Source organism: Myotis yumanensis, unplaced genomic scaffold (assembly GCF_028538775.1).
Source record: "Myotis yumanensis isolate MYYU_CA2020_CCGP unplaced genomic scaffold, mMyoYum1.0.hap1 SCAF_1, whole genome shotgun sequence".
NCBI lineage: Eukaryota > Metazoa > Chordata > Mammalia > Chiroptera > Vespertilionidae > Myotis > Myotis yumanensis.
In genome coordinates, this window is record NW_027223752.1 from 9,315,895 (window position 1) to 9,598,285 (window position 282,391).

At 52.3% G+C, this 282,391-nt stretch overlaps 5 protein-coding genes across 6 annotated transcripts in view; 3 read left to right on the forward strand and 2 right to left on the reverse strand.

Annotated features, from left to right (window-relative positions):
• The first annotated feature begins 2,367 nt into the window (after positions 1-2,367).
• LOC139009319 (inositol-tetrakisphosphate 1-kinase) lies at positions 2,368-137,460 on the forward strand. Its single transcript, XM_070413568.1, has 10 exons — positions 2,368-2,555; positions 34,320-34,344; positions 81,963-82,088; positions 102,145-102,262; positions 120,840-120,938; positions 121,274-121,314; positions 124,248-124,413; positions 129,313-129,380; positions 132,851-133,013; positions 135,516-137,460. The coding sequence occupies exons 1-10, from the start codon at positions 2,461-2,463 to the stop codon at positions 135,869-135,871; spliced, it is 1,257 nt and encodes a 418-aa protein (XP_070269669.1). The 5' UTR covers positions 2,368-2,460; the 3' UTR covers positions 135,872-137,460.
• A 2,907-nt stretch (positions 137,461-140,367) lies between these two features.
• On the reverse strand, positions 140,368-151,047 carry LOC139009326 (chromogranin-A-like). Its single transcript, XM_070413578.1, has 8 exons — positions 150,809-151,047; positions 149,992-150,038; positions 147,390-147,483; positions 146,517-146,585; positions 145,440-145,538; positions 143,570-144,001; positions 142,233-142,681; positions 140,368-140,848 (listed from the first exon to the last, which is right to left on the reverse strand). Exons 1-8 carry the CDS (start codon positions 150,852-150,854, stop codon positions 140,765-140,767), a joined length of 1,320 nt encoding a protein of 439 aa, XP_070269679.1. The 5' UTR covers positions 150,855-151,047; the 3' UTR covers positions 140,368-140,764.
• A 44,677-nt stretch (positions 151,048-195,724) lies between these two features.
• On the reverse strand, positions 195,725-228,117 carry LOC139009334 (golgin subfamily A member 5). Its single transcript, XM_070413590.1, has 13 exons — positions 228,016-228,117; positions 224,828-225,401; positions 221,485-221,712; positions 219,138-219,357; positions 218,355-218,478; positions 216,477-216,680; positions 211,760-211,930; positions 208,364-208,492; positions 205,192-205,290; positions 203,426-203,651; positions 201,332-201,437; positions 197,888-197,951; positions 195,725-196,188 (listed from the first exon to the last, which is right to left on the reverse strand). Exons 2-13 carry the CDS (start codon positions 225,369-225,371, stop codon positions 196,108-196,110), a joined length of 2,196 nt encoding a protein of 731 aa, XP_070269691.1. The 5' UTR covers positions 225,372-225,401; positions 228,016-228,117; the 3' UTR covers positions 195,725-196,107.
• A 25,469-nt stretch (positions 228,118-253,586) lies between these two features.
• The window catches only part of LOC139009350 (legumain), a 34,116-nt gene continuing 5,311 nt past the window's right edge, over positions 253,587-282,391 (forward strand). The window contains exons 1-8 of one of the 2 annotated variants that reach the window (XM_070413615.1): positions 253,587-253,698; positions 265,616-265,781; positions 276,523-276,620; positions 277,589-277,670; positions 279,194-279,279; positions 280,403-280,478; positions 280,921-280,983; positions 281,744-281,810. In XM_070413615.1, coding sequence (XP_070269716.1) covers positions 265,629-265,781; positions 276,523-276,620; positions 277,589-277,670; positions 279,194-279,279; positions 280,403-280,478; positions 280,921-280,983; positions 281,744-281,810 — 625 coding nt within the window. In that variant the 5' untranslated portion in view covers positions 253,587-253,698; positions 265,616-265,628. Of the gene's footprint in view, positions 253,699-253,766; positions 253,864-265,615; positions 265,782-276,522; positions 276,621-277,588; positions 277,671-279,193; positions 279,280-280,402; positions 280,479-280,920; positions 280,984-281,743; positions 281,811-282,391 lie in introns of those variants that run through there. The other variant, XM_070413623.1, reaches the window with a different exon arrangement.
• Positions 254,344-257,608, forward strand: LOC139009341 (G-patch domain and KOW motifs-containing protein-like). The gene has a single exon (XM_070413603.1). The coding sequence runs from the start codon at positions 255,343-255,345 to the stop codon at positions 256,768-256,770; it is 1,428 nt and encodes a 475-aa protein (XP_070269704.1). The 5' UTR covers positions 254,344-255,342; the 3' UTR covers positions 256,771-257,608.

The following is a 282,391-nucleotide window of genomic DNA, read 5'->3' on the forward strand; positions in this document are numbered from 1 at the left end:
AGAGAGGTTAAGGCACTTGTTCAAAGTCACACAGCTAGAATTCAAGTCCATCAGCTGAATCTGAGGATTGAATTCTCAATCATGACATTGTCTCACCTGCCACAGCCTCCTTCTCTCCCAGGAGGAGGACTAGGGTTAGGAGGGCTGTCCAGGTGGCCCACTTCTGCCCCTTGGCGAAGTCCTTCCTCCCCAGGGTCCTCCCTCCACCACAGTTCCTCTCCCAGCTCCGGCATCCTCTCCCAGGTGGCCCTCGGCCATGGACCTGTCCACTGAATCCCCTTAATGGTTCACCTGCCTCCCAGGGGGAATGTGGACGCCTCTTCTTTAGGTTCCGGTTCTGGAGTTTCCCACTTTTGCATCTTTTGTTTGTTTGTTTGTTAATCCTCAACGGAGGATTGAGGTTTAAAATTGTTATTTCATTTTCCCATTGATTTCTTCTTTTTTCTTTTAGAGAATGGAAGGGAGGGGGAGAGACACACAGAGAGAAACATCAATGTGAGAGACACACATCAATTGGTTGCCTCCTGCATACATCCTGACCGGCCGGCCGAACCTGCAACTAAGGCACGTGCCCGAGACCGGAATCGAACCTGCCACACTGCTGCACAGGCTGACGCTCTAACCACTGAGAAGAACTGTCCAGGGCCACCTTTGCATCTATTGTGTCTGAGAGGCCAGGGACCCCCTGGGGGGGGAGCTTACCTGACATTCACTTATTCAGTCACTTTTACTGAGCACTTCCACCTGCCAGGGGCGCTATTACAATGAGACATCTCTACTCTGCTTTCCCTGTCCCCCCCACACCCCAGTAACACCATACAGTTTAGACCTCATAGCTAAAGCTCGGTTGCAGCTTTCTTTTCTTTTAAAATTTGTTTTATAATTATTATCCTTTTTTCCCCTCTATTTTGTGTTTCCTGTTGCAGTTTGAAGTGTTCTCATGAGGCAGGGCTTATTGGGAGGTAGGAGGGAGGGCCTGATGCTCAGAGAGGCTGAGTGGCCTGCAAGGTCACACAGCACGTGCGCAGTCCAGCTGAGAGATGGAGGCAGAGGACAGGTCTGCTTACTCCTCCAGGCCCCGAGTGGAAAGCCTCACCTAGTTTTAACTTGGAAAACCAGGGGAAAGGTTGTGATTACGAGAAGGCAGGTCACTAGGGCTTGGGCAGGGTAGGCTGGGGTTGTGAATCAAGGGCGCTGAGGCTGCCGCTGACTTGCACCCCCAAAGGGTCTACTGGGTGTTCTGCCCTTTATCCTCGATGCTTCTAGTCCCTTCCCTTCCCTCAGTTGACAGTTGACGGGGACACCCAGAGGGTGAGTCAACATCCTAAGCCTCAGAAGGCCCGTGGGTGTTCCTGTGCCCGCGGCAGGGTCACCATCCTGGGCCTGGATCTGTCTGTCCTCGAGGGAAGGGATGATCTCACTGAACGCCTGCATCTCCCACAGCCCGCTGCGGTTCCGAGGCATGAGCCTGGGGGAGGGGCTGCATGCTGCCGGGGGCACAGAAATGCTTTTGATGCATGAAATTCGGTGCCTCGATCGCTCCCCGAGGACAGGCAGAAAATGCCCACATCGCCGCTTTAAAAAGGAAAACCACTTGGCCAGGGCCGCCCCAAATCCAGGCCCGCGCTCTCCGTCTCCAAGCTCCACAGCCAGAGCCGGGGCACAAACAAGCACATTCCCAGGCGGGGAAGGCGCGGCGCCTTTAAGAGGTGGCGGGCGGCACTGCCCCCTGGCGGCCGGCGCGGCCGCGCTTCCTCCGCCCGCGGGTCCAGCGGGCCGGCCGGCCGGGTCAGCGCGGCGGCGGCGGCGGGGCCGGGCGCGGCCGGTGCCCGCGAAGACGAGGACCAGGACGAGCGGGGAGTGGCGGCGGCGGGTGAGGACCGAGGGCGGGGCGAGGCCGCGGGAGGCTGCGGGCGGCCGCGTGCGCCCTGCCGGGTCCCAGCGTGCGGGGAGGGGCACGCGCCCGGCTCGGAACGGCCGTCTGCGCCGCCCGAGCTCGGAGGGGGGGGGGGGCGCTGGAGAGGCGGGAGGGAGGCGGGCCTCGGGGCGGCCGGGAGCCCGAGCGCGGGCCGGTCCTCCGTGGCCGTCGCCCGAGGGCGGGTCGCTCGGCCCTAGGTGGCCGGAGGGCGGCGGGCGGGGCCTCCCCTGGCTCCTCCGGGCCGGCCCCGCTGCGGCGCTCGCGAACTTGCGCGCCGGCGAGCCCCGCGGGAGGCGGCGGGGGCGGGCCCGGCGCGGCGGCAGCCAGTGGCCGGCCGCGCTGAGCGCCGCTCCCCCGCCCGGGCGCCGCCCCGCCCCGGCCCGCCCCGGCCCGCCCCTCCCGGCAGGACTGCGCGCCCGGAGCCGCGTTCCGCGTCCCCGCCGCCGGGAGGAGGTGCCCGCACGCTCGCGGCGCGCGCTGGCCGCCAGACTCGGCCTGTGGGCCATTTCCTCCGGACCCGAGCTCCCCGCCCGCGGAGGAAGATGCAGACCTTTCTGAAGGGGAAGAGAGTTGGCTACTGGCTGAGCGAGAAGAAGATCAAGAAGCTCAATTTCCAGGCCTTCGCCGAGCTGTGCAGGTAAGGAGGGAGCGGGGCTCCGGCGCCCGGGGGTTCCCGGCTCTGTCCCGGCGGCTCCGTGGGAGGTGAGAGCCACACGCAGGGAGCCGTGCACGGGGGACACGGAGCCCGAGGAGCCGGGCGGCTGTGGCGGCCGCCGGTGGTGTTCGAGGGAAGCGGTGGCCAAGGGTGAGCGGGGCGGCACCGACCCGGGCTCTCAGGTGCACTGCGACCCGGGCGGGGACGCCTCCGGCCGCCCGGGGCTCGGTGGGAGCGCTGCTAACGGTGGTGGAGGGACCCGGGACATCGGGGGATCCGAGCTCCGCCCGTGCCTGGAGGTTACTTTGGACGGGAGTGTTTTTCTCCTGCCGTTCCGTTCCCTTCTCTTCGTGGAGAAGGGCACCCGGTGTTCGCATGTTTGCGGGCCACCTACTGTGTGCCCCGAGAGTGCGGCTCGTGAAGCTGACATTGCGCGCCACCGGGATAAGCCTATGTGAAGCGGGCGGCGGTGCTCGGCACGTATGCGATGATCTGCTGTCTCATTTAATAGAGCCTCGCACCAGCCTGGAGGATGGGCCGGGTGGTGATTCCGGGCCACGTGTCTGAGAAGGGGGATCCATCCGCAGAGAGGTGGGGTACCTTGGTACCAGGCCGGGGGTCCCAGAACTAGGGAGTGGCTGGTGCTGAGGTGCTGGGTAAATGCATGTGGCACAGGATGGCCCTCCTCTACTTGTCCGCCCCCCCCCCCCCAAGCCCTCAATGCTGGTGCTCAGTGGTGGAGACTCAGTGTTTTAATAAGTAAGATGGCATTCTCCATTCCTTACAGAAACATCCAGTGTTGGGGGCAGGTGTGTCTCACCTTGCCGCATGTTGGTAGCTTTGCCTTTGAGAAGCTGAGAGTGGAATCCCGTTCTCCGAGAAAGCCTAAGACATAAGATAATTCGGCTCCACAAGCTGTTTGCAAACTCTAGGTGGAAACCTTTTGTTATGCAGCGTCTCCAGTTGATAGATGTGATTCTTAAACATGGGCCCTACTTGCATTTTCATCCCTGCTGGGTGCCCAGGCATCATGAAGAATGGAACAAGTATGATTTCTTATCTCCTGATACGAGGAGCGAGTGGCCAGTCAGAGCTAGCGGGGCTCCCAGCGCCTCTGTGCCTCATGCCTGTCCCAAGGGCCTGGTGCTCCTTTGCCCCAGGCCAGCGCCCTGCAGGCGCTCTTCTCCCAGCAGCCAGAGGGGCGCCCTCTACATAGCACAAGCAGCTCCTGGGTCTGCATCCTGGGTCTGGGCATGGAGTTGGCTTCCCTCTTTCAGGCCCGCTTCCCCAGGAGCGAGCAGGCTTTCCAGGGTCAGTAGGACATGCTGAATACAGAAGGAAATCAGGAGGAACTGGAAGTCCGGGTTTTGAGAATGGGTCTGAGGACTTCTGGAACGTTAGAAAAGGGCACTTGAACGTTGTACCTGTGGGACAGCAAAATGTGCTCTAGGCACTGAAGAGATGTGGGGCAGCCCTGTTGATGTGTTCCTGAAGTGTGCTGTGTGAGGTGCCGGAGCTCCCCCTGCAGTCATCTAAAACTTGGGAAATCCCAGTTAAGACCTTGCACCCTTTTGCCTGCGGTCTGGCCGTATTAGTGTCCTCCCCTGTCTGCAGCTAAGCCAGGAGGCTTGTCATCTGGTTGGTATATTTTGCTCAGTAATTAGGAGGCTCTCATAAAAACAGTTCTAGCCGAGACCCGCGGCTAGGTCCTCCTTCTGGACTTGCAGATTGGCTTTTCCTTCCTGTGGACCCCCTGCCTTTAAACAGGGAGTTCAGGGCAAGCTATGATGTCAACCCTTCTGGGGGAAATCCATTGTGGAGTGTTAATTTCTCTGGAAGGGGTGTTGCCCTTAAAGTTGAGTTGCCTTTTGGCCACAATGATGTCTTTGGGGAGAAGAAAGAAAGTGTCTAGGCCAGTGGTCGGCCAACTGAGGCTCCCGAGCCGCATGTGGCTCGCGAGCCCCAGTTTGCTGAGCCGCAGTTGGCCGACCACTGGTCTAGGCCATTCTAGAATCTCAGGCTGCTTTGTGTTTTCATTAGCTGCCCTTTAGATATTTCGTCATTGAAGCTTAAGAAGGAAAAGAAAACATTAAAAATAGTCCCCCCCCTTCTCGCCTTTATTATTTTCAGAGCAGCGCCCCCTGGCGGCCACATTTCTAAACTGGGTGCAAAATGCTCTCACCCTGGAGAGGGTGGCGGAGTTCTTGGCTGCTGTTGTGTTTGGTGGGGGTGTTGGTGAGAGTTTAGTGGTCCCACCGGAGATGTGGATGGACATTCATGATCTGGGGGTCCGGCGCTCCTGTTTTGATGGATGATGAGTTGTCTCTGACTTTCCCAATGAAAAAGTCCAGAGATCTTTGCAAATGACTGGGGGCTCTGCTCTGAATGTTTGGGGCAGTGTCAGCGCCGGAGAGGCTGACCCGAACAGACCGGGATGGGTTGTTTAGTTGAATGTCAGGCCTTGTAAAAATCTGTGAGCAGAAAGGGATGTTGGAGAGCGTCTCATCCAGCCCTTTGTTTTACAGATGGGGAAACGGGCATGAGGGAGCGGCCGGTTCCGTACCTTTCTTCTTTCCTTTAACTTCTAGAGTGGATCCAATCTGGTGACCTTGAGGCCCACACAGAAAGCCAGCCCTTTCTCTTTGGGCACCTCCGGCAGTAAGGAGGAGTTACTGTCCTTGTTATGTTCACAGGCGTCCAGAGACTGCCATTTTGTCCTAGGGACCCTTCCTTGCAAGGCTGAGTCGTGCCCTTGGCAGGTGTAATGCCTCTTCTCCGAGCGGGCGTCGCACATGGATGGCATCAGTAGGCGTCTGGAGCCTGGTCCTGCTGGGACACCTTGGGGAAACATGAGGGCCCACCCTCGCTGCCCCTTGTTAGGCGGGCCCTCTGACAAGTCAGCAGATGGGCCTTTGACTCAGCTTGTTTTTAGTGAAGCTGTGTGTTCCTGTGCCTCGGCTGGTTCTTCCCCTCTCCCTGGGGACCTGGTTTGTTCTCCTCTACCCTCTCCCCCCTAACTCAGGAGCAGCTTGCTGCTTCCTCACACCCACTTTGTGGCTTTCTCAGCATGCCCAGAGGGACTGCAGAGGGACAGCAAAGAAGTAGAGCTGTTGGTTGGAATTGCTGGGCGCTTTTCGTTTTAGATCTCCACAGTGCCCCATTTGGAAATGCTGGCTCCTGTGTTTTCTGTCCCTCCTCCGGCGCCTTCTCGCCTTCCCACTCTTCTGTGTCCCGTGGCGGAAGCTGTGTTGCAGGGGGTGGTGAAAAGGCACGTGACTTTATGGAGCATTGCGGTGTAAAATGTGGGTGAACCTTGGCCCGCCGTGCTGTAATATTCGCCGACTTTAATGTGGTCCTTCCAGCTTCCTTATCTCACTTCATCCGAAGCCCAGCAGCCCAGGGATGGAGGGGGGAGGAAACTGAGGCTCGGGAGTGTCAGGGACTTTGTACAGCCAGTTGGGCTTCCCTGAGCCCAGCCGTGAGGCCTCTGCACCTGAGAACGTGGCTTCCTGGTGTGTCTCTTCTCTGCCCAATTAGCGTGGGCCTCCTGGCGGCTCCAAAAGCAGACGTCTGTGAGGTCCTCGTCCTGGAGGAACTTGGAGGCAGCTGGGCTGACTAGCTCGCAGGAAATAAGTTTCTGGTGCACCCCAGACCATGTTATTGATGCTGGCTTTCCCACGGGGACCCTTCACACAGTTCCCCAGAAGGAATGTGGCCGGCACTCTATTGTGGCTCGAGTTCACCGAGGCAGTGGGGGCAGTGGGATGGAGCCCCTGCCCTCCCGGAGCCCTGAGTGTGGTGTTAACAGTAACCCGGCCTGGGAGGCACCCCAGGGAGCTTGGGGTGCCAGTGTCCCTTCCCCTCAGGGCCTGCATTCCTTCACAAGGGGTTGTCCCTAGGTCCCTTTCTGCGGGGATGCTTACCGTTCTTTGCTGGAATGCTTCCTGGAGATTCTTTGGGGGGAGGAAGGCGGATCTTTTCCAGGATTAAATGATGCAGGTCTGTTTGTCTTACTGTCTGGCCTTGGCATCATTGAGGGGGTGTGGGGTGGGAGGAGGACTTAGGTTTCCTTTGCAGCAATGCATGGGGACTGTCATAACGCAGCCTTGCAGATAAACACGTTCCACAGCTCCAGGAGGGAACTGGGTAGACACTGTTGTCTGTTGATGAGCCTGCCTGGGCCCCAGGCCTGGCTCCACCTGCAGCCCTGGGCATGTGACTTAACCCCTTGGTGCCTCAGTTTCTTCTGTAAAGTGAGGATGATAACAGTACTTAGTCTGGGGATGTCGTGTGCATTAAAGGGGTCAGTGCGGACATGTGGGATGCCCGCCTCTGTAAATGGTGCTTGCTGCTATCCGTTTTCTGTTGTTGGTGACCTGGGGGAGTGGGTGAATGGGTTTCTGCCCATGGATGCCTCTATTCCAGGGTCGTTGGCATTTGTAGACTTAGTGTTCTGGTTTGGGCAGCGTGTGAGCGACCCTGAAGTCCATATGGATGCTAACTGACCATCCTGCTGGGTGTGGGCGGTATGGGTGTGCAGGCCCAGCAGGCACGGTTAAGGAGGGGCTACCCCCGTGTCTTCTTTCAGACAAAACCCCTCTGTATCTTCCAGCTCCCCAGAGGTAGGGGTGCTGTCCTCACCTGTTTAATAGATGGGGAACTAGAGAAAATTAGATGTTAATGCAAGATGCTACTTTCATTTTGAGGATTCAAGACGAGTTTGTGTTGGGGTTCCTGAAAATGCCAAGAGTCTCCATGAGCAGTCACGTTATTATCAGCTAACAGTTACTGTTTTCTTTATCACTTTGAATATTAATACATGCACATGTTAAAAGAAAATCAAAGGACTCAAAGTACAATGAGAAGTCAGTTTCCTTCTTGTTCTCGATTCCGATCACTCAGGGACCTGGCTCTTTGCAGTCCCTGTCCATAGGTGTTCTGTCCACACAAAGGGACACACCTGTATGCAGGTCTCTGCATACACACCGTTCTGTTTGTGTCACAGAACGCCATGCCTTAGGGAACCTGCACGTGGCTGCTTCATTTGGAGACAGTTCTGTGTTATTTGTCTTATTCTTTAATGGCTGTGGGGTCCAGCCCTTAAAACGATGGACCATATTTCTTTTCTTTTTTTTTTTAAGTGTTTTTTTTTTTTTTAAATTGATTTCAGAGAGGAAGGGAGAGGGAGAGAGAGAGATAGAAACATCAATGATGAGAATCATTGATCGTCTGCCTCCTGCACGCCCCTCACTGGGGATTGAACCAGCAACCTGGGCATGTGTCCTTGACTGGAATCAAACCTGGGACCCTTCAGTCTGCAGGCTGACGCTCTATCCACTGAGCCAACCCGGCTAGGGCTGGACCATGCTTCTTGTCCTGTGGTTGATTCTGCATGTGTAGACAGTGTGAGGCCAGTGAGTGCCTGTCCCATTGCCTCCTGGTGCTCACCGCCAGGTGAGTAAGTGCTGACACCCACATCCTGCCCAGCGCAGTGGACAGTGTATCCTCACCTGAGGACATTGATTTTTAGAGAGTGGAAAGGAGGGATGGAGGGGAGAGGGAGGGAGGATGGGAGGAAAGGGGGAGAGAGAGCGAGAGCGTGCTCTTGATTGGGAATCAAACCCATGTCCTTTAGTGTAGGGGCCAACTCTCTAACCACTGAGACAGGACTGGACAGCATTGTTTTAATTTTATTTTTACTTTTAGAGAGATAGAAAGGGAGAGGGCAAGAGAGATAGAACATTGATGAGAGAGAAACATCAGTTGGCTGCCTTCTTCATGCTCCCCACTGGGGATTGAGCCTGCAGCTTGGGCATGTGCCCTGACTGGGAATCGAACCAGCAACCTTTTCGTGCCTGGGACAACGCCCAACCCACCGAGCCACACCAGCCAGGGTGAGGAAGGATACTTTTGATTTGCATTTCTCTCATGATGGTGAGATTGAGTTCACATTGTGGGGCTGAATGCATTAGGCAGGCACTGGGCATAGCTGGGCTCACCTGCACGCAGGCTGGGGGCCATTCCTAACCATTTGGACATCCTTCCCCTACTGGTTATTTCTCCCACATGATGTAGCAGGTTTGGGGCATTCAGTCAGTGCTCAGTGAAGTGCCTCCTGAGAGTAACGCCTGAACAGTCCGGTGTAAATAGGACTTTTGTTCCTACTCGTATTTTGAATTCAGCTGGTACACTAGCTTTTTTTTTAAGGACTGTTCTAGTACCTCCTTCGAAAAAGTAAGATTCATTTTAGAAAGCAAATCATTCTGGAGCTGTGTACCTACTCCTTCCTGGCACAGGCGTCATCTTAAACACCTCTCCCCTTGGTGCATGCGTCCCCCTCCCCAGTCTTTCCCCTTCCGCTGGTCTTTGGAAAGCCTGCCTTGGTGTATGTGGCCTTGCTGAGGGAGAGAGTGATGGTTGGATTCCTGATAGGGAAACCCAGGCTCAACAGGGTGGGGTAGCTTGTTCAAGGTCACTCAGTGGGTGTGGCAGCTCCATGACCAGTACCCCCTTCCCCCCCGCCTGCTGAGCCTCCTTTCAAATAGACGCCCCCCCCCCCCCCCGCCAGCTCCCCGGGACTGTGAACAGGGTGCCTGTTGGAGCGGCCAGGCCATTCCCACCTGGTGCTTTGTCTTGCCTGCGCCACGCCACCCTCAGAAAGCAGCTGCCCTGTGGTCTGTGCCTCCCTCACTGGGCCTCATGGGTGGATTCTGTAGGCCAGTCATGGTGCCAGGCTGAGGATTATGACACCTCCTGGGGGTGCCCCCACCCCTACTTTTAGGGCTCAGGGTTAGATATGTCATTGGCTGTGGAGATTTGAGAAACACTCCCATGAGGGACCCCTAGACTCCTGTCTCCCCTCCCCTACAGGTCCCTGGGTGCTGGGTGCCCACCCTTGGTGGCCAGAAACTGTCCCACCCTGTTAACTGCTCTTGGTGTTCCTGGAGCCCAACCAGGTAGATTCTTGTAGGGCGCCCCACTGCCCCTGGAGGGAGAATCCGGACACACAGGGCAAAATCCCTCCCAAGGATGGCTGGTTCTGTCTCTCTATTGGACTTGCTCATGGTGTGTCTCTGTCTGTCTCTTTGAAAAGTTGATTCCATGAAGGGAGAGACTTTAGCAGTTTTATTCGCTGCTGAAACCCCAGTGTGTTTACCAGTGCACATAGTAGGAGCTCCAGGGGCTTCCTGTTAGTGAACGAAGGAACTGACTGGTGAGGTTTGGAAGCCTTTTCCATGTCCTGGTGGCTTAGCCAAAAGCCACTTGTGACTCTGGAGTGCTCTGTGCCAGGAAGGAAACCCCAGGGGTGAGGGAGATGGATGGGGGTGAGGGGAGATGGATGGGGGTCAGGGGAGATGGATAGGGGTGAGGTGGTGTGTCCCAGGCCAGGAAGTAGCTCAGTGGCTTCATTCCTTTAGTCTTTTTTTTTTTTTTAAAATATATTTTATTGATTTTTTACAGAGAGGAAGGGAGAGAGATAGAGAGTTAGAAACATCGATGAGAGAGAAACATCTATCAGCTGCCTCCTGCACATCCCCCACTGGGGATGTGCCCGCAACCCAGGTACATGCCCTTGGCCGGAATCGAACCTGGGACCTTTCAGTCCGCAGGCCAATGCTCTACCCACTGAGCCAAACCGGTTTCGGCCCTTTAGTCTTTTATTCACTCAGCAAACCCTGACCGGCCACCCTGACAGCTCTGTGCTGGTGCTGGTTTCTGCCTTGTGCACCTAGATGCATGGTAAGGAGATGAAGGTAAACCCGTACAGATACATTTGAAATGCTGCAAGGAAGCCTGCAGACAGGAGAGCGCTGAGGCAGGGGTGGCTGCAGCCTCTCTGCGGGGGTGACATTAACGAGAGGGTCTGAGAGTCCATCCTCTAGAGCAGTGGTTCTCAACCTTCTGGCCCAACCATAAAATTTTCGTTGTTACTTCATAACTGTAATGTTGCTACTGTTATGAATGACCAGTGAATATCTTATATGCAGGCTGGTCTTAGGTGACCCCTGTGAAAGGGTTGTTTGACCGCCAAAGGGGTCGCGACCCACAGGTTGAGAACCGCTGCTCTAGAGGCTCCCGAGAACAGGGCGGGTGGTGTCAGCTGCTTAGAGGCCACATGGCCTGGCCTGCCTCTCATACAGCCCTGGGTTCTGTGGGACCTAGGGCAGCCTTCCCGGAAGGCGAGCTGGTCTCCATGTTAGACACGTGGGCAGCGGGGCAGCACGGTGTCCTTGTAGCCTTGTTCCCTGACACTGTGAGGGGCCAGGTGGGTGGCCCTGGGATGGTCCTCCACCGGAGGCTGCAGCTGTACCTGTACCATGGGTCCCAGGACAGGAGGCCAAATGCTCCACTCTGGTCTGGTCCAGTCCAGCCTTTTCGGTCAAGAATGAGCAGTTCTGGGCCTTGAGGGCCTGGGGCGGGGGGATGGGTGGGGATCCTCTGGCCCTTGGAGACCCTGGGCCATGAATTTCCCCAGGGCTCAGGTTAGGCCTCAGGTGCCCAAGGGCCCTGGATGGAAGCCACACCGGATGCTGTTCTCTAATAGCCATTCACCTTTTTCTTGGCCAGTTTTTGACCAACTTGTTCCACGAAGGAAGCGCCTGGGCACCAGTGAAAACCACACATCCCTGTGTTTTCTCTTCCCCCGTAAAACTCCAGGGCAAGATCTGGGGGTCTCTCTCTTTTTTTTTTTTTTTTTTAAGTGTTTTTATTGATTTCAGAGAGAGGAAGGGAGAGGGAGATAGAAACATCAATGATAAGAGAGAATCATTGATTGGCTGCCTCCTGCATGCCCCCTACTGGAGATCGAGCCCACAACCCAAGCATGTGCCCTGACTGGGTTCCATGACCTCCTGTTTCATAGGTCGACACTCAACCACTGAGCCGCACCAGTTGAGCTGGGCTGAGAGTCTCTTTTTAATACATGCCCTCAGGAGTCCTCTGGGAAACCGAAACTGTCATGACTAGGCCTCACCCAAACCTGGCAGGCATGCTTCACACCAGGTTAAACAGGTTAACGTGGACTCGTTACTCCGGAGCTCTGGGGGACAGGGACTCGCCAGAAGGGCATTTGGGATGTAACCGGTCCCAGGCTGGTTGGTCCCAGTCTTGTCTGTGGGAGCCCTTGTGTGGGATGAGATTCCTCCAGTTTCCTAGAGCACTCGCCAGCTGCTGCCTCCTGAGCCCCTCACAGGAGCGAGGCAGGGCAGCAGTCCTCTGCCTGTGCTCACTACCTTTTGGGCAATCCTCTTTCCCCTTTAAAAAATGTGTTGCCTCTGGCTGCTGGTTTGCACTGGGATGCATTTAAAGGTGGATCCAGAGTGTGGACAGGAGCTGGGTTTGCACAGGAGACATTCCTGGGGACTGGCCTGGTGCGGCGCTGATTGACAGGCCGCAGCTGGGAGCAGGTGATCTCTGCAGCTTGCTCTGCAATCCCAGCGGCTCCCCTCAGCACCTGCGTGCTTGGCTCTTGGAGCCTGAGCCCTGAAGCAGGGCTTGGCACGTCCAGGCGGCCCTCGATGCTTCAGAAGGGCTGTGCTGAGATGCCCCTCTGCTCACTCCTAGATCAGTGGTTCACCAGACTTCAGGGCACAGTGCAGGCTAGGCCCTATAGCAGATGGGAACCTACCCTCCAAGCTGGATGAGAACACTGAGCCTCAGGGAGGGGTGAGATGACTTGCTGGTCACACAGTGTGATAGCAGAGCTGGGACTCACCCTCGGGGCTGGTAGATGCCTGAAACCATGCTGTTTCCACCCAGCCAGGCTGCCTCCTGAACTTAACATCTGGGCACTATTGTCTTGATACCCAGAAGAAAATCAGGCATTTTTTCTGAGCCTCCTCTGCATGCAGTTTTGGGCCCAGAGGGGTGGTGGGTGGTGGCATGGCAGTGAACTTGGAGCCCAGGGCTTCCCTAGCTTTCTGTGGATGACTGGGAAGCCATTCCGTCTCCCCAGCCTCTGCTCCTCCATCTGTAACGTGAGTGAAGTACACTCACCTCTGGGGCAAGTGAGTATGGCAGGTGCTTAGTAAATGGTAGGATTTCCCTTTTCCTCCAGGGGGCCATCTCCCAGGGCCTACCCACCAAGCTGGGGCCTGGGACTTTGACATGTTTTTGATGGGAGCCCCAGTCCACACAGACGGGTGGCCTCCCTGCCTCCTCCTGTCCTTTCCTGGTGTGGGGGTCCTCCAGCAGGGGTGACCAGGACATGCCCGGCATCCCAGCTCACTGCCTCTGGGAGGACCGGGAGGAGGTAGGTGGGCACAGGGAGGATGCCCCTGTGGGAGTTTCACTTTCATTTCTGCCTCACCCTGTTTCCATCCTGCAGTGGAGGGCTGGGGTGTGGAGGTGAGGAAACATCCGGTCCCCACCCTGGGGCACCGGTACTAGTGCAGGTTCCTGGGCTGCCCCCTCTCCCCGCCTTCCCCCCCATGCCCCCGCAATGTCTGGAGCCATCTCCTGTAAAAAGCCCCCTCGTGTTCCTTTGTGCAGTCTCACGACATGTATTACTTAGTGTCTGCTGCATGCCATTCACGCTTGGGTTGTGGGGACCCAGTGAGCACTGCAGGGTCCCCTCTAGCCCCAGAAACAGCCTGAGGCCACAAAGGCTCCACCCTGCAGTGCACAAGGGTGCAGGTAGTGTGGATGCTTTTCTGTCCCAGGGGACCCGGGGGGCGTTTGGAGAGGAGAGCAGGGGGGCACGTTGGCACGCGTGTGGGCGTTTGTGAGTCTCTGGATGCTGGTTCTGGAAGGGCAGCTCCTGCCCTCGAGGACCCTGGGCTCGTGGGCATCTCCGTGAAGAATGTCATTGCTGTGGGACTGTTGGTTTCTCTCTGGGTGGAATTTCTTTTTTACATCCCAGTCTGTGTTACAGGTGGGAAATCAAAGGCCCAGAAAAAAGATGCAGAGTTAGTCCCATGTTGTAGGGCGAATAGTGGGACAGCTTGGATTTGATACTAAAGCTTCTTTGCTTTAAGATTTTATTCCTTCTTAAAAAAAAATCTTTATTGTTGAAAGTGTCACTTATGTCCCTTTTTCCCCCATTGACCCCTTCTACCACACGCCCTGCCCCATCTTTTTTTTTTTTTTTAATAAAATTTATTGATTTTAGACAGAGGAAGGGGGGAGAGAGAAAGAGAAACATCAGTTGGTTGTTTCACCTATTTATGCATTCATTGGTTGATTCTTTTTAAAAAAATATGTTTTTATTGATTTCAGAGAGGGAGAGAAACATCAGTGATGAGAGAGAATCATGGATTGGCTGCCTCCTGCATGTCCCCTACTGGAGATAGAGCCCGCAACCCGGGCATGTGCCCTTGACCGGAATCGAACCTGGGACCCTTCGGTCCGCAGGCTGACGCTCTATCCACTGAGCCAAACTGGTCAGGGCCGTTGGTTGATTCTTGTATGTGCCCTGAACCTGCAACGATGCTCTAGCCAACTGAGCTACCCCGCCAGGACACGATTTTATTCTTAAAGTCCTAACATTCATTATGGGATTCTGGGAAAGAAAGGAATTCTGGCTATTCCGTCAGATGTTTCCACCTCCCTGTGGGCATGTCTGGGCAGGAGCTTCAGGATCCTGTTGGGAAGGAGTTCTGTTTCCTGCGGAATTGGCCCCCAAGCCCCCCGGCCCTCACCTTGACCCGGCGTAGCCACGCCAGGGCCTGTGCTTAAGGAGTCTTGGGCACTCAGTTCTTTGCTGCTATGGGATGGGAGGAAGGTCCAGGCCTGAGCCTCTGGGCCTCACGGAGGCTTCCCTGCCGGTGAGGTATGAGCTTTGTTCCCTTGGGGGGCTGATGTGGCCGCCCTGGTGTGGAGGGGGCGGGGATCCTCCTCCAAAAATACACTCCAGCCTTGGCTTGAGATGGCAAAGTCGTCCCTGGGAGGCATTATTTTAGTGGTACAAGCGCAGCTCAGCCCTGGAAATACCTGTTCCTCGAGTTCACCTGCCGGCCCGACACGGTGCTGGGAGGCTCAGTCCATACGCGGAAACTGAGGCTCAGAGTGTATGTGACCTTCCCCGGGTTTCAAGGCTGGTTCCTCTGGGGGCGGGATTTGAACAGCAGTCTGTTCCAGCCGAGCCCTTGACCATGGCAGTGTTTCCCGTTGTAAATGAAGGCTGAGGACAAGAGGATGGCTTTCCTTTTGTCTGACTTCTGCGTCTTCGGTGTTTCTTAGTTGTTAACTTTTCTCCTTTCCCTTTTCAATTTCATTTGGATGCCTTTCTTGCCCAGAGTCGGGAAATGTAGGTGCTGACTCAGTCGATACCCACCCAGACGGGGAGGCCGGCCATGACTCTGCCCAGCACCCTGCCACCGTTCAGCGGCGTCGCCACCCGTCCTGTGGGCGCTGAGTTTGGGCTGCCCCATTGTGAAGTGTGCTGTTCCAGACGGCCTGTCCGATTCCCAGGGTCCTCCAATCTCACCTCATCGAGTTGGTGCGGACGAGGCTGCATGGCCCACTCTTCTGTCCCTTCCTGGGGGTCAGCTTGGGAACCTTAGAGCTTGATCTGTTGACGCTAGAGGCCTAGAAGGTCTTGCAAGCTTCTTGGAAAGACCCTAAAAAGCCTGGGGGCTGACCCTCAGCCTCAGAAGGGGGTGCTGGCTGCATTCTGGCTATGACTTTGGTGACTAACCTCTCTGAGCCTTTTAGTTTCTGTACCTGAAATGGGAATTTTCAGACCAGCCTGCAGCAGGATGGTGTTGCAGATTGGGTGAGCTGTGGCAACTTGAGTCCTTAGCACAGCGCTGGCCCTTGCTAAGTGCTCAGGAAACGGTAACTCAGAAATTCATGTCTGGAATCGGCCATGGAGCTGTTTACCAGGAGCTTGTGTTTGAGTATCCCTCACATCTGGGAAGAAGATGGGCAAGCGAGGAACATAGTCCCAGAAGCCTCCTGGGTAGGGCAGTGCTGGTTCTGTGGGATGTCCTGTGGACAGCGTGTGGCTTGGTCAGTGGCGGGATTTGAACCCCGACTCCGCCTCTGACTGGATGGGTGACTGGGAGTGTTTTGGCTCCTTTCTCTGGGCCTCGATTTCCTCCTTGATGAGAGTTGGGCCCATAGAAAGGGCTCAGCATGCAAACAGCCTCCTTTCTTGTGAGGGCCAGAGGGACTCTGATGGGAGAAGGGGGGCTGTCCCTCGCTCCCCCAACCTGTAGTCACACAGCCATGTCTACAGGTGATGGCAGAGTAAATCTCTGCCGGTGAGGTGCAGAGGTCCACGATCTGAGAGCCGGAAGGGTCTTAGCTGACAAGGATGCGCAGCTCAGAGCAGCTGGCCTTGCTGGGTTGTGCACCCAGCGGTGCTGCCTGACGGGCTGGGCCTCAGCTCCCACGCCCACAAGTGCTCCGCCTTTGGCCTCCAGGGAACCTCAGATCAAATACGAGGCCAGGGTCTGTTCTGTTCTATTCTGGGCCATGGTTGGCAGACCCTGCCCCTGGCTGGGCAGGATGAGTGATTTTGGTCCATGGGCTCAGGTGGTCTGTCCTGTATTTCCTCCAGCCTTTCTGGGAATGCTGAAGGGGCAAACTCCTCGCATTTGGGATGCTCCCCTGGGAAGGGTGGGGTAGTGTGTGGGCAGCCATTTGGAACATGGGCCCTTAGTTATGTGGGTGCCTCTGCACCAGTAATGTGCTTGGACTCCCCTGAGACCTGTGGATGGGACCATGTACCTCCAAATCTGTCCCCATTGCTGGAGGGGAGGCCACCATGGGGCAGCCATGACCTCTGGTTCTCTCTCAGCTGACAGATGTGGAGAGTTGTCAGGCTGAACTTGATGATGTGAGTAGAAAAGCAATGTAAGGCTGATTCCTACAAGTCACAGGCTGTATAGGTTTCGACAGAAACTCAGGGCCTGCTGGGCTCCGTGGTAAAGGGGCTCCTGAAAGTGGAGGTTCAGGCTCCAGGTACAGGAGATTCAGGGGCTCAGTCCATGTCCTCAGGACCTGGGCTCCCTGCCTTCCTGGCCTCTGAGTTGGTTTCATTCCAGGCCCACGTGGTGCAAGGTGAGCTCTCACAACTGACCTTTATTCAGAGCCAGACCCATGCTGAGAGTTCCTGGGTGTTATCTCATTTGATGTATGTTACAGTCTGTCGGGTGGGCATTTAGTGCCCCTGTTTTCTAACTGAAGGAAGCACAGAGGGGTCAAATAACTTGCCCCCAAGAGTCACACATTTAGTGGTTGGCCGAGCTGGGAGTCAGACCTCGGCAAGTTGGCTCCATCTCAGGTGCAGGCCCCCCAGGGCCCAGGATTCATTTTGATTGTCCCTGATTGATCAGCCCGAACCACGCCTGGCCCTGAACCAGTGGCTAGGGCTGGGAGTGCCCGTTCCCTACCACAGGGTCTGGTTGTGGGAAAGGAGATCCCCGCACAGGAAGTTGGGACTGTTCCCTGAAGATAGTGGGGTGGCTGTTGGGCAGCCAGGGGGAGGTGGGTGCCTTCTGCCAGCCTGAGGGTTTGCCCACAGTCTCCAGGGCCAGGGCACTGTTCCCCAGAGGGGAGTGAAGTGCCTCCAACAAGTTGGAGCCCAAGGCTGGGTCCCTTGTGCCGATAAACCTGAGCCTGGTTCATTCCCACGGCCAGCTGGCTGCAGGCAGATATGAGGGCCCTGGTCTGTGCGAGTCCTGGAGAAAGGGCTCCTGTAATCCTGCCTCAGGGATGGGAATGGGATGGGGGGCTTTGGGGGAAGGCTGCCTGGAATCCCGGGGAGAGCCTGATGGCTCTCCGCCCCATGCTGTGTGGAACCTCGATGTTCGACACAGTGTTTTGGGTGAAAGTCTGTGTCACCATCGCTTCTCGCTGTTTCTGTCCTGTGTGGGGAGCCTTAGGAAGGTGTCTTCCTCTGGGAGCCTGTAGGATATGGCAGCTGTGGACTCTGATTGGGTTATTGAGCTGGCAGGGAGCCTTTGTGCAGGATGCTCAGCACACCTGTCCTGGCCCTCCCATCAGCAGGCCTGGGGCGCTGCCAGACTACACGTTTGGGGCGGGGAGGAAGTGAACGGTGAGGGCGGGTGGCCACACACCAGGCCCTGCGCACCCGAGGGTGGCGTCTGGAAGAGGACTCAGGGTGCTGGGGCCAGTGAGGAGCTCCTTTCTGGACCCAGCGGGGAGTAGAGGAGCCTTGAGAAGCAGGGGCTGCTCTGCCCTGCCCAGACCCTGGCCCCGCTGCCATGTGCCTCTGCCTGGTGTTCCAGCATTCCCATAGGCCAGTGGCTCTTTTTAATGGTGTGGCCTTTGGACGCAGATAGAGGTAGTGCTGGTGGGAAAGCAGTGGAAGAGAGGGCTCCCCTGGGCCTCCTTTTTGCTGTGACCGCCATGGACAGCCAGCAGGGCTGGCCTGGCCTGTGTCAGCCCCGAAGTACTGTGGCTTCCTGGGGCCTTTTGAGGCTGTCCTAGGTGGGGAAGGGGCTAGGGAGCTCAGGCCTCACTCTGCTGTCCAGCTGTGTGGGCTTCCTCAGAGTCCCCAGCTCTGAAGCCCTGGGGAGCAATTTGTGACCCACTGCTTTTGGTCCAGCACAGTGGTTTTCAACCTTCTGGCCCTTTATTTTATTTTATTTTTATTTATTTTTTCCTTCTGGCCCTTTAAATACAGTTCCTCATGTTGTGACCCAACCATAAAATTATTTTCGTTGCTACTTCATAACTGTAATGTTGCTACTGTTATGAATCGTCATGTAAATATCTGATATGCAGGATGGTTTTAGGTGACCCCTGTGAAAGGGTCGTTCGACCGCCAAAGGGGTCTCGACCCACAGGTTGAGAACCGCTGGTCTAGCGGGTGGGACTGCCATTAGGACCTGAGCTGTCAGGTGGTTTAGGTGTGTTATGTGAGGTTACGAGGAGGGGTCATTCAGTTTATCAACTGGTAAAAACAGCAGGTGAAAACAAAAACCAAGCTGTCAAAGGCCGGCGTCTTGTGTGCATGCAGCTCCATGGTCTCTCGAGCAGGCTCACATCTGACTTGTGAAAACCACTACAAAACTTGTGCTAAAAAGTAATCATGTGCAGACTGGAGATGGCTCCTGCTGGCCTCATCACAGGTGCCTGGGGCAGTGTGTTAACTCCTGTTGACCTCAGGCCCCTCTCAGTCTGGGCCTTGGCTCTGTTTTCTATAAAATGGGGGACCCTGGGAGGTGGAGGCCCCGGGGCTAGAAGGCACCCATTGTGGGAAGAGGGAAGTGATGGAGGTCAGCCACCCAGCTAGAGCCTGTGGCATTTCAAAACCTAGAGAGCTGCAGAGGGTGGTGTGCCAAGGCTGAGAGGGCCGGGCTGCTCGCTGAGGTCAGGGTGCACACAGGTCTGTCGGCCCTGCCAGGAGTGGCATAGTGAGAAGCTCAGAGTGGCACCTTTTCCACCATCCCCTGAGCCCAACAAAGATCCAGAGTGACACGAGTATGGAGTTTAGACTAGGGCAGAGCTAGGTTCACATCCCTGCTCCTCACCCTCTAGCTCAGGGGTGGGGAATGTCTGGCTGGGCCGTATAAGGCCTGAGAAACCATTTGGTCTGGCCCTGCAAAGGCAACCGCAGGCGGGACTCGAAATTCAATAAATCTAGGAACTTTTTCATAGCAACATTTATATTAAGTGAATTATATTAAGTGAATGATGTTATAAATATCTAAATGGCCCTTGGCAGAAAAAAGGTTCCCCACGCTTGCTCTAGCTGAATGGCTCACATTATTCTCTGAGCTTCAGGTTCCACGTGTCTGTGCAACGGGCCCAGTGCTGTCCTGAGGGCTCAAGGAGAGGAGTGTAGTGATTGATATTGACTGATGTTCACAATGTGCTGGCATCATTCAGTCCTCCAGAATGTCGAGAGTCGAACACCATTGTCACACCCATGTTACAGACGGGAAACTGAGGCACAGAGTACAGACCTGGCCATGGGAGGCATGCAATCGGTGAAGCTGTCCTTGTTGTTATGAACCGGCTGTTCTTTGGGACTTGAGTTCGAACATCAAATACCCTTGGGGCAGAATCCTGAGCTAGCTGTGGAGGGGAGCCAGGCTGGCTCTGAGCTGGGTTTCCTGGGCCGGGCAGGTGCTTTCCCTGGGCAATGGGAAGCCTTTGTTCTCTCCCCAACCCCCGGAGGGACCCGAGGGATAAAACATTTGTGTGGCAGTCGCTGTAATCACACTGCAAGGGACACTTGAAATTATCGGCGTTTGAGAAGCTAATTTTAAAGAGCGTTTCCCCCTTCATAATTATATGCAATCAGCCAGCCTGTGTTGGGGGGGGGGGGCGGTCTCTTTTTCCCTCAGCCGAGTGGCCATCTGCTCTTCTCTTCCTGGTCTCTATTCAGCATGCAGCAGGCCACCTCCCTGGTGGAGGGGCCACCAGCCCTTGGCTGCCTAGAGGTCCAGATGAAACCCTCTGTGTGACTGGCATAGGGACAAGGGAGAAAAGTGGAGGGTGATGCTAGACTGGCTGGGTGGTGGTGCTTTCAAGATTGAAGTGCAGCCCTGGTGGGTGCGGCTCAGTTGGTTGAGTGTTATGCCATGCACTGTGTTTCGATTCTCGGTCAGGGCACTTGCCCGGGTTGCACGGCTCTGTCCCCAGTAGGGGATGTATAGGAGGCAGCTGACTAATGTTTCTCTCTCTCCCTCTCCCCTCCTCTCTCTCTAAAAATAATTAAAAGAATCAATAAAGCCGTATTTCAAAAAATAAGAAATTGAGGCGCAGGTTGGTGGAGAAGGTGGTAGAATATGATGTTTTGGTTTGAACGTTGTAGTAGCCAGGATTCTTGTGGCTGCAAGTAAGAGAAGAGCCAAATCAGATGAGCTTAAGCAGAGAGAACTTCTTGGCCCAGGTTACTAAATAGCACAAGAACGGGCGCCCAGGGCCTGGAGACACGCCTCCTGCCCTTCTCACTCCCCACTGGGGCTCTACCACCATGGTCTTTTCTCAGTTCTTCAGGTGCTCTTTCCTACCCCAGGACCTTTGCATGTGCTGTTGCTGCTGTCTACCAGACTCTTTCTCCCTACTAACTTTAGATCTCAGCACACAGTCCCCCTTCTGTGTCTCAGCCTCTTGAGTGTTCCTTTCAGAACATGTCCCACATGCTTATTTCAGTTGTTGGCTTGTTCACCCTCCTGTCTATGCTATAAGCTCCTTGAGGACAGGTACCCTTTCCATCGTCTTCACTGTTTGTCTCGGCAGTGAAACTGTGCTGGGCACGAAGTAAGTGCTCAAGAAGTATGCGTGAGATCAGTGAAATCAATAGGATGCCACCTTGGATAGAAAGGTGGTTCATGAGAAAACGAGTCACTGGGAGAAATTTAGTTTAAGAAAACCTGGCAAAACAAACAAAAAAAAGCGCCCACTACCGGCCCCTGTCTTGTGGCAACTAGGATCATTCCTGGAGAGCTGTGGATCAGATGAATATCCCGCATCAGGGAAGTGTGCATGGACTTTTAGACCCCCCCAGCCCCCCCTACCCCCCCACAAGGGTGGGAGAGAGCTGGCATGGCCCTGTCCTTCGGTAAGGAGGAATCGTGTTTAAGAGGAGGCATTGTTTGCTGGTCCTTGGGCTCCTCAGTGGCCATCTTCTCGGGCTGCCCTCCAGCAGGTCATACAAGGAAGAGCCTGCCAGTGTTGTGGACAGTGGGCAAGGGGTGCGGTGTTCCAGACGAGGTGCCAACAGGGTGGGCAGGTGTTTGGAAGTGTGGCAGAACCAGCCTGTCAGGGGAGGGCATGAAGCCAGGTGTGCGAGGAGCAGATGGGGGGAAGATTGCTGGACAGGGAAAGGAGGTGGGTAGACGGGTGTCGCAGAGGCCTGGGTGACATGATGGACGAGGGAAGCCTCAGAAAGGCTTTGGGGGGCAGTGAGGTTATGAGTCATGTTTTAGATGTGGAGGGTCACAGGCTGAGGGGGAGTGTGTAGGGACAGCAGGAGGGTGGCCTGGTGGCCTTCAGGACAGAGGTCTGTGTCTCCTGGCCAGGGAGCTGCCCTTGGCCATACGCAAGCATTGTCTTCTGGCTGGAACCAGGGCTTCCTCCTTTTGGTGTGTCACTCCTCCTGGCTCCTGGCTTTGGTTGGTGGCAGCTGTGACACCCTGCGTGGGACTCTCTGAGGGATTTCTTGAGCTGTTTGGGGCCTGTTGCCATGGCTCCCAGCTGCAGAGCCTGGTAGGGCATGAGGCTAGGCAGGAAGGAGGTGGGGGCAGGCTCTGGGGCCCTCGGAGGCCTGGGGCTCATTCTTTCCTCCTTGGGAGGCCCAGCCGGCCCACACATTGTAGCTCCTCTGCTGTCCTGGGACTGGGGTCCTGTGGCCGGCCCATTGCTGTCCTTGGTAGGTCCAGAAAGCTTCAGAGATGGGGAGTGATCCTGAGACCTGAGCCCTAACACCTGCCCCACGTACTAGTCTGCCCTCCGTGATGTGGGCATCCACCTCAGCGTGTATCCCTCCAACCACAGGTGGTGACTAGATCCTCCGGCCGCATGCACCTTCCTTCCTGTGGGAGCTGGCATCCTCTTCCTATGGCCGAGCTGAGACCTGCTTCCTGTCCCCTGCTTTATAGAAAGGTGCCCTCTGCTCGGAGAGTGTGCATTCGAGGCGACATTGTCCTCCAAGGAGCTGTCAACCCGTGGGGAGGAGAAACAGGCCTGCCAGCTCCTCCCGCTTCTGGGCCTTACGTAACCCAGGGCACGGCCAGTGCCCACGCCACGTCCGAGGCAGTCACAGCTCCTCAGGAAGTGCCTTCTGCAGGCCTCCCAGGGGTATGGGGGTCAAGGGTATGGGGAGGGAGTTTAGTCCCCCCTGGGGCAGTGGGTGGTCAGGGAGGGGCAGCAGCTCTGTCCAGAGCAGTTTCTCCCCAGAAAGCCTCACCCCCCGCAGACCTGGCTGGACCCCCACCCTCACAGGTGGGGTGGTCACTTAGGGTCATGTGATGAGGGAGGTCTTTGCTGACAGACAGACCTGACTTTAGATTGTGGTTCTGCTCTGCTTACTTGCTGTGAGTCTTTGGATGTGTTTCTTTCATATATATATATATATATATATATATATATATGTATTCCAGCTTTATGGAAGTATAACTGGCAAATAAAATTGTAAGCTATTTAAAGTGTACAGCGTGATGACTTCATATACGTATAAATCATGGAAGGGCTTCCACCATTGAGATAATTAAAACACCCATCACCTCACATTTTTACCTTTTTAATTTTTTTTGTGTGTGAAACACTTCTCTCAGCAAATTTCAACTAAATAACACAGTGTTATCAACTAGGTCACTATGTACATCACTAGATCCTATGGCCTTATTCATCTTACAACCTCTCCCCATTTTCCCCACCCCCAGCCCCTGGCAACCACCATTCTACTTTGTTTCTATGAGTTCAACTCTTTTTTTTTTTTTTTTTAATATATTTTATTGATTTTTACAGAGAGGAAGGGAAAGGGATAGAGAGTTAGAAACATCGATGAGAGAGAAACATCGATCAGCTGCCTCCTGCACACTTCCCACTGGGGATGTGCCCACAACCAAGGTACATGCCCTTGACCAGAATCAAACCTGGGACCCTTCAATCCATAGGCGGATGCTCTATCCACTGAGCCAAACCGGCCAGGGCCAACTCTTTTTTTTTTTCTTCTTTCTTTTTTTAAGATTCCACATATAAGTGTTACCATGCAGTATATGTGTTTCTGTGTCTGGCTTATTTCACTTAGCATAATGTTTAGGCAAGTTTCACAATTTCTTTGAATTTCCTCACTTGGAAAAAATAGGATAGCCACCCTCTCTAATGCAGCTGTGGAAATGAATGCTACATTGACCATCGGAGTGCCAGCTCGTAGGCCCTCCAGCCCACCTCCTCTGTTCCCTGTCTTCCTTGCTTGGGAGAGCAGGCTGCGTGGGGAGCGTGGGCCCAGGACTTACTGGTGTTGCCTCCCATTTGTTTGAGTTGTGCCTCGGCCTCTGAAATCCTCCCTGAAAGTTGAGGGTCTCAGGGGCACCAGATGAAGTCGCTGCCTGTCTCTGGAGTCCTTAAGATCAATGCATCAGGAAAGGGGGCTGGGGCTAGGGCCTGGCACCTGGGCCTGTTAATGGGGGCCGAGTGGGCTCTGTTGATGCTAGTGTGCCTGGGTGCGGGGCTCTGGCTCCAGACGCCTCTGCGTTTGGGGAGTGTCTGTAGCTGCTTGGAGCCACTTGGCAGGGTCTGAGGGACATGGCTTTCAGTGGAGCCAGGGGAACTTGGAGTGTGTGTGTGTGTGTGTGTGTGTGTGTGTGTGTGTGTGTGTGGGCGGGGGAGGGGGGAGGGGGGAAGTGGGAAGGCGTAGCTGGTCTGGGCCTCTCTCGTGGGTCTCCAGGTGGACTTAAGGGTCAGGAATCATCACCCCTCCACACCACTTAACAGCCAAGCCTTCCAGGCCTGGGGCTTCAGGTCTCCACCACCCAGGCCCCTTCCTCCCTGGCCCTGGGTGCCTCTTCTCATCAGGGAGCCCTGTGTCTGTGTTGGTTATGCCCAGGATACCTTTGGAACCCTGCAGGCACTGTGGGGGCTGAGCACCAGCCTTTTCCTTGTTGACAGTTAAGGCCCCCAACAAACCTCTGGACAAATTCTCCTCTGCCCACAGGCCACACATGGACACATGGAACATCTGGATTCATGGGGTGGCAGAGTGGTAAGAGCCTTGGTTTTTAGGTAGACAGGAAGATGCCACTCCCCCCTTCCAATGTGTCCCCAGAACCTGAATATGGTACCTTCCATGGGGAAAGGGGCTTTGCAGTTGTAATTAAGGTTAGGGATCTTGAGATGGGGGATTATCCTGGGTTATCTGAGAGGGCCAAAAGGGTCCTTAGAAGGGTCCTTAGAAGAAGTAGACAGGAGGTCCAAGTTGCAGAAGATGTGATCATAGAAACAGAGGACAAAGTGATGTGGCCACAAGCCAAGGAATGCAGGCAGCCTCTAGAACTGGAAAAGGTGAAGGCAGGATTTCCCTACATCCCCCAGACGGAATCAACCCTGCTGTTGCATTTCAGAGTCCTCACTTCCAGAACTGTAAGAGAATATCTTGTGTCGTTTTCCACCAGTACGTTTGTGTTGATTTGTTAAGTAGCAATAGGACATGAATACAGTGTTCATATACTGAAAGGGGAGTGACTGGGTCAAGGTCAGAACCATGCTCCCTACCCTGAATCACAGACCAATGGATACAGTTGTTGCTTGACTACTTGGGCCGCCTCCCCTCCCTCTCCTGTACATAGTTGAGGGGTTGGTGAAATATTTGAATAAGGTGTTTCAGAGTTGAAGTTTCTTGAGATTGTCGGTGAGGGTAACTTCACCTTTGGTTTTATGTGACAGCAACCCTGGTGCTGTGCAGAGGGGCCCAGGAAACCCCAAATGCCCAGAGGCCCTGGCTTTGCCCCAGCTGCACATGGTACTCTGCTGATGACCTGTGTTGGTAGTCTCCTTCCCCGTCACCCCCAGGGCGCAGCTCAAAGAGCGTCTTCTGTCACCTTCCTGTCCCCCTGCCATCCCCAGATGTTGGCTGTATTCAGGGGCCTGTGGTTCACACACCAGTTCGCTGACTTGCTTTCCTTGGCCACCTGCTTCTCTATGCAGGGCTTATGGCTTATGGCTTAGAGGTCTGGCTGCTCCCAGGCCTGGACAGAAAAGCCCAGCAAACATCTGATGACAATCAGAAGGGAACTCAGGGCTTGTGCAGTTGGAGACCCAGCACAGGATAGAGACGCCCCCTCCCCAACAATGGCAGGGCTCAAGGAACCCTGAACCTTCCACCCTCTGGGAGTGTTCGCAGGAACGGTGGGTGGGGATGTTCAGTCTACTAGGGAGCACAGCCTTCAGAAGTGTCAGCCGCCCAAAACACAGGCTGGGACACACGCCTGAGCACTTATTTTTTTATTTTTAAAAATATATTTTTATTGATTCCGAGAGGAAGGGAGAGGGAGAGAGATAGAAACATCAATGATGAGAGAGAATCATTGATCGACTGCCTCCTGCACATCCCCCACTAGGGATTGAGCCTGCAACCGGGGCATGTGCCCTGACCAGAATCGAACTGTGATCTCCTAGTTCATAGGTAATGCTCAACCACTGAGCCACGCCAGCCGGGCCTGAGCAGTTATTTTAAGGGCTTGTGGTACCTGGAGGATAGGTGCAAAAGAAATGATTCAGGCCTTGGGCAGGCCTCTCCCTCCCCCATGGGTGCCAAGGAGGGAAGTGTCAGCACAGGAATGCCTGTCATCTTTCTTCCTCTGTAGCTTACCTTGCTTTTAGGCTGATGATAAATAACTTAGCATTCTTGGGAATGAGCAACTGCTGTGAAGATTCTGAGCCTCTGAGTCATTAACCCCGAGGCAGGAGGCTAACAGCTGGGGGTGGTGGTGGTGGTGGTGGTGGTGGTGGTGGTAGTGGTGGTGGTAGTGGTGGTAGTGGTAGTCTGCAACAGGCTCTTCCAGCAGCCTCTGTGCCGCTCCTGCTCCTATAATCTTCCCCTGCAACTTAGGGCCCAGCCCTGTTTAGGAGAAAGAAAAATTACAGCACTTGCAAGGGGGTAGTAAAAATCTCAAAAAGACATCAAAGTAGAGAATTTTTATATTAAAAAATAGGGGTGTGTCAAGCACCATTAAGGGAATTTCAACATTAGTTTTCAGATGAAAAATTTGGGGTGATTTCCAGTCTGAAAGGGTGACACTGTATGTAGCAGAACACATCCTCGGGTAACCTCCAGCCCACTCCTGCCTCAGTTTCCCCATCCTGAACGTTGAGGCGTGTTTAAAGGTGCCTCAGCAGCAAAGGCCTCTCTGCCCTGGAGGTTCCGCTTTCCCGGGAAGGTGAGTCACTGCCTCTGCCTTCCGCCCACATCCTGGGTTCCTGAAGAGAAAGAAGCGCTTCCCGCTTCCTGACCGACTGAGCGCTTGATTGACTCTGCAGGAATACAGACACACGCCTCGGTGCACTTGGGTGCCCTGTGGCCCGCCCTCCCCTGCCTCCTCCAGGTGGGGCACCAAGTGTAAAGGAAGGTTTTTAGTCCCCAATCAGGGGAAAGGTGCCACCCCACACTGCTCAAAAACAAAACAAAACAAAAAAAAGAAACATATGGCAGCTTCCAGTTTATCTGGGTCTTTCCTGGAGCTGTCCAAACAATTCAAATGTTTGTGCTGGCTTTACAGTTCTGTTCATATGCTGCCTTTATATTGGGGCATTTCAGTTTCTGGAACTATTAATAGGAAAATCCAAAGTATGAAACTATCAGTAAGCGAACCAGGCTGCCCAGGAAGCAGGGAGGGCCCCGGACTGGAGCCCTGGCACTGGGAGGCTGGGACTCGCGAACACCAGCCGGGTTCGGGGTCTGCCGCGGGCACAGTGTGCCTAATAAAGAGCACAGTCTCTGGCCTCAGGGGCTACCCATCCGAAGCCGAGCACAGAGCAGTCTTAAGTGTCAGAGGGTTGAATGCCTAAAGAGCCAGCATGGCCTCTCTGTGAGTATGACGTTTGAGCTGTTTTTGATGGGCTAGCAGGAGTTTGCCAGGGAGGAAAGGCATTCTAGCAGAGGGAGCAGCTTCTAGCAGAGGGAGCAGCTGGTGCAAATGCACTGAGTTGTGTCTGGCCTGGGTGTTTTAGAGAACAAGGTCTGTCCTGGGAGGCTTTGATGAGAGGAGGGACTGGCACTATTTCCCCCCACCCTCACCCCTGCCCCCGATACTTTGTATTCCAAATGCCACATGCCAGGTACTATAAGAATTTGGGATGCAGACAGGGGACACAAGCCCTGTTTCCTCAAGGAGTGTTTACCAGTCAGGATAGGCTAGGTTAGGCTACAATAACAAGTAACGCTGGGAGGTTTGCAACAAAGGTTTGTAGCCTATTCAGTGTTTACTCTGGAGCTGTGGGACTCTCCAGGGCTGGTGTCCTCCCTGTGGTGGCTCAGTGCTGGTCTTCTGTATCCCACATCCTTAACCTTGGCAACGTGGACAGTTCAGGCCGGATAGTTCTTTGTTTTAAGGGGCTGTTCTGTGTATTGTAGGGCCTTTCCTTTCTGGATGTCAGAACTTTGCCTCGTTATGACAAAGATGTGTCTTCAGGTTACTAAATGTTCCCTGGGGGCAGAATGGCCCTGGTTGAGAACCATTGCTAGCCGAATAGTTTCTCTCTGGTTCCTGGCCTGGCTGCATTGCTACCCAGCCTGGTTTCTTTCCAGGAATGGGTTTGGACTGGCTTTGGGAGTTGTCGGTGTCCTCGTGCTCCCACAGTCGCTGAGGTCCAGGAGGACTGGCCAGGGAGCCGAGTACTGGCAGTTGAATGCTTCTACTTGGATGTGATATTGGCCAAAGCAAGGCACATAGCTCTGCCTAACCTGGGGGTGGGGCTGTACAGCGGAATTCCTAGAGGAGGAGAGCTGCCCGTGCTGGTGGCCACCACTAATGTCCCCCACGGAGCTTTTAGCGAGGCCACCTCTGCATCTGTGCTCGGTGCTGGGGTGCAGAGGCCCGGGGGGCTGCGAGGAGGGGAGTCAAGGAGGGTGGGCTAGGTGTTGGCGCTGGGGTGGCTTCTGAGGCAGCGTGAACAGCATGTCCTCTGCATGCACGGGCGAGAGGAGGCCCAGCCACCTGTTCAGGGAACCCTGAGTCCTTGGCAGGGCAGGGAGAGCAGGAGGAGGTTGCCTGCAGGCCTGTGGGTATAAAGGGACTTTGTATTGGGGCTTCTGGTGATTACCAAAGTGTGCTCTGAACAGCTTGGATGAGCGTGTGCAGGCTTAGCACGGGCATAATTACACGCTTCGTCTCTAAGTGGGTGTTAGCGCTGTGCAGGTGCAGCTGCTCTCTCCTTGCCCGTTGGTGGGGGAGCCTGCGTTTCTGGGTCGATTCCCTCTCCAGTGACATTGTTCCTTGGAGGCCTGGCCTCCCTCCACAGCGGCTGATCCTGCGGGCCCTCTCTTCAGGGGCGGCTTGCACATGACTGTGACCTTGCACATTGCGGGAAGGCGGTTCTTGATGAGGGGCCCCACTTTTTCCTGTCCCTGCTCTGCCCTCTCTGAGCTCCTGGAATTCTTCCAGCTGTCACTGGACCGTCTCTCTTCGTTGGTCAGAGGGGACCTCTGTGTCTCGGCCTGCAGCTCTCTCCCCTGCTGATGCACCATCTCAAGCTTCACTTGCTTGTAGCCCTCAGGTCTCATACCTACCCAGGAAGGTCCTGTTGGACCAGAAGGTCGTACCCATTTAATAGATGTGAAAGCTGAGACCCAGAGTGGCTAGCAACATGTCCTGAGCCTACTGGTTTTCACGGGGCCTTGCAGGTCTGCTGCTCGATGGGGGTCGTAGTCCCAAGGTGTCTAGTGATAACCTTCCTGATGTGTCACATCCATGGCCTGTGCCTAGGGCCTGACATGGCCTTGTGGCGTGGGCTAGTGGATGCTTCTTCTTGACGGCCCTGCCTCCTGGGCTTCTGGGAAGCTCTTTTCTCCTTCTCCTGCCTTAGGTCCTCTTTATCAGCTCCTTTGCCATCCCCTCTCCCTCCAGGCAGGTCATCTAGGGTAACTTCGTCAATTCCAGGACCAGGTAGCCACTGTCGCTTACTGAGGACCTGCTGTAGTAAGCAGGGCAGTGGCCAGTGACAGAACTCAGTGTAAACTGATCTCAGCAAAACCCCGCAGCTGGGAGCCCCGAGAAGACAGGCTCGGGCAGAGAATGCTGGCCTTTACTCCTGGCGTGACCCCGAGAGTCTGAGCACTCAGAGGCAGCAGCGGCTGTGCCCTTTGCTGCTGGCAGTCCCAGGAGCCATCCTGGGAAGGATCAGGGATGGCCTGGCTCAGGTTGCATGCCCATCCTACAACTGTGTGAGGTGCAGGCCACATACCCACCCCTGGAGGGGGGTGTGGCTGCGCCTCAGTTGTTTGCCCTTCGGAACCACGCCGGACTGAGGAGGGCAGTTCTGAAAGGCAGGAAGGCCCGGCAGAGCAGCCCCTTGGCTGGGTTCCAGGAGTCTCCTCATTTGAGACGAAACTGAGGCACAAGGTACAGTTGGGTCTGGTTCCATGCTCTCCTTGGGGCGTACCCCACCTCATCCATTTCCATAGACAGTTCCTGAATTGTCTGGTCAGCTGAGTCCTGGGATTCTAACCACCTCCTGGCACCACCGTGGTTGCAGAGATGGACACGTGCCCAGGTTCCTGGGAGATGCCCTTTCCTGTCCTCTCCTGGGGCTGGCGTGCAGCCTTCACTGCCGGGAGTGTGAGCATCACAGCGCTTTCTGGTTCTTTTGTGCCCTTCATTCCTGTCCCAAGATCTGGCAGGGCTGCCCTGGAATGAAACCTGCTCCCCTCCCCCGTTCTTGGGCAGATTCGGTCCTGCTACCAGCAGCACCGTTCCCACACCTGGCCGCTCCCCAGCAACACCGGGTGCTTGGCAAACTCCGGCCTGTTTCCCAGGTTCCGAGTCTTTAAATGGGCTTAGAACCCAGATTCGAATATTCCCTCGAGTGGCAGTCCGTGCCCCGGAGTGGGTGTGGTCGCAGCTGCTCGTTAGAGTTTGGAAGCTCTCCTGGTGAATCCTGAGCTCTCTTGCTTCAGCCAGTCAGTGACTCATGTCTTTCTCAGGCATCTGCTTCCTGCCAGGCGCTGGGAATGCAGGCAGCTAGTGTTACCTGTCATTTAAAAGATAATTAAAGAAAAGTGATTTCTCTAGTTTTCGAGATTATATTAGAAGCACAGGGCACAGAATTCAAGAGATGCAGGGGCATGCACAGTGAAAAGGAAGTCCCCTCCCCCCGGCCACACTTGCCCTGGACAAGAGGCCGCCCTGCGACCATTTTCTTGTAGTGCTTTCAGATTCGTTCTGTGTATTGGTTGTGCTCAACCCAGATAATGTCTGCTGAGCACAGGGCTTTACACCTTCATGTTCACTAGCAGTGTCTTAGAGAGCCTGAATGCCCAATGTGTGCCTGGAGCACGTCCTCATTCTTTTTAGAGGGAAGGGAGGGGGAGAGACAGCGAGAAACATCAATGTGAGAGAGACACACAGGTCTCATACCTGCCCAGGAAGGTCCTGTTGGACCAAAAGGTCGTACCCATTTAACAGATGTGAAAGCTGAGACCCAGAGTGGCAACGTGTCCTGAGCCTACTGGTTTTCACGGGGCCTTGCAGGTCTGCTGCTTGATGGGGGTCGTAGTCCCAAGGTGTCTAGTGATAACCTTCCTGATGTGTCACATCCATGGCCTGTGCCTCCCTCATGCACCCCGACCAAGCTACATGCCCTTGACCGGGAATTAAACCCGGGATCCTTCGGTCTGGGGGCCAAAGCTCTTGCCACTGAGCCGAACCGGTTAGGGCCTCATTCTTTTTAACTGCCGCCTAGTGTTCCCTGATGTGCGTGCCCCTTCTTTGGGGGTGGGGGAGAGGTCACTGCCCGTCGTTTGCTATCACAGACAGTGTGGCAGTTGACAGCCACAGCCTGCAGCACTTGGCATATTTGCATGTCTGTGGGGTGGGATCCTGGAGTTGGGGTTTCCATGAGGAGCAGCTAAGCACTTGACAACCAGCTCTGGTTTCTCTTCCCTTCTGCCCGCTCCTGCCTCCCTCTCTCCCTTCCCTGCCCCTTCCCCTTTGGTGTTAGGATTCAACTTCTGGACTTTCTGGTCATGGCTGGTTTCAGGAGCCTGCTGTTTGGGAATGGAAGTTGTGGGCACCTCTGTCCTGCAGGAGTTCCTGACGAGGAAGGGAGCCAGCAGGTTTTCATTGTGTTTGTGTTTTCCTGAGCTGGCTGCTGTGTGTGTGTGTGTGTGTTTGTCTGTCTTTCACCTGGTGTCTCCCCCCCGCCCCCCCTGCCCCAGTCCCCGGTTACACCGTGGTCCTGGAGTATGCAGACCAGGCTTGCCCAGCTCAGGCCTCTCTCTGCCTGCTCATCCGAGTAATGGGCCATCCCTGCCCCTCCCTCGGTGCTGGGGAGGGCATCTGTGCGGCGGGCACTGGGGGTGCCTTAGCTCCCTGTTAGGTTAGGTGGCTCAGGAGGTGGCGCAAGAAATAGAGTCCAGTGAATCAGAAAAGAAAGGAAAGTTTATTCTGCGTCCCCGGGAGACCCACGTACCCTCAAAGACAGGGCACGTGGATTCACGCCAACAGGGAGGGGGGGTGCTGTTTTTATACTGCGGTTGGGTGAGGGGCGGGGACATGAGCTGAGGTATTCAGTTGAGGAAGCTTCAGCTGCAGGGGGGTCAGCAAGGTATTCAGGAATGAGTCAGCATCTGTGTGGGGGTATGTGAATTCAGGGAGAAGAAGCCGGTATCTGTGTCTGGCACGTTGATCTGTGAGAAATTCCAGGGGGAGTCCATTGTCTCATCACATGTCTGCATGTATCCGATCCTGGGCTCTCTCCGACCTAACACTCCCACACCATCTGGGGGGCGGGGGGGAATGGTGCACGTGGTAGGGCCTGGACTGACGGGAGCTCAGCCCCCTCCTTTCTGCCTGAGTCGCAGGTTCTCCTGTTCTTGGAGCCCTGGCTACCGAGGAACTGTGCTCTCACTCCTGGGAGATCAACCGCTCTTCAGGGTTTCAGCCTGTCTGTGCTCCGGCGTTCTTTGTTTCTTTGATGTTTCCAGTTCCATCTGTTTTCAAAGTTAGAGACCTGTTTGTTTGCAGGCCTGGGGGAGGGAGAGCTGTCTGGGAAGATGTCACATGCGGACCGTGGCAATGACTAGGCTTCATAAGGGGAATGACAGGCACACGGGGATAATCTGGATGCCACAAGGATTAACTCAGAGGGAAAGACTCGGGCCCTGGCAGGCACCCAGGGGCAGCCCTGCACCTGGTGTGGGTCACGTCCACGTGCCCTCTGGCTCCTCAGCGTCCCTGTCTTTCCCACCGTGCGGTCCCGCTCTGGTCATTTGGCGCTTTCCTGGGGACTTACTTCTCCCTCAGCTGTTGAAGATTTCTGTACAGAAGCAGGGGGAGGGAAGGGTCGGGGGTCAGGTGGTACACTGAGCCCAACCTGGCCAGTTCCAGCCGAGTGCCGAGTGATGGTGGCAGTTTACTGTCACTGATGCTCATGTGGGGCCAGGACAACGTGGGGACGAGGCCGGGCTCCGAAATAGTGTGGGCTGTGAGCCGGTGGCTGGGTGTGGCCCCGGTCCTGGCGATGCTGGCTGTCCCCCGGCCGCGGGCTCTGGTGGCCCAGGGCTGTGCTGTTGTGTCCAGTGTGTCCCTTCATGGAGTCATGGCAGCTGATGGGTATTGGCCACCATTCCTTCCAGAACTGCAAAGAAGCTGTGTGACAGTGTGGACCCCGGGATCAACCCCATGGTTTTCAAATTGGGTTTGGGCTGGGGGTTCTGTGGAGGTGTTGGGTCGAGGGGCAGGCGGCCTGGCACACTCTGCTCCATCTTGTTGTCTCAGGTAGTGGCTTCCTTGTGAGGTTCTGCTCCTGGCCGGGCTCTCAGAAGGCTCTGGGGCCCACTTGTTACATGGGCGAGTCAAGTAATGTAAGATTGGTAGGTGTCCCCTCAGCTGTGCCATGTGAGGGGACAGGGCCTGTTCCCCAGGGAGGTTGGGCCGGCTCCTCCCTCAGACCGGGGGCCCCTCAGGGCCTGAGCTATGGCTGTTGCATTTGTTGTGCCTTTTCTGCAGCCTGTGAGTCCCTCAGGAACTGAGCTATGGTTTACATACTTAGGTTTACGGAGCATCTATATGCTGGGCGGGCACCATGGCTGGGCATGGGGCACACAGTCACTGAATCTGCTCTGAGGAAGGGATGTGGGCCAGTAAACGCGATTCCTGACCTCTCCTGATCCCAGCCCTGAGCATCTATGGGAGGCCTGGCCTTTTTTCCAGGAAAATGCACATGGGCATGCCATCTACAGTCCATACGGACCCCTGTGCTTCTCCATCTCCCCCCCCCCCCCCCCCCCCCGCAGTGACCGAGGGCCCGGTAGTGGTACCCCAAGTCCTCAGGAGCGTTCTGGCTCTGAGGGGATGGGGTGAAGGGGGGTCAGGGCTGGCTTCCTGGGGGCATTTCTGTGTGAGCCCAATCCTAAAGGCTGAGGTGGAAGGTAAGGACCAAGGCTTGGAGATGCGACCAGCGTTGTAGTCCTGCTTGCAGTAAGAATGTGGGGCGGGGAAGGTCAAGGTGAGTGAATCGTCAGGGAGCCTTTGTTGCTTTGGGGAGACCCCCACCCCAGGCTCTGTATGGGGCAGGTGGGTCAGGGCACTGGGATTGTGGGAGAGAGAGACAGAGATGAGGCCCAGCCCTGGGGGATATTGGTGAGGCTGAGATGGTTGAACCAGGGTCAGAGGGTGGGCAGGGTGTCAGTGGGGGCCAGAGATGGCTGGGAGTGGACAAGCAGCCAGAAGGACTGAAGCTTTTGGGGCTCCTGCATGAGGGAGAGTGGATGGGCTGGAGTGGGACAGGCTGGGCCAGACCTGGGGTGAATAGGGGAGTGAATATGGGGATGGGAGGGGCCTCGGGCAGTGCAGGCTGGAGCTGCCCTGACAAAGGCCTGGCAGGGGTTGAAGGGGAGATGGCTGGCTGTGAGGACTGGGGTTCTGTAGGACTCTGGCCAAGTCCTTCTGAGGAACAACCCCCTTTCTGCCAGAAGGTGGCTTTGAGGACCTGCGGGAAGTTCATAGACCTTCCCCTTGAAGGTGAGGCCGTTCTGAGGAGCATGGCCTGAGAGGCGCAGCCGCCGGCTCTCCTCCCCTCCTGCCTTCAGCTGGCTGTTAGGGAACATTCTGGAAGGACACTTCCTGCCTGCCCAGTAACCTTTGTTTTCTTTGTTTTCCTCCACAGGAAGCGAGGGATAGAAGTGGTGCAGGTGAGTACAGGCCCTGCCTCCCCCACCTTTCAGCGCTCACCTTCCTCCCTCCTGGGGTCTGGGCGCCTGCTTCTCGCCTCTCTTCTCTCTCGTGCATCAGGCCTTGAACTTCTCCCCACCAACCTCCGTGATTCCCTCCTGGGCAGGGCTTGGGGTTGGGGCTGCTGGCCTGTCAGGTTTATGGAGTTGCTGTGGCTTTGTCCGTGGACGGAGCTGGCTGGGGGAAGTGAGGGGATTCTTGGGGGTAAGGGTGGGCAGGGTGAGGGCGCATAGCCACCCAACCAGATGTCCGTGGTCCTGATGCCCCCACGGTTTGTCTGTGCCTGTCCTCAGGCTCTGCTGAGGGAGCACAAGGCCCCTGCTCTTGCCTGGGTGGTTTGGTCCTGGGGGTGAGCCCTCGCCTATGTCATACCTTCCTGTGAGTGGTGTCAGCTGGTGTACACACCCCAAGTCAGGGTGTGTACCTTCCCACATGGCACCCCTTTTCTGCTGTCAGACCACACCTGACCTTCCCAGTGGGCCCCTGGCTCCTGGGTGGACTGAATCAGTGGGGGGCTGACCCCCATGTTGCCTCACCCTAGGGTGGACTTGGATTAGGTGCACACTGGCTGGAGACAGAAGGAAGGATGGACAGAGAGAAGCTCTCCCAGGGCCTGGAGCTAACTCTGTGGCCTGCCCTGAGGGTGGTTGGTGAAGTGGGGGCGAACTGTCCAGCAGCCTTGGCGAGTCCTTCCTTCTGGCCTCCCTTTTCTGCAGCCTGTGGGTTGAACTTGTCACCCGGAGGCTGAGGTTTGTTTGGGGGGAGGAGGAGATTAATTCCTGGAAGCCTCATCATGGCTCTAGCATTTTCCTCCAGGCTCTAGTCTCTGCGGAGGTGCTTGTGCTGCTCTTGCTGCTCTTGCTTGTCTGCTCTGAGCTTTTCTGTGGCCCTTCCTTTCTCTGTTCATCAAAAGGGGGAAGTCAGAGTTCAGGAATGGCCGAGAAGTTTGCCTTCAGGGCATTTCTGAGTGATTGACTGCGGGTGCCTGGAGGGTTCTATAGACATCTAAATGGCTGAAGGGAGGGATTGATTGACAGTGCCTGTGGGGCGGGTGGTCCTGTGGTGGGAGAGGGCCTGCATTGTAAGTTTGCGACTCTGGGCCAGGTGGCTCAGCTCCTTCCTGCTCCAGCATGCTTCCGCTCGCTCGTTTGTGTCTCAGTCCTTCCGATGGTTACCTGGTAGCACGTGGTTCCCTTGCAGTGCTGGAGCTCAGTGCTTCCCTGAGGCTAGCTCCAGCCTCTCTCCTCAGGGCCCACTCAGGAATTTCTGTTGGGAGCCGTTTTTGGAGGAAGTGACTTTATGTGCTCACCAACAAATACGCTGCTTAAAAGGGGAAGAAATGTGCACGTCCTCCAACACCTGATTCCTGTTCACACAGATGCCAGATGGGACACAGTGGGGTGCCACCCCCACCACGCGAGGGGGAGGCCTTGGAACCTCAGGTCGTGAGGGACCTGGGGGTCAGTGTGTTCAATTTACGTGGCTTCCCCTGGAGGATTTAGGCTAAAACCTTAATCCACTTAGCCTGTGGCTGGAACTGGAGACTGGAGCCATTATTTTAGAATTAAGTACCAGGCAGAAAGTTATGCAATCTTTCTGGATGTATCTGCTGTTCACTTTGGTGGTGCCGTGGAGAGGAAGTGGTGGCTGGGGACCAGAATGAAGCCAAACTGGATGCTCTCCACACTGGCCTCTAAAAATAAAACCCACCTCAACGCTTCTCTGTTCACCTCCTCCTGGCATCCCCGGGTGTTTGGAGAACTTGAAATTTCAAGACACAGAGAAACTCATTGCAAAAATGGGAAGGGAATCCATTTAGCTGGTTTTTAAAAACCAGCCAGGCTTTTGGGTGCCAGGTCCCCAGGCTGTGGCTGCTGGAGATGACTGGCCAGTCACTTAGGGGTCAGTGATGGAAGGGCTGCGAGTGTTTCCTGTGTCAGGTGCCCTGATGGGTATTCTCCTGTTTTGTGCAGCCACCTAGTGATGTGGGTGGAGTTTTCCTGTCTGTCTGGAGATGAGGAAACAGACTCAGATGTTGTGATGTCTCTTGAGGGACTCAGCTGTTCAATGGTTAGAACTGGGAGTTGAATGCGGGTTTGTCCATCTCCAAAGCCCGCATGGTTATAGGCTGTCTGTCCATTTACTAAAGCCTCTCAGCCTCGTATCACCTGGGGATTGGCTACCGTTTAGTAAAGAATGTTGGGCGGGAAGGAGGATCAAGACGCTGGTTAGATCTGCAGTGCTTGCCCCGTCGTGGGAGTTACTTCTCTCCTGCTGTAAACGGCAGCAGTGACAGTGAGTGTCTCATTTACTTGGTTCTTTGGGTGCTGGGCATTGGTGGCATTTACTCTGAACAAGCGTGTGTGTAACCTCTCCAGGGCGGCGGTGGGAGCACATTTAACAAGTCCATTTTGCAGCTCCCCACTTCCTCGTGCTCATTCCCACAGCTGAACTGCTGGGGAAGGAGCTTGTAAACTGTCCTTCCCGACCACCCCTTTACATCGGCCCGCCTCCCATCTCCACGGAGGCAGAGCACCGAGTGGTGGGGAGCAAGACACTTGGGTTCACGGTTCTGGCTGTGTGACCTCAGTCTGCCTGTCTGTTAGATGGAATAACGATGGTACCTGTCCCCTGGGAACGTTGTTAGGCCACGTGCAGTTAACTTGGGTAAAGCAGGAGGCACGGAACCTGGCCCGCGGGAAGCTGGTTATCTGCAGGAGAACCGCACACCCTTGTTATCAGAGGTCAATCTGGTGTGTGACGGGGCGGGGGCGGGGGGCGCATCACGAGGCTGGTCATTGTGATCCTGGGGCAAGTGAGGGACTTCCTTTCTCTGCAGTGAAACTGAAAGAGGACTTGATTGAGTTGTCAGCTGATAGAACATTAACAATGATTTCTGAGAATAAATTACTGTAATTCTTAGCATATAATTCTGAAGGAATTCAGAGAATATGCTGTGGTAAATCTCTTTCCATTTCATCTTATTTATTTGAATGAGTGGTCTCAGCACTTATAGCTATACAAATTGCAAAATGGAGATAGAATTGATAATAAACTCAGTCTTATTCTAGCAATAGGTATTATCCATTCTGTGGATACAGGAAGCAGTTAAATTTCCATTCATCTCTTCTGAGATGTATTTCTAACAAGGTTTTAATTTTTTGTGCTTATTGTTAATACAAATTTGTAATATATTTCTGTTGCATTAATTATGTACTAGTAGTAATTGTGATAATAAGTCTGTCCAGAAGAAAATTTTTTACACTTAGAGCTTTATGGTCACATGAAATTTAAAAATTAAAACATTTATACACTTTTTTTTGCCTCGTAGTATAATAATCAATAAAAGACCTTCAGACATAAAACAAACTGAGTGGAAACATCTAAGGGATGCGGATTGGGAAGTTGGAGGAGGCAAAGGGAACATTGCCAACTTCCCAGGTGTTTAAGAATCTGATTCTGTAATTTTAAGATGGATGGTGGGTGGTTGCTCTCAAATCGCTATGATATTTAGATTCCATTGGATCCATTTAAAAGAGAAACAGTAACAGTTTTATTTTGAAATGTTAATATTTACAATATGTTAGAAATTACATCCTCTACAAGTATTTAAACTTATGATGAGAAATTTTAGATGTCAACTTGAAAATGTGCAAATAGAAACATAGTTTTAAACATTTATTTTGGGGGTTTGGTTTGAAGGCCACTGCTTTCCAACATTATCCCGTTTACTTCTCAGAAATCAGGCCCTGAGGCAGGTGCCGTCAGGCAGAGGCCCGGCCAGGCTGGACCACTCGGACTCCGGGGCCTCTGTGTCTATTGAGAACCAGAAAGGCCTCTGTAGTGGGCTTGTCTGCTGGCCGCTCCCCTTCCTAACCTGGGTCTGTTAGGCCAAGGATGCTTGCTAATAAGGAAAACTTGCCATTCTCTGCTCATGTAGCGTGATAAGCCCCAGGTGAGGCCGAGGCTGGGAGGGCCAGGAGCAGGGGAAGCCCTGCTCTGTGCTAGTGCTGGGCTCAGGCGAGCGCCGGAGAGAGTGGGGCAAGGGCTGTGGGACAAGATGCCCTGACTACCTGTGGTGACGGTGGTGGTTTCAGGCACTTGTCTTGAAGAAGATGCTCACAGGTACCTGTCATGACAATGATGGTTTCAGGCACCTGTCTTGAAGGGGATGGTCTGCAGGTACTCTGCCTCGGTTTCCTCCTCTGTACTGCTGTAGTGAGGATGCTGGCTGCACAGGCCCTCCTGACTCCACCATTTCAGGTGGTAACAGTTGGCCTCACTCAGCCTTTGGGGTGAGAGGCCCTCCCAGCTGGCAGGTGTGGATTGGGCAGCCTGGCCTCTCCTTGCAGCAACATTCAGCAGTCTTTCCCGGGTGCCAGCTGTGTACCGGGCTGCAGCTACAGGATTCACATGGGTCAAGGTGAGATTCCTTCAGCTCTGCAGTCTGCAGTCGATAGCCAGAGGCCAGGATGGGTGGGTAGGCCCAGAGGAGGGTCCTGACTCAGCGCGGTAAGCCAGGAAGGCTTCCTGGAGGAGAGCAGGGAGAGCCTGGCTACTGGTGATGAGCCTCATCCACCTGATAGACCGGGAGGCAGGTCCAAACCCACAGCCCGGGCCAGGGCTGATTCCACTCTCCAGGCTCTTCTGCTCCTGGCCCAGAAACAGCTAGTTGCTAAGATGCCCGGTGCCCAGCATGGCCCAGCCGTCACTGCCCCTCCACCCAGTGAGCCTTTGTTGGAAGGAGGAGACATTCTTTGGCCATTTGGGTCACCTGTGGCCTAGGGGGGCAGTGAGGTGGGGCTCTGCTGAGGGCCGGGAGGAGGCCTGTATCAGCCACACAGGGCGGGCCCCAGGAGCATTTTCCACTCTGACCTGGCCTGTGGGGAAGGCTTGCCAGGGAAGCCCTTGAGGTTTCCTCATCTCTGGTCTCCACCACCCCTTTTAGAACAGCCCAGCATTTGGTGGCAGGAGACCCTGAAAGAACAAGGTACTCGCTGCCCTGTCCACCCCCATCTCCTGCCCCAGCGTGCTCTTGGGCTGTCTTTCCCCAGGTGTTTCCTAAGCATTCGGGAGAAGGAGATGACTCTTAGCCTGTGAGGGGTTGGTGTTTTATTTTAAAATGCAAATGAGCAAGCCATAAGTGTGAGAAGTTCTGTTGCTGATTATAGATTCGCTGTCCTTCTTCCAAATTCCTTGAGAATTCAGACTGAAACGCAGCTTGGAGCAGTGGCTGTTTCTCCGTGGTGAGGAGCAGGTTCCCCACTGGCCCCAGCGCGCAGGCGGGCATGGCTGTGCTCGGGGTCTCTCAGGAGTGGCTGCTTGCTTGAGAAGTTGGAGTTCTTTGTCTCTGCGTTTACCCCCTTTCTGCACAAACTACTCAGGGAAGGGAGTTGGGTGGTGGATGTTCAAGCAGGAAAGGAAACGCCAGCAAAGAGAGACACTGGGAGTGGCCGTGGGCCCAGGGCTGATGACTGGGTGCTGGGCACCTGGAGTTGGAGATTCGGTGGTGGCTGCCCCAGCTCATGGGCATGCCCAGAAGGCTGGGAGGGCTTGTCTGTGCTGTGGGCCTTCAAGGACTTGGGGGCCAGCACTTAAAGGGGGGAGTGGTCAGAGGGTGGAGAAAGCCTCATAGGAAAATTGATGCCTCTTAGTAGGGAGTAAACTGGGTGCAGGTGTGGGTGGGGAGGTGTTGGAATGTCTTTCAGCAGTGGTTCTCAACCTTGGCTGCACATTAGAATCACCTGGGAATCTTTTTAAAATCCTGATTTCTGGGCCTCATTCCGGAGGATTTTAAATCAGGATTTTAAAGAGATTCCCAGGTGATTCTAATGTGCAGCCAAGGTTGAGAACCACTGTCTTTCAGGCAGGGAGTGCCACGTGAACAAGGACCCAGAGGTTGGGCAAGGGCTCTGTTGACCCCGAGTGGTTTGGAGGCTCTGGTTTGGGGCCTTGGCCATGAGGGAGTTGGCCAGTACCAGGCCAGAGGGGGTGGCAGGGCTGGACCACACGAATGTCCGGTGAGCTGTTCATGGGGCCCGGAGTCAGGGGGCATTGAGGGGCTTCTGTGGGATAGAGTGCCGGCTCCAGTTAGGGGCCATGGGGTGGGCACAGAGGAGGTGACTGGACAGGGCTGAACTGGAGGCTGGGACACAGCTGAGTGGGGGTGATGGGGTTTTGCAAGAATTAAGGAAGTAGAGAAGGGCCGAGGAGACAGATGGCAGGATGTGGTGCCTACGTGGATGTGGGGGGTGAGGGAGGCTGGAGTTGGGGAGCAGGAGGAGGAGTGGAGGGGAGAGAAAGCTGGTTCTGGTAGGTGTGTTGAATGCAGGCAGGTAACTTTGGTAGCTGCCTTCATCCTACCTAGAAGGAGGGATTTAGAGCCAAATTCTCTGCTAAGCTTTAAAAAATCAATTTGTTATTTAGGTGACATTTTCACATGGTTCAAAAGTTGTTTTTATAAGATATGCAGTTAAAGGTCTCAAATGATTAATTCCCAGCTGGGTTCCCTCTGCCACCCATACTCTCTCCAGGGTGCCCTCACTGGATTTTATATTTCCAGGGATAGAAGTCCAGGTGGAGCTGGCACCTGTAAACATTTCTTCCTTCCGCCTGCTCCCTCCAAATGCTTGGGAGCCAGGTGTAAGGGGCTTTGGGAATATTAGTTGCTTTGGTGTTTATTGTGGGCCTGACATCCTTGCCACTGAATGAGCCCATGGTAGCCATTCGGCCACTTCATGGGCAGGGGCTCCCCGAAGGCCACCCTGACCCCTGCCAGCAGACCCAGCACCTCCAGAGAGGGTGACTACAGGATGGGGAAGTGGGCTCTGTACAGAACTTTCCCACATGGTCATTTGGAGCCATTATTTTTTATTTTTAAATATATATATATATATAGTGGGAAACTGATGTAGGGTTAAGCCTCAGACTGACCTGCTGGCAAAGTCACAAACAAGTCCTAGCTTAAAGGGCACAGTCCTCTTAGCATAATTAGGCTTGACCTTATAACACTCCCTAGATCTTATCTGGGAAGCTAATGGGCTGAGGAAGTGCAAGAACAGTGTAAACAAGTGAAACTCACAAGAACTGTGTAACTATGGTAACCACTACCTTGTTTACCTCTAAGTATAAAAAGCTTGGTGAGGCCTGAGCACTGTGGAAGTCCTTCCACTTGAGTTGGACTTGCTTGCCTGGTCCCCCAATATTCCCAAATTATCTCCTGTCTTTTCTTTTTCATTTGTGTGTGGCTCCTCTTCCAGACCCAAACCCTGAACCACACAGGACGTGGAGGGAAACACGACAGTATATATATATATATATATTTAATCCTCAGCCAAGGATATTTTTCCATTGATTTTTATTTATTTTTTATTTATAATGTTTTTTCTTTATTGATTAAGTTATTACATATGTGTCCTTATTGTCCCATTGGCCCCCCCCAACTCATGCCTCCATTGATTTTTAGAGAGAGTAGAAGGGGAGGGAGAGACAGAAACATCGATGTGAGAGAGACACATCGATTGGTTGCTTCTTGCACACACCCTGACCAGGGCTGGGGAACCTACAACTGAGGTACATGCCCTTGACCGGAATCAAACCCGGGACCTTCATCAGCAGGCCGGCAGACACTCAATCCACTGAGCCAAACCAGCTAGGGCTGATTTTTTTAAACATTGCTGTGAGAGAGAAACATAGATTGGTTGCCTCCCAAATATATCCGGAATCTGCAGCCTGGGTATTTGCCCTGACTGGAAATTGAACCAGTGACTTTACAGTGCACAGAACAACACTCAACCAGCTGAGCCACACCAGCGAGGGCTGGGACCATTATTGAAATATAGGTGGTTCTTGGCTGTCTACTGAGCTTCCCTGTGGAGCCCCGAGGTCTGGGCTTGCTGGAGTTTCAGGTAGTCTGGTTTCTGACTGTGTGTGATCTCACTTTCCACACCTTTAAAGTGATGACACCACAGGACCTAAGGCACCTAATGGGAGCTTAAGGAATGAGTTTATTTTTCCTCATCCTTTGTTATAAACAGTGGGGCTTATGGGGCGCGGGGAAGCTGTGGATGAGTCTGTGCTGCTTAGAAAAGTTATTGTCAGTGTAAGGAGTGAGGTTTTCCCCCACATCCCCATGCTACTACTTGGTTTCTATTGTGATTTTTAGCTTAATTCTTTTTTTGAAGATAGATTTTATTTTATTGTTTAAAATTTGAAATGCATATTTTTTAAATGAAACATTGAAAATTGTTTTCATTCTCAGTCATTTACTTAGGATATATATTTAACAAGTAGAGGTAGAGAAATTTATGTGTAAGCATGGCCATCATAGTATTTATATATATATATAATAATAATACAGGGGGCTGAGGAGTTTTATAAATTAGTGTCTGCTCATTCAGATGCTTACAGTAGCCATCAAAGGAGATCTTTGGCCCTGACCGGTTTGGCTCAGTGGATAGAGCATTGGCCTGTGGACTGAGGGTCCCAGGTTCGATTCCTGTCAAGGGCATGTACCTTGGTTTCGGGCACATCCCCAGCAAGGGGTGCGCAGGAGGCAGCTGAATCGATGTTTCTCTCTCATCAATGTTTCTAACTATCCCTCTCCCTTCCTCTCTGTAAAAAAATCAATAAAATATATTAAAAAATAAAAAGAGATCTTTGGAGGACAAACATGGGAACATGCTCATGAGATGATGTTAAGTGCTGTCGACGTCTGCTGGATGGTCTCAGTTCTGTCAGTTTTATGTTTATTCTGAGCTCTGTAGGCTGGCTGTCACCCACAGACGCTGTTTCTGGTGTCGGTGCAGCTCTGCATGCGTAGAGGGCTGCAGTTCTCATTTCTGGGTGTTCTTTCCCACCTGTGACTCGCTGAGGCAACTTGAGCAAGTCCTTAAACTTAAAACAAAAAAGCGCTCCTGCCAGGGCAGCTGGGTGCCCGAGCTCCCGGGCATGTTCTGATTCCACACAGTTCCACACGAGTCTGACCCCAGCCACCTGATGTCAGCGGCCTCATTGGAGTGTAGCCAGTAAGCCAAGAGATGGAAGGAGGAACGTGGGTAAATAGGATGGGATGGAAAGGGCCAGAGCGAATTGAAGGAGCCAGAAGCGAAGATTCTGCTTTGAAATGAGCTGCCTCTTTTGAGGTTGTGCTGGGTGAAGTCCAGGGTGGTCTGCCCATGTCGGCATTGCCATTGTCCTCACCGGGTGCTGGTTAGAGTGCCAGCCCAGAGCCGCTGGATCCGGACCCCCAATTAAGCCCGTGCACAGTAGAGCAGCAGGAGGTTCCGGTGCAAACAGTGGGTGCTCATTGTTGGGGGCTACTTCCTGGAGCCCGCTCAGGTCCAGTGGCTGAGACTCTGAGTGCGTTGGTGAATTGATGGGAAGGACCTGGGCCATATTCCGGGCCCAGCTGGGCACACAGCTGGCACTGTGGAAAGCAGTATTGGGACAGGCGTTGCCTTCAGCTCAATGTCGCAGACCATGAAGCCTCCTTGAATCTTTGGGTTGGCTAAGAAGTTGGCATCTCCCTCTCCAGCCCCTTTCCCATTCTCATGTTTCATGTGCTGTTAGAGCCGCTCAAATGCCACCTTGCCTGGCACCTTCCCTGCTCCCCCAGCCGGCCCCCAAGCTCAGGCTGCCTGTTGGCGTGTCCTGGGCCAGGACTACCTGTGTCTGAGGAGTGCAGGACCTGGCCCTGCTGCGTGCTCTCTGCTGGGTGAGCGAACTGAGCCCAGAGCTGTTTCACGCAGGACAGCGCAGGCCCTGAGGCTCTGTGTTTGTAAAAAAACAGCTCTGGGCTATCCTTTCCTCAGCTAGTATGTACTCGTTGTTGAAATCTTGGGAAATAAAGACAGGCCTGAAAATGAAAACTCAGAGGTAATCATTAAAACAATTATTTTGATATATTTTTTTCATATTTTTATCAAAAACAGGCTATTTGTTACATTTTGTGTGAATCCAAGTTGGGCTATTTCTGTGTCCCTAGTTTTGCGACCTGCATTTAGGGGGTGGGTGGTCATTTGCTCATGCGATTTAATCACCATTGATGTGACTATCCCAGCAGCAGGTCACTTCCCACCATCCCTGTGTCTCAGCGTCTCTGCTCTGGCACCTCAAGCTTTGGGAAGTCCTGGTTTGCTGTCAGGAACAGGGCGCACTGGGTGTCTCTGGACCTCAGTGTGTGTGCACATCTCAGGCTCTCTCTTTGGATTGACTTCTAGAAGTGACGACACTGGGTCTCAGGCATCACATCTCTCGGTGTGGCGGTGCCCATGGCCTTAGGCCCTCTCTCATTCCCGCCTGCGGTGCGTACACGGGGGTGTCCCAGGCCAGTGACTCGGAGGTTGCTTATTGCAGCGTCCCCAGGCCTGGCCCTGTGCTAGATGCAGGGGGCTAGGGGGCCCAGGGCTCCCAAGCGGTATTGGCAGCCGCTGACACCTCTGTGAGGATGCTGGTATGGCCGTCACTCCGCCAACTGGCTTGCGATTATAAATGGCTAATGTTGATTGAGCATTTGCTTTGTGCCCAACAAGATCATAGGATTTACATGTATTAATTCATTTATTCCTTACAGCTACCCTGAGGGGTGTAATGTTGTTGTCCTCGTTATAAACGAGGACATGGAAACAAAGAAAGGTTAAGTGGTTTGCCAAGGTTGCGGGTACCGAGTGGAGGAGCTGAGATCTAAACCGAGGCAGCTTGGTTCCAGGAGGCTTATTTATTGTTATTAGTTTTACTTTCTATTACGGAAACAGTCACACGACACACCAAATTAGAGAACGTGGTTTGCTGAGTCCCTTCGTGCCCGTCCCTGAGCGTGATGCCCGTCAGCACATGGTCAGTGTGGTTTCCTGGAGACCCTGTTCCCCGGGCGGTTTCCAGGCAGGTCTCCGTGCTGTCTGTTCCTCTGTAAAGGTTGCAGATGTGCCTCTGCAAAGTAAGGGCTAGTCCTCGTTCTTAACTTCTGGACGGGCCTTTGGGGTGGGTTGGGTCTATCAGGTGATGGGACCGCCTCCTGGGTCTGCCCCTGCACTGTGGGAGGTGGGTGAAGGACAGCACTGGGGGCGGGGGAAGGTGGAAGGGGGGGGGGGTGGGCAGGTCTTTGAGGCCCTTGCTAGCATCCTGTCTGCCAAGACGTGCATGAATTGATTGGGTCCTGGGGAATTGTTCATATTGGGACACCTTCGGAGTGGCCGGCATAAGGGTGTTGGAAGGTGATCAAAGGAATGCAGACTCAGCCTCACTGAGTTTGGAGACTTCTCTAAGCACTTCCGTGTGGTCACTAATTTAATCGTCACCACAATGCAGGGAGGTACTGTTATTAGCACTATTACTAGCTCTATTTAATAGACTTTGATTATCCCCACTTTACAGATGAGGAAACTGAGTCAGAGAGAACTCAGCTTCGTCCCTCTGCTAGCAGCAGGAGGCGGAGCTGGTGTGAGCATGCTGGCCCCGAGGTCCATGTCTTGACCTCCACACCCACTGCTGATTTTATGTCTTTTCTGAAACCAGTGCTTCCTGGCAGTTCCTGTGCATGGGGTGTCTGGATGTGTCTCCTGCACTGGGCCCCACTGCTGCCAGAGTGCCCTTTCTCAAACAAGCCCCATCTGGTCCCAGCTTGGCTACAGCCGAGGCTGCAGGGTAAGTCCCATTCCTTGGAGGGATCCATGAGGCCCTTGACAGTTCGTTCTTGCTCTGGAGAACGCCCCCTCACCCCCACCCTGAGCCACACCCTCAGGTGCATTGCACCACACAGCCTCTCCTGCAGCCATCACACCCCTCTTTCTGTCCCATCTGGACACGCATCGACCTGTCTGACCAAGCTCATGGCCACTCAAAGCCTGGACACCTGTCCCAGAGAGCCCCTCCCTTTACTGGGCCTCCAGCCTCATAGGCACCGAAGCTGCCAGTTCATGGTTATTTTTATGCTGTGGGGGCTTCCTTCCCTCCCCCAAGCTCCTTAGGGCCATGGTCATGGCTCACGTCTTGTTCTTCTGGGGGCTGTGCCCACCTCCTGTACATGCTGGCTTATAGATGTATCTTATCAAGAAATCTAGCTGTAACCGGTTTTGCTCAGTGGATAGAGCGTCGGCCTGTGGACTGAAGGGTCCCAGGTTCGATTCTGGTCAAGGGCATGTACCTTGGTTGCGGGCACATCCCCAATAGGGAGTGTGCAGGAGGCAGCTGATCGATGTTTCTCTCTCATTGATGTTTCTAACTCTCTATCCCTCTCCCTTCCTCTCTGTAAAAAAATCAATAAAATATATTTTAAAAAAAGAAATCTTTGGAAACCAGTGGAAAATAAGGAAATATTACAGAAATACATGAATTAGAAAAGTTCTCAACATCTCATTCTTCAGCAGTAACTGCTAACCTCTTTTTTTTTCTTTCTTGTGCCTATATAGCCCCCACCCAGTTCTCTGACACTTATTTAAAAACCTTTTACTACTTTCGAAATGGAGATGGGAACATTTAATGTGACAGTTCTGACTGGTGGCGCCTTTGAACGTAGAAAACAGAATAGAAACATTTGAATATCGTGGAAGGTTCTTAACCTGCTCTTTTATTTATATATATATAAATATATATATATATATATATATATGTGTGTGTGTGTATATATATATATATATATATATATATATATATATATGGTGTTTATTTTTTTTAACAGAGAAGAAGGGAGAGGGATAGAAAGTTAGAAACATCGATTCAGCTACCAAGGTAACCAAGGTACATGCCCTTGACCGGAATCGAACCTGGGACTCTTCAGTCCGCAGGCCGACGCTCTATCCACTGAGCCAAACCGGTTAGGGCTTAAACTGCTCTTGATGGTGTGAAGGCTGGGGCTGGGCGGGGGTCTCGGCATTTTTTTTTTCAGCAGGTTGATTTATCGTGTAGCACTGTTTTAAAAGGTCAGAAAGTGTACATGAACTGGAGCTTTCCTTATTCTTATGGAAGTGCTAATTTATTAGGTAATAGGCCATTTTAACTATTCTCAGAAGAGATAAATTAGTTGCTTTCATTGACTTTATAGTCTAGGCATGTTCCTGGCTTTTGGTGTTCTGTATGCTTTCTCTTTTACTGTCTTTCCTCATGGGAAAGGCTAGCAAAATAGAGGTATATCAAGACGGAGTAACAGAGGAGGATGTAGCGTTACCTGATGGGCCGGCTGCTGGGAGGACGCCAGGGCACTGCTGAGCTTCCTGGTAGCCAGTGCATATGGGGAAATGAGATTGGCTCCCACAGAGAAGAACTCTAAGTCCTTAGGCGGGGGAGTGAAGACGTGGAGAGGATTGAACCTTCATTCTGAAAATGTGGAAGAACCTTGTCAGTGTCACAAGTAGGAAATCTCTGCCTTGACCCGGATGTAAAGGGAGAACAATAGAAGCAGAAGTATGGCGGCCATGGGTCCCTCATGCAGGGACATTGCACCTTGCAGGGGCCTCTCCTGGACCCCACCCGCCACCCCCTTCTGCCTGGCCAGCTCCCACTCTCCAGCACCCTGTGCACCCATCTGCAGCTGGACTGTGGAGCCACCAGGATCTGCGATCTGCTGCCAGTAGCTGAGGAAATAGCCACGGCCTGAGTAAAACGGTACATTGATTTCTGTTGGTGTCAAAGGAGCTGGATGCAGGCGGCCTAGGGAGCTCTATAAAGTCATATAGAACCCGCTCCTCTGGGCTTGCACCACCCGCCCTCCACACTGGCTTCTAGGCCCAAGGCCACCTCCTTGCTGAAGATGGCTGCCGAGTCTGCCACCACGCTGACATTCGAGTAGGAGGAAGGCGCAGTGCACCCCACGTCTGCTCTCGTTAGGTGGCCTCCTTAGAAGTCCCACGTGACACTGCTGTCTACATTGGGACCAAGCATCCTAACATCTCGGGGCCAGCAAGCTGGACACACTGTCACCTCATGTGAACTTGGGGTTCTGTTACTGAAGAAGAGGATGAGGCAGGTGTTGGGCTGCAGCCAGCCATGTCCAACACACTTGGGCTCTGGACTTAGAATTGGACAGGTTACACGAGTCCAAATGGGGTGTGTGTAGTGAATGACTGTGTGGTTAGGTGAGCCAGAATGAAAGGTTCTCTCTTGTTTGATTGGTTGTCAAGAAGCCAGAACTGTCTGCAGCACAAATTCATCCGTCTGTTTGCTTAGAGCATGACTGACAGGGCTGCTTGTCCTGCTGTGGTGCAGTGAGGTCCCAGCTTGGGTGTCCTTGGGTGTCTGCTGAGCTTGGCACCCTGAGGCCCTCTCCTGGGTGCAGGGATGACTGGCCGCAGTGCCTGCTGGGATTGGAGCAGTGTGCCCTGGCTGGGTGCCTTTGAGGCCACAGGCTGAGTTTCTTCCTCCCTCTCTCTGTCTCTTTTGGGACCAGCCAGGATCAGGTGAAGGCCTCATCTCTGAGGAGTGCTGACCCTCGACCCTGGCCACAGAAGGCTCCTGGCTCCCCTCCCACCCTGCGAGCTAGCTCACCATTGGCTGAGATTTCATGGTTCCAGAAGCTTGCGGAACCCTCGGCTCCATCTTTCTCCCCATTCAGCCACCCTCACCTTGAGAACCCCCCTGGGAACCACGTGGCCCCATCTTCCTCCCGAATCCTGTGCAAGTGGCAGCAGGGGCAGCCCTTTCGGGGACCCACGGGCTCCCCTTCCATGCTGGCTTGTTTTCCGGCACGACCGTCAGTCTGAGCATTTCTTTTGAACTTTCTGTAATGGCCTCAGAGCATACCCTATAAGGAGATCCCGGCTCGCAGTGTGTCCGGGAACTTGGCGGTGGGGCAGGGCTGTCATCACTTCCACAGAAGCCACTTGGGAGGCGCTCAGCGGTCCGATGGGAATGGGGGGGTTTGGTCAGGTGTCCTGGGGGAACATTTAAGCTCCTGGGTTCTCAAGATTACTGTGTGGGCAGCCACCACCTAGTAAGATTGTGTCAGGCTCTTAAATGCCACGTGACTGTTCCGAAGGCTTTGGTGTCTTGGGGCTGGGCTGTGAACCAGCCCAGGTAACTCCTGTTTGTGCCTAGCCTGCTCCCTCACTTGTCTGGTGAGAGCACTGAGGCTCAGACAAGCAGGTGTCTTTGCCCTGTGCCACCCAGGGAGCGAAGCTGCAGAGCTGGGGTTGGATTCCTGGGTGTGCAGTGGCAAAGCCAGTGCCTTCTCTGCTCAGGAGGCTGCCTCCCTGGACTGGGTCTGGTGAGCTGGCCCCTTTGTAGCTCTGCAACCCTGGGCAAGTGGCAAAACCTCTCTGGGGCTCATCTACCAGAAAGGGATGGGATTGATGAGTGAGATGAGAGAAGGCCTCCCTGGGGGCAGGTTGGGGGGGGGGGGGTAAGGCCCTCTCAACAGCTCACTGGTTTTCTTGCTCCTGAGATCACTTGTCTAATTTGGCAGAAATTTGGCCTCTGAGCCTCTCCCATCCTTGATGGGTGGGGCCACTGGGTCCCTGGGCAGGAGGGGTGGGTTTCCTGGCCTGGAGCAGTCCTGGGCTCACACGCTTCTTCCTGCCTGGGCAATATTCTTGCTGCAGGCCCTGCCAAGTGGATCTGTTATTTGCAGTGTTTTGACAGGATCATCAGAAGCCTGGAGGGGAAAGGATGCCTTTGGGAGTGAGCTAATGGCCTAGGCTGGGGGCAGGGGAGCCTGACACAGAAAACAGGGGCATACCTGGTGGGGGGAGGGGCACAGCTATCGAACTTTATACCGGGAGGCCTGGCCCTCCCTTCAGCCCACGGCTCGATAAGGTTGTGTGCTGACTGAACATTCCCAGGTGACTGTTTCAGGCTCTCACTTCATTAGAAACGTGGGTGACCCAGGCCAGCTCTGGCCTCTGCCTCCTGGCTTTGCTATCTGAGGGCTCCGTGCCCTCATTTGTCCGATGGGGACAATGACCCCTGACGGGGGAGAAGAGGAAAATCCCTGGGGTGTGATACGGCCAGCCAGGCCTCGGCCTTGACCTCGAGCCCGTCTGTTCCCAGCACCCCCCAGGAACCCTCCAGCTGGGCCTTTATGGACCCGTTTGTGCGCTGCCACAAATAGGAGGGAGCTGCCAAGGGGCCAGGCTGCGGCGAAAGCTTACCTTGCGCCTGGGAGATCTCTGACCCTCCTGAGGGGTTTGGAAATGTCGCTGCAGAAGGTCCAGGAGAGGCTCCGAGGGAGCTGGTGGGAGCCTCGTGTGTGTACCCGCAGCCCGGGGTACTCAGCAGCACCCTGCACCAGGTCCTTGGAGTCTTCTCTGTGTGAAGAAATAGAACACGTATTTATAGATTTTAAACAAAATTATTCCTCTTTTGTAATCTGCTCCCCACAAACACACTTAGCCTATCGGTAGCATTTCCCCTCTTGTTGAACGTTCTACTGAGCCTCGCTTTCTTAATGGCTGCGTAGTATTCCCTCTGCAGCTGAAGTTGGCAGGTTCTCTTGGAGGATGCTGGCAACGGTCTGTTTGTCACTGTTGTAAATAGTGTTGTGGTGAATGTCTGGCTCCGCTGTCATTGGGGCCAGCCAGCGGTGATCTCTTTGAGCTGTGTAAATAATAAAGCATACATGTTGTTTTTGCAGTTTGTAAAAGTAATATGTGCTTCTTGGGGAACACCCCCCAAGCATTATAGGGAATTGTGGGAAGGGACCACTGCTTTGAAGTTTGACCTGCACTTTGAATGCCTCCAGGCACGTAAGTGGCATCTGTTTCTCCTCCTTGTGTCCCTTCTTCCCTTCCCTCCTTTCTTTCTGATTCAGGCCCCAGACCCCCTCTCTCTGCTCCTTGCGGCTGGGCACTGGGGCCTGGCTGCAGCCCGGCCCGTGGGCGTTTTGCTCGCCTGTGTTCCTGACACAGGGTCTGGGACCAGGAGCCTGGACTGGTTGGCCCCAGGTGCTCCCCGAGTCCCACTTCCTCCTAGCACTGCCAGACTGCAGGCTGCTTTCTGGGCTGGGCTGGGCTGGGCTGTCTGCACAGGGTCCTTCAGGGGGCCCCTCTGTGGTGCTTTGCTCCTCTTTGAGTCTGTGAACCAGGGGGATGTTCAGACGGCGTGAGAAACCTGGGGGGCTGGGGAACTGCCACCTCCTGCTCCGTCTCCTCAGAGGCGGCAAGCATCACGTAGTCCCCGAACAACCAGCCTGACCCATGTGACATTGTTGGTGGCCCGCTTACCAGCGAGCTATCGGCCCTGTGGGCTACAGCCTCCGCACCTGGAAAAAGGTTGTCATGGCACCTACCCTCTAAGGTCAGGAAGACCAGGGAGATAGAGACTTTAATGTGGGGACTGCTCTCAGAGGTGTGGGCAGCGTGAAGGGCCCAGATGGGGCTGGAGTGGCACCGAGAGCCTCGCTGTGGGAGCTGTTAGCTGCTCCTCGGGCCAGTGGGGCAGGGGCCTGTGGGGCCAGGCGTGTTGTTGAAGCTGGGGGAGGGGAACACACACACCAGCCCCTCTCTCCTGTTGCCCTCTGATCTCATCCTGGTGGCCCCTGTAGGCCGAATGGAGCTGGAAGCCTGGGATCCTGAGTGCTTCAGTCCTCAGAGGTCGGCCTGCTGACACAGCAGGGAGCGACCAGCACCCCTCTCCGCTCTGCTTTGTGACCTCAGGGCAGAGCAGCATTGTGTCTTGTGCCCCCCGAGGTGCCATTCTTGAGCAGTCAGGAGCGGGACCCAGGGTTCGCTGTCTGTACCCAGACTCCAGCATGGCACCCAGCCCTGACTTTCCTGCCCAGTCCTTCCAGATGCCCCTGCAGCCGTCATCCCACGGGTGCATTTTCTGGTTGTGATCGATTCTTGGAGGGAGCTGATATACTCGCAGGACTGGGCCCAACGGGCTGGTCCCTTCATTCTTTCCATTACCGGACTTGCACCCAGGCCCCCGGCAGCAGGCCCTCTCCTGTCCTCTGGGACACTGAGAGGACTAAGCCTCCAACCACCTTGGTACCTGTGTCTTAGAGAGACAGACAGCCCAAGGGCCGCATCAGAAGAGCAGAGGTGAGAGGGGGCTGTCCACTTGGAAGCAGGGGAGGCTACTGCCAACACCATGTGCCCAGCTGGTGAATCTCTGCCACCTGTTTGTAGTCACTCACGAGACCATGTATTGCTCAAGTGGAAACTTGGGTCATAGAGCCTGCAAGCTGGAGAGAATGGCCGGCGGGCACCTGTCGGTGTCCCGAGTTGTGGGACACTTGTGGGAGGAGAGGGCATAAGTCAAGGCTGCTGGCGCCGGAGGCCCCAGGTCTGGGCAGCAGGGCCCCCTTCCCCCGCATCTGGGCCCGGCTCCAGTTCCTTCTCTGAAACAGGCTGGTGGCCTGATGGAATCTCTGGGGTTCCGTCTCACGCTCCCCTCCTGCGAATCTCTGACTCTCCAGAAAGCAGAGGTGGAACGCCTCCCGGTGTCCTCTCCACCGTTGTCTCCTTACTTCTTCGCCTTTTGTCTTGGAAACAGCCTGGTGAAGTCGCCACGCTCGCACTGATGAGCCGGGGATCTGAGCCCTCCTGTCCCCTTGGGTGGTGAGTGAGTGTGTGTGTGCATGAGAATTGGTCGATCTGTTTGAAGGAAGCCCCTTTTGATGCTTTTTAAGTAGGACAGATTTCTAGAGAAGCCAGGCAGCGCCCCACCTCATACTTCACTTGGGTGTAATTTGTGTGTGTATAGCAAATGCACAGGTGGCTGCTTGTGTGTGCACAGTGGTGCCCAGTGTTTTTGGAATCGGATCAACCTGGGTTTGCATCCTGTCTCTGACCTTGACCAGCTGTGTGACCTTGGGCAAGTCCCTGTGCTTCAGTCTAACAACAAGGCTCATTGTCATAACAGTGTTCACCATACTTGCCTCACAGTCTCCCAGGCAGCATTTAGGGGACCAGGTGGGAGAACACAGGTTCAGGTGCCTTGTAAACTGTGACGCGCCCTGTGAGGTGAGCAGACGTGCGGGTCTGCTCTCCCCAGCAGCACCCAGCTTCGAGGCTCGGGAAGCATTCCTGGCAGCCCATTTTGTAGCCTTCCAGCATCATGCTGAAAAAATGCTCGCATGCGGTTTATTTAACTTTAAGTGGGGCAAATTCTGAAATGGGTTTGTTTATTGTCCAAGTTGAAATTTTAATTTCTCATAAATTCCCCACAAATTGCTATAGTACATTTGTATTTATTGAATCTGTCAGGGTTGTTTATGGCACTGGGACCCGGGCTCCAGTGTTTGTGGGCTGTTGCCACAGTGATGCAGGGGTCTAAGGCTCTGGAAGAGAGGCCCTACTCCGAGGTGCTATGGAAGGTTCTGGAACAGGCTGGTGGTGTGAAGGAGAGCTGAGTCTGGCCTTGGCGAACTGTTGAAGACTGGATTCCATTCTAGCTTTACTACATCTGGTCGGTCCCCCTTTCCTCCATTCTACTCTTTTTAAATTTTTTGTTAATCCTCACCTGAGGATATTTTTTCCATTGATTTTTAGAGAGTGGAAGAGAGTGAGAGGGAGAAAGAAACATTGATTGGTTGCCTCCTGGATGTGTCCTGACCAACACCAGGGATTGAACCTGGAACCCAGATATGTGCCCTTGACTGGGAATCGAACCCATGACCCTTCAGTGCAGGGGCTGGCGCTCTAACCACTGAGCACTCTGCTCTTTAATGCTCCCACAATCCCTTGCTGCTCCTAGTGTAGTCTGGGAACAAGCAACGACTGCACCTGGGGGCACCTGTGGGAAATGCACACACTCCCCCAGACCTGCTGGGTCAGAGTCTGCAGTTCAAAACGAAGGCGGGTGCCTTCTCGCCTGTGCCTGCCACACGCCCTCAGATGACGTGGAATACCCATGAGCTCCGGCACCCTCAGGACAGAGCCCAGAGGCCTTGGTGTGGTGATTCTTTGTCCCCTCCACCACCCTGTCCTGGGATCTTTATCACTCAGTCTCCCTTATTCCCCTCTGCCTTGCCAGCAGTGGGCATCACCCCACAACCCTATCTAATATAGCCTGTCCGTCCCCCGCCCCCGTCTTGCACATGCCAGACTCAGCTTGCACTGCCCACCCAAGCCTTCTCTCTCTGGGGAAATATAGTCATCTCAGAAGAGGCAGCTCCCGAGACACCTCCTCCTCGAAGCCCTCTTTGCTTTCCCTGACTGGGTCAGGTCCACTTCATCAGAGTTCCCTTGTGGCCCAAAGGCCTCACCTACCTCAGCCCCGCGGGGCTGCTTGCCCCACTGCACTAGCTCTCTCCACTGACTCTGAGCTCACTGGGTCTCTGACTGTCCCGCCTTCTCTTGGGGCCTTGGCCTGCCACCAGCACTCCGAATGCCACTCCAGCCAGCCAGTCTTCACAGGGCCAAGACTAGAGGCTGGACTTTCCCAGGAGCCTGGACTCTCCATCCCGCGGAAGGGACATTGTTTGGTAGGCATGGCAGGAATTGCCAGGAACTCAGTCTCCAGTTGAGGCCTGATTGGCAGCTGGGCTAGGGACTGGACGAGGGCGTGGCCTCCGGCTTTGGGAAGGCACCTGCGGAGGAAGGGACAGGAGGGGACAGCCGAGAGGTGTCCTGAGCTCCTGTGTGCAGGTGAGAATGCAGACGCTCACTTGGCCTGCAGGTGTTCATTGAGTATCTGCTGTGGGAATTCTACCCTCAGAGCGTCCACATCTATAAGGGCGAGAGATAGCAAACAGGTGAATATATGAAGTGAAGTAGGTGGTGGAGGGGACAGGGAGGAAAATACAGCAGGTGATTGATGGGGCTGGGGTTTTGGAACATCTCATGGTTAAGACTGAGCATGCTGCCCTTTAACCCCAGTTCTCCCCCCAAGAGAAAGGAGTGCTCATGTCCACGAAAGACAGGCATGATGTCAAAGCAGCAGTATTCACAGTAGCTTCAAAGCGGAAACAGCCCAGATGTCCATCAGCGCTAGACGGACACATACGTTGTGTTGCAGTCACATGATGGGATCCTGTACAACACTGAGAACGAACAGACCCAGAAGAGCACTCAATGTCCCTCCCGTGAACATGAAGTTCCTGAACAGGCAGGACTGCTCGGGACCGAAGGCAGGCGCTGGGGACCTCTGGGGAGGTGCTGGGTGGGGATGTGACGCGCCTGCTGGGGTCCTGCAGCCTTCTCTTCTCAGTCTTGCTCTTGGGTGTCAGTTTGTGATGTTCATCAAGTTGCTCACTTAGGATGCGTGCTTTTTCTCTTGTTATATGTTACACTCCAATAAAAGGCTTATAAAATAAAAGGGAAAGAAAGCCGAGGGAGGCGGAGGGTGTGCTGTGTCCCGTAACATGTACCCTCGGTTCTCTCTAGAACATTGGTGCTCAAGCAGCAGTGCCCATGCGGACAGGAAGTCCCCGCTGGGGTGAGGCTCCCCTTGTCATGGGTGGTCCAGGCTCCACCAGGGAGTCCTCCTTGCTCCTCACGGGATCCTGGTGGGAGAAGCAGGCTGCTCTCGATGCCGGCATCTGTAATAAGAGACCTTCAGTGGAAGCTAAGTCTGCCGTGTTTGGCCTTCTAGAAAGGCATTAATAAAATCAGTGTAAATACAGCTAATGTTTGGGAGCGGTTTAAAAGCACTTGAAAAGATCCCTCAGATAAACCCCAAGACAGTGCTATGAGCTGTCGGGATGATAAATTATTCTGCCTTTTAGATGTGGAAACTTTAGGGGCACAGAGCTCTTAATTGGCAGGGCTGGGATTTGAACCCAGGGTGCGTTCTGCTCTCTCAACCCTCCACCCCCATGGCAACCCCCAGGCAGAGATTATGGCTCCTCCCAGGCAAGCTCTGGCCCGTGCTCTAGGAGTGGAATGTGCTGCATTTTCTCATAACAGACTTGCTCTTGAAATGGGTGGTAGTTCCTGACATCCTATTCAGTTTTCAGATTGAAAGACATCCCCATCTGTGCTTCCCCGGTCCCCATGCTGAGGCACAGGGTGCTTTCCAAGCTCATTGGCTGGGCTCTGGCCAGAGGGGCTCCATGAGGAACCCAGGCAGTACTGGGGGGGTGTCTTTTTCGTTTTCTTGTTGACGGGTTGCTGACCCCCACACACAGCAGACTCCCCTCAACTATAGCAACAATGTGTATCTGTTTTTTGTTTTGGGGATCTTGTTAGATTCCATTTCAAGCAAGACATCAGAGGTCAGAGAATGTTTGAAAAACACTGGTGTGGGGGCAGAGCCTGGGCTGCTCCCCTGGGCCTGGGTCATTGAGGTACGGTGTGTGCAGAGTCCTGGTGAGCTCTGGGGAGCAGGGCGGCCCTGGGGAGCGAGTCCCGCTGTCCTTGGCTTGGCTGATTCATTGCCTGTTCATCAGGCATTGGTTGTGTGCTGGGCTGCCGCGAGCAGAACAGATTCAGGTCTTGGTGGGGAGACATTATCTGGCTTCGGTTAACTTTGAATCTCTTTCAGCACTTTCTGGGCACTGTTGTTAAAGAGCCTAAGAGCATGTTAATCTGCACAGGTGCCTCTGCAGGTCTCATTTCTGCTGACTGGTCAGCATCACTCACTTCCTCCCAAGTCCTGGAGGGCGTGCCACCTACTGGACACTGCCCGTCATGGCAGGCTCTGCAGCAGGTCCCCGTGGCTCCCTGGGTCTCTAACTGTCCCCATCTGACCCCATCTTTCAAGGATTACGCTTGCTGAACCTCTTGCCTCCAGGACATTATTTAGCACCTTTCTGAGTGGGTGAATGAACGGGGGAATGTGACTCATGTGAAGAGGGGCCCAGGAGCCTGGTAGGACCTCAAAGTGTAGGTGATGTGCTTTCAAAGGCCAGTTCCAGGGACCCCCACTTGCAACCCCTGACCTCTGCTGTCAGCCTTTGTTTCTTTCTCTTGCGCGTGATTGGGCTGAGGTTGCTCCTTGGGGCTCTCGGAAAACCACGTGGAATGCATGGAGCTCAAAAGCAAAGGGCAGCCCTGCCCAGGACAGGGGCGCCCCGAGTGGGAGGGGAAGTACCTGCCTCCTCCCGTCTCTGCACGAGGTAGTTGAGATAAGAGGGGCCGCATCCTGCATATTCGAGACTCTTGGAAGACAAGACTTTACAAATGGAAACTCAGTTCTGGTTTTACAGACTGTCAGCCCCGATGTGAGAATGAGCGTGACTACTAGGCTTTCTTTTGCCGGCCGGGCAACCCATTCCTCCTTGTGTGAACTCGTGCAGGCCCTCTGAGCATCGCTCCTGTTTAAGGCAGTGAGTGAGAAGGTCTCTCCTGCCCCTGCCCTTGGTTTGCCCAGCAAGGCGGTTCCTCACTCGGTCTTTTGCAGCTGGTGGAACAGAGCAGGGGGTGCACTTCCCAGCAGGAGGGTTGTCTGCCCCCTCCCACCCCAAGCAGGCCTCCCGTGTTTGGGAAACACCATGTTCTGTGCCTTGACTCACCAGCCTCCTTTTCAAACTGCTCTGCCCGTGATTTCTTGCATCAGAATGAAGATACTGCCCCATCTTCAGCAAACCAACCGGCTCGGCTGCCTCTGTTCCTCCAAACCCACATCTCATCTGTTTCCGGGTCCTATTGACTCTCCCTGTGGAAGAGGCCCTGACAGTTCCTACCTGCATCTTTTTGTCATCAGTCCCCTGTCCTCCCTCACTTAGTATTGCCCGTCCTCTGGCTGGCATCCCTGCCCTCCTTGTGGAGTGGTCTTTCACCAGCATTACCTGAGTCACTCCCCTGCTTGAACCTTCCCTGCTTTCCGTGTCTTTAGGGGAATGTCTGGTTTACCACGCTCATCCCAGTTTTGTCCTGCCACCCTGGCCACCAGCAACTCCCAGCTGCCCCATCTCCGTGCCTCTGCACACACCCTTTGTGACCCACCCTGGCACTCCTGCTTTCAGCCTCAGACACTGGTCGGGTGTGACTTCCTGGGGGAAGCATTCTCACCCCCCCTTCGCCCCTCCTCTCGAGGAGACCCTCCCTCCTCGGTGCTGTGCCGGGCTCCTGGCTCCCGCGATTCTCCGCCGTCTCAGTGACTGTTCTCCCTCACCGTTACCTCTGAGGTCCTGAGGGCCGTCCTCTCAGTACCTAGCAAAGGACCTGGCGCACGAGAGGCCCTTGACAAATGATTCGTCCGTATTTGTTGACTTTACTCTAAAGGTCAGCTTATAAGCCTCAGAAGTGTGTTTTATTCGGACTTTTAAGGGGCACATGGGCTCCATATCTGGGAAGGTTGCCTTCTCAGTGTACCTTCACTCCATCTTCCGGGCAGACCCCCTGTGGCTCTGGGTGGCATTGGTGACTGGCCCAGGCCCGTCATGAAAACATGGTTCCCTTTGCCAGAGACTCGCCCCCAAGGCTCCCTGTGGCCACGGCACCCATGTTGAGCAGTTCTGATCAATAGCATGTCAGGAAGCAGGTTTCCTCTGTTACTCAGGGTAGCTGTTTGCCTCGTCCTCTTTCCTGCCTTCCAGATACGCTCGGGGACGTGGTACCTGGACCTGTGGCAGCTGTATTTTGACCATGAGGTGATGGGCATAGAAGAATAAAAACTTGGCAAAAGCCTGGGTTCTTGCTGACTCCACGCTGTTGAAACACCGTAGGGACCCACCTCTCCACCCTTTCTGTCTCTGTGATTTAAGCATTTTCAGTCAGCATTTCTTACAATCAAACACATCTTTGCTGCTGTTCTGAGCCTGGCTGAACTGTTTTTATTAAAGATCAAGTTCACCTTTGGGACCTGGACTGGCCATCATTGAATCAAAACTCTGGTGGCTGAAGGCATGTGCCCGAGAGGCTTGTGCCAGTGCGTTGAGTGTTGTGGTTGGTATTGAAAGGTGACCTGCCCAAGGGGACGGCTGTTGGGGATCATGTTCATGTGGACGTATGTTTTGTTAAAATTACAAATTGTACCTTGTGTATGATAAAACCTAGGGGCTGCTCAGGTCGTAAGCAACAGGTTTTCAACATGAGAAAAAGGACGCAGGAAACATGAAGAAGTAGAACTTGTGAGCAGGTCAGTCTGAAAAAGTCCAGAGGTAGGTGTGATAGTGTCAGGCCGCCAAGCTCTCAGCTTTTTGTCTTCAGAGACTTTCCTCACTTTTTAGGCTCCTTGCCTAGGTGGTGTTGGGGCCGGCTTTGCCAAGTCACGGAGGAATGGTGGCCCACACCACCAGCCCAACGGCCCAGCAACCTCACAGGAAGCAAGTGAGACTCTGTTTGCCCCGAGGCCTGCCCAGCAGCAGTCCCAGGCTGGTGTCTGGTGGTTCTCATTGGTCTGGCCTGGCTTACAGCCCTATTACGTTAGTTTTCTAGGCCACCACAACAAAGTAAAACAACAGAAACTTATTCCCGGTTCTGGTGGCTAGAAGCTGGAAATCAAGGCAGGGCCATGCTCCCTCTGATCCTTCTGGCTCCGGGTGGCCCCACGTGTCCCTGGACTGCGGCAGCATCCCTCCATTCTCGGCCTGCATGTTCACATGGCCACACTCTTCCTCTGTGTCTGTCTTTGTATGGCGTTTCCTCTCTTATAAGAGCACCAGCCATCCTCTAATGACCTTACATCTCAGCTTGATTACAAATCAGGCCACATTCGCAGGTAGGGGGTTAGGACTTTAGCCTGTCTTACTGGGGGTCACAATTCAACCCGTAACACCTATTCCTACACCAGTCACTTAGGTCTGGATGATGTGATGTTCTGATTGGCCAGGCCTGAGTTACATGCCAGAAAGTGAGTAGGGAGTCACCCCTCTGGAATTAATTATGTGTCTTAAAAGTGCAGGCCTCGGGTTCTAACCGGTTTGGCTCAGTGGATAGAGCATCGGCCTGCGGACTCAAGTGTCCCGGGTTCAATTCCAGTCAAGGGCATGTACCTTGGTTGCGGGCACATCCCTAGTGGGAAGTGTGCAGGAGGCAGCTGATTGATGTTTCTCTCTCATCGATGTTTCTAACTCTATCCCTCTCTGTAAAAAATCAATAAAATATATATATATTTTTAAAAAGTGCAGCCTTGGATGCAAAGCTGGCAAAAACTGGTAATAATGGTTACCAGCAGCCTCACTCACTGCGAGGCCCCGACTTTTTGGTTTATGATTCTTCCCAGCTCAGCGCCCCCTTCCCCACTCATTCTTCGGTGCTGGGGAAGGGCAGTTGGTTCAGTGGGAGGTGGATGGAGAGAGAAAGGCAGCCACAGCACAGAGGCCTTTGTGATTGACCTGCTCGTGGCTCACCCTGGGCCAAGGCTGACAATGGACTTGACGCCAGGAGGTACATACCGCCCTTACCCATTTAAGCTTCAGGCGGTTCCACTGACAAGAGCTACTGATGTGGGGACGCAGCCTGGGCAGGTTATTTAGTAACCGAGCTTGGAGGATAATGAGCGATCTGTTTACGGCTTGCTCCTTGGAGAGTCTCAGCTGCTGTGGGAGGAGTAATAATTGTCATGGTGGCAGGAAGCTCGTTGGCCTTTTCAATCCTTAGAGAAATGGAAAAATACCAATTCTCTGATTCTGCCCCTTGCTTTCCAGGTGACCACTCATTTGGAGATTGTTTTGTTTGCACTGTTCCCCTCCCCACCCCACGCCAGTCCATTGTGCTGTCCCTCCCACCCTGGCCCTTCCCCGTGGGTCCTGAAGCCCAGAGCCTGGGCGCCTCTGAGCACGAATCGACCCAGTGGCTCACCATTTCCTGTGTGCTGGCCTTATCTCTGTCGCGGCCGGACATGGTTCAGGGTTTTCTTCTATCTGGAGCACATGGGGGACACGTGGGACAGGAGGTTTCAGCCACAGACCCAGGACAGATCACGGGGCCCTGGGTTAGCGCTAGTTCTCTGAGCCTCGGTTTCCTCTGCTACAAAATAGAAAGTGGGACGAGCCCGGACCTGCATGATGGTGTGGCTTCCATGTACATGACTTCCTGTAAGCAAGTGTGTGTGTGTCTGAGACCCTGAGCACAGCCCACAACATGTCTTAAGTTGAGCTTACATGGGCCTGGGAGGTGAGATCAAGATGCTCTGAGAGTTGAGATGGAGGAGTGTGGCTGTGCTTCAAACCACACACAGCATTTGCAGAAGAAAAGAGCTTGGTGGGGAGTGGGAGGGAGGGTAGGGCTCTGTGTGTGCCCAGGGAGGGCCTGGGGCCAGTTTCCAGGACCAGGAGTGAACCAGCTCCACCAGAGTAGCAGCTGCACTGCGAGGCATGGCCAGTGAGTGTGGACAGCAAGCTGGAGACAGTGTGTCTTTGCTTAGGAGCAATGGGGAGCCGCTGAAGGTTTTCTCTGGGTGAGGAGAGCACCCGCCTTTAGGAAAGGTACTCTGGCAGTTCTGGTTCAGGGTGGACTGGGTTTCACCCAGGCTAGAGACTGGACTTGGAAATTAGCTCTGAAGCAGTAAAAAGTCTGAGTTAGAGAGTTTCAAGTAGTAAAAAGACAGTTTGATTTTCATTACTGGTTCTTGTTTATCACTTCTTTGATTTGCATGTAAACCAAGGTTTCTGATTGGCTTCTTTTTAAAAAAAGAGATATATTTTTTATTGATTTCAAAGATGAAGAGAGAAACATCAATGATGAGAGAGAATCTTTGATCAGATGCCTCCTGCATGCCCCACACTGGGCATGGAACTCTCAACTTGGGCATGTGCCCTGCCTGGGATTCAAACTGTGACCTCTTGGTTCATAGGTGATGCTCAATCACTGAGCCACGCTGGCTGGTCTCTAACTGGCTTCTAAGAGCTGTAATATCTCTTAAGGAGGCAAGTAGGCACACCGTATCCTTCCCTCTGAACTTCCTCCACTGAAGAGCCGTGGTGCTGGGGGAGGCAAGTGCACTGTAGGCCGAGGTCTGCAGCAGTGCTCTTGGGGTCATCAGAGGAGCTGAATCAAAAGGCTGCACTGACCTGCAGCCTGCAGTGTCCCGGCCGGCCAGGTGATGCACGGGCAGCGCAGGCTGGAGTTGCGTGGGAGGCTGCCGGTTTTCCCAGGAAGGTCGCTGGCCTCTCTGCTTATTTCTGAGAAGTGAGGCTTGAGGGTTTGATTTGATCTGGAAAAGCTGTACTTGTAGAACTTGAGATGCAGGTTTTCATTTCAGGCTGAAAGGGCTGAAGTCAGGGTTCTGGTCTTTAGGTACATCTTACAGGGTTGGGGGTCTTCAATGCCCCTTCTCCCTCCCCGCGCGCTCCCCCCATCCCCCGCTCCAGAGCCAGACTAGTCCTGGCCCTGGAGCATGCTGTGGTCCCTGGTTGGTCAGTGTCTTTGGACTTTCTTGCTGCTTCGTCCTAACCAACCTGGGTGCTTGAGGAGGCCCCTCCAACTGGGCCTGTACGTGGAGACCACACCCCTCTCCAGCTCACAGTGCTCTGACCACTCCTCCAGGGTCTGAGGCTCCCCAGAGTTGGGGGTGGTCAGCATTGGTCAGTTATCGCCTGTGAATGAACCCCAGGCTCTCAGTCCTTTATCTGGAGGGCCCTGCGGGTGGGTCATCCAGGTCTGAGTGTCCGTCTGCCGTCGCCTCATACCCAGCACTCAGCAGGGCCTCGGCTCGGCGGGTGCGGAAAGGGGCCAATCAGCACCGGCCTAGGTGTGGGCTGAGCTTTGTCCTGGACTTAGTAATTACCAGTGAGACTTCCGTCATGTTCCCCACTTCCTTGTGGCTGGGCCTCAGCTGCCTGCTCTGTGCAGAAGGGCGTGGGCCAGATGTTGTGTTTGGACAGTATCTGGCCTGCAGTGCCTTGCTTGGCCCACACAGGACTTTCACACTCTTTCCTTTGAGTTAGCTGCCATATTTAAACCAGTTGCCCACAGTTCCCGCCATTCCTGCTGCCACACACCAGCCTCCTCCATGCTTACATTTCCTCTGTGGGCATTTATTCTGCATTTCTCTATTTATCCCCCCACCCCCCAGCCCCCACCGGAATTCCTCTGCAGCCACTGCAGTCTCTGGTCTCCTGGGTGACAGGCAGGCAGAAGAGAAGAGAGGCCAGAGGCTGGTCATACACAGGCTGGATTCCAGAATGACAAGAGGAGTTAAGAGTTCTGGGGAAGGCCCTGTGGTTTGGCTCAGTGGATAGAGCGTTGGCCTGCAGACTGAGGAGTCCTAGGTTCGATTCTGGTCAAGGGCATGTACCCAGTGGGGGGTGTGCGGGAGGCAGCTGATCGATGTTTCTCTCTCATCGATGTTTCTAACTCTCTATTCCCTCTCCCTTCCTCTCTGTAAAAAAATCAATAGTATATATATATATAAAAGTTCTGGGGAAGGGGAAAGGGGGGGGATGGTGCCCGAAAAGCAGACTTTGAGGCTGTGAATGTCCCAAGGACAAAGTCGAAACCAGAGCTGCAGAAAGGTGTGGGTGGGCTGTCAGGTGGCCGGGGGCGCGTGGTGTGGGCAGGGCGGGGCAGCTCCCTGTGGGGCCCTGGGCAGGACGCCAGGCCTGCTGCTGACAGGTCAAGAAGAGATTGTGGTTTGAGCATGACCTCTAGAACCCCGATGTGCTCCAGTAACAAGGACCTGGTTACAACACCTCCAGCCTTGGTAATCGAGTCTGGCTTTAATCAGGCCTTAGATAAGAATTTGCTTCCTCCCAGCCAGGCCCAGGCTGGCCGAGGCCCGGTGCACATTCCTGACAGGCGAACTTTGTTCCTGCAGGCGGGTAGGCTGGGTGGGGTGAGGCTGCCCTGCTAGTGTGGACCCAGCATGGCATTTCCCCACATGACGGGGTCGCATGGAATTTCCTGTTGGTAATGGCCCCGAAGGAAATAATGGTTAGTGGGTTGACCCATGCCTGTGCTATTGCAATGACCCCAGAGAGCAGGCGGGCTTTTGCAATTTCTATCCCCATTTATCCTTTGCTTTCCTCCTTTTACTCCTGCCTTCAGACATCCGCCTAGCTGGCCTTTTCACCTGCCTCCCCCAGGGAACCCTTACTCTCTTCTCCACACACAGAGGTGCATTTGAGTCCTGGCCTCCCTCAGCTGTGTGACTGCCAGCAGATCGTTTTCCCTCTCTGATCCCCGGCTTTACATCTGTGGCTGTGAGCCCACCTGTGGCCAGCCTGGGGCCGTATTTTGTGGCAATGCTAAGAAATTTCTAGGACTTTGTCCTCAAGGTGTGAGCCTTGGTGGGCAGCCTGGTTTTCTTATCCTGGCAGTAGCTGGGCAAAAAAGGATTTGGACTTCAAGTCAATATCGGCATAGGTTTTGAAACTTCAATCTTTTCTTTGTCTGTGGCTTCTCTCCCTTTCTCTGGCCATTAGCATGTCCCTCTGTTCCTGAGCCCCAACCCAGCATCCTGAAGCCAGAGCCTGGGTCACCCACAAGCCCCAGTTCCCCCAGAAATGCAAACAGAGCACAGGCCGAGTTTCAGAACTTTTCTTCAAGTTAGAAGAGGGCCCAGCTCAGCCCTGGTCCTGGTCCCAGCCTGTCTGTGGTCAGAGGGTTTGATCAACACCCTCAAAACAGGTGAGACCACAGCCTCAAGCCAGTGCTTTCCTGAGTTGGCTACATGTCGGGGTTTCAGAGAGGAATTGAGCAAGAACGCGGTCACAGGTTTTTGGAAATAGTTATTGAACATCTTATTTTCTGGCAGCACCAGGAAATTAGGTTTTCCACTAAATGCGTTTTTAGGTAGTTGTTTGGAACTTTCCTCTTTGTTTTCAGAAAAATAACTTTTCATGTTTAAACAGATCCTACTCTTCTTTCCCTTTTATTTTTTATTGAATTTATTGAGTTGACATTGGTTAATAATATTACATAGGTTTCAAATGTACAGTTCTACAATATATTATTACCTGTATACTGTATTGTGTTTTTACCAACCAAAGGCGAGTCTCCTTCTGTCACCATTTATCCCCCCTCTTCTTTCCTTTCTGTTTTTTTATTTTTATTTTCTAATATGTTTTTTATTTCAGAGAGAGGAAGGCAGAGGGAGAGAAAGAAAGAAACATCAATGTGAGAGAGAAACATTGATTTTCTGCTTCCTCTACTCCCCCTACTGGGGATGAGCCTGCAACCCAGGCATGTGCCCTGACCAGGAATTGAACCAGCGGCATCCTGGTGCATGGAATGGCGCTCAACCAGCTGAACCACACCAGTGGGCTTCTTTCCCCTTTAAAAAAAAATATATATATATAGGATGCAATTTAATGCCTTTTTTATGTTATTGTACAATTAGAAACAATCAAATGTTAAATGGTAGGGAGTTGGTTAAATGAATATGCTTTATTGATCTTTCAGTGACAGTGGCTTAGAAGAATCTACAGTGCTATAGGAAAACGTTCATTATAGCATATTTAATGAAAAAGTAGAATCCACACCTGTTTAGTATGATTCCAATTTTGGGGAAAATATATCAACATTGGAGGTTATGTCCAGCAACATATTATTGGCTCTCTGTGATCCTGGAAGAGTTTAAGCATCTCTCACAATGAATGAGCAGGTGTTAGTCTGATCAGGGTTTTTTAAAGCCTCATTACTTTATAACCACATCTGGTGTCTTTCCCGCCTGCCTGGTTGTCACTGTCTCCACTGTGGGACACTAGGCCTGAGCTCCTGGTGAGCAGAGGCAACCCGTGTCCCACTCGGCGTTCACAGGGCGTCAGGTGGAATCTTGCTGTGTCTTCACTGCACCGTCTGGAAGCCGGGTTTTTGTCCCAGCCTTGCAGTCTTCAGTCGGATGTTCTTGAGTCCAGGCCCGGCTCCCCTTGGTGAAGGGGAGCCCGCAGCTGGCTGTGCAGTTCAGGCTGCTCAGACCTGGGGGCAGACCTGGAGGTCGATGGAAGCCTGGCTGGCTTTCACCTGTGGTAGCCACTTCATTCCAACAGTGAGACCGGTCCTTCACGTTTCTGGACCTATCTAACAATCCTTAGTAAAGTTTGAAATTTTGTTAGAAGTTGGTGTGAATTTGACCCATGGCCATGTCTGACCCATGGCCAGGCAGAACCCCCTCCCCTCCCTTGGCAAAGCAGGCAGCTGGGATCTGACCTCCTCTGTGAGGACGTGAGGACGTGAGTACGTGCTCTCCTTCCTGGTGACCGTGGGAGGGGCCCAGAAGGGGCTTTGTCCTGGGGTCAGGGGAATGTCAGGGAGGCTTGCTCAGGTCAGGGGGTTCCTGTGTGGCTCCCCAGGGATTGGGGTTGCCCCCACTGGCCATGCCCCTGAATAGGAGTTCACCCAGGGAGCAGGGAACAGCCCTCAGGCCAGCCTTGTCTCAGAACAGCCCTGACAAGTGGGTCAGTGTCCGAGAAGAAAGGAGCACTGTCGAGTGGGTGTGGGTGGGGGTGGGGGGACAGCAGGGTCCTCGCTGCAGGGAGACTTTTCTGTGGTCCACCCAGCTCTCCAGCGGCCACAGGGCACTGTATCTGGGGGCTGCACCCCCTCCAGGTGGGTCCTTATTCTTCCTTCATGGACACCTTTCCTGTGGCAGCTGCCAGTCTCTTCCGACCCCTCCTCCCTCTGTTTCTGCAAGATTTTTCTTAGCATTTCCCACGTCCCACCCCCCTGCCTGGGTATTGAGATGAGTGGGAGAGGAGGCAGCACGTGGTTTTGGTCGTAATCCCGGAGCTGAGAGAATAGGGTCAGTGTTCCCGGGCGCTGGGTCTGTGCCTCGGAAAGTAATTATCGCGACTAGATTGGGAGACCCCCCCCCCCCCCCCGGCCTGGGGGCTGAAACCAGTGAGTCCTACTCTTCCCCTCCCCGAGGGTGGGGGTTCAGAGAGCTGCTGAGACTTGTGGGAGCAGTGGGGAGGTGCTACTAGCAAGCAGAACGAGACCCTGGAGGACCCCATGGTCCATGGGTCTCCACTGATGCTCAGAGGGAGCCACACTCATTCATTGTTGGAGATGTCAGGACGTGAAATCAACTGTGTATATCGAGGGGCTTAAGTCACAGTTCTGCTTGTTCTCTCAGTGTCTTTGGTTTTATCTTAAACCTCAACAAGACATTTGCAGTGTTTCTTATGCTGACACAGAGGCTGACCGTCATGGCCTTGACCGCATGTCCTTTGACCATTTCAGCCCCCTATACCCCTGCGGGCCTCAGGAGAGCGCCCAGTAGGACAGGGACAGCATTCATCTGGCTATCCTCTCTCCCTGGCCCTCCAGGTTGCCAGGCTCCTTGGGGAGGGGGCAGGGTTCGCTGACCACACAATGGACACTTTTTGCCAAGTTCATGTGTCTTGGGGAAGAGTGCCCTTGATGAACACCCTCCCGCCTGTTCCCATCCTCGCTGAGGATGCGCCTTAGGAATAAGAGAATCGCGTATTGCTCATCGGAGTGCTCAAGTCAGGCTGGGGAGGGGGCCACCTGGCAACACACATACCCCTCCTGCCAAGTCTCGTCTGGACTGTCCAGGCCCACGGTCCAAAGCCTGGGCCTCAGACCTTTATGGAACCCTGGTCAAGCCACACGCAGAGTCCTGGCTTTCAGGCCCCAGGCTGACCCGGGTGGGCTGAATCCTGGCTCTGCTCTCCCCTGGTGCTGAAATGTGGGGAGGTGCTGCCAGGGCACCAGTCCATGGTCAGCAGTGTGATTGCCGTCCTGGATGGCACAGCAGTGCCCTGTAGGCCACTGCTTCCCACTGGTCAGTGGGGGACCAACCATGCGGGTTTTTGCTTCCCTGAATCACCCCCCTTCCAGTAGTCCTGCTCTTCAAACCTTGTTTCCAAGGTAACCCTGCCTCTTAGGCCATCTGCTGACCTCCCACCTCCCCCTGGACTCAAGAGGCAGAATCTCCGTAGTGTGTGGTCTGCGAGGTTCATTGGGGACGTCCTGGTAAATGTTTGCAGACAGCACACTACCGTCTTCACAGCCCAGCTCACCAGCCACTGCGTCGAGTCGACTTCCTGACCCAGACCTTCTGGGCCATTCTGTTCTCCTTGCCTCATTCCACGTGACTGTCTGCCTGCAGAGGGCCTCCCCTTCGCCCTGGGGGAGGGGGGCTTAGGTACACATGAGGCTTGGTTTCTATGCCTTGAATGAATGACTGTGAAGTAGGGTGACCAGGATCCCAGAGATCATCAGCAGCAGAGTCGAGGTGTTCGTTTGAAAGGGGATGGTGAGCAGGAGGACAGGGCACTCTTGTCCTGGGAGACAGCAAGGCCCCGTGGAGAGAGGGAGGACCCAGGAGAGGTGGGCTCGCCAGGGGCTGGCCTGTAGGCGGTGGGTGCCTGGAGTGCGAGCCATCAATGCTGCTTGGAGGGGGGTGGGGAGGAGAAGGCTGCCACGGTGCTGTCAGGCTGGAGAGGTGAGGGGAACTGTGGGAGGGCGGGACATCGAGGTGGAGGGAACCCCTCAGGCCTGGGCCCAAGGGGAAGGTGTGCAGGCGTGGGCCCTATGGGCCCAAACCATGCCACTTCCTCTCTGCCCTCACTGAGTTCACCTTTGAGTTCTTACCTCAGTTTCTGACTGGACCCAGCCACAGCCATTTGCCGAGTCCCCACCTCACACAGGTTCAAGGTCTCGGGTACCCAGGTGACGAGGACACTCCCTGCCTTCTGACGGGGAAGCACAGCAGACAGATCGTCCCAACCCAAGCCGGTCAGAGCTGTGGCAGAGCTCACCCCCATTTCAGTTCCTGTGGGAGGTTCTAGAAACACCAGTGAGTAGAGGCGGAACTGGGCAGAGGACTGGAGTCACCTTCGGAGGAGACCTGTAGGGTCCCCAGAGGGAAGGAGTTTTCTGGGTCAGAAGCAAGGAGGGCCTCTCCATTCTAATAAACCCAGTGCTTGCCTTTGGTTGGGGTGGGCTTTCCAGTCTTCCCCTCCTGCAGAGAGGGAGGGTGGTTGCCATAGGAACCACTGGTTATTGCAAGCGCCTATGTGAGGGGAAACTACCTCCTAAATCAGCCAGCCTTTGGGGACTGTGCTGGGGCAGGATGCTGAGGGGGCCCCTGGGGGAAGGTGTTGGCTTTGGTTAGGGAGAACGTGAGCCTGCCTTCGGGCTCTCTTCTCCCCATTCCCGGCTTTGGAGCACCCCCACCTACACCCTTGATGGGATTCTGTCCTGTGTGTGTAGCCCACTCATCCTTGGCCCCTGCCACTCTTGCTGTATATCTGCTGCTTCCCTCACCTCCGCCATTACTGCCCTGGTTCTAGAACTTTCTGTTTACCCCCTCCGGTGCCCTGGTCCCGTCCTGTTACACACACTGAGCCATTCTCCCATCACAAACCCACCCTGGCTCCCGAGGCCCCTGGGACCGCTATGCCCCTCTCTGAGCGTTTCCTCCGCCACTCTCCTGTCCTGGCAGGCTCCCACCTCTGGTCTGACTCAGCCTCTTTACATGTGGACCCCTGCCCTGCCCCCAGTGGTCACTGCTTCCTGATTATGGGTTGGTTTCTCTCTGTGTCCAGCCCTGGTTCTTATGCCTGGGCCCAGCACTGATCCTGGCCCCAAGGAGGTGCTGGGGATATTTGATGGGGCAGAGTAAGGTTGGCCACTGCCATGGGACATTATCAAGGTTCCTGCTGAGATGACAGAAGGTAACTATCTAGGCAAGGTCGCCCTGCCAGCTGACACAATGGCTGCTGCTTAAAGATTTTGTAAAATTGACTTTCAGAGAGAGGGAAAGGGAGAGAGGGAGGGAGAGAGAGAGAGAAACGTTGATGCCGAAACAACATCTATCGGCTGCCTCCTGCACGACCCCCATTGGGATCGAGCCCGCAACCTGGGAATCGAACTGGTAACCCCTCGGTGCTCAGGACAACGCTCCAACCAACTGAGCCACACAGTCAGGACATGACTGCTTCTTTGCATTCCTCTGAGGTGCGAGTGCTAAGGACAGTGAGTTTAAACTTGATGTCACCCACTTCGGGAAACCTTCCTTGACCTGGTCCTCTTCACCGACAGGATTGCAGTGATACACGAATTAAGCTTAGTCACAGGCCCCAGAAGAATCAGAGACAGCACATTTGAATCTGCTGATGTAATTTGTAGATCCTGGGAAAAACCCACGCCTGGTTTCACTCCGCCGCCTGCTTTCGGATGCAGCGCCTCTCACGCGCCAGGCGGTGCTTTCACGGATCTGCTTTCGCTCTGAGTCTCTTGGGCGTCTCTGTGTCGAGGCTTCTCAGCAGCTTCTGAGCAGCTGCTGTCCTAGTGTCAGGAAACCGACCAGGTTTAGCAGAAGGCCCAGGGCCCTCCTGACCCCCCCAGGAGAGGGGCTGATTCACAGGGTACATGAGCTATCTTGCCATTGTCACCCGCTGACCTGGCTTAAACGCTGAGCTTAAAGGCAGCTGCTTGGAGGCATGGGGTGCATTACAGTCCACAGAATATGGTCTCCCCGTCACAAGTCTCAGCAGCTGGCCAAGGGCACCATGTGCTACTCCAGGATGCCGCTCACCCAACGATATCCAGGGCATCAGGCTCCCCTTCCTGGTGGCGTGCACGTGATAGCTGGGACTTCCTCCTAACGGCAGGCAAAAGTGGGTCACACGCCTGTTCTCGGGCCATCTGTGCTGATTCTGTCAAGTCTCCGAATGTCTGTGACCTGGCATTATTCTCTAGGTTTCTCCCAGTCGAGGTGGGAAGGGTTTCAGCGTCCACGTCTAACACTGTTGTCATTCTCCAGTGTGGACGCGAGTGCCTTGGAGCACCCGAGAAGCCCTGCCCTGAACACGCCTATTTCACCTGACTCAGTCCAGTGCCTTCCAAGGGATTTTGAGTCCTTCTTTTTCCCGGAATGTGTTTGATGTTGTAAAGAATTCCTTCATTAACTCTGTATCAAATGCCCGTTTGGAAACTGCCCGGAGGAATGCTGTCTTTGGACTGGAAAGAAGTGAATATAGAAAGAGTATTCTTTGGGGCTTAACCATTAATCTCTGCAGGCTTAGGAGACATTTGACTCACAAGTTTCCTTTCCTTATTGTTAAAGAGGCGGCACAGAGAGCGTGTATTTTTGGCATGGAGAATTCTCAGCACTTGTGCCCTGGCCTGCCAGTTGCCTGTCTGGGAGCAGCATGGATAAAGGACACATTGAGATGTGTTTTCCGTTGTCAGCAGAAGAAAACATCCTAGGCCAGGAGCTGGGGTGGAGCAGGGGAGAAGGAAGCCGGTTTGAGACGTGATATGGGCATCCCCGCGGCGGGTGGGCTCTGTTCTCATACCAGGAGCTCTCGGCGCCAGACCCGGGGGCCTCAGAGGGGTCTGTAGTCCTCGTTGAAAATTAGATCGACCCCCAGGTTACAGATAAGAAAAATGATGGCCTCGAATCACAGGGCGCCAGTGCCAGGCCCCTGACCCAGGGTCCCCTACTCTTCAAAGCACTGTCCATTGACGTTCTTACCTGAGCCCCCTGTTCTGTGGGCCATAAAAATGACAACTGCTGGGTGCTAAGTGCTCCAGCAGGGACGAGGCAGGGTGCTGATGCCACACATGTGTTAGCTTCCAGAGTGGTCTCTTCAAAGGGAAGGGCAGTGTCACTCCCGCCGAGCCCTCCAAGGCTGGGAACCTCCCAACTTCAGATGTGGCCCTTGGAGGCTCTGCACAACCTGCCCATCCCCGTGTCCCCCTCGCGCAAATGCAGCCTCTGCTCGGGGCCCCTCACTGGCATTTCTCGGTCCTGGGACAGTTGGTCGGGGTCCTCCAGGTCTCTGCTCAGACGCTGCTTCCTTAGGGAGGCGTTGCGTTAGTTCCCTGGTCTGCGTGACATTCCCACAGACCAGAACTTGTGCAGAAGGCTTTGGCTGGGAGCCTCTCCGGTGGGTCCTGTGGAGTCCTCCCACTCTGAGCCCAGCATAGATGTATCAGGCCTGGGATCCTGGGGGGTCCGGTCTAGGCCTGAGGGTGGGTGAGGGCAGTTTGTGAAGACAGTGAGGTGGTGGCTGTGGGGGAAGGAGCAGCAAGAGTTTGGTGAGAAATCCCTTGGGCCTGCCCCTTACTGGCAGTGACTTTGGCCGAGTTACCTAATCTGCCTTCGTTTTCTTAATGGAGAATGAGAGTAACATTTACTTGGGAGGTCGTTGTGTAAATGCTCAATAAATACTGGGCGAGTGGGCGGGCGGATGTATGTCTGTGTCTCCAGCTTTGGGGAATGAATTCAGTGCATGTTTGCTGGTTCCTGGCACAGCTGGGCACCGTGCCAGGCCTCACATGGGTCACTGGGAGGAACAGGGCAGGATCGCCGACCTTGGTGAGGGTGCCCGGCCAAGGAGAACTCTTCTTCTGCAACTTCCCCGGGGAGTGAGCATCGTGCCGGCGACCCGGGTGTGCAGAAAAGTCCCGTCTGAACCCGAGCAGCCGTTACTAGTAGCATCGGAGGTGAGGGTCCAGCAAGAACTGTGACAGGAAGGGAGAGCGGGTGCCCTGCTCCTTGAACAACTGCGGGAGGGCCTGCTGCGGGCCTGGCGGGGCTGAGGCTTTACCAACATCTCGTCAGATGCTGGAGGCAGGTGTCTGTGGCTCCATTTTACAGATGAGGAAACAGAGGCTCAGGGATTGGAGGCCATTGACTGAAGGCCCAGGCTCTGTCCACAACTCTGTCTTCCTCCATCTGTTCCCAGTGCTGGAGGCCTGGCCTTGGGCAGAGAGTTTCCTGGCTGGTGTGTTCCTCAGCACAGGCTAAGCTAAGCCACTGTAACCAACAGCCTCATACCTCACAGTCTTATCACAGTGAAGCTTTATTTTTGTTCCTGATGGAGTCTGGAGGCCTCTCCAGCTTACTGTCTATACCACCACCTCCCACACCTCCCTATTCGTTTGTTTTTATGCCTCACCGGAATGTATGCTTCCACTGATTTTAGGGGGGTGGGGGGGGGAGAAACATCTTATCAGTTGCCTCCCCACATACCCCTACGTGGGATTCAGCCCACAACCTGAGTATGTGCCCTGACTGGAATGGAACCCGAGACCTTTTGGTGCATGGGTTGATGCCCCAACCAACTGAGCCACACGGGCCATGGCCCCCCTATTTTGCTTCCTAGAAGGACATTACGAGGATTAGGTGAAGTAAGGTATGTAATGTGCCCAGCACGGCACCTGGGGACTTCCTCCACATCTTGGCTGTCCTGGTGGAGGTGACTGTTAGGATCACACTGGCACGGAGCCAAACGGGGCAGGCGAGGCTCACAGTGACGCTAGAGAAATCAGGCTCCATAGGAAGAAAACCCAAACTGCTGACGTCTGTGCAGCATGCGTGGCTCCGTTCACGTGGGACCCGGTGCCTGTCCCCTGGCTGCGTGCTGGTGATGACTGTAGGAAGGATGTGTCATCGCCCTCACTCTGCAGGTGAGGAAACAGGCTTAGAGAGGTGAGGGAAGTGCCTTCCCGGGGGCTGGGGACTGCTCTGCCCTTTGCACCGTTCTGCCCCGGAGGGGGTGCTGTTCCTGGGGTGGCTGGGGAAGAGGGGCATTGGCCCAGGGAGAGGGGACGCTGAGGGCAGGACTCGGAAGCCTCCTCGGGCCTGGGGACAGGACGTTAATGCGCACAGGACAGCCAGCCTGCGTTCTGTGGCCTTGACTCTCCTCCACGTGGGTCTAGATCTGCCGGTCGTTTCCATGTTCCTTTTCTTTTCATTTTTTCCGAGCCTGTGGTTTGTCTTTTCCCCTGAGGACAGGACCAGACCGGTGCCTGGCACATAGCAGGAGGGTTTGTTCCCAGCACTGGGGGTCCGGGCTGCAGGCACCGCTGTGAACAGTAACTGGTTGGAAGTAGCCCACGTGGCCGAGGCACACAGCGTCCAGGGACTCATCTGGCAGAGTTAGGGGTGGGCTTTCCTGGGGTGCTGGGGAGCAGCCACGTTGATGGTGTGGCTCCCTGTTCAAGGTTTCTGCCTTCTGATCTTAAGGGATTGGACACGTAATCTTCCCCTTACAGGATAAATCCCTGTTGTCATATTTCACCCAGGTACTAAAGTATAACTTAAAAAAAATCCTAACGAAAGCCCAGCCTTACCTGGTTAGTTACCTGATGAGGCCCATCTGCTGTCATGTGCTTTCTCCCCCATCTCCCTTCGCTTCCATTGTTTAAACACATGGACGAAGGAAAACCTTCAGGGACACTATTAGGGACGCTGGGCTACGTTGTGCTGTTAACAAACAACCCCCAGTCATAGTAGATGAGAACTGTGTGCCGTTAGGTCTCCTGCCACAGGCCGAGGGCCTCCCTGTGTGGCCTCCGGGAATGTCCCCAGGCCCTTGCCAGAGGGCTCTGGAGGCCCTGCACTTGTAGGTAGATGCTCTGCCCCGGAAGTGACCTGTTTCACTGTTCCTCACAGCTCATTGGCCAGAAGTGGTCATGTGATGACACCCAGTGACAAGGGAATCAGGAGGAGCAGTCCTGCCCTGTGTCCTGAAAGGCGCTACTTGCCCATAGTGACTCCTGTGCCCAGAATCCTCCCCGTCTCAGGTCTGTGTTTTCTTTCCAGCGTCACCCACCGCAAACGTGGTCCCACGTGGCTGTGGTACACACACCACACTTGTCTCTGCTGGACGTCTTCCTTGTCATCCCAGAAGCCCTTTAATGTCCTCTGGTGTGGGTGTGCCCATCATTACTCAGCCAGTCCCCTGTTCCGGGGCATGCATTCTGTGTCTCTTCTCTTGTGGATTGTCATCAGTGAATCTTTCTGGGCCAGGAGTGGTGTTTGCCTGCTCATTTTTTTTTCTCAGGCCAGGGCTTGCTGGGTCAAAGGGCGTGGCCCTATCCTTTTAAAAATATATATTTTTTTTATTGATTTTAGAGAGGAAGGAGGAGGGAGGGAGAGAGAAATATCAATGATGAGAATCATTGACCAGCTGCCTCTTGCCCCTTATTGGGGATCGAGCCTGCAACCGGATCCAGAATCGAACTGTGACCTCCGGGTTCATAGATTGATGCTCAACCATTGATCCACACCAGCTGGGGTCTCCTTTTAATCTACTCTTGAACCTGGCTCCCCAGCATTGGATGCAGCCCAGGATTTTCTTACTCCTGAGAATTTGAATCCTGTTCTTCAGGAGCCGGGCCTGCTGAGCGGGTGTAACTTTTCTGGCTCTAGAAATAAAGTCAGCTTGCAAATTGCCAGAACTCTGGAGCTGCAAGGTACCTCATCATGAGGCCATTTAGTCGACTGGGCCCTCATCTTCTAGGGAAGGAAGGTTATCCACTCTTCTGCCTTCACCAGATTGCTGTTTACTCTCCTTACCCCAGTAATTAGACACCAACCACTGAGAAATTGGGGAATTGGGTGAGGGAGCAAAGGCCACAGCCTTCCCTCCCCATCCTGAGGCAGAGGCTGCTGGGCGCCAGCCTCCTGTGACCCTTCAGCTCCTGACCTCTCTGAGGCCCACCTTGAAGTCCTTTGGGCACGTGAGCGGCTCCCGCCAGGGAACAGCCTCCGGCCCCCTCTCCCCGAGCTGGCGTTCGCAGCCAGCCGCTCTGAAACACACGACTGGTGCCACATCCTCCCAGGCCACGCTCCCTTTTGAAGTCTGTCCATGAGGCACCAGACCCGACTTTTCAAGAGGCCAGCTTCTGCTTGATGGGGCCTTTAAACATTGGAGGTGGCAGTCCTGTCCCATCCTCAGATCCTGAGAGAGTGCGAAGGAATCAATCAGACCTACGCCCTCGCCTTTCATCTGGGCATTTTGTCTGGACCTTGGTTGAGGCAACACTTTTGATCTGGTGACTGCCACTGAAGTCACAGCTGAACACACACCCCTCTGCGGGTGTGAATTGAGGGAGAAGGGATGGAAAGAGAGCCCCCGGCGCCCGCGACCCCTTTTGGCTTAGAGGTTAGTTATCTGGCGGTGGCTGGAGAGAGACCTGGCCCCTGTGCAGCTGTGACTCCTTCTGACCGGGGCGAGGTCCGTAACCTCTGTGACTCCGTGTCCTCTGCATCCCAGGTGCTTACTAGAGTCCTATGTGGCCCAGACTCAGAGTTTTAAAATGTTAACCATCATTAACACTGACGATACATTTTATTGTAGCAACAAGTACTTTTGAGGAGTCTAATGTTAGTGACCTAGCTTTGCAAAATTCAAATTCTGGTCTGTACTCGAGCTCTTGACAGAAAGTCAGGGAAGTGTCCACTGGTCAGTATTAAGGCGGATGGTAAGAATAGGGACGCAGAATAGCTGACGTTTATCGAGTGCGCTATTAAGTAGGAAAGACACACGCCTGTGTTTCTCCCTCACTCTCTTTTAGACATTCAGTCCCGCTGACACCAGGAGATGGGAGTTCTCAGACCAAGCAGTTCTGCAGCACCAGCCGGGTGTCCTACAGGGCAACTCGGTTCTGACCCTGCCCACCTGCAGTTAGCAGCTGACCCCACAGGTTAAAAGGCCCACAAGACTGCCTCCCCTCTCCTGTCCCCTTCAGGTGCCAATCTCATGTCCAGGTTGTTACCTGTGCTCCTGACCAGTTGGCTAAAAATTGGAGGTTTCCACCACCCCATCCTTGGTATGATTAACTTGCTAGAGTGGCTCACAGAACTCAAGAAATCAGGTTACGTACTGTTTTCCGGCTTACTGTAAAAGGATATGAGAGAGAGGATAGTTGAACATACAGGTTGGAGAGGTGCATCGGGCAAGGTATATGGGAAGGAACACCGCTCCCACGGTCTCCTGGAGCGAGCCACCTGCCAGCCCCTCCATGGGTTCAGCAGCCCAGGAGTCCCGGACCCACACCCTTGGGATTTTTATGGAAGCTCCATCACCTCGGCATGGCCCGTCAATCAGCTTACGTTCAGCCCCTCCCCCTTTCCTGGGGAACGGGGGATGGGACCGAAGCTTCTAGTCATGGCTTGGTCTTTCTGGTGCCAGCCCTCACCCAGGACCCACCAGGCTCTGCTCCACTAGAACAGAAGACTCTCCTGTCATCCAGGGCATTCCCCCCTAGACTCCTTGGCCAGGTCTTGCTGAGCATGGGCGTGGGCGTGAGCATTGAGACCTCGGCAGGTTATTAACCGCTGGGCCTCTCTCCTGGTCCCCATCTCAGGCTGCTGGGAGCATTTAATGCGTTAATGCGTGTGAAGTGTTTAGAACAGAGCCCAGTGCAGAGCAGGTGTGCGAGAGCTGCACACTGATGTCAGGATCAACATCAAGGTTCCCAGAGAGGGGAGACCGCACAGGCCAGGCCTTCACCTGCCTGACTCCCACGCTGGCTCCGCTGGGGCCTTCTCAGCGGGCAAGTCCGACGCAGCCTGTTTGGGCTGCTCAGACCTGCAAGTGGCTTCCAGCTCACATAGCACATTTCCTTTCGCATCCACTGAGGAGCAGCCTGCATGTGGGGTCGGAGCCAGGTTCCTGAGTCCCCAGCCTCCCTGGTGAGCCCCAGAGACACTTTTCTGTTTCTTTCATGTGTAGCTGGTTATTGATCATGTCTGGGAAGCACGTGGGGAAGTTTGGGGGAGAAGGGAGAGCTGGGAATACAGCTGAGAATCCCCTGTCTTTGATTTCTTCCTAACCCCCCAATCCCCCCACGTTCTCCCTTTGGGGACTATATTAGATAGGGTAGGCTAACGGCTAGTGCATATACCACCCCCAATTTGGGCTTAACATACTGGATCTTTATTAGTTTATACCACAGCAGAGTCCTGGTCATGGGAGGCACCTGGCCCTCTAGGCCTCAGCAGCTTCTATGGGATCCTCTGCTTCCTGCCTGCAGAGGAGGCATGAGGGGGGGTCGTGGGCCCCCCTCCCAAGGTGCCCGTCAGAGGTCGGTGCTGTAGGACATGCTCTTTTTTGCAGAGGTGGTAGCCTGGGGCACCGAGGCATTTGGAATTGACAAATGAAGGCGTGTTTAGTGCAGACAAGTTCTGTATCCTGTAGCTGCCTTCTCCCTGGATCTCACCTTCCTTCCCCACCCTCTCCCTCCTCCTCCAGGAGTCTGCTTCTAACTCCCAGAGCAGGAAAGGGTCACCCTGCTCCATGGAATGTCCCTTCTAGTTGGTCTCCAATGTTCAGTTTTTCTTTAAAGCGTGGTTTGCATTAGCACACATTCAACCATCGATCATCCTGCTTGGGGAGGGGTGAGTTGTTTGAAGAAGACTTTTGAGCTGGGACTTGGAAAGCAAGTAAGAGCTCACTGTGTGGACAAGCGGCTCTGGGGGCAGGGGGACATTCCAGGCAGAGGGGCGTGTCTCCCGTGGGATATGGAGCTGCATGTGGCTGTCTCCTTTGCCTGAGTCTGCCTCCCGAGTGAACCAGGGTTCTCTGCCTGACAGGAGAGGGCAGGGGCCTGGCACGCAGCAGGTGCCCAGGAAATGCTTGTGGAAGAAGTGAGCTAGCAGGCAGAAGCGTCCTGAGCACTCAGAGGTGGGGGTGGGGGGGTACCCTAACTGCCTGCATGGACTGAACACCACCCTGTGCCACATCCATAAACACATGTTCCAATCCATCTAAACAGCCCTGAGCGTTATAGAGGGAACAGAGTCGCATCCTTATTTTATGAATGGGGAAACAGAGGCACCGATCAGATAAGCGACCTGCTGCAGCCTGGGAGCAGCTGAGCCTCCATCGGTTTCCGCATCTGCGGTGCCCGTCCTCCTCCCGACCAGGTGGCGGGAAGGTGGGGAGCCAGAGCCTCGCTGCCTCCGCTGCGGCTGGCATGACTGGGTTGCCTGTTTGAAGTTGGAGGTGCCTTTCCAGCCACTGGGGTTGGCAGGCCTTTGTTTCATCCCCTCCCAGCCCTCCCCCACTGCTAGCCCGCCTTGCTGCCTCGCTGCCGCTGAGGGAACAGTGGGCCCTTGTTTCCCCGGGTTTGAGTGCGGCACAGGCAGCATCCAGCATTGGCCTCCCAGGATGGCGTGACTTGGAAGCGCGGTGCCCACAGACCTCCTCCGGCCTCAGTGGCGGCCCTTTCACTGAGAAGCCTTGTTACTCACAGAGGGAGACCGATCGAACCCCTTCTGTGGAAAAGAACAGCAAGTCCCCTGGAAAGTTTTCTCTGGGGACAGAGCGAGGTCAGAAAGACAAAAGGACACAATGGAAATGAGTTCACTTCTGCCTGAGCCCTGACGCCCACCCCGTCTGGAAACAGAGGTGCGTCCCCTTCTGAGGGTCCCCTCCTCTGTGGCATCCCCCTTCCTCTGAGGGTCCCCTCGTCTGCACATCCTGTCCTCTGAGGGCCCCTCCTGAGGGAGCAGCCTGTCTCCTCCTCCCCAGCCAGTACCTCTCTGGCCACCTGAGTAAAGCCATGCTGGACAGCCTGTTACAGCAAAGACACTGCAGGGAGGGATGGCCGAGCAGGGACAGACGGCCTGATGTGTGTCCCAGGTCGCTTTATCGTGAAAGGGTTATACTGGCACAAGAATGCTCCTAAAATACACAAAGGAAGGTGGCCGGCGTCCAGAACTCGACTGTTTACCTTCAGCGGAGCAGCCGGGAACGCGGAGAGCTTATTTTCCAAACAGCCCCTGGTTGTCAGGTCTACAGCCCTGGCTGATGCCCGCAAGGATGAGACAGGGCATCTCCTCTGCCACCTGGGACCCCGGCTCCTCGGGCTGATTTCCGTCCCTCGTGCTGCACAGGAGACCCGGGAGGTTCTCAAGGGGATGGAGTTTCTGACTGGCCCCGGGGCACACGGCCCAGCATCCCTCCTGGGACCTGGTTCTCTTCCGGGTGTAGCTGCCTTGGTTGAAAATACTGGCCTCTTATTTGTGGTGCCGGTCTCGGCAGAGCCACGGATACAGCAGAAGTGGGTCCCTGGCCGTGGCACCTTCTGAGAATTGGCTGTTCTTTTCCCACGTTGCCCTCCCACTGACTTCTCTGTCTCCTTTCACTTTCTGCTTTCTTTCTGGGAAAGACTGTCATACAGACTCTGTGAACAGAACCAGCAAGGCCCTAGCCGTTTCCTGTTTTGGTTCAAGGAGAAACTGAGGCCCAGGGGATGCTGAGCTGGGCTTTGCACAGGCCCAGGATGCCTGGCAGCTCGGCTGGGGCCTGAGCCCACGGGTGTTGCTGTTTGGCTTTTGTCCAGGCCTCAGCTGGGCCGCTTCCCAACTGCGTGGCCTTCGTGGTCACTTTTCCTCCTGAGCTCTGGTGTCCTGGTGTGTGCAGGCGGGAACATCATCGCCAGCCTTGGGCTTGCTGTGAGGACCAGGAGGGAGCCCAGAAGAGGGGGTCGGCTCTTCTCTGGTCCGCTTTCTGTTTTGTTTTGTACACAGGCCAGTCACCATGGGAAGGGGAGTCTTCATTATTTTCTTTTTTTAATAGGGGAAATCCCTTAACATCTTTCCTGGCAGACAGTAAAAAAGAGGAGTTAAGGATATGAGCAGGAATGAGCTGGCACAGTGTGAAGGTTTAACTGAAACAGTTTAAATCTGGGCAGGGTCACAGGAGGCACCTGGGAGGGGGAGCTGTCACCACCCCAGGCCTGAGGGGACAAAGGGAGGGAGGGTGGCACGGGAGCCCTAGAAATAGCAGTGGTCTTTGGGAGGGGCTGCCCTGCCCACGGGGACTGTGGCTGCTGCCAGAAATATGGTGGGGGCGTGAAGACAGTTAACAAACACCCAGACATATCTCTCTCTCTCTCTCTCTCTCTCTCTCTCTCTCTCTCTCTCTCTCTCTCTCTTTCTTTCCCATCTCCCATTGGTACTTCCAATTGCCCGGACTTGGTGGACAAGGCAGCCAGATCATTGTGGCTCCAGAGGACAGCTTCCTAGGGCGTAGGGGCTGGGGTGGGGGCACTGAATGACAAGTGAAGGCTCAGATCTGTTTTTGTCCCAGTTCCCCGCTTTCTCGCTGAGATCCCAGGCAGGTTTCAGAAGTCCGTGTTCTCTACCCGTCTGTGAAATCGCTTCTCATCATGTGGTTGGAAAATGAAATGACTGCACGCTGAGTTTGTAGCACGGTGCCTCCTAGAGCCATCATTGGTAGCTGTCCTTGTGATTTCTTTACTAACGACTTTGAGACAGTCAGCCTTGAATCCCGGAGGGAGTCCCACTTGGGGGAGTGGGGCTGAGGGCAGGGGTGGGGTTGGTGCCTCATCTGGCTTCTACCGAGGCCAGCCGGGGGGTCAGCCAGGTGCCGTGCTGGCGCCTGCTGCCTCCAAAGGCCTGGCCTTGCAGGTGGTGGTGTCCACGTGCAGGGCGGCAGACATCTGGCGGGGCAGGCTGCCCTGGCTGTTGGCAGGTGCTCCTGCCTTGGGGTCAGGTGGTGCCGACTGTCTGTCAGCCAGCGGCTCTGGCTCCCTGGGGGCCCTTGTGCTCTTGAAATAGTAAACACGTGCCAGGGGAGCAGGGGGGCAGGGCGGGCAGTACCCAGGGATCACAGGCAGCCCTGCGCTCCTTCACTCGGTCATGATCAGCCCGACTCCAGTGTGACGTGTGAGCAGCTGGTCTCTCGGCAGCAGCTCTCAGATTTATGGAGATGACTGCTTTGCGAAGAGTTTGTGTTGTTTTGTGGAGTGTCCTCTTGGTTCTCAGTACACGTCTGGCTGTGTGACTTCACCTCGCTGAGGTCTTCCTGAAAAAATCCGACTGTCGGGCAGGGGGGCGTGTGCAATAAATTCTCTCTCTATAAAGCGATCGCACAGTGATGGTTCGCTCGACCTTTAGTTCTTGGTCACCTTGACTCCCTGTGTGTCTTCTGCACCCTGGGTAGCGTGGGGCTTGGCGACAGAAGTGCAAACACAGGGCCTGCCCCGGTGGAGCGCTAGGATCCCCTTTGTCCTGTCTGTTTCCCTCGAGTGCCAGCCCTCCCACCCCTTGCTCCGTGCTGCAGGGACGTGCGGAGGGTGGGGACAGAGTAGGGCAGTGGGCTCAGGTGCTGAAGTTCTTCTCTGTGTCTCCCCCCTCGCAGCTGAATCTTAGCCGGCCGATCGAGGAGCAGGGCCCCCTGGACGTCATCATCCACAAGCTGACCGATGTCATCCTGGAAGCTGACCAGAACGACAGCCAGTCCCTGGAGCTGGTGCACAGGTTCCAGGTGAGCAGGGACGTGAGGAGGGGAGCCTGTGAATGGCTCGTGCATTTCTAAAGCTGCCTGGCTGTGTGTGTGTTCCCAGAGTGGTTCTGCCCTTGCCAAGACATGGCTTGTGGTCAGGCACGTCCTTGCCAGGACCTCCGTTTGGTTGGGTGTGAAATGGGATTGAACCAGGGTATGGTTGGCACCCGCTTAGCCCTCTGCCTGTGTAGGCATGATTTACCGATCAGAGTCCTGCTGAGTCCAGGTGCGGCTGCACAGCCACAGCCACAGCCAGCGGTTCTGAGTTGGCACAGGAGGTGGAACCTCTTGCCATGCTCGAGGTCTTAGGATTGGAACTGCCGTGGTGGAGACCCCCTCGGTGCTCATTACCTAGACACCATGTGCTTGTCTCAGCACAGACCACACCCTCCTGGCCATTCCCGCCTCCCTGCCCATTTCTCCAGCAGCCTGGGTCCTGACCCCATGGTGACCTGCCCATCACCTCGGGAGGTGCTGCCTTTGCCCCCACTGACTTGTCCTATATTTTCTCTGCTGTGGACAAGAACATGATTCATTCCTCTGGAAAGCAGCTCGGGGGTCATGAAAGACAAGGTCGTATTATCAGTGAAAAGGCAGCTGAAGCAGGGCCTCCCCAGTGGGAGGGGACGCTGGCGCTCGCACTTTTCAGTGTGATAATTGGAGGCTGACCTCCTGTCTGTCTTTATCAGGACAAAGGGGACTCTCACTGCCACACAGTAGCCCTCTGCTGACAGCGTTTTCTTCCTCCCCTGTGTTCGGAGTCTGTGACCTCAGCCTCCTTCCCTCCCATGGCTCTCAGCCCTCCCAGCTGACTGCCACAGATTGCTGCTTCCTGTGTGCAAGCCAGATGCAGTGTGGCCTGTTTGTGGCCCAGCTGGTGGCCCGTTGCCTGGAGGTGGGGGGTGCCGTCCCCATGTGGTACCCTCCGGGGCCTTTGCCTTGCCAGTGGCCTGAAATGTTTCCCGAGGGCTGGAGGCCACAGGGAAGGGCATGTTTGGGTTCCCCTGTGGCCTGGCTGAGCCTGGTTTATTTTTTATTTTATTTTATTTTATTTTATTTTATTTTATTTTATAGGTACTAAATATTTATTGACTTAACAAACATAGTAAGACTAGAGGCCCATTGCACGAAGAGATTCATGCAATAGGCCTTCCTTCCTCTGGCTACCGCCACCGGTTTTCCTCCGGCACCTGGGACCCAGGCCTTCTGAGCCTGGTTTCTTACTATAAAACTAGAGGCCCAGTGCATGAAATGTATACACGGGTAGGGTCCCTAGGCTGGGCCAGCGATCAGGGCCGACCGGGGCCTTTTGGTTGCCAGCCAGGGCCTCCCTTCCCTGGCTACTGGCTGCCGGCCGGGGCCTTTCTTTGTTCTGCACCACACCCTGGTGTTCAGTACAGGTCATAGCGAGCGATCGGTCTCCCGGTCGAACTCCTGCAGGGACTATTTGCATATTAGGCTTTTATATCTATAGATGGTGTTAGTACCAGGAAACCTCCCGCAGTGTGGGAGGAGTAGGTGACACGGTGCACATAAAGTGCTTCATACAGTGCTAGGGCGTAGTGAGTGCAGGTGATGCTTTGATCACATAACCTCCCTGAGCCTTACTTTCCTCTTCTGTAAAATGGGAATACTTCTCCGGGTGGGCAGGTTGCTGCTATGAGTAATGTTCATTACCTTAGAGAGCCTAATGTTTGCTGAGCGCTTCTACTGTGGCTGTGTTCCTGCTTCCTCCAAGACAAAGGACTTTACAACCCCCAGCCTGCCACGCCCTGGGAGCTAGAGAACAACTACCCCTGGGGCCTCACATCCCTGTTTCCCCCAGACACAGCCCACAGCCCGGGGCAGGTGACCACTGATGGTAAAGGAGAGCAGGGTCCGCTGTGTTCTGGTCTTAATGGAAAAGAAGGTTACAGAGAGAGCGTGTTAGGGGGATGTGGGGATGTGCAGTTTAAGGGCTTCAGCCACCGGGTCCATTTCTCAGGGAGGTCTTCCCGGGTCCCTGGAGTCTGTCCCACCCAGGGCACACACACCCAGCCAGCCTCAGATGACTGAGGTGACCGCAGGGTAACCTCCCAGCCTCGGGATTTCTGGGATAAATTTTCATTGCAGTCTGTTCTGCATGGAGCCGGATATCTGATAAGGACAGGGCGTTGCCTCCTTTGTGAAGAGAACAATCCTTTGGGGAAAAGGGTGGCAGGCTGCACTTTCCAGAGGCCCCAGGAAGAGGGGAGCCAGGCGGAGGCTGGCATAGAGGAGGACCCAGAGGCGCCGGGAGAGGGCCAGGGACGAAGCGGGCTCAGCGGCTCACCGGCCTTCCTGCCACCAGGCATGGTGCTGACAGTGGTGACCTGTCGTCCCACTCTGCAGGCCATACAAGAGTGAAATCCAGTGCCAGACCACGTAGACTGACACTTGACCTTGATCACATGTTTTCAGATTCCTGTTTGAATACTTCTGAGACATTAGCAAAGAGGCCTGGGTTTAGGAGGTGGAAAGCAGAGCCCAGGGCTTGGGTTTTGCAAAGCTGGTCTTTCCACATTTTGCTGTAAGAAAACAGATGGTTTGCTTCCGGCGGGCTCATCTCAAAGGGCCCTTTTCAGAGGCGCCGGTCAGGTCCCTGGGGAGGTGGTTGGGGTGTGGGGAGATGTCCTGGCAGCCCGGAAGCATTCTGCCTATGGGATGCCCCCCTCCAGCCTGCAGGGTCTGGCGTGGAGAGGACCTCTCTGAGCTGAGAGGCTGTGCTATTTTCCTGGCGGCCCTTGTCAGGCCTGGAGAGTGTGGGCCTGGGGCTTATTGCAGATCACTAAAGCCAGTTGCCATAGAAACCACCCCGTAAGCTTAAAAAAAAAGTTGGCCTCGAGGGCTTGGCTTGGAGAACCGTGGGGATGATTCAGTTGTTTTTCTGTGCCAAGTTCATGTGGAGCCAGCAGCCTGGTGCCGCCAGCGCTCTGCCTGAGACGCAGTTCTCAGTGAACAGCCTGGGCAAAGGTCTTTTGGGGATTCAGCCATGTGGCCAGTGGGGCTGGAGCAGTGGAGGGTCCTTGCCCCAGGCCTTAGGGGAGCAAAGAGAACTTTCTTCTCACTGGCATCCAGGGCCACCTGTGAGGTGTGGCGGGGGTGTCCTCCTCCTGCTGCAGCTCACAATTGTCCAGAAGGGTTTCGGTGATCGTCTTCCAAGGGGCACGTGGAGTGGTCTCGGTGGATCTTTGTGACAGTTTTCCTGTATGAGCTTAAAAGGGAAGGTTTGAGTCAACCATCATCTCTTCTTCCCATCTTGATTAGCTGGAAGGATAAGAGGTGTCCCCCGAAAGGCCCCTGGACCATGTCTGAACACCAGGACAACTTCCTCTGCAGTGGCTCACTGTTTGCTGAGCTCCCAGCCGGAGGGAGGCCGGGAGGACACCAAGATGTGCCCTCACAGCCCCAGAGCGAGGCGTTAGGAGACAGGCAGACCTGGCACTGCTCGACCTGGATTAAAACTGTCCCTCCCCTCTCACTGAGGTGATGATAAAGCCTGACATCTCTAATATGGCCTGTGGGGGCTGCCCAGTCTGGCCCCCACCTTCCTCCCCAGTCTCATCTTGTCCCACCTGTCCCTTCCGTGCCGTGCTGGCCCTGCCACCGCAGCCGCTCACGCTCCGTGCTCTTGCCCACCTCAGTGCCTTTGCACAGCCGTTCCCTTGCTTGGGATTCGTTCCCGCCCCGGCTCTTAGCTCAGGTGCCCCTTCCTCAGGGATGTCCCCTGATGATCCGACTAAGGACCTGTCCCCTATCCTAGACCCTTGTCCTCATAACTCCATGCTTTCCTTCCCTCCTTTGGAAGGTTGTAATTCTTTTCTTTTTTTAAAAAAATATTTTTATGGATTCCAGAGAGGAAGGGAGAGAGAGAGAGAGAGAGAGAAAAACATCAGTAATGAGAGAGAATCATTGATTGGCTGCCTCCTGCACACCCTACACGGGGGATGGAGCCAGCAACCCGGGGCATGTGCCCTGACTAGTAAGCGAACCTCCCGTGACCACTGAGCCACATCAGCCAGGCAGAAGGTTGTAATTCTTTATCAGTTGCTTCTGTCAGTCTCTCCATTTGGGGTTAGTCCACAGGGGCAGGGTTGCATCTGCTTCATGTGCACCTGGCATCCCTGTTGCCGCACACAGGCCTCCATGTGTGTGGAGTGAAAGAATATCGTGGCACTGGCCTTGTGCAGGGTGCCCTGGCGGGTCAGCGGAGGGAGCCAGCGGTCCAGTGAGCAGCTGGGGGCAGGCCCCAGAGCAGGCCCCAGGGGGAGGAGGCCAGGAGGGTTCCTGGGGCCATAGCTCTGCCCTCTGGGTGCGCATGGGTGCTTCCAGGGTGGGCCTGTAGGTGGGAGAGAGGGCCTTCCCCAGGCGGTGGAGCTTGGACTTTGTCCTGCAGGTTCAGGGTGGGGGTGATATGAGCAGATTAAATTGGCGTGAGGCGGGGAGGGGGGATGGTTGCCAATGCAAAAAGAACTCTGAGCAGTGGGGAGGGACACTGTCGTCATTGGAGCCTGGCAGAGTCTGAGATGAAGAGGGAACTCCTGTCATTGGCGGCTCTGCAGTGCCCGCTCCTCACCCCAGGGTTCCCCCTCACCTCAGGCCCCGTGGTCCCGGGCGCCCCCTCCCTCAGCTGTGACGGGCCAGCCTTTGAGCAGGGCCCCGTGAGGTGAGGGGGAGCCAGCCTTCGAACTGTCAGCTGTTCGGTTGTGTAAAATGGATCTGGGTGGGGAGCCCTTTCCTGGCTGTGGTGGGTGCAGCCGGGGGTGCCAGCTGGTCCTTGATCACAGTCTGGCCTAAAAGGACACAGCACGGAGTGCTCCTTCCTTGCCCATCCCCACCCCACCCCTTATTTAAAAACGGGTTTATTGAGGTATAACGCACGCACCATACAGTTCTCTCTTTGAAAAAGCGTACAATCCATGCTTGTCAGTGCATTTACAGTCACTCGCAGCCGCCACCACGGTCGGTTTCAGAACATTTTCATCACCTCAGAAACGGACCTGTCCCCTGTAACTGTCACTCCCGCTCCCAACCCAAGCAAGCACCACGTTCTGGCTACGATTGCCCTGTTCTGGACTTTCTTATGATGGAACCACACAACACGTGATCGTTAGTGTCTGGCTTTTCTCACTGGCATGCTTGCAGGGCTCATCCATGTAGTCGCATGGATCAGCGCTTCATTGCTCTTTCTGGCTGAGTGAGATTGCACTGTGCGCATGCATCCCGTGCTGATCCAGGCATCGCCTGATGGACATGTGGTGGTTGCCATCGTTGGGCTGTTACAAATAACACTGCTGTAAACATTCACGTACATATTTTGCTTGTATAAGTGTTTTTATTTCTCTTTAGTGTGTGCCCAGGAGTGGAAACCGGGGTCATGTGGTCGGTTGGGAACCACCAGACGTGTCCCCAGCGGCTGCACCGTTTTACATCCCCACCAGCGGTGTATCTGCGTGTTGACCTCAAGTCCCTCGCGCTGGTGATGTCCAGCACTTTTCGTGTGTTTATTAGCCACCTGTTTATCTTCCTCGGCGCCCTCCTTAGACTTTCCGTGTGCGTGTTTAGAGCCTGGCGATCGGCCTTTTTCCTCCTGTGGACACTTGCGCAGTGTCTAACCCCCCCCCCCCCCCGCCCCCCCCCCCCCCCCCCCCACAGCGTCCTTGGGAGCCCGGATGGGAGCCCATTGCCTGGGTTCAAAGCTCTCCCACCACGTCTTGCTGGCTGGCCTGGATTTCAGTTCCCTCGTCTGTAAAATGTGGACACCTGCACTCCCTACCTGTGAGGGCTGCGGGAGGACTGAGTGTGTCAGCACATCAGGCACCAGAGCACTCGGGGCCGATGGTCCTGGAGGAGACGGCGGACGTCTGCCGGACCTGGCCACGTCGGACCTGCCCACGTGTGGCCTGTCTCTCCCTGGAAGTGGGCTGCGGGCTCCACTTCCTCTTGGGGATGGCGGAGGGGATGCCTTTCTAGGCCCTTCCTGCCCCGGTTGTCAGTAAAGCTGGCTGGGCTGCAGGAACAAGCGGCCCCTGGAGCCCAGCCCTGGCTTATTTCTACCTGGAACACACCCCATCGGAAGGTGGCCTGGGCTCTGCGGCGTGTCTGGGACTTGGGATGATGGGGCAGCAGTGACAGGCCATCGTGGCAAAGGGAAGAGAACTCAGTGAAGCTCGTTCAGGCTCTTGTTTCTGCCCCAGAGTGGCACGTGCCCTGGACGGTCACATTTTAGTGGTCGCACCGATCCTCAAGGCCATGACTGACTGCAGGGAGTCAGGCCAGGGAGCCAGACGTGAACAATAATACAGCAGTCCCTCAGCACTCCTTTCTTCTAAAAACCAGGAAAGATAATGAAGCTGCCCCATAGGGTTGCTGTGAGGATTAAATGCGTGGCCATGCACGGTGCCCTCAGAACATGCCTGTATGAGCGTATGCGCTCACCACTCTGCTGGTGCCTGGGTGCGATGACACACGGGAAGCACTCAGCCAGGTGGCACACTTAGTGGCACTCCGTTATGTCGGCCCGTTATCATTACTATGATGAGGCCAAGGCAGTAAGTACTGCTCTCGCCGCCTTATCTGTGGCTGGCGGCCCCAGCCAACTTGAGAGTTCTTAGTCGTAATTGGAGTCAATGAGCCAGTGATTATGAAAGTGTCCCCAAGTGGGAGCTGTGCTCTGCGACGAGGGTGGAAATGTGGACTGATTTTAGCTTAAGAGGCAAGGCAGGGCAGGTGTCAGGGGTCCTGGGAACTCCTTACCTGGGCCTTGCTTGCCCACCTGCCACACAAGGAACGTGCCGGGATGGCATTGGGGGCTGTGATGTCCGAATCAGAAGGCGTTGCTGGGAGCAGTGGGATCACCTTCAAGGTCACAGCTCGTTTTGCTCCTGACCCCTAGGGCTCAGCTGCACTGAATGAAGCCCTGTCAACCTCGGGTGTCTGTTGAGCAGCCAGCAGCGCAGGTAGGATGTTGTAGGGGTGGAGTGGGAGTAGAAGAGACAGAAGTTTTCTTGTTCTAGGTTTCCTAATCTGATCAGGAAGATAACATCTAAACCCATGAAAATTATGAGTTTCAGTCCCTCTTGGGGGCGGAGCCTGGCGGCCTGTGGGCCTCTTAGTGGATGGAGTCAGATTAAGAACTCCAGGCGCCAGGTAGTTACCATGGAGCCAGGGAGAGGCCACTGTTGTCCAAGCACAGCCCAGGCGGCCCCCTCTGCTCTGGGCACTTCAGTCTCTCACGTCATTTGGTGCTTATACCAATCCCTGGGAAGGTGGGATTACTTCCCCGTGTTTCCCGTGAGGAGACAGGCCCCGGGATGTGAAGTCACTTGCCTAGGCTCACTCAGTAGAACCCCACGTGTGCTTTTTCCAAATACGCCTCAGAGGACCCCCGGGCGGTGAGGGCCAGTGACGCAGGGTCAGCTGAGGAGCTCACCGTCAGGGACAGCCTCCAGCAGCTGGTGCCACAGGATGAAACGCTGGCTGGAAGATGCCAGGGGAAGCAGAGCTGGGCATATGCTGGTCCTGGCCCCAGAGGGCGGACCCTGTCCTGGGGTGGCCATGAGGCCAGCCTCCCCGTGATGCTGCCCTGGGTCCCGAGGCCACTCCTCCCGTGGAGGGCCAGTGCACAGACGTCCATTGTGTTCCCAGGCGGCAGGCGGCGGCTGTGATCCCTCTCTCTGCCCGGGAGGTTGGTGCCACTTAGTGCCATTAGCCAGCTGCAGGCCCTTCCTGTGTGGAGAGAAGACCACGACTTTATGACCCTGTCACCAGCCTGGGGCAGCGCTGGACTTTGTACAGCACTGGGTGGTGTGTGTGTATGTGTGTGGGCGGGTGGTGGCGGGGCCGGGGGGGCTCCATGGAAGCTGAGCCCTGGCCCAGCATGCCGGCTGCAGTCCCTCCGTGTGTGTGTGTGTAGACGGTCAGGCTTCTACAGCACAGGGTTTCAGAAATACTAATGTTTATTAACAGTACATTTTCCCAAAGTTGTAAATAGAACCTGTATACACATTATTTTAGGGATCTTTATCCTTGGCACTGTTGACATGTTGGGCTGGATCAGCCTATATTGTGGGGAACTGTGCTGTGCATAGTAGGATGTTTAGCAGCATCCCTGGCCTCCACCTACTAGGTGCCAGTAACACCACCCCCAATTGTAACAGCCCAAAGCCTCTCTGGACATTGCTGACTGTCCTGGTTGGACCCCTGCATTTCCCAGAGCACCCCAGCTCTGAGGGCCTCACACGTCAGTAAAGCCACCCTCACTGGGCACAGGACCTGGGTTTTGGAGAACTGGGCCTCTGACCGAGGGGTCCATATTCTTGTGGGTTCTTCACTTGAGTGACGCCTGCAGCGGAGAGGTCGCCCTCTGCCTTTCTCCTCCTGCCCTGATTTGGATCCATGCCTTCCTGCTTGCTTCCTTGCTGCCTGTGTGGGCTGTGTGCCCATGATAAAGCCCAGCGTGGTTTCCTTTGACCTCATGTAATAGCTCACGAAGCCTCCCACCCGCCCAGAGTGAAGCTGTGAGCAGCCCTGGTCCTCCTGGGCCAGACAGAGCCAGGCCTAAGGACCTTCTGAGCCCCTCCCTGCATAGTCCACACTGGCGGTGTCTGTGCCCCTGCCTGCCTTGGCCCCCCAACTCCCTGGCTTCCAGCCCCTGACCTGTCCATGTCTCTCCATTGATATGTGAGATGGTTCATCAAATAACTGTTAGGTCATCCATTCAACAAGTCTTACTTGAGCACTTACTGCATTCCAGGAATCATAAACGACATTGCAGGTGCAATGAATAAGAGACCAGGTAGACCCCGCCCCTGCCCCACGAGGTGTGTGTGTGTGTGTGTGTGTGTGTGTGTGTGTGTGTGTGTGTGTGTGTGTTGGGTGCGGGGAGGGGTTGGGATGGGGCAGGGGTGATGTTAACAGAACACAAGCAAATGGAGGAAAAAGTAACACATTCTCTGATTATGTTGTTAAGTTCTAGGAAGAAGAAAAATCTGGGGAAATGAATCACTTCCCCACTTTTTGGGTGAGGAAACGGAGCCCCCCGGATGTTAAGTCACTTGCCTGGGTTCGTTCAGGAGTTTTTTCAAATATGCCCCCCAGGGGCTTTGGCCAGCAGCTAACAGCCCCCTGGGGGGTAGGGACCCTGTGATTCAGGGTCACCTGAGGAAGAGAAAGGTCACCATTTGGATTATGAGTCAATGGGGAGTTCTTATTACCTTACTCTACAGCCTCTAAGGGGTAGATACCAGCTCAGAGGCTGAAAGTTCTCGGGAAGCCAGGGGAGATTGGGGAGCAGGCTGAGGGGGCAGCATCTGTCCAGGCCGCTGGGCATGACGGGCACAGAGGCCCAAGGACGTGGAATAAGCTGGTGCAGCTGGAGCAGAGTGGCCGGGGGAGCGTGTGCAAACTGAGCATGCTCAATGGCCTCCGTGAGAGGAGGCTGAGGTCTGCGGCACCAGGGTCATGGCCAGGTTTGCCCTGCCAGCAGGAGCCCTCTCTGTTCTCATGCAGCCAGAAGCGGTGGCTGAGTGCGGAGGGGAGGGCCCCAGTGGCCTCTGGCTGGAGCAACCCTTGGTTGGTGCGGAGCTCAGCAGTTCACTGCAAGCAGGGCTGTGGTTCCAGACAGCACCTCGCGCTGCTGACAGCGTGGGTGCCCCGACTTCTGGCTGTCATGCTTGCACACCCCTGAAGCAGGTGGGGAGCCTGTGGGCCTTGGGGAGGCCTCGGCTGGCTCTGGGAACTGAGAGTGGGACTGTGGCTGCAGGGTGGGGCGGGCCAAGTGGGCTTTCGGCTGGATACTGGGAAGCAGCGGAGGGCGGGGCTGCTCACAGGCCCACCTGAGCAGGTGTGTGGAGGAGGTGTGTAGCGGCTGAAACGGGCGCTTTAGGAGTGAGGGGTTGTGCTGAGCTGGGGTGGAACCAGGTAGCCTCTTTCTGGTCCCCATATTGCTCAGCTGTCTGAGCCAGATGACCATTGAGACCTCCTTCAGCCCTGACATGGCCCCTGACTGGACATGCCAGCCCGGCCTGGCTGAGCGTCAGCCTGTGAGGAGATGCCATCTCGTAACTAGCTCCCAGCCCTGCACGCCCCTTTCCCCGCTCCGGAGGCTGTGTGTGGCCTTGGCGTCTCTCAGTTTGCCCGAGGACCTGAATAGTGGGTGGCACTGTAACAGGGCATGTGACGTTTGTCAGATGGACAACCTGACTGGGCACCTTGCCAGCCTGCGGGGATGGGAGATGGAGACGCCTGTGAGTTTGGTGCTGGAACCTGGGGACAGAAAGGGAGGCATTGTTTCAGTGGGGGCCTGGCAGAGAGCGGGGAGAGGTATTTGCTGTCTCAGATAATAAAGTGTGCAGCTTCCTTCCCGGCCTCTCTTCCGCGTTCTAGGCTCTATTTTGGCAGGAGCTACGTTTTTTTCCTGGACTCTCCTGTCACCTCTGTGGGACCAGGGTTTCTCCCAGTCCTGCTGACGCTGCTGGCTGGCTGGGCCAGGCGTGTGATACCTCAGGTGGTCTGGGCGTGTGAAGCCCAGGTGGATGCGTAGTTGTGGGCGGTGTCTGCCTTCACGTGGGGGTGCCTCTGACCCAGAGGCCACCGAAGGCTCACTGGGGCGAGTGTGCAAAGTAGCACCCTGGGGAACCCGTTGTCCGTCTGGGTGCTCAGGCCCAGCCACACAAGCACCCTCTCTCTACATTCCTGCATCTGGAAATGGCGAGAGGTCTGTGGTGGTGTGTGTCTCTCTGGGTGCTCCAACCTGGCCTTGTCCTTCTGAACCCCTGTTCTGTGAGCCTTGCGCTCAGCAGCAGGTTCTGCCTCGAGGAATCTTCCTCCGCCCTCCCTTAAAGCCCCCGTTCTCCCACCTCCAGCCCAGCCTGGACGGTGAGTTTTACGTCTGCCCAGGGACTGGTCCTGGGAGATTCATTAGGTGTAGCTCCTAGCAGTCCCAACTGACTGACTGTGGTAACAGGCAACACGAGCATATAGAACAAATTCGAGAACAGTCCCTCCCGGTCTTGCCTTGGGCAGCCATTGGTTCCAGTGGCCTTGAACCTTTGCAGGGGGTTCTGTGTGTAAACAAAGCTGGTCTTCCCTCCCCACACGGAGCCATGCACGCTGCATCTGGGAATTGGTTTCATATCGGTCAGGCTGCTCCATTCTTTCGAATGGCTGTATGAGATTCCATTAAATGACCTTAACGTCCTTTTCTTAACCAGCTCTCTACTAAGAGACACTTAGGACATTTCTGATCATGTTTTACAAACTTGCTACAGTGATCAGATACCCTTGTGTGGCTATTCTGTGTGCACGTGTGGGGAATTCTGAGGCATAAATACCTGGAAAGGCACACGCTGAGTTTATGCATTCTTAACTCAGGCTGCTGCCCACATTTTCTCCATAGAAGTAGAACCAGTTGAACTGCCACCCACCGAGGGCTGGTCCAAGCCCCACCACTGATCAGTTTCATCCACACGGAGGCGCGGAGTGTGGGAGAGTGTCAGGGCCCTGAGAGGGGCGGCACCGGTGCCAGGCGCACCCAGCCTGTTCGGACCTTGAACCTGGCCACCCTGCCTCTGTCTGGCCTTTGAGTGCTCACACTTCCCGCTTGTCTCCTCTAGTCCCTGTGCTGCGAGGCCCTGACCACCCCAGCCTGAACTTGTGGGTTAAATAGTGGTTCTGAACAGCAAACGGCGATGGGAAGATTGCACTGTAATTTTCCTCACTCCGGCCCTGACAGTCACAGCGATGGTGTTGTGCCAAAGGCCTGGCAGCCTTGGTCCTCTGAAGGGGAAGCCCTGTGCACGTGCCCCAGGCCAGCACTGCATCGGACGCGCCGCTCTGGCCTTGGCCCTTCCAAGTTCAGTCCTTGGGCTTGCACACGGTTCATGGATGACTGCAGAAGTCGGCGCTGGCCCATCACTCCTGGCTCAGGTTCCTGTTGTTTTAGGATCAAATCCAATCTCCCTGGCTGGTCTGTCTCCAGCTGTCTCTCCTGCCCTCTGCCTTGTGTAACTTTCCAGTGAGACCTCTGTCCACCTACCCATGCTGGGCCCTGTCCCCCCTGCCTTTTTTTTAAATACATTTTTATTGATTTCAGAGAGGAAGGGAGAGGGAGAGATAGAAACATCAATGATGAGAGAGTCACTGATTGGCTGCCTCCTGCACGCCCCACAGTGGGGATCAAGCTTGCAACCTGGGCATATGCCCTGACCAGGAATCAAACCGTGACCTCCTGGTTCACAAGTCGATGCTCAACCACTGAGCCATGCCAGCTGGGCTCCCCCCTGCCTTTGCTTTTGCTGTTCCCTTTGCTTGGAATGCCTTTCCTCCGCCGCCCCTCAGAAACCCTCTGTCTCCCCACCCTCGCACCCATGTGCATTCCCATGTGGCAACATTCCTATGTGGCAGCATTCCCATGTGGTAACTCTGTTACCACCAGGCACCCACGTCTCCCACTCAGGAGCCCCCAGTGAGGGTGGGCAGAATGGGGCTGCTCTGCAGCTGAGGAGAAGATGCCCACGCACACACTTCTTAGGACTCTCACTCTTCCTGGTCTCCTGCTCCGGAGGCCGCAGGCGAGTGCTCAGACGCTGGGCACCTCTCTGGAATGCACAGGAAGGTGGGTTAAGACCAGGTGCCAGCTGATGGGGAAGCCTACTCTCCCAAGGAGCAATTTCAGGAAAGCTAGAGAAGCAGCATGTGAGGAGATGCTCTCTGCATGCCAGGCTGAGCCTGCAAGACACGGAGGGCTACCTTAGGCCTGCACAGGACAGCGTGGGCCCTGACATGGAGCCATTGTCTATCTGTCACACGTGTGCCTGTCCTGTGGGCACATGTCTCCCTGCCCTGCCGAGATTGGGTCCTGGGTAGTCATTGCACTGTGTAGCTGTAGTTTCTTTTCCACAGACATAGAGTGAGTGGTGGAGGCGGGATTTGAACTCGGAACTTCTACCTGCATTTCCTATTGGATGAGAGCAAATCCTTGCATCTCAATCCCTGCTCATTTCCTGCCCATAAACGGAACTACAGAGGAAACAGTATCTCTGGTGTTCATCCCAGTCCCCTCGTTTGGCTTCAGTCAGCGGGGTCCACTGTGACCCTCCCACGCATCCGGCACGTGCCAGCCCTGGGGATCCTGCGCGTCCTTCCCTTGGTGCCACGTGGAGCCTCATCCTGGAGGCCACTGTGGACTTGGACGTCCAGTCGTGTCATTTGTTCACTCTGCTGAGAGGAGTCTGTCTGGGTCCAGGGCTGGGAACAGATGCAGAGATTCCGGCCCAGTGTGTGCTCCTTGGGGTGGAGGAGGAGCAGATGGGGGCGCAGCCTCAGCTCTGCCACTGCACGGTGTGACCTTGGGCTAGTTTCCACTTCCTTCTCCTTTCTGAGAAGGAGCCCCTGGGTCATGCAAGGTCTGACCATCTGAGACCGCCTCTGGGAGAGGGAATTGCAAACTCTGTCCCACTTTCTCTTGCTGCACCGAGTGCTAACGTCTGACGCAGGGCATCGAGGGGCCCCTAGAACAGCGGGACAGGCTCACTCTCATGGTTGTGCTTGCGTAAGAGTGGCTCCGTCCGTGTCTGCTGAGATACGACCACCCAGGAAGCCATCACAGAGACCCCGTGCAGACTGCTTGTTCCACGGGGGTCTGGGCAGTTCCCAGCCTCGTCGCGCTTCTCCCACCAGTGGCTCCAGCTTCGGTCCTCTCTCTCCCACTCCAGACTTGCCTGACTGAGTGAGTACAGACGAGGACTGAGGCTTATGGAGGCCCATCATTTCAAGGACGCTCTAGGATTTTACCCCAGGTCTGGCGGCCTCCAGCTCCTATGCACGTAACCTCTTCCCAGCATTGGCCTCACCTGACGGAGGAGGACGTCAAGGCCCAGACAGAAGGGGCTTTTAGCCCAGCTGGCATGGCTCAGTGGTTGAGCATTGACCTGTGAACCAGTGTTCAGGAGGTCGTGGTTCCATTCCAGTCAGGGCACGTGCCCAGGTTGCCGGCTGGATCCCCAGTGTGGGGTGTGCGGAGGTGGCTGATCAATGATTCTCTCTCATGTTTAAAGTTGCTATCTCTATCTCTTTCTCCCTTTCCCTTCCTCTCTGAAATCAATAAAAAGATATAGCTTTTAAAAAGAGAGCTTCTTGCACTCTGTGTGGTGCCCCTCCTCCATCCCACAGGGGAAATTTGATTTCCGGAGCAATTTGTCAAGTTGAACTTCCCAGTCCTGCCAGAGGTTAGAGGTTGGGCTGTGCCTGGCTGGGCTCTTGGGCACATAGCCCAGCAGGCAGCCTTTCGCCTTCTGGGTCCTGAGTGAGGTGAGGCGAGGCGAGGCGAGGTGAGGCAGGTGGTGTCCTGGAGTCACAAAAGCACCTAATGTCGATATCCACTTTATTGTTCCTTTTCTTGCTTGTGCTTTTGGTATCACAGTGAAGAAGCCAGTGTAGAATTCGAGGTCAGGAAGATTGATACCGTGTTTTCTTCTAAGAGTTCTGTAGTTTTAGCTCTCACCTCGTACGGTGGTGTGCATGTTGTGAGTCCCAGGTCAATGCAGCTGTTGTTATTATAAAATCACTAGTGGCCCGGTGCACGTATTCGTGCACATTGAAAGGAAATTAATTAGAATTCCTGGGGCAGCGCCACTGCTAGAAGGGCATCTGTGGAGTGAGCAGGGTCCCTCCAGCAGGTGGGGTCTCTCGGCCTGGCCTGCGGGGGTTGGGCCAAAACCTGCTCTCCGACATCCCCTGAGGGGTCCCAGATTGTGAGAGGGCACTCTGCGAAGTTGCTGTTAGTAAACCAGATTCTGGGCCAATGGTGTCCCAGGAACAATGTAACCATGGCCGAAGGTGGAATTGTGCGGCCCCACAGGGAATCGGGCTCCCACCCCTCCCTCCTCTCTGGTTCCAGGATGCCACACCCGAGAACCGCCGCTGCCAAGTCACCACAGCTCAGCAGCTCCTGTGTTGAGCATCTGCCCCCTGGTGGTCAGTGTGCATCCTAGGTACCAGACAGTCCCATGGTCACTTAGCCTTTTATATATATAGATTATCGATTATGATTATTATTTATTTTCTGTGATCGGGATTCCCATCTGGGTAGGATGAGTCTTGCTCCTTCCTAAAAGATAGTGTTGGAATCTGACCCTGCTTCTGGCACAACCAGGGGTGTTGAAGAAAGGGAGGATCTGATTACCGAGCCCCCTCCCCCCATTTTCCCTAAAACTTGTCATTAGCTTAACCAATGGACACAAGATACTGGGGAGTAGGGGAGGCCAGGGGAAGGTCGATGGGGAAGAAAAGGAGACATATGTACTACTCTTAGCAATACTTTAAGCAATAAAGTAAAATTTAAAAAAATACATTTTAAAAAATTCAAAAAAACAAAACTGAGAGGAGAATGCTGCAGTGCCCTCCTGAGCACCATCACCCAGCGTCACACATTAGCAAATTCTGACCCCCGCGTTCCACCTATGCCACACCTGTTTCTTTTGAAACAAGTACCAGACAGCAAATCTAATCTGTAAGTAGTTTTGTGTGCACCTGTAAAAAATGAACCACTACTTTCTAAAAAGGGATCACAGTGTTTTGCGGGAGTGGCCAGAGCCCCTGTTACCTCCCAAGAATCCAAGGGCAGGAACCGTGTGAGTGGGCGCCCCGCCTTCGCTGTGTAAGGAGCAGGTTGGCTGGCTGTGGCGGCGTTGGGGCCTGTCAGGACCTGAGCTGTTTGCAGAGGGGTGCTCCCTGGAACCTCTGCTGCTGTGGGGTGGGGTTGTGTTCTCACCAGACACCAGCAGGAGGGTCAGCCCATCCGAGGTGCCGAGCTGGTGGCATGCCCCTCTGTTTGCTGGGTGGGCCAGGGCAGGATGAGCTCAGAGAGTCCATGGGTTACAGAATCATGAGTCCATGGGTTACAGAACCTTTCATATACATGATCTCCTGTCGCCCACGCCCACCGGACTGCCCTGAGATAGTTTTTTATTATTTTATAGACAAGGAAACAATCTTGGACATTACTTGTAGTTTCTTTTTCACAAACATGGAGTAAATGGTGGAGGCAGAATTTGAACTCAGAACTTCTGCCTGCATTTCCTATTAGATGAGAGCAAATCCTTGCATCTCAATCCCTGCTCATTTCCTGCCCATAAATGGAACTGCAGAGGAAACAGTATCTCTGATGTTCATCCCAGTCCACTTGTTTGGCTCAGATTCTCAGCGGGGAAACCTTGACTCCCTCTAGTACTGCAGAGGGACCAACGCGCCTCTTGGCACCACCATCCTATAGTATCCCTATGGGCTTGGGGGTGCATCTGCTGGTCGCTGCTCCTTTGTCCCCTCAACAGTCGGCGTTCTCCAGACCTCCTCCTGGCCCTGCTGACCCACGGCTGTTTCTGCTTTTCCAAACTCTGTCCAGTCTGCTCAAGGCCAGGCTCTCCTTGTTAACTCTGGGATCCCTTCCTCGGTGTTCTCCGCAGGCCCTCGCAGGGAACGTGTTTACCATTTGCCATGGCGACAGTTTGGCCCTTTCCCCTCTGAGGGTGATAAAATGGTCCAGGGCGCTCACCCGTCCAGCAGTTGGTTTGGTAATTCTAAGAGACTTGTGAAAAATGCCTGAGGCCTGGGATACAATAGATAAGCTGAAATGCTTGCAAGAAAATCCACTTGTGGATAGTGGGGTGACTGGAAAAGCTCTTTCTTTGCCCTCTCTGTCCTCGTCCCAAAAGAGATCAGGTTTAGGAATAATTCCTCTATGAATGTGAATGCTTTCATCCCAGGTCAAAAGCTGGTTGGCGCCTGCTTGTCACATATTTTCCCTTTTCTCTAGCTTCTTCCCCTTATGAGTTTGGCTTAAATTCCTGTCTTAATGGCTCTGAGTTCCCTCTTCAAAGGTCACTGCCCTGAGGCATAAAAGTGGAACCAGAACCGCCAGCTATCCGGTGCTCTTCCTGGGAAGGGGTCACCTTTGAGGGGGAGGCAGTAGGAGGGCCATGTTTTGTGTGACTCAGTAGTTGGGGGAGGATTGGGCCAGCCCATCAACACGAGCATCTCTGCTCCTGCCTCCTTATTGGAAGGCAGGTGTGTGTCCCTGCCCTTGCCTGTGATGCCTGTCCTGTTCTAGAACAGCCCCTGCGTGGCCTTGAAGTCTGCCTTGCTTTTCTCCAGTGTAGGCTCAGTCGGGTAGGAAGCCGAGATCCAGATAAAGTGGCTTGCCCATGGTGACACTGGGAGGTGACAACAGGGGAGCCTGGTTTTCTTGGTTTCTTCCTCTACACCAGGCGCTTCCTGTGTGTTGGGGAACCAGGAGGACAGTTCAGTGCTTTTAGTTCATAACCCAGAATACGAACTCCTCGGCTAGGGCTGTGGATCAGTGGAGCACAGCCTAGAAGGCTTTGGCTCATGCGCGTCTGCTGCGCCCACACGGTGCCGAGGGCTGTCGATGGAGTGGGGTTTGGTGACTGGATAGCCTTTCAACATGAGGACACTAATGTGATTTCATACGTATGTGTGAGTCCTGGTGTCTCCTTGGCAGCGTTGACCTGGTTCGGAGGATCCTGGTTCGGAGGATCGGAGGATGGGGTCTGATGGAGGAATGCTGGGTAGTTGCCGATGGGGAGGTGCAGGCACTCAGGTGAGGCCAAGGTGTGGACCAGAGAGAGGAACGGGGCATGGCCCCTCGACCTGAAGGATAAGCCTTCCTTGAGGACACCTCATAGCTTCGCCCGTGTCCCCTGTGGGTGGCAGTGCCGGCACCGGCTGCTGGCTCATTCTGCCGGACCAGGGCAGTGAGCCAGGCGCTGAGCTCACTTGCCAACAGTCACCTCTCTCAAGAGGAGGAGGCGGGGGAGGAACACGCCATGAAGGTGGCTTTGATTCTGCATTTAGACCTACAGAATTTGGGGAGAGGACCTCCTGAGGGTGAGAGTGTGCAGGCCCCACCCATGGAGTTCAGGGGTGTGGGGTGGGAAGCAGGCCTCCCGTGTGTGTGCACTGCTACCTGTTAGGGACAGAGACATTGTTTTAAACACTCAGAGAAAAGGACACAAATGAGCCCCTAACCAGACCCTCTGGCATGAAACTCAGTGGGGAGCCGATTTCAGAGAAGTAGATATGAATCTCTGGCTTTTGTGTTTGAGAGCTCTTAAAAATGATTGCTAGGAACCAAAATAGGCTCACTGAAAACAAGGATAATTCTAAAGGGAGCTTTATTTTTGCTGATAAGGTTACTAGAAAAGAAGCAGGACGGCTTTTTCCCTGGCCTTTGCTGACCTCCCAGGCTGCTCTAGTAGACTGGGCGGGAGGCGGGTGAATTAAGCTTATATACTCGTTCCTTGGGGTGGCCATTACCGAGTGCCTTAAAATAGTAGAAATGTAAGCTCACACCGTGAAGGCGGCTAGAAGTCTAAAATCAAGGTGTCTGCAGGGTGGGTTCCTTCGGGGGCACTCGGAGAGCATCTGCTCCGAGCCTCCCTTCCAGCTTCTGTGGGGCCAGTGGTCCTTGCCCCTTCTTGTAGCTGCATGACTTCCATTGCTGTCTGCACACAGCCTTCTTCCCGTGTGTCTCTGTGTCTAAATTTTCCTCGTCTGAAAGACACCCGTCAGTGGATTAGGACCCCTTCTAGTCCAGTATGAACTCCTCTTCACTTGATTACATATCTGAAGACACTGTTCCCAAATAAGGTCACACTCACAAGGACCGGGGTTTAGGACTGGAACGGATCTGTTGGGGGTAGGGGTGGGGACGCATGTCAACCCACAGCAGCAGCAGCTGCTGAGTGGCCTGCCTCACCCCATCTTCTCACGGAGCTCCTCTGGTGACCCCAGCATTCGGCAGCTTTATCCTTAGAGCTGTCGGTGTCAGAGCCGCAGGGATAGTCTCATTGCTGTGTTGCCCTGACAAGCTTGCCCTCACCCTGCACGGGGCTTGGGGCCACAGCAGTCACAGAGGTGATGGTGGCAGGGCCAGAATCCCTGGGTTCTTTTCCTAGAAACACTCTGCTCTGTCCTGTTAAATTGTTACAGATAACAGTTTCTGGTTCCACGTGCGCACTCGTGTTCTTTCCCCAGGAAGATTGCGACTTCCTTAAAAACCAGTTCTGGCCCTGACTGGTATGGCTCAGTGGATAGAGCGTTGGCCTGCAGACTAAAAGGTCCCAGGTTTGATTCCGGTCAAGGGCATGTACCTTGGTTGCTTGCACATCCCCAATAGGGGGTGTGCAGGAGGCAGCTGATCGATGTTTCTCTCTCATCGATGTTTCTAACTCTCTATCCCTCTCCCTTCCTCTCTGTAAAAAGTCAATAAAATATATTTAAAAAAACAAAACAAAACAAAAAACACCAGTTCTATTCCTTTTGCGTTCTCATCGTCTGCCATGAAGCTAGTGGGGATTAGAGCAGCGCTTGTTGGAGTGAGCACCTGAGGGCCAGCTGGTCTCCCGTGGCCAGTGTCTCTGCCAGGCCTTCCCACAGTCCCTCTAATGAGTCTTGGCATCTCACTGCCACTGGCCCTGCCTTAGCGTCCTTATTGGTGTGGGTGCCGGGCCTCTGTGTGCAGCCACGTGTGCAGTTGTGCGGGGAGCAGCACTGGTTTCAGGGTTTCAGCACTGCTCTACTTTTCTTGGCTGTTTTCTCAATTTGGGTTCCATCTTGAGTTTAGGCTCTGTCAGGCTTCTCCTCCAGATCCCGTGGGAACTGCTCCCAGCTCCCCCGTTTCTGCGCTTCCTCTTCTCAGTGAGGAGAGCACTCTTTCCCCAGAATGCTCAGCAGGAGCTCTGAGCCTGCCTCTGATTGGACCAACTCGGGTCACATAACCTCCCATGAGCCAGTGCCCCCAGGGGCAGAATGCCCTGATTGGTCTCTCCAAAGCCCTGGGATCTTGGGGCCCAGTGGGTGGAGGCCCCAGAGGGGACTGAGGGCTGGTGGGGGAGTGAGAAGACGGGGGGGATGAGGCGGGGCGTGTGGGGTGAAGTCTTGCTTGTTATCCACCGTTCAGCACGGGCCTCTCCTCACCGGAAGGGGTGTGCTTTCCTTTCAGGAATACATTGACGCCCACCCTGAGACCATTGTCCTGGACCCCCTTCCTGCCATCAGGACGCTGCTCGACCGCTCCAAGTCCTACGAGCTCATCCGGAAGATTGAGGCCTACATGAAAGGTATGGTCGCAGGCGGCTCTGCACCGCGGCGGGGCCCACCCTGTGGTCACTGCCTGGGCGGGAGGGGCTCTGGTCTGTGTGAGCACTCGGGACGGAAGCAGTTGAGTTCCAGGGGCCACATATTGTGGGGAGGCCCGTCCTCCCTCTCTGACCAGCAGAGTTGGGGAGTAAAAGCCCAGAGTGCTCCTTGGAGAGCGGCTCCAACCACTTCAACATGCTTGGCTCTGTTGTCTTAAAGCCACGGAGTGGCCATGAAGTGTCCCCATAACACAGCGGTTAGAGAGCAGGCGTGTGTGTGGAAGAGCTCAGGGCAGGCGGGCGAGTGCAGTTATGTAACTGGGTGAAGGAGACAAACAAATTAAAGGGCCTTTAATCAAACACACGGAGCTGTGTAATGTGGCGGCTAGACTTCGCGGGGCACGCCGTGTTCTCGGGGCAGGAGCCTCCCTCTTCACCGCAGGAGCTTCGGCTGCCAGATGTGACCTCCTGTCCCTGGGGACCCCCCACCCCCACCTCCCGGGCAGGGCAGCTCCGAGGAGTCGGACTCCTTTCCAAGGTGTTTGTTTATGCCTTTTGGAAAGAGTCTTGTTAACAGTCACCCCCTGGTTGTCTGCCTGGCCAGGCCTTCCCTGCGAGAGCTCTTGTGTCATTGGAAGGAGATGTGCTTTGCCTGCGCCTCGGGCGTTGTAGGGATGCATCCCGGGCTGGAGAGGCAGCCCCTGCTCTGCCGTCCAGACCATGTGTGTGGCCTGCGCACACGGCCTGGAACCCTGACCTGGGTGACCTGCCTCAGGCGTTTTGTGTGCTGGTGGGACCAGTGGGCAGTTTGGCCCACAGGACCATGAGGGGAATGGAGAGCAGCATTTATTGGGTGTGCCAGGTGCCTGGTCCTGGGTTAGCCTTCTCCTTATACTCTCTCCTCGTGCGCTCACAAAGGAGGTCTCCGCCCTAATTTTACAGACGATGCGAAGGCTCGGAGAGGTCAGCAGACATACTGGTGTCACAGCCCGTAAATGGCATCATAGTCAGGTCTCTACCCAGGCTCCCTAGCTCCTAACCCCCGAGCTTGACTGTCATGCCCATGGCCAGAGGCCCTGCATCTAGCAAGCACCTGGCATAGGTGCAGCCACGACCCTGGCTAGGGGAGTTGGTGAGTTCTTGAATCCTTAAGGAACTTGCCCTGTGAGAGAGCTGGGTGCTGGACCTGGTCATCCTGTAGGGGGTCTCGAGGCCTGACTCCCTGGGTGCCTGGCTCAATCAGGTGGGTAGATCGTGGACCTGACTTCCAGGGAGTGGGGGCAAGTGGGCACACCAGCACCCTTTCTTGCTTGGGTCTGGAGTGGTCAGTGACGATGTCAACTTCCCTCCTCTCGTGTTCCTTTCCTGGGTCCAACCAGAGTCCCCCGGGGGGGAAGGAAGATCTAGAGTGACGCTTGGGTGAATGTTGGTTCTGGAAAGAAAATCCGTCCCTTCCCAGGTGTGTGTGTTGGACATGGACTGTGTTTGGAGGGACAGGAGATTGTATGAATAGGTGAGAAGTCCCGGTGAGTGGGAGGAGAGGCAGGTTGGCAGCCATGGCTCGTGTCCTCAACAAGCCCATCAGAAGAGTGCTGGTTCTGGTTCTGGTGGAATTAGGGAGGCGCCTCAAAGGAGGCTTTCTCAGAGCAAAAGAAGCATTCCCCACTTTTGGAGGGGACAGATAGATTGTATCCGAATCTGGGCTTTTTAAAAATATATATATATATATTTTAAATTGATTTCAGAGAGGAAGGAGAGTGGGGGAGAGACAGAAACATCAGTGATGAGGGAGAATCATTGATCGGCTGCCTCCTGCATGCCCCACACTGGGGATGGAGCCCGCAACCCAGGCATGTGCCCTGACAGAATCAAACCGTGACCTCCTGGCTCATAGGTCGACGCTCAACCACTGAGCCACACTGGCCCGAATCTGCACTTTGCTGCTGTGCAGTCTTGGCCAGGTCCCTGGTGGCTTTCTGTAAGATGTAGGTAACAAGTGGTTTATCCATGGGCTCCCGGGTGGGGGTAACTGGGATGATGTCTGACAGCAGGTAGCATGGGTGTCAGCCCATTGGGGCCACGGGAATGGCAGCTGCTGTTGCTGCTCCCTTATGATGGAAGGGGGTAAAGCATCTGGATTGGATCTTGAAGACATCGGGACTGAGGGTCAAAGGTGAGCCTTGGCTTGGAGTATGAGCATGTCCAGACGGGAGCAGGGACTAGTGGGGGCTGGGGGGTGGGGGCTGGACCGCAGGGTGCACATGATGCAGGGCCACCCTGGTGGGCAGGTGCAGAGGGAGTGACAGCCTGGGCCTCCCAGGCAGGGCAGGGATGTGAGCAAAGTGGGGAGAGAGCTGAAGTGTGGGGTGCTGGTGAGGGACTTGCAGACCATCGGGTCAGAGTGGAGGCTAGGAGTACCTCATGCAGTGGGGGGGGGGGGGGGGGACGGGACTTCATTTGTGCACAGTCATTGAAGGCATGTGAGCTGGTGAGTGAGAAGACATTCTTTTCTTTTAATTAAAAGAATTATTCTCTCCTGAGGATATGTTTATTGATTTTCTTTTTAAGAGAGAGGTGGAGAGAGAGAGGGAAACGTCAATGTGAGAGAGAAACATTGATCAGCTTCCTCCTGTACACATCCCAACTGGGGATGGAACCCGCCACCTTTTGGTGTACAAGACGATGTTCCAACCAACTGTGCCACACCTGCTAAGGCCAGAATACATTTTAGACAGATCAGTGCAGACAGGTTCTAATGGCCATTACCTGTGTCCTGTTGTGAGGGGGACATTCACCCAGCCACAGGCCCAGGGGGCCTGGTGACCGGCTCCCAGTGGGGAATCAGACCCCACTCTGCTAGGTCCAGGAAACCTCAAACCTGGGCGTCCTTAGCTCGGGAGCTGCCTGCTAGGGGCACCCCCCTCCAGGCCTAGCAAGAACTGGTGGAGGAACCCTAAATACGGCCTTGGTCTGAGGCCAGCAGGAACTGTGTGGGTGGGTGGGTGGGCCGTGACTGCTGCACCCTGCGTTTTCCTTATCGTGCATGCCAAGCCCGGCTGGTATTATTCCAGGAGGGCAGTGAGGCCGAGACTTCCTATAGAGCCTTTTCCTGCCCCCGTCCCCCCCTCATCCCCCCATCCCTCCTGGAGCTGTGCATGGGGAGGGCTGCTGGCTCCTCCTCCCCCCCAGAGGCCAGCTCCTCTGCAGATGAGAACCTTCTCTGGGAAGCGCACCCTGGCGCTCCTGCTCCTCCCCCCACTGCTGAGATTCCAGGAGGGACACAAGACGATGTTCCAACCAACTGTGCCACACCTGTGCTGTGAACAGCTATAATTACCCCTTTAAATCCCTCAGACAGTTCTAGCAATCCCCGACACACTGCTTTTGTGTTGGGAGCAGGGGCTTCATGGAGACTTCAGCCCCGTGGGGAAGCTGCTCTCCTGTCCTCGGGAGCTTGGGCGGCTGCAGAGAAGACTGGCAGGCGGGAGGCTCTGCAGTGGGGTGGGCTGTGGGCACAGGGGTCCACGCTCAGCAGCCCGCTCCCTCCGTGCAGAGCATCGGCTGTGGGGCAGGTGAGGCCCGCTGCCCGGAGCTCCAGCCGCACCTGTCAGGACCTGCACAGCCTCGGGTGGTCAGTGCCGTCTCATTTTACGTTCCCTGAGCTCTTCTCATTCTGAGTCTGGAGGGGAAGCAGGGTCCTTTTTCTAAGTCAGACCTGACAGTCTCAGACTACCCCCACCCCCCTTTGGTCTCATGTGCGATCCCAGAGGAAGGTCGCCCGGTGGTTCTGTGTGGGACAGCAGGGACTGAGGCTTCCAGCGCATGGTGGTGTGGCCCTCCTGGCCCAAGGTGGTGACTAAACTCAGCCATCACAGGATTTAGACGTGGGGGTGGAAAGGAGGGGGGCTAGGAACAAGGAAGCAAAGGGAAGCAGCCTGGCTACCTTTAGGAAAGGTCTGGAAGTTATGACACGATGCTCGGTTCACACACCGCTGGCCAGAACGCAAGTCACCTCTGAGCTGCTAGACAGTGGGGAAATGTGGTCTTTATTCAGGGCAGCAATGTGCCCAGCTAAAATGCTAAAACGCTAAAATGGACTCCTGCCTGGGGTTGAGTGACCTGGAATGACCATTTTCCCCGCTGCTGGCCCGGGGGCGTGGCTCCAGCCTGGGACCTCAGCAGTAAGTCCTTCTCCAAAGAGGTCAGTAGGTGCAGAGTGACGCACCCCAGAGCGCCTGGGCCATGGGTTTCCCTCAGCCCCTGCTTCTGGGTGGGGCTGCACCCACCCCTTAGCCAGAGGCACAGATGGCACTGAACCTGGATCCAATTCAAACCAAGGGTGGGAGCCTCCCAGAAGTTAAACTGCCTGGGGTGGGCGGAGAGGAGGGCACGTTCGTCCCGTGCACACCTTCACGGGTCTTTTTTCTCAATGACACCCGCTCTGCCTTACAGGCCTGGGACTTTGAGATGGGCTCTGCCACCCCGTGCCCAGCGATTCTGGGCCAGGCTGTCGCCAGCTCCTGATCCTACTGGTGAGAAAGCACCTGGGCTGTGATTGGATGATACAAGCTTGTCGCCTTGGTCCTGGGGAAGCCGCTGGGGACCTGCCTCAGACCGCAGGGCAAAGGGCTCCAGAGGCCCTTGCAAGCTGATGGCAGCTGCAGGCGAAGGGTCGCTTTCCTGGTCTCCTTTTCCCGAGCCTCCCACACGTGTGCTCTGGGGTGACAGATGGCCGTTGGACACAGGCCTCTCTGGGGAGGGCTGTGCACACTGCAGCCTGAGCGACGCTGCCCGTGGTTTTATGGGAATTTAATCAGGGTGGGATTGAAATGGAGTGATCCAGACACCAAGTGAGAGAAAACAACATTCCTCACAGCCCAGGAGAAATAATTCCCACGGAGCATGTGCCATGGGGTGTGTGGAGTTGAGGGCCTTTCACTCGGAGGTGGGGGCTGGCTGACCGTGGCGAGCTGCAAGGTGCTCTGGGTGGGGAGGGGGTTTGAAGTCGAGGCCTGAGCGCAGGTCCCCCATGTCCTCTGCGTGTGTGGCCTGTGCAGGTCACCTTTCCTCTGAGCCTGTGTGGTCAGCGCACAGGCGGGCACGGTGAGAATCACCTTACATGTGTCAGCTAACTTCATTCTCACGATGACCTGTGAGAAAGGCACCTCTGTCACCCCATAGTGGTGAGGACACTGGAGTGCATTGAGTTTATGTTGGTTGAGGCCACAGAGCTACTTGGGGGCAGAGCTGGGATTCGAACTCACACCTCTGGCTGTGCTCTTAGCCAGAGTTCCTGAATGGGACTCCCGGTCCTCTCGTGTACTGCTTCCTCCATGAGCCTGGCGGGGGAGAGGAGGGGAGCGACCAAGGCCATGGATATAGGAGACACAGTTGGGGGCTCTTCTGCCTGAGGGCCAGTGATTCCCCAGAGCCTGTGGGGCCTTCCACACTGGCAGCTGGCACGGCTCCTGGGCGCCCTCTGGTGTCCAGGCAATGGCACTGACGAGAAAAGGTCCTTGGTGTCCACCAGCAGCTCTGCCCTGTGTGTTACGGAGGAAACAGAATCCTGCCTGGTTCTTGAGAGCAGCAGCACATATGGAGTGGGAAAGAGCAGGGATTTGGTGCTTACAGGCCTGGCTCACATCGCAGCCCCCCTTGTGTGCTGGGCAGTGGCGGTCTTCTGAGCTGTCGGCACCACTGTGGGGAGGTGTGCGGAAGGGCTGGTTCCAGTCCCTGCCGCAGTGTGGCTCAGAGTTAGATGCTTTCAGCTCCTCTCCTTGGTCCTTAGGGAGCCTGGTTTGGGTGGGAAATGTGGCAGAAGCTGTGGTGGGTTGCCGGGGTCCAGCCCCGGGGGTCCAGGGGTTCCCAAAGGTGTGGATGGAGTCGGCGAAGAATGTTTTACACAGAGACAGCCTTCAGAACTCTCTCGCTCTCTTTAGTCTCCGTGGATCTTCCTGTGCCTGGCTGAGGCCACAGAGAAAGATCCCGAGGCAAGCTGAGCATTTATTTTATAGTCAGAGGTACACAAGGTAGTGGTTTCCATAGTTACACTGTTCTTGTGAGTTTCACTTGTTTTGACCATAGTTATACTGTTCTTGTGAGTTTCACTTGTTTTGGCAGCATTTGCTGCACCTCCCACTGCCCATTAGCTACCCAGATAAGATCTAGGGAGCCTCATAAGGTCAAGCCTAAATATGCTAAGAGGACTGTGCCCTCTAAGCTGGGACTTGTTTGTGACTTTGCCAACAGGTCAGTCGGAGGCTTAATCCTATGTGGGCTCCTCACAGTGGGTAGTGGGGGGCTGGAGTTGAGGAGGACCAAGAGGAGGGGGGTATGCCCCCACGGACTGCATTCCTGAGTCAGGGCCGGCTTCTAGCCTTGGTTTTGTGCAGGAGGCTGGAGTTTTGGATCAGGCCACTAGGAAAATTCTTCACACCTCAAGTGGGTTTCTGAGGATTGGCCCCTGTGATGCCTGGCAAAGCTGAGAAGACGCTGCCCCCCATCAAGGGGTCTGGTGTGAGGAGAACAGGGCACCAGGCCAGGCCAAGCTCCTGGAGCAGGCGGTCATGGAAGTGGCATGGGTCCCCTAAGCTGATGGGGAGGTGGGGCCTTTGGGTGGGCACTTGGCTCCTGGTTCCTCTCCCAGAGATAAACTGCCCTCGTCTTCACTCCGACAGCCACCAGCCACCCAGGCAGAGACCCCCATTCAGGTGAAGGTGGAGGCCTGCAGAGGAGGGTCGTGCTGTGGGCCCCAAGGTAAACCACCCCACACCAGGGCAGGTTGCGCACCGGCTGTAGGCCCAGCCCTGGGAGGCACCTCCTCCACATCAGGAGGCTTATGGGTCTGAGTCCAGCCCTGCCCTGGGGAAAACTGCTGACTACATTGTGACACACCATCGACAATGAAACATTTCAACTTCAGTGATGGGCAGTGAAAGAAAAATGTGTCTTAGAATCAGTGGAATAGAGCCCAGCCCACCCAGCGCACACGGGAGTCCAGACCGCAGGCTCCCGAGGGCGCTCACCTCCAGCGCGCGCAGGCACAGATCCGACCTGGAGTCCCTGTCAGCGGGCCGGGCCCTGTGCCCTGGAACTCCAGCCTCTTCAACCTCAGCCCCGCTTCCCAGATACATTCTAACGGTGTGGAATCCAGCTTTCTAGACCCTTCTCCTGCACAATAAATACATTTGTGCTTTAAAAAAAAATAGGGACAGTGTCATGTTACATATGTTCTCATAAAACTTGTTTTCTTCTCACTTAATAGATATCTTGGCTTCTTCCCACGTCAGCCCGTAAAGATGATGGAGGTCAGGTCTGCCCCGTCGTCCTTGCCGGCAGCATAGTTCAGCACGTGGGTGAACGCGTCGTAACTCACTCGGCTATATCGGGCTTGTTGGGTCATTCCAGCTTCATTTGGGTTTTTAAGAAAATAAACTGCAGTAAACATAGATCTTTGCCTACTTCTAGAATTAATCCCTAGAAGTGGAATTTTTCCATCAAAGATGACCATAAACATTTCCCAGGTTGGCACATCTTGCCTGATGGCTCTTTAGAAAGTTTAAACAGACTTTACTCCTAATTGCGCCTGCCTGCCAGCGAGTGATGCCCATCTCACCTCGCACTGCTTTTTCTGTTGGCAACATTGAGCATCTCCTCACATTTATTATTAGCCGTTTGCATTTCTCTGCGTGAGTCTTTTCATCTCGTTTGCCCATTTTTCTATTGGGTTTGTGGTGTTTTTCTCATTGATTGGTTAGAGCCCCTTTTGGATTAAAGAAATTGTCTCATGGTTTCAGAATATGGACCGTTTTGTTGATGGACGCTTCCTCTTTGCGCTGCGGCCAGGTTCACATTTTCTGCTCTGCTTTTAAAATATGTGCTGCCAGAGGGAGCACTTCAAATACTATTTGAAAAATGCCTTGAAAAAAAAGGCTGCTGCGTGTGGGAGTCGGAGCTGAGTGGGGCCAGCCAGTGTCTGCCTGGCCCGGAAGGGGCCATAAATCCCGGGGAGCAGCTGCCACGGAGTTAATCCGCGTTTCCAGCAGGCGTTCCACAGGCTGGAGCGGGCTCAGGAGTCTCTGCCTCCACCTGGGCCGTGTCTGGCCTCTGCTGCAGCGCTCTGTCCCCTCGAGATGAAATCGGTCACTGGCCTGTCAGGCAGGAGGAAAACTGCTCAGCCCCCGACCAGGGCGATGTCTGACCGGGAATGTCAGGCGGGTGATGATGGGGCTCGCACAGCAGGGGACAGAGTCTGGGGGCCATTTTAGGGTTCTGCCGTCACCTGAGCACACAGACGTTTTTCCTCGCACACGTCTAAGTTAAGTTGAATTTAATGGACATGAAGTCTCTCCATCTCTGTGGCCAGTGCATGTGGCCCCTGCCCACCCCCTCCCCGGGTGACATCGTTTGCCACATCGGCCCTCACTCACTCACTGCAGCCATGCTGGACTTCTCAGCAGCCCCCTCTTGGCCGTTGATCTTTGTCCTTGGTTTCCTCTTCTGGCTCAGGTGACCTCCTCCAGGTCGCCCTCCTTGCTGCATACTTCCTTCCCTGTGTGGGCCTCAGTGCCCTCCCTCTCTGTTCCCATAGACCCCTGCTGCCCTCGGTCACAGCAGCAGTCCCACTGTGTTTTATGTTCTCTCACTTCTCTCTTCCTACCCAACCGAAGGCCTAAAGGACAGTGTGTCTTTGGGGACCTTGAATCCCCAGAGCAGGGCCTGGAACATAGTAGGTGTTCAATCAGTGTGCAGAGGATGGGTGTTTTCAAGAATCCGATACAGAAGCAGACGCACGAGGGGCTGACCTGTGGCAGGTGGGGTCCCTGGCCATCTGTGGCAACAAGCTGTTGAGGAGTGATGTTCGAAGTGGTTCTAAACTGTGGGCCTGGCAGGAGAAAGGGGGGCTGCCATTCCAGAGAGCGAGCAGGGTGGTCGGGAGAAACGGGCTGTCTGTGCTGCTGGAGGGGTCACCCGCCGAGTCCCAGCGGCCCTCTGATGCAGTTTGGACGTAGCCTGTGGTTGGAGGCAGGAGGCTGCTGCAGAGCTGGGGGAGAGATGCTAAGGGCCTGGTGGGGGTGAGCGGGTGGCAGTGGGCAGGAGTAGAGGGGACAGCCCAGAGATACTGGAGGGGTGGCATTGTCAGGCATTGGTGACAGGCATTGTGTTTAGGGTGGGCAAAGGGTGAGGAGAGGAGATGGGAACACAGTACAAGCCACAGCCGTGGTGCGCATAAGCCAGATGGCAGAGCCGGGCAGTGCTGTGGGCTCGGGTGAGCGAATGCCTCCATGGGTACCGGGGGAGGCCAGGGCGGGGCTTGGAGTCTACCAGTGTTAATAAGCCTCCAGCCCCGGCAGGACTCCCGGCTTCAGCAGCAAGGATTCTGCTTCAGCAATGGAGGTGTGAAGGGAGGAAGTTCCTGGGGCAGGTTCAAGAGGCCAAGGCCAGGCAGGTAAGAGAGCAGGTTACCAGCAGGAACGGAACGGTACCCTCTGGGAGAGCCCTGGGCTGAGGCCAGGCCCTCTCACCATCCCGCAGCCACATTGGGCGTCTAGAGCCCCCCCCACCCCGCCCCCAGCCCCTCCTCTCCCCCTACTCCTCCTCTTGAGCTTTTGGAGGAGACTGCTGTGGAGTTCTCACCCTGCGCCTCAGAGCTCTGACCGGGGCCACTCACACTGTCAGGCCGGCTTGTCCCTGTCATTTTTGCTCACCCCTCACTGCCAACTCCGGTTCTTTGGCCCTGCTGGCGACCAGCAGCCCAGATCCAACTTCATATTCTAAGCACAGGGTGCTCCTCAAAGTCATGCCCTCTGCTGGTGAGTGAGGGAGGCCCCGGGCGCCTGCACGGTTGCTGCTGGTCTGCTTTGAGTCTGGGTCCTGCCCTGGCAGATGGATGGACGAGCAGCTCGCTCTCCCTCCAAAGCCTGATGTAAAGAGCGTTGTCTCTGGGCAGGAAAAAGCACTCTGCTCTGTCTCCATGCAGAGCAGCTAGGCTCTCTACGGGATCCTGGACTTTTAAAAATAGTGGACCCTCAAGTAATGACACCAGTGATGATGGTGATGGAGGGTACCCGCTCCGTGCCGGTTCCTGTTGTGTTTTGTGTATTAACTCATTGGATCCTACCGGCAGGACTGCTCTTCTCCCCATTTTACAGACCAGGAAACTAAAGCACCGAGAGGTGAAGGCACTTTCTCAAGGTCACACAGACCCCGGCAGCCCAAAGGGTCTGCCACCAGTGCCGGGGACACACAGCCAGCTCGATGGCCTGTGTCCTGGGCTCTGAGTCAGGAACGGAGCCTTCCCTAACCCCTTCCAGGCCCAGAGTCTCCAGGGGACTAGGAGGGCATGGCTGTGGCGCAGGCTGCCTGCCTGGGACGCCCGCTCTGCCACATACTGCTTTTGACCTTGAAGAAGAACTTAACTTCCTAGGCCTCAGATTCCTGCATGGATGAGCAGCCCCAGCCCCACCTGTAAATCCAGCTTACCCCAAGCTGCCTGTCAGAGCCCAGTTCCCCGTGGACCACCTTGCTGGTCTCGGTCTGAGTGCCTCAGTGCTGAGACGCCAGGTAGGACCCTCTCTCCTTACCCCACAGGGAGCACCTGACACAAGACAATCCCAGCTCCTGAGAGCGCCGGCCCCGTTGTAGGTTCCACATCCTGGATGTTGACTGGGCCTCAGTGAATAGGGGAGCAGACCCAGCTCTGATAGCAGCACAGCCTTGCTTAGTGCTCATTAGTGAACCGCACACACCGCCAGCATGCAGGGACGCACCACGACCCGAGGGGGTAGATGGGCCTGTTGTCCCCATATTAGAGAGATGGGCCTTGGGGCACAGAGAGGCAGGTAGTCCAGGGTGAGGCAGTGGACCTGGGCTCAGAATCCAGGCACTTAGTCCACAGCGGGGCATGCCCATAGCTGCGAAGGGTGAGGAGCGGTAAGAAAGGGGGGGGGCGGGATCTGTTTCTCCTGGGCCTGACCCAAAGGCCTGGCCAATTTCCAAGTGGTTTGCATGAGTCAGGCTCCCCAGGCCATGCTGGCTGCAAGGGCTGGAACTTTTCATGTGTTTCTCATCTAGGGCTTTGAATGGGCATGAAGATACAGACGACCTGTTATCCAGTGGTTTTCACCCTTTTAAAGCCTGAAGCTTTCCCCTTCCCCCCAATTCAGCACCTGGCCTGCAGGGCCCTTGTGCTACGGGAAGACGAGTTACCTACTGTAAAGGGAACGCAGAATGTGGAAGTGGGTTCTTGGGGACATGTGGGGGCGGAGCAAGGGACCATTTCTACGTGTAACTGGGGGAATCAGTACTAAGAGCAGATATTCTGACATATCTGGAGGAAGTGGGCGGGGAGGGGGTGGATTCCTGGGCAGTGAGGGTGTCCCAGGATCGGTCGCCCCCCAGGGGAGTGACCAGATGAGGGTGGTGTATGACTTGGGGCCTCGCGTGTGGTTGCTGTGATGGGGTGCTGGGGCTCTTCCTGGCCAGGCCCGTGGGTGGGACATGACACTGGACAGTGGGAGCAGGTCATTGTGGTGAGGACGGGGGATGCCCTCCGCCGTCGCAGGCCCAACTGCATTTCCTCTCCTCCGTGGGCCTGTCATCCAGGTCCTTCCTGGCTGCCTCCCCTGGCCCCGGCCTGTGGCTGCTCTCCCAGCTACTTGATTATTCTGAATTACTGGGTGGCTGCCATCATTGTGAGCCAAAAAGCCATTGGGGTTGTTTTCAAAGCTTCTGTCAGGCTGGAACTTGGTCACCCGGAATACACGGGATGTCTTTTCCTGTTTAGAATTCAAGAGCATGTGGCTCGTGCCCCTAACAGTGTAACAGCAGCAGGAAGGTGACTTTGAACAATCGGGCACTGAGTCATGAACGCTGGAGCCTGCAGGTTGATGGGCCAGGCTCTCCGACTTTGTCCATTCAAGTCTGTGGCCACAGTTATCAGGGCTGTGCCAGGCCAACAGCGCCACACAGTGGCAGGCTGGGGATTTGCAGGCCCCCTTTCTTTCCCTTGGTGGTTAGCCCTGCCCACTCCATGCTTCCCCTCTCCTTCTGTTGCCAGGGCTTACAGCTCACTTTTATTTCTCTCTCATTTCACCCCACACATGCACGCTTGTCTGAGAGATGGTCCTTGCTGACGCCTGCCTCCTCTGAGCAGTGCTGGACCAGGGGTAGGGTCCAGCCTTGACCCTAAGGAAGGTACTGTCTGGTTGCTGACTCAGAACCAAATGTGGGAATTTAATAGGGTACACGAGCTGAGCCATCCACCAAGGCAGTGTGTGGTGTTCGAGAAAGACGGTGCTCGGACAAATGAGACTGCTGGTAGGAGAGGCCTGGTCAGGGGCCATGGTAGGAGCGGGCGTTATTATAAGACAGCTGTTCTCAGGATCTTCCGGGAGCTTTAGGATGCTGGGCTGAGTGGGTTGTTGCTGAGGGGAGCCCCAGAGGTGTGTGCAGGGGATGGAGGGAGGGATGGAGAGGAGAGCACTCCACTGGCCGGGGTGTGGCTGGGAGTGACCGTGGGCTCTGCATTCCAAGAGGAGCTGGGCAGTGTGTTCATCTGACCGGGCTGCCACGGCAAAGCTCCACAGGCTGGTGGCTTAAACAATAGACGTTAAGGTCAGGGTCAAAGTCGAGGCAAAGCTTGTTTCTTCTAAGGCCTCCTTGATGGGTAGGTGGCTGTCCCCTCCCTCCGTCTTCTCACTGTTGTCCCTCTGTGTGTGTCTGTGTCCTAATCTCCTCTCATAAGGACCCCAGTCAGATTGGATTGGGGTCCGCCCTGAAGCCTCATGTTAACTTAATCGCCACTTTAAAAGGCCCTGCCTCCAAATACAGTCACAATGTGAGGGGCTGGGGTTCGGGGCTTCAGCATGCGAATTTGGGGGGATAAGTGCAGCCCGTAGCAGGAAGGTGAGCAGGGTCAGGTGGCAGAGGCCTGGAAAAGCTGTCACGCAGCCGGCCAGCGGCAGTTCTGGAGCCTCATTGTAGAGGTGGGCGCTTTAGAAAGGGCCAGGATCCAGCAGCCGTGTGTCACTTGGGTTTGGGGAGGTGGGCACACCAGGAATCTGGTGGTTTGTGGGGGAAGATGGTGGGGGTGAGGGTGCCAAAAAGGGAATTGTTTGCTTAAACTCCAGGAATGTCCGGTGGCGCCTGGGAGAAGCCCCAGTCTGGCCGCAGCGCCTGTCCTGCCCCTGCCCTGCCCCTGCCCCGGAGCTGCCCAGACCCGGGGGAGCTGTGTTTAGGAACTACTTCATAATTTAAAAGCGCATTTTCCAGATGTGGGAGGGGGCAACCCTATGAAGTAGCTACTGTTGTCCTCTTTCCAGCAAGGAAACGGAGGCAGCTGAAGTGCCTTGCCAGGCTCACGCAGCTGAGCAGAGGTGGAGCGGGGATTCAAACCTCCGCAGTCCAAGTCCCCGCAGAGCCTCCGGGGCCCAGCCTGTGCGAGGGGGCCCATCATTCGTCACTGAGATGAGGGGCGGAGGCCTGGGCGAGCCAGCGGGGTGTGCGGGCAGTGGGTGCTCAGAGGAGGCCCCCTGACCAGAGGCGGGGTCCCCGGGCCCTCAGCGACCAGCACGTGCACACTTGTCTTCCCCCAGCTCTGAGATCGAGTGAGCACCTGGGTCCTGCTGCCCCACCCCGTTCAGTGACACGTGGGCCTCCTCGCCCTCCTGCAGAGGCCGTTTCCTGCCATACGTGGGGCCTTGGGAACAGGGAATGGCCCAGGGAAGCGGGACCCAGCCCAGCTCTGAGAGGCAGCGTCTGGGTACCCTGGGCCAGGACGTGGGAGCCCTGGTGTAGTTCATTCACTCCTTCGTTGGGGATTCGGCTGTGAACGTGGTCCCTGCTTCACGGGCCTACACTCTGCCTGGAAGGAGGGCTCCCACGTGGGCGGCAGCTCTGGCTCAGGCGGAGGGTTTGAATGGATTGAAACTTCCCCCTCCAGCAAGGCCCTCTGGGATGTCGCCTCCTCCCGCAGAGCCCTCTGAATGCAGTTAGGAGTCTGCCCTCTGAGCCGCACACTCCCTAGTGCCAGGCTGGGGCTGCTGCCACCCGCCATCCCAGCTCTCCTGGGGTTGGGAGTCCCTCCCGTCTGCTGGCTAGAAATCGGAGCCACATGCTCTGCCCGGCCCTTGTCTCTGCTTCTCCCCTTGTTGGGAGCTGGGGGTGGCAAAGGGCCCCTTGCTGCTGCCTGGCTCGTGGTGGCACCTGGACCCAGAGCCTCCCCTCCCCTTGCGAGGGAGTGTGAGCAGATGGCAGCACCAGGCCCTTGCCGCACCCCAGGGAGGGGCTGGCTCCTTCACCTGGCGTTTTGCAGACGCGGCATCACTTTCTTCTCATCCCTGATTCTCTCTGCAACTCCAGCAGGTGGACAGGACTGGCCTCTTAGGACCCTTGTTCCACTCGTCAGGAGCCCAAGACCTGCACAGCCACCTGGTGGCCTCAAGCGGCTGGAATTAATTGCATGCTGGTCCTGAGCCCAAGGGCAGGGCTTTGCTCACGGTGTCATACGTGTGCCTTGCCACCCCCCCCCCCTCCCCGGCGCAGCCCCTCGGTGTCTTCCTGCCTCGGCTCACTCTGCTGGGGGCTCACTGGCAGGGTGACCTTCTGTGCCAGACGAGACTCCCTTCACCACGTCGCCTGCCATCCTCCCTCACACGGCTACGCCCTGACTTCTGCAGGTGGGACCCAGGCTGGGGACGTGTGGTCCAGGCCCTTCATTGCTGGTGCGCCGGCAAAGCACTCGGTCCTTTTGGGAAGCGACATGACACTGTGTGGCAAGAACCATAGAAATGTTGACTCCCACGGACTCCAAAACCCACCTCGGGGAGCGGGTCTGTGGAAATGACGTATCCCCCGCACAAGGCCTTGTGCCTGAGATGCGCATCCGAGTCCTGTCTGTGGGGGAAGAAAATTGGCACGAATGTGAACTAGAGGAAATGTCGCCGGTCGGGTGACAGGACATGCAGAGTCATGGGAAAGTACTGATGGCACGTCCAGTAAGAGCAATAAAAAGGGAAAGTTCAGTCGCAGTCCTGGCAGAGCAGACAAAAGCGATGCTCTGCCGGAACGTTCTTTGGCGAAGTGAAAGGCCAGGCGGAGGGGATGGAGGTGACTGCCGTGTCATTTTCCAATGGAAAACCCTGGGCGAGGCAGGCCTGGGGCGGTGGGGGGGGGGGGGGGGGTGCGTGAGGGTGTTCGGCAGGCCAGGTCTGGCATGTGGGTCGGGTACCCCGCCGAGGCTCCCTTCACAGCCATAGGCAGAGCCTGCCCTGTCGGCACCGTGCTGGGCACCGGGAGAAGGTCAGTGAGGGGGAGGTCGGCAGCGACACACCCCAGGACGCTGAACACGGACCGGTGGCCACGACCCAGGATCCCCTGTGGGTGACCCCAGCTGGCCGTGCCCAGCGTGGTACCAGAAACAGTGCCTGCCTGCTGGGTGCCTGTTAGGTACCAGGGAGGCCTGGCTCCTGGTTACAGACGGGAGAGCAAGGCCCCGTGAGTTCAGTCATTTCGGAAGCTCACAGCTAGTGAGTAGTGAGCCCAGGTTCAGAGTCGGGCTTCAGAGCGACACTTCCCAGCGCCATCTGCCCTTCCCACCCCACTGTCCTCAGGATCCACCGGTTGGTCCTCAGCCTGTAGCTTCTTGCTAGTCCTGCAGCAGCCGGGTGAGTGCGGCCACTGGCAGCGCGTACAGGGCAGTGGTGTGTGACTCGGGACACCTGGTTCCCTCGCAGGGCCTGCCAGCAGCTTGTGTGTGACCTTGAACTGTCCTCTTCCCCTCTGGGCTCGTGCACGCGGTTGGAACTTGCCCATCTCCAGGGCCTCCAGCTTCGCCTCCTCTGGCGTGTTTCAGTTTCCCAGGGGCTGAAGTTTCAGCTCTTGACAGAACACAGCCCACCTTCTCACCAAAAAAAGCCTCTTTCCCGCTCCCATCCAGAAATAAAGGCGGCAGAGAAATAAGCACAGCGGCCTTTTTCGGGAAACCAGAAATAGCTCCGGGCTCCCAGCGCGCCGGCTCTTCTGCCGCTATTTGGGGCCGGGAGCTGCTGGCGTCCGTCGAGTTTCCCAGGGTTGAGCTGGAAAAGTCTCCGCCACCACAGTTCCTCACGTGGGCCGGGCTGGCGTGTCTCCTGCCCCCAACGTGCTGGCTTCGCTCGTTCCTTCACCAGCCCTCCACTCAGCCCGGTGCCCTCCACTCAGCCTGGTGCCTCCCACCCAGCCCGGTGCCCTCCACTCAGCCCGGTGCCCCTCCCACCCAGCCCGGTGCCCTCCACTCAGCCCGGTGCCCTCCACTCAGCCCGGTGCCCCTCCCACCCAGCCCGGTGCCCTCCACTCAGCCCGGTGCCCTCCACTCAGCCCGGTGCCCTCCCACCCAGCCCGGTGCCCTCCCACTCAGCCCGGTGCCCTCCCACCCAGCCCGGTGCCCTCCCACCCAGCCCGGTGCCTCCCACTCAGCCCGGTGCCCCTCCCACCCAGCCCGGTGCCCTCCACTCAGCCCGGTGCCCTCCCACCCAGCCCAGTGCCTCCCACTCAGCCCGGTGCCCTCCACTCAGCCCGGTGCCCCTCCCACCCAGCCCGGTGCCCTCCACTCAGCCCGGTGCCCTCCACTCAGCCCGGTGCCCTCCCACCCAGCCCGGTGCCCTCCCACTCAGCCCGGTGCCCTCCCACCCAGCCCGGTGCCCTCCCACCCAGCCCGGTGCCTCCCACTCAGCCCGGTGCCCCTCCCACCCAGCCCGGTGCCCCTCCCACCCAGCCCGGTGCCCTCCACTCAGCCCGGTGCCCTCCCACCCAGCCCAGTGCCTCCCACTCAGCCCGGTGCCCTCCACTCAGCCCGGTGCCCCTCCCACCCAGCCCGGTGCCCTCCACTCAGCCCGGTGCCCTCCACTCAGCCCGGTGCCTCCCACCCAGCCCGGTGCCCTCCACTCAGCCCGGTGCCCTCCACTCAGCCCGGTGCCTCCCACCCAGCCCGGTGCCCTCCACTCAGCCCGGTGCCTCCCACTCAGCCCGGTGCCCTCCACCCAGCCCGGTGCCCTCCACTCAGCCCGGTGCCCTCCACCCAGCCCGGTGCCCTCCACTCAGCCCAGTGCCCTCGGTCCCCAGTCTGACTGACGTGACCGTCCTCGTCGTGGCTTGTCCAGTCTCTGCATCAGACAGCAGCATGTCCGTCAGCAGGGCCTTTGCATCAGCTGTCCCTCTGCTGGGGGTGTGCCTGCCCCCCACGCAGGCCCATTCCCTCATTCTCTGTGTCTGCTCAGCGACACACTGCCCCACACCCCGCGCCCCAGTTCGTGCTTTGTGTTCCCTGCCAGTGCCGTCTCGCTGTCCATTTTACCCGTCAGTGAGTCTGTCTTGCTCATCATCTGTGAGCTCCACGCGGGCGGGCACCTGTGTTCATCACTGTATCTCTAGCTCAGGGCTGGGCAAACTTTTGACTCGAGGGCCACAATGGGTTCTTAAACTGGACCGGAGGGCCGGAACAAAAGCATGGATGGAGTGTTTGTGTGAACTAATATAAATTCAAAGTAAACATCATTACATAAAAGGGTACGGTCTTTTTTTTTTGTTTTGTTCATTTCAAACGGGCGGATCCGGCCCGAGGGCCGTAGTTTACCCACGGCTGCTCTGGCTCCTAAGGGTTAGTTGAGTCCCAGCACGTTCTTTTGTTGCGAACGGTTGCTGAAACCAAAATAGGAACAGTAGTCGTTCCTAATTGTGATTTCACGGACACGTCAGGATGATTTTGGCTGCAAGTAGCCAGAAAGTGGCCCAGCAGTAAACAGTGTGCGGTCCGCAGTCTGGGGAGGGGCCAGGCCGAGGGTCATGGCTTCCTCTCAGCCCCTGCCCTGCTCAGGACTGGCTTCCCCCAAGGGGAGCCCAGGTGTCCAGGTGAGAAGGAAGGCCTGGGACGGGAGCAGGGCTGGGTGGGGGCTGGAGAGGGGAGTGGGCTGCTTGGGGGGAGTGAGGAAGCAAGACGAACAGGCGAGACTCACTGCATGGGTCGGAGCTGTTTTGCTTCCACCTTTGGTTAGGTGGTGAGGCTGTGCAGCCTCGGGCACGCCCTTTAACCTCCCGGCCCTGGTGTCCTCCCCGGTTACTTTGCAGACTTGAGGTGATGCACAGCTTACAGTGGGAGACATGCGCTGAGAGCTCAGTGCGCAGCCTCGGTCCTGCGATCACTGTTGAGCTGATGCCGCGTGTGGTGGGGAAAGTCTCTAATGAGCCCGAAAAACACTCCTGTGTCTGGAGTGAAAATCAGGCTATGCGACTGTCCTGTTGTAAAGCTCTGCGTTTTAACGTCCACGCGCCCAGGTTAAGGCTGAGGAGGTGGGGAAGGTGTGTGGTTTTTACTCTTCTTTGGTCTTCAGGTTGTACATTTATATGTTGGCTTTGTAATTTCAGGAATGTTATTAGGAGGTGGTGTGTGTGTGTGTGTGTGTGTGTGTGTTCACACATGACTGTGAAGTTTGGGGCGTCAGATCGGGGCAGCAGGGGCATGGAGGTCGCCCCAGGGAGGTGCGCCTGTCCGGGAGCGTGCTGACGGCCTTTCCTCTGTCCGCAGACGACAGGATCTGCTCGCCGCCCTTCATGGAGCTCACCAGCCTGTGCGGGGACGACACCATGCAGCTCCTGGAGAAGAACGGCCTGACCTTCCCATTCAGTGTGTACCCCCCGGCTCTGCTGGGCGGGCAGGCGGGGCTGCCCAGGGCCCCCTGGCTTCACACTGTGGGGGAGGGGCGGGTGGATAAAGGCCTTGGCTGCCGGGGAGGGCATGGCCTGGGGTCCCGCTCCCCCACACACGGTGGAAATGGTTCCAGATCCCCCGGGTGAGGTGCTGGCCACTGTTGTGTCAGCGTGTGGTCCCTGCCCCACCTGCCCCGCCCCCGGGGGCTGCAGGAGTTCTGCGTTTCCCCCGTACCTGCCGGGCTGGGCTCTGTGGGTGGATGACCTTGCTGACTCCTCTCCTCTTCTCTCTCCCCCACCCTCCACCCACAGTTTGCAAAACCAGAGTGGCTCACGGCACCAACTCCCACGAGGTGAGTGGAAAGTTTGACCACCTGACAGTCTCTCTGGGCCCCGCTGAGTCTGCTCCATCCACCCTGCTCCTCCCCCGCCCTGCTCTGGTGGCTTGGTCTTCTGTCTGCAGCCTCCCCGGGTTCCTGTCCTTGTCCCCAAGGGCCGGATGTCTGTGCAAGACGCCATTTGAGCCCCTGCGGCAGCTCTCACACCCATCTGACCTGCCCTTGGCTTTCCATGCTTTGGCCCATCGGGGTCACCACTCCCTGGTGCCTGCTCTGTGCCAGGCACTGGGCTGGGCCCCTCCTAGGGCTGCGGACCGGAAAGATGCCCTCACTGCCAACAAGGATGGGCGGTCCTGCTTGTTTAGAAAGGGCAGGGGAGGAGGAGAGGGCACCGTGCTGCTCCCTCTCATCCATTCCTTACTCACCCAGCAGTCATTCCCGACCCCACCTCAGGTGCCCGGGGAGGATGCTGAGGGGAGCTGACCCAGAGTGGGCGACTGTCGCTGAGCAGACAGCAGTGAGGGGTGGTGGGAGGCAAGTGAGGAGGCCCTTGGGGGTAGGAGGAGCAGACAGCCGGCAGGGGCTCCCTGGGGTCTTTGTGGCCCTCACTACCCTTGGGAGCCACACCTGGGACGTGGCCTGTGGCCCTCCACGCCCCCGGCATGGTACACCCTCAGGGGCAGTAGACGTTCGAGCCCCGGAGCAGGCCCTCTGGGAGAGCCTGGCCCTGGCGGTCCCACCGCAGTGCTCCCGGGGCCTCCTGTCTAGACGTGGGTCTGTGGAGGATTTATGCCGGGCCCTGACCCTGGCAGGTATTTATGGGATCTGCGGTACATGCTGCGGTGGGGGCTACAAGGCCCAGGGGCACCTCTGCCGTGGGAAGAACGTGGGGCAGGCAGTTACGGCCTGCTGCAAAGGCCAGCGCCTCCTACGGTGGGAGCCCTCGTGGGCCGGCCTGGGCTCCATGCCCGTGTGCTCTGTGCCAGGCCCCGGAGGGAGCAGCAGGCTTCAGAGCAGCCACCCTGCCCTCACAGGCACCAGCATGGCCTGCCAACCGCCCACCTGGCCCTTACCACCACCACCACCACCACCACCACCACCACAACCCCCCCAGCGGGTCCTCTTTGTGTGAGGGCCTGGGGCCGTCGGGGTGGAAGGAGGACCCAGTCATGGGTGATGGGAGCAGCCCAGTCAGAGCAGCCAGCCTGCGCAGAGGGGGCCCTGCTGGTTGCATAGACCCGGCTGGGCCTGGCCCCGGCCCCGTGTGCGGCCAAGCTGTGTGGCTTGGCAGATGGCCCAGCCTGTCCGAGCTCCTGGCCCACATGAGTAACGGATGGTGGCTGTGGAGGATAAGGGCGTCGCTGAATGGGCTGCGTGGGCCCGGCACCGGGCGTGTTTGACGCACCTGCTGGTCCTCGCAGAGGGGAGAGGTTCAGACGAACCCTCAGGCAGTGCCTTCTGGGGAGGCTGTGTCACCCCTCAGCCCAGCAGCCCCCCAGCCCCGCGGTACCCCCCCCCCCCCAGTGCTGTGTTAGGGAGGGCTCCTCTCCCACCCTCCCCCGGAGGCGGAGACACCAGGGGCTGGTGTGGGCTGCGGGCCCTGCTTCCTGGGAGGCTTTAGCATCAGAGGGGCCCCCTCCAGTGGGGTGCCCTCCACAGCAGGAGCCTGGGGGCGGGTGGGGCAGGCTCCTCACCTCCTCGGGTGCCTGCGGTGTGAGAGCAGCGAGAACCCCCTGGCTGTGTCCGCTCACCCTCTGGAGGGCACTCCGTGCGCCTGGCTGGTGCTCACAGAACCGTTTGGTTTGTGTGTTGTTTGTAAGCCGAGGCGAGCACACTGTTTGCTCCACAGTTTGGATTGTCCCTCACCCGTTTTTAAACCAAAGCTCAAAGCTCCCCTGGCCCCCAAGCCTGTCCCTGGGGGTTGATGCTACCAGACAGGTGAGGAATGGAGCTTAGATAGAGCAAGTCCCTGCCGTGCTTGTGCAGTGTGTGGCGCTGGGACTCGAACCCGCGTCGGGCCCTCTTACCGTCTCTCACTCTCCTCGAAGGCTAAGGAGACAGCCACTGTGGGGCGTTTTGTCTCCCATGTGACCGGGTCTCTACTCTCTCCCCGTCCAGCTGAGCCCGGGCACACTGGGTGGCACCTGACGTGGGGGCAGCAGCAGCTGTCAGGCTGTAGCCCTCCCAGCAGCCTCCGGCATCGGCGGCTCCTCTGGGGCCTGTGGGCTGAGGGATCAGCTGCGGCCGGCACTGTCGGCTGCTCGAGTGGGCCTGCAGGCAGCCTCCGCCGGAGCAGGGCGTTTCTCTAGCATCTGCCCTCCCTCCCTCAGTCCCCTCGCAGACCCTCCCGTCGGGACGGGGAGCAGCATGTGCCCGTCTGCGTGTAAGAGGACAAGGCTGCGGGCCAGGCAGTCCCAGTCATGTTCCAGCAAGCCCTGAGCTTCTCAAGGCCGCGGTTTCCTCATCTGTAAAGGGGCTGATGACGTGCCCAGCTCCGAGGTGCACGGTGCCCGCAGGCGTCTGACGTCATCTCCAGGACAGGGCCTGTCGTGGGTGCGCAGTGAAAGGCAGCCCTCGTCATCGCAGGCTTTGACCCAGGCCTCCCAACTCCTGCTCCACAGTCTTCTGGTTTCTGCCTCTCCATCCCAGGCCGTGTGGAGGGCCCTCCAAGGAAGTCATGAGGGTTGAGTAGCACACAGCCAGGGTCCGCTCCCTGCACTGCAGCGTGAACAGGGTTCGCAGTGCAGCCAGCTCAGCCCCGCATGGCAGGCCCGGTGTGCGGGGTTTCCAACCCACGGGAGAGGATTGGTCCCAGTGTTCCTCCGAGCCCCGCTCCACTCACCCCGCTGAGAGTCCTGCCGAGTCGTCAGGCTGGTGGCAGGGTTGGTGGTGCACCTTGTCTGAGGCGGGAGGGCGGTGCGCTGAGGCCCGTGGCCCTGTCTCCCCAGATGGCCATCGTGTTCAACCAGGAGGGCCTGAGCGCCATCCAGCCGCCCTGCGTGGTCCAGAACTTCATCAACCACAACGCCGTCCTGTACAAGGTGTTCGTGGTCGGCGAGTCCTACACGGTGGTCCAGAGGCCCTCGCTCAAGAACTTCTCCGCGGGCATGTCAGGTAACCAAGCCTACCACCTTCTCAGCTTGTCCCGAGCTCAGCCCAGCTGGACACAGCGTCGGTTGAGCACTAACCCCTGGCACCTGGGTTGTCTGGAGGGGAAGTGGTCGTCTGGAGGGGGAACGAGTTGTGTGCCGTAATGAAGAGATCTTGGAAAAGAAGTGAAACCCCCGTCCCATCCATTCGAACCACTGTAAACTCCAAAAAGCACCCCCACATTTTCTGTGCCCAGGTTGCTTGCTGGGGACCCTGTGCCATGAGACACAGGAGGAACCTGCTGGAACGGATGACGGGCCCTTCAGGGGAGGGGAGGAGGGAGGGGCCCCTCCTGTTTTGAGGGCCCGACCACTGACTGTATCCCGTCTCCTTTTCCAAATGGGGAAACACCAAGCTGCTGGCTGTTCCTGCAGCCGCCGAGGCGGACGTGTGCCCTGTGAGAGGTCAGCGCGCAGGGCCACAGGGCTCCCAGCTGGGGCCTGGGGCAGGCGGTGGGCACGACACCTCGCTGTGCCCCGCGGGTGAGGACTGAGTCAGTGACTGGTGGACCAGTGGGTGACGGTCCCATGTGTCCCTTGGGGGTCACAGCAATGGCGTCTGCAGGCCGCTGCCGTCCTTGGGGGCAGCTGAGGAGCCCCCAGGGAGGCTGGTGGCTCCCCAAGCCCAGCTTTGCCTCCGCTGCTCCCCTGCCGCCTGCTGGCCAGGCCGTTTCGCAGACTGGCACTAGGATAAGGATTTGCTTGTGTTGGGGCTGCTCCCAGGAATGTCCTAGTGGCTCTGAAGGCATCCCCCAGGCACGTTCTGGAACCTGTTGGAACGGTGGCAGCATCTGTGGAGAGTGGCTTTCTGGGAGGACATCGGTGGCTGGCGTGGTTTGCTCAGCTCTCTGTGCACTCGGCTCCGCGCGGGAAACCCACCACTGGCTGGGATGTCCAGCTGCACTACCAGCTGCCCAGACAGATGGGCTCCTGAGACCTGCTGGGGCTGCCTGTCAGTCCTCCCGGGGCGCAGGCCACTCTCCTGAGTGAAGTTCAGCCGTTCTTGTCTTCCTCTCAGCCGTCTTCCCCTTAACGCACCAGAGCAGACACTGGATTGTCCTCCTGAGTGCAGGCGGCCTCCCAGCCAGGCCTGGGCTCCAGGACTTGAGGCCCGTGTGAGGTTCAGGACATCCCCTTCCTCACCCTGGTCCCAGCCCCCACCCTCTGGGATGGGATGACCTGGGAGTGGAGGATAGATGTCGGCAGGGGTCCTTTGGTGTGTGACTGTACATCTGCAAGGGGCATCCTTTTTATAATATATATAACATGTTTTTATTGATTTCAGAGAGGAAGAGAGAGAAACCAATGATGAGAGAGAATCATTGATTAGCGGTCTCCTGCATCGCCCCACACTAGGAATCGAGCCCACAACCTGGGCATGTGCCCTGACTGGGAATTGAACCCTGACCTCCTGGTTCATAGGTCGATGCTCAACCACTGAGCCACACCGACCGGGTGCAAGAAGCATTCTTATCAATTGTTGGCCAAAAGGGGCTGACGTTTTTTTTAAGTCCCTGGCTGATGGTTGTTTTTTTTAAAATCCACATTTCAAAAAAATACGTGCTTCAAATCTTTGGAAATGTATTAGATTAAGAGTAGCCCTACCTTAGGTTGTCTCCTTTCTTTTTTCTTTAACACAATCGCCCCGTTTCTTAAAGAAGCGCATCACAGTTTCCTTCCTTTCCACGCAGAAGTGCCCCTTTTCTCTCCTGGTTGGGATGCGCTGGTCCATGTCAGGAGGGCGTGGGCTCCACGTCTGTGTCTTCCTGTGGCCGGTTCCAGGTTGCCAGTTTGCCATAAAATGCGGACTGGGGCCGAGTGAATGAGCAAATAACACTGAGCCGGTGGAGAAATGCTACTGGGTCTGCCCACCACCTACCCCCAGGGCTGAGTCCCTGTCGCTGTCTCCGGCACCGCCCAGGGAGCTGGCGTGGGCTTTGTTCTTTTCGCATGCGTGTTCTCCACCTGGCAGCGGCCCTTGAAGCTGGACTGATTGACAGGGGGCCTTGGGCTCTTTCCAGCCCCACCCCCTTCTGGTTCCCATTGCCCAGTGTGGTGCCCCCGGCCTCCCCTGTGGCGTGGGGAGCTGGGGGCAACCTGAGCAGGCTTCTCCGGGACACGGGCGGAGGGGACGCTGTCCTGCCCCCACGGCTGCGTGCTCTTCGGCTTCTCAGGTGCACTTCCGGTTTTACGTTTTAATGTCTCTGAAGTCAGGGGTGTCCCACAGCCAGTGGCGCCTGGCAAGTCGCGTCGACTGAAACTGAAGTCAGGTTCTTGCGCAGGTGGCGTTGGCCTGTACCAGCCACCAGGAGCGCTTCTGTTCTCTGCCTGTGGGTCACAGTCTGGGGAGACCGCTCCCTGCCTCCACCCCTGCCAGGGTCAGAAAGGGCACTTCCTCTGCGGACACAGCGCCTTGACTATGCTTTCCATCCGGGGCCTTGTTCGCTTGGGGATCCAGACAGGAATGATACACTTTCCCATTGAGAGGGTCAGCGGGCGTTTTTCTGCAAAAGGCCAGATAATAAATATTTCCAGCTCTATCATGGTTATCTAATGCTGCCACTGTAGCGTGGACGCACTGCAGGCACTATGTAAATGAATGGGCACGCTGTGTTCCAATAAAACTTTATTTACAGATGTGGTTTGCTGGTCTCTCACCTAGAGCCTCTGAGGGATCCAGCAGTCAGCCACACGTCTTGCCCTCCTGGACTTGTGTTTTCCTGCACACGAGGAAAGAAATAATAAAAGGGTTCATTAAGGCACCAGATAAGTGGGTCCCGGGACACCACTGGGTGAAGGGAGCCACTTGGTCAGGGCGGGCCCCCCTGCAGAGGTGACCAGTGTATGGAAACCTGAACAAGACCTGGGTCACCATCCACAGCTCTGTGACACCACCCCCCCCACCCGAGGGAGACATGAAGATTCAGCACAAGGCGCTGAAGGAGGTGTGGCGTAGCTCATGGCTGCACCACTGGTTACAGGATATTTGGGGCTAATCTTGTCATTTACTGTCCTTATTTTGAATCTGCTGTTCTCATCTGTAAATCGGGGGCAGAAGCACCCATATTTCTCTCATTGCCCTCCCTCCCCTGCCGGGAGGTGGTGATGGCCCTTCACCAGGAACAGTCGGGGAGCAGAGAGTGGATGGGCTCCCACATCCAGGGTGTTCCTGCCATCAGAGGGCCAGGGCCATTTTAGAGGAACTGGGTATCTTTTCTTTAAGGAAATGAGCTCAGTGGGGCTGGGCCCGGCTGGGTGCAGGCGAGAAGGTGGGCAATGCCCGCCAAAGGCCGGAGTGCCCGTCCCAGCAGCTCCAGCCCTGCTCCGGCCTCTGGCCCGGGGGCTTCTACCCCCACGGCTCACTCTCGCTGCCGGTGCCTGCAGAAGGCTGGAGAGCCTGCTCTGGCCTCTGGCCCGGGGGCACTCGGTCCCCACGGCTCACTCTCGCTGCCGGTGCCTGCAGAAGGCTGGAGAGCCCTGCTCCAGCCTCTGGCCCGGGGGCACTCTGTCCCCATGGCTCACTCTTGCTGCCGGTGGTTAGGAGTCGAGGTCGGTGAGCTGCTTGGCACGAGTCCTGCCGGGTGTTTATTTTCCCCAGGCTCCTCCCCAGGACCATCTCTCATGCCCCCGGTCTGGACCGGCTCTGATTGGAGCGACGGGAGGACTGTCGGGCACTCCTGGGCGGCAGGGGGCCTGTGTGCCTCGCTGGCAGGAAGCACGCCAGGTACATCTCAGCTCCTGCCTGCTTGGCCTCCGCCCACATCCTTCCTCGTGCATGATCATGGCATCGCCGTAGTCCTGGTGGGGCTGTTGGCAGCCAGAGCAGGTGCCCCTCAGCCTGGGCCCTGGCACACGATGGTGCTCAGCCTTCCTGTCCTGCCTTCAGGGGCCGCATGGAGGTTTGGGGCCTGTGTCATGCCTGGGGGTTCATGGGGGTGATAGGCAGCCTTTTCCAGGACCTGGCCCCAGGCTCGTGTTTGCGATGCTTACATTCGGTGCCCACTCTCCCAAGTGCTTGAGAACATGTTTCTGCCTGGCCGACGACCTTTGTTTCCTCTCCCACGGGTGAACACAAACCGGCCTTGTCGCTCCCATTATTCTTGGGATCGGCCTACCTGTCTGGGTGCCCCATGGGATTGAGTGACATGGGGTGCAGTGAAGGTGGGCGTGGGTCAGGGGAACGGGGTGGAAGGAGGTGGAGGGCATTCAGGGGCTATGCCAGCTTCCAGAGCCAGGCAGGTGGTTCTGTGTGCCTTCTTGGATGTTACCTATAGACGCCCACATTCTGATTTCCTACTTTTCCCCTAAAGAGTGGGGGAACAGCAGAACCCTTTATTTTCAGCATTCACATGCCAAGTGCAGCCTCACTGCTTCTCCGGTGATCCTGGGAAAGGAGGCCAAGGGCAGACACCGGGAGGGCCGGGGAGGCTGGGCGAAGTGGCATTCCCGACCGCTTCATCCCGGCCTGTGATAGTCGGGTGTGCGGCATTTCCTGTCCACGTAGCCACACACCCGGCTTTCTGATGCCGGGTCCATAGGACACGGTGTGGGGATGGGGCCTTCAGGTGTTGGAGAGAAACAGCCCTTACCCTGGTGGGCTCACTCAGTCATTTTTCTATGGGAAGGAAATTTGAAACAGGAGCCCTGAGCGGGCATGTGTCCATCCGTGGCGTAGTGTCTCCTTGGGGTGGGGGTGCCCGGCTCACTGGGGCCTCAGGTGGCAGCTGCTGGACACTGAGCCTGAAGGCCCATGCGGCCACCGTCACTTGTGGCTGGGGCGGTGCTGCCCCCTGGTGTTGGGCGGTGGCGTCGCCATTCCCTCTTTGAGCTGCTAACCGGCTTCTCCGTGTGTTTACTTTTTCAGACCGCAAGTCCATCTTCTTCAACAGCCACAACGTGTCCAAGCCGGAGTCGTCATCGGTCCTGACGGAGGTATGTCCCTGCCGCCCTGGTGGCTGGTGTGAGCCTGGGGCGGGTGTGCTCCTGGCTGCGGGGCCCAGGGTCGAGCTCTCCCTGGGCAGGGTCTGAGGGGCCTTCCTGGCCGCCCAGGCGAGGGGCTCCAGAGGCCTCTGGCCTGCTTGCCCCGGGCCTTCGTGCTGACGACCAGGTCACGCCCGGGAGGTTTTCCAGCTCTTCCCCCTGCACGGGGAGCTCCCCAGTCAGGAGGAGCTTGATGCCCTGCTTTTTACTGATTTAAAGGCGGGGTGAGAGGCCACGCCATCTCCTTTCTTTCCTTGTCTGTGTGTGTCCCAGGGTGTTAACCGCCCGCTGTCACTTCTGTGCTGCTGGGCTGCTGCTCGGTGGGTGGTGAGCTCAGGCTGCTGGTCAGTGTTGCTGTGTGTCAGGCTCCCTCCTGGATGCCCTGGGGCATTGCAGCCAGGCCCGGGGCAGCCCCGGAGCAGGGTGGGCAGGGCAGCTCCGCTTTCCCGAGGGGGGCTGTGCTCGAAGGCTGGTGGCTTCTCTGAGCTCCCAGGGCAGAGCTGGGACTTGACCCCAGGCCCATCTAGTTCCAGAGCTGGTCCCCAGGAATCGAGGACTTGTTATCTCACTGGGGACCCTCTGTTGGGAGCCCCTACTGGGTCTCCTGCTCCCCGACTCGGCCGTCCTCCTGTTCTGGGAGGATTTGCCCATGTCCCCTTCCCTGTCCTCTGGCCTCACCAACGAGCTCCTGAGAGACCCTGCCTCAGACCCCACTCCCTTCTGTTCCACGTCAGGGCCTGTGCTTGCCCTGCCACCTCCTCCCCGGCCCGGCCACCTGTCTGTCTTTGGTTTCCGGTTCCCTGAGGAGCCAGCTATGTGGCTGGGGTGGGCCGCCCACAGGTGTGGACAGGGCCTGGAGGGAACCCAGCGCCCTTCAGAATGGTGAGGGGCGTTTCTCAGTCAGGGAAGCTCCAGGAACAACCAGGTTTCACCCAGTGCCTCCTGGGGCCTGGCTGTGTGCATTAGGAGATGGAAATAAACTGCACAAGAAAGGATTTAAAAGTGGGGGAGAGGGTGTGTCTGGTCTCCTAAGCTTCAGACACGTTAGGCAAGCCCAGTTCCCGCGAAGCTGTCAGGCATTGCTCGGGCTGGCAGAGGGAAGCCGGCATTGCACAGGCTTCCGCGGACACTGTCCCTACACCGTGCGTGGGCCTATTGGCCGCCAGGGCTGTAGCTGATGCCAGGGCCCTACGCAGAGTGACCCACCCCAAGTGACCTTAGGTAATCCCGTCTCCCCCTCCCCTGTCTCTGTCTGTGAAGGGGAGGGGCCGCCCAGGGCACTTCTGGGGCCGCCTCTGGCCCTGTAGGGTCTGCGTTGTCTCCTCCCCCCCCTCCCCCCAGCTTATGGCTGCTGTTCGGGAACTCCTGGAACTGAAGGGAAATGCAGTCAGCTGTCCTCTTTCCATTTAGGATGCAAGCCTCTCCTCACACCTGCAGGCTGGCCGGGACCGACAGCTGCACCCCAGATACGCCCCACCCTCCTCCTGCCCACCCGGGGCCCCATCCCCTTCACCGTCCCCTGCAGGGAGCCCTTCCTGGCCTTGAAGCCTGTCCATCCACAGCTGATGCCCCCCCCTCCCACACCCAGCGTGCAGACCCCAAACGCCAGGATAGGGTATCGGTCAAGAGTGTGGACACTGACTAGGCTGCCTGGGGTCAGACCAAGCTCCACAACATCCCAGCTGTGTGGCCTCAGGAGAGTCACTGGGCCTCTCTGAGCCTCGGTTTCTCCCTCCTGCTCCCTAGGGCAGTGCCAGGTGGGCAGGAAGTGCCAGCAGAGCAGCTGTGGTGGCGGTCCACATGCACACGGCTCCCTCCCTCCTGTCACTGCCTCATTGTCCAAAGCATCATCGTCTCCTTTCTGTTTATGCCTTTATCTCGTCTGGGCGGCTCTTTGGGCTCAGATACTGAAGGGCTCCGGGCGGTTTCTGAGATTCCTTACTGAGCTGAGAAAAGCTTGTACAAACAGCGTGTCAGGAGACTTCGTGCTGCTGCAGCAGCCAGGGCTGTCGCTGCCAGGCCTGCGCTGTGAGCCTTGGACATTAGTTTCTTGGACCCTCACCACTGTCCCACAGCGAGGGTGTCTCTGCACCCACTGACCGGGTGAGAAACGACCCAGAGGGCCCTGAGGCTCAGCACGCAGCGGGCAGGACCAGGGGCGAGCTGCCGCGGGGCCGAGTGCCAGGAGGCGGCGGGCGGGGGCTCAGTGGTGAGTGCCCGTCACAGCCCCTTGGCAAGTGTTTCCCCCATAAGATGCCAAGACAGAGGTCTGGGCATGAGGGGCCCTGCCTTTCGTGCAGAGGCGGGGGCGGGGGCGCTCACCTGGGAGCACAGGCGCTGCCCACGTGAGGGTCAGAAGTTCCCGCTCATCATGCAGCTTCCTGTGCTGGGACAGGGCCCTTTGTCCTTGGTGCCCAGGGCTGTCCCCAGCCGTCCGGACCCAGCCTCACTTTTTTAAAGTGAACAAGTCAGTGGCTTGGAGTACCTTCACCTGCAAAGGAAGCCCCGTGCCCATTGGCAGTCCCTCCCTCCTCCCCCCAGGCCTGGCAACCACTCGTCTGCTGTTTGTCTCTGCGGATCTAGCTCTCCTGGGCCCTTCAGGTTCAGGGAGTCCTGCAGCATGTGGCCTGCTGGGCCTGGCTTTCTCACTCGGCCTCGTTTCCCAGGCCGTCCGCGCTGCAGCACGTGGCTGAGGACACTCCGTGTGTGGCTGACACAGTCTGTTTGCTATCCGCTAAGGGGCATTTTGGCTTGTGGATCTGCCGCTGTGAGCATCGGCACGCAGATTCCCACTTTCTGTCTTCTGGGTACACACCTAGGAGTGGAATCTCTGGGCCATAGGCAATTCCGTGTTTAACTTTGTGGCCCAGCTTCACTTTTATTTCTGATGGGTCAGTGCCCCTTTGGCCCCTGAGCCCACAGTCCTGGGACTCCAGCAAGTGGGGCACCTCCCAGGAGGTGACACACAGAGGTGACACGGCACTGTCCCCCTCCCGCAGGCATGTGCTGTCCCTGCCACGTAGCTCCTCATGGTTCCCCCAGTAGTCGGGGTGGGAGCCTCATTGGTCCTGTTTCGCAGATGAGCCGCGGCGGCACAGGGAGGCCACGTCTGATTCTCAGTCAGGGCACATGCCCGGGTTATGGGCTCGATCCCCGGTGGGTGGAGGGTGTGCAGAAAGCAGCTAATCAATGTTTCTCTCTTGTCAGTGTTTCTATCTTTCTGTCCTTCTCCCTTCTTCTCTCTAAAATCAGTAAAAACATTTTTTAAAGGACTTTGGAAATACCCAATCCTGGTGCTGGTCTGTCCTACCCCCTTGTCTGAAGGTCTCTGTGGGGTGTGGCTTTGCGCCTCCCCACTTACAGCCTGACTCCTGTGTGTGTGTGTGTGTGTGTGTGTGTGTGTGTGTGTGGTGTGTTGGCAGCTGGACAAGATCGAGGGCGTGTTCGAGCGGCCTAGTGACGAGGTCATCCGGCAGCTCTCCCGGGCCCTGCGGCAGGCACTGGGCGTGTCTCTCTTCGGGATCGACATCATCATCAACAACCAGACAGGGCAGCACGCTGTCATCGACATCAATGCCTTCCCAGGTGAGCGGCAGGGGCTGTGTCCTCGGGCAGGTGACGGGGCAGCTCCATCCTCTCGGTGGAGCCTGGAGTAAATGCAGCCCCCACTGGGCCTCAGCCCTCCTGCCGATGAGGTTGCAGGCTGTGGGGAGAGCGAAGGTCGGGTCCGGACATCCAGCCAGGGTGCATGGTGGGCAAACGCATGTTCTCTCACCTCCTCTCCTGACCCTGCGCCTTCAGCGTTAGCCGCTATTGGCCAAACCTTAGCTGATCCCTGGGTCCCGTGGAGATGTGAAGAGCTGAAGGGACGCTGGAGGGATTATCCCCACAGGTTTCCGTGGGCACTGAGCCACCCAGAGAGGAGGAGTTGTCCCAGATCATGCCTAGGTTGGTGCAGGGCTGTGCTCCTTACCCTTCCCAGAGCCGCGGTGCTCCCTGTGGCTGGCCCGTGTTCCCTGCTGTCTGCTGGAGCCCCGAGCAGGGGAGCACATGCTGGGCCCTCGTGGTCTCGCCTCAGCGAGGGGCTCAGTGGGAGATACCACCACTGTTTGGGGGGCATTTCCAGGGTGCAAGGAAGCCCTCACGCACAGGGAGGGCACACAGCGCATCAGGCCGTGGGGGAGAGGGCTGCGTGCTGGGCTCCAGGAAGTAGTAACAGTGGGTGGCATCAGTGCCTGCCACACCAGGCAGCCCTGGGAGCTTTGCCAGTTTACCGATGGCGACGTGGAGGCTGGGGGCTGGATGGCTTGTCCAAAGTCACCGCTACCCACTGGTAGAGCCGGGATGGGCCTCGCTCCTGACCACAGGCGCCCTGCCTCTCGCTCCGGCTGCCTCCATCCCGGCTCTGCCTGCCGTCTGACGGGGCAGCGCCCAGCGGGGCAGTCTCGGTGCTCACTCTGCACCAGGGCGTTCCCACCTCGCAGAGACGGAGGAGCCTGGCCTGAGCTGGTGCCCCCGGCTGGTTCACCTCTCAGTTGCAGAGCTGTGGGCCCAGAGCGGCCTGCACGGCCTCCTGGCCACCCTCAGGCCTCCGTTGCTCACCAGGAAGTACACACCCGCCCGGGGCCTCCAGGCCTCACCAGGGGACAGCAGAGCGGTTGCTGAGGGAACGGCTTGTCCCCTGGTGTCTCCTGACGTGACTCCAGCCCCTCCCACACTGTGTCTCTCCCCTAGAAACCTGGGCACGCCTGCTGGTGGCTCCCAAGGGGCCTGGGCCGCCTGCCCGTCTCCCCCAGCCCAGGTCTGAAAGAAGCCCGTCCTGAGTGGGGTGCCAGCACCACATGGGACTCAAGGTGGGGCCAACGGGCCTGCTCCAGACCCTGGCTCTGTCACTTGGAGGCTGTGCTCTGTGAGCCAGGATGCACCCAGCGGGGCCGCCATCACCACCTCCACTCGTGTATAGTCCCGTGTCCACCTGGGCGGCTCTTTGTGCCTCTGGGGCCAATCACGTGACTCTAACTCATCTGCGACACGGGGCGGAGAGCTGTGAAGATCGGGCGAGGGGACGTGTGTGCCAGCTACTTCACCCATTTCACTTTCCCTGTGGGCACAGACACGAGTGAGCAAATGAGGCAGCCCTGCCCTGCAGCACCAGGCAGGCCTTTCTCTAAAGTCCATGCACCCTGCCCTTCCTGAACCTTCGTGCGCACCATGGTGGTGGGCGCATAGTGCGCGGGGTGGTGTGGGCAGTGCCAGGCCCCTCTGAAGCGGGCACACTGGCCTTCAGGGACACGCTTCATGTCCTCACCCTCGTTCTTGCAGCCCTTTGCCTGGTTCTTGTCCTGCCAAATTGGCTTAGGAAGGTGGGGGCACCCACCCCAGGTGACATGTCTCTTGAAGTAGTTTTGGGGAGTCAGCAAAATCCTCGCCCTAGATTCTCATTCTGCTCGGCTCCCAAGGACGCCTGTGCTGACATGTGCATTCGCTTCTGCGGTGGGAACTGCAGGCCCAGCAGTTTCTGTTCAGGACCCTGGGCTGCACTTGGTTAGGGAAGCCGCTGCTAGTGTGTGGCCTCGCGGGGGTGCTCCGTCTGCCCCCTGGCTGTGATGCTCAGAGCAGGGGCACAGACAGTACCCCGCAGGCATTTTGGGGGTGAGGACTCAATTTTGGGAGCAGCTGCTATGGATCAGGCATTGCCCACTTTCCAGCCCCCTCGGTCGTGCCCACAGGAATCTCCCCGAGTTCTCAGCTCGCACAGGAGGAAGCTGAGGCCGGCCTCGGTGGGAAGGGGAGTTAGTGATTCAGAACGGGAGGAGCAGTGGGCCTCTGGTCCTCCAGGCAGGGGCCTCCGGCCAGGCCACCTGATGAAGGAGCCTGTGAAGCTGTGCCCGAGAGGGACAGGGCGGGGAGTGTTTTCTCATTGGCTTCTCACGCGGGGGCAGCACATTCAGGGACCAGCCCTGTGGAGCCCGGCTGTGTAGCGTCCATCAGCCTTATCCTCTGTGCCTTCCCTCCCCGCGGGCCGCAGCCGCCTCCAGCTCCAGCTCCAGCTGGCTGAGCTTGTGCTGTCTGTCTCTCCCACCCCAGGCTACGAGGGCGTGAGCGAGTTCTTCACAGACCTCCTGAACCACATCGCCGCAATCCTGCAGGGCCAGAGTGCAGCCGCAGCTGCAGGGGACACGGCCCCGCTGAGGCACAGCAGGCTCCTGGCGGAGCAGGCGGACAGCCTGGCGGGCGAGCGGACGTGCAGCGCCAGCCCCGGCTGCTGCAGCAGCATGATGGGCCAGGACCCGCCCTGGACCGCGGAGGATGACGCGGGCGGCGTGGGTGCGGGCAGCACCACCAAGCTGCCGCACCAGAGACTGGGCTGCACCACCGCCGTGTCGCCCAGCTTCCAGCAGCACTGCGTGGCCTCCCTGGCCACCAAGGCCTCCTCCCAGTAGCCACGGAGCCCGGACCCAGAGGGCGGCGTGGGCCACGGAGCACAGCCACTGGACCAGCAGCCCCCAGTGGTGACATCCTCCTTAGAATTCCCAACGGTCTGATTTTTTCCCCCAATTTTTAACCTTATTTTCTGTCATTATCTAAGTGAGGGGCTGGGGGGTGGAAAGAGCCCGGCGGTCCAGCTCCCGGAAGAGGGCCCCTGCCTAACTCCTGCTGTGCAGATCTTCACCCAGTTCACACACGCGTGTGCTTCAACACTAGGTCTGAGTGGAGGGGTGTGTGCACGTGTGCGATTGCTGTGCGTGTGCGAGTGTGTGTACACTTCCGTGTCTTGGTCTCGATGGCTGCTGCGGACCAGGCTTAGGCTGCAGGCGCTGAACGGAGCAAGTGGACGGTTCCCCTTCACTCCTCTCCAAGCCCCACCCCCAGGCCGGCCTCCTCTCAGCTTTGAGAGGAGTGGGGCCCAAAGCCCCACAAAGTATGCAGCTGCCCTTCCCAGAAGCATGAGCCACGGGGGCAAGAGGCCGCAGCTGCCGCTTGTGGGGGGCTCTGTGCTGGGTCTGGGCTGTGGCCGCTTCCTTCTCCCAGAGGGAAGGGGAAGGAAGCTTCCCTGGGGAGGCCAGGCCCTGGATTCGCTGCCTCCCTCACGTCCAGTTCCCTGGAGCCCCTCCGCTCCTCACCACTGCCCCACGCAGCCCACCAGGGGCTTCTTCCTTGACCAAGCGCTGCTCGTCGGGATCCTGGAGCAGGCTGCCTGGTTGGGTCCTCCAGGCTGACCCCGCCCGTGCCAAGGATTTGTGCCATGACTTTGGGCAAGTCATTCTGAGAGTCGCCGGCCTCCGTGGAGACCAGAACTCTGAAGGGCGGGCTTGATGCCCCAGGCCCTGCGATGCACCTGCTTTCCCGAGAGGTGGACCTGGACGGACTCCCCCTTGGCGTCGAGGCGATGTGGGGTCCCCTTCCCAGGCTGGAGGAGCCGCCCGCCCCACCCTTACCCCGCAGACCCCGTCCCCCTCCTGTACTCACTGCAGCCCCAACCACTGAGCCAGCCAGCAGGGACCAGGGAGGGAGAGGGAGCAGCAGCCCAGAGGTGAGAAAACCATTCCCTCCCAACTAGCCACCCAGCCCTGGTGGCAGCACAGGCCGCCAGCTGGTTGTTGCATCCCAAGGTCCACGGCTGGCAGCCCCTCCTCAGAGGAGGGTTGTGTCTGTCCCAGGACAGTGAGCTCTGGGAGAGATGCCAGGACCTGCCGAGCATGACCTTGGTCTTAGGTACCAGTTGGGTTTGAGGAGGAAAAGGCCTGGCTGTCCCGCGAGGCCGGGAGGATGGCCGGAGGCTGCTGAACTAGGCACCGGCTCAGCAGGGAGCAGGGGCTGCCCACCTCGGCCTGGGGTGGGGTGGCTGCCTTCAGAGCTGCCTGCTGTCCTGGACACGGGCCTGCTGACTAACCGCGTTTACACGACTGAGTGTGGAACCCCAATTACAATGTCCGCGTCACTCCTGGCTGCCTGAGCCCTGGGAAGCGGGATGCGTGGCCGCCTCTTGCACTGCTTTGTCTCCAGAATAAACTACTGAAATCAAACTGCACTGTGCATGTGTGTACACAATGTTGCCGGAAGTTTGTCATTCCCCGAGTCTTAATAAAATGGCTTTACCTTTTTGAATAAAAGTCTAACCCACTTTGCCTCCAGAGCAGGTGGGGCCTGCGGTGTGACCCCTGATGCCAGGCCAGGACCCTGACCGGCTCCCGTTCCTGTATGATTGACGTCACCTCAGTCACGCACGTTAGCGTCCAGGCCCCAGGTGTCAAGTAACTGCTTTCTGGTGACTTGGCGTTTTCCACTCGCCTCCTGCGGGTGGCGAGCGCGGTCACTGCTTTTTCCAGGAGTGAGAACCGAGGGGGCGGTTTGGCTTCCTAAAGGCAGGGAGCTGCCAGGGTTGGGAAGGGGCCCAGCTGCACCCACACATGTGCAGTCCTCTCCCTGGGCTGATCACCACTGTGGGCCAGCAGCAGCCGTCTCTGGAGGGATTTCAGGAGCCATGGCAGGGAGCGCAGTGGAGGGGAGGGGCTGGGAGTGATGAGCGCCCCATGGCAGCGGGGTGCACACTGACACCATCCATAGGGCAGGTTTCCCCTCGGGCCTTCTTGTCACTGGCCTCTACCACATGGGGCTGTGGCCCTGCAGCATCGGGTGGCAACTGGCAGGGCCACCTTTTGGCTGAGGCCTTGGGTAGGTCAGAGGGTCACGTGGGAGGCCTGTGCCCTGGGCCAGTTCTTGTGCCCCATCTGAGGCAGGAGTCCCCGAGAGGGGTCCTCGCCCTCGGCAACAGGCAGGTGTCCGGGCTGGCAGCACCTGTGGGTGGGGCTGAGCCCGGAGCCAGCGGCGTCACCTGCAGAAGGCAGGCCCAGCTGGCGTCCCTGCATTCATGGAGGGAACCTGGGGAGAGCTGTCCGCACCAGAGGCTGGGCTTGGGGGGCTGAGGGACCCGGCAGGAGGCTGTGGCTTTCCGCCAGCTGGGAAAAGCGGCTGTTCTCCGTCCTCGCCTGGAAGACGGGCCCTCACCCTGGCCGCTGGCCGTGAGCGCCACTGAGTGGCTGGCTGGGGTTGGCATCTGCTCTCCGCCCCCTAGAAACAGGTCCTTCACCTGGTGAGGTCCTGGCAGCCCCGCTCCCTTCTCGGTCACGACCCAAGGGCCCTGGGCCGCAGAGACCTAGAGCTGGGAGCAGGCTCCCCACCATGGCTCACCCAGAGGCAGACAAGTGCATCGGTTCTTGACAAAAGTTCTGGCCTCCCTCTTCCGGCAGCCTGGCCACGCCCTGGTCCCATACACCTGCCCACCCCGAGCCAGAGGTGATGTGACCTTCAGAGGCAGGGACACCCTCAACAGGCTGTTCAGAGGGCACTGGAGGACGGTACCACCCGGGCCCTCGTCCTGACCACGAGGGGCCTTTTCCAGACTGGTCTCCTCTCTCTTCCTGCTGTCCCCGACCTGGCAGCCGGACCCCTTCTCCCCGGGCTAGAGGGGGACGGAACCCCTTCTCCCAGGACTAAGGGGGCCCAGACCCCTTCTCCCAGGACCATGGGGGGAGGGAGAGGGCGGACCCCTTATCCCAGGACTAAGGGGGGCCCAGACCCCTTCTCCCAGGGTCATGGGGGTGGGGGCAGACCCTCTGCAGCTTCTCTCTCGAAAGGCTTTGTGCAGCAGGGTCTCACCAGGCTGGCAGTTCTGGTTTTGGTGCTGACACCTGTGCTTTTTGACAAATGCCACGTGCTCCAACCCTGCTCCCAAGCAGCGTTTCCCAGAACCCCAAGCTGGCTTTCACTGACTCATGTGACATCCGTGCACATGACGCTCATATGGACATGTGTGTCATATACAAAAGCATATTGTGCAAGCCAACAGCACCTTGTCCACGGCTCTGTTGCAGGTTTGCCCATGGGATTGGGGTTATGACAGCGCAGGCGGCCACTCTTTGGGATGGGTCACTTCCGGGACGAGGTGTTCCCTCATTTGCTACCAAGTCTCGGGAGTGGATGTTCGACACTTGACTAGCGGAAACCCTTGCCCGCTGCACGAGAGGCCCAGACTTGCCCGGCCCCTCCAGTGACGTGTGTTGGCGTCACCCTGGTTTCTGACCCAGTCTGCCTGGGCCTCTCGAATCCCCACCGGGACCTGTTAACCCCACTTGGTGGACGAGGAAACTGAGGCTCTGAGAGCGCCAGGAACGCTCGCCGGAGCACCCTCGCTGGGCTGGGGGTGCCAACTCCAGTCAGCCATCAAACCCCCGTCGCTGGGCAGTGGCTCCTTGAGGTCAGGGCTTGTCCGTCCACCTGCGAGCTCAGGGCTGCCAGGCCCACAGCAGCCACTTCAGACGTCTGCCGAGCACCGCACAGCCCTGACACTCAGGGGTCCGCACCGGTCCCGCGCACCCGCCCAATCCATCCTTATGTGTGACCCTGCACCCCACGGTGAAATGTTGTGGGCGTCACCCTTGCCCGTGACCTGGAAGAGTCTCTCACCCTGTGAGCCTCAGTCTCCTCATTCTCAAAGCTGAGACTGAGCCCTCGTGAGCCGTTAAATGTGCAAGAACTTCAGACGCCCAGATGCCTGTGCCCGTGCGGGTCAGGGATGGCGCTCAGGCCGAGGGCGCCTGTGGCCGTGTGGCAGGTGCTCCACCCAGCACCACGGACAGCGGAGGCGTTTCCCCACTGACCCTGCCTTTTGGGGGCCCAGCTCAGGTGTGGCTGGGAAGTGGGGGAGAGGAAGGAACCCGGCCCCTTTGCATGTGTGATTTAATCCCCACACGCTTTGAGTGATGCCAGCACTCCGTTATACAGAAGACGGGACAACTGATGCTCAGGAGGCAGTCCTCTGCCCGAGGCCCCACGGCTAAGAAGCTGCCCAGAAAGGAGTCGCCCCAGGGGAACGGGCCTCCCCGTCCCTTTGCCAGAATCCCGCCCATCCCGCCCACTCGGAGTCACGAGGGGGAGGTTCAAAGAGCCAGGAGAGCCCAGAGCAGATTTATTTTCCTTTGTAAGTTGTGAGCAGGGTATGTTACAGTCAGGGATGCTCAACGTTCCCCGGGGGGTCAGAGGTTATTGCAGTTGTGCCCAATGGCTCTGATGTGGAAGGAAAACTTCTAGAAAGCTTCCTGTGTTCAGAGAAAGGATCATCGTTTGAAGTCGTGGGGGTCTGCCCTGCAGAGGGGTGCCTGGGGGTCGGAGCAGGAGAAAGGGGGGTGGGGGGAGGCTGGCCTGGTCACGGGCGGGCTGGGCTGCCTCCCTACCGGAAGCAGCACACAGGTCGGCCGGCCAGGACCTGCAGAGGGGACAGCAGAGCCAGGACCACAGGGGCCTCGGGGCCCTGGCTGGAGGGGCCAGCCGGCGCCTCACCCCCGCCGCAGCGCCTGCAGCTGCTGGGCCACCTTCTCCAGCTCCGCCTCGATGGCCGACAGGCTCTCCAGCTCCTGGTCCTGGGGGAGAACGCCGAGGGTTATGCAGGGACTGGCCCGGGACGGCATGCTGGAGCGTGCCGCCAGCAGACGGGGGGTGTGGCGAGCAGACAGGTGGGGTGGCGAGCCAGGTGGCCTTGGACATATGGCTTTGCCTCGGAGCCTCGGAGGCCTCTGTGTACCATGGGGACTGTGATGCCACTGTACCAGGCTGCTCTGAGGAGTATTGTGCAAGGCCTGGTTCCTGTCTGCTCCAGGCCTCCTACCTGAGCGGCCAGGGGCCCAGGACATGGGCTAGACTGAGGCTGTGGGAACTGCCCGATCCACCTGCCTAGGCTCGGCCTCAATCCTTGGTCCCAATCAGGGGGCTCGACAGGGTGGTTCAAGGGCACACACTGTGTAGCCCGGCTGGGTGCCCCAACCTCGGGAAGCTTCCAGGGCCCCAAAGCCGGGCCTGATGCCCATGAGACTGTGCCCTCGAACTCAGAGCAGGAGTCAGGGAAGGCCACCCTCTGGCCCTGACTTGGGAGGGGTGGTCTTCCCGGGGCCCGGGGCCTCCTCCAGCTCCAAGGCTGTCGCCAGCCCTGCCAGGGACCTCAGCTCCCACACCCCCTCCTGTGGGGCTGCAGCCCTGCACCCCATTGAGCTTCTCAAGTAGCCCTGGGCGCAGCCAGGGTTTCAAAGCTGACATGGATTCTGATCGTGACAATGAGGTGAGCAGGAAGGAGCCCTTGCCCCCCAGGGGTACCCATGAGGTTCAGAGGAGAGGGACCTGCCCAAGGTCACAGCCAGGAGGAGGCAGCACCCACCTGCTTCCCCCTCACCCCCAGCAGGAGGTCCAACTGGCCCTGCCCCGCCCCCTCTGCCTGGACCTGGGAGCAGAGAGTGTGCGTGGGCTGCCTGGGGTCCGGGAGAGGACCCGGCTGGATCCCCACAGGGCTTCCCAGGACACCCCCTACCCCTCAGTGTCCCGTCCTCATGCCCTCCCAGCTCTAGGCCCAAGGGTGCCCTGGGCTTGGGTCCCCTGGGCAGCGAATGGCCCTCCTCAGGCCAGTGCCTGCGGGTCCTTTAGTTTCCCAGCTCTCTCCACCCAAAGCTCCAGCTCCCATGGCCCTGCCCCCACCCCCGCAGAGGCCCCGGCTGCTCAGGGCATGGCGTTCAGCACCTTCCCCCTCTCCGCCCGCTGCCCCAAGCACCTCTCGCCTCCTGTCTGCCAGCTTCGCTGGGTGCCCCTATGAGCGGGCTCCCTCGCCTTCCTGCCTGGCACGCCCTTCCTCCCGCCCCGTTCCGCCTGCCTCGAACCCAGGCCCTGCGGTGTCTCCGGGCTCCTGTCTGAGCGCCTCCACGTCTTGGTGCAGCTGCCCCCTCAGCTGGGCCCGCCCCCCGAGGCCCACCCCGTACCAACCTCCGGCCTGCGGTTGGCGCTGCCCTCCTCCTCCTTCTTCTCCTCTGGGTAGCTGCGCACCTGAGGGGGCAGGCCCCCCTCGGGGTCCTCCTGGGAGGACGGCCTCCAGCCGCGACGCAGCGGCCCGGGGCCCCCGAAGCCATAGCCCCGGGCGCGGAAGGAGAGCTTCATGGAGCGGTCGGGGTCGTCCTCGTCCTCCCCCTCCAGTCGCTTCTCCGCCGTCAGCTCCTGGGCCAGCTGGTCCATTTTGCTCCATCGCTTGGCGTCCTCCCACTCCTTGGAGAGCCGCTCGTCCTCCGGCTCCGGCGCCCTGCTCTTCCCCGGCGGGAAGAGGCCCCGAGGGGCCCCTGTCATCTCCTCCTCCGGCCGGGACCGCTCCCGGTCCCCCTGCCCCTCGGGGGACTGGGCTTCCGCAGCCCCAGTCTCTCCGGCTCCATCCTTGGACCAACCTGGAGCAGGTGGCGGACAAGAGCAGGAGAGGAGGGGGAAATCGTCATCACTCCCGGGCCTCTCTGGCCACCGCTGACCACAGACCCCACCCCAGGTGCTGGCTCAACCTCTCAGGATTCTCCCTGGAGGGAAAAGCCATCTTCCCACCAGCTTTGCCAGTCCCTCTCAAAGCCCCAAGGAGAGGAGGGGGTTGCCTGGAGCCTGCCTCTCCGTCAGCCCCATCACCCTGGGAGCCCGGGACTGGGGGGCACCTCGCCGGGCAGGAGGAAAGACCTGGACAAGGCCCACGGGGGAGCCAAGGTCTTTCTTAAACCCTGGTTGACGCTGACAACTGTCCCAGAGATGCCTGTTCCCATCGGTCATGCTGTCTCTCTGTTCCCAAAGCCTACCCCCCACCCCCCGCCAAGCCTACCCACTCCCCCTGCAAGGCCTACCCACCCCCCTGCAAGGCCTACCCACTCCCCTGAAAGCCTACCCACCCCCACTGTAAGGCCTACCCCCCCCTGCAAGGCCTATCCACCCCCCTGCAAGGCCTACCCACTCCCCTGCAAGGCCTACCCACCCCCCTGCAAGGCCTACCCACCCCTGCAAAGCCTACCCACCCCCCTGCAAAGCCCCTCCAGCCTCCTGGGTTGGGGAGGGATCTGTGTGGAATAGTGGAGGTGCATGGTTTGGAGTCGGACAAACCTGGGTTGGAATTTCAGATTTTACTACAAATTCGCTGTGTGACCTTGGGCAAATGACTAACCCTCTCTGAGCCTTAGTTTCCCATCTGGAAAATGGACATCATGAGGTGGAATGAGATTATGGATGAGGCTTCCCCCACATACACAGACCCCCGTCCCCCTCTCCTACACGTTTGTCGAGGCCTCAGACATCATACGTACTCTCGGCCCTCCGGACCTCCTTGTAGCCAAGGCTTGGGTGGGGGTCAAATGCTTCGGTGGGGCCTTCCTCTTCAGAGATAACCTTCTCTCCGGCCTCCTCCTCATCATCGTCATCCTCCTCTTCTCTCCGTGCCTGCTGCCCTGGCTCCGCACCCTGGCCCTTCTCTCTGTCCACCAGATCCTGGGAGGGGCCCTCGCTGGCCCCCTCGGCCTGAGGATCTGGGTGTTTCTGGCTGGGGAGGCTGGCTGGGGGGTGGGTGTTGGCGACCTCCTCCTCCCCGGGGGCCTGGTTGTCCTCCTCGTCCTTGGACCCCTGCCCAAGTTCCGTGGAGGCCTGGGGCCCGGGTCTGTCCGTGTCTTCACCATCCTCCTCCACCTCATTAGAAAGCCCCCTCTTCTCTGCATCCTTGGAGGATGTCTCCTCTGTCCCTTCTGCAAAAAGAATAGAGCAAAGTCGGGCCCCAAGGACAGGCTGCACCCAGGGTCTCCCCAGAGCCCAGTTTCAGATCTTAGTCATTGTATCCCTTCGATTCCAACGAGTCCAGCCCGAGACGCCCATGACGGAATCAGGGTTACCCTCTCGGCGTCTGGCTTTCACCTGAGCACAAATGAATTGTTTCTTTGTAATTCTACCTCTTAAAAGAAGGAGGTGATTTAAAAAAATAAAGACCTCGGAAATGACCCCAGAAGGTAGAGCCTGAATGGAAAATTCGGACATCAGCTGAACTGCTGTGTGATCGTGGGCAAGGCCCTTAACCTCTCTGTGTAAGAGGCACCATTACCGTGACTGCATTGTCCCCTCCACGCGGGGACTGTGTTGAGCATCCTGTGAAAGTGCTCATCCTCCAGTAGCTGTCGTTTTCATCAAGAGGGGTTTTCTTGTGGTTGCTCTGAAGACAGCCTTTCACTAGCAGAAGCCCCGCCCATCACTGGAATGGCTACCGTTGCACAAGCAGGACCTCGTCCATCCCACCATCTGGCGCCAGGACTCCTGGCGTAAGTGCTCCCACGCTGCTTACAGAAACTCACACTGATCCTCAGAGAGGTGAGGAGGCCTGGCCGTGCTCCTGAGGTCCGTGGCGGCAGAGCTGAGCCTCCTGTCAGTCCCAGCCTCCCGGGGCCGAGTACAGTACGGGGTGCTCTTTGCGCTGACGCGGGGCTGCTTCCCTTATTGAAGCTTCCAGACACACACACACACACACACACACACACTACTGCCCCTCCCACAGCCCATGGCTGGCATCCAGAGCCATCGGTCACTCTTTCGCATGTGGGAGTCCATGCGATGCCCCAAGCCAGCAGCCGCTGGGGAGATGCCCCCACCAGCAGGCTTTCCGAGGGAAGGCCCCTGAGAACCCGGCTCCTGGAAACCGGCCTTATTCACCGCCTTCCGCATGCAAAGGGCAGGGCCTGGTGGGGCAGTGTGTGGGTGTTTGCAGGTAGGAGGATGAGTCAGAGAATCCCCTTGACCTACACTGGGATCTCTCTGACCCCTAAAAGCGCTCTGTTTTCAAGAAAGATGATTCATTTGGTTGGACCGTTGTCCCATACACTGAAAGGTGGTGGGTTTGCTTCTCGGTCAGAGCATATTCCCAGGTTTTGGGGTTCAATTCCTGGTCTCTCTCTCTCTCCCTTCCTCTTCCAAAAAAAGAGAGAAATCAATGGTGAACATATCCTCAAGTGAGGAGTAGAGAGCAGATCCAGGTTCATTCAGTGTTTCGAATCTACTCCTCTGGGATCCTCCTGCACTTGGCCACCGTCCAGGGCGTCAAGGAGGGCTCCTGCCTCCGGGACCCTCCATCTGCCATGGCTGCTGTCACTATCCCCTCCCTCCCTCCCCCGCTCTCTGGCCGGACTGGCCAGCACTGACCCTTCAGCGCGGCCTGGTCGTTCTGCTGCCCAAGGACCTCTGAGAGTTCATCCTCAAAGCTGCCGTGTTTCTTCTGCTGGCGTGCCCTCTCCTTGGCACCTGGTGGGAGAAAAAAGTCCCATTTGGTCTGAGCGGGCACATCTGTCTGTGAAAGGGAAGGCCTCCATTTGCTCATCTGTGCACTGGGCACAGCACGTTCCAGGCCGGCCCAGCGAGAGGCGGAGAGGATTGGCTGCCCCTGTCCCCTCCCAGCTGGGGCCCAGCTGGTGGCTATACCACCTCCAGACTCAGTTTCTCACCCAGGAAATGAGATCAAGCCTGCCTGCTGCCTCACAGAGCAGCCAAGACTCAGATGGAGCAGAGGGTCCCAGGGGCGGAGGCAAAGAGCGGGCCCCTCAGGACCTGGCTGGGAGCTAGGGAACCCTGCAGCAGGTGACAACGGTGACGGTTACCCTCATGGGGGCTCTTGGTTCAGGCAGACCCTGCTCACCCTGGACCCCTGAGTCCAGACACTTAGGAGAAAGCCAAACACATGCCCAAGTCCCAGCCCGGGGCTGGCAGCTCCTGCCATGAGCCACAGACCCCCGCTCCCTGCATCAGCCTGAGGCTGCGGCCTGGGACTGTCCCCTCCTGTGCCCGGTTCCTGACCGTGGCCCCTTGCCCAGACCTACTCTGCAGCTGGCACTGATGTTTCCCCCAGGATGGGAGCTTCTGGAATGGCCATAGGAGCCTGGCCCAGTGGTTGTGGGCAAGGAAGTGTGCCCAGAGGAAAGAGATCCTCTTTGCCACCCAATCTCGAAAGTACGGCTGAACTGCAGAGACTGGGCGGTATTAGGAGAGAGGTCTCTGGTCTTGGCATGTCCCTATCTCACTGTGTGACCATGGGCAAGACTCTCAACCTCTCTGGGCTTGATCTCTCCCACTATATTGCGGCCGACTTGACCAGGTGGCATGGAGGACCCCACCGTTCCAATCAGAAACAGCTGCGGACCAGAGAGAAACAGGACCTTCCGCCCTGACTTCCTGACTCCCAGTCGCTGGAATTGACCCAGATGCCTGCGCGGTGGCTGGACGTACCTTGGAGAGCAAGGTCTTGGAGCTCTTTCAGCAAGTTCTGGTGTCGCAGGATTGAGAGGATCCGCTCATCTGCAAGGAAGGAGGGTGTTATGGGCTGCGGCCAGAGGGCAGCCGAGGGAGAGATTGCCATCGACAGTTTCAGCTGAGCACAGGGACTTCACTCTGGAAACTCAACGCCTGGGTGGCAGCGGCAAGATTGGGCCTTCGATAACACTTTTGAAATGACCCCCTCTCCCAGGTGCCGATCAGTCTTCTACCAGCAGAAAGCACCCAGACCCTGGCCAGGGGAGGGCAGTGCCGAGGGGGGTACCCGCCTCCACGCCTGGGCTCGCGCTGGCCGATCCCCCCGAGTGCCCTTTCTTCATTTTTCTACCTATTGCTTTCCAACTTTTCTCTTCACTGCCAACCCCAATGCTAATGTTGGCTCCATCCAACAGCTGCTCAAAACTTGACTGCCTGCTTAGCAAAGCTTTCCCCTCATGCCCACCCGCAATGCTCCTTTTTTCATCACATATCTATAAGATGTCTCCCAGGTGCCAGCAGCTGTTCTTGGCACAGGGGATACAGCACACAAAATCCTTGTCCGCAGGGAGCTCGCGTTCTGGTGGTTGCTGTTCCAGCCCTGGTTTCATTCTGCTCAGAGTCCTAACTGTGTTCCTATTTGTCCCTCTGCCCGTCTGTACGCTCCAGGAGTACAGGGCCCAGACCGCCTTCATCTCCCTGTACCACTCAGGCTGCAGCACGGGCCTGGGCGAGGCTGGCACTGTCAGGGACAGTTGAGTTAAATCACTGAATTCCATCAAGAGCCACACACCCCTGTCCTAGCCTTCCAGCCCAGCAGGCAGCAGCCCCTCCCCCCAGCCTGGCCCATACCTCCTCGGAGTGTCTCAAAGCACTCCTGGCTCACAGGCATGGGGCTGGGCTTGGAGAGCGTGTCAGAGATGACCTCCACGATGCACTTCATCACCTGGAAAGACAGTGGGGCGGCTGGGGTGGGTTGGGGCATGGGACTCAGCCCCTAAGGCTCCAGGGAAGATTTCTAATGAGGGCATTTCTAATGAAGACAAGCAAACTCTTGTCTTCGAGAGTCCATGGCGGCCTGGCTCAGGGGCACAGCTCTGCCTTCTCAGACAACAATAGTCATGATAAGAGAAAACCCTTACATGGTACTTGGGCGCCAGGCACTCCAATCCCCGGGCCAGCAGGTGCCCCTCTAAGGGGGGTGGGTACCTGGGGCCTTCTCATCTCCAGGGGTTTCTCTAATGATGGGGAAGCTGCTCCCGGGCATCAGACATCTGTTCTGCAACAGTATCTCAGTCTTGCAGATGCCCAAACAACCAGCCATGTCCAGGGAGCCTTTCTGGACCACCCAGAGGAGAACAGAGACCTTCCCTGGCTCTACCCTGGCTGGAAACAGGACTTGGACGACTGTCCCCCAACATCCGCAGTGCTGTCACACGCAGGGAGTGACAGCCTCATGGTCTGGCTCCACATTCACCCAGGGATGAGTCTGCTGGCTGGAGGTGGGCACACATTGGCTGTCTCTGGTGCCCATCCCAGGCCAACGGCAGCCCTCTCTCTCTCTGAAAGGTGCTGTGGATAACTGGGCACCTGATAAATGCATAGTGGAGGATGGTACCAACTCTAGTGTGGTATCCTCGCTGTTACCTTGGGAACGACTTCTCTGAGCCTCAGTTTCCTCACTTGTGAAGTGGGAGAGAGAAGAACCTCCCAACTCCCCTCCCAGGGTGACAAGGCACCGACGGGAAAACACTCTATAAAGCGTGAAGTGCCGCCCTAACCGGTTTGGCTCAGTGGATAGAGCGTCGGCCTGCGGACTCAAGGGTCCCAGGTTCGATTTCGGTCAAGGGCATGTACCTTGGTTGCGGGCACATCCCCAGTAGGAGGTGTGCAGGAGGCAGCTGATCGATGTTTCTCTCTCATCGATGTTTCTAACTCTCTATCCCTCTCTCTTCCTCTCTGTAAAAAATCAATAAAATATATATATATATTTTTAAAGCGTGAAGTGCCACACACACACTCAGGGAGAGATATACAACTCCCAACCTGCTTCAGCTGGCTAGAGCGGCGGGGGGGGGGGGGGGGGGGGGGGGGGCGCCAGGAGGTGTCAGTCAGGCAATGCTGGTTGGGAGAGAGGGAGTGGAAGGCTGTGTCTACGGGATACCAAGGCAACCTGTCCAAGGATCCAGGGCGGCAAGCTGGCAAACAGGCTGTACAGCTGTCAGCATCCTGGGGATGGAACATTCAGGTCTTTATCAGCTGTTCTGGTGCCCCTGACCTCAGGCTCCTGAGTACAATACAGTGACCTGAATGTCTCCCAGGAGGGACCTGGCAAGGAGGGCCCTTCAGCTGGTGCCTTGCATGTCCCTGCAACCCCAGACCTTGCACTGGGAATAGCAGATAACCAAGAGATCGTGAGAACAGACTCTGAGAGAGAGAAACTGGGTCTGGATCCCAGAAACCGTGGGGAGATTAAGAAGCGGAGCTCTAGAAATAACAGCGCCCATTTACTGAGGACCTACTGTGTGCCAGGTACCTCACCTCTGATTCCTACTCCTCACAACTCCCCACAAGGGAAATATTATTACAGATGGGAAAGGACGTTAAGGGATTTCCCCAAAACCTCACAGCTACAATGAGTGGTAGAGGTTTACTGCAGGCCCTTCTGCCACTGAAGAACAGGAAACACGATTGAGCAAATGGATGCTTTGTGTTCTAACCATCACCTCCCTGGAATGGAAGACAACAGCTCCTGGAAAGGTGGGAAGCAGACATGTACCGACTCTCAGGTGGAGGTATCCGTGAGCACGAGAGCCTGGACAACAGCCCCAGCTCAGACATGAATGAATTCCAAGTGTACACCCAACACCAAGTGTCTCTTGCTGGCTACAGAGCCTCCATCAACGTCTCCTAAGTCTCTTTCCTGAGTGACATCCACCATCAGCCCTAACTGGCTGGGACCCGGGGTGCAGAAGCCATAACCAAGAATGTTTTCATTGTGGCCCTTTGGGAGAGCCATGGCTTGAGTGCCTGTGGGGTGGGGTGTGTTGCTGGCAGAGCCCTGGGGGGAGGGGAAAAGAAAGGGGGAGGTGAAGACCTGGCTCCCCCATGTCTGTAGACAACCACAACCACAGAACAGAGAAGCCACCCCCAGCAGCCCTCGGTGGGTCTGCCAGATTCGGGATGTTTGAGGGTGAGTCTGGCACCCCAGCCCAACAGGCAAGACACGGCGGGCCCCATTGGGCTGCAGACTCAGCTCCGAGGAAGCTGGGGGCGGCAGGGCCATGGGGCAGTCTTTGATATCTTCTTTTGCAGGCTGTCCCCAGGCTCAGCAGCCGCAGTGCTGGCTCTTGGCTTTCTGCCAACTCACTTCTGCAGCTGCCCAAGAACTGGCTGTAAGGTGCTCCCTGGAGCCTCCTACCCCCTCCTGGGGCGTCCCCACACCCCTTCTTACCTCGGTGTCCCTTTTATTCATCGGGCTGTTCACAGGGAGGGCAGTGACTGGGAAGAAAGAGAGAGAGCTGGGGTCACTCCTCTGTTCTGAGGGGAGAGCCAGTCCTTCTTGGCCAGGTTCCTCAGGGGCCCAGTCACCCCTTTGCTCCCCCTTACAACTGCCCCCACCCAAATGAGACGCTGGGGCTGATTTTGTTTCCCTTCCCTGGCAGCTGCCCCATGAGGGTGTCTCCCAGAGGCTGCCCTGAGAGCCTTAGCCCTTCCCTTTGGGAAAGCTGCTCTGAATGGGGTGTGGGAGCTGAAGGCAAGTGTGAAAACAAGGCTCAGGGCTGAAGGGCTTGGGGCGGGAGGAGAATGCAGGGAGAGGTGGCGAGGGAAAAGAGATGGAGGAGGAGGAGTGTGAGATGACGCTGAGAGGAAGAAGTCAAGGGCAGGAAGACGGAGAGCGGGAGGATGGAAGAGGGAGAGAGGCAGAGCCCGCGGCAGCCCTCCCATCTCCCCCCGGTGACCTTGGCCAGGCCGGGCGCGGAGCCGGATGCAGCCCGGACGCCCAGCCCAGGTACGGGGCGGGGGCACCCGGGTGCCTGCCTCGCGGAGTGGGAGTCCAGCCCGAAGAGCGAAGAGCCGGGTCTGCGGGCTCTGGGCCCAGGCCACTTAGCTGGGTCCGGAGGGAGGCGGGGCGCTGTCCGCGGTGCTGAAACTCAACGCGCGTAGGGGAGGGACCGAGGGGCGCGGGCGCTGCGCGGAGCCTGGACGCAGGGCAGGCAGGGCCGGAGCGAGAGGGGCGCCCAGGACTCTCTCCCCCACACTCCGCTCACCTTGCCCGGCGCAGAGCAGAAGCGCCAGGACCGCCGCGGAGCGCATGGCGAACCCGGGACGCCGAGCACGGTGGGCACCTGGGCGCGGGGTGGTTGGACGGGCGGTGCGGGACGGGCTACCGCAGGCGCTAGAGCGGGGATGGGGGTCGCAGAGTCTGTGTGCGTCCGTCTGTCGGTCCACCCACCAGCCTCCCTGCACAGAGTTCCGACACTGCAGTAGCAACAGCAGAGGCGTGCTCGCCCGCTACCGCTTATATACCCCCACCCCGGAAATGACGTCATCGGACCGCCCTGCCCCTTGCTCCACCCTCTGGGGGTCCGGCCGCAGCTCGTTCCACCCCCATCCTCACCGCTGTGGCCCACGCTGCTCACAGCTCGTAAGTCTGGCTACGAGGCAGGCATCCGGCTTCCAGGAGTTGGCAGGGGGACTTGGCTGATTCTCCACCACTCGAGGCTCCACCGACTTGCTGTGAGTCTTGGGCAAGAGACTCCTGGTCTCGGCCTCGTGCTCCTCCACTGTGAGCCGAGGTCCCTGCCAGTCCTCGCACAGCACGCCATCCTTCCTCCACCAGGCTTCAGGACCCCTGTCTGAGTAGGGCCTCTCTCTCTGGCAACCCAATAGTGTGCCTTCATGACTTGTCATTGTACCAGATATCTATACATTTGTTTGAATAACATTTTGTCTGCATTGCTTATACCAGGGGTCCTCAAACTACGGCCTGCGGGCCACATGCAAATACAAATAGTGTATTTGTTCCCGTTTTGTTTTTTTACTTCAAAATAAGATATGTGCAGTGTGCATAGGAATTTGTTCATCGTTTTTTTTTAAACTATAGTCCGGCCCTCCAACGGTCTGAGGGACAGTGAACTGGCCCCTGTTTAAAAAGTTTGAGGACCCCTGGCTTATACAGTGCTCAGCATGGCACCTGGCACAGAGAAGCGCATTTAATGGATAATGTTGAATATACTGAGTGGTAGTTCAACCCAGCTCTCCTGGGGGGGTGGTGAGAGACCTTGTAACTTCTGCTCAGTAGCCCTGATCGACCCCTTAGGACCACCTTCTTGCCGCTGTAACCCATCCTGTGTTTGAGAACAGCTCTCGCCTCTTCCGAGTGTTCTCAAAACCCGAGTGTTTTGTGTAACGTTGGTTCCCTGGTTTGTTTCTCTCTGCCCTCAAGCCCTCGTGCTCGGCCACATGTTTAAGGCGCTGGATAGTCACTGCCCAACTGCCGTGAAGAAAGCTGAACCACTTTCCAAGGGAGTGGGCCTTCCTCGTGGGAACTTCCAGAGCCGCTGCCAGCCTCCAGGAACGCCTGTTCTCCAGGAGCCTGACCCTGTTTCTCAGGAGACGAAGCACAATCAGCCAGCAAAAATGTCCCAAACCAGGCTTTGTAAGTGACATTGCCACTCACTAGCATTTGCACTGTGTGTCATAGCTCTTCAGAATGGTCCATCGCTGATGCCTTACAGCACCCCTGGGCCTATATCAGACAGGGATTTGATTCTTCTTTGCAAATTTTCAAACTGCAGAGACCCAGGAAGTTGAAGTGAGCACCATGGCAAGTGAATGGGAAAGTTGGACGTGGAGCTTGTCTTGCCCAAATGCCCCATGGGTCCCGCTGTCTCATGAGTCCTCACATGCCGTTCCCTCTCCTTGGAAGGCTCCCCATTACCATCCCACTCCCTCCCCTGTGGCCTGGCCACACTTCCATACTTTTTCAGTCCTGAGGTAACTGCTTCCTTTTCTTGCCCCCACAACACTTCTTTGAGCATTTATCACAGAAGATTGAAAACATTTGCCTTTAGGCCCTGACCAGGTAGCTCAGTTGGTTAGCAGTGGTCGGCAAACTGCGGCTCGCGAGCCACATGCGGCTCTTTGGCCCCTTGAGTGTGGCTCTTCCTAAGCCTTAGGAGCACCCTAATTAAATTTATAACTATGTACCTACCTATATAGTTTAAGTTTAAAAAATTTGGCTCTCAAAAGAAATTTCAGTCGTTGTACTGTTGATATTTGGCTCTGTTGACTAATGAGTTTGCCGACCACTGGGTTAGAGCATCGTTCTGCTATACCAATGTTGCCAGTTTGATCCCCCATCAGGGCACGTACAAGAAGCAACTGATGAATTTTTAAATAAGTGGAACAACAAATTAATGTCGCTTTCTCTCTCAAATTAGTAAGTAAATAAAGAGTAAATATTTGCCTTTATCTCATTACACTTTTTTCCCTTAGTTCTGCATCCTTTCCATTTTGGGACTTTGGTTCCTGGCATAGTGCTGGGCACATGGTGGGCACAATGGAAAAAGAAAACAAAAGAAGGAAGAAAGTCACAGCCCTTGACCCCATCTTTGGGCTGGACCAGTTAGGTAAGGATAAGCTTCTGGAACAAAAACCCCTAAAACACAGAGGGATAAGATGGGTCTTATTTCTCTGCCACACAGCAGCCACGAAGTGAACAGTGAGACTCGCTCATGGGGTGGCTCCACAGGAGACTGCCATCTTTGATACCAAGGCAGCTACTCTAGTCGCCACCATTTACCATCATCACGTAGGGATAAGGGGTGGATGGAGGCCAAGCAGCTTCTTTGTAAGGACCTGATGCAGAACTTGCATGTATCGCTTCCCCCGTGGGTTAGCACTCAGGCACGGGACACACACAGTTGTAAGGGAGGCAGGGCAGCCACTGGGGTGGTTCTGATTACTAAAGGAGGGGGATACTGGAGGACAATGACCACTCTCTCCTCCACAACCCATGGGATGATGACAGTAACTAACCTCGTGGAAAACTTACTGTGACCCTGGCACTGTTCTGAGAGTTTGCATCGGCCCTATGAGAGAAGTGCCATCATTGCACTGTTCACAGGTGGCGTTCTGCAAGAGGATGAAGCCCAGATGCCCTAAGGCACTCAGCATAGGTAATGAACTAATGTCTCCTGCATGCATCTAGATGGCACTCACTATGCACCTCCCTTGGGAGAATTGACGAAGTTGCCTCTCAGATAATCTCTGTTGTATGGTTCTGATGGGGAACCGTCTATGGAGCTGTTGATGGGCACATTGTAAGGAGCCAGGCACTGGGTCCGATTCTTGTCTTTGTTTGCGTTCCCCAAAAGCAGGTGCCAAGACAAGGATTTGGGGGTGCAACGAGTTCATTTGGAAGTGATTCCAGGAAGCACAATAAGGAAGTAGGACAAGGAAAAGAAAAGCCATTGGAGGTTGTGTTGGTGATTGAGTCACCTCTGAGGGCAGCACCTCAGAATTGTGCCAATGGGGTGAGCAAGCTGAGTACTTCCCTTCACTGGGGGTCTCTCCTGGAGGCTTGATTTACCAGCACTCTGCTCTGCTCTGCTCTGGGAAAGGGCCAAGCTAACTCCCAGGGCCAGAGAACACTGGAAGCTGTGGGTGTGTGTGGGCCCTGTCTACAGGTGACCTCTCAGGTGGCCCGGGGCCTCGGTGGGGCTCTGACCTCTGCTACAGCGCTCTAGACGTGATACTTCATTTCATGTTTACGACAAGCCTATGGCTAAGTTATTAACATTTCTGTTTGTCATACACAGAAGCCACACCTCAGAGAGATGGAGTAACTCTCCCAGGGTCACACAGCTGGGAAATGGTGGGGTCCGGGGGCCAGTCATCTGTCTTGTGTCCCTCCACACTCCCCTTCCCAGGCCCAGAGGTCTCCATCAGCACCCCCCACCAAAAACTACTACCTACAGGGTTTGGGGGGCTTCTCATTCTGAGAAAGACAGTTCATGTGTTTTCCAGCCTTACTCAGGTGGATGAAGTGTGGAGAAAAGCTATTTTTATTACTCTAAGCCTACACCTGCCATCTCCAATAAGCCACATCCTTGCTTGGTATATGTAAGAACTTGGGACATTATCCAGCCCCATTGCTTTTCAGGTTGCTGCCCCCACACTCCTCTTACCTTGACTTTCTGGAGCTGCCTCTGGTTGCCGCAAGGACCTCTCGTTTGGAGCACATGGTCAGGTCCTTGCTCCCCCCACGCCCCGCCCCTCCCCCCCCCCCCCCCCCCCCCCCCCCGCCAAATTTCCTTACGGGGAATCACTCCTACTGAAACGCAAAGGCCTGGGAAAGAAAGCCAAGGCGTGGCTAACTCAGAATTCCTTCTGCAGTAGGAGGGAATCAGAGAGGAGTATGGTCTGCTCTGCAGATGGCTTAGCTGCCCATCTTGCAGTCATGCTAGCATGCCAAGGGACCAGCAGGCCCCAACCTTCGCACTGCCCACTGGTTCCCCAAGATCTGCTGCCAAACTTTGATCCATGCACACGACATATGGTTATCGAGATATATATATATTATATATACTGCCTTGGTTTTGTATGTCACATGAAGCATTGAGCTGGGTGGGTGGTGGAGCTGGAGCATAGCTCACTGAGAGGAGGAGATGGGAGAAAGCAAAGTCAGGAGCTCTTTGCATTGAGTGTGCGGAGGGCATGTGGGTTAGTCGGCTCCACCTTCATCCCAACTCTCTTGTGGGCAGAAATAGGAAAGCTGAAAACTACATTTCCCAGACGTCCTTGCAGCTAAGGACCCGGTTGTGATTTAGGTTCTACCAATCAGAGGAGCAGGAACTGGATTTGGAGTTGTGTGTGGAGAGAGAGAGAGAGAGAGAGAAAGAGAGACAGAGAGAGAGAGAGAGAGAATGCAGAGCCACCCTGTTGCCATGTGGGGTGTGGATGGCACAGGGTGGGTGGCTCTGGGGACCGCCGTGGCGCCAGCTTCCCGCAGCTCCCGTGGCAGCGCAGTTCTGACGTGGTTTTGCGAGTGGTTTCTGGAAACACCCTTTAGAGTCGGCTTCTTCAGTTCTTCCCGTGATTCTGAAAGCCACTTAATATCCTGTTTTCTGAACTGAACCCCGATTGAAACAGGGAAATGGCCAGTCAGGGTAGCGAGCAGTTCTGACAACAAGTAGCAACACTGGTGTGGAGGGTGGCCGGTGAGTGGGTGCTGACGGTGGGAGTGTGCGTAGGCCCCTTGTCACTACGTGGAAGGAAAGGGACAGTGCCAGGCACTATTTATTTCCAATCCCCAGGCAGCGCTGGCTCCAACCCACCCAAACCTGCAGGTTTCATCCTGGAGAGAGCACACCGTGGCGAAAGCACGCCTGTTGGCTCCCTTCCCTCCTCACTCTTCCTCCCCCCGCCCTCCACCCCAGCTCCTTCCCTGCTTCTCTACCCAGAAATTCCTTATGAACCCTGTCCACTCGCATCGTTGACTCAAGGAACCCGAGCCCAGATGCTGACCCCCAGGGGCTCTGGGGTGAGGGTCTGACCGTGCCCTGAGCCCCTGATGGTCCTCAGTCCTGCAGCCACACGGAGCTCAGTGCCCTTCACGCCTCACTCACCCCGTCTCAGGCCTTGATAGCTTTCCCTCCACTCCCGACTCTGGGCTTGATTGTTCTTTTTTTTTTTAATTTTAATTTTGGGTGGCGGGGGACGGCCGCCCGGGGCCTTTCCTGGGTGCCAGTGACCTTGCGGGGCGCCCTCTGCAGGCAGTCGCACGATGGCCTCTCTGGCCCAGCCTCTTTCCACCTGCTCTCCCAGAGCTGTTGGGGCCGGGAAGGGAGGCATTCCCCCATTCAACAAACACTTACTGAGCACCTGCTGTGCTCCAAGCTCTGTCTGGATGCTTGGGAAAGAGCTTCTTGGGGCTTGGACTCTAGGCTGGGAGACGGGCGATAAACAACAGTGAGTTTGTGCTCAGGAGCTGGCGATGCTGTGGAAACAGAAGGAGCAGCCCTGGCCGCTGTGGCTCAGTTGGTTGGGTGCCATCCTGCACCGAAAGGGCGCTGGTTCGTTTCCTGGTCAGGGCACATGCCCGGGTTGCGGGCTTGATCCCCGGTAGCGGGTGTGCAGGAGGCAGCTGATGGATGTTTTGCTCTCGCATCCGTGTTTCCCTCTCTCCCTCTTACTTCTTCTCTCTCTAAAAAATTAATTAAAGAAGAAGAAGAGCAGAGCAGGGTAAGGGGCTTGGGGAGAGTCGGGCGGGAGGGTGTGGCCCCATCAAGCAGGTGGGCAGGAGAGGCCTCGCTGAGACCATAGCTTAAGTGCGGACGCGAAGGACTCGAGGGAGGGAGCCCTGTGGGGATCTGGGAGAAGACCATCCAGGCAGAAGAAGAGCCAGAGCAAAGGCCCTGGGGCTGGAGTAAACCTGGCAGGTTTGAGGCAGCACCAAAGCCCGGGCGGCTGGAAGCGGGGGCGCGGGTGGTGGTGGGCGAGGCAGGACTAGGCCGGATTGTGCAGGGCCTCCTGGACTGGGGAGGATCTGGGCTTTGAATCTGAGAAACGGGAGTCATTGTGAGAAGAGGGGCAGCAGAGGATGGGGATGGTGGGACCCTCAAAGGCATTTTATGGAGGTGCCCGCAGGCCCAGCTAGCTCCCAGCTGCCCCAACGCCCACCCGTCCCGGGGCCTGCAGAGAGGCTTCTGAACTAGGAGAAGCCGTGCCCCCGCCTGTCCAGGGGCCAGGAACGCCCCTTGGGTGAGCACCAGATCCCAGGAGTGACATCTCCATGGGGGGCCCTGCAGGGGGGCCCGGGAGCCGCTTTCTTCCTGTCCCGCAGGGAAAGCGGCAGCTGCTTATCTGATGGGGGAGCCAGGGCCCTGGACAGCAGAGTCAACACGCCCTCGGCCCGCTTACAAAACCCTGTTTTCCAAACACTCAGCTCCTCCAGCCGCTTATCGGCCTCCAGGTGGCAAAGGCCGGTTGCTGGGCAATGCTGTTGTTTATCTGCGAGGTCTGCGCGGAGGCCAGTGCGCGGTGATTGCATTAGGCCCGCTCCCACCTGTCTCTGCAAACATCTCCGGGGGCCTCCAATTAAGGTTTTGCTTTTCTTCTTTGGCAGATGTTTGGTTTAATCTAATAAAGCTGTTTACAGGCCTTTGTGGGTGGACGAGGGCTCAGTGGGCCCCAGCCCGGGAGGCCGGTGGGAGAAATGGGGGAGGGTGCCTTGGGCACCAGGCCCTGGACACGAGGCTGGCTCACTGGAGACGTGAGGCAGAGCAGGTTGGAAAGAAGGGCCAGCCTGGACCAAACTGAAATGCAAGGAGCCTTCCCGTGCCTCCCCTCCTTCCTGCGTCCCGCAGCCATATTCCCACAGGGGCGCACAGCGGCCTCACTCCCAGGAGAGACAGCCCCCTTTCCAGGCCCTAAGCTCTCAACCCGATGGGCCCCCAAAAGCTGCTTGTAGGGCCCCCAGAGAAGAGTCTTCAGGTGACGTCAGGGCCCTCCTGGCCCCCAGAGCCCCTCCAGCTGGCGGGAGCAGCTTGTGATGATGGAAAGAGCTGCGCTGTGGCCTCAGGAGACCAAGGTGTGGGTCCCGGCTCTGCCGAGTACTGCGGCGTCACCTGCAAAAGTCACTTAACCTTTCTGAGCCTCTGTTTCCTATTCCACAAAGTGGCCGAAATAATTCCTTGTGTGATTTCTATGAATTTAACTGAGAAAACTCAGTCACTGACATCTGTAGCGCTTGCTGTGTCTGGGGTGGCTCAGGGGTGCTGATAACAAAAGGGAAAGTTCCTGGGTGCTCACCATATGGGGTGTCTCAGGTGGCTGTCACAGCTCCCTCTCCCCACCGCCCCCCTCTCTGTCCTCTGGTGGGGCATTTGGTTCATGTGGTTCCATTTGTAGTTCACTGACTGACTAATGAGCTACCTTCTTCAACTTCAGCATCAGCAGAGCTGGGCCCCTCAACTTCTGGGAGAGCCTCAGCTTTCCCATCTGTAGAATGGGGATGTTTATGATAGTACCTGCCTCCCGGGCTCTGTGACGGCTCATGAAGCCGCGGTGAGTCGGGTGTTTGGACACAGGCCTGGCCCAGAATGAGTGCTGAGTCAGGTCAGCACCGACCTGCTCACAGTAACTTTAGGATGTGGTTTCCTTTGGGATCGAGTGTCTGATGTTCAAGGTGATCCAGCTCCCACAGCTGTATCTAGTGCCCTGCAGAGCTGAGCCCTGGGGGAAGGGGTGTTGAAGGAGGGCCCTGGAGAGCTGAGGCTGGGCTGGGTCTGCTCTGCACAGAGGGGCAGGTGGAGAGCTGATCCCTCAGCCTCAGGTACTGCCCCTCGCCAGCCGGCCCAGCTGGGGGCAGGGGTGCAGGCAGGGGGAGTTTGGGGAGCTCGGCCTACAAGGAGGCCAGGGAGCCCCTATGTCTGGGGCCTGCAAGGCAATGCTGGGGACTCTTCTCTCCCGATCTTAGCCAATTAGCTGAGCAGCCTCTCCCCCAAAGAACAGGCTGTCCTCCCACCCTCTCCCCGCTCCCCAGCTCACTCAGCAGTCTGGGTTCCTGGTTTCTCCTGCCCCCAGACCAGGGGTTCTCAACCTTCCTAATGCCGAGGCCCTTTAATACAGTTTCTCATGTTGTGGTGACCCCCAACCATAAAATTATTTTCGTTGCTACTTCATAACTGTAATTTTGCTACTGTGATGAATCGTCATGTAAATATCTGCTATGCAGGATGTATTTTCATTGTTACAAATTGAACATAATTACAGCATAGTGATTAATCACAAAAAAATATGTAATTATATATGTGTTTTCCGATGGTCTTAGGCGACCCCTGTGAAAGGGTCGTTCGACCCCCAAAAGGGTCGCGACCCACAGGTTGAGAACCGCTGCTGCAGACCCTACAGGAGCGGGCAGAGAGAATCCTGGGCCACCGTGGGCTGGATCCCAGACCCTCCCCTGACAGAGACCTAGGTCAGTCCAGCTCTCAACCTGCTGTCCTCAGCCTCGTCCACCTGCCCAAGACCTTCCAGCCTGGAGTCTGAGAGGCGCTCAGCTGCTGTTGTGCCCCATGAGTGGCCAGGGAAAGTCCGGGCCTGAGCTTCTTCTCTGAAGAAGCCACGCCCCTCCGCCCTGGCTCCCAGTCCTCTTGGCTTCCGGCTCCAGGACAGGTGCTTCGGGCTGGTGGTTAGATGAAGTTCTAGATCAGGCCCGGACCTTCCCTGGCCACTCAGCCACCTCATCCTGGCATCCCCGTGAGCGATCTGATTCCTGAGGCACGAGTGCCAGTTATAAGGGTGCCTGGAGGGCACACGGGGCCAGGATTCTGAGGCCAAGAGCTCAGTGAGAGCTGAGCCTCGAATGCCCTGAGCCCGAATCGCAAGTCCCGTAGGTCCTTGGGAGGCCACCTTGTGTCCCCACAGCCGCTCCGGTAGCAGCAGAGGACAGTGCAAGGTGCCCGCGGAGAACCACAGGGGCTCTGGCCCTGCCTCGCCTTCTAACTGAGAAAGGCAACCGGGCCTGCACTGTGTAGGGAGATCCCACCCACGACTAGCAGAATGTCGACCATTAAAAAGACTGGCCCTCGCTGGTTTGGCTAGAGATAGAGCGTCAGCCTGCGGACTGGAGGGTCCCGGGTTTGAGTCCCGTCAAGGACACATGCCCGGCTTGCAGGCTCAATCCCCAGTAGGGGGCGTGCAGGAGGCAGCCGATCAATGATTCTCTCTCATCATTGATGTTTCTATCTCTCTTTCTCTTCCCCTTCCTCTCTGAAATCAATAAAAATAAATAATTTAATTTAATTTAATTAAAAAGACTGCTTGCACCGAGTGTTGTGGAGAAGTGGAGGAACTTGAGCTCTTACACTGCTGGAGGGAATGGAAAGTGGTACATTTACTTTGGCAAACGGTTTGTCATGTCTTCAAAGATGGAACATAGACCCACCGTACGCCCCAGCCATTGGGCTCCCAGGAGTCCCCAAGACAAAGGAAAACAGTCAGCTCTTGTTCAGCTCTTGTCCGTGAATATTCAAAGCAGCTTTATTTGTCAGAGCCCCAAACCGCAAACAACCCAAATATCTATCACCAGATAAATGAGTGAAAAGGTTGTAGCTTCTCCGTCTCATGAGCCGGAGGTGGCAATGAGAAGATGTGAACGATTGATATGCACCTCAGTGTGGATGGCCCGAAATAGAAGCCAGACAGGGAGGGTACAGACCGTGCCATTCTGTGCGTATAAAGCTCGGGGACATGCACACGAATCTGCAGTGACAGAAGGCAGATCGCTGGTTGCCTGGGCTGTGGAGGTGGGGCGGGGAAGGAGAGGCCACAGGGCCAGGAGGGAATCGGGGGAGGCAGTGGGTGGGCGCGTCCCCTCGCTTGACTGTGGCGATGTCTTCCCAGGGGTACGCATATGTTAGAACTTACCAAATGGAACATCATCAATATGTGCAAATGTGTGCCAATAAAGCGCCTTTTTCAAAAAGAGCCGCCGTGATGTGGAATCCCTTTGTTGAACACCTGAAACTAATATAATATTATGTGACTACTATATTTTAACTTTAAAAAGCCCACCAGTACATACCTTTAAAAAAAAAAAAAAGTTCCCACAGGATCCAGAGTACATGGAGATACACGTAGCTGCAGATGTCTGCCAGGCCAAGCTGGCTTATCATGGGGAAGGTTATTGTCCCCATCGGACCCGTGAGAATCTGAGACTCAGAGAGGTTAAGTGCGGGGCCTGAGGCCCCACAGCAAGCCCAGGGCAGCGTGCGTGGCACTATCCCCGCCTCCTCCTCTGGACCCAGCACATTTCCTGCGGCACTGGCTGTGCTCCGGGGAGTCAGCCAGGGCCTGTCAGCGCGCCCTGCGCTGAGGGACAGGGTGTCCCTGCACCTGAAGATGTAATCTCTCCCCTCATCACCCGCCCCCTGACAGCAGCCCCTTGGCCTGTGCCTGTCGCCAGGAGACTGGCTTAATTTGCAGAGAGAGAGGCCATGGTTACAGCGTCTCCCCAGGGAAGTAATAAAGGGTGAGAGGGAGATAAGGACAAATGCAATTTCCTAATGACGCTGTTATCTGTGGCAGAGGACGCGGCCACACTGTGATCCGTGCCCCTCTCCTGGCTTCTGCGGAGGCTGAAGGGCCCCCTAGCCCAGGAGAGTGCCCAGGGCGAGGGGTCACATGAGGGGGCGGGAGGGGTGGGGGATGGGTGGCAGTCGGGAGGGGTGGGGTGGGATGGGGTGCGGGCTGGGGAAGCACCCACTTGGTTCCTGTCCCTGGGCTCTCCCTCAGCCCCGGGACCCTCACCAAGTTTGGAGTCAGAGCTGGAGAGGGACCCTGGACGGGGCCCGGGCACCAGCTTTGTGCATGGACAGACCTGGATGGGCAGCCGGTGCGGCTGGGCTCAGTCCCCCGCCCTGGGAAAGGCGGGCAACAGCAGTCCCTGCCTCAGGTATCGGACTGTCCCCTTGCTGGCCTGGCTTGTTCTCATCACACTGTGCAAACCGGAGACTGGACAAGCTTCGGAAGGACTCGCAGTCCCCTGAGAGGCGGTGGGTGGGGGGAGAAGTGGGAGCGGCCACATTTACCGAATGTGAACTGAGCCACCCACAGGCTGGGGCCCCCGAACCCCACAACAGCCCTGAGACACCACACCACTTCACCAGCAGGGCTCTGAGGCCCCGCCCGATAGTTGCTTTCCTGAAATCGCGGAAAGTAGGAAGAGAAAGAGGCAGGCCTGAGCCCAGGCGGCCTGGCCCCCAAGTCCATGGCCCTGTGAAGCTCCCCACTGGGTTTCTGGGGTCTTTCCTTTTCTGAGTGCTGTGCCCCCTTCCCCGCCACCCCCCTCCCCCCTGGGAGACTTGCTCCTACGGGGCTCCAGGCTCAGGCTTTTTCTGCTACGCGAGCCGTCCTCGTGGCCCCGCAGTGTGAACTGTGCTCACAGTGTGCAAAGCCTCTCCCATCCCTTACGCCGTTAGTGTCCCCGAATCCCTTAGGGAAGGAGGGGGCCGCTGTCACCCCTACTTCACAGACTTTAAAATGAAGGCGATGGCTTCCTTCCCAGGGAGCAAAGGGCTTCACACATTGGACCACTTCACCTGCACATCCCCCCTGAGACGGAAGTGCCATCGGCCCAGCCTACAGATGCTGCCGCTGAGCCCAGAGAACGACATCCTTTGCCTGCATTTACAAAACTGGGGTGTGGCTGAGCCAGTACTTCCTCCCCGGTCTCGTGGCCCCCAAAGCCCCAGCTCTTCAGCACTTTGGACTTGAACTTGAGCTGGGTCTAATCCTGTTTCAATGAATGGTGTCAATCATTCTGACATCTAATCTGATCTAGTGATGGCTAATCCCGCCTTCCCCAGCCCCTCCCAGAGGAAGTGTCTGCAGTTCTTTATGGAAGGTTCAGTCCTGCCATTTCCTGAGCCAATCAGACAACATTCATTCATTCATTCATTCACTCATCCCTTCACCTAAAAGGCATGAGCATGTGCCTGTCCCAGCAACCGTGTAGACGCCGGTTTCTGAGGGTCCGTAGTCATGGGTCCTGCCCTGGGAGAGTTCACCACCTGGAGCAGGTCGGTTAGAAACCTGCCCCCGCTGTGGCTGCGCACTGCAGAGGCCCACATGTACCTTGGTGTACTCAGTACAGAGGAAAACTGTCTGTTCTGAGTTCGCTGCTCAGCAGTTCCCATGGATACCAGATCACAATAACGAATTAGACCAAATCAAGTGCAAACCAAGTGTCTGTTTCAATCTTTGATATAATCTGCTCACAGCCTTTTATTCCCCTGCATTTATTTCAATCGCTCATTCAACATTAACTGAATACCTATAAGGCTATAGACATTCTATACTTGAATGAGCAAGGTAATAATATTCGTAACAACTGCCACCATAAAAAAACAACCCCCCAAAATAACATGTATTGAAAACTTACTTTGTGCCAAGCACTGTTCTAAGAATTCACACGCATTCATTCATTCTCCCACCACAGCCCTTTGCAGAAGGAACTGCTATTGTGCCCTGACAGGATGAGGAGACGGAGACAGAAGCAATAAGGATTTTGCCCACTGAGTGGTATTGGGCAGGTAATCATCATCAGATTTCTGGGTGATCTATATATATAAAAGGCTAATATGCAAAGTGTCCCCTCGGGAGTTTGACCGGGAGACCAGGAGCTCAATCACTTGCTATGAGGTGCGCTGACCACCAGGGGCGGCACAGAATGAAGGAAGGCCCTGGCCGGCATCCAGGGAAGGGAGGCCCTGGCAGCAGCTAGAAGGCCCCCCAATCAGCCCTGATCGCTGGCCAGGCCTAGGGACCCTACCCATGCATGAATTTCATGCACCGGGCCACTAGTGTAAATATAATCATATCTAGAGTTAAGACCCTCCCCCCAGCAAGCCGCCTCTTCTTCCTGGTCCCTGATTTCAGCATCAATCTTGCACATGCTTGTGCTTTTAATGCAAAGCCCCATGAAAATAAACACACCACCCATAGGCTCGGGGCCTGCAGTCTGGCTCCAAGACTGTGCCCTCGGTGGCCCAGCCAGTGTAGCTCAATGGTTGAGCATCGACCTATGAACCAGGAGGTCACGGTTTGATTCCTGGTCAGGGCACATGCCCAGGTTGTAGGCTCAATCCTCAGTGTGGGACATGCAAGAGGCAGCCAATTGATGATTCTCTCTCATCATTGATGTCTCTATCTCTCTCTCTCCCTCTCCCTTCTACTCTGAAATCAATAAAAACATATTTTTTAAAAAAGACTCTATCCTCAGTGGACTAAACTCAGAATTGAGGTGTGGGGACCCACCCAATGGCTCTAGGACAGGAGGTCTTTGAGAAGCACCGGGTGGGTGTATGACTCCTTTTCCCCTCTGGCCTCTTCTCCGATCCCCACACACCCCTTCCCTCCCTGTGATTGCATGGAAGGCAGGTGCTGAGCAGATGAGAATCTCGCGGGATGTGAGCAGGACAGGTGCTGGGAAAGCCCCATTCTCACGCAGCGGTAGTGGAAGTCAGTGGACAGAGGGGGGGTCCTCCTTGCTGAGACACGAGTGGACTGCATCCATGCGTCATAGTTCCACTAAAGCCGTGGGGACAGGGGCGCCTTCCTTTCTTTCTTTTTAAAATATGTTTTTATTCGGCCCCCGTGAGGTAGGGACGACCCCGGTGAGGTTGAAACGGCCCCCGTGAGGTAGAGATGACCCTGGTCAGGTCGAAACGGCCCCAGTGTGGTAGGGACAACCCCGGTGAGGTTGAAACGGCCCCGGTGTGGTAGGGACAACCCCGGTGAGGTTCAAACGGCCCCCGTGAGGTAGGGACAACCCCGGTGAGGTTGAAATGGCCCCCGTGAGGTAGGGACGGCCCCGGTGAGGTTGAAACGGCCCTGGTGAGGCTCAGACGGCCCTGGTGAGGTTGAGATTACTCCAGTGAGGTTGGGACAAATAAAGGGGACCAGTATGGACTGATGAACAGGGGTAGATACAGAAGCAGAGCAACATTGAACAGAATGTTAAACTACAGTGGGAAGCCTGGGGAGGGTTGGGGGGGGGGGGGATTAAGAGACCAACTGAAGGACTTATATGCATGCATATAAGATTAACCAATGGACACAAGACACGGGGTGGGGGGGGGGCGGGGGGTAGGGGCCGGGGGAATGTCAAGGGAGGGAAAAAAGGAGTCATATGTAATACTCTTTGTAATACTTTAAGAAATAAAAATTATTAAAATATTTAAAAAATATATATAAAAAAAAAAAGAAAAAGAAAAAAAAATATGTTTTTATTGATTTTAGAGGGAGGGGGAGGGAGAGAGAAACATCAATGAGAGAGAAACATCGATCGGTTGCTTCCTGCATGCCCCCTACTGGGGATTGAGCCTGCCACCCAGGCATGTGCCCCGGGAATCGCACTTTCCCGACTTCTGGACAGTGTGCCCCAGCCAGCATGAAGCGCCCTCCCGGCCCCGCTGGCAGCCCCCACCCTGCTCCGCCCTGGCACCGCATTGCTGCTATTTCCCCCTCATTTTTAGGCAGAGCATTTGCCTCCTTCCGAATCGGGAAGGAGGTTGGAAGAAAATAGCTTGCAGCTGCCCGAGGCCGGTGCCTCCTTTGTTCGGCCCTGCAGGGCTGTTTGCGCTGGTTTCCATGTGGCTTCGTGACAGGCGTGGCTCTTCCTCCAGCATCTGTAGTGGATGCTGCTGGGGCTCTGCCCCTCGTGCCCCCAGCCCTCCTTGGACATCGGCTGCAGCACTGTCCCCAGTGAGGAAAGGGGCGCTCACTTCCCTCCATCATGGGGGGCAGCGGTCAGGGGTACACACTCCAGCCTCCCACTGCTCAGGACGGTTCCTCAGAGGGTCCCTGGGGAGAGGGGGCCCAGTGGCCTACGCCAGTGACCAGCTTGCTCCGCACACATGGCTGGCGTCCCCTCCTTGCCTGTCCCACTCCCTGGCTCCCTCACTGTGGCCTCCTGGGCTCACCTCCCAAGTAAGCTCCCTGCACCCAGGCTCTGCTTTAGGGAGAAGCCAAAAGTAAGACCAAAATGTGAGTGGGGCTGGCAGAGAAGGTGAACAAGAGGAGCGCAAAGCCTTGGCTTCAGCGTCAGAAGACCCGAGTTCTAATCCTACGTCACTGTTTCACCAGCACCTCGCACAACGGAAACTGGTGAGTCAGATCTTCAAGTGAATGAGCGTGAACAATGGGAGGGGCTATTTTGCTTGCTTTGCAGATTTGGAAACAGCGGGTGGCATTTTTAGGGCTCGCCGACAACTTCTAGACAAACTCTGTCATCCTCTGATGGCACCAGCTCCCGCTGCTGGAGTTAGCGTGACCGTCTATCTGACTTTCTTCGCCAGAGAAATGTGAGCGGAAGCGATGTGCTTCACTTCTGGACGAAGCAGTTTGGAGCCAGATACTCCCTGTTCCCTTCCCGCCCTGGCCAACCCTGAAGCTGTGTGTGGAGAAGGAAGTGCCAGAAGATGGAAGCAGCTGGACTATTGAATCCTCTCACAGGGGACAGTGGCTCTGGAGTTCCCCAGACTGGCAGTGTGTGTGTGTGTGTGTGTGTGTGAAATAACCTTTTGTTGTTTTGTTTTCGTTCCTTTGAGCCACTGAAATTTTGGGATCTTACTTGTTGCTGCAGCATAACCTAGCGCATCCTGACTGATACACAAACCAAGCCCCAAAGGAGCCAACAGCAGAGCTGCGCCTAGAACCTGGGCCTTTCCTCTCCATCCAGGTAACTCTCATCTCTGACCGAGGCCTCTGCTCATCTCCCTGGATCTGGCAGCAGGACAGTGCGCCCTACTCCGATGGACCAGCCTCCGGTGAGCTCCTTAAAGCCTCCGTCCCTAACCCACCCGCTGGCCTCAGCTTACTCATTCCTGCCAAGAAGAGTTTGGACAAGATCCGTGTTCTGAAACTGCTCTACAGAGCCCCCTGCTCTGCAGAGGCGTCCTGGGTGGGGACTGGTGGATGGAGGCTGGCTCCTGCCTCCTCCTTAAAAGAGAACAGCTCCTCCGGCCTCTGTTTTGCATTTGGGGCTTTCGCATTAGAGACGATCCATTGGTAGCAGTTTGATGCGCGTGAGGCTGGCTGACCCATGGATCCAGCAGTTTGATCCACGTGGGGCTGGCTGATCGGTAACTTCAGGATGAGGGCGTTTTACTGGCAGGGCCCCTGGACTCATCTGTTCCCTCCCACCCTGTCCCAGTGCCGGGTTCCAGGCCCCTAGCCCTGACTCCCAGCCATCCCACGATGCTCAGGTCTCTGATGTGAACAGTCCCAAGAGGACACTCTCTGTGGACATGGCCTGTGTGGCCAGGGTGTGTGAGCACCACATACCCACGTGGCTCCTGATGGATCAGCCAAACCCAGAGCCTCACCTTGGGCTGTGGACGGTGCAGAGGGTGGGACCGGGGGTCTGGAGACCTGGTCTCTAGCCCCAGCTCCATCGCCCTCTCCCCGAGCGCGTTACCTTTTCTGTGAAAGAATATTACCCAACAGTTGAGAGCCGGCCAGCATGGTGCCAAGCAGGTGACAGGCCATAATGAAGAATGTGCCACGTGAGGCGTAGGAGAGGGAAGGGTGAGGGCTTTGGGCTGCAGGAGAAAAGTCAGGGCCGTGGGAGCTCGCTGTGAAGCTCCATGAGACGCTCACAGAGAGGGTTAGCGTGATTTCTTACAGTAATGGCCACTATACAATGTTTTCTGTGTGTTTCTCTAGAACAGCAGCCCCATGGGGTCAGTGTTGGCCATGGCAAGGGTAAGGGCCAGTGGCCCTGGGCCGGGTGGAGATGCCAGAGGAGCCGGATGAGCACTCGAGGTCTTGATGCTAAAGGGGCAGGGGCGGAGTGAGGCGAGTGGAGGGTGGAGGACAGCAGCTTGGGACCCTGGGATGGAAGGGACAGGCGGAGGACGAGCCCACAGGTATGTGGGGACTCTGCTCTCCCGGCCTGGACGTGTGTCTCTGACACTGATACTCCTTCCTATTCGGAGTTCAGAGGATGCTGGAGACAGTGGGCCTGCTGACTCAGCCTCCCTCCTGTCCCCTGGCTCACGCCCTTGAACTTTGGGGAGCCTGGAATTGTGGAAACTTGACCCCACCATGCTCATGACACCCCGCCCTTCCGAGTCATGTGATCTAATTATAAGTCATTCACGTTCTCCCCCCCCTTAAGCTCATGAGTTAAGTGGGTCTTTAGTAAGAGGAACAATTCTCACTAATACATTCCCTAAGGCTAATGTCTCTTGGGTGTCATTTCTGAGTCCTGATGTGAAAACATTGTTTGTTTTAAAGATTTTCCCAGAGTCACCCAGACACTTGCACACTTTCAGTCCCCGGCTACACCATCTCCCTGGGTGTATGAGTTCTCTGTTGCTGTGTAAGGAATTATGTCCAAGTGCAGTGCATCAAAGATCAGTAACCACTGATTATCTTGCAGTTTCTGAGGCTGGGAACCCCCGAGTGGCTGAGCTGTGCCTCTGTCCCAGCATCTCCCTCGAGGGTGCAGTCAAGACGTCGACCCGGGCAGCAGCCTCATGCGAAGGCTCCATGGAGACTGGGGCTCCGCCTTCAAGGTGCTCACTCCTGCAAACGGAACATTGGCACTGGCTGTTGGCAGAAGGCCTCCGGTCCTCACTCCACGGGCCTCTCCATGGGGCTGCTTGTGCGTCCTCACGACAGGGCAGCTGGCTTCCCCCAGAGAGAATGGTCCAGCTGTGACCAGGCTGCCGAAGCCAGTCATGTCAGTTCTGCAATATCCTGCTGCTCAGAGGTCGGCCCTGCTCAGTAGGGAGGACCAACAGGGGAGCGAGTACGAGGAGGGGAGGATTATTGGGGGCCATCTTTTCTTTTTTTAAAAAAATATATTTTATTGATTTTTTACAAAGAGGAAGGGAGAGGGATAGAGAGTTAGAAACATTGATGAGAGAGAAACATCGATCAGCTGTCTCCTGCACACTCCCCACTGGGGATGTGCCTGAAACCAAGGTACATGCCCTTGACCGGAATCGAACCTGGGACCTTTCAGTCCGCAGGCCGACGCTTTATCCACTGAGCCAAACCGGTCAGGGCAATTGGGGGCCATCTTGAGGGGTGCAGAACTGGGCCACCCGTTAGCTGTGACTAGGGCACCTTCCTAGCATCCCTGCCGCCTGGGGAGAAAGGCTTGCCCCACCCCACTCTACATGAGCCAGTCTTATCAGAAGGGAAGTGGCACCATTACCATCCCTGTGGGTGGCTGCTCCAACCCCTACTCCCAGCCCTGGGGCTCCCCGGACCCTGGGGAGGGCAGCCTCAGGCCCAAGCTGGACACCAGGGCAGTGGGCTCATCTGCTTCTCCCCCTGAGTGCAGGAGACCAGTGATGGCTGGGAGGGTGGGGGGAGCGGGGTACTACTATATCTGATGTGGGTCCTTCGGTTTTCTTCTCTGACGTCATGTGCGATACCAGGTTGGACCACAGGGACGGGGTTGGATGGGACCCCGTGATGGGACAGGGGTCAAAGCTACTCTTTCTAAACATGAAATGTGCAGGAGCCAGAGACACATCCATCGGTTGCCTCCTGCACAAGCCCCAACCAGTGATGGGGAAAACGAGACGTGTTTGGGGGGCTAGCAATCGGAATCTGTGCCAGTAACAGATGCACATTCTTGTTAGCTTACACCTTTAATTATCTGGTCTCGCAAGACTTGTTCACCTAAATACTACTCCCATTTTAGAGAGGCCATAAGCCATCCCCAGACGGAGTTATCAGTGCTGGCGCCAGGCCAGGCCTTGAGATGTGTTCCCGCTGCCCCCATCCCAGCACATGGGGCTTTTTGCAAAGCCCGAGAAAGGTCCGGACGCCCCATTCCATGTTTGGGAGACAAAGAGACCTAGAGAATACAAAAAGGGAAAGCCTCCTCCATGTTAAGGCTCAGGATTTGAGAGAAACAGCCTCCCTGGAGTCCTGTCCACGAGAAACATCTGAAGATAAATGGGTTTTTCCTGTGTATTTTCCGGTCGCCTGGTAAATTCTGTAACACCAGGGCTGGGGAACGAACCTGCATCCCAGGTATAGAACCCGAGACCAATGCTGTACCACTGAGCAACACTGGCCAGGGTAACCAGGGCTGTTTTAAAATCTCATTTAAAGTGGTGTAGCCCAGCCGACATGGCTCAATGGTTGAGCGTTGACCTAGGAACCAGGAGGTCATGGTTTGATTCCTGGTCAGGGCACATGCCCGGGTTGTGGGCTCCATCTCCAGTGTGGGGTGTGCAGGAGGCAGCCGATCAATGATTCTCTCTCATCATTGAAGTTTCTATCTCTCTATCCCTCTCCCTTCCTCTCTGAAATCAATCAAAATACATATTTAAAAAAGAAGGAAAATGGTGGTGTAGGAGGGAGCAGGGCCTGTGGACCAGACAGGTTCAAATCTTGGTTCCAACATTGGCTATTTTTCCTCGGCCAAGACAACTGGATGTTCTGATCCTCAGTTTCTGCATCTGTGAAATGGGGATAGTAGTGTCTACTGCTAGTGTTGATGAGAATGTGGGTGAAGCCCCAGCACACACCTGGCACTGAAGGCGACGTCCTTGTACCGATGGTTGGTAAGCTGATGTCCATGAGAGGAAGAGCAGGAGGCGGGCTTTCTACACAGCAGGGAGGGACGGAGTGACTGAGGCTGCGGGAAGCCTGGGCTCTCTGTGGGAGGGACAGGAGGGGGCATAGCTGGGGCTGGGAGCTTTAGGGAGGGGGTAAGAGGGTGCTGTTACCTAGATTGGCAGCCTGAGAGGCTCCGGGTTCCTAGGGTGGGGGTAGAGGCTGCTGTTTGCGCTGGCCTCCACGCTGAATCCCCATTCACAGGTTGCCTGGCAACCATTGTTCATTTAATCGCCCTTGCCTTTGAACATAAAAATCAATTTCCTCGATGACATGAGCCAGAGAGTCCAGGTTCACCCCCATGTTTAAATAGTCCAATTTTGTTGCTCAAAGATTTATGAACAAGGATGTACATGGAGCATTGCTTATCATAGGAGAAGTTTTTAGAGGCGTTGAACCTAAGTGTCTTGCCAGAAAGGTGTGATTAAATCAAGGCTCTTTCCCGCCACAGAATAATAAAAGCCGCAGCTGGAGCTGTAGGTGTGCCCACAGGGAAACAGCCTCACAATGCGCGTGGAAATAACGAGATGTCACAGAACACTGTGCAGCGTCTTGCCTTTTTATTGAACAAAAGAGAGCGTGTGGGCGCACACATGTGCCCATCGATGAAAACATTCGGGAAAAACACACAGCAAAATGTTCACAATGATTTTCTCTGGGGAATAGATTGCAAGTAATTTTAATTTTATTTCCATCTTTCAGGAGCATCTGATTTAAAAAATAAAACCAGCCTGTGTGCCTTTTTCAATCTGCAAAACCAGTCATGTCGTTTCTCTTTGCAAATGGAGAATTCTAACTCTAGGGGCCAAGGGGCCCTCGAGGGGCCAATGAGGGTTGAGAAGACAGGGCCAGAGGGCCAGGCTGGGGCCAAGCCGGGGAGCAGGAGGGGGAGGCGCCGACACTTCCCCGGGGTGGTGAGAGCCCCCCAGGTAGTGAGTCCCTACTCTGGTCTGGAAGCTGCGGAGGGGGATCCCCACTGTCGTGGAGGCCGGGCCAGATGCCTTCTAGGTTCCAGCAAGTGGGGAGATTGAGCCAGTTCACTGTGCGGGCGGGAGAAACGGGGCACAGACAACACCCTGAGACCAGCTGACAAAGGCCAGGGGCAGCAGGGGAGCCCACCCCCTTTGACCACTCCTCTCCCTCACCCTCTCTCCAGGCTGTGTCCCCTTAAGTTCTCTCTTAGCTTCACACTCTACACTAAGCATGTCAAACTCATGGCCGGCGGCCGGGTGTAGGTGGGAGGGTGGATGGATAGATGGATGGATAATGGTTGAATGGAAGGGTGGATGGATGGATAGATGGATGAATGTAGATGAGTGCGTAAATGGATAGATAAATGAATGAGTGGATGGATGGGTGGGTCAATGGTGAATGAATGAGTGGATGGGTAGGTGGGTCAACGGATGAATGAATGAGTGGATGGGTGGGTGGGTGGATGGATGATTGGGTAGGTGAGTGAGTGGGTGGATGAATAGATACTGGAATACATTGTTCCTTTCAATATATGAACATGTAATTTCTCCCATCTTAAAAAATAACACACAAAAACTCCCTTAATTCTACTCCTGCTCCTTTCTTTTCTAGCAAAGCTCCACAGACCAGGTGTCCACCATGCAGGTCTCCATCTCCTCTCGTGGTCTCTGTAGCCTCTCTAGTCAGGTTTCCACTGCTCCCCGGAAACTGCGGGACAAGGTGGCCAAGGACCCCCACACTACAAATCTCTAATTATTGAACTTTCACAACATGCAACACACTACTTTCTCTTTTAAAAAAAATATTTTTGTTGATTTCAGAGAGGAAGGGAGAGGGAGAGAGAGATAGAAACATCAATTATGAGAGAGAATTTTTGATCAACTGCCTCCTGCATGCCTCACACTGGGGGGTAGAGCCCACAACCCAGGCATGTGCCCTGACCACAAATCAAACTGTGACTTCTTGGTTCATAGGTCAACACTCAATCACTGAGCCATGCCAGCTGGGCAAGAGTATGCATTCTTAATACCATGTGCTACTATTCTGAGCCTCAGTGTCCCCATCTGTAAAATGGGGAAGATAATATAGCTGCTATGCAACGCTCACAGGTTGTTTGAGGCTCATAGAAAATTATGTTTGTGAGAAAATGTTCTTTCAAACTATAAATGTTAACTATTCTCTTTTTCCCTCCACTCTTAAGAATCAACATCTCACAGGACAGGAATGGAAATGAGGACTTTAGAGATCATCTAGTCTAACTCATTGTTCTACAGGTGGAGGTAAGAGCTACTTAAGTTTAAGACTCCAGAGTCACATCTCACACATGTAGGATGGCTTTGAACAAAAAAGTGTGGGCTGACCTCTCAGACTGGTACCTCCCTGTAAGGAACATCCATCTATCTTTCAATCCATTCATCCTCCCACCCATCCTTTCTCCCACCCACCCACCCATCCACCCATCCACCCACCCATCCATCCATCACCCACCCATCCACCCACCCATCCATCCATCATCCACCCATCCATCCTTTCTTCCACCCATCCACCAACCCACCCATCCACTAACCCATCACCCACCCATCCATCCTTTCTCCCACCCATCCACCCATCCATCCACCCATCCTTTCTCCCATCCACCCACCCACCCATCCTTTCTCCCATCCTTTCTCCCATCCACCCACACACCCATCCACCCATCACCACCTATCACCCAGCCATCCGAACATCATCCATTCTTCCATCCATGTATCCTTTCTTCCATCCAGCTGTACATCCTTCCATTCTTCTTTCCACCCACCTATCCTTCCCATCATGCATCCTTTTATCCATCATCCATTCATCCTTTCATTCTCTATTCACTGACCCTTCTTTCCATCTGTCAGTCCATCCATCCTTCCACTCATCTATTTATCCTTCACCCAGTGATTTGTCCATCTATACATCCAATCACTTTTCCAACTATTCATCTTCCCACCCCGCCATCATTTTACATAGATCATATCCCAAGGGTCTGCCATGTGCCAGGCTCTGGGCTTGGAGCTGGGAACATGAAGATCAACAAGACATCTACCTGCCTCCTGGCGCCGCTGTCAGCCTGGAGGAGGGGGCGTGGAAGGGGGTAATGTGGCCAAGCACCCAGCCAGGCTCTCAGTGCCGGTAAGTGTGTAGGTCCTGGAACTCCATGATTAAGCGACTTTCCAGAGGTTCTAGTAAGTGGGGGAGCCGTCCCCAGAGCCCAAGTTTCAGTAAGTATTCTGACCCCACCATGCTGTCCCTTTCCTCAGAGACTAGCCTGATCATTCTCAGCTGTGGGCAGAAGATGCTAAGGGGGGAAACGCCAGGGCCAGGATTCACGCAGTGAGGACACCGTGCTGGCCATCCTCCTGGTCATTCTCCTGGTCATCCATGACACCTCTGCTCAGGAGCCAGGCAAGCAGGCTGCGTGCCAGCAGGCAGGAGGCTGCAGAGGGGAGGGAACAGTTAATTTGTAAGACGTGCAGGCCGGCCAAGCTTTTCACATTAAGCCCCTTTATCTCCTTGCAATTGCATTCGATCAAGGCAATAGAAAGCAATTTGGTTAAGTGGTGAAGTTAATCACGCTGCAGCCATCAGAAACCACTTAATGCCTCTCACTGCAATGGCGTTCTGCTAACCTGGAAAGCACGCCTCCTCCCGCGCAGGGCTTCCGCCCTCAGCCCCTTCTGCAGGATGACGGGAGTGACAGAGTATCAGAGCTGACTGGCAGCTCAGCTCCGGGAGGGTCTGGGTGGCCAAGCCTGTCCTCTCGCAGGCACGAGAGAGCGGGAACCTGATGAGTTCCGTTTCTCATCTATTCCTCCCAACCATCCCCCGGGCACAGGCTCACCTGCTTGGCACAGGGGCTGCACTGCCACTCAGAGCAATGAACTTGCTCACCTGAGTTTCAGTCCAGAAGGTCTGATGCCCAAGCCTTTGCTCTGATTCGTTTGAATCATTTCTACATAACCGTATCTTCACATATGACTTCTGTAATGAACATTTTGTCCATTATACTAACCAGCCTCCTGAGTCTTCTCCATTTTATCTCCTAATCTCTCTCTGTAATTTGCTCCCTTCACCCCGCACCCGCCCCCCACCCCCGGCCACCAGGTTCAGGCCCACATAACTTGGTGCCAGAGTCCCTGCCTCGCCCACTCCGCCCCTATGGCCTCCGGGTCCCCAATCTTGATGTCCTTTACTTTTCTGCTGGGAAACTGCCTGGAGGCTCTTTCTCAAAAGCAAGTCTGGCCAAGTCTCTCCCCTGCTGACAACCCCAGTGGCTCTGCCACCCATCAGCTCTGGGCCCCTCCCAGGAGCCTCCAAGGGCAGAGGAGCGACAGTGACCAGGGAGGCACTGGGCCTGTCTTCCCGTCAGATTTGCTCTAGAACTCAGCCCCAGGTCCACGGGGTAGCACACAGGCCTCGTCCCGCCTCTTCTGTTCAGGGTCCTTCCTCAGCCCCCACTACTTGCAAAATAAAAATATAAGGATGGCCTGGCCCTGTGGCTCAGTGGTTGAGCGCCCACCCATGAACCAGGAGGTCAAGGTTCGAATCCTGATCAGGGCATATGCCCTAGGGTTCCGGGCTCAAGTCCCCAGTAGGGGGCGTGCTGGAGGCAGCCGATCAATGATTCTCTCTTATCTTTGATGTTTCTATCTCTCCCTCTCTCTCTCTGAAATCAATAAAAATATATTTTTAAAAAATCTAAGGATGGCCCTGACCAGTTTGGCTCAGTGGATAGAGCATCGACCTGCGGACTGAAGGGTCCCAGGTTCGATTCTGGTCAAGGGCATGTATCTTGGTTGCAGCTGATCGTTGTTTCTCTCTCCTCGATGTTTCTACCTCTCTATCCCTCTCTCTTCCTCTCTGCAAAAAAATCAATAAAATAGATATTTTTTAAAAAATCTAAGGATGACGGTACAGATTCAAAGCCCTTCACCCTTCACCTCTGCCCTGCCTTCCCTCCCACAACATTTCCCAAACAGCACATGCACTTTCAAACCTCTTCCTGCCTCAGGGCCTTTGCACACACACTTTCCGCTCCCCCTAAACCCACCCCCTCATCCTGATCCTCTCTGCTCTTCCCGTGACCAGCTGCTTCTTGCATTTTAGGTTTTGGCTTCAGGATCATGTCCTCACAGAGGTGATGTTAAGTTGGTTCATGCTAAGCAGAGCCTGAGAGCTGAGGCGCGGTGAGTGAGTGGTTAAGGGTGCACTGGAGGAGGAAAGGGAGACTGAAGGGAGCTGGGGAAGCAGGAAGTGTGCGATCTCCATCCAGTCTGACCCCACGGGGAGCCTCAGGGAGTCAACTATACTAGCAGCTTGGAGTTTTCCTTGACTCTAGGTAAGGGGTGTGGGCTTTGAGCTCCTGCACCAGTCAGTGGCCTTGAGCCCCAATCCCCTGGGGGATGACCTGTACCCCAGGCCCCTCCTGCTCCAATGGCCCACGGGCAGTTCTCGGAAGAAAGCAGTGTGCCCCCGAAGAAGCAGAGCCAGTTGAGGGATCTGAGGCCATCGGGGCACAATGACTGCCCCAGAGACCATCCTCCCGCCCCTCCAGAGAGAGCCTTTCCTCCTTCTTCATCATCTCAGCCCCTTGCTCCGTGTTTACAAATAACTTGAGTCTCATTTTCTTGTGTCTTTGCCGGTCGGTGGTCTCTCCTGGAGAATGAGGGCCTTGATGTCCTTTCTCCGGCTCTCGGCACAATGTTGGCACTAGCGCTAACGGGCAGTTATGGAATGAAGGAATGAATGAATGAACGAATGAATGAATGAATGAACGAAAGAACAGGCACAGCCAGTAAGTGGTAAAGTCTATACCCACGCTTAGAACTCCAAGCCCAATTCTTCCCACTCCAGAAGCAGAAAAAACCGAGTGCATCAATGGCCAAGGAGGGAGCTAGCGAAGTTGTCAAAACACAAAAGGGCTTCCATCCCAGTTGTTTTTATGGATGAATTTCAAACTGTCACAGGACAGATAATCCCAAGGAATAGATACACTTTGGGGGGCATAGAAGAGGATAGAGAGCCGCCCAATTCGTTTTACAGAGTCAATACAGGCCCGGGTGATATCTGAATTAGAGCAGGAACTAGAGACTCATCATGAAAACAGACGACTATATTGCCCTAACCGGTTTGGCTCAGTGGATAGAGCGTCGGCCTGCGGACTCAAGGGCCCCAGGTTCGATTCCGGTCAAGAGCATGTACCTTGGTTGCGGGCACATCCCCAGTAGGGGGTGTGCAGGAGGCAGCTGATCGATGTTTCTCTCTCATCGATGTTTCTAACTCTCTGTCCCTCTCCCTTCCTCTCTGTAAAAAATCAATAAAATATATTTAAAAACAAACAGATGACTATACTACTCATTTCCCTTCCTCTTAACAGAGCTCTGGGTTTCAGTTGAGCATGTGGGCGTCTGGAATAAAAGTCGTCATTTCTCAGAAGTTAGGGTTCCATTGAATATTACAACAATGATATGACCTAACCAAGTAGGATTTACCCCAGGAGTGGGTATCTACAAAGTGTATCAAGTATAATATAAACCCAGATCAGAAAAAGCATACAATGACCTCAGTGGACACTCCAAAAGCACTCAATAAAATTCAAAAAATTCTTCCTTTTCGAAACTCTAACAATTAAAAACTCAAGGAGATTGTCTTAATACGATAAAGAAGTATCTCAACTGAGGTGCTCACATCACATTTGACTCTAAAGAATTCCCATTAAAATCAGGGTCCACACGAGGTTGTGGCTACCCCTGTAGCAAGCGTTAAGCTTAGGAATTAGAGACCTGAAAGGTAATGTCTTACACAAGATGGACACTTTTCTCTCAGGCAAGAGAGACCTGGAGGTCGGGGATCCAGGGTGACCCTGGTCTTTAGGGAAGAAACTGCTGTTTCTCAGCCCCCTGGGCTTGCCTGCCATCGTCACGGCTGCATCGCCCCCTGTGGCCGCTGCCACAAACTGCCACAGACTTCGTGGCTTAAATCCACACACATCTATTCTCTCGTGGGTCTGGAGGTCAGAAGTCCCCACCTACAGGATCTCCTGGGCTAAATCCCGGTGATCCTGGGAAGACTCCAGAAGCAAGAGATAAGACGCCCCTACAAGTGCCTCAAACCCGGCCTGTGGGTGGGCTGAGGGGTCCGGCCCCGGCGGGGACTGAGGGAAACAGCTCTCTGGTGTCAGGACAAAGGCCACCGACACCAATGAAAACATCCGGAACCCATTTCCGTGACCTCGAGGGAAGCACAGGCCGCGGCCACACAGACTGGGTCCTGTCGCCTGCTCACCGGCCCTCCCCTCCCCCGGAGAAGCTCAAGAGACCCGGCATCCAGTGCTCGCAGCCGGCCTGGAAACTGCCCGTTTCCCTCAGACACTGGGGTTGGCCTGGGCTTGGGGGCCACACTGGGCCATGTTGTCTGCTCACATCCTCCCTCCATGGCCGAAAGGACCAGGCCAGGCCTCCAGTGTGGACCAGGGCCAAGGTCATCCTGGGAGGTCACCACAGAGACGCTGAGCGGAGCAGGGCCTCTAGCAGGACGTGAGAGCACCTGCAGGGCCCAGTTAGGTCAGTCTCCCGGGATGGGGGATGGGGGATGGGGGTGGCGGATGGGGGATGGGGGATGGGGAATGGGGGATGGGGGGCGGCACTTTATTGGAAAAATACAACATCAACACACAATAAAACTACATCCCCAAGCCACGCACCCTGACGGGCTGCAACATTAATGGACAAGCATCCTCCAGACTCTCAGACTGACGGGGAGAGCTTCCCGGGCCACCCTTGTCTCCATAAACGACGCTGTGGAGGCCTCATGGGGCGCTGTGCTTAGCCCTGTGATGGAGGCCTAGCTGCCTTCCTGTGCTCAGAGAGGGCGGGCAACTCCCCCAGGCTTACACAGCAGGTAAGTAGGGGCAGGGTCGGGATTTGGGACCGTGTGTCTGACCACTTGGGGGCCAGAGAGGGAACGGCTCTCCCGCAGCTGGTGGGGGCAGAGTGGGACTTGACCCCAGACGCCCCGCCCCCTCACCTGTGGGCTCTGCTCTATGCTGCTCTGCCTGCTCTGCGTAACCCACCCATCCCCTCAGGCCGGCAGTCCGGCTGCTCTTCAGTTGCGAAAGGTCCCTGCAGGTTTTGTTACGTAGTAGCTCCCCCTAGTGCACTGAAAAGTGCCTGGATTGACTGTTAAAGAAGGGAAAACAGAGAGTGAGCAGAAAGGAAGAAAAGGAAAGAAAAAGAGATCAACCGAAGGACTTGTATGCATGCATATAAGCGTAACCAATGGACGCAAGATACTGGGGGGTAGGGGAGGCCAGGGGAAGGTCAATGGGGGGAAAAAGGAGACATATGTACTACTCTTTGTAATACTTTAAGCAATAAAATAAAATTAAAAAGAAAAGAAAAGAAAAAAGAAGAGACCTCTTTAACGTTCTGGGAGCTGTGACTCCTGCTGGTGCTGGCTCGGGGGTTAAGAAAGGAACATGGGGTGGTGAACACACAGTACTGTGTGCAGGTGGTGTGTTGTGGAACCGTGCACCTGAAACCTGCATAACTTTGTTAACCAGGTCACCCCAGTAAAGTCAATAAAAAGGGGAGGAAAGAGCCAGCATTCCTTGGGGGCCTTGGGAAGAAAGGTCCCAGTATTTGTGACCAAGAGGCAGGTGCATCTAAACACCAGCAGGAACCAGAGCCGGGCGCCCTGCTCAAGGGTCTCACCGTGGCTGCACAGGAGCTGGGTCTCCTGCACCAGCTGAGCCAGCTGCCTTCAGTTCCTGGATTGGAGAGGCTGGCCAAGCTCAGCACTGCCCACCAGAGATGCCCCCTGGAGGCCGGATTACCTAACTGATTCCAAAAAGCCAGCACCATGGAGGAGCCTTGGACTCCCATGACCAGCACCCCGACTGAGACAAGACCCAGAGAAGGATGTACGTGTCCCACCCCAAACACTGACCCAGCGGGTGAGGAACAGGGCTGGGCTGTCGACTCCCATCTCTATAGTTCCGATCAGTGCAGTCTTCCCTAGCTCTTTCCAAGCCCCCTTTAAGGAAACCCTCATGGAGAGAGGCATCTTGGATACTGGGTCTCTTCCCATTGTCCATACAACTCTAACTACCAATTTGCAGGAAACATGGGGACCAAGGAGCACTAACTGACCCTATAAAAATGCCATCAGAAAAATCCGAAATGCCCAGCAGGTGCAGCTCAGTTGTTGAGCATCAACCTAAGAACCAGGAGGTCATGGTTCGAGTCCCCACCAGGGCACATGCTGGGTTGTGGGCTCCATTCCAGGTGGGAGCCATGCAGGAGGCAGCCAGTCAATGATTCTCTCTCATCATTGATGTTTCTATCTCTCTCTCCCTCTCCCTTCCTCTCTGAAATCAATAAAAATATATTTGTGAAAAGAAAGAAAGAAAAATCCAAAATGCAAAATATCTTCAGGACAATTTCTTCCATAAATAAATTGCAAGGGAAACAATGAGGGAGGGGGACATAGACTTCAGAGGCGCATCACCCCATGCAAAGCGCAGCCTCACCTGGATCCTGATTTGACCAAACCGTCGACAAATAAGGATGTTTGACGTTGACTCGATATTTTCATAGTATTGAGAAATTGTTACTCTTAGGTGTGATACGATATTAGGGCCATGCTTAAAAAAATAAAGAAACCTTATCTTCTGCATACACACTGAAGTGTTTCTAGAGGAAACGATACGCTGTCTGAAGTTCCTTCTACACTAACCGGGGGTGTGGAGTGGCAAGGGGTGTGCATGAGGCTGGATATGAGGACAGTTACCTGGAGATCCATTATCCTGTTTCTTCTAACTTTTATGTAGTTACATTTTCCCTCATTTAAAAAAGTAGCCCATGAAAGAAGGAAAACAATATGTGATTCAGAAGAGTCAGACCGTGAATGTTGAAGAAGTTTCTGTTTTTAATTGTTTCCTTTATATGGCTGCACAAAAGAGTGACAACTGGCTCAATAAAATCTATACTAATAAAAGGGTAATATGTTAATTAGACCGGGAGACCTTCTGGATGTCCTTCTGGACAAAGCCATGGTGGCGGGGCCGAAGCAGAGGTGGTTAGGGGCAATCAGGCCAGGAGGGGAGGGCAGTTGGGGGCGATCAGGCCAGCAGGGGGGGACAATTGGGGGCGAGAAGGCTGGCAGGGTGGGGGGCAGTTGGAAGTGAGCAGGCCAGCAGGCAGAGTGGTTAGGGGCGATCAGGCAGGCAGGCAGGTGAGCAGTTAGGAGCCAGCAGTCCTGGATTGTGAGAGGGATGTCTGACTGGATCGGGCCTAAACCGGCAGCCAGACATCCCCTGAGGGGTCTCAGATTGGAGAGGGAGCAGGCCGGGCTGAGGGACACCCCCCTGTGCACGAATTTTGTGCACCAGGCCACTAGTCTACATATAAAATCATAATTATAGGCCTTCATGTGGTGCCACGGCCGTGTGACAGCAGCTTCCCTGCTGGTGTCTTGGAGGTTGCGGGACTGGCACAGCGGGCCTTGCAGAGGAGGGACCGTGCTCAGCTGGGTCCGGGCTGGGCCAGCTGGGCCACTGAAGCCCAGTGCAGCGTGGTCTGCCCCTGCAGTGCCCTGGGGAGCGTTCCCTGTGCACAGCCCCTCTTCCGGGACACAGACTGGCCTCTGATGCCGGGACCCATTGATCAAGAGCAACCTTGGGGCCGCTGACACTCAGCAGGCGGCCTCTGGGGAACAGAGCTGCGTTGGCGGAGGGTCAGATCCCACAGGAAACGTCAAACCCAAACAGGAATCACATCCATCCTCCCAAACGCTGGGGAGGATGGATGGGGTGTCCTCGCGCAGAACAGGCAACTGTGCTATTTCAGAACTCCGGCCAAGAGGCTGATCGGGGACACGGTGCCTGGAGGGTCCAGGTCATTCTGTTCCCAGGTCGGGGGCCGCTTGCGGAAGGTCACATCGGATTCCTAAAATGCGGGTATAAATTCATGGGGTAAAGAGGGACCCCCTGACGGGCACAAGAAACGGGGACCTCGACAGGCAGCGCACAACAGGAGGCACACCAACGAGCAATTCACCCTGCAGCTTCGCCAGACACCAGACATGGAAATACCCTGGTGCCATTTGGGGCCCGTCAAATTGCCCAGCGTTTTAGAAAACATGTGGTCTGCCCAGTTCAAGGGGACCAGAGGCACTTGGCAATTTAGCCACGTGCAGTCTGCGTTTGGATCAGGGGGAGGGGGCGACTTCGGGGGACATTACTGGAGTACACGGTAGATTCTGAAGATAGATTTTGGATTAGAGAGCGGTGGTATTGAACCAAGGCTACATTACTGACTTTTGTACCTGCTCAGTGGTTACACAAGAGGTTGCGGGGAAACACAGCCTGAAATATTTTAGGGTGAGGGGTCGCATGCCTGCAACGTACCCTCAAATTGTTCAGAAAAAACTATATAGTACCAATAGTTCTTGGTACTATTCCTGCAATCTTTCTGTAAATTTGAAATTATATGAAAAGTAAGGCCGGGCCAGTGTTGCTCAGTGGGTAAGCGTTGACCCATGAACCAAGAAGTTGCCGGTTGGATTCCTGGTTAGGGAACATGCCCGGGGTTGCGGACTTGACCCCCAGTAGGGAACGTGCAAGAGGCAGCCAATCAATGTTTCTCTTTCACATCGATGTTTCTATCTCTCTATCCCTCTCCCTCCCCCTCTCTAAAATCAATACAAACATATTTTAAAAAAAGATAACTTTAAAGAAAAAGTAATCAGTGCTGATCGGTGCTGGCAGGGAGCAGGGACATGAGAGCCCTTGTCGGGCCAAAGCGAGAGGAAACCAGCGTACCGGTGCTGAAGGAGAATTAGCATAAACTACACTTCTGACCCAGCAGTTCCACTTCTAGGTAGTTCGTTAGCCTAAGGAAGGGACCAGCGATGAGCACGAAGATTGCGCTACAAAGACTGTCTCGGAAGCACTGAATGTTCAATGATGGCTCGGTTAAATGAATGATGGTGCGTTTGCAGAATGGAACACAGTGCACCCATTGAAATGATTGTTTTCATAAAACCCTGAGAAAGAAGAGGCTCTGAGACATCCTGTTCAGGACGATCATGTGCTGAGCACCAGTCAAAACCAGCCAAACTGTGAGTGTGGGCGTGTGAACCTGTGTCTCCGTTTCCAGCTCCTCGAGGTCGGAAATCAGTTCTTTTTTCCGGTTGGAGTCCTGGTGCCCAGGACAGTGCCTGGCCCCCAGTAAGTGGTAGGAAGCGTTTGTTTCAGGGGTGAATGAAGAGCCACAGTACAGAGGACCCGGAGGATGTACTTGTGCATAGCAATATTCCTAGGAGGTGTGAATACAAGTGATCTTATTTTTCGTCTCTCTGCCTACCTGTATGGTGTAAATGCTCTACATAGAATGTTGACCAGTTTTCCAGTAAATTATTTAAAAACAATAAATGCTAGTACTTAAAGCGATGGAGAGTTATTTAAAACAATTGTAAATTATTTAAAACAGTGAATACAAGGCAGGAAAAAAGCAGCCTTCATCTCGGGGGGCGTTCGATACAGGATCTGTCTGAACAAAGGTCCTAGGTTACCTTAAACCCCCTGGAAATGACTCCAGCCAGTCCTCGAAACCCTTCAGTATTCCCCCAGCCCACAGCACGGAGGGGGCTGTGACCTGAAGCCCGTCCTGGATCTCCGTCGTCTCGGCTTCCTCCCCTGTGGCACAGGGTCAGGATCCGTGTGGCACCAGCACAGAGTGGGCAGTCAGTGCCCCTCCCAAGCCCCTGGAGACCTGGCAGGGGTGGGAGCAGGTGGTTGTCCCACTTGAAGACGGGAAGACTGAGGCCCAGACGCTGGAATCCGAGCCCCAGAGGGCTGATTTTTATGGTCCCTCCACCCCTGTGCCCATATTCAGGAGCCCCTCCTGACCCGCTCTGACACTGCCCAAGAACTGCCCTGCCCGGGAAGGTGACCCTCACACGTGTCCCCTGTCCCGTGAGCTCCCTGGAGAGAGCAGAGTGTCCCGGCAGGGTGATAAACTGCCGTCCTCAAGTGCTGGCTGGGCCGCGTCACCTCGCTGACCCACGGAGTGATCCACAGCCGACCCCTCTCTCCAGCTAAGAGCCTGTCCAGGCCCATCGGGAAGACGCACAGCCTGCGGTTTGCTCATTGCAAGACGGCGGTTGACAAAACCCAGGCTTCATTTGTAATAAAAAGCAAAGCGAGGGTGTTTTAGATGAATGGACCTTATTCTTTTAGAGCCATTGTGAGTTGACAGAAAATCTGAGCAGAAAGGGCAGAGTTCCCGTATTGCGCCCTCCCCAGGCACTTTGCGGTGTGGTAAAACACACAGAACTCAGACAAATTTACCGTTCTAACCATTTTTGAGTGTGCAGCTCAGTGGCATAAGGCACATTCACACTGTGTGCCACCGTCACCACCATCCAAACCGAAGCCCTGGACCCGTAACACGAGCGAAGGCTCGCTGAGGGGGTAAACACCATGTGTGCTAAGTGTGCAATGACACGCAGCCAGAGTCCTAGTGTGCGCAGCGTCCACTGCCCTGAACACCCCTGTGCTCCGCGTAGCCACTGTCCCTCCCTCCGGACCCCTGCCTCCTTCCTTCTGGCACACTTCCAGCTGGACACACTTCCCAGCACCAGCCGTGGCACCATTTCTCAGCAGCAGAATGGGACCAGAAGTGACTCGGGCATGATGAGAGAGAATCATTGATCGGCTGCCTCCTGCACTCCCCACACTGGGGATTGAGCCCACAACCCGGGCATGTGCCCTGACTGGGGAAAAAAACTGTGACCTCCTAGTTCATAGGCCAATGCTCAACCACTGAACCACACCAGCTGGGCAACATTTGTGTTTTTAAAAGAAAATGGGAGAGAGGGTACATATTTGGATTTGTTTATTGATTATTTATTTATTTATTTATTTATTTACAGAGAGGAAGGGAGAAGGAGAGGAATAGAGAGTTAGAAACATCGATGAGAGAGAAACATTGATTCAGCTGCTTCCTGCACACTCCCTACTGGGGATGTGCCCGCAATCAAGGTACATGCCCTTGACTGGAATCGAACCTGCGACCCTTCAGTCCGCAGGCCGACACTCTATCCACTGAGCCAAACCGGTCAGGGCTGCATTTGTTTATAGATGTACTAGAGGCCCGGTGCATGAAAATTCATGCACTCAGGGAGTGGGGGCATCCCTCAGCCCAGCCTGCGCCCCCTCACAGTCCGGGACACCTTGGGGGATGTCTGACTAATGGCTTAGGCCTGCTCCCCTGGGGGATAAGGCCTAAGTTGGCAGTCAGACATCCTTCTGGCAGCCCTTGGGGGATGTCCAACTAACAGCTTAGGCCCGCTCCCCACCTAAGCCGTTAGTCGGACATCCTTAGAGCTGCTGCAGAGGTGGAAGAGGCTCCCGCCACTGCTGCTGTGCTGGCCAGCCATGAGCTGGCTTCTGGCTGAGCAGCACTCCCCCTATGAAAGCACACTGACCACCAGGGGGCAGCTCCTGTGTTGAGCGTCTGCCCCCAGGTTGTTAGTGAGCATCATAACGACCAATCATTCTGCTGTTAGGGTCAATTTGCATATTACCCTTTTATTATATAGGATAACAGGGCTTCTGAAAAGGATCCAGAGAAACCCAGGGCCCGTAGTTACCTATTTTGCCTGTGGGGGGTGGGGGGGGGGGTGGGAACTGGGCATATGGGGGTCAGGGTGCAAGAAAGACTTCCAGTCTGTCTCTTCATACATTTTGATGTTAGAGCCATGTGAAAGTATTACCTATTCAAAAACTTAACTAATTCCTTTTTCCATTTTATTGTAACTCAAAGTTCAAACATGCCCCATTCAGGCTTCTGATGCTGACTCTGGCCTGAAAGCTGCCCACTGAAGGCAGAGTGGCTCAGGGTTCGAGCTGTCGTGTTGCCTCCATGCACAGAAGGCAGCTAGGCCACACCCCCTCCCAGGACTGCTGCCCACATCCGGCCTGCGATGCCCAGCTGAGGCCCAGCCCTCCATCTGCCACTCAGACAGGCAAGCTGTTCACCCTCTTCCTGCCAACTGAGCATCCTAATTACACAATAAATACTAATTGCCCGAGACTAGAATCTTCCGCAGTCATAGACGTTAACCAAAGTCCCGCCTAACGAGCCTCACCATTAATTATCTGGGCTCGCTGCTCCAAATTTAATTAAGCCTTGGCAGGAAATAGCACTCGACAGAGGATGACTGAGGGAACGGAATTTGCAAAGATGCCCTCTTCTCAACGGGTGGCCTGGCAAAACTGCTCCAAATCTTCCTTCCGAGCGCCCGGGGTTTTCCCAGTGAACAGGAGACACTGGGGAAGGGAGCCTGCATTTATCCAGTTGAACCAGACATGGCTGCACACATCATCTCATCGAATCCTTGCAATCACGGCAGAGCTCGGTCTCTACTTCACAGATGAGGAAACAGAGGCTCAGAGAGGACCAGTGACTGGCCAGGCAATTGGCAGAACCAGGTCGGTCTGAGTTGCAGGCCCATACATTTCCACTACTTGTTGCTGGAGGAATGGTCTTAATGATGCTCTGACCTTGAACTTGTGGGTTTTCCCCCCAAAAGCATTTCTAAGCAATATTTCATTTTAGTCTCACATTTGTTTATTAAGAAAAAAGCTGAAGTATCTGAAGCTTAGGGAAATGGTGATGTACACACAGCCCCACAGTGGACCTGGGTCAGATTGCCTGTTCTAGTCCTGGCTCATCCTTTTGAGGTTCCTTAAACTTCTTGAATCTAAGACTTGATTTCTACGTTAGTTAGAGTAAGTATTGCTAGCTGCTACAACAAGCAACTTTCAAATCTCAGTGGCCTAGTACGGTGATGGCGAATCTTTTGAGCTCGACGTGTCAGCATTTTGAAAAATCCTAACTTAACTCTGGTGCCGTGTCACATATAGAAATTTTTTCATATTTGCAACCATAGTAAAACAAAGACTTATATTTTTGATATTTATTTTATATATTTAAATGCCATTTAACAAAGAAAAATCAACCAAAAAAATGAGTTCATGTGTCACCTCTGACACGCGTGTCATAGGTTCGCCATCACTGGCCTAGTAGAATAAGAGTTTATTTCTTGTTCACTCAAAGCAAGGGGGTGACCCTCAGGGGGCCTGACATGAGCAGTGGCCCAGGGACCCAAGCTTCTTCCATCTATGCAGAGGTTGTAAACCTAGGATCCACTATTGTACCCTTGAGATGAAATTCAGGGGCCCATTAACTTAAATTGGGGAAAATACATGATTATTTTATTTATTCTCTAACTAAAATTTAGCATTTTTCTTTAAATGATGTGTCTAGACAACAAACCAGTTTACCTGTGAATTTGCTACCAATGGAAGTCACAGATATTTCTTTATCACATTACAGTTGTTGCAGACGTCCTGAATTACTGACACTTATTCATGACTTTGAAAGTGGCAGTGTTAAGCTGCCATTAGCTTGCATGTGATCAAAGACTTCCTGTGTATAGATACTTGGTTCAAAGCAGCAGGCCTATCTATCATTACTGAACAAATATATATATATATATATATGCGACCGTTAAGGCAGAATGACTGGAATGACCTGTCGCTATGACATGCACTGAGCAGGCAGGTGAGTTGTTAGGAGTGAGCAGGCAGGCAGGTGAGTGGTTAGGGGTGAGCAGGCAGGCAGGCAAGCGGTTAGGGGCGGGCAGGCAGGCAGGCAGGCGAGCAGTTAGGGGCGAGTGGTCCCAGATTGCAAGGGGGCACAAGCCAGGCTGAGGGACCCCCTGTGCACTGGGCCTCTAGTGTAGTAATAATTGTTCAGCCACAAAATGGTAGCATTGCAGCTCTCACGTGGGTGACCTCTACCTTGCTTCCCAGCATTCCCTATTGATGATTATTTGTTGATCAGTTCACAAATAAGCAAAGATCTGGCAGAAACCATTTTAACCAAGTGGTCAAACTTAGCATCACTGGCGTTGTGTGCCTCCTGAATGGATGTGTCAACCCGACATCACCGATACAGTGTCCTTCCCCAAAATATTAAACCTGAATCTAATCGTTAGGAATCAGACAAATCCATACTGTGGGTCCTCCGGCACGATAAATGTCAAGGAGTCTGGGCACGGTTTAGCTGGGTCCTCTGTTCTGGGTCTCACATGGCTGCAATCAAGACGTCAGCCAGGGCTGTGGTCTACTCTGGAAGCTCGACTGGAGGAACATCTGCTGCAAAGCTCACTCAGCAGAATTCATTTCCCTGCAGTTGTGTCACTGAGGGCCCCAACTTCTTGCTGCCCATCAGCTGGAGGCTGCCACAAGGTGCTACATGCTACCCACAGTCCCCTGACACCTAGGCTTCCTCAACATGGCCACTCCCCTCATCAAGCCGACGAGGAGAACCCAGCCTGCTAGGATGGACTCTTGCACTGTGTAATGAAGTCACCAGGCTGGCGTCCTAGCACCTTTGCCTTATAATGTAACCCAGTGGTCGGCAAACTCATTAGTCAACAGAGCCAAATATCAACAGTACAACGATTGAAATTTCTTTTGAGAGCCAAATTTTTTAAACTTAAACTATATAGGTAGGTACATTGTTATTAACTTAATTAGGGTACTCCTAAGGCTTAGGACGAGCCACACTCAAGGGGCCAAAGAGCCGCATGTGGCTCGCGAGCCGCAGTTTGCCAACCACTGATGTAACCAAATCGAGACAGCGACATAGCATCACATCTGCCACATTCTGTTGGTCCCAACTGCACTCCTGAGGAGGGAATTACACAGAGGCAGGGACACCAGGAGGTGGGCAATCATTGTCGGTCAGCTTAGGGTCTGGCTGCCACAAACGATGGAAAGAACCCATTCAACAATTGCCACCCCTACCCCTACCCACTGCTGAACACTTATTTACTGAGTATTACAGGTGAGCACTAAAGCTGACCTCTTCCTAACTTAACAGTAGTTATCGCTGGGAAGGACGTGGATGGGGTGGTGCTAAAAGGGCACTAGAACCTTTTGCTCTGTGTACAGGGATGCTTGGAATTTTTACAATGAGCATGTATTATGTAATTTTAAAATACAATTAAAATAAAAAAATTGTATACACAGTGTGACTTCAACTATAAGCTGCTTTTCTCCCCATTTCTGGACCTTCCTACATACATACACATACACAATGAGGAAAAAAGACTGGAAGGAAACAGGCCATATGTGAAGACTTATTAGTTTGGACTATTGGTCTATCAATGCATGAGGCTCTATTAAGGAATATTACTTTCATAATTAAAAAACATACCCAAATGATTTAAAATGTTCTTGTAGGTCTCATTTTTATGGCTAAAAATAAAGCAAACCGTCTTGTTTACTTTCTGCAGAAAGGCAATTTCCTGCTTGGGTGGCTGATGGAGTGTCGGCTCCTAGAGAGCAGTGAAATAAATCAGATGGCAGCAGGGAGCACACACCTGCTTCCCCTCACACTGATAGAGAACAATGAACTCTCATCACAACGTACCTGGCTTTGCCCCAGGACTAAGTGTTTTTTGAAAAAAAAGATGGCAGGTTTTCTCCAGTGACTAAAAGCTATTGGAAGGTTCTAGCCAAGATGGGAAATAGAAGACTCTGTACCAGACAGATCGGGTAAGCAGACATGTTCAGCAACCAGACAGTTCAAGCCCATGGCTATCTGAAAACAAACAAAAGATATGTTTGATCTCATTTTTATAGCTAATTGGAGGACCTTAATGGGTCGCTAAACTTGTTTGCTTGTCTGTAAAATCATAGGAATACGAACTTCTATCAAAGCCAATTGACCAGACCACATCTGCAGACAAAACAAACAGAACTCAGACCCAGACCTTCTACCACCTCCCCCCGCCCCCCCCAAAATGAGGCTTCTCAAGCTTGCTGCAGCAAGGGAGAATGTGTCCTCAGGGGCACCTCAGTAGGGGAGACTAGAGGGGCTTCTTACCGGGTTTGTGTTGTGTTGGATGATCGTGAGTGGCATTAAAGAATCAGGGGCCAGCCCTAGCCGGTTTGGCTCAGTGGATAGAGTGTAGGCCTGCTGGCTGAATGATCCCGGATTTGGTTCCGGTCAAGCACACATGCCCAGGGTGCGGGCTCGATCCCCAGTAGGGGGTGTGCAGGAGGCGGCCAATCAATGATTCTCTCTCATCATCGATGTTTCTCTCTCTCTCTCTCTCCCTCTCCCTTCCTCTCTGAAATCAATAAAAATGTATTTAAAAAAGAATCAGGGGCCAGTCTGGGGTGGATGCTGTCGGGAAGCAGGGGCAGTGTGGTGCCTGAGTGCCACACTGACTCATCCAGGAGGAGAGTCACAGGGGGCTTGTGTTGTTATTGGTGAAACAGCAGCCACTGCCCAGAAAGAAGCCATGCTTGTCGGGAGAGGGGGGTGTTAGTAATTTTTGTGCTCCCAAGAGTGGCCTTGACAATGTATTGTTTATGTTCTGCTGGGAGCATGGTTAGTTGTCAGCAGGGCTGTTTTCCACTTTCTCAGTCCATCCAACTTTAAAATAAACATACCACCCAATAAAAAACTGACATTTGAATACATGTTCAACTTAGAAAATGCTCTTTTTATCTACAGGGAAAGTCTTTGTGGCTCTTTTCAGCTTCTCCACTCTTAAAGATGAGGAAACTGCCCTGACCTGTTTGGCTCAGTGGATACAGCATCGGCCTCCGGACTGAAAGGTCCCAGGTTCGATTCCGGTCAAGGGCGTGTACCTTGGTTGCAGGCACATCCCCAGTGGGGGGTGTGCAGGAGGCAGCTGATAAATGTTTCTAACTCTCTATCCCTCTTCTTTCCTCTCTGTAAAAAATCAATAAAATATATTTAAAAATAAATAAGACAATTTTCTTTAAAAAAAAAAAGATGAGGAAACTGAGGCCAGAGATGTTTAGTGACTTGCCCAGCACCACAACTAGTTAAGTAAGCCAGAAAACAGCAGCCAGTTTTTTAAGTTTATATTTCTTTGTTGTCACACGTCACTGTTCCTTGTTAGTCCTAGTTTTGAAATTGTTTATTCCGGGAATTTACATTGAGTACTTACATAATAAGTGCCTTGCACTCATTTAGGCTCTGAAGATACAATGGTGACGAGATAGACACATCAAGCTTAGAGTCTGGCTGGAGTGATGGAAAGGGAAGAGGCAATTCAGTTCAGTGTGTTATGACTAGGGAACCACTGTGAGCTATGGGAGCTCATAACCAGGGAGGGACACTGTATTTGGTCTTTTCTGGCCTCTAGAGGCCCCATGCATCCCTTGGCCAGCGGCCCCATCATCTATCTCCAAACCCAGCAGTTAAATCATCCTGATTTCTGACTCTGTCATCACATCTCTTTCTCTGACTCTGCTGCTTTCTTCTTCCATTTTTAAAGACCCTTATTTTGGGCACAGCAAGGTAATTCAGGATAATCTTTTGTTATGATCCTTAATTTAACCATATCTGCAATTATTCATGGGTTTCAGGAACATCTTTGGAAGGGTCATTTTTCTGCCTCCCATAGACACCTAATCTAATACTGATATATTCTTTTTCTTGGGAGGCGGGGGGAGAAGGGGTGTTCCAACTTTATAGAGAACGTGGCATCTTAGCTGACACCAAAAGGGAACAGGAGCCAAGAAGGGAAGTGTCCTGAGCAGAGGAGAGCTCTGGAGGTGGAGACCAAGAAGTTCTGGAGGGATGCACACGTTCATCGATTTGGTGTTCTTCGTAATCCCAGAGGAAAATTACCGTCTCAGGTTCAGCCTGTCCTCACCGCAACAAAATGTCTTCTATGCTATTTAGCATTTGCATGTGGAACAACCACAGTCTCTAGATTTATCCTGAAACATAGGCTTTTAAAGGTTTTCCCTAAACAAGGTGGTGGGTGGTTCCGGGGCAGAAAGTGTTACTGAAGAGAAACAAAAGGGGATTTCAGATTCAAACTCCTGACCTTGGCCGGCAGGTCCCTACCAGATCAGCCCCACATGCCTCTCCCCTTGGCCCTCACTCTGCTCCAGCCACGCTGGCCTCCTTGCTGCTCTGCTCCTGTAACGCCCACGCATGCCCCGGTTCAGGTGCTTTGCGCTTCTTGAAACTCCTGCCTAGAAAGCCCACTCCATGTGTCACACGGCCCTTTATCCAGGTCTTGCACAATTGTCGCCTCTGCCTTCCTCCCCATCACCTCTCTTTATACCTTGACCTTGTTTAGTTTGTATTCATGGCACTTGACACTAAGTGACGTGCCTATGGTCTGCCTTCCCCGCCTGAATGTAAGTTCACAAGGGCAGGGGCCTCTGTTGTCACCACTCTATTCCCAGGTCCTGGAAGGAGCTAGCACACAGGTCCTCGTAATCTGAACGATTTGGTCGTCTTGTTATGACTTAAAGTTATTTCACCACTTTTAAAAAAAATTGATTTCAGAGAGAAGAAGGGAGAGGGAGAGATAGAAACACCAATGATGAGAGAGAATCATTGATCCGCTGCCTTCTGCATGCCCCCTACGGGGGATTGAGCCTGAAACCCTGACATGCGCCCTGACCAGGAATCGTACTGTGACCTGATTCAAAGGTTGACACTCAGCCACTCAGCCACACCGGCCGGGCACTTTTTTTGGAGACATCGTCTATAAATGAGGCTTCTGTATGTAACACACTTGACACTCCGCGTTCTTACAAAAGGCAAGTTTCGCTTACTGTGAGGTGCTTGAGTCCGTGTCTGTGGAAGTGCAGAATCACTTACTCCATGTTTACTAGGGGGTTAATAGGAATTACCGTGTTCAGAATAACCACTAAGACAGTGGTTCTCAACCTGTGGGTCGTGACCCCTTTGGCGGTCGAATGACCATCCTGCATATCTGATATTTGCATTATGATTCATAACAGTAGCAACATTACAGTTATGAAGTAGCAACGAAAATAATTTTATGGTTGGGTCACAACATGAGGAACTGTATTTAGAGGGCCAGAAGGTTGAGAACCACTGCACTAAGACTTTCTTCTCTGTCACTTACAGCCTCAAGTGCCTTAGGCCTTTAGCCCCTGACCATCTTCTTTGGCTTTTCCAGTTCTTTCCTTCCATCCCATCCAGACCAGGATGCCCCTACCGGCCTTTTCCAAGACAGCTGGCCTCCCGCAATGGGAGCTGCAGCCAAGCAGGCACATTTGAGTAGTCCGGTGGCTCCCAGACAGGGTGAGATGGATGTAAGCCTTCCTAAGCCAGACTGCCCTGCCCAGCACCCTACTCCCCATCAACCACACAGACAGGGTGAGCCTGGTTCCACACATTTTAACAAAGCCCCTGCTCCCCCTTGGAAGTGTTTGTTCTGTAGCAATAGAAGTGGTAGTTTTTGGAAAGCACAAAGTCTAGAGAAAGGGAAATCTTCTTAGGATAATAAACTTATTTTTACACCGACACATACATACCGAGCAGTACAAGAGCTCTGAGAACATATGTGTGTGTATGAGCACATACATACGATGTCCTTAAATGACTGCATTGTATTAAGAAGGAAAAAAATTCGGCCCTCATGCAATCCTTTTAATTAGGCCAAAGAAGGTTTCGTGTTCTCTGAGGGTAAAGGAGAACCCTTAAAACCCCCCGAAAAGTCTGTTAGTGGTCAAGAATACTGAAACTGAAACTCAATGAGAGATTTAAGTAATAATCTCGGAAGCACTTTGTCAAACTATTTCCAAAGCCAAGAATGTGTAAAAGCTGAACAAAAGATTTAGAGCCATACCAACAAAAGCCAGGACATGCGGAGACGGGAAGTCTGGAATACACGATGATGGAGCATGTGCTGTTTTCCATTTTAAGTATGTAACCTGGTTTTAATCATTTTCCAGAAACGTTTCCAAATTAGAGGGAGGGGGGCAACCTTTAAAAGATATTAACAAACCGCGCCTGGCTCACTGGTTGAGCACTGACCCATGAACCTGGAGGTCACGCTTCCATTCCCGGTTGCAGGCATCATCCCTGGGGTGGAGTGTGTAGGAAGCAGCCGATGAATGATTCTCTCTCATCATGATGTTTCTCTCTCTCCCTTCCTCTCTGAAATCAATAAAAAAATGTTTTTTTTAAAAAGAAAATTTTTTTAAAAAAATTAAGATACTAAGAAGACTAAACTCTTTACTCTGTGTGGGACCAGATCTGACTCTGCAGCTCAGACTCTGACAGGCTAGCATCCCTGAGAACAGAACCGATACAAGTCCTATAGGTTTGTGAGTCGACACCCCCACCCGCAACACTTCATGCCCACTTCTGGATGACGTGGTACTTTCTGCCTTTTTCATTCATGCTAAGTTGGAAAAAAGCCCAAACACACCTAGGATGACCTTTAAGATTTTTCTGGTACATGTAGCAGTGTACCAAAACGTTTGAACAATTTACAATTAAAGTCACAGGTCAACTGACGTCACAGCAGAGCTCTCATTAAGGACAGAAACTCTGGCCAGGTTTCCGGCTGGGCACCGGCAGGAGACCTCAGACACTCCTGACTGGAAGACTCTCCCTCGCACAGCCTGAGCCACACAGGGGGTGGGGCAAGAGGAGGTTACACTTGTATGTGAAATGCAGAGTATTATTTATGGATGACTGTATTTTTTCCATATGAACTGTAAACTACTTTTGCCCCACCATGCATATTAATTACACTAGAGACCTGGTGCAAGAAATTCGTCCGGGGGAGGGGGGTTCCCTCAGCCCAGCCTGCACCCTCTCCAATCCGGGACCCCTCAGGGGATGTCCGACTGCTGGTTTAGGCCTGGTCCTGGGCAGTCGGATATCCCTTTCATAATCCTGGACCGCTGGCTCCTAATCACTCACCTGCCTGCCTGCCTGGTCTCCCCCAACTGCTCCCCCTGCTGGCCTGGTCGCCCCTAACTGCCCCCCCCGCCAGTCGCCCCTAACTGACCCCCGCTGCCGGCCAGGTTGCCCCCAACTGCCTCCCTCTGCCAGCCTGGTCGCCCCTAACTGGCCCCCCCCGCCACCCTGGTTGCCCCCAACTGCCCCCCCTGCTGGCCTAGTCACTCCCAACTGCTCCCCCTGTCATCGAGGTCGCTCCACGCAGCCTGCTGTTCAGTTGTTTGGTCGTCCCTCACTAACCCCCCTGCCGGCCTGGTTGTAGGCAGCCATCTTGTGAGGGCGTGAGGGTCAATTTGCACATTACCTCTTTATTATATAGGATCTGAAGAGAGACCACAAGAGCCCAGGGGGCAGAAAAAGAATTGAGATGTGTAGGAAAAAAGAAAAGTCAGAACAGACATTATATTGGACCTAAAGCAAAAAAAGTCTCTCTTCAAAGAATAACTTTGTAATATCTCTGCACTGGAGTGTTTTAAAAATGCAAAGATTGCTGAAACAGATTCGATTTCTAAACGCACAAGCAGGGGCTATGGATGTCCTGAGGTAGGGGCTGGAGGTGTAGGCTGAGAAAAGGAAAAAGGGCGGAGGAGGCGATGAATGATTGAGAATGGAAGGAATTTGGTGCAGGGGTCGGGGAGGGGAAACAGTGCACACACTGGGGCAGGGCAGCCCACTGAGAACCAACCACGAGTGATGCCAGCTGCTGCCATCTGCTCGATCGTCTGGCCATCTGGAAGGGTCTGGCTTAATGGGGATAAAAAACTATTATTTTTAAAAAAGGTAAATGCACAGTAAATTTTATGTTTATAAAAAGATTTATATCAATCAGGCCTTTAACATGTCAAAGTAAATTTGCAAAGTTTGCCCTGGCCGGCGTGGTTCAGTGGCTGGAGTGTTGGCCTGTGTGCTGGAGGGTCTCAGGTTCGATTCCCAGTCAAGGGCACGTACCTGGGTTGCAGGTTATATCCCTGAGGTTGGGATGCATGCAGGCGGCAACCAATCGATGCATCTCCCTCACACTGATGTTTCGTTCTCCTCTCTCTCTGCCCCTCCCTTCCACTCTAAAAAAATAATGGAAAAAATATCCTCACTCTTTGGGTGAAGTATATCAAAAGGGGAAAAAAGTGTATTTGCAAAGTTAAGTAGAGGAAAATACAAAAGCAGACAGAATTATCAAAAAGAAAACCTTTTATTTATGTCACTAAATACAATTAGTTTCCCTGATTACAACCCATAATGAGTATCAGTAAAATACAGGCTGGTCTGTACAGAGGTGAACCACCCAGCATCTGTGTGTACATATATACATGGAACCACCAATCTCAGAAAAAGCGGAGCTGAGCTTGTTAAATTACCGACTGTTTTAGAAACTCTTACCATTTGAGGGAAATTAGAGGAAGATTTAGGTAGCAGAATATAATAACTTAAAAAGTTAAAAGCTTGTAGTGATAAAATAATCTTGGGCACCCTCCTCAGGAATTTGAAGCCATTGACCTGTTACAGATCCAAAGTCTGGAAAAAGACAACCAATCATTGCAACAACTGGGTTCAGTTCATTTGCCATGGGGTTGGTCATGGTGCATTTCCGGTGTATAAGTCAACAAAACAATCATGACCCAGAGGTGAAGCAAAGCCTAAAGAAAGAAAAGGTAATTTGTGGATTAGTCAATGATCCCATCTTCACCACAGGCCCAGTGAGAGGTGCATGGAGGGCAGGAACCACATCTTGGTTGTCTGTGTGTTCCTGTCCAGCACTGTGTCTGTAACATTCCAGGGGCTCAGTGCGTGTTTATTGGGTAACTAATGAAGAAATAGATGTACAACCGATGGAGGGTAGTAGTTACAATTCCTGCATATTTCTCAGTCAAGAGGAGAAAAGTCCTCAACTCATTCATGATAAGCACATGGACCCCAAACAACCAGGTGATTAATGGCTGGAGAGCCATGAAGTGGCTGGAGAGGCTCTTTAAGAGCAGTTAGAGCTGGTGTTCTGAAAGAGGGCTTGGCCATGCTTTGGTGAAGAGGGGTGGGAAGACGTGCTCGACAGGAATGCTGTGCCAGGTTTCAGAGGTGATTTGAGGTCCAGCACAGGACCTCCACTGACAGTCCCACTAGCTCCCTCGTGGTCGGGGGACAACGGCGTGAGGCTCCATCGCTCAGGCATCACTGGCGTGAAGCATCACGTCTCATGCTGACAGAGCACATGTTCTTCAAAATCTCCAACCGGAAATCAACCCAGATGTGGACACATTCTGAATCCTTTCTGAGGCCCATCTTTTTCCTCTCATTCTCTCCACCCCCACTTCTTAAAAACTTTTTTTTTTTAAAGGAGTAACTCTTCCCTCTAGTGGATCAGAGAGAAATTTCTTTCTAAGGGTGCTTTTATTCCTTTTGAAGAAGAAAATGCCTGTTTTAATTCAACTCAACTACTTTTAGCATCCCCATTCAGAACAGCGAGTGAGTTTTTTAGGCTCACAGGATATGTGAAATGGCATGCCTGACTCTGGTAACCATTATTAGAGCTAAGAAATCTGAAAGAAAATAAATCAACCTTGAGACCATTTTAGAAAACAAAGCAAAACACATGAAAGCAACTTTACATCAAGATAAAAATAAAATTGTTTTGTATTGTATTTTTTATCATAAGAGGGGCTTAGCAATGGAGTTAACTGTTAAACTGCACCAAAGTTAATTTTATTGTAGGAAAAGTCTTTGAGCAATTTATATTTTAGACATAACAAATTGTTATTTTCACTTGCATTACTAAAAATGAATTCTCTTTCAAAACTGACTGCTAAACTTTCAGTCAAAAAGACCAGCAGCTGCCCGGCTGGTATAACTCAGTGGTTGAGCCTCAACCCATGAACCAGGAGGTCATGTTCAATTCCTGGTGAGGGCACATGCCTGGGTTGCAGGCTCGATCCCCAGTAGGGGGCATGCAGGAGGCAGCCAGTCATGATTTTCCCATCATTGATGTTTCTGTCACTCTCTCTCCCTCTCCCTTCCTCTCTCTCTGAAGTCAATAAAAACATATTTTATTTTTTAAATATATTTTATTGATTTTTTACAGAGAGGAAGGGAGAGGAATAGAGAGGTAGAAACATTGATCAGCTGCCTCCTGCACAACCCCTACTGGGGATGTGCCCACAACCAAGGTACATGCCCTTGACCGGAATCAAACCTGGGACCCTTCAGTCAGCAGGCCGACGCTCTATCCACTGAGCCAAACCAGTTAGGGCAATAAAAACATATTTTAAATAAAAAGACCAACAACTGAAAAAAACCTAGTTAAAAATCAAGTGCAGCATTGTTTTTTAAAACAAGTTCACTTACCATATATATAATTACAAAAACTCGTGCTATGGGGTATCTTCGGAGAAAAATTCCCAGACGGATACTGTGCAAACGGTAGTGGGGAGGAGAGAAGATAAAAGAAGAGAGTTAGACTAACAACAGATCTACCTGTGGTAATATCTAATAATGCATTTTGACACTTCACTCATTTATACTAGTTCTGTGGCCACCATAAAGATTTATTTATAGTAGATTAAATAATTATTTGAAATAATCATATAGAAATGCCATAGTGTAAACAAATACTTTTATCATTACTTGGGTTTAGCTTTTAAACAACTTGGTCCTTCTCTAAATCATTTTTTCTTTTAGGAACTAAGTAAGTTATAAAACACAAGGCAATTGTGAAAACAAGAATAGGAGAAAGTCTAGTTGGAATCAATCTGCAAATTACTAATCAAAAAGCTTTTGTATGGATACTATGCTTCCCAAAGACACAAAACTACAGAAAACCAAGTAAACACTTAAACAAATGAAGTGTGAGGAGCAATATGATGTCCAGACCTTGCCACTCACACCTTTTTCCAGTCCCCCCATCAAGATGGACACGGGGACAAGCAAATACACCTTCTCTACCTTTCTGTTTCTCTGACTGCCACTAGCACAATGCCTTCCATACTGGCTCTCTAAAAATTATGTAGGCTGAATAATTGAAAGTTGAAACAGATGTGCATATTAATTTGGAGATGACTACGGCATCCTTGGTCCATGACTTTGGGAATCTTAGTAAATCCTCCTCCTTATATGTAACACCACAGCTATATTCTGATACATAAAGGTAAAAAAGATTGCTCTTTTATGCAATAACTCATTGAAACCGTGTTTAATTATAAGACAAAAGAGTTTAGTAGGATATTTAGACATGAACTTTATCAATGCTATATATAAACTGTTAAGACATTTTTCCCTTTAAAAGACAATAAAAGACAAATTATTAATCTTTTATTATTATACCACTTAACAGCGAAATAAATTGTTATTTATGGTTAGCACATGTATGAAAATGGTAACGGGGGTGGTTTAGATTAAATTTGCAGGAGTCCCTGAGCATCAATGAATGTTTGGTGGTTTCTTCTAGCAAGTCTTTTGCTTCATTTATTTTGGTTGCTAAGTACAGAGATCCACCTTTATCTGGGTGATTCAAAATCATGATTCTCTGTGAGCTGTTCTAATCTCGGCCTTGCCAGCAGATGGGTTCACATCCAAAATAAGAATAGCTTCTCGCCGACTCGTTTTCTGTTCAAATCCTCCTTTATAGGATAGTAGGATGAAAGGCGAGGTGTGAAATCTTCTGTGATTACTTGTTCTACAGGTTTCCAGGCCTGAAATACACAGTGACCTGCGTATGCAAAAGCTGCAATACCCAGTCCTACAGCATCAAGCTTCCGGCCATCCTTGGGCGATCTCCAAGCCCGCCCATGTGGTCAAGGGAGGTGAGTGCTCAGCATAACACCAGCATCGCCAGTGGGGGTGATGCTGCCAAGCGCAGCCGTGGCACTGCGGCAGAGCGAGACCTAAAACCCTTTTCTGGCAATTATCTAAGACCTTTATTAACAGGTGCTTGCCATTTGTTGAATTTTTTTAAAAAAATCAAGTTGTACACTTTTATTACAAATTAAAAATGAGGTTCTTGAAAAATCTCAACTTGCCAGATATAAAACAATTTAAAAACCTCTAAAGGTGTATTAAGAAAAACTAGGCTTTTTTTTTTTTTTTAACATGTTTGTCATTACCAAAAAAGAGACATCTTTAGGTAAAAATATTAAAATCCCCATGCTGCATAGCTGGTCAATGGGCAAAAAGCAAGAACTTAAGATCTTCAGCTCCAATCTTTCTTGTTGTTGTTAATCTCACATGAGGCTATTTTTTCCATTGCTTTTTCAGAGAGAGTGGGAGGTGTGTGTGTGTGTGTGTGTGTGTGTGTGTGTATAGAGAGAGAGAGAGAGAGAGAGAGAGAGAGAGAAAGAGAGAGAGAGAAATATCAATGTGAGAGAGACACACATCGACTGGTTACCTCCCGCATGTGCCCTCCAGGGACAGGGAGCAAACCCACATGTACCCTTGACTGGGAATCAAACCCAAGACCCTTGGGTGCACAGGCTGACGTTCTAACCACTTAGGAACACTGGCCAGGCATGGTCATTTAATATTGCTGGAATTTGATCTTCATTTCTTCTCGTTGGATGACTAAACCGGATAGTAGAGATGGTAAGCTGGCGTTTACTCAGCCCTGCTTTGCTCAGCTTTGGGAGATGAACTCTCAGCTGGCGGATCAGCTGCTTTAGTCTCAGTGCCATCTTGTGTTTAGGGTTGTCTAGGCATCTGCATACATTGCAACAGTACTGATGTCGAAGTAGCTGTTGACCTTGGGTCTGATAATCCTGCTGGCAATTGTGTGGAGGACCCTCTGACGTGGAGAGCATCTACAATGCTTATGGTCTGCTGCATATTTACTGCCTTGCACTGGAACTCCACAAGGGCCTGTAACATTTGCTGCCTCCACACCCTTTTCTCCTTTAACTCCATCAAACCCCATAGCCTTTCCTTCTCCTACACTGTGAGGGTACTTCCTGGGGTTCTCCTTCTTTATGGCAGTCTGGTGTACAAGCACATCTTCTTTGGTGTCATTTCTATTGATTGAACCATATCCGTCTCTTACACCGAACCATTTTACTGCTCCCAAAATCTTCGTTGCAATGATTTTGTCCCTGCTGGCCGGTGCCCAGGATATGAGGCTACCTGGGCTGGCACTCCCTGTGCCACTGGCTGTGGTGCCAGACTTGGTGTTGGCAGTGCTGAGGGTGGGGGTGGCAGGCCTCCCTGCTGATGGTTGGGGTGATGGTGACTGGGGCTGTCTGCAGCAGCTGCGGCTCCTCCTAGGGTGTGATGGTAACTAGGCCGGAGCGGTGGCAGTGCAGCTGCTCGGAGCTCTCTAGGGTCCTCTCTTCACTCCTGATAAACTCTAAAACATTTTCTATGTAAGGTGGATGTCTTCTAGTATAAAAAGTTTATTTATAAATATATACATAACATAAATTATGTATTATTTATGTAACATTAAAAACATATTACAATGAGTACTGTTCATTAGTAGCATCTTTTATTCTAATCACATGACAAATGAGATAAAGCATTCAAATGGATGCATTTACATGTAATAGAGACTTTCTCAATAAAATTTAATGAGTTTTTAAATAGAGCTTATTACAGAAAGAAATGGTCAGGATTAATCATCTTCAATAAGTAAAGGTACTGGCAGACCTCTTAAAGCAATTTCATGACACTGAAATCCCATGAAAGGAATAAGGTAAATGCCACTTAAATATCAGCTCTGTCTGATGGGACTCACAATGATGAAAACCACTAGAAAAGGTTATAAAAATATTTGATGGTCCATCACTCATCGTTACTGGCAGGACTTACCTAAATTGGTCAATTGAACTAGCAGCTTTGCGGACTCTTCCATACATTCCTGCCAGACTAGTTTCTGTGTCATTAAAAAGAACAGGAACGTTTCGCAGACGTGCCCCTGTTTAAAGAAGAAAATAATGAATGGAGGTACAGACAGCAAAATGAATTTTCTAACAAGATTACAGTGAATATACATTAAGTTACATGTGGAAGAAATTCTCAAGGCCAACTTTCTAAGTATTACATCCAGAGATAAAATCATAAAAAAAACAGGTAAATTTGATTATATGAAATGTTTGAACTTCCATATCCAAAAAATCAAAATGTAAAAACTAGAAAAATTATTTCTCTATGAAATTAGCAAAAATTAAAGTTTATAAATACCAAGTGTTGTCATAGACAATATTAATGGACACAGCTCCTGTGCTAGTAAGAATGGCCTTTCTACAAAGCCGATGACTCCCACATCTCATCTCCAGCCCAGACCACTCCCAACTCGACTTGTCCAATCACCTGCTCCATTTCCATCTGGATGTCTAATAGTCATCCCAAACTGAGCATGCCAAGACCATGTACTGACTGCTCGCCCTGCTGCCAACCCACTCGTCCTGCAGTTCTCCCATCTCAGACATGAGAACTCCATCCTTCCACCTGCTCAGGCCTCCACCTTGACTCCTTTCTTCCTATCAAACGTCACAATCTGCCAGCAAATGCTGTCAGCTCACCTTTAACATAAATCCTCACAATCCCCACTCTGGTCTGAACCACCATCATTTCTCACATGGATTAATACAACAGCTCCTCCTGGTCCCCTGCCTCCGCTCTTAGTTCTTTGTAGTCTATTATGGACTTAGCAGCCAGAGGTATCTTGTTAAAATACAGGTTACATCAGCCACCCTTCTCAAGACCCTCCAGTGGCTTTCCCTTCCTTCAGAGAAGTCGTCCTACACGCTTAAACAGCCTCCTCCAAGTTCTCTGAATTCACCTTACACTCCGTTCCCCTCAATCCTGCTGCCCTGGCCTCCCTGCTGTTCCTGCAACATGCCAGCAACATTCCTGCCTCAGGGCCTTTGCACTGCTCTTCTCCCTCCCTGGAACACTCTTCCCGTGGATCTCCTCATCGTCTACTATCTTACCTGCTACCTTTTCAATGAGGTCTTCCTTGACCACCCTAAAGTACAATCCCTTCTCCACACTCAGCACCCGGTGTCTCCCTTCCTCGGCAGCACATACCACCATCTCACATTGTTCTTTACTGCCTGTGTCCTCCACCTGCATTCCTCTCCACACCACCAGAATGGAAGATCCGCAGGGCAGAGATTTGGGTCTCTTTTGTTGCCCAATGTCTAGGATAGTACCTGGGTACAAACTAGGCACTTAATAATTATTTGCTGATTTTGCCACTAAAAACCAAAAGCCTTCAAATGTGTACTATTGACCCAGCATTCCATTTCTAGTCATTTATCCCAAGAAAATAAGAGATGTACAGAAAATATTTTCCTCAGAACTGCTATATTAGTGACAAAAATGGCAACAATCTAAATTCCCAACCATAAGGAACTGATCAAACAAATTACAGTATTTACACAATAGATTCCTATAAAGCAATGTATAAGCTATATTATGAAACTTATTTATATGAAAAAAGTTAAAAATCAATAAAACAGGCCTCTTTTCTCCAAGTCCCATACTAGTGAGAGATATTAATCAGTTCACAGTCCAATTTACTAATGATCATATCAAACAGCACATGGCCCCATCTTCACATCAGGAGAAAAGTGAGTGCTTCGTTGGATAAAACCTCTTTCTTAATAAAAATGGTCTTTTTTTAACTTAGCAAAATCGCGTTTGAATTAGCAACATTAGAAATCAAGGTAACAAAACGTTTTTGTTTTTGTTTTTTAATCCTCACCTGAAGATATTTTTCCATTGATTTTTAGGGAGAGCGGAAGAGAGAGGGAAAGACAGAGAGAAACATCAACGTGGGAGAAACACATCGACTGGTTGCCTCCCCAACGCACCCCAACCAGGGCCCAGGCCAGGGAGGAGCCTGCAATCAAGGTACGTGCCCTTGACTGGAATTGAACCGGCCGTTCTTTTTATTACCTTCACCATTGTCAACTCCAGACATATTGATGGAAGACCCAGTGCTCCCAGCTCCAGTGGCCAATTTCATCTGCTGCTCGAGGCGCTCCAGCTGGAAGACCAGCGAGTTCTTCTCAGTGCTGAGGCTCTCCAGCATGGTCTGCTTCTGGATGAGAGTCTCTGTCAGCTGGTGGAGTCGACTCTCCAACTCGGACTGGCTGCTATTGCTTAGGGTTTTATTGGTAAGCTGAAAGGCAACAATTCATAAAAGTATTACATAAAACCAGTCATACAACACAGAAACCACACTGCCACATCCGCACGGGTGAACTGTGGTATTCACTGATTTCTCAAAACTCTGTAATGATTCTTTCATTGTCTACAGAAGCAATTTTCAAACTGTATTAGTGGGTCACAAAATCAACTTGTTGGTTCACAATCGACACGTTAAAAAGTAGAACAGAATGGGACGTATCAAAGTGTACAGCACATAGTATGTGAGAGTATTGTTTTGTGAAATTTCTGTATTAGTTTTGTACGTTGTAAGAACGGTAACATCATGGTCAAAAATATCTGAAAGCACTGATCCATGGGACATAGTTGAAACATTTTGACCTGAATAACAACGGTTGTGCAAAGACCACTCGCTTCCAGTGGTTTTCATCCCTGCTCTGCGATTTCCTAGCTATCTGACTTGGACAAACTGCTATAGCTCTCTGAATCTGTTTCCTCCAGTGAGGACAAATGTGCTTGCTATCTGTCTCCTCATGTGTTAAGTGAGGACAGCAGTGCCTGTTGCATGTGGTATTTAGGGATATTAAATGAGAATTTCCTAGTAGGGTCTGGTGACGGTTGTTAGTAACTTCCTTCACTGCATCTTCTATTTGTTCTGTCACCATTTCCCTCCTCCACTCAGCTGTCCACATTTACTGCTTGGAAAATTCAGTCCCCTTCTCTTATCTAGGCTCTACCTGCCTTCAAAGCCTCTTCCTTGAAGCCTTTTCCAACCACCCTAGCCCGAGCTGACCTCAGCTTTCTTTTAGACTCCCATGAACTGCCTCAGCATTTATCAATCACTTTGGTAACACTGTTTAAAGGAGTCCATTACTTATTGAGTCAGTCGCCTGAAGAGAAGGGAGGAAAGGGCAATCTACAACTACAGAGTAAGCGGAAAGCATGATTTTGGCAGTTAATGATCAAGACTGGTAAACTTGGGTGCTAGGCACAGGCTGTTTTCTGTATGTTTCACATTTTCAGAGTTACAACGAGGTCTTGCTGACTTCATGAAAGACCTATCAATTGCTAATAGAAAGATTTATCCCTGGATTTTTCTTAGGAAAGAGAAAACACATTTATGAAACTGGCAATCAGCATAATCCTCACTGAAGTTAGAAGGTATTGGGATAATTCACATCTCCCTGAGTGACTCTGGCTACAAGATCTATAATGAAAGTGTAATATGCTAATTAGACCAGACAGCCGAATGACCTTCTGGACGTCCTTCCGGACGAAGAAGGGGCTGTGAGGTCTGAGAGCAGCCGCCACAGCTGCATGGGCAAAAATTTCGTGCATCGGGCCTCTAGTACTTTTATAAGAAGCCAGCCACAGAATACAGCAAGTGCAGACTCATAGATGAAAAGTCTGTATCAGGTTGAAAATAACATTGTACCACTGCAACAAGAAAACTCAGATGAAAGTATGGAAAAAGAAGATCTTACTGTATTCTTTGGAAAAAATGTGGCTTTACAATGAATGGTATCTTTGCCCAAGTTGTAAATGACACATACCTGATTCCTAAGTTTCTGAATTTCTTCTTCTCGATCTTTAATTCTGCTTTGCAATGTGTTCTTTGTTCGATAAAGATCTTCTTCTATGTAATGGAATTCCTACATAAATGAGGCACAATATGAAAGTTAAAACAGCGTTCCTGCCCTAACTGGTTTGGCTCAGTGGATAGAGCATCGGCCTGCGGACTGAAGGGTCCCAGGTTCGATTCCGGTCAAGGGCATGTACCTTGGTTGCGGGCACATCCCCAGCAGGGGGTGAGCAGGAGGCAGCTGATTGATGTTTCTCTCTCATTGATGTTTCTAACTCTCTATCCCTCTCCCTTCCTCTCTGTAAAAAATCAATAAAAATATATTAAAAAAAACAAAAAACCCCACAAAAAACAGCGTTCCTTCCCTATTCCATCCCCAGAACCTAAAACAGTGCCTGACAGATAGTAGACATCAATATGGGCTGAGTATATACTAAATGAATAAATGAACAGATTTGGATGGGTCTGATGAAAAGTTATACTTCAGCATCATGTATCAATTTGTAGATTAATGTTTAAGCACAAGTCTTTACGTGGTCATATGTTTTAAATTTTTCTGGAACTGCTACTGGATCATCATATGATAAGTGTATGTCTAACTTAAAGGAAGAAAACCTGAAAATTGTTTTCCAAATACCTGTACCAGTTTGCATTCCCACAGCAATATGAGAGCGTGCCAGTTCTTCGCATCCTTCCCACACTTGGTGGTGTCAGTCTCTGTAAGTGTAGCTAATCTAGCTGGGTATGTGGTGCTATCTCATTGAGGTTTCACTTTGCATTTCCCTAATGACTAATGATGTTGAGCAGCTTATTCATGTGCTTATTTGTATCAGGCAATCTCTTGTACCTTTTTTATTAATAAAAGAGAGAAAGAAACAAATAAATACCTCTGGGTTCACTATCAACTGCATTAAACCACTGCTAGTCTGTACAGTAAATACGATCATTCAGAGTCAAGTCGAATTTAAGAACAAAGCACATCCAGGAAAGAAAGAGTAATTAGTTGGCTAAGTACCTTCAAAAGCATTATGTAGCATAGGGAATATAGCCAATTATATTGTTAGTAACTTTGCATGGTGACAGATGGTAACACCCTGGGTGGGGGGTCATTTTGCAATGTATATAAATATCGAATCACTATAATGTACACCTAAAACTAATGGTATATTGTATGACAATTTAAAAAAGCATTATGCTTCACTGTGCTGGGAGCTTCATATAGCTCCTTCAGTAAAAGGAGCTGTATGAAGACAGACATGTGAGATGGACTAAGCTGCCAGAGATACTTTAGACATTTAGTTCAATTTGCTCATTTCACAGACTGTAAAAACTGAGATAGTGAAAAAAAAAAAAAGAGAAAATGGCCCTAGCTGGTTTGGCTCAGTGGATAGAGCGTCAGACTGTAGACTAAAGGGTCCTGAGTTCGATTCCTGTCAAGGGCACATGCCCGGGTTGTGGGCTCGATCCCCTGTAGGGGGTGAGAGCAGAAGGGAGCCAATCAGTGATTCTTTCTCATCATTGACGTTTCCATCTCTCTCTTCCTCTCTCTTCCTCTCTGAAATCAATAAAAATGTATTTTTTTAAAAAAGAGAGAAAATGAGGAAGGTAATTAGGATAGAAGAATAATTTACAGGTACGCCTTATTTCTGAAGCTCCAGGCTAGCACGAAATTTAAGGTTGAAATTATCTAAACTGATAAAGAGCACTACAGGACATTTAATCTAGATGTTAAGTACTTCACATCTAGAACATCTGATTACTAAGTAAACAGCCATAGCTACATTCAGCTCCACTTTCTTCTACTCACCTCCCTCATTTTATAGAAGGGCACTGGAAAAGAATGTGGTTGAAACCATGTGCCATAATAAAATGAAAGTTATCTCACTAACCACCAAGAATATAAAATTTTTGCCTTTAAATATATATTAGATCATTAAATAGATTAAAGTGCAATTTCTGAAAGGACAGCTAATCTTGTAATTAAATTAATATAGCCCATGATGTACTCTACAGGCTGCTACTCAGTGAGTTTTTCTCTTAATATGCAAAAAACAGATTTAAGTGCTATTTTCATAATAAAAACAAGTATTTCTCTGAGAATTGAACCAGTTTCAGAAAGAATAAATCCTAATGAAAAAAAATCCTGCCAGGCCAGAATGGCTCAGTTGATTGAGTGCCGTCCTGTGCTCCGAAAGGTTGCCAGTTCAATTCCCAGTCAGGGCACAAACCTGGGCTGCGGTTTTGATCCCCAATTGGGGCACGTACAGAGGACAACCAATCAATGTTTCTCTTTCACATTGATGCTTCTCTCTCTCTCTGTCTCTCTCTGTTCCTCTCTTCTTCTCTCTAAGCATGTCCTCACATGATGATTTAAAAAAAAAATCTTTAAAGGACATAAATATGCAAAGCTGGAATAGTTTTATCTTCTATAAAATAAACAGGATAGTGATTTTATTGTGAGAAATGAAATAAGAAAATGTAAATTAAGTGCCTATAACAATGTCACTGCTTAGTAAATTATAGATGTTATTAATATTAGATAGAGAATCTTATTCTGAAAATGTGGCTATAAACATGTTTAACTGTGTTAATATGAAAACTACTATAGAAGTATATTAAAGTAAAATATACTTGGGGAGCAGACAACTGCTAACTGAACAATGAAATAGAATCTTAACCATGATTTGTAAGTATAATCTGTATAAGCACTTTTTCTCAATCAGAAAAAGTAATCTAATATGGTACTAATGTTATATCTCTATGAACAGATTTGGATGGGTCTGATGAAATATAAAAATCAACTGATGTTTTTAAGTTTTCTTTATGTATACACTCTGACAAACAAATATTAAAAAAATACAGAGTAGTAGAAAAAGAACTCTAGGACAGGAATCCTGGATTCTATTCTATTCTGTAATTAGTTGTGTAAAATTAGGCAAGTCCCATAACCATTTTGAGCCTCTATTTTTCAGCTGTTAAAACAAACAATTAAAGAGCGTGGGACAGTGGTGGCAGCCAGGCCTGTCTACCACTAGTTCTCTAAGCACATCCCCTAAGAATGTCAGGAAGCTGCTTCACTGGGATGTGTCCTCGTGTGACAGCTGGGAGACAGTCTTCTCCAATAATCAATCTAAAATCCTTACCTGCTTCTGTCGGTCCAATTCTGCCTCAAGTTCTTGTTTAGATGCTTTATGCCCAGCTATTTGGTCTTGCAGATCTTGCAACTGTTCTCTTGTTGATTCTGCTTCACTGACCTGTTGAGCCTCCATATCCTAAAAAGATGAATCTTACATGTGAAAGTAATCAATAACTAACTGTTCAGTTCAATATGTACTGAGCAATCGTCACGCACCATGAACTGGAGTCAGCAGGCACGGGAGGGACAAAGATGAAAGACATGGTCTCAGCCTAAAAGGAGCATATAAACTGACGCTTCAGTATATAATACTAGAGGCCCGGTACACGGAATTGGTCCGGGGGAGAGGGGGGTGTCCCAATGCCCAGCCTGCACCCTCTCCAATCTGGGACTCCTTGGGGGATGTCCGACTGCCAACATCCCTCTCACAATCCGGGACCACTGGCTCCTAACCACCTGCCTGCCAGCCTGATCGCCCAACCGCTCCCCTACCAGCCTGATTGACGTCTAACTGCTCCCCTGCCGTCCCGATAGCCCACAACTGCCCTCCCATGCCAGCCTGATCGCCCACAACTTCCCTTCCTTGCCAGCCCAATCACCTCCAACTGCCCTCCCCTGCCAGCCTGATGGCTCCTAACTGCCCTCCCCTGCTAGCCTGATGGCCCCCAACTGCCCTCCCCTGCTGCGACCTGCCTCCTCCGCCAGGACCGGCCTCCTCCGCGCTGCGCGGAGCCACGGGACCTCCAGGCCTCACTGCACGGAGTGGCCGCGGAGTGGCCGCCATGCCCCACCTCCGCTGTGCATGTTGCCATCTTGTGGTGGCCATCTTGTGATGACGTTGCGCATGAGGGCGCAAGGACCACCTAGGCTTTTATTAATATAAATGGCAAATGGTGAGAGCAATGAACAGGATAGCATAGCTGCCATGGCACATAAACCATTTGGTTTAAGAAGTACGAGAAGATGGGGGGTGGCGGTAGCCAGGGAGAGGTCAATGGGGGGAAAAGGAGACCTATGTAATACTATATATAATACTTTAAACAATAAAGAATTAAAAAAATAAAAGAAGTATGAGAAGACAGTGCCCCACTGGGAGATTTATATCTGTATTCAAAAGCTAGCAGTTTCAAAAAGAACTGAACTGCCTGGCCGGCGTGGCTCAGTGGTTGAGCATTTGAAATCAATAAAAAATATAATAATAAAAAAAAAGAACACATGTTCTGGAATCAGACTAGGGATCACATCCTGACTCTACTACTTTACAAGTCATGGAAAGTTACTTTCCTTCTTCATACCTATATTTCTTCAAACTGTCAAATGAAACTATATTATTTCCCTTACAGGGTTATGATAAGGAATAAATGAAAGGAGATATATCTATATCTATACCTATATCTATATCTATCTATATCTATATCTATATCTATGTCTATATCTATATCTATATCAAGCTTAGTGGCTTAGTGCAGTGCCTATCATGGAAGTGCTCAGTAAATGATAGCTATTGTAATTATTAACCATTCTCCCATTTTGCTAGACCTAATACTATAATCTTTATTACAGACTTGATAAACTTCTTGAAAAAGGGTAGGAAAATGGGTTAATGTCATCAATGAGGTTGGGGTAAAGATATTCTTTTTTTTTTTTTTTAAATATATTTTATTGATTTTTTACAGAGAGGAAGAGAGAGGGATAGAGAGTTAGAAACATCAAGGAGAGAGAAACATCGATCAGCTGCCTTCTGCACACCCCCTACTGGGGATGTGCCCGCAGCCAAGGTACATGCCTTTGACCGGAATCGAACCCGGGACCCTTCAGTCTGCAGGCCGACGCTCTATCCACTGAGCCAAACCAGTCAGGGCAGGATATTCATTTTTATTAATTCAGAGAGGAAGGGAGGGAGACAGAAACATCAATGATGAGAGAGAATCTTTGCTCCCCTACTGGGGAGCAAGCCTGAGACCCAGGAATGTGCCCTTATGAGGAATTGAACGGTGACCTCCTGCTTCATGAGTTGATGCTCAACCACTGAGAGCCACACGTGCTGGGGAAGGATGTGATATTAAATAAACAAATCGTATTTTCCACAATTCTACCCAAAAGACATGTATGAAGAAGGCAAGGTATGAATAAAATTAACATCTACTTAATTTCTAAGTTCATGGGACTAAAATTGTTTGGAATTGAAAATTATTTACAGGGGAAAAAAAATCCTACTTTAAAGACTACAAGGACAGAAGTCTTTTTTTTTTTTTTTTTTTTCAAATATATTTTATTGATTTTCTACAGAAAGGAAGGGAGAGAAATAGAGAGTTAGAAACATCGATGAGAGAGAAACATCGATCAGCCGCCTTCTGCACATCTCCCACCGGGGATGTGCCCACAACCTAGGTATATGCCCTTGACCGGAATCGAACCTGGGACCCTTCAGTCCGCAGGCTGATGCTCTATCCACTGAGCCAAACCGGTTTTGGCAAGGACAGAAGTCTTTACCGGCTCTTCTAGTTGGCCAATAAGAAAAAAAAAATCCAGAAATAATAGCAGTTACTACTTACCGAGAGCCTTTTACACATATCCTTATTCTCAAAATAACCTTTATCTGCATTTTACAAATGAGAAAACTCAGGCTCAGTGAGATAAACTGCCTTGTGCAAGGTAACACGTCGATTAAGGGCCCAGGATGAGATCTATCTCCAGATCTGACATTCAGGCCTATGCTCTAGACGAGCTAGACTATTCTCACAACTTCCCCACTTTCCTTTGTGGTTTATGTATGTCTTACAAATCAATAATTCTGAGTTAATGCATGGATGAATAGCTTTTGTGAATTTTTTTTAAAGGAGGCTTGCTACCTTGTACTTTATCTTCTCTCATCCTCAGAGACTCCTCCTATATTTATGTCAAAGACCCTATGTTTAAATTAATGGCTCAGTTTACTCTTAAATATAGTAATTATAAATAAACTATAAGATTATGCATGAAACTATAATTAAAAGACAACCCCTGGTCCCATTTTAATATCAGAAAACATCCCAGTTATACAGATAAGCCAAAATCTAATTTGTATTTAACTGTTAGAATGTAAGATGCAGAAGTATGAAGATTCTGTCTGGTTCCTTGTTATAACTCCAAGCCTAGAAGATGCCTGGCACATGGCAGACACTTGGTAAGCGTTTGTTGGATTAACGAATCTCGTTACCTACATTTATTATTGCCATAACTTGAAGTCAATCAATGCACAAAAAACCTATTGCTTTAGGTTCACTTCTATATGGTGACTATTATTCCAGAAGTTCCACATGTTATTTCACCAATACCCTTCCCCTAAAATACAGAATCCAGCACCTCTATTAACAGCTGGGGGTAAATGGCTGTCTCTGAAGTGAACTGTAAGGTATCTTACCTGTAACTCAGATCTCAACTGATGTATCTGACCCATCAGTTTCTGTATTTCTTCCCTTTGCATCTCCTTTTCATGCCGAAGATCTTCTAGCTCCATGCTATTAGCAGTATTGCTGTCCAGGCCTTCAAAACCAGATCCTTCCTTTAAGCTGCTAATTAATTTTTCTTTCGACTATTACATTAAAAAAAGAAATATTTTAAAACAAAGCAGAGATTAGCTTGTATATTGAATATCGCCTATCATACACCAACTAAACCACTACGGAAATATTCCAGTGATAGCCTTCATCGAAGAAATTAATGGAGGAAATCCACTGGAATAAAAATACAACAGAGCCTTGCTATACAATGTCCTTGGACTTTAGTCCCCAGAACCATGTTACTGAAATTCATTAAGATTTTTCTCATTCTTCCTCACCCTTATTTTTCCTATCACAATCCACTCAACAGATACTTATGGAGCACCTATGATGGGCTTGGCATTGTGCTAAGTGTCCTGTGTAATAAAGATAGTGTCTCTCACTTCGGATAGTACCCTCTGCCTTATAAACTAAAGGGGAGGTTACAAGTATCCAGTAGAGGGCAATAAATGCAAGCAGAGGAGGGATATGGTAAGATCACTCTAGAGTTCCAAGGAGGGGAAACCACTTCTGGGGAAGAGAAGACTTGACTTGAAAGATAGCTGTTATTATTGGTCCTGAAAATCGGCTAGGATTTTAACAGGTGGAGAGAAAACAGAGCGCAAAGCATAAAACTGCAAAAGCATGAAGGCCTTTAAGAACATTTCATTGAGATGCACACAGAAAGTATGTTAGGACCCATTTGTGGGGGTTTCAGATACCAGACTAAATGTTTGAATTTTATTTGGTAGGCTAAACCAAATGACCAGAAAGTAGACAGGGAAATGTTATGATGAGAGATGCATTTTAGGAGGCTTAATTTGGTGGTGGCATAAAGCAGGTGTTCACAAACTCTGGTCAGAGTGGCCCATTTCTATATGTATAGCCTGTAAGCTAAGAATGGTTTTTACATTTTCAAAGTATTATAAAAGTTACAAACAGCCCAGCTGGCATAGCTCAGTGTTGAGCGTCAACCTATGAACCAGGGCACATGCCTGGGTTGTGGGCTCAATCCCCACAGTGGGGCATGCAGGAGGCAGCCGACCAATGAGGCTCTCTCATCATTGATGTTTCTATTTCTCTCCCCCTCTCCCTTCCTCTCTGAAATCATTAAAAACATTTTAAATAGATAAATGATAAAAACAAAGAATATATGATAGATGCCACACATAGCCCACAAGTCTGCAATATGTACTATTTTTCTCCCTTACAGAAAAAGTGTGCGGACTCCTGGTATAAAGGATGCAGTGGAAAAAGAGATTTGATATGGGAAGACCAGTTCAAACACTGCTATAATTGTAGGCCAATAGTAAGACCATCAGCTCTTTCACCTTAAATATAAGTATATGAAAGCCACTCTCCATCAAAAACTGTTGCTTTTTATGTGGTATAATTATGGGTGACTTCTTCAAAATTTTCTGTAGTTTTCAAATTATCTATAATAAATAAATACACACACACACACATACACACACACACACACACACACAACTAGAGGCCTGATGTACGACATTCGTGCACTCGGGGGAGAGGGGTCCCTCAGCCCGGCCTGTGCCCTTTAGTAGTCCAGGAGCCCTTGGGGGATGTCCGACTGACGGCTTAGGCCCACTCCCCATGGGGAATGGGCCTAAGCCAGCCGTGGGCAAACTACGGCCTGCGGGCCGGATCCGGCCCGTTTGAAATGAATAAAACTAAAAAAAAAAAAGACCGTACCCTTTTATGTAATGATGTTTACTTTGAATTTATATTAGTTCACACAAACACTCCATCCATGCTTTTGTTCCGGCCCTCCGGTCCAGTTTAAGAACCCATTGTGGCCCTCGAGTCAAATGGCCTAAGCCATCAGTCAGACATCCTTAGTGTTGCCATGGAGGCGGGAGAGGCTCCCCCTACCGCCACTGACACTGTGCTTGCCAGGCCAGCCATCTGCCCAGCTTGTGGCTGAGCGGCGCTCCCCCTGTGGGAGCACACTGACCACCAGTGGGCAGCTCCTGCATTGAGCCTCTGCCCACTGTTGGTCAGTGCACATCACAGTGACAGGTCATTCTGCCATTTGGTCAATTTGCATATTACCCTTTTATTATATAGGAGATATATATTTCCCCACAGGGTTAATGCCCAGAGCCTCTGCTGAGCTTCAGGCCTGTATTTCTGATTGCCTTCTTGAAATTTTCACCTCAATTTCACATCAATTTTTTTTTAAATACTGCCATTTTATTATTATTATTTTTTTAATACTCACCAAGGATATTTTTCCATTGATTTTTAGAGAGTGAGAGAGGAAAAGACAGAGAGAAGTATCAATGTGAGAGAAACATGGATTGGCTGCCTCCTGCATGCCCTCTACTGGGGACTAAGTCCACAACCTGGGCATGTGACCTGACCAGGAATCGAACCATGACCTCGTGGTTCATGGGTCAATGCTCAACCACTGCACAACACCAGCCAGGCTTTATCTCCTATCTCTTAATCTCTAATACCTTATGCACCAGCAATAGGGAACTAGCTGTGGTTCATTAAATATCTCATGTTCCCCAGGGCCCCTTGCTGTGTCACAGGCTGCTCTATCTGAAATCTCTTCCCTACCACAAGTCTTGCTACTCATCCTTCAAGTTCCTCCTCACTCCCGGGCAGATTTTAAGGGCTTATTGCATCAATAACTCCATCATATCAATTACTGCAGTGTCTTTCCACTAAACTGAACAATCTTTTAAGAAAGAGGACACATCTGTGGTAGGTGCTTTGTATCTCAGCCTAGGGAATAGTTAGGGGTTCAATAAGTACGTTTTAAATGAATTAATAAATTAGAATGATATAACAAAAATAATTAGAAAGAAGAGTTTGAAGGAGACTGACATGATATTTCATGAACATGGAATCAAAAAGGTGCTTGTAACCAATAAGAGGTGGGGGATAAAGGAAAAGATGGAGTCAAAATGAGACTGCACTTGCAAGCTCTATTGCCTAGGAAGATGGCAATACTTATCGAAATAGGAGAATGAAGGAGAAGCAGGTTTGAAGGTTGGAATGTCGCATGGCAGATTTTTGGAAACTGGGGTAGAAAAGTTAGGTTGGACACATGCTGAAGTCACATTGAGGCAGAAGCAGAGTGAGTATATGATAATGCAAAGTAAGAAAGAATAACAAAAGGGGGCTTAAGAATTTGAGAGAACGCTTCCTCTTTGGAGGCTGGGAAGAAGGCCCAACAGAGACAGAAACATCAGTAAGAGAGAGAAAAGAGAGGTAAGGCAGTGCAGGTCACATTAGAAGGCAAGAGTATCAAGAAGGTAGGAGGGTTAACATTATCAAATGCTCTACCAAAACCAAAGCGGGTGGAAATTAAGAAAAGGGCAGAAAATATACATTTAGGTCAGTAAAAACTTTTGAGAAGACAATTTCAGAAAACTAGTGAGGACAGAAACTACATGGGGAAGTTGAAGTTAATAATTCTAACATGAAAAACAGCATATCCTATATAATAAAAGGCTAATATGCAAATCGAGCAAATAGAACAATGACCGGTCACTATGACATGCACTGACCACCAGGGGGCAGACGCTCAATGCAGGAGCTACCTCCTTGTAGTCAATGCACTCACACAGGGGGAGCGCCACTTAGTCAGAATTCAGGCTCATGGCTGCCGAGTACAGCGGCAGGAGCCTCTCCTGCCTCTGCAGCAGTGCTAAGGATATCTGATTGCCGGCTTAGGCCCATTTCCCATGGGGAGCAGGCCTAAGCCAGCAGTCGGACATTCCCCGAGGGCTCCCAGACTGCGAGTGGGTGCAGGCTGGGCTGAGGGACCACCCCCCTGCCCCCGAGTGCACAAATTTTGTGCACCAGGCCTCTAGTATACAATAATTCTAAGTCTGTCATTGAAAGAAAGGAGAACAGGGAAATGGATCAAAGTGGCCCAAAAGCCAAAAGGATTATTTTTTCATTCTTCTTCCACTAAGAAAGCATGTGTTCTTGAATAAACTGAGCCAGAAAGGCAGCAGCAGAAAGGCAGAGCGACAGGACAGACTTGTGGAGAAAGGGCTTAAATATGGTGGGAGGAGATGAAGTGAATGCTCAGGCGGAAAAATTATCCTAGAAAAAATAAAATGAAAGGACGTGTTTTCCCTCTGACATGAGAGGAAAAGGAAAGAGAAATTGAAAACTATACTAGTTGACTACAGTCTTTTTTAGTAAAGAAGGTAAAGTCACCTTAGATCTAAGGAAGGGGAACAAATGTAGATGAGGCAATTCTGAGAGTTAGAAGAGGCCTAGACCAGTTGTTCTAAAAAATTCAACAGAGGATTAACAAGGAAGAATAAAGTGGCTGTTTAACAACAAACATTAATATTCTCACAGTGATTATTAAGGTGTCAGGTTGAAGACCTGAACTAGGTAGTGGCAGCATGAATTGAAATAAAAAAGTGGTACGAATAAGAGACATTTCTTCCTTTTTATAATATTTCTAAGGAGAGTACTTAGAAATATTGTTCATGTTTAGCCAACCTAGCTAATCACAAACAAATCATCTCAGACGTATAGTCTCAAAGTGTCTCCCAGTTAATGGGCATAAAACTTAACATTCAAACGTGTACATTTCATGCTTACTTGAAGTATCCGTGCAGCTTTTTGCTTGTAGTCAATTAATTCCTGCTTACAGGACTCCAAGTTGGACTTATTCATCTTGACTTGCTGCTGTAGCTCATCAACTTTCTTCTTCTCATCTGAATACTTTCTTTCTGCCAGAGTAACTGCTTCTGCCAAATTCTGACGTTCCACTTCCATTTTATTCAGGCGTGCAGCAAACTCACTCTGAAAAATTTTTATATCATCCTTACAACATTCTGCTTTGAGATATATTTTACAACCATCCATTCAGATATCTTATGGGAATTAGTAGCTCAGCCTGATAACATAACAGGTAGGTAAAAAAACAACAACACTCTTCAGCCCAGCCAGGATGGCTCATTAGAGTGTTGACCTGTGAACCCAGAGATCACGGTTTGATTCCCAGTCAGGGCACATGCCTGGGTTGCGGGCTCGATCCCCAGTGTGGGGTGTACAGAAGGCAGCCAATCAATGATTCTCTCTCATCATTGATGTTTCTGTCTCTTTCTCCCTTTCCCTTCCTCTCTGAAATCAATAAAAATATGTTTTTAAAAAAAACACACACACAAAAACACTCTTCATTTGTTAGAAACTGTGTTCCCAAACACAGCAATGTATCAAAATAATTAGGGAGTTTGTTAGAAATACAGCCATCCAAGGTCTCCCCAGGTTTACTGAATTGGAATTTCTAAGACTGGGCTTGGAAATCTGTTTTTTGAGAATTTCCCAGGTGAATCTGGTCATTTGGATACCAGATCTGATCTGATATTAGCTAATCAATGAAGAATGGGGTTTACAGAAAACTAGAAAGTCTATTAGAAAACAAATGGAAGCCCCAGCTGGTTTGGCTCAGTAGATAAACTAGCATCAGCCTGCAGACTGAAGGGTCCTGGGTTCAGTTCTGGTCAAGGGCACATGCCTGGGTTGTGGGCTCAATCCCCAGGAGGGGGCATGCAGGAGGCAGCCGATCAATGATTCTCTCTCATCATTGATGTTTCTATCTCTCTCCCCACAATACCATGTGGCTCGCGAGCCACAGTTTGCCAACCACTGGGACCAATGGACCCTGGCTGCCCATTAGCTATATCTGTGAATCCGTAAGACCAAAATACCAACACCTATGCCCTACCTCATACAATGGGACCACTCTCGGGGAGTGGACACTGGGCATCAGAAAGTAGTAAGAGCTACTCAGGTGATTCTAATATGTACAGGATTGATAATCACTGAACTAGATGCAAAAATTAATTTAAGAGTAAAACTCTAAACATTATGTACAATTTTGTCTTAAAATAAATGAATCAGATTAAACTGGAATCACTAAAGGCTTAAACACAAAGAATAAACCAGATGCTCCGAGTCGGCTTCTAATCAAATAATGGTAATGTTGGTTGCAAACCACATTAAATGAAAAGATGTCTACCTCTAGTGAACAGTAGCTATTTTAGGCACTCTCCCTCTCGGGAGCAAGCCAGTGCCCTTCCCGTCCCCCTCTTCTTCCCCACAGAGGTGTAAGGGCAGGCGCAGTACCTTTGCCTTTCTCTCTCCTAAGCTCCAAGGGCCCTTCTTTCTGCCTCTGTAACTTGTTTCTTAAGCCCACATAGCCCAGCTACCTCTGTAATTTTCTAAATAAACTTTTTCTTATAATTTGATAAACAAATCTGTTTTAATTGTATGTCAATATATAAAATTAAATAAATTTAGCAAGGTTCAAGCTAAATTTTCAAATACAAGGTTCAAACTAAATTTTCAAATACTTGGTTTCTGTTACAGAAACAGAATTTTCTGAAATACACTGCAGAATTTTATTAAAGAGCAAATGTGCTGGGAAACAGCATAAGGTCAAATAACAAAAGAACTCTGTTGTTCTTTTCTAACCTGCATTTGCTTATAGTTCTCCTGCTCTCTCTTCAGAGTGGCATCCGCTTCATGCAGTCTCTCCTGAAGGGTTTGCAGAGCTTGATTCTGCAGGCTACTGCCTTCGCTGTGATCCTGTGTTATTCTAAACGAAAATACATCACTTGAAATAACTCATTTCCACGGGGTACAAGTGACAAGGTAGAATAATTTTTAGTGTGTTGGCTTGTTAGCACAAAAAGGGTGGTTTGATTGAAACATGCTTAAAGAAATCTTTTCCTTCTAATGCAGCGGTTCTCAACCTGTGGGTCACGACCCCTCTGGCGGTCGAACGACCCTTTCACAGGGGTGGCCTAAGACCATCCTGCATATCAAATATTTACATTACGATTCATAACAGTAGCAACATTACAGTTATGAAGTAGCAACGAAAATAATTTTATGGTTGGGTCACAACACGAGGAACTGTATTTAAAGGGCCAGAAGGTTGAGAACCACTGCTCTAATGGAATGTCATCTATATTTTTAGGAATCCAAATATAAGTACATACCACTTATATTTTACACTATGCTCTTCAAATATTTTTAAATTCAGAATTTGCTAACAATGCATCTCAAGATTCAAATAATAAATCCACTTTAAATCACACACATTTCCAACATTAATAAAAACTGAATTTTCCCTCTTGTAAATTTCCAAAAGTTAAATTTTCATTAGGTAGAATGCACTAAGTGCTTATCATTACTTTTATTGGGAAGGGAGAATCATTCTAGCTCGTTTTCATTGTTAACAGCATTAGCTACCGTGACTTTTCACTCTGTAAGGCTTCTAAAGCTTCTGTGCGAGTCTTCAGTAGCTGGTCAGCTTCCTGGAGTCTCACTTTCAGCACAGCCAGCTGGGAATCCTTTGCAGCCACCGCTTCGGTCAGGTCATCTACCTGGGCTCGAAGTTCTCGAGTTATTCGATCACTCTTTGAATGGTCAACGTTCCACTTTTCAACTTTTGCTCTTGCTTTGTTTAATTCTAAAAAAAAAAAGAAGTTTCTGTATTCGACCAAACATATCTTTTTCAGAGCACACACAAATTCTCCTTTGAGTCCCTTTAGAACTTTACATCTTGCCAAAATTAGGAGCTTACAAATATCTTCAACATTTTTGCTCTCATTTTTCAAGGCCAATATTCACATCTGTATTACCGGTAACAGGTTGGAATGGGGCATGATGCCAGCTGCTCTTCTACAAATGTTTTTTTGGGAGATAGAACATAAAGCATTTGGAGGCCAAAAACCAGAGATAGCAGGAAGTTTTAGGTCAGTGAATTTGTAGAGTTCTGCTAGAGACAACAAAGAATGCAGACCCAAATGAAGGGTAGATAATGTACACCCCAGCAAGACCAAACAAACAAAACAAAAGCAGCACAGAAAAGAATGTGTTTCTTTCCATTACTGTGACAAAAGGATGATATTCTTTTAACCTAGGAAACTGATTCAGAAAGAGGAATGCAGTGATTTCCATACCCTCATATGCCACCTATGATTGAGTTTGCCAGCAAAACGAACTTTGTTTTTAATATTGAAGCAAACTCTACAGGATCCCAGGAAAAGCTCTCTCTCTCTCTGTGTCTACATTAGTCTGGGTAAAGTGAAGCTCTGTCTAGTCAGTCTAATAAGACTTAAACTATCTTCCTAATGCACTCTTCCGGGCCTTCATCCATGTCTTGGCAAAGCTCTTCTACCCTCCCCACATTTCTTCTCATCACCCCCAGGAACCAAGGCAGAGATTCCTTTCCTTTTGTTTTCTCCTCAGCCACACTTACAATAACACTAACATATTTCCCCATCATTACCTCTGTCATGGGATTACTTTTTAATTACCCATTTCTGAGAAATCTGAGGGTTTTGTAGCCTAGGGCCACCGCACTGCACAATTCCAGAGGGTACTATTCAAAGGAAATTCCATATTCATTTTATGTCCCCTAAAGCAGGGCAATACAGTGACCTCACCGGCTAGTGTCCACTACCTTGTTTAATCCTGCCTTTGGTTCATGAACAATTCCCTAGAAGGTCCAAAACAGATCAGCCAAATGAATCAGATGATTGCTAATGTTCTGTTCTCCTGAGTGCTTAAATTTCATAGCTCCTAAAAGAATGACCAGCTCTAGTTGGTTTGGCTCAGTGGATAGAGCATCAGCCCATGGACTAAAAGGTCCTGGGTTCGATTCCAGTCAAGGGAACATACCTTGGTTGAAGACTCGATCCCTGGCCCTGGTCGGGGTATGTGTGGGAGGCAACCAATCGATGAGTCTCTCTTACATCAATGTTTCTGTCTCTCCCTCTCCCTTCCACACTCTCTAAAAAGCAACGGAGCCCTAGTCAGTTTGGCTCCATGACTAGAGAACACATAGAGAATCGGCCTGCGGACTGAAGGGTTCCTGGTTTGATTCCGGTCAAGGGCATGTACCTTGGTTGCAGGTTCCCGGCCCTGGTTGGGGTGCGTGCAGGAGGCAAGCAATCAATGTGTCTCTCTCACATCAGTGTTTCTGTCTCTCCCTCTCCCTTCCACTCTCTCTAAAAATCAATGGAAAAATATCCTCGGGTGAGGATTAACATACACACAAAAAAAGGCCACAAGCTTTGCCCAGCTGGTGTGGCTCAGTGATTGAGCATCAACCTATGAACCAAGTCACAGCTCGATTCCCATTCAGGGCACATGCCCACATTGCAGGCTCAATCCCCAGTAGGGGATGTGCAGGAGGCAGCCCATCAATGATTATCTCTCATCACTGATGTTTTTCTCTCTCTCTCTCCCCCACACCCCTTCCTCTCTGAAATCAATAAAAATTTATTTAAAAAAAAAAAGAATGACCAAACAAACCCATGTTTTCTTTTTTGGGTTGGTGAGAGGATGATTGGTCCCATTTTCAAATCTGGACCCTGTATTTCTATGAAAACACTATGTACAAGTCTCATCTAACATATTTATTGTATGTGTCATGACCAGAAATTGAACCCACAACCTTGGCGTATCAGGATGATGTTCTAACCAGCTGAGCTCATCTAACATATTTCTGATAGCTTAGCTGTAATCAATGTTTTAGTTTATTTTTGAAATGTTAAATTTCTAATCTTAGGCAATCTGAATAAGGCTCTACCTTCTTGAGTTTCCCTGGCTCTTTGATGTAATGAGGCCATTTCTTGATTTAAGGACTGAACTTCATTCCTCAGCAGTTGATTCTCCAGTCGAAGATTAGACAGTTCATGTGATTTGCCATCATCAGTAGATAACGGGTTGTGATCAGCGCAGGAAGCATTTGATGATACATTTTCCTTTGAAGAATCCTCTTGGATTTCATGGCCAGAATCTGAATTACTAGAAGCTTCTGTGAAAAAAAAGTACATTTTTGTTACATTGAAATGCTCACTACATAGATATTAGTAGTCTACTTTGGTAGAATGCCTTTTGGCTGGCTCATGTGGACTGCTATAGCTAAAATACCATAAAAAATAAACTTAAATTCTCAATAGACTTTCCTCTGATGAAATTTCATTCTCATAGATGGAGCCTATAGACTTATAAGGATCCTGGATACACTGAATGGTGATGAAGAATAGATATAAGAATATAGTTCTACCCCAGTTGGTGTGGCTCAGTGGCTGAATGTCAAACCAGGAACCAGGAGGTCATGGTTCCATTCCCAATCAGAGCACGTGCCTGGTATTCAGGCTGGATCCCCAGTAGGGGGCATGCAGAAGTCAACCAATCAATGATTCTCTCTCATCACTGATGTTTCTATCCTTTTCTTCCTTTCCCTTCCTCTCTGAAATCAATTAAAATATATATTATTTAAAAAAAATACAGTTCTGGAAAGTACAAAATCAGGGATAATTTAGGTGATTAGACTTGGTCTCACTTTTGTCTCCAAATTGTTTTTGGAGAAAAAAAGAAGTCTCAATACTGAAAATATTAGAAAGGCACAAAAGAACAGCTGTGGGTTTCAAGGCAAGGAGAGTTAATAATAGGTCAGAGCAGTCAGTTATATAGCAAACTGGAATCTAAATGCCTTACCTAAAGAAACCCTCAGATGAATCAGGAATTCAGATTCATCCTGTTTTTAATTTGCTACTAAATATGATGCAAATATATTTTTTCCTTACTCAAAAAAATTACATGCTAAAAAATGAACTACACTTAATGATTAAAATGGACTAAAATAATGACTTTACAAAGGAAGCTAAATCAATAATCCACTGGGGGGAAGATGATCAAAAAACTTGAACAGCTACTTCCCAAAAGATGAAACCCATATAGTCAAATATTTGAAAAGATGCCTAGCCTCATATAGCAATGAGAGAAGTAAAAAATAATGACATTTTCACACCTGATTAGAAAAATATAAAAAGTCACATTGAAAATAATCAAATTTTGGTGAGAACACAGAGCAAAAGGAACTCTTAGTCACAGCTGGTGAATTATAAATTGGTACAACCTCTTAAGAAAACAACTTGGTGTTTGCTATTGGTGTAGTTGAACATTGTCACATCCTACAACCCAGCAATTCCACTTCTAAGGAGCTGAGTGTGGGCTTTTCAACCTGGGGTGGTTTTGCCCCCCAAAGGACATTTGGTAATGTATGAAGACATATTTGGTTGTCACAACTTAGGGTGCTACTGTCATCTAATGGGTTAAGAGGCCAGGGATGCTGCTGAACATCCTACAAAGGACAGGACAGTCCCTATAACAAAGAATTATTCAGCCTAAATGTCAATAGTCACAAAATTGAGAGACCCTGCCTTAGAGAAACAAAACTATTTTTGTAACTCCCATGTATTAACTGGTTCTCACTAACTTCCCTGTCAATCAGGTTGATCCCTCCTTTACAATTAAAATGTAGGCTGTTTTCCTTAAAAGTAGAAAAATAATTCAAGTCAAATTTAAGCTTAAAAGACCTCTATTAGTATCACATTACTATGGTACTTTCAATTTTTACTGGCCTAGCAACCACCTAAAAAACAAAAAAATTTAGATGCCTGACTCCTTTCCCAGAAAATCCGAATCAGGAGGTCTGGAGAGATACCCAATAATTCATTTTTTATTAAGCACACAAGTGATTCTAATACAAGAAGTCCAGGGACCACTTTTTAACAAAAAATGATTTATAGGAATCTATCTCACACTCAGTGTTCCCAGAACAACACTAACAAACTTAAAGGATCTCTGCAGGGGATGCTGCCTCCAGTCCATTCTTTAAGACCAAGCTCCAATTACAGACCCTCTGAACCCTGACCTGAACACTTAGGCAATTAGTTGCTTTCTCCTTTATGTTTTCACAACCCTCTGACAATACCTCAATTACTGCATTTATGACACTATAGGTAAATTATGTTAATACGTCTATCTCACCCACTATCAGTGGTTCTCAACCTTCCTAATGTTGTGACCCTTTAATACAGTTCCTCATGCTGTGGTGACCCCCAACCATAAAATTATTTTCGTTGCTACTTCATAACTGTAATTTTGCTACTGTTATGAATTGTAATGTAAATATCTGATATGCAGGATGTATTTTCAGGGGTCGCGACCATAGTGACTAGATCCTGAACCACTTCATTCACTTCTATATCCTGCCACCCATTAGGTTCTCAATGTTTGTATAACCACTGAAAAGATAGCTGAGAAGAAATTTAGAAGTGTGCGTAATTAATCAACTGCTACTGCCCTAAATGGTCACCTCTACCACTTTTTTTTATCTTACAGATACAAGGCATATTTTATTCACTGGCAGCCAAGACTGTGGGAGAAGCTATAATGTTTAAGAACATAACAGATTCCCATTAATCACCAACTTTATAAGGAATCCCAGCAGGAACCTATCATGTTTATTGCCATTTAAAAATGGTTAGTAGGTACTCGAATTAGCCACATTAACATGTTAACCTCATTTCTGCAGATGAGCAGATGTCCAGGTAGAGATAATTTCACAGCAATTTAAATGAACTTGGATCACAGTTCAGTCTCTCAGTTTTACTTCTAGGGGGAATACAGGAAAACAACAACAACCCACAAAACTGATCGTCAAGAATAGATGTGGAAAAAAAAAAATATATATATATATGAAGTACAGCCTCCTGTCATTTTTGTAATTCCAATGACAAAAAGAAATGAACTGAGAAAGTCCCAAATCCAAAATTATGTTTTCTTTCATATTTCAGAATTATTTTTTTCGTACCTTAAAATATGTTAGAGGATCATTTTGGATGTAATTTCTCAGATGCTGGGGTAATTACCCTACAGACAAAATTCAAAGGTCCCTACTATAACTGCATATTGACTGACAGTATTCCATGCTGTCTCTCTTGTGTGTACCACACATTTCAGAGGGCCTGCCCTTCCACCAGTGGGGACACGAGGACGAGAAACACTACCAGAATGTATTAGGCTGTGATGACACATCCAGTCTGCTTAACTCTACAAGAAATAGAGGACTGATTAGCTACCATGGCTTTGGCTCCCAGGATTTTCTTCAATGGTTTTGATGGCAGTTACGCTGGTGTTCCCAGCACTGGCGCTTGTTGTCTGAGAACTCTGGAGGACAGGGGGCTTGCCCCTTTCTTTTTTTATTTCCACCCTCCCAGTAGGTTCCTTCTGCGAACTATTAAGAAAATCAAACAGCAGCTCATCATCAGGTTCTGACTTTTTTCTCCGAACAAACTGGGACGAAGGCCTAGGAACAGATGAGTTTTCAACAGAATGGGAGGCCTCCACTGAGGTCCTGGGTCCTGCTTTCGCATTTGTGGTGCCAGCTAGGATGGTGGCTCTTTGATTTCTGATGTTACCAGCTGCTGAGGAGATATAATTAGCTTTAGATCCAGTCTGGAAAGTCAAGTCTGCATTTTGCTGGTGAGGTTCAGGATAGTCAGTATTTTTGCTGTATACTATGCTGCTGGTGTTCTCTTTTCTACTGAGAGCGGTTGCAGCCCCTTGATCGACTCGGTTTAAAAGATCTTCTGCCTTTCCAGCAAGGTCAGCAAGCCAAGACATGATGGCAGCGGAATAATCCTATCGGTGAACCTGTAAAAAGGACACGAAGTGATCAGTGTGGCGTAACAGCAGAGCCTGGAGTCAGTCTGGGTTGAATGCCTAGCCCTGCTTCTTACTAGCTATGTAATGTTGAGCAAACTACTTTACTGAAACTGAGAAACTTTATCTAGAAAGTGAGTAAAATAAATGTACTTATATTATAGGATACTTTTAAGATGAAATGATACATAAAAACACTCTGCAGAATGCCTGGTACACAATAGGCACTCATTTTAGAAGTTCCTAGTACCATAATTACAACTACCACTATTGTTATTACTCCTGTTTCAACAAAGGATAAATGGTAATGTAGCAAAAGCATCCAAATAGCATCTAATACAGCAAAATTTCAGTGCAACCAAATAAAAATTCCCTGAAGTTTGTTTTACGGTGCTAAAACTTGAAGAAACTTCTGATTAATACAAAATATATTTTCTTAAAATGCAACACTACAATGGATAACTTAAGGTGTGCACATAATCTGTCTAAAGCACACCTTCAAATAAATTAAATACTCCGTACCTACTATGTGCACATTAAGCTAAATTAAGAATTAAAAAAATAAGACTGCATAGACATTCATTTGATATGTTTGAGTACTTACAGCCTGACACAATGAATCAGAGTAATGACAAGTAATTAATTTTTGTGATATAGAAGGAAGAATACTATATTAAAAAGTTAACAAACAGCCCTAGCCAGTTTGGCTCAGTGGATAGTGTGTCAGCCTGTGGACTGAAGGGTCCCGGGTTCGATTATGGTCAAGGGCACATGCTAGGGTTGCAGGCTCAATCCCCAGTATGGGGCGTGCAGGAGGCAGCTAATCAATGATTCTCATCATTGATATTTCTATCTCTGTGGGAAGCCATCCATTGTCTTCACTATTAGAGAAGTGTAAACAAGGAGCCCGGAATGCTGGTGAACCTTGAGCCCTGGCAAGGGCCAGAGCTATGCACCAATTGTTTAGTCCAGACAATGGAGGCTCAAGCAATTTTCTGACCAAATAGTCTCAGAGTAAATCTTTCTAATATTTACTGACCTTTAAGATAGTCTGTCTGTTACCACAATTACTGTGCATCCAAAACTGAATAAAAGGTTGGCAAGGCCTGGGCACGAGTGGAAGTCCTTTCCCTTGCACTGGGCTTTCCTCCTGGCTCCCAATATTTCCAAATTATTATTTCTTGTCTCGTCTCTGTCATTTGCACGCGGCCCTTCTCCAGATCCCGAACCCTGAACCACGCAGGATGTGGATTCAAATATCTCTCTTTCCTTCTCCATTCCTCTCTGAAATATTTATGTGTGTGTGTGTGTATTATTTTTTTTTAAGTCAAACATTTCTTGAATGTGCACATTGTTCCTTTTGCCTGGAACACTCTTTCACTTTAACTCTGGTTCTTAATCTCCCCTTGAATTGTCATCTGCTCCCCAAACCTTTTAATTTCCATCTAAATCAGGTCTTACCATTCTGTGTTCATGCGTACTCTTTTCCCTCATAGGCACTTTTTTTGTTTTATAATTATGTTTCTTTTTCTTTCTCTCCCTCTCAGGGAAAGGGAGTAGGTGGGTAAAGGCCCTGTCTATTTTGCTCACCAATTAATTCCCCGCATTTAGCACACAGTAAGCACCCATAAATATTGCTGATGGAATTTTTATGTCATCACATGATTTTCACAACCACATTATGCGATCTGTAGCAATACATGTATCTTTTTTTCCGCAAGTGCGGAAAAGGTTTAGAAAGATCCCAGAGTTTAAATGGCAGCTAGATACTCAAGTCTAAATCAGCCAGGCCCACCTTTTAACCCCTGCCTTTCCCATCTAGCCGCTCAGTATCTGAAAAACCTCAAGAAACCCTCTAAATCTGTTCCTTAGGAAAGAAATGGGACAACTCCCTGGGTACTTCACAGAGTTTAGGTTGAAATCAAGTGAAAATGGAGCTGAAATGCTGTGTGACTACAACTCCCTACGGATGTAAAGGGTCCCTTATGTAAACACTGGTGGTGTCGGAGGCGCAGTCTCTCTCCTAATAAAGCAAAACACGTATTAGTTCCTTACGTGTCACCCCTCGTTTTAAAGCCAACAGGGCTTTAAAGCAAAGGCCCGTGGCTGCAAAATGACCCAATTAGACGAATACTGAGAAGGGCCCTGGGCACCGGCCCGACGGACAAACGTCCCGAACGGACTTAAGAGGTGCAAACCCCTCCAAGAATTCCGCGGCCACTGCCCCGGGAAACGGCCACGCGGGGGTGAGGGGAGGCCGAGAGGGCGTGGATGGGGCCGGCGGCGGGGGGCCGGCTGCAAGGGCAGGTGTCCACACGGAGGAAGGGAGGCTGGGGTCAGCGGGCCGGCCCTAGGGCGGGACAGTCAGTGGGTCCCAGGGAGGCGAGTGCAGATCCCCACTGCGCTCCCACCACCTCGCCGAGCCTCCGGAAAGGAAGAGAGGTCCAACCGTCCTGGGGGTGAGGAAGGGAGGAGAGGGGAGGCCCCTTTCCTCAGCCCGTCACCCGGCGGAGACTAAAGTCTCCGCTAAGGGGACGCCGCCCCCGCGTCTCAGGCCATTATCGCCCGAAGCGGACCCGTCCTACCCACTGGGCCCCCGCCTCACCTGAGGACTCCGGAGCCGCTGCACCTGAAGACTCCTGGGCTGCCCCCGCAGCAGCCGCCCGGAGAGAGCCCAGGCTGAGCACCCCTGGTCCGCACCTGCCACGGCCCGGCTACTCTTCCGGGAGACGTGGAAGGGCAGCGAGGACCCCAAACAGAGTGGCTTCCGAGCTGCCTGAGCGGCCGAGAGCTGAGAACAGCCACCTGGAGGCGATTCAGGCGGCCGCGCCGGCAGCTGCGGGGACCTCGCGCCTGGCCACGCCCTCTTCCGCCTGCGGCAAGAAGACAGGGCGGGGCAAGGCCTGCGTGCGTGTGACGTGACTCTACTCCCGCTGACGACAGCCTGCACGCGGCGGACACAACATTGGAGGCCATGCCCACCCCACCAGCGGGGCGGAGTCCCACTGCAGCTCACGTGGGTGACAAGGGCCACGCCCAGCCGGGAGGGAATTTGAGGTCTGAGTTGGGCGGGGCGTGAGGCTCAGGTGGACCAGGCAGCATTCACCTTAGTCTTTTCCTCCTTCGTCCCGCAGGTGATGGGTGAGGATGCCGAGGCCCAGGGCAGGAGGTGAGAATGCATAGAACAAGATCCGCGATTTCACGGAGCTTCCTTTCTAGCGACAGAGACAGATATTAAGTAAATCAATGAATGAACAAGACAATTTCAGAGCATTACGAGAGTTGTGACGACAAGAAAACAGAGAAGTCACTGGAGGTGGGGAGGTACTTTTAATTGTGTGATCAGAGCAGGACTCTGAGGAAGTGGCATTTGAGCTGGGACCCAAAAGACGGTAAAGGGCTTTCCATACAGCAGTATTGTAGTTCTGTTGTGACAGTTCATTGAATGTTTGAAAGTAGTCTAAAATCCACATTCAGTGATTCACTAGATACTCAGCACGTACTGAGTGCACAGGATTGGGCTAATTTAGCCCTAATGGCAAGTCTACAACAGAGTCCCAAGGATCCCCATTTTCATGTCGAGGAAACTAAAGATCAGAGAGAATAACTTGTCTAAGATCATCTGCTCTAATAAGGAGCCCATATTACTCCAAAACCTGTGCCCTTAGATTTATTGTCTGAAGATTGCGTACCAGGAGTAATCACAGTTTTCTTCCTCACAAGTCAGGGTTAGCCCAGTCCAGTGGACAGAAAAGGTTTCAACAGCATGGGGAGGTAATAATAACAATAGCATCTAACAGTGACTGTGTCCTTATTCAGTGCAGAATATTGTGTTAAGCATTTGGATGTGCTTCACCTCATTTAATTCTCACAAGTTGCCAGGAAGGTGCTATTATTGTCCCATAGTAGGTGGTATTGTCCCCAACTACTAAGTAGCTCTTTCTGTTAAGGATTATATATCACCACCTGTTGCCAGATAACGGCAATGTGTCCTGTAAGTGTCCTTTCCAGCCTCACTGCTGTCAACACGGGTCACGTGACTTCCTTTGGCCAATGGAATGTGAACAGAAGTGCCTTTCAACACATCTGAGCAGAAGTGTTAAGAGTCATTATGTGTTTTCACCAGCTCTCTTGATCTTTCTCTACTCATGAGAATCCCCTGTCCCGGATGGGGTTGCTCCCTCCCTCCCTCTGGGTCCTGGAAGGAAAAAGAGATGTGAAGCAGCCCATGTCTAACATGTCACATGAGTGAAAAATAAACCATTGCTTTTCTTTCTTTTTTTAAAAAAATATTTTTTATTGATATCAGAGAGGAAGGGAGAAGGAGGGAGAGATAGAGACATCAATGATGGGAGAGAATCATTGATCGGTTGCCTCCTGCACGCCCCACATTGGGGATAGAGCCTGAAACTCAGGCATGTGCCCCTGACCAGGCTTTGAAATGGGACCTCCTGGTTCATAGGTTGATGCTCAACCACTGAGCCACACCAGTGGCAAAACTTTGCTTTTGGATGCTACTGAGATTTGAGATTATTTTTTATATAGCCTTACCTAATGAAATCTGATTAATATGTACCCCCATTTTACAGATGAAGGCAGTGAGCTTCAGAGAGCTTTAGTTACTTGCCCAGGGTCATACAAGGAGTAAATTGTACATCTGGGATTCCAACCTAGGTTAGTGTGACTCCAGAAACAATGTTCTTAACCACTGAAGGGGTGAGAATGAAAGACGTTGAAGTAATGAATGAATAAGAATGTCCAGTGAATTGAGATGGTATGGTAAAGAGGCAGAAATCAGAGGATCTGGGTTCTTATTTGGCTGTCAACTAGTTTCAAGTGAGTTAATCTCTCTGACCCTCAATTTTATCAGGAAAAAAAAGGGGGGGGGGACTGGCCCGGCCAGCATAAAAATAATAAAACGAAAGAAAATGTATAAACCCCTGGCTGAGTTTGATATCCACATGGGAAAAAAATAAATCTTAATCTCTTGCTATAGACTGGATGCTTGTATCCCCCAAAATTCATGTTGAAATCCCAATCACCAAGTGATGGTTTTTGGAGTTGGGGCCTTTGGGGGTGATTAGGTCATGAGGATGGAACCCTCATAAAGGGATTATCACCCTTATTAAAGAGATCCCTGAAAACTCCCTCACCCATTCTGCCATGTGAGGTTATACTGAGAAGATGGCCATCTATGACCATCTACGAGGGCCAGCAGCAGACTCTCATCAGATACTGAATCTGCCTCTGTACTAATCTTGAACTTCCCAGCCTCTAGAACTGTGATAAATAAATTTCTGTTGTTAATAAGCTACCCAGTCCATGCTATTTTTGTTATAACAGTCCAATGGACTAAGACACCCTTACTTTATACCATACATAAAATTTCAAATAGGTTATAGATCAAAGTGTGAAATGTAATATAATAAAGGCTCTATCAGGAAACATAGGAGAGCCCTGGCTAGGCAGCTCAATTGGTTAGAGCATTGTCCTGATGTGCCAAGGTTGTGGGTTTGATTCCTAGTCATAGCACATACAAGAAGCAACCAATGTTTGCATAAATAAGTGAAACAACAAATCAATGTTCCCCTATCTATCTCCCTTTCTCTCTCTAAAATCAATAAATAAAAATAGAAAAAAAAGAAAACATAGGAGAACATCTTCATGACCTTGAACAGACCAAAAAACCTTGAACAAGATACAGACAAAAATTGCCACATACAAAGAAAAGATTGATAATTTGGACTTTGCCAAAATTAAAAACTTTTTTATCAAAAATAAGAGTGATGAGGCAAGCCAAAATTGGGAGAAGCTACTTACAATGCATATACCTGAAGAGGATTTGTATCCAGGATATACAAAGCTTTCCTAAAAATCCATTTTTAAAAAGGACAAGCAACCTAGCAAAAATGGATTAAGAATTAAGCACTTCAGCGTGACTCAGTGGTTGAGCGTAGACCTATGAAGCAGGAGGTCACGGTTCCATTCCCAGTCAGGGTTGCAGACTAGATCCCCAGTGTGGGGCCTGCAGGAGGCAACCACTGATCAATGATTTTCATCATTGATGTTTCTATCTCTTTCTCTCCCTCTTCCTTCCTCTCTGAAATCAATAAAAATATTTTTTTAAAAGAATTAAGCACTTCACAAGACAAAATATCCAATAGCACATGAAAGAGTGTTCAATAACGTTAATCATTAGAGAAATGCAAATTAAAATCACAATGAAAAATTTTAGCATATCCACTTTAATGGCTAAAATGTAAAAAGATGAAAAATATCAGGTACTGATGAGGATGTGGAGCCAGCTAGAATGCTTGTGCATTTCTAGCAGGAGTGTAAGTGAAAGGACTAAGTGGAAAACTTGGATTCTATCTATGAAGGCTAAATAGTATAGCCCAGCTCTATGACCTGGTGTAGGGCTATCCTATGAGTTAGCAGTGCCACTCAAGAGACATGGATGCAAGTGTCTGCCCAAAGACATGTACAGTGAAAAACAAGAAACCATAACTACATGCAACAGCATGAATAAATCAGATATAGTTGAGTTAAAGATATGGTGTTGAGTTAAAAGAAGCCAGTCCTTGCCCAGCCTGCGTGGCACAGTGATGGCGTGTCAGCCTATGAACTGGGAAATCATGGTTCGGTCCCCAGTGTGGGGTGTGCAAATCAATATACATATTTTAAGCTAGTCCTCAAAGACTATGTTCTGTGTAAAGCTATTTATACAAAGGCGAAGACCTGGCAGAGCTAATCTATGTTTATAGAAGTTATAATAGAGGCAACTACTTTGATGGGGAGGGTAGATATTGACTAGGAATGGTAAAGATGAAGGCTGCCAGGATGCTGATAATATGCTATGTCTGGACTTTGGTATTGATTATAGGTATGGGTAGATATGTAAAAGTTCATTAAACTCTATTTGTTAACTTTATTGCAAAGATATTATGCCTCAAAACAATTCTTAAAAAAATACACATACGTATCCTCTAAGAAGGCAATTCCACTTTTAAGTAATTATCCTATAGAGGTACTCACACATATGCAAAATGATGTATGCAAAGCTATTAATCATGGGATGCTTATAATAGCATATATTGGTAACAAGTTAAATGTTCACTGATTTTAAAATCTTGGGGTATTCATCCAACAGAATACTATGAACTGCTTAAAAAAGACAACAGAAGCTCTTATGTAGGGATCTGAAAAGAGCCCCACAATCTTAACAATATATGTTGTTAAAAACAAAGAAAAGGTGGTGTTTATAGTCTGCTATCATTTTCATACAAATATCTTTTATGGTAGAGCCTATTTCTCAAGGGACGCTTTCTTTGCAGGAGAACTTGGCTGGGCAGCAGAAGTGAGAGGGAGATTCATTCTTTAATGAATCCTTTTTTGTATATCCCCTTTGAACTCTGTATCATGAGAATCTATTGTGGGATTTTTTTTTTTGTAAGTAACATAATTTTTTTGAAACTTTAAACACCCTAGGAGGCTGAATGCCCTCCCACGTCTTCACGGTCCTGCCCCTCAAGTGCCTGAGACCCCACCTTTATGTCACCAGCCCAGCCGCTGCAGGCATCCTCTAGGGATTTTGTGATTCTCATTAAAAGATTCCTGTGTTCCTGCAGCTCTGGGTTCTGTGATTCCACTTCCTTGCTGAACAAATTTGAAGAATGAAATTGTGAGCCTCATTCTGCATTTTTACCTACCAGCAGCAGGGGGCACTCCGTACTTAAAAATACATGTATGCATGTCTACTATCTCTGAATTGACAAGTGAAACCAGCATTGCTGTATCCTTTTGTTTACAGAGCACAGAACGTAATATTTCCATGAGTCGATCCTGGATGATGCCTATTCCCATACCTGTTTGGAAGTTCCTACAAATGCATCAAGCCGATTCTGGTGGTTCCCATGTTTTCTGGAATGCTAAATTGTTCCCAGAAAATAGTTCCTTTGCCTCTGAGCCCCTGATGAAGCTTCCTAGGCCCCCATCCACCCCACGTTCTCAGGCTGTCTTTGCTTTTGCTAAGAGTCTCCAGCCACCATATGACCCCACGTTGGCAGCTGGGCTGGGTGGAGAAAAGCTTTGTGCTGTCCTGGAAACAGCACATGCTGGTATCAGCAAACAGCCTGCTGTGCCTTGCTTGGGCTTAATAGATAGCTCCCTTTCTCTCTCAGGGCCTCAGTTTCCCCATCTGTTCAACGGGTTGTTAGTGAATTTTAAGGTGTAAGTGAATGCCACAGAATTCTTTCTTTAAAGGACATCTGTCTATATCCCATGTGTAAAATAAATCAAAGTAGAGCAGTGCTATTGGATGAATGAGGATGAAGAGAGTGGGAACTGGAAGAGGGTATGCAGAGCCCCACCCAATTGCTCCCCACCCCCACCAAGAAGCTCCTGAGGAACCCAGAGAGTTTTAAATGCCTTGACACTCAGCATCAGTGTTTTTTAAGAGTCTCTTCTTAGCCTGGCCGGTGTGGCTCAGTGGTTGAGTGCTGACCTATGAACCAGGAGGTCCCAGTTCAATTCCCGGTCAGGGCATGTGCCTGGGTTGCGGGCTCAATCCCCACTGTGGGGCATGCAGGAGGCTGCTGACCAATGATTCTCTCTCATAATTGATGTTTCTACCTCTCTCTCTCCTTTTCCCTTCCTCTCTGAAATCAATAAAATTATATTTTTTTTTAAAAAAAGGAATCTCCCATCTCTGAGATGCTGGGATTCTCCGGAAGGCTGGACCAGATTTGGTGCAGAGAAGGGACCTATATCTTATCTTTTTTGTGACATATGCCCCTTTGCAGAATTGTGTTTTTAAATGCATAAAATAATATACATGGGATGACAAAGGAACTATATTTAAAAAGATATTGAAATAGGGTTATATAATATTTTTAAATTTTGTGATTAAATAATCCATATATATGTTTATTAATACATTAAATGACGATGTATAAAATTAAACCCAGCCTCCTTACTCTGGCTCACAAGGCCCTGCAGTATCTGGCCCAGGCCTCTCTTTCAAGTTCCATCTTAAACAGATTCCCTCGTATGCAAACATTCCAGCCATCCCAACCTTGGGAACATTGGCCTTGATGTTCCCACTGCCTGGAAATTTCCTTTCCACCTGCCCCCTGGTTCCCCACCACCAACAATCCCATGTCTAATGCCTGGTCCCTCCCCACCCTTCAGTCTTAGTATAAAAGTCTCCCCTCCAAGGCCTTCCCTGGCCATCCTGAATAAACTAGGTTCTATCCTTCTCCGCATGGTACCCCACTCAATACAGTTTTATTTTGTATAATTATAATTATGGAAATTTATGATAATTTGCATGGCAAGTATATGTTGTTATTTATGTACTTAGTGTCCACCTCCCCTCCACAAATGCATGGACCACATCTGTCTCTGTTTCCCTATTTCATACTTCTCACCTAGGACAGGGCCTTCTACATGCCAGGTGCTTACCTAGTTGTTAAATGAATACATGCAGTGGGCCCACCCTGTGGATAAGAGTTGCTAATTCCGTGAAATAGGTAGATACCTCAGAAAGAATCTATTGCATATGTAAGCATCCCGCACAAAACCTGGCACACAGGTGCTTCATAAATGGCAGGCATGATTTTTGTGTCCCTCTGAGTTTTCCCCTGCATGTCCTTCTGCTCATTCTTCTCTATCCAAAGTCCCAACTCCATCCGAGATGAATGCATGGGCCTCCGGGCCCTCCCATCCAGCCTGCCTGTCCCACAAGGCCAATCTGCTGCTTTCCTCCCCAAAGTCACCTCAAGAAGCTTCCCTACTTAGCTTTCAAGGACTCCAGGACCATTGAGGTGGGCCATTCTATTCCGCAGAAATTCTGGAGGCATGCCTGGCCTGCACGCAGTCAGATTACTGGTGGAGTTCCTCCCGCCTGAGAGGAGAGGGAGTCTCCATGCCCCTCAGAGGAGATTTCATCTTTGCAGTTGGGTGTGACTTTGGTGGAGTGGCCAAGGGGCAGGGCTAGAGCAGCCCGTTGCCTCAGGAGCCAGGAAGCTGAGAAGGAAGTAAGAGTCTCAGGAATGAGGGATGGTGAGTGGGTTCTCCCTGGTCCCAGGGGGAAAAGGGCGGAGAGGACAGATGTCTGAGTCATGTGACAGGGTTCCAGAAGGGCCACTGCCAAAGTCATTGCCCTGTAAATTGACAGCTAATTGTGGTTTGGGGATACAGTGCCTGCAAGTGGGGTAGCTGAAGGGCCTGTACTCCCACATAGCAGGCGGCCAAATAAACATGTGCTTGCTTCAGTCTGTATTCCTCCCGTCTGGCCTGTTCCCCCCTAACCAGGGGGCTGAGGCAGCCGAGCAGGGACTCGGTGCTCTGCTTCACCTCGCTAGGGTTGTTTCCCAGCATTTGGACAGCTGTAGGGTGGGACCGCACCCCTAGGGTGACCTTTCCTCCCTGCCATATCTCTGGTCATGTGGTTTAGACCCCCTGACCTTTCCCCCTTAGAAAGAACATCCAGGCCTCAGTTGTGTTTCAGCTCCAGGCCCAGAAAAGCAGCAAAAACGGGACCAGCTGCACTGAATAATGACCCCCTGCCCTGGCACCGACCAATCAGTGGAGGCCCGGACCCCGAAAGGACACCCCTGGAAAGCTGCTGGATATTCCATTGAGATCTCCCCCTGGGACCTCCCCTAAAACCTCCTCCCTTAACACCCTTAGGATGGAGGACCAGGGTGCTCTCCCTCCGGGGAGCACGCCCTGCCTTTCCGTCCCCCTCGCACTTCCCCCCAGGTGTGTCACCTTTACCTGCCTCACTTCTAAGCTCCAAGGGCCTTCCTTTGCCTCTATAACTTGTTTCCTCAGCCCATTTCTTCTACAAGTTACTTCTTCTTCCTCTGTGACTTTCTAAAGAAACATTTTCTTATAGTTTGAGTCTTGGGTCTGAATTCTTTCCTAGACAGAACTCAAGTACCCAGGTTGCTGAACCCAGGTCTGGTCTCACCCCGCTGGCCAGTTTCAAATCTGGCAGGTTTCTCGCCACAGACAACACAAGTACAGTTATTCTTTATCTGAAGACCTAGGGACTTTCGGCCATTAAATGTTAAGAATCCCCTTTCTTCCTATTTCTAATGGTATTTTCATTTTCCTTCAAACTTTCACGGTCAGCCTCCCTTAAGCTTCTTTTATCTCCTGGAGGCCCTTCAGGCTTCGGTTAGCACAGTCCTCAAAGTCCTTCCGGTGTCTGCATGCTCTCCCTCTGGGCAGCACAGCGGTGCCTTTCCCTTGCACCTCTTGTTCCGCCAGACACATTACCTTTGCCTTCCTTTCTCCTAAGCTCCAAGGGCCCTCCTTTTGCTTCTGTAACTTGTTTCCTGAGCCTACGAAGCCCAGCTGGCTCACTGTGTAACCGAAGCCGGATTCTGCTGCCTGCTGCAGTGCAGCCAAACTCCGGAGACAGGTGCTGTGCGGGGCTGACCAGCAGCCCCCGAACATCGGATGATGAACAGATTACTCCGACACAGTTTCACTGTGGGGGAGAGGGCTAAGGGGCTTACCAGGCTCTAGGGTCCAAGCAGCCTCGATTGCCTGCCTCATTGGGCTTTTATTGTAATTTTTATCTTTAGAGACAATCAGTGGGGTGAGTAATCTTGGGAGGACACATGTTTACATTGTCCTCTAGGCAAGGGCGTTCAGGGATTAAGCATAAGGATTCTAGTAAACACCCGGGGGTCTGCACATGCTCAGACTTGTTTGGAAAGGTCAAGGAATAATGAGGGGCGCCGCCTTCAGACACTCCCCTAAGTCAGAATTCCGATAAACAGGGCAGGTGGCCTTCCACACACTTCCCTTTTATGAGAATGTCCTCCTTACAAACTTTCCAACCAAGTCTTTTGTGCTCCCCAACAGTACTGGCAAAAGGAAAGAGGTTTATTGGAGTGCTGGCGTCCCAAAGAGATGGGGCACTCTTCCCAATCCTCAAAAACCCTCCTCCCCTTCGAAGAGCAGGCCAGGGTTTTTATCAAGGAGGAGAGTGAAAACAGAACAGAGACCAGGGGGAGGGATGTGGGCAATCGATCTTTTCTGGAAGAAGAGAGAAGGGGGGTCGGGGGAGGAGAGACTGAGGGAGTGTTGCTTCTCAAGGTTTCCTCTTCCCCTTTTGCTGAATTTGTAGTTTGACCACGGACACCTGTGGATCTTCACAGATGTGCCAGGCATTCCCTTCTCCCCAAAGCAGCTTTCTTTTAAGCTGTAAAAAAGAAGCTAGATAAGAAAGAATAACACAGGGTTTTAATTACACATTCTTAAGATATCAGAGGTTGGCTGCAGCCTTAAAACAAACAGAGCACATAATCTTTTTATCGCTTAATTGGAATGTTAATTTGTAGTTACAATTTCTATTACCTTGGTAACTTTCTAAATAAACTTTCTCTTACCAGGAGCAGTTTGCCTAGGCAGTTCTGGTTCAGCTTCTCTGGTGAGGGCCTCTGATGACCTGGGGTTTTTCTTGTTTGTTTTTGTTTTTAGTCTGACTGCTTCTTTATCGTCCACTTGGTGCAAGGCACACAGTTACCCAGTGTCAGGAAGGCTGGAGTGTGGCTTGGGTAGTAAAGAGCAGGGGGCTCTCTCAACTTCCTTTTTGGTGTTGTGCTGCTTTGATATGAAAGAACCCAGCTGCCCGCCCAGCATGGCGCAGGGGTTGAGAGTCAACCTATGAACAAGGAGGCCATTGTGTCCTAGTGGCATGGCAGCTGGCTTCCCCCCAGGCCTAGGTGAGTCACCTGGAGAGCAAACCTGAAGGAAGCCCTCACACTCAGATTGTACAAATGCAAGGTCAGCACCTGCGATTAAATGTCACCCTAAATCAGTGATGGTGAACCTATGACACCCGTGTCAGAGGTGACACTCGAACTCATTTTTTTGGTTGATTTTTCTTTGTTAAATGGCATTTAAATATCTTCTCTACACTAATAAAAGAGAAACATGGTAATTAGCGTACGACCGCTACCCTTTTCATTGGCTAATCAGTGAGTATATGCAAATTAACTGTCAGCCAAGATGGCGGCTGGCAGCCAGGCAGCTGGAAGCAAACATGAGGCTTGCTTGCTGCAGTGAAGGAGGACTCCAACGTTCCCTGCCTCACTTGCCGGCCTCTGAGCTACAACTCTAAGCAACTATCTACCATGTTGCAAATAAGAAGATAAACAAAACCCCAGAAACCGGCTTTCATTCAGCCGGGCTTTAGCAACATTGTATCGATGTTTTCAGCGGCGAGGCCTCAGAGCTAAAGCTGGCCCAGAATAAAAAAAAAAAAAAACAAGGAGCAGTTGGAAGCTTCAGTCACTCGCTTCCGGAAAACAGCCCTCAGCCCCTCACCCAGACTGGCCAGGCACCCCAGTGGGGACCCCCACCCTGATCCAGGACACCCTTCAGGGCAAACCAGCCGGCTCCCACCCGTGCACCAGGCCTCTATTCTAAATAGTAAAAGGGTAATATGCCTCCCAGCACCGGGATCAGCGCGGGATCAGCGTGACGGGGGCAGCGCCCAAACCCCCTGATCGTCCTGTGGCTCTGTGTGTTACAGGAGGCGGATCCACAACCTCCCTATCCGCCCTGCTCTGTTCGTGACAGGGGAAGGCGCCCCAACCCCCTGATCAGCCCTGCTCTGTGCCTGATAGGGGGGAGCTCCCCAACCCCCTGATTGCCCTGCGGCTCTGTGTTTGACACGGTGCAGCGCACCAATCCCCTGATCGGCCCTGCTCTGTGTGTGACAGGGTAGAGCCATAACCTCTTCATCGGCCCTGCCCCGAGTGTGACAGTGGCGGCGCCCCAACCCCCTGATCGGCCCTGCTCTGTGGGTGATAGAGGGTGGTGCCCCAACCCCCCTCCACGGGCTTTGCTCTGTGTGTGACAGGGTAGAGCCATAACCTCCCCATTGGCCCTGCCCTGAGTGTGACAGGGTGCAGCGCCCCAACCCCCTTATCCGCCCTGCTCTGTGTGTGACAGGGGGTGGTGCCCCAACTCCCCTATCGACCCTACTCTGTGAGTGACAGCGGGGAGCTCCTCAACCCCCTGATCGGCCCTGCTCTGTGCGTGACAGGGTACGGAGCCCCAACACCCCTGATGGTCCCTGCTCTGTGTGTGACAGGGGGTGGCGGCGAAACCTCTCCATCGACCCTGCCTTGAGTGTGACAGGGGGCGGTGCCCCAACCCCCCAATTGGCCCTACCCTGAGCGTGACTGAGGGTGGCATTGCAACCTCCCAATCTGCCCTGCTCTGTGCATGATGGGGCGGTGCCCCAACTCCCCAATTGGCCCTGCTCTGAGCCTGACCAGGGGCTGCACTTAGGAATTGGGCCTGCCCTCTGCCACCCAGGAGCAGGCCTAAGCCAGCAGGTCATTATCTCCCGAGGGGTCCCAAACTTCGAGAGGGCACAGGCCGGGCTGGGGGACCCCCCCCCCCCCCGCCCCGAGTGCACAAATTTTTGTGCACCAGGCCTCTAGTATAAAATAAATAACAAAAATACAAGTCTTTGTTTTACTATGGTTGCAAATATCAAAATATTTCTATATGTGACAAGGCACCAGAGTTAAGTTAGGGTTTTTCAAAATGCTGACACACCGAGCTCAAAAGGTTCGTCATCACTGCCCTAAATTCTGTGTCATTGATGCCCTGCCTACCTCAGTCTAGTCTCAGCCTTGTCCCCCACAGCGAGCAATGCAAGAAACCAATGAGGAAGCCAGGATATCTTTTCTGGGTCACCCTGGAAGCCAGAAGTCACCACGTCCACCAATTCAATGTGGGAGAAGAATATATGAGGACTGTGGGTACCAGAGATGAGATGCAATAATGTGTGGGATTTGCTATGAAGTAGTAATCAGGACTGAGGGGACTTTGTGAGAGTGCAAATCAAACCAGACTGACCACCAGCTGATCAATGTTGAGTGTGGTTGATCGGTACGTGGAGGTCCATTACACTGTGCTGTCTGCTCTAGCAAATGTTTGAGATTTTCCACAATAAAAAGTTAAAACAAAACAAAAAAGATGATGTGATATAGGTGGGGGTTTTCCTGCTCAGCCAGAGTGGAGCAACTGCTGGTCCCAAGCCAAGTTCACCTTTTTCCTGATGCTGCACAGAGTATTTGGTGACCAGTTGCCTCGTTGGTCAGAATTAGCTGAAAACTAACATGATAACTTTTATCAAAAATAATTTGAAAGGAAAAATAGGTCCATAGTTTACCTAGGGCTCACTCTTGCAGAAGTATCTATATGGAATAATAACGTTTATTTTAAAAATTTACAGCTGTAAAACAATATTATGTAATTTAAAAAGACTTAATTTTTTGCTTGGGTGGAGATGGAAGAGGGCATAGAGGGGATAAATAGTGATAGAAAAATAAAATTAAATTAAAGAATACTTTATTATTTTTTAAGGGAAACATGAGGGGATTTTTATTGATTTTTTTTTTTTTTTTTTAGAGAGAGAGAAAGGAAGGGAGAGAGATATAGAGATAGAAACATTGATGAGAGAGAAACATCATTAAGCAGCTGCCTCCTGCATGCCCCCTACCGTGGATTGAGCCCGAAACCTGGGCATGTGCCCTGACCAGGAATCCAACCAGTGACCTCTGGGTTCATAGGTTGATGCTCAATCACTGAACTACACCAGCTGGGCAATACTTTCTTATTATTTTATATTTTTATTGATTTCAGAGAGGAAGGGAGAGATAGAAACATCAATGAGGAGAGATAATCATTGATCGCTGTCTCCTGCACTTCCCCAACCAGGGACCAAGCCTGCAACCGGGGCATGTGCCATGACCAAGAATGGAAAGGTGACCTCCTGGTTCATAGATTGACTCTCAACCACTGAGCTACACTGGCAGGGCAATAGTTTATTTTCTTAGGGTAAGTTTTAGGTTTGCAACAAAATTGAGAGGAAGGTATAGAGATTTCCCCTATACTCCCTGCCCCCACACACATATAGCCTCCCTCAATATCATACACCAGAACAGTACCTTTTTTTTTTTTTTAACCATGGAAGAACTGCTGGGGTCCTGCCCCAGCAGGTCCAGGGGACCCCAAAGGTGTGGACGGAGTCGGCGAAGAAGGAATGACACGGAGACAGCCTTCAGTTGATCAGCAGCCTGGTCAGGACCTCTAGTCAGGATCTCCAGCCAAAGTTCTGGTCAGGATCTCCAGCCAAGTTCTGGTTAGGTTCTCCAGTGAAGTTCTGTAGCCAGGTTCTGTCCAGGATCTTTTGCCGTGTTCTCTCCCTAGGTTCTCTCTCTAGGTTCTGTGTCCAGGTTCTGTCCCTAGGTTCTGTCTCTAGGTTCTGTGTCTAGGTTCTGTCTTGGATCTCCAGCCTAGTCCTGTCTCTAGGTTCTGTCTTCTGTTGTCTTGTTACATCTGTATTTATCCCAGTTGATTCCAATCCTATCAATCTCTATTCCAAAGGTTAGGGCGTTTCTTATCTCCATTCCAGGGAGTAAAGATTATGTAGCTTAAACATGATTAACTACCCACCTGGCACTTAGTTAAGGGGTTTTATCTCCTCCCTAACTTCAGGGAAAAATCCCTACCTGGGGAAACAATCTTTCTCAGAGAGGTGACCTTGGTTAAAACACATAGCACCAAGAAGGGGAGCAAACATATCAAGAACAGTATGCCACATATGCCAGGTCCCTTGAAACATATGCTGTGCAGATGTTTCTTCTCTGCAGCGACTGTGTCAAGCAGCAAGGATGCACCGGCTCCCAGCAAAGAACCTACATTGACACATCATAATCACCCAAAGTCCATAGTTTACCGAGGGCTCACTCTTGGTGCTGTACATTCTATGAGTTTAGGCACAAGTGCATATGAAATATCCATCATAATAATGTCACACAGAGTATTTTTACTGCCCTAAAATCCTCTGTACCCTGCTTATTCATCACCTCACCCTCACCCCTGGCAAACACTGAGACTTTTGCCTTTTTCAGAATGTTACATAGTTGGAATCCTACAGTATCCAGGCTTTTCAAATGGGCTTCTTTCACTTAGTAATAAGTGAAAATGTCTTTCATTCTTTTCATTGTACCATGTAATTTTTATAGATGTATAATTGCATATTGAGATTATAAAGGTTTACAGTAATAATTAACATTAATTTATAACAGTGGTTACTTCTGAGTGGAGGATGTAGGGTCAGAGGAGCCTTCATATATAAGTTATTTTTGTTTGTTTGTTTTAAATATATATTTTTATTTATTTCAGAGAGGAAGGGAGAGAGAGAAGCATCAATGATGAGAGAGAATCATTGATTGGCTGCCTCCTGCATGCCCCCTACTGGGGATCAAGCCTGCAACCCGGGCATGTGCCCTTGGTTGGAATTGAACCTGGGACCCTTCAGTCTGCAGGCGGATGCTCTGTACTGAGCCAAACTGGCTAGAGAAATATATAAGCTGTTTTTTAAGGGTCAGAAACAAATATGATAAAGCTGGATGGTTGGTATATGGGCATTTGTTATTCTATAGTCTTATGTTTAAAATATTTCATAATTTAAAAAAATAAAATAAAAACCAAAAAAGTAATATTTCATAATTGTAAATTATATCTAAAAAAGCAAGAATACCTACTGCTATTCAACCTTGTACTAAAAGTCTCAACCGATGTAATAAAGCAAGAAAAAATATTTTAATTGGCAAATGACTCAAACACTGCCACAGTGCCTGAAATAAGAGATCTTTAAGGGGACTTAGGTAAAGGATCTTTTTTTTTTAAAATTAAATTTCTTTTGGCTCTCTCTCTCTCTCTCTCTCTCTCTCTCTTTTTAAATAACATAAGAGCATTTGTTCAAGGGTAGGAATAATATGAAGAAGACACCAGAGCTCCTTCCTTGAATGATATACGGGAAGGTAAGAGGCCCTGAAAGTTTAATAGTATAAACTTAAGAGGACGAGTATTAGATACATTCATACACTCTGCATAACTTTCCATTGATTCAGGGCCTCATGTATAAAAGTATGACGTTGTTTGGGAACCTTTTATTGAATACAAGTAGAGGCCCAGTGCATGAAATTAGTGCACAGGTAGGGTCCCTAGCAGCTGCCGGCCAGAGCCTTCATTCATTCTGCGCCGCCCCCTGGCAGTCACCACACATCATAGCGAACAATCGAACTCCTGGTAGGTCAAACTCCCAAGGGACACTTTGCATATTAGGCATATATATATATATATATATATATATATATATATATGCTCCGTTAGCCAATTTACTGCTTCCTGTTTTGATTCTTTTATTTCCTAAGTCAGCAGTCTCACTTTGAACCAAGTGCTTTGTTGTAGAGAAAGAATGAAAAAGAGGAACTCTTTCTCATGTTAACTATTTTTCTTTTGAAATGACATCCATGTCCATGTGTTTTCCTGAACGTCACAAGCCAGCTTTACTCTGCAATTCAGCTTTGGTTTGGGGAAGTCATGGGTTCTGGGATATCAGCCAAAGATAATAATGGCTTTTGGCAACATATTTTCATGCTCATTGAGGGCTGGAGATGTGACAAGAGATAATACTGATAGTATTTCTTTGATTTACTGAACCTGAAATTGAAAAATAAGTTTTATTTAGGAGAGGGAGTATAAGAAAATGATTCGGCAAGTGATTTTCAGGGAATGACCTGAGATCAGCCAGACTCAGCCCAAAGTCTTAGATTCTTTCACCTGTAGCAACATCTAGAGACGCACTGGGGCTGGAAATCAGATGAGCTGTATTCAAGTCCTGCTTGGTGGCTAACTTGCTGTATGATTCACAAGTCATGTTTCCTTCAGTATCTTGATTTCTTTATTGACAAAATTATTCCAGTTCTAAAATTCTGCATCCAAAGTTAGAAAGGGACTTCATTAAATCTAGAAAGAAGCTTCCCAGAAGTTGGAACAAGAGGGTCTCTGGTCAACTCTCATGCATTCATTTGGTATTGAGCCAACATTTGCAAAGTGCTTACACATCGTGGAGGTTGTTAATGTACTAAGCAGTGACTACTGAGCAAAATGTGATGGAGAGACCCAGGTCTGTCAAGAGCATTTTGGTGGAGTGCCAGGGTTTTCCTCAGTAGGCACTTGGGCAAAGCCCTCTTGAAGGTAATTCTCCAGGTAGGGGACTTTCTTGAAATCTTTAGCTTGAGCTCCAGGGGAAACCTGGTCTTAAGGACAGGGAGAGGGTGAGGAAGCTTCAATGGCCCAGGTCCAGCTTGAGGGCCCACTGGTAGTCATGTGCTCTTGATTACCTGCTTCAACAATGAATAAATAAAATGTGGTACATTCTAACAATAAAACATTACTGGGCCATAAAAAAGAATGAAGCACTGATACATGATATAACATGGATAACCTTGAAAATATGTTAAAGGAAAGAAGCCAGACACAAAGGCCCATAATGCATGATTATATACAGTATATGAAATGTCCAGGAAAAGCAGGTTTATAGAAATGGAAAGTAGATTTGTGGTTGCCTGGGCCTGATGGGTGGGAACCAATAGTGATAGCAAGTGGGTATAAGAGATCTTTTGGGTTTGGTGGAAATGTTCTAAGATTCGATTGTGGGGATGGTTGTTCAACTCTGCACACTGACTATAAATTATTGAATTGTATACTTCAAATGAATGAATTGCATGCTAAATAGATCGTATCTCAATAAAGCTGTTTTTTAAAATGAGAAAGAGCCACTGCACATTATGTTGAAGTAAAGTTGCTAACCCCTTTCCTTAACAAGGGCCATCTTTTATTCTGAGGATACTTAATTCCTACTATTTTTTTCTTTCCCCAGTTAATACGTCCTTTTCTTCTGGAAATCAAGTGACAGAAAATGGAAGCAATAGTAATTTTTTAAAAAATCATTCTTCTCCAGTGAGTAGAAAGCAAACATCCTGTGCCAGTTCTTGAAAATTTGTGAAAACTGAACTGATCTGTGAAGTCCCAAGAGTTTGGGAAGCCATAGACCAGCTGATCTGTTCAACTGGGAAGAGGTCTTAAGGATCGATGAGCTCAACCCTCTCGTTTTCAAGATGAGAAAAAAGTGGAAATTCTGGGTAGTTCATTCTGTTCCCATCCTCACTGCTGCCTCCAAGGTGCCTTCTGATTCCAGGAATCCAAGAACTCTTTATCTACCTAACTGTGCGCACTAAGGCATGACATTCTGGGCAGGTCAAAATGTTAAGAGGCTTTGCCTGGCCCACATGGCTCAGTGGTTGAGTATCGACCCGTCAGGGCACTTGCCCGGACTGAGGACTCGATCCTGTTGGGGCCATGCAGGAAGCAGCCAATCAAAGATTCTCTCTCATCATTGATGCTTCTCTCTCTCTCTCTCCCTCTCCCCTTCTCTGAAATCAATAAAAATATATTTTTTAAAACGTTAAGAGGCTTCACTCCCGACACAGCTCTAGGGAAATGCTTGGTTCCCCGGAGCTGAGTTAATCTGGTTAAGTCACTGACTTTGACCCGCCCACACCTTCACATGACAGTCAGAGGCTATGCAGTGCATCTGTCAAGTGACTAAGAAGTGCTTACTGGCCTAAAGGAAGAGATGTTGACTGTATTGGTAACTAAGGCTTCTTCCCCAAGACTCAGCAACGGGACATGTGATGTGTAACCCTGGGGCTGGACTCCAACCTTGCATTCTCGGTTTCACTCAGCTGCTGAAAATACACCATGTTAAAGTGCCTTGTCCCCCAAGGGTCAAGGAACTCGGGGAATGCAAAGATTAATTAGGCGTGTCTGTCTTATTCACACCCAGTCTTTTTTTTTTTTTAAATATATTTTATTGATTTTTTACAGAGAGGAAGGGAGAGAGAGAGAGAGTTAGAAATGTCGGTGAGAGAGAAACATCGATCAGCTGCCTCCTGCACATCTCCTACTGGGGATGTGCCCGCCACCCAGGTACATGCCCTTGACCGGAATCGAACCTGGGACCTTTCAGTCCACAGGCCGACGCTCTCTCCACTGAGCCAAACCGGTTTCGGCCACACCCAGTCTTGATCCAGAAGCGATTGAGAGAATGATAATGAAGTTATCTAAATATGGAAGTCATGTTCTGATCCTAAACCCAACTTTTATTTAAAATGTCTATAGAAAATATTCAACTACATTTTTTATACTTCTTAGCTCTTTAGTACAAAAATAACTTTATTGAAATATAATTCATATAATATAAAATTCACTCTTTTAAAGTGTACAGTTGAGCCCTAGCTAGTTTGGCTCAGTGGATAGAGCGTCGGCCTGTGGGCTGAAGGGTCCCAGGTTCGATTCCAGTCAAGGGCATGTACCTGGGTTGCGGGCACATCCCCAGTAAGGAGTGTGCAGGAGGCAGCTGATCGATGTTTCTCTCTCATCGATGTTTCTAACTTTCTATCCCTCTCCCTTCCTCTCTGTAAAAAATAAATAAAATATATTAAAAAAAATAAAAATAAATTTCTTAAAAAAAAATAAAGTATACAGTTGAGTGGTTTCTAGTATATTCATAGTTGTGCATCCATCACCACTATGTAATTTTAGGATATTTTCATCACCACCATTCCCCCTCCCCCCCAAAAAAGAGAAACTGTATCTGTCAGCAGTCATTCTGTCAGTCTCTGGCAATCACTAACTGCCAAGAGCCTGACATCCTGGGCTGAGAAAGCCCTGTCCCGGGACTCTCCTTTTTCCTGTATTGGCCCCTCTGACCCTTGTGTCAAGAGGAACCCTCTTCTTACAATCTAATTGCCCACAGCTGTTGCCTGAGTTCTCTGTTAATGCTGAGGTCACGGTGGCTGGTACCATAGATCTGTCTCTCGCCCAATGGAGTGAGCTGGGTTCTCTCTGGAGAAGAAACCTGGGTTCCCCAAGATATGTGATCAATGCCGGGACCCCGCCAGCAGGCGAGGGGATCCAAAGGCAGTTGCTGGGCATGGAGGCCAGAGGGACATAGACTACCAAGGAGACAGAACTGAACCTCACATTACCCTGCTTGGCCCCGGAGCTTGGCTGGTTAGTCAAAGACGGGTAAGATTCCTCAGGGAGGAACAACCTAAGACAGGCACAGTCACAGAGGGGCCAGTAGGAGAGAACTTGGGGTTCAACAGAGGTGGGGCACAGATCCTCACCCCCCCAATGGTGCAGGGGCTTGAACACTTGCCCCTTCTGAAGAAGGTCTCCTTCCCCCATGGCTGCTTCTCGCTTCCCATGTCCAGCCCAGATAGGGACCCAGATAACGAATAGAGACTTGGCCCAGCTCAGATCGGGAACAGAAAGAGACTTGGTCCAGCTGAGATCAGTACCTAGATAAGAGACCTGGCTGACAGCAGCTTCCCTTTCATTACAACAGGACTTGTCTCCCATTTCTACCTTGGACCACAGGGAAAGGGGCAGCTGAAAGAAAGGGCTGGAGCAGGATGCTGCCTTCTTCCCTTTCTTCTTCCTCTTTTTTCTGAACGCTTCCATGCCTTGTAGTTCTTTTGCTTTCTTTTCTTTTTCTTTCTACTACCCTCCATCCTCCATAACAGCTGACCCAGAGAACACAGCTTGCTCCTCCTTGGACGCCGACGCCACCATCAAGCACGGCCCTGATGGACCCTTTGCAGCCCTTCAACTCGCTGACATGTCGGGAAGCCCGTCGCCAGTGATGCCACCCGCTAGCCAGACCAACAAAGACAATCAAACCAACAACTTGAGGACAGCTGAAATCTCTTGACTGAAGAGGCCGGCAACCTCCTAAGGAACGGGGCTCCTTGTGCACTTCATCCACTATGTTTATAGCTATGCTTATTGTCATTGCTTGCCAGTCTTCTTCCAAGTCTTAAACAGCCCAATCTGAGAGGTGGCCACTGATTTGCATGCGCTATCATTTAAAAAATAAAAAAGGGGGAATTTGCCGGGAGCCGGTCCATCCTTGCTGCTTGACACAGTCGCTGCAGGAAAGAAACATCTGCACAGCATATGTTTCAAGGGACCTGGCACATATAGCATATTGTTCTTAATATGTTTGCTCTCTTTAGCGCCATGTGTTTTAACCAAGGTCACCTCTCCGAGAAAGGTTGTTTCCCCAGGTGGGGATCTTTCCCTGAGGTTAGGGAGGGGATACAACACCTTAATTAAGTACCAGGCGGGTAGTTAAGCTACATAATCTTTACTCCCTGGAATGGAGATAAGAAACGCCCTACCCTTTGTAATAGAAATTGACAGGATTAAAATCGGCTGGTATAAATACGAATGTAACAAGACAATAAACATCAGATCCTCATCAGATCCTCATCAGATCCTGATCAGTTCCTAACCAGAACTCCGACCAGAACTTTGGCTGGAGATCCTGGATAGAGGTCCTGACTAGGCTGCTGATCAACTGAAGGCTGTCTTCGTGTCATTCCTTCTTCGCCGACTCCGTCCACACCTTTGGGGACCCCTGGACCCGCTGGGATTGGACCCCAGCAACTAACCACTTTTTTATGAATTTGCCCAATGGACATTTCATGTAAATGGAATGATACAAATATGACCTTTGTAATAACTCCTTTCACTTATCGTAATATTTTCAAGGTTCATCCATGTTGAGTAAAACACTTTTTAAAAATATAAATAAATCAAGAGACTGAGAAGACACACCACGACTGGGGAAAAAAAATATTTGCAAGAGATAGATCTGATAAAAAATTATTATCCAAAATATACAGAGAATCCTTAAAACTAAAAAATACAGGGCACATACATACATTGTGGGTTTGATCCACAGCCCGGGAGCATACAGAAGGCAACCGATCAATGTTTCCCTCTCACATCAATGTGTTTCTCTCTCTCCCTTCCTCTCTTTCTAAAAGCAATAAAAACATATCCTCAGATGAGGATCAAAGATTTTTTTTTAAATGAGCAAAAGACCTGAACAGACATCACATCCAAGAAGATACAGAGATGGCAAGTAAGCATATGAAAAGATGTCCAACATCGTATGTCATTAGATAATGGCAAATTAAAACAACAATGAGACCACTACACACCTCTTAGAATGGTCCAAATCCAAAACACTGATGACACCAAATGCTGGCAAAGATGTAGAATAAGAAGCCTCGTTCATTGCTGGAGAGAATGCAAAATGGTACAGGTATAACCACTTTGGAAGATAGTTTGGCACTTTCTTACAAAAGTAAACACTCTTACCATATGATACAGCAACTATGCTCCTTGGTGTTTACCCAAGTGAGTTGAAAACTATGTCCATACAAAATCTGTACATGGATGTTTATAGTAGCTTTATTCATAATTGCCAAAACTTGGAAACTTGAAGATGTCCTTCAGTAGATGGTTGGATAAATAAACTGCAGTACATCCAGACAATGGAATATTATTCAGGGCAAGAAAGATATGAACTATCAAGTCATGAAAAGACATGGGAGAAACGTAAATGCATATCACTAAGTGAAAGAAGCCGATCTGAAAAGGCTGCATACTGTAGGATTCCAACTATAGTTATATGACTTTCTGGAAAAGGCAAAACTATGGAGACAGTAAAAAGATCAGTGGTTGCCAGGGGCTGGGTGGGGGAGGAAGGGGTGAATAGGTGGAGTACGGAGGATTTTTTGGGGCAGTGAAACTACTCCGTATGATACTTAATGATGGATACATGTCATTATACATTGGTCCAAATCCATAAAATGTACAACACCAAGAGTGAACCCTTGTAAACTATGGACGCTGGGTGATGATGATGTGTGAATGTAGGCTCATTGATTATAATAAATGTACCACTTTAGTGCAAGATGTTGAGGCTGTGTGCATGTGGGCTGTGTTGTGGGGGGGGGGGGGGCAGCAATATGGGAAATCTCTGTACTTTCTTTTATATATATATATATATATATATATATATATATTATTGATTTTTCACAGAGAGGAAGGGAGAGGGATAGAGAGAAACATCGATCAGCTGCCTCCTGCACACCTCCCATCGGGGATGTGCCCGCAACCAACGTACATGCCCTTGGCCGGAATCGAACCTGGGACCTTTCAGTCCGCAGGCCGACACTCTATCCACTGAGCAAACCAGTTAGGGCTGTACTTTCTGCTCAATTTTGCTGTGAACCTAACACTGCTCTAGAAAATATTGTCTAATAAAAAAAGGTAAATAGCCTGGCCCCAGTGGCTCAATGGTTGAGTGTTGACCTATGAACCAGGAGGTCACCGGCAGGGCACATGCCCAGGTTGCAAGCTTAATCCTCAGTAGGGGCATGCAGGAGGCAGGCAACCAATGATTCTCTCATCATTGATGTTTCCATCTCTCTCTCCCTCTTCCTTCCTCTCTGAAATCAATAAAAAAATTTTAAAATGTATATGTATATATTTACATATATATACTAATATACATATATACACATATACGTATGTAATATATACATATTACATATGTATATACATATATACATATGCAATACATATATACACAAATACACATATGTATATATGTGTATATACATATGTAATATATACATATATGTATTTACATATGTATTTACATATACGTATATACATATATATGTATTTCTCCCACCCCATAACAAAGAAACAGAATTTCCGGAGGATGAGGCCCAGAAATCAGGATTTTAAAAAGATTCCCAGGTGATTCTAATGTGCAGCCAAGGTTGAGAACCGCTGTCCTAGGGGAAAATCGTAATAGAATACTCAGCAGTTTTCCAGATGTGTCCTTTCAGGGTCAGCGTCTGCACTGGTTGCTTAGCCGGCACCAGGGCAGGGGGTCATTATCCGATGCAGCTGGTCCTGAGGTCAGCTGTGGCTGGTTTTGTTGCTTTTCTGAGCCTGGAGCTGAAATACAACTGAGGCCTAGATGTTACCTCTAGGGAGGAAAGGTCACCCTGGGGACAAGGTCCCACCGTACAATTGTCCGTTGCTAGGTGCCCGGGACTTTCCACTTTGATGCCCTTGGGTACCTGGCCCATTGTCCTTGCTTGGCTCATGTCTGTCTAACTGCCTACCACAGATGGTAAGAAAATTAATTATCCAAAATTTCATCAGTTGATGTAAAAAATTAATAGTAAGCTTCTAAGTCTTGTTTCAAGATGCACTGTATTCCATGAAAGGAATGTCCTGAAAAATTTTAAATGAACAAGCCACAGATTGCAGTGAAATAAAAAGGGATTCTGATCATTTAAAAACAAAACAGTGACTTTGAGGAATCGTGAACAAACAAGTGTATAAAGTGAGATAGCAAAGCCAGGGAAAGGCGAGAGTGTGATGGGGTGTGGGCTATCTTGTGTTCTCTGAGGAGGAGAGTCATGTGGCCAGGAGCCAGCTGCGTGACTGGAAGGGAGAGAGCATTCCAGGAAGAGGAAACTGCACATGTCAGGGCCAGGGTGCCGTTGGCTGGAGTGGAGTGAGTCATGTGGCAGGAAAAGAGGTGATGGATGGGCATCGGCAGGAGTCAGGTGATGTGAGCTGGGTAGAATTTTACTCTGGGGAGAAGGGAGTGCTTTTTGAGCTGGAAGCCATCATGAAACGTTTTGGAAATAGACAGTGGTGATGGTCACCCAAGAATGTGAATGCAATTAATGTCCCTTGAACTACCCACATCAAAATGGTTAAAATGGCAAATTTTATGTTGGATATATTTTACTACAGTAAAAAAATAATTAAAAAGAGAAAAAAGAACAAGTAGTGCTTGGTCAGAATAAAAACAAAGGTGTTGGGGGCCAGAGGGAACAGCATCATTAAATGTCCAGGGGAAGGGAGGTTATGAGACATTTTATTTTTATTTATTTATTTATTTTTATTATGAGACATTTAAACAAAATCATCTGCAGGAGGCCTACAGGAAGCTGCTGGGATGCTGGCCAGGCCCAGTCTTCTTCTTTTTTTTTTTAATCTCGGTGCTGGTAACCTGGGTGTGTTCACTCTGAGATTTATTGAGCTACAGCTCTAGGGAGAAGCATACCCTGGAACCTTCATTTTAAGGGGTTTCAAAGGCAAGGCATTTAGGGTAGGATCTCAATTGAATATTTGTCAGCTTTATGCTGATATACCACAATGAGATTTATTCTCTTAACTTCATTTGTCCTTGGGTGTGGCTGGCAAATGGCACTAATTGGATTTCTGCTATCTGTCTCCCTGAGTAGGGTACTTGAAGCTATTTACCATTTTTTTTCCCCCAATTCTCACCTGAGGATATGTTTCTATTGATTTTAAAGAGAGAGAGAGAAACATCAATGTGAGAGACAAACATTGCTCGGTTACCTCCCTTACACACCCCCACTGGGGATCCCACCTGCAACCTGGGTATGTGCCCTAACCAGGAATCGAACCTTCAGGGTGCACCGGAAGATATTCCAACCTACTGAGCCACACCCACCATGGCCAAACCATTTACTCTTAAGTGTCCTTGGTTTAGGGAATATAGGATTTACTAGATGGCTACAAACTGGTGTTTAACTGTCTATTTCCCTCTTTCACTTGTCCTGGAATACTAGCCTGTCTCATTCGGATTGTTGTAGAGATCAAATGAATTAATTCATGAAATGAAACAATTAAGGACAGGCTTCAGTCAAGTGTCAGCTATTGACTGCATGATAAGTGTTGGGTACTAGCCCAAGCCCCGAGGGTTCTCAGTCAATTGTCCCCACCACAAGCAAACTGGACTTGTTTTTAAACAAGTACTGCAATGGACGTATAACATGTTTTTAAAAAATTTAGCGGATTAGATGTAAAGAACTAGTAGGCTTTTTAAAGCGAATCATGACCGGAGAAACATCCCATCCAGCAACTAGAAGGGCTCTCTGAGGAGCTGTACAAAATGGGAGGTTTTTACAGGAAGAAGTTTGGGGCAAGGGCACTATAGTGAAAGAAAATAATGGAGTAATGTTGGGCCGGAGCATCTTTTCTCTGTGGGAAGAGAAGAGGAACGGGTTAAAATGCTCTGCGTGCTAGTTTTGATCCTTTGAAGGACATGTCTGGAACCACTAAGCCTCTGGTTCCCCCAAATCCCGGGACTTCAGATCCTAGCTTATCCGGCACTCATCTCCACTAGCTCCTGGACCTCTGGGCACTTAGGCCCGGTGCATGCTGGGACTTGTAGTCCCGTCCCTCTAGCTCACAGGCCTTGCCCCCACCTCCCATTGGCTTTCCCTGAAGCCCCGCCCCGAAGTTCCACCTATCAGCGTGGCGCAGTCGGCCCTCAAAAAGGAGACGGAGGTCACAGCACTGCAATCACTGCAAGGCGAACCTCCGGAGCTGCTGGTCTGAGGCTGCGCGTCACGAGAGGTTCCCACGGTCCTGCTGTTGCTACCGCCGTCGCCGCTGCGGTCCGCCGCCGCCGGTAACTTCCGGGGCCGGGGCCAGGGCCGCGCGTCTGCCGAGGCTCTGTGCCTCCCGGCTAGGATTTTCAGACCCCCTCCTCCCCCTCCCCGGCCCTTTCAGAGTAATCGCTTCTCACCCTGCGAAGGAGAATTTCTGGAAACGAGGAATCCCTGGGGAAAACCCCGTGAGCTCTGAGCCCGCCATCCTGTGGGGATGTGGGTGGGGGTGGAGGTGGGGGGTCGTCGTGGGCGTGGTGGGCTCTCTGTTGCGCGTGCTCAGCCTGAGCCCAGGCTCCACCTCCAAGAGCCGGGAGGGACCGGCTGGGGGAGGGGAGAGGGCGTTTGCTGAGGTTCCGCAGCCCGCGAAGGCTGGGCAGGGTCGGGGGCTCGGGACCTTTGCCATCCAGGGACAGTGCAGGCTGCTGGTGCTTTTAATGTGGAGGATTGCACCCGTTCCCAGCCAGTTCGCTGTAGCCTCAGGGGAAGGGCTGCCAAGGACAACAAAAATGCCCAAAGCTCCCGGGAAGCTCTGGTTCTCTGAGGCCTGACCTGGTGGGAATTGCAGGGAGATTCACGTCAACCACGGAACTGAAAGTTAGCTGGACGTGGTCCCCTGCCCCTAGCAGGATTGAGGTTATACCTCCTACACGGGTTCCATGGTGAGAACTGTAGATTCTGGGGGCTGGGAGAAGGAACTTTGTGTCAGGGGTTTCTTTTTATGGGTGAAACAGAAATGTCCACGGTTTGAGACTTTCCCTGTGGTATGTAGTGAGTGGAGGAGCCCAACTTTCTTTACTGTGAGGCTGCATTAGTCAGCCAACAGGTGTGGAGCCTTACTGAGCTTTTCGAGCTGGGATTATTTGGTAAAGGGGAACCGACCCAGTGTTACAGGGGCAGCACTAACCCGGGAAGCGGTAGAACTTTGCTGAGAAGGGGTGTTTGGGTGGAGTTTGAGGAGGACGCAGGAGCTGCTGGGATGGAGAAGACTTGTTTTCACCTGGAAAACAGCATGGGGAAGGCGTGGAAAGAGCACCGATTTGGGAGGTGGAATCCTGGAGCCTGACGGAGCAAGAGGTTTCCTGTGGGCGGTGGGTTTCTTGAGCCATGAGAGGAGAGAAGTACATCTAGCAGGGCCTCCTGTGCTGCTCTGAGAGATTTGGATTTTGTTCTGAAAGCTGAATTCGGTAGATGCGTATCTTAGATACCCTGTTGTGTAGAAAAGCGTTGGACAGTGAGCAACTACCCTCGGGAGCTCATTGCAGTAATTCCCAGGAGAATTGCTGAGGGTTTTAAAGAGTGGCTGGCAGTGGGAAGGGAGCGGAGAGAAGAGGAGAGTTGTGAATTGGTATGGAGATGGAATACACCACACCCAGTATTGTTCAGTAAGAATGTATTGAAGAGGACTCTGTTCCTGGAATTTTCCAACCTATGACTATCTGTTAAGGAAAGGCCCAGCATTTTTTTTTTAAACTGCAGATGTTGCTTTGTAGATGGTAATCGAATCCCAGTTTATGGTGGGGAAATGGTCACATGTATCAAAGGTGTTGAGATCAGAATGATTAAACATACTGGACTCTTGTAACCCAGTAGATGCAAATTAAACCCATACTTAGATCACTTTCTATCCATCAGATTAGAAATAATAAAGTTTGAGGAGGAGCAAGATGGGAGACGCTGAAGAGGGTGCTTTTCGGCAGGCAGGACCCTCCACTGCCCCAATTTCGTTCAGCTTCATTCGCACGGCTGCCCGGAGACGGCTGGCAGACCCGGGAGATGGCCTGGGTGCGGCTCCCAAAGAGAAGGGTTTCTTGATTGTGGAAGGAAGGAAATTGCAGAGTGTTAATCCCTCAGAAGCCCCCAGGGAACCCGTCGTCCCTTTGATTCAAAATGGCCCTGGAAGACTGCCACCAACCCAGGCTCCTGGCCCATCTGCTGAGGCCATGGTGGGTGGGGTGCTGTCCCAGGCTGTGAAGGAGCTCGTGGAGGAATCCGAGAAGTCTCTCGGGGAGAAAGAGAATGAGGGTGTTGACCCCATACTCCCTATCTCCATGATCCAGAACAGATGCATACCCAGCGAGGAAGGGGCAGACAGCAAACCCTGGGCCGAGATAGTACCCAAAGAGGCAGATTACGAGGCAGTCCCTGTGGAGGCCTATGGGCTGGCCATGTTGCAGGGCATGGGCTGGAAACCTGGCCAGGGCATCGGCCGCACCTTCAGTGAAGTGGTGAAGCCCCGTATCAACACACCGAGGCCTAAAAGGTTAGGGCTAGGCACCAGCCTGATTGAGCTCCAGGCCCTGGCCCCCACCAGCCCCCTCCACCTGCTGAGGCCAGATGAGGAACACGAGAAAGATAAGGAAGACCAGCCTCAAGGACTGGCACCTGGAAGAGCTGTGGTGGTGCTTGCTGGCCCTCACCGAGGCCTCTATGGTAAGGTGGAAGGCCTCGATCCTGACAATGTTCAGGCCGTTGTTCGTTTGGCCGTGGAGAACCGCATGGTGACTGTGCAGGAGTACTTCCTCAGGACTGTTTCCCAGCAGGAATTTGACAAGAACTCCTTGGATCTCAGCCAGGTGAGCAAAACTTCTCCAGGGGGAACAGCCTTGTCCCGGAAGGCCTTCCAGGATCCAGACCTCCCCGCCCAACGGGGAGCGGAAGAGAGGAAGAGGAAACACCTTCCAGGCCGACAAGAGGAGCTGACACCCAAGAGGGAGAAAGCAGCTTCCAGGAGGCAGCACTGGTTGCACAGGGACCTGCATGTGCGGTTCGTGGACAAACTGCACAAGTATTATAACACCAAGATGACAATTGAAGATGTCTTCAGTCCAGATACTTGTATATGTCAGACAGATGAAGGCCAGGTCCTGGAAGGCGTCAGGGAAGACATGCTGGAGACCCTTGTCCCCAAGGTCCAGGGCAGCCGAGTGATGGTGGTGCTGGGGCCACAGGCTGGAAGGGTGGGCCATCTGCTGCGCTGGGACAGAGAGCAGAGCCAGGCCGTGGTTCACCTGCGGAGAGAGAACCGGCTGGTGGAGCTGCACTATGATGCTGTCTGCGAGTACGTGGGTCCCCGTGACTCAGACGAAGACTGACCCATGGATTCACTCCATTCCCCAGGCAGTTCCCAGTTCTGTCCTGTGAAAAGCCTGTCTTTGTGAAGGTGGGGAGGTCATTGTTCCGTCCTGCACGTGCAGCCCTGGACGCAGCCCTGGATGGAAAAAAATAGACCAGAAGAGAGGCTAGAAGCAAACCTAGTATTTACCAGCATTAATATAAAATAAAAACCATTTTTAAAAAATGATAAAGTTTGGTACTATCAAGAGATGTTAGGTATTTGAAGAAAGGATTTACTACGAGTGGAAGTGAACCTTCAAACACTATAGCTACTAGCAAAATGGGTATATCTTAAGACTCAATGGTTCTACTTATAGAAAGTAGCCTAGAGAAACAGACATTTGTATACAAGAAGAGTATTAGGATGTTTATGGGAACATTTATAATGGTAAAAAAAGATCGAAATAGACTCAATGTCCATTAGTAGGGGACTGTTTATAAAGTGGATATATATTTTTCTAAAAGTATAATATATTGATTGGAAAGAAAATGCTAGCTTCCTATAATGGTTACCTTGTGGTGTGGAGAGAATGGGACAGCACATGGGGAAAATTTCATCTTTAATGTTTTGTTTGTTTTATGGGGAAAGAGACTTAATAGATTTACAAAATACTAGCTGTTGATGGCCTTTGATAGGTAATAAGATGTTTTGTGTTATATTTTGTTTATTTCTGAGGTTCAGTATCTACCCTTCAATTTCTTGCAATATGAATTGGAACAAATTTTAACTTAATATGTAGCTATAAAAGTCATTTGGGGAAAAGACTGTAAACTACAATGATACCAGGTTTCAAAATGGAAATTCAAGTGTTAAATAAGCAGAGAAAATAAAAATTTTGAAAAACCATTAACCATTGGCCAATCTTACTTTGCTAGATTTCTAAATTTTTCTTACCATTAGTAGATTTAAAAATGAATTTTGCCCTATTTGGGTGGTTCAGTTGGTCAGTGTCTTCCTGTACATCAAAAGGTTGCAGGTTCAATTCCTGAGCAGGGCACATGCCTAGATTGCAGGTTCAGTCCCTTGCGTGCTGGTATGGGAGGCAACGGATCAGTGTTTAAGCTCTCATATCCATGTTTCTCTCTCCTTCTTCCTTCCTCCCTCTTTAAAATCAATACAAACATATCCTTAGGTGAGGATTAAAAAAATGAATTCTTTACTATTCTGATGTACGATTAGTTGCTTATGCCTTTGTAATGTTAAAATATAATTTATCAAGAAAAAGGTAAAGTCCATCACTCCATACAAATATAAAAATGAGCAAGTGAGTTAAAGATTATATTTAACTCATTCATGAGGAAACTTGTAGGTCAGAAAATAGTGAAATGAATGTGCAGATGGAGGCAAAACTGGCTTATTTCTGCAGTGGGAGAAGTCAGTCGATCCTCCACTTGATAGAATTAATTTGAATGTCTTTGGATAGGAATTATTTGCATTGTTATCCAAAGTTTATAGAGGTGTAAGAAAAACTCCAGTAGAATTTTTAGATATTAGATACCCTAGAACAGCGGTTCTCAACCTGTGGGTCGCAACCCCTTTGGGGGTCGAACGACCCTTTCACAGGGTTCGCCTAAGACCATCGGAAAACACATATATAATTACATATTGTTTTTGTGATTAATCACTATGCTTTAATTATGTTCAATTTGTAACAATGAAAATACATCCTGCATATCAGATATTTACATTACGATTCATAACAGTAGCAAAATTACAGTTATGAAGTAGCAACGAAAATAATTTTATGGTTGGGTCACAACATGAGGAACTGTATTTAAAGGGTCGCAGCATTAGGAAGGTTGAGAACCACTGCCCTAGAAGGACATGCTCTGATAGAATCTAATTTGCTCCTGGATCAGAAATTTTCCCTGTAGGGAAAATAAATTATTAACCTGAACAAAATACTTTTTTCATTTGAGAGTTCAGATGAGATCTAGTTGGATTTTAACCCAAGTCTTTAAACAGGAAATAAAAGGATCTGAATAGTCTCTGCCTAATTCAGTTCTACCATCTCATTTCATAGATGGATAATAAAGGACCAGAGAGGCCCTCAGATCTCCCCTGAGTTAGTAGTTATAAGTCCTGTGTTAAACAGAAATTGCATCGGACACTTGTTAAAAACAGCAAGACGGGTTTTTACTATATTTCAGCTGTTTCATTAGGGGAGAGAGACTCTGGTATAGAACTGAGCTTAACTCTGAAGACAGGACAGCTGGGACTTAAGGGTCAGTGGAGGAAAATTACTAAGAGGAAACTTGATTAGTTATCAAAGGTGGGAGATTCTCACAGTGTTTCTGCTGAAATGGCTCAGCAGGCCAAGGCTTAGCTGGGAAGAGGGCTGAGAGGAGCTTGATTCAAGTTTGGTCAAGGGGAGGTCTTGTGTCTCTTGCATGTTGTCAGCGAGTACCACTTCCGTGATTTCATTGTAAACTTCTGGAGAGCAGAGTAGGATCAAAGACCTTCAGGTTGGAAGGAAGGCTCTTTTCAGATGTCCTTGTCTAGCTTGGCTTTGATGGTTCGCTGTTTCTAACCCAGAGCCAGTAGCAAATCACATCTGGCAGTGAGAGGATATAGCCAGTCGATGGTGGTTAAGGTGTGGGCTTTGGTGTCAGACCTGGGTTTGAACTTGACTCTGCTAGATAGATGGTCATGTGACCATGGCCTTATTTCTTATATTGTTGGTGATAATTTATATCAAATGGGCACTCTGCCCCAAACCTCCCAAATGGATCGAACCCCACTTGATGGTCGGCTCCAGAAGTCAAGCAGAATCCCTCCATTGAATCACTGACCTAGTGTAGCCTGGTAACTGAAGGCGTTCCCAGGACCAAGTGGGAAGAGCAGAGGTTTCATCCCTGGAGGGTTGTGAAATCCTTCGTAAAGGCTTGTGCGTTGACCTTAGCCTTGTGTGGATCAGGGTGTCTTTGATCGCCCACGCGTGCCTTAGAATAGCCGGGTGAAGAGCACGGTGGGTGTCCTCCTGGGGGAAGCACGGAGGCCCGCTCTGTGCTTGGGCTCCAGGTGTGGGGTGTAGTGTCCCCATCTTGGTTACAGGGCCTCCCAGACATTTACATAAACAACTTTTATGACACGCCAGGTGATGTAGTGGAAAAAGCAGTCTTTGGAGTCAGATCTTTATCATTTACCAGCAGCGCCACTTGCCAGTAAGTTTCTCTACCTCTGAGCTTGTTTTCTCCAGCGTCTGAAGGGAGTAGTGAGATTGGCCCACGGCTGCTGCGAGGCTTGTGTGAAGTGCCTTGCACATTACACGGCTCAGAGCAGACAGCCACGGTATCCCACTCTCCCAGCCTGTGCTTGGGGGGACTTGCTCCTCCTCCCTGGTTAGAATATCAATTGTCTGTTCCTTTTCTCCCCACAGATGTCCAGCAGATTAAACGCATATCCCCTAACAGTACACCTTGGAGATCTTTCCGCTCTTGGCACATTGAGATCTGCCTTAATCTTTTTAAAGGCTTCACGGTACCCCCTTATAAAGCATGTCCCATAATGATTTAACTAGACAGTCCCTGTAGATCAGCGGTTCTCAACCTGTGGGTCGCGACCCCTTTGAGGTCGAACGACCCTTTCACAGGGGTTGCCTAAGACCATCGGAAAACACATATATAATTACATATTGTTTTTGTGATTAATCACTATGCTTTAATTATGTTCAATTTGTAACAATGAAATTGGGGGTCACCACAACATGAGGAACTGTATTAAAGGGTCTCGGCATTAGGAAGGTTGAGAACCACTGAACTAGACAGTCCCTGTAGATGAACGTTTATGTTTAGCTGTAGGGTGGGCTCCTGCATCTCCTTAATAAAATCTTCCCCCTTTGAAAACAATACTCCTACTGGGACTCCCTCTCCTGCCTTCGATTTCTCCTGGGCGCTCATCATCACCTGTGTATTTCAGTGGTCCGTCTCTTCCCACTAGAATGTCAGCTCCGAGAAGGGTTTTGTTCCTTTGGTTCCCTCTTTGGTGCCTGTGAGCACCTGGTGGGCTGGGCCCTGTTTGTTGGATGGATTGGGGGGCGGGGGGAGGGTTAGGTGGAAGATTGAAAGCAGCAGTCACAAAGAGCTAGTTTAGCAAGGACCATTGCACTTTCTTCATGACTTTTTTCACTTTGCTGCAAGAGTGTGACTTTGTCAGGAATGTTGCTGATCAGGAGGAAATTGCCGCCCGAGGCCGGCTGCTTTGAGAAGTGTTCACTGCTGAGGAGCTGAGGGTAATGGAACGATTATAGTACTTCCACTTTCCATCTTCACCCCAGGCCCCTATATGTTTCCCCAAATAGTGTTAGTACATGTGTCTTTCTAAAGTGACATTTTCCAATCAGTGTCATACTGTGAGGCTTTTAACTTGCCCTTATGCTCAAGGAACCACATTCTGTTTATAAGAAAGAAAATGAGAGAGGAGAACCATCGCCAAATGTTAGCTATAAAAGTATCACTGTGTGTTTATAAGGCACTTTCCCTCACTGAGAAGTAACTTGCTAGTATATTAGTAGCAGGATGAAAGGAAAACTTGAATCTCAAAAAATAACCTGGCGGTACTTTCAGTAGCTGTTGCTTTATTTGCTAATTTAGGCAGTTTAGCTGCCAGCGCTCATTCTATTGTTCACAGTCAGGCCAACCATTTGATTCCAGTGTTTTATTTATCCTTTTTGGCCCTAACTCTGAAGGGAAGAAGTCACTCACCAGGGAGTGCCTCCAGAGGAATGAGCCTCCTCGGGATTAAGTCACATGAGCCAGACTCAGAGAGACTGGTGTGCAAACCAGGGAGCCACTTAACGATTGTGGAGGAAAGATGATAAAGCCAGCCATGCTCAACCGGTGATGTGGGCAGAGGACACCTGCTCCCTCCCTAGGACAGACCAAAGGGGCCGCTGGTTTTATTACAACAATAGCCACGTCTCTGGTGGCTTTCGTGACACAGTGGGAGAGTGGAATAGTTGTGGCAGGAGATGGCATGACCCGCAAGGCTGGAACTATTGGCTGCCCAGCCTCTTATTGAAAGCATTTGCCAACTCCTGTCCTGGGGAAGGCTTCCCAGGGAGACTTAGTTGCAACCTGCAATTAAGTATGAGCTCAGAATCGAAGAGCTGCTGGGTGAGTCACCTCAGTAGCCACTGTCACACCCCCCTCCCTGTGGGGGCTCCTGGGGAGCTCTGGGGGCAGGGGGTGTGCTTTTGCTTCTTGGCTCTCTCTTGGCTGACCTTACCGATGCTTCTTTTTTTTTTTTTTTTTTTTTTTTTTTCAATAATAATTTTTATTTCTTAAAGTATTACAAAGAGTATTACATATGTCTCCTTTTTCCCCCCCATGACATTCCCCCGGCCCCTACCCCCCCGCCCCCCCCCCCCCCCCCCCGTGTCTTGTGTCCATTGGTTAATCTTATATGCATGCATATAAGTCCTTCAGTTGGTCTCTTAATCCCCCCCCCCAACCCTCCCCAGGCTCCCCATTGTAGTTTAACATTCTGTTCAATGTTGCTCTGCTTCTGTATCTACCCCTGTTCATCAGTCCATACTGGTCCCCTTTATTTGTCCCAACCTCACTGGAGTAGTCTCAACCTCACCAGGGCCGTCTGAGCCTCACCAGGGCCGTTTCAACCTCACCTGGGTCGTCCCTACCTCACAGGGGCCGTTTCAACCTCACCGGGGTCGTCCCTACCACACCAGGGCCGTTTCAACCTGACTGGGGTTGTCGCTAGATGCTTCTTTTTGTTTGTTTGTATAATTGTACCTTCTGTTGTTCCCTCCGAGGCCCACAGTGAGCCCTGGGCAGGTATAGCGGGCTTGGGAGAGCTTCCGTCGGTGCGAGGGTCACATGAACAGGCTGGGGGTTCTGCGCCTGTCTATGCCCTCATCTCTCCGTTCTTTGATATCTGCTACCTGCCATACTAAAAACAAAAACCAACAGACAAAAACTCTTGGCCATTTAAGGATAATCTTTTTTTTTTTTAATCTTTATTGTTGAAAGTATTACATATGTCCCCTTTTTTTCTGTCATCAACCCACTCCAGTGCCCCTCCCCGTCCCTGCCCTCACCACCCCACTGTCTGTGTCCATGGGTTATGCATATATACCTACAAGGTCTTTGGTTGATTACCTCCCACCCATCCATCCACCCCCACCTTCCCTCTGAGATTCCACCCTCTGTTCCACGCTTCCATGTCTCCGATCCACTCCATTCACCATTTAAAGATAATCTTTAAAACAAACCCGGGACACCCTACTGTAGTGACCATCCATCCCTGGCCCTGCAGTGGAGCGAAAGAAACCTGAATCTGGCACCAACTCAGTTTACAGATTGGGATGGAGTTCTGGGGAGGGGACCACGGAGGGATAGGGCAGTGTCGGGATGCTGGGCTTCCGGGCAGACGTGGACTGGGCCGGCCAGGGGTGATGAGGAGGCCAGCTCCAGGGGTCCTGCACGGCACTGAAGCTGGTCAGAAGTGCTGAGGCTCGGGCCCTACCCCAGGCCTACCCAGTCAGAATCTGCATCCTGACAAGACCCCCGGGAGGTATGGATGGACAGTCCAATTGGAGAAGCACAGGCTGGAGGCCTTCTTAGGTTTTTAAACTTTCACCAGCCTCACGCTTCCTGTTTCTTCACTAATGGGGGAAAACCCACTGTTTTGAGTTCTAGGCCTGGGTTAGGCACAGAACTTCTTAGGCATAGAGGTGGTTCATATCTCAGCTGGCTGCATGTTCTGTGAGGACAGAGGCCTTGTCCTGTCTCTACTGCCCTCCCAGGACCCAGCACTTCGTCTGACGGGTGGGTGTTCAGGAGACTGGCCCAGCAGGCGATGAATGAGTCAGCGATGCCATGGCATCGGAGGCAGAGGTCAGCCTCACAGACTCTCTGCTCTGAGTCCCTACATGTCACTGTTTTTCCTCTTATCTCAGAATGGCAGGCCTGGCTTCTGTCACAGGAAGGCTGATTTTAGAACAGCACACTCAGGGCACAGGCCGGGTCTGAGGTGAGGAGTGCAGGTGGCCAGGACTTGGCCTTAGTCCCTCCTTCTGTGCTTTAAAAGGTTATTTCAGGTTTCGGCCACAGAGTATAAAACTGGGCAGGTGCTTCATTAAGAGTAACCTTGAACCCTCGCCGGTTTGGCTCAGTGGATGGAGCATCAGACCACGCACTGAGGATCCTTGTTTGATTCTTTCAAGGGCACGTATCTCGGTTGCGGGCTCGATCCCCGGCCCTGGTAGGGCAGTGGGGAGGCAACCAACTGATGTGTGTCTCTCACATCGATGTTTCTCTCTTTTTCTCTGTCTCTTCCCATCTCTTCATTCTCTCTTTAAAAAAACACACACAAAAACAATGGAAAAACATCCTCCAGTGAGGATTAACAACAACAACAAAGAATAATCTTGAGATGCAGAAGCACATAGCAGAAGGCTGGGCCAGGAATTCAGAAGGCCTGGCTCCTGGGCTGGGCCAGGCCGGGGATCCGGGCAGGTTACTTCTCTCTTGCTTCAACCTCCCCCTTTTCTAAAACAAGGATTAAATACTTGCCCTGCCTGTTGTACAGAATGCATGTAAATGGGTTTACGTGTTGGGCTGCCAATGTTTGTTCCTTACCCAGTTTGCTTGCTCACCAGCTAACAAATAGTTACTCAGTGTTGACATTGAATGTGTATTGAACTTCGACAAACTTTATTATATAATACACATTAACTGTAATAAAAAAGGACAAATATGAAAAGGAAAATCGTCCTTAATTCTACCTACCACCAGTCATAACTACTGTTAGGTTTTTAAGTTTGCCTTCCACATTGCCCCATGCATCCATTACATGTATATTCTTTTCTTGCAAACAGTTCAAAGCATGTGCTAGACATTTTTCTAATGCAGTGAATGTTGTTGATGAACTTTATCTGCTCTATACCAAGTTGTGCCAAAACTTTAAAGGTTGCTCAGAGAGCTTTCTTGATATTCTTTAGTTTATACTCATAACTGGAACTTGTAGTGAAGGTTGGGAGATAGGGGAAGCCCCCTCATCTAGGGAAAGGGCAGCAGAGCTAAAAACAAAGTTCTGCTCTGTCACCATTTTTATCTTCAGCATGTTGTCTGATGACTAACTGGTCTTATCATTTGACCCACTTACTGTGATACTTCCTCTCTCTTTTTTTGGTTAATCTTCACCCAAAGATATATTTTCCATTGATTTTTAGAGAGACTGGAAGGGACGGGGAGAGACAGAGAGAGAGACACATACATCGACTGGTTGCCCCTCACCCTTGTCCTGACCAGGGCCGGGGATGTAGCCTGCAATGGAGGTTCATGCCGTCAATCAGAATCGAATCTGTGACCCTTTAGTCCAGAGGTCGCCAACCGGTGGTCCTCAGGCTACTGGTGGTCCGTGAGTTCCGAAAGGTTGGCGGCCCCTGCTTTAGTTTGAGGGCCAACACTAACCATTGAGCAAACCGGCCAAAGCTACTATGATACAGTGGGGCCTTGACTTAACGAGTTTAATTCGTTCCGTGACGGAGCTCGTAACTCAAAATTATTGGTATGTCAAATCAACAGTGAAGGAATGAGATACGTGATGCTGGGCTGATGTTGTGGCGTTCACTGTGATGTTCGCTGCGCCAACTAGCGGTGGGGTATCTGAAGCTGGCTCGTAACCCGAATTTTAGCTCACAACTCAAAGCAAAAAATCGGCCGAGAGACGACTCGTATCTCGAAAAACTCGTTAGTCGGGACACTCGTAAGTCAAGGCCCCACTGTACTTTCTTAGGGGCCAGCAATATTCTTCTGTTCTTGTCCTTCCTTTTTGGCTTGACTTGGCTTTTCTCTTTCCAGGTTTCTGCACGCGATGCCAAGGCACAGAATGATTTGGGAAGTAGCCGTGCTGCTCAGCTTGGTCCTGGGAACTGGGGCCACTCCCGAGGACGATCCCGAGGATGGAGGCAAGCACTGGGTGGTCATCGTCGCAGGCTCCAATGGCTGGTATAACTATAGGCACCAGGTAGGAAGATGGCTCATCTCTATCTTTATGGCACGGGCATTCTGTAAATAGCCCTGGATGTTTAAAAGAGCAGACCTTTTAAAAAGCCATTTACACTCTTTTCAGGCTGCCAAAAGGACGTGTTAGCGAGGCTGGGGAGAAATGGGAACCCTTATGTTCCTGGGGGATTGTAAAATGGGACACGTGTTTTGGAAAGCAGTTTGCATTTCCTCAAAAAGGCCCCTGTGGCGTCACCTCAGTCTAACCGAGGTTTTTAACCCTGGAGCTGCTGACATGTGGGGCCAGGTTATTCTTTGGGAGTCTGTCCTGTAGCACGTTTAGCAGCATCCTGGGCCTCCACCCACCAGAAACCAGGAGCATCACCCACCCCAGTCTTCACCAAGTGTCCCTAGTTGAGACCCACTGGTCATCACCTTCCTGATATAGAAAAGGAAACTGAGACTGAAAGAGGAAGTGCCTTCCCGAGACCACACAGAAGTTGAGGTACAGATAGGACTGAAGCCCGGGGGTCTGGCCGAAGCCTCACAAGCCTCTTTGCCCTCCAGGCCTCTGCCTGCTGCTCTCCACACCCTTCTCCCCATCTTCCCTGGCATTTCCAACAAATCAGCCTGGCAGGAGTTAGAGCGAAAAGATGGTGCGGCCACTTTGGGAAACAGTCTGGCAGTTCCTTAAAAGGTTAAACAGAGAGTTACCATATGACCCAGCGATTCCACTGCTAGGCACGCACCCAAGAGAAAGGAACACATTATGTTCTCACAAAAACCTGTACTTGAATGATCAGAGCAGTATTATTCATCATAGCCAGAAAGTAGAAACAATCCAAGTGTCCATCCGCTGATGAACGGATAAACAATGTGGTCTGTCCACACAAGGGGATGTTATTGGTCATGAAAAGGAATATGGTATCAATACCTCAACACGGATGGCCTTAAGAACACGCTAAATAAAAGAAGCCAGTTGCACAGGACCATGTATTGTAAGGTCCCATTTACATCAAATGTCCAGAATAGGGAAATCTACAGAGACAATATCGTTTAGTGGTTGCCAAGGTCTGGAGGGAGGTGACATTGGGGAATGGCTGCTAATGGGTATGGGATCTCCCTTTGGGATGATGAAAATATTCTAGAATTAGATAATGGTTATGGTTGCATGACTTTGTGAATATACGAGAAACCACAGGGTTGTATATTGTAAAAGCCTGACTTTTATGATATGTGAATTATATCTCAGTAAAGTTGTAATTTAGCGCTACCCGGTTTGGCTCGATGGATAGAGCATTGGCCTGTGGACTGAAGGCTCCTGGGTTTGATTCCAGTCAAGGGCACATGCCTGGGTTTCGGGCTCAATCCCCAGTCGGGGGCGTGCAGAAGGCAGCCAATCAGTGGTTCTCTCTCATCATTGACGCTTCTCTCTCTCCCTCTCCCTTCCTCTCTGAAATCAATAAAAATAAGTAAGTAAGTAAGTAAGTAAATACAGTTGTAATTTAAAAGCCATTTCATTTTGTAATTCTCAGAAGCTGGAAGCATAGACCCTCACAGTATGTGCTGAACTGTCCTAGAGCCTTTCACACAGTGAGCTCATTTAGTGCCTGCTGTGGGTTATATGCTGTCGTTCCAGTTCTTATTTCCTCTTTGCGAGGGAGTGGGCTGAGGCAGGGAAAAGGTCATCACCTGACCCAGTGTGGTGGTCAGAGGGCAAGTGCAGAGCCTGGATTCAAACCCAGGCCCATGAGCTCCGGAACAGCACTGTTGGTAGGACAGCCACATGTGTCGTCGTGAATTTTCTAGTAGCTACAGTTTTAAAAAGTAAAAAAAAAATAGGTGAAATTAACTTCTTATTTAACTCAATATATCCAAACTATTATTTTACTTGTAATCGACATAAAAAATTGATAACAAGATGCCTTACATTTTTTATTTGGTACTAAGTCATTGGAATCTAGTCGTTTGAAGTGCTAATTGCTGTGCGTGGTCAGTGGCTGCTGTATGGGCCAGCGCAGGCCTCTCATCTGTGTTCCTGATGGCTGGGCAGTGTCTCCGCACCTGGGTGTCAGTTTTCTTATCTGTTGGGTAGGGGGTTGTTTAGATAAGCTCTTGCGAGCTCTAAAACTGATGATTATTGAATGACATTTGTATGCTAGCTGAATAGGACATTTGTTATAGCAAAATGACCCTTTTTCCTTTTAATACTTAACAATGGGCCTGACCCATTTCCAGAGGAGCAACCCGAGTCCGCAGTGCTCGGCTCCCAGGCTCCTCCTCCTCCTCCCCCTCCCCACGAGGTAGAAAGATGAGGTATTCAGTACGGGTCACCGATAGTGAACAGGCTGATTCATCAGCCACCCTGGTTTTTATACAACCAATTTAAAAAAATATTGGTTAAACATTATTAAGTGTAGGTATCCCATGAACCTTGCAACCAGAAAACCTTTTTTTTCTTCTTAGATGTTGCTAGTTTCCCTGGGTAAAATACTTATTGAAATAAAGGGAAGTAAGGCAGAAGAAGTGGCCGCAGACTGAAATATTTGTTCCTGAAGGAGGGAGGACGACAGTGCAGAGGCCACAGAGGCCGAGCAGAGAGGAAACACATGTGCTGAGTCATTGCTGACCTCAGCCTGTCCCTGCTTGCCTGATACCGTCCCAGCCAGCTGCCAACATTTGCTTTCTTGACTCTGGAGGCTAATCATTAAAAGCATTTGAGCCCGGCCGGCACGGCTCAGTGGTTGAGCATCGACCTATGAACCAGAAGGTCGGGGCACATGCCCGGTTGTGAGCTCGATCCTCAGTGTGGGGTGTGCAGGAGGCAGCTGATCAGTTATTCTTTCTTGTCATTGATGTTTCTATCTTCCCCTCTCTCTCCCTTCCTCTTTGTATTAAAAAAAAAAGCATATGAAAGAACTTTCCCTGTAGAACCTACATAGACTTTTAAACACATTTTTATAAAGGCTTACATTTTCCTTGGATTAACACAGCACTCATGATCACAAATTTCTTAATTGTACACCAGGCACAATTAAGTCATCGCTGAGTGCTTTTCTGTGTTCTGTCTTGACGGAATTGGGTTTCCATTTTTGGCTGGGATTCATGAGTGACATTCTCAGTGTGGGGAGGGGAAGGCCTGGGGTTGGCGGATGCCCGCAGTGGTGGGGGCTTAAGCCAGCCTCCAATGGGTGCAGGTGAGAGGGAGAGGTCCTGAAGTGCAGGCAGCCCATGGTGACAGCTGTACAGTCGTCCTCCGACAGGCTTGTGAAGGGAAAAGACTAGGGCCTGGGAGCAGTGGGACTGAGGTTTGAGCCTGTGGAGAAGGAAGATCTAAGGCCTGGGAATGGCAGTGGGGGTGGTGGTTGATGTAGGTTGAAGGTGAAGTTCATTGTTATCAGGAGTTGGGAGGAGAGCCAGAAGAAAGAGGGTTGGTGGGGGGGTGGAGGTCCTTGCAGGGCAGTGGGTTCCCAAGGAGAAAGCTGTTTGGTGGTGTGTTGGCAGGAGGAGAAGCCCTGAGAATGCTGCCCCACTTACCCCCCTCTGCTGGTCTGGAGTTTGTGGTTGGAGTGGAGGGAGGGGGCCCCCACCTCCTCCCAGAAAGGCTGTGAGAGAGAGTGTCCTGAGACCCCGAGGAGGCAGGTGGGTGTGTGGGTTCCAGCTGAGGCCCAAGGGATAGGGGAAGTCTTGAGCTTGTACCTGTGGGAGGTGGAAGAAGATGTGACGATGGAGGGTCAGGTGGCAGAGCCATGTGTCTGGAAGACCACCTTTGCTTTTATGTTTAAAAAATGTGTCCCCTTATCACCCTTTAAAAGCAGCTTAACTGAGGCATACGTTTCCTAGTACAAGTCGCAATTCACCGATGATCATTGTACAGCCAAGTGGTTTTTAGCGGTGCAAGCCTCGCCACAGCCCAGTTTTAGGGCACATCCATCATTCTAGAAAGTTCCCTGGTGCCCTTGGCAGTCAGTCCTCCCTGTTTCTTCCCCGCCCCTGGTAACCATGGATCTGCTCTGTCTCTATTGTTTTGCCTTCTCTGGGCACTTCTTACAAATGAAATCAGATGATATGCAGTCTTTTGTGTCTGGCTTTTCACTTAGCATAATGTTTTTGCGGTTAATCCATGTTGTTGCAGTTTTGCGTTTAAAAAGTGAAGCAGGCTTTTAAAGAGGGCACGGCGGGAAGGGACCAGGGAGGAGGGCAGGGCAGGACTGAGTCAGGGGAATGCAGTTAGCACAGGAGGCTGTCCTTTCCCGGCCTGAGGCAGAGCAGCATCGTGAAAGAGAGAGGGCTTTGGACTTGCACCGACCTCAGGCATCGGTCCTGCGCTCCGCTCCCTGCCGCATGAGTTTGAGCATATTACGCAATCTCCCTTTGAACCTCTGGTTCCCTCTGGACGATGTGAGGTGGTGGTGGGCTCAGGGAGGCAACCCCACAAAGCCCACACCCGGGCCAGTGCTCAGAGCAATGGCAGGAGGTGATGTTCGGTGTACACCTGTGGGATGCGCAGACCGTGAGAACCCGTCCCAACTCCTTCCTGGCTCGGAGGTGGACCCCTTCCCAGTGACTGAGGCCAGAGCGTGCCACCCGTATTGGCCTTTGTTCCAAGCAGGTTGTCCATTTAGCTGACAGTTGGCCTGGAGGCAGCAGGAGCAGAGCGGCAGGCGGGGGGTGCAGCCGGCAGTCACGGGATGCATTAGCACGCCCAGCGGAACTCCCGGCGCTAGCGCTGAAACATGCTGAGCCGCGGCGATCTCTGCTCAGTAGTCCCGAGGGTGAAGTCTTACTCAATGCCCTGCCCTCAAAGGTTTCCTCATATGGCCCTTCCGTTTTTAAGGGGAAAAACTCATACAGGACAGATATGATCAAGGGAAGTGAGTCAAGTAGCCTTCACCATTTCCGAATTTTTTTGACTTGGTTTCACCCTACTTTTACTTCTTTTGCGTGCCAGTGGATACTTGACTCATACAGAGAACGCCTGTGAGTTCAAGTTAGAGGCAACCAGGTTCCTCCAAGGACCCACGAGAGAATCGAGATGTGCCTTTGAGACCACTGTGTGGAGTGGACGCTGGCACCAGGCACGGCGGATTGGAACCTTTCTAAAGATACAACTCTATAGAAACATGTTTCACATATCACATGTATCCCATGTAAGTCATCCATTCCCGGTGCACACTCATGATTTTTTAAGTAAATTTACCAAGTTGTGCAAACATCATTGTAAATTAGTTTTAGAACATCTCCATCTTCCCAATAAGGCCCCTCACACCTATTGGCAGTCCCTACCCCCGGCTACCACTAACCCATTTTCTGTCTCCACAGATTTGCCACTTATGTACATTGCATGTAAATGAGCTATACAACATGTGGTCTTTTGTGTCTGGCTTCTGTTAGCGTGTTGTTTGTGAGGTCTATCTGTGTTGAAGCGTGTGTCAGGACTTCGTTTTCATTGCCAGCGAGTGTTAAAGCGTATGGATAGACCACATTCTGTCAGTCCATGTACCAGTTGTTGGACACTGGGGTTGTTTCCATTTCTTGCCTGTTATGAACAACACTGCCAAGAACATTTGTGTGGATTAATGTTTTTGTTTCTTTTGGGCAGATACAGTAGAGTAGATTTGCTGGGTCATATGGCAAATTTATGTTTAACTTTTTAAGATGCCATTAAACTGTTTTCCAAAGTGGCTGCATCATTTTACATTCCCTCAACAATGAATGGAGGTTCTAGTTTCTCCACTTTCTAACACTTGTTTTGTCTGTCTAGCTGTGAAGTGGTATCTCATTGTGGCATATATGTACACACACACACACACACACACACACACACTCTAGAGGCCCAGTGCACGAATTCATGCACCAGTGGGGTCCCTTGGCCTGGCCTGCGGGATCAGGGCTGAAACCGGCTCTCTGACATCCCCGAGGGGTCCCAGATTGTGAGAGAGCACAGGCCACCCCACCGGTGCAGAATCAGGGCCAGGGAGGGATGGGGAAGGTTAGCCAGCCAGGGAGAGACCATGGGAGGGCTCGATTGGCTGGACCCCAGTAGCGAGCTAACCTACCGGTCAGATCATCTGCCCCCTGTGGTTAGTGCATGTCATAGCAAGTGGTTGTGTGGCCTTAGCATATCATTAGCATATTATGCTTTGATTGGTTGAATGGACGACTGGATGACCGGACACTTAGCATATTAGGCTTTTATATAGGACTAGAGGCCCGGTGCACAAAAATTTGTGCACTCGGGTGGGGGGGGGGTCCCTCAGCCCATCCTGTGCCCTCTTGCAGTCTGGGACCCCTCAGGAGATAATGACTTGCTGGCTTAGGCCTGCTCCCAGGTGGCAGAGGGCAGGCCCAATCCCTAGGTGCAGCCCCTGGTTAGGCTCAGAGCAGGGCCAATTGGGGAGTTGGGGCGCCGCCCCCTGACATGCACAGAGCAGGGCAGATCGGGAGGTTGTGATGCCACCCCTAGTCAAGCTCAGGGTAGAGCCGATTGGGAGGTTGGGGCACCGCCCTCTGTCACACTCAAGGCGGGGTCAATAGGGAAGTTGTGGTGCTACCCTTGTCACGCACAGAGCAGGGCCAATCGGGGTTGGGGCGTTGCCCCCTGTCATGCACAGAGCAGGGCCCATCAGGGGGGTTGGGGTTCCGTACCCTGTCACACACAGAGCAGGGCCGATCAGGGGGTTGAGGAGCTCCCCCCTGTCATGCACAGAGCAGGGCCCATCAGGGGGTTGAGGAGCTCCCCCCTGTCACTCACAGAGTAGGGCCAATAGGGGAGTTGGGGCACCACCCCCTGCCACACACACAGCAGGGCGGATCAGGGGGTTGGGGCGCTGCCCCATGTCATGCACAGAGCGGGGCCCATCAGGGGGGTTGGGGCTCCGTACCCTGTCACACACAGAGCAGGGCGGATCAGGGGGTTGGGGAGCTCCCCCCCGTCACGCACAGAGCAGGGCCCATCAGGGGGTTGAGGAGCTCCCCCCTGTCACACACAGAGCAGGCCCATCAGGGGGTTGAGGAGCTCCCCCCTGTCACGCACAGAGCAGGGCCCATCAGGGGGTTGATGAGCTCCCCCCGTCACTCACAGAGTAGGGCCGATGGGGGGGTTGGGGCGCCACCCTCTGTCACCCACAGAGCAGGGCCGATCAGGGGGTTTGGGCGCTGCCCCCTGTCACGCTGATCCCGGTGCCGGGAGGCATATTACTCTTTTACTATATAGGATAGAGGCCTGGTGCACGGGTGGGAGCCTGCTGGTTTGCCCTGAAGGGTGTCCTGGATCAGGGTGGGGTGCCTGGCCAGTCTGGCTGAGGGGCTGAGGGCCATTTCCAGGCTGGCGGGTGACTGAAGCTTCCAACCGCTCCTTTTTTTCTTTCTTTTTTTATTCTGGGCCAGCTTTAGCTCTGAGGCCTCGGCTGCTGAAAGCCTGTTTCTGGCCTTTGTTTACCTTCTGTATTTGATACAATGTTGCGGTCCGGCTGGCTGAAGCCCGGCTAACTAAAGCTGGTTTCTGGGGTTTTGTTTAGCTTCTATATTTGCAACATAGTTGCTTAGAGTTGCAGCTGAGAGGCCGGCAAGGCAGGCGGGGAACGTTGGAGTCCGCCATCACTGGAGCAAGCAAGCCTCCCTGTTCGCTTCAAGCTGCCTGGCTGCCGGCCATCATCTTGGCTGGCAGTTAATTTGCATATCTCCCTGATTAGCCAATGGGAAGGGTAGCAGCTGTTTTGCTAATTACTATGTTTCTCTTTTATTAGATAGGATTGTAATTGATCTTAGAGAAGGGTGGAGGGGAAGAGAGAGAGAAAAAAACATTGATGTGGCAGAGATATACATTGATCAGTTGCCTCCCGCACAGAGCCCTGACTAGGGATCGAACCCACAACCTAGGCATGTCCCTGACTGGGAATCGAACCCACAACCTTCTGGTGTATGGGACAACCTCTTCAACCAACTGAGCCACACTGGCAAGGGCACAATGTAGTTTTAATTTGCATTTCCCTAATAATTAATGATATTGGGATCTTTTTGTATGCTTATTAGACATTCATGATCTTTTTTTAAATTGAATTTATTGGAGTTACATTGGTTAATAAAATTATTTTGATTATTTCACACCAATCCCTTCTGGCCTAAGGTGTTTCTGTTGGGAAATCAGTTGACAGCCTTATGGGAGTTCCCTTATAAGTAACTGTTTTCCTCTTGCTGCTCTTAAGATTCTCCCTTTATCTTTAACCTTTGCCATTTTAATGATGATGTGTCTTGGTGTGGGCCTCTGGATTTATCTTGTTTGAGACTCTCTGGGCTTCCTGGACTTGTGTGTCTTTTTCCTTCACCAGGTTAGGGACGTTTTCAGCCATTATTTCTTCAAACATATTCTTGATCCCTTGCTCTCTTTCTCTTCCAATACTTCTATGACACGGATGTTGTTACGCTTGATGTTGTTCCTTAGACTTTCCTCATTTTTAAAATTTTTTTCTTTTTTTTGCTGGCTTAGGTGTTTTCTGTTATCTTGTCCTCTAAATTGCTGATTCAATCCTCTGTTTCATCTAACCTGCTGTTCATTCCTTATTCCTCATTTCAGATATTGTGTTCTTTATTTCTGACTTTTTTTTAATGGTTTCTATGTCCTTCATGTTTACTATCTCTTTAAGTTCTCACTGAGATCACTCATTCTTCTCCTAAGTCCTTGAGCATCCTTATAACCATTGTTTTGAACTTTGCGTCTGATATCTTGTTTGCTTCCATTTCATTTAATTCTTTTTCTGGGGATTTCTCCTGTTTTTTTTCATTTGGGTCGTGTTTCTTTGTCTCCCATTTTGTCTGTTTTTATATGTGTGTGTGTGTGTGTTTGTCTCTGCGTATTGGATAGGTCTTCTATGACTTTCAAACTTGTTAGGGTGGTTTTATGTTCCAGGTGTCTTGTGGGGTTCAGTGGCGCAATTTTCCAGATCACCTGAGCTCCGTGCCCCAGGAATGTCTCTTGTGGGTTATGTGCTCCCTCCTGTTGTAGTTGAGTCTTGAATGCTGTTGGCCTATTCGTGGGTGGGGTTAACCGTCCGTCTGGCTGACTATAAGGACAGACCTCAGTCACGTTTTATGAGCCACTGTGTAGGGCTGCCGCCCTAGGTGGAGTTGTTTCCAGCAAGGTCTGGAGCCTGCCAGGACCTCCCTTTGGGTGTGCCGCCTGTGTGGTTAGTTGGGCCAACTTCTGTTGTGGTCTGAAGCCCACCACTGGTTGTGCTGGTTCTGGGTCCACTTGGGTGGGATTCCAGTGCAGGTTGGTGTCAGATGCTGCCTGTAACCAGCCTTGGGCTACCTGTGTGGAGCTACCACATAATCCGATGTTTTTGGCTGCCTCTACCGGGCCTGGGTGTGTGTGTGTTGTATATCTTCTTAAGATCTTTACTCAAATCTTTTTTTTTTTTCTAGGTTGATTATCTTATTGAGGTACAAGAATTCTTTGCAAATTCTGACAAGTCCTGTTAGATAATGTGTTTTGCAAATATTTTCTCTTACTGGGTTGTTTGTCTTTTCATTTTCTTAATGGTGTCTTTTGAAGTGCTCAGGTTTTTCATTTTGATGATGTGCAATTTATCAAATTTTTTTCTTTTATAGACCAGACTTTTGGTGATATATCTGTAACATCTTTGTAGTTATAACTCAAGGTTCCAAAGATTTTCTGTTGTCTTCCAACAGCTTTGTTTGAGCCTTTACAGTTAAGTCTATGATCCACTTTGACCTAATTTTCGTGTTGAGAGTGAAGTGAGGGCCTACGTTCATCTCTTTGCATGTGGATATCCAAATAGTCGGTCTCAGCCCCATTTGTTGAAAGACTTCTTTCCCTGGAGTAGTTTTGAAATCAGGAAGTGAAAGTCCTCCAATTCTGTTCTTTTTCAAAATTTGTCTATTCTAGGTCTTTTGCAATTTTATATAAATTTCAGGATCATCCTTGTCAATTTCTGCAAAAACCTGCTGATCTTTTTTTGAAAATTTACTAATGCTAAGACTTCTGCTCCATGAATATAAGATGCCTCTGTTTGTCTAGATCAGTGGTTCTCAACCTTCTGGCCCTTTAAATACAGTTCCTCATGTTGTGACCCAACCATAAAATTATTTTCGTTGCTGCTTCATAACTGTAACGTTGCTACTGTTATGAGTCATAATGTAAATATCTGATATGCAGGATGGTCTTAGGCGACCCCTATGAAAGGGTCCTTCAACCGCCAAGGGGGTCGTGACCCACAGGTTGAGAACCACTGGTCTAGATCTTTAATTTCCCTCAGCAATATCTTGGAATTTGCAGTGTGTGAGCACTGATTTTGTTAGATTTACTCTTTAAGTTTTTGTTTTTTAATGAGCCTGCGTTCAGACAGGAGTAATAAATAATAGGTGAGTTGGTGGGTGTGTCTGCTCACTTCCACCATCACTGTAAGGGTGAGTTAAATCTGACATAATACTGGTTTTCTTTTAAAGGCTCTTGTTACCTGTGGATGCAGTGGTGGTGGTTTGTATGTGCGTGTGTGCATGTAATCCACATATATGTTAACTGCCTGATGAATAAGAGCTTGGATAATGGAGGCGGAGTGAGATTTAAAAAAATTGAGTGCAAAAATACAAATGTATATTTTTCTAAAATAATTTAAAGACCTGGCCAACAGGGAGTGACTCCCAGCATGCCTTCCTGGAGAAAGAACGTGCTGCTCATTTGAACCCCAAACCTGGCCTCCTCCTGGGCAAAATCTAAGGCTTGCTGAAATCTTGTTTCCCAGGCAGATGCGTGCCACGCCTACCAGATCGTCCACCGCAACGGGATTCCCGACGAGCAGATCGTGGTGATGATGTACGATGACATCGCCAACTCTGAAGAGTAAGTACGCAGCGCTCTCGCGGGTGGCGTCCTTACACCAGTGGCCTCACATTGGGATGAAACAGACTCGCAGGTGGAATTTCACAGGGCTGCTTCACGTAGAGCTTTGCACATAGCTTGGAGCACCCTGGCAGTGGCAGGGACATGGGCAGTGGGTGCCGAAGGGGGTTTGGGGCTGGCGCTTTCGAGCATTGAAAGCACAATACGTTCCTCCTCCGCCTGGAGACATGGTCACTGGGTCCTGAGATGCTTGTCCCTAACCTCCGAGCAGGCGGACAGCATGGGGGGCGGGGACCCCTCCGCAACCTATAAGCAGAGGGCTCGTTTGCAGGGTGGATCCCACCACCTTTATGTGCCTGTTTTACTGTTACTCATTTAATTTACGTTTACAAATAGTTATGTCGCGCCTGCTTATCTGACTTCTGGAGGAGAGGAGGAACAGCAAGTGTGGGCACGAAACCTAGGCAGTGCGAGTCTCCTCTGCTCCTGGTCACCCGCTGTGGCCCCCACGAAGGCCACTGCCCCTTCCCGAGATCACAGGGCAGCTCAGATTCCACTCTGAGCTTTAACGCCTAAACTCTCTTGTTAACGTCCTTGTCTGCCAGGCAGATGCGTGCCACGCCTACCAGACGTGTCCCGTCTTTCCCTACACGTTGCTTTGCTCTGAGAGATCTCTGTGAGACGTGGCCCCGAGATGTGTGTGGTTTCCAGCGGGAGGGAGCCCAGGCACACCTAGGCTTTGGTCCCTGTCCTGAGTGTCAGAACTCGGCCTTCACTGCTCCTGCCGAGAGCTTGACTTGCGGGATGACCGGGATCCCCAAGCTGCTAAAATCACTGCACTTGGTGACCGTCGGGCGATGAGCAGTGTCTTTGACAGACAGACAGTTACTGTCTTTCTGTGTAACGGGCGTAGTTTTGAAGAGAGAGATTTCAGAGACATGTCAGAGTTTGTGTCCTTCGATTTTCAGCAACCCCACTCCAGGAGTTGTGATCAACAGGCCCAACGGCTCGGACGTGTACAAGGGGGTCCTGAAGGACTACACCGGGGAGGTGAGGCCGGCAGCATGTGGCCTTGGTGCCGGCTGCGTTTATTCTCATTTTTGTGATGATTTTCCTGTTTTGTGTATTTCTGGCATCAGAACCTCACTAAACTGATTTCTGATTGGTGGTTCATGTTTGAATTAGGATTTGTGCTTGAGTAATTTTTGAGAGCTTTGATGGAAAGTAGAAGGAAAAAAGGAAAGGAAAAAGTAAGAAATAAGTTGTAGTCTACCAATCTTTAGTTTCCAGTCTTTATATATATTTATTGATTTTTAGAGAGGAAGAGAGAGACGGACAGAAAGAGAGGGAGAGAGAGAGAGAGAAACATCAGTGAGAGACATATATGGATCATCTGCCTCCTGCACTCTTCACACTGGGAATCCAGCCCCCAACTCGGGCATGTGGCCTGACCAGGAATAAAACAGTGACCTCCTGGTTCATAGGTTGACGCTCAACCCCTGAGCCACTCTGGCTGGGCTTCATCATCTCCTTTTCTTACTATGAGAGGGATCTTTCAGGAACTGATATTCCTGGTGATAAGTGTTTCTCTGAAGTTGAGCAGTCCTTTCAGTTTCAGCGTTCTCTCTTAAATTCAAGTACAGTTAAATTTTAAAAAAATATATTTTATTGATTTTTTACAGAGAGGAAGAGAGAGGGATAGAGAGTTAGAAACATCGTTGAGAGAGAAACATCGACCAGCTGCCTCCTGCACATCCCCTACTGGGGATGTGCCCGCAACCAACGTACATGCCCTTGACCGGAATCGAACCTGGGACCCTTCAGTCCGCAGGCCGACGCTCTATCCACCGAGCCAAACCGGTTTCGGCAAATTTAATTTACATGTAATATGGACGATCCCTTCTTTATGAAATTGTTTCTACATAATTTTACAGGGTGGGGCCAAAGTAGGTTTACAGGTTCACAGTTGTTTGTATGGGAAAAATACAATAATTAATAAAGAATAATAAAAGAATAAACTTTCACGTACTTACAACTGTAAACCTACTTTGGCCCCACCCCGCGGAATGCCTGGAATCGAGGTGGTGGGTTTTTGTTCCCCTTGGTGCTTTCCTGTGTTGCTTTGTTTTTAATGAGTGAGTATCAGTTTAGAAAATCTCCTTTAGGGACATTCTGTGTCCTCGGGACTTGGCCTTTTAGGCGACAAGCTGGGCAGGGATGGGCCCAGTGCAGGCGTTCCTGCTGCCTCTTTGCCTTCTCCCGGGTGGTATGCTGTTCGTCTGCCTCCTACCCTACTGCCCGGCACCTTCGGGTCCCTCCGCACGGCCTTTCTAATGCCGAGAAGGAACGCAGGCTTGCTCAGTGCGTCAGCCAAAGACGAGATGTTCTTTGAGGAGAGGCCATGCACATGCCCCGGAGACATCACCCTTATCTGGGTCTTCCTTGGTTCCAAAGCGTTTGCTCTTAAACCTCGGGCCTTGGAGATGTGTGGGCTGGTGGCCCGGGTCTGCACAGACTCAGCAAGCCTCTGATTTGGAATGACACGCCTGACTTCAACTCCCACTTCCTTGCAGGATGTCACACCGAAAAATTTCCTTGCTGTGCTGCGAGGCGATGAAGAAGCAGTGAAGGGCATAGGGTCCGGAAAGGTCTTGAAGAGGTAATGCCTGCTCGCTTTACGCCATCATACTTTTCTGAATGACCTGGCAGCCCAGAATCGAGTTGGTCTTGGCTCCCGACTTGGGAAACGGCAGAGCAGGGAGCTCTGTCCTGAGTTAAGACCGGCCGTGCAGGTTGGATGGCTCCTTTGGCAGCCCATCGCTGCACCCCGTTAACCCTGTGACCCCGGGTCCCCGTCACGGATCCTAGTGCTGTGCATTCCACGGCCAGTGGCACATCCCGAGACTGGTGTGAAGCCCCGCAGCTGTCGGGTCACAGGGCCACACCTGCCGCCAGCCCTGTGCTCTGACCAGAGGGCAGCGCAGCCGGGGGAGCACACTCATGAGTCCGGAGCTAACCTTTGCGGTGCGAAAGCTCACACCAGTGCTTGCCCCGCCGCCTGTGGGCGAGAGATGTGTCCTCTTTAGCTTCTCTTTCTGTAGCGTTTTCACGTGATGTCAGGGCCTTTAGAAGCATGCCCTCAGAGAGTCCCAGGTCCTTGGCAAACAGCACTGTTTCTCTCACTCTAGGGAGGCCTGGGCACAGTAAGCTCATGTGCGTTAGAGCAAAGACGGACAGTTGTGTGGGATGCACCGAATTGGTTCCAAGGTAGTTAGCACATTTCTGCAGCCTTGAAGCAGCGCCCCAAGTGGAATCCCTGGTGAGGGTGGGCAGGTGGGGTCCCTGACTGCAGGCCCGGGGCCCGGAGGGAGCTGGAGCTGCAGGACATGTTTGGATGTGTGTCCTGACTCCCTTACTCATTTGGGGGACATCTGGTTAGAGCATGTGACTGCTTGGGATGAGGCCCAATTGCCAAAGGATCCTGCTCTGCAAATCGCACCTGGTCTGTCTGGTGATCTGCCCAGCACGGGTCTCCTCCCAGGCCTGACGCAGTCCCAGGCCCTAGGATATGCCTTGTGCTCAGTATAACACGCAGCTGGTCAGAGGTCGGCAGGCCTTGTGTTGCTCTTTGTACCAGGGTGGGGGGCTGTAGTCCTCAAACTTCTTAGTTTTTTGTGTTGTTTTTTTTGAGGGGGGGGGGGTGGGAGTGGACGGGTAAGGTCGACTTTTCAGAGAAGTAGAATAGGAAACGGTGGACTCTGACTCTCGTTCTCTCGTGGCAGCGGCCCCCAGGATCATGTGTTTGTTTACTTCACTGATCACGGAGCTACTGGACTACTGGCCTTTCCTAACGACGACGTGAGTTTTCCTCAACACACGAGGATGGGGAGCAGAACTCGGTGGTGCCGTTAAACCCGTGATGTGGGTCCCGACGTCCCACCAGGGTGGTGTGTGGGGCACACATTTAGCAGCTTGAAATCTACCCGGGGCACCCCCTCCGGCCACTTTTCCCGACATTTCTCCACATATCACTGCATCAGGGGCTGTCTCAGCACCTGGGAGCCTTGCACTACACACAGTAATAGACCCCTGTCCCTGAACGCTCTGGGCAGTGAGGAGTGCGGAAGCATGTTCTGCCCTTTTTAAATCTGTGAATAAACCTTGGGTGACTGACGTGTGGATGCTGGGCTCACTAGGATCGTTTCTGGGGATTGGTAAATACGAATTCCAGAGCGCATTAGGGCTTCATTGTGGGTTACCCGGAGGTCTTGATCTGAATGCCAGTATTCTTACCTTTCAGCTTCATGTGAAGGACCTGAATGAGACCATCAAGTACATGTACAAACACAAAAAGTACCAAAAGGTAAGGTTGGCTTTGGGGTGGCCACGGGGGGGGTGGAGGGGGGGCGGTACGAGGAAGGCAGCGGACGCAGCGCCCACCTCCGGGACGTGCCTCTGACTCTGGGCGGTGGTGTTTTCTGGAAAGGGGGCCCTTTCGGTCAGTTTCCCAGGATGGACCTTTTCTGCTCCTAGGGCTTTAGCTAGTAGACCAGAATCACTGGCATCTTGTTGCAACAAAGAGTGTGGGTCCCACCCCAGAGTTTGACTCAGGTCTGGGGAGAGGCCTGAGAATTTGCCTTCGAGTTGATGCTGAGCTGCTGGGCCTGGGACCGTACTTTGAGGAGTACTGCTCCTAGGACTGTCAGCAGTGTGGGGCAGTTGGGAGGAACATATCGCCATGTTATTTTCACCTTGGCCCTCGCTCGCCTGTAGCACCCTTATTAGAAACTGCACAGCTCAGGCCCGGATGCGGTAGCACCGAGGAAAGACAGCCTGCCGCCCCATCTCCCCATGCTTGGCGGTGAAAGTGTCCTTTGCATCGTCTGTGGCTCCATTTTCCCCGCATTATTTCAGCTAATAGATCATTTATTCTATCAGTGACGAATAAATTCGAGTCCTTCTGGTCTGTGTGGCAGCAGCTTCTGCAGCCTCTGGCAGCAGAGATGTCTCCCAAAGCAAAAGCGAAAGACTCTTAGGGTGGGTCAGAGCGGGCAGAGCCAAAGGAGCTTTGAGGAGCGTCTGCCTGGCCGAGGGGTGAGCCACCTGTCTCGTTCACCTCGCAGATGGTGTTCTACATTGAAGCCTGCGAGTCTGGGTCCATGATGAGACACCTGCCCACCGACATCAATGGTAGGTGGTGGGAGCCCTGGCCTCTGAGCCAGGCTGGGTGAGCCCGTGGCTGGCGGGTGCAGTTGGTCAATCTGATTCTGCTACTGTGAAGAACGAAGACATCTACATAAGCGGGGCCTAGGGCAGCCGTCGAAGTGGGGAGATAGGTGTGGGCAGCTCTGGGCTCCTTCTAGTCCTCGGCGATTAGTGGCCAGAGAAGAAGGAATCAGCACGTGAGTGTCACGGTGCTCGTCCAGGGTTTGTAAAGCTCCGTAGATCCACTATCGCCGTCTTGGGACTGGCCCGGTCCTCTGCGGCGTGGTGCTTGCTGGCTCTGGTCTTGGCCAGGTGACCTACCCTCTTGACCCTCAGGTATTTTGCCTGTAAAATGGGTATAACGGTAACGCCTGTTTATTTATCATTTTATGTGATAACATTTGTCAGGCACAGTTCTGAGCCCATGGTAGACAGATAGGGAATGGTCGCTATTGCAGAGGTTGAGCCAGCCTGTTCCGTCCATAAATGTTAACTTTCTCCAGAAACTAAGTGAGGTGCGTGTTCTTCCAGTTGCCAGAGCTGTTAAAATCTTGCAGCGTTATTCC

Excerpts from the sequence above, each read along its gene's own strand:
- LOC139009341 (XM_070413603.1), top strand. The coding sequence starts at position 255,343 with ATGGGAGACGCTGAAGAGGGTGCTTTTCGGCAGGCAGGACCCTCCACT.
- LOC139009334 (XM_070413590.1), bottom strand. The coding sequence starts at position 225,371 with ATGTCTTGGCTTGCTGACCTTGCTGGAAAGGCAGAAGATCTTTTAAAC. Across the intron at positions 205,291-208,363 it reads AATTGGACCGACAGAAGCAG|GAATTCCATTACATAGAAGA; the intron begins GTAAGGATTTTA and ends TCATTTATGTAG. Across the intron at positions 201,438-203,425 it reads TGGAGTTGACAATGGTGAAG|GGGCACGTCTGCGAAACGTT; the intron begins GTAATAAAAAGA and ends TTCTTTAAACAG.
- LOC139009326 (XM_070413578.1), bottom strand. The coding sequence starts at position 150,854 with ATGCGCTCCGCGGCGGTCCTGGCGCTTCTGCTCTGCGCCGGGCAAG. Across the intron at positions 150,039-150,808 it reads TCTGCTCTGCGCCGGGCAAG|TCACTGCCCTCCCTGTGAAC; the intron begins GTGAGCGGAGTG and ends CTTTCTTCCCAG. Across the intron at positions 144,002-145,439 it reads CGACCAGGCCGCGCTGAAGG|AAGGGACAGAGGAGACATCC; the intron begins GTCAGTGCTGGC and ends TTCTTTTTGCAG.
- LOC139009319 (XM_070413568.1), top strand. The coding sequence starts at position 2,461 with ATGCAGACCTTTCTGAAGGGGAAGAGAGTTGGCTACTGGCTGAGCGAG. Across the intron at positions 102,263-120,839 it reads GATTGAGGCCTACATGAAAG|ACGACAGGATCTGCTCGCCG; the intron begins GTATGGTCGCAG and ends CTCTGTCCGCAG. Across the intron at positions 129,381-132,850 it reads CGTCATCGGTCCTGACGGAG|CTGGACAAGATCGAGGGCGT; the intron begins GTATGTCCCTGC and ends GTGTGTTGGCAG.